Source organism: Limanda limanda, chromosome 6 (assembly GCF_963576545.1).
Source record: "Limanda limanda chromosome 6, fLimLim1.1, whole genome shotgun sequence".
In the NCBI taxonomy this organism is placed as follows: Eukaryota; Metazoa; Chordata; class Actinopteri; order Pleuronectiformes; family Pleuronectidae; genus Limanda; species Limanda limanda.
In genome coordinates, this window is record NC_083641.1 from 9,968,341 (window position 1) to 10,212,133 (window position 243,793).

At 40.3% G+C, this 243,793-nt stretch overlaps 3 protein-coding genes across 4 annotated transcripts; all 3 read right to left on the reverse strand.

The window, feature by feature from the left end:
• Positions 1 to 48,459: 48,459 nt before the first annotated feature.
• dhrs13b.1 (dehydrogenase/reductase (SDR family) member 13b.1) lies at positions 48,460 to 53,730 on the reverse strand. Its single transcript, XM_061073054.1, has 5 exons — positions 53,558 to 53,730; positions 51,700 to 51,818; positions 50,976 to 51,099; positions 50,535 to 50,861; positions 48,460 to 49,759 (listed from the first exon to the last, which is right to left on the reverse strand). Exons 1-5 carry the CDS (start codon positions 53,682 to 53,684, stop codon positions 49,503 to 49,505), a joined length of 954 nt encoding a protein of 317 aa, XP_060929037.1. The 5' UTR covers positions 53,685 to 53,730; the 3' UTR covers positions 48,460 to 49,502.
• Positions 53,731 to 54,424: 694 nt separating this feature from the next.
• Positions 54,425 to 66,952, reverse strand: phf12b (PHD finger protein 12b). Of its 2 annotated transcripts, XM_061073610.1 has the most exons (15): positions 66,252 to 66,952; positions 65,762 to 65,943; positions 63,885 to 63,957; positions 63,291 to 63,747; positions 62,266 to 62,386; positions 62,048 to 62,180; positions 61,762 to 61,926; positions 60,880 to 61,023; positions 59,047 to 59,791; positions 57,931 to 58,032; positions 57,672 to 57,818; positions 57,497 to 57,592; positions 57,035 to 57,117; positions 56,793 to 56,931; positions 54,425 to 55,852 (listed from the first exon to the last, which is right to left on the reverse strand). In XM_061073610.1, exons 1-15 carry the CDS (start codon positions 66,315 to 66,317, stop codon positions 55,371 to 55,373), a joined length of 3,135 nt encoding a protein of 1,044 aa, XP_060929593.1. In that variant the 5' UTR covers positions 66,318 to 66,952; the 3' UTR covers positions 54,425 to 55,370. The 2 variants fall into 2 exon arrangements, with proteins under 2 accessions (XP_060929593.1, XP_060929594.1); XM_061073611.1 differs by lacking the exons at positions 65,762 to 65,943; positions 66,252 to 66,952 and adding an exon at positions 64,641 to 64,950.
• A 7,776-nt stretch (positions 66,953 to 74,728) lies between these two features.
• On the reverse strand, positions 74,729 to 243,272 carry sez6b (seizure related 6 homolog b). The gene is made up of 17 exons (XM_061073474.1): positions 243,200 to 243,272; positions 175,798 to 176,391; positions 168,723 to 168,856; positions 137,853 to 138,042; positions 117,689 to 117,874; positions 115,766 to 115,934; positions 109,304 to 109,470; positions 104,444 to 104,638; positions 103,140 to 103,278; positions 96,271 to 96,467; positions 93,766 to 93,960; positions 87,291 to 87,482; positions 84,607 to 84,801; positions 81,287 to 81,322; positions 80,916 to 81,024; positions 78,996 to 79,095; positions 74,729 to 76,263 (listed from the first exon to the last, which is right to left on the reverse strand). Exons 1-17 carry the CDS (start codon positions 243,270 to 243,272, stop codon positions 76,213 to 76,215), a joined length of 2,922 nt encoding a protein of 973 aa, XP_060929457.1. The 3' UTR covers positions 74,729 to 76,212.
• Positions 243,273 to 243,793: the final 521 nt, after the last annotated feature.

The window sequence follows — 243,793 nt, forward strand, 5'->3', positions numbered from 1 at the left end:
CCAGTTGTGACTCCTTTGTTTTTCATCCTTGGGCCAGTTTGGGATAACAGCCTGATCAAAAGCTTAACCTCAGCCAGAGTATCAGCACATTACACTCGCCACGTTACATGAAGGATAAAACGAGGTTAGACCTTGTCTGCGAGGCTGTAAAGACTTTGAGGATGAATTCATGTGCATACTTATCTCACTCTTATGTCATTAGCGCTCTGCTCGGTCTATTCAGGCTTTCAGTCCGCGAGGTGGACAGTCATCATCTCGGCATAGTGTCCACTGTCTCAAACCCACGCTGGATGTCTGGAGCAGAGCTTTTTGTCCGAGGTAAAGTGAACACTTTCTGGCTTATCTCTCGAGGACAGCGGCAGTTACCGAGTGCCATATGCCGCAAACCTGCAACCTCCAGCCCCCCACCCCCCCGACCCCCTCCTCCCCACCTCCGTCTTGCTGTGCACCCATTAAGGCAGAGTTAATTAAACCACAACTCATTGCCTCAGCAGGAGGGGGCAGGAGGAGGAAAAAAGGGAGAAAGGGGGGGGGGGGGGCGCACAATCATACATTGCCATTTACCTACCATCCTCAATGTAAAGTGCACAGCTGGCGGTCACCTCTCAATGCACATGCTTCACTCTTGCCCCCATGTCGCTCCAGCTCAGTGCTCAGAGATGGCATGGGAGAAGTCACTGGGGCTTGATTCTAACCGAGCATCTTGTGAGGCGTCTGCACTGGTACGTGTAGCGTTTGCTGATGGTGAGTGACCGAGCAACGACTAGGGGAGCCGTTTTGCTTTCCAGCAACAATACGTGAAGGGGACACGTTCTGTCCATCCGCATGTCTATCCATTCAAGGTCATCGAGTGCGTGGGGGTGGGGAGAGGTTTCAAATACCGTTACAGCAGCACGCCAAGCCGACTATTGCGCCTCTCTTGCCCCCTCGCCAGTCGTCAGATATGCAAGCCCGCCTTTACCTGCTGCGATTCCATTACCCCAGCTGCCTGTTCCGGCACTCGAATGTTTCTGTAGCATATTAAACAGATTAATAGAACAATGCTCCAGGGAGAGAGCAGCCTGTCAATCTCAGCTAAAAACACAAAAGCAGAAAATTAAAAAGGCCCATGGCTGAACTCCAGCACTGATAAAAAAAAAAAAAAAAAAAAGTGCTGGAATCTTGCGTGGCGGAGGGAGCGAGGGGAGGAAAAAAACACCACAGATGGTAAATATTTATTCTCCTATCCTGTTTACAGAACACACACACATGCTAATACAAACACACACCCAAACTGATAGGCCACAGTGGTAGCTGAAATGACAAAGGGGAAAATTAGCTCTGAAATTATCAAAGAATGTTGAGGCAAACACTGGGCGCTTTGTTCCTTTTGTGTGACTATCACTTTATTGGGGATCAGCTATAAGAACTTCAATCTAGAAAACACGCTCCTGCTCTCCGAGGATGCTGCTTTTCATGCCAGATGGACTTTCCTGTGTTTATCAGCGAATTCCCACTGTTGAGAGATTTAAATTCTAAAGCGAATCCAGAGCATTCTCCGAGTACGACTGACGCCTTCACTCACATCTGGGGGAAAATATCTGAGGCGTACATCTATAGGGCCGCAGGAGGCGTAAAAAAGGGAAGTATCCTCCAGTGACGTCCTCTCTCATCCTGGGAGACTCCAGAGAAAAATTCAATCTGGTCCTCTGCTTGCAGAGATATTGAGAGATTGAGTGAGGTCTGCAGACGGTGGTGAGGGGCTCTGTTTGGTCTTTACATCCATGCCTGTGTTGCCCAATGGTAAATAAGGGCTGAGAGACGAGGTTTGCATCACAACAGGGGACGCAACAGGAACACATGTGGCAGGTTTAGTACAGCACACAATACATAAGTGTGTGTGTGTCCATTGTGTGATATGCATATACATATTTACAGAAAAAACTAATTGAATAAATGATCACATCATTTCAACACCTTTTTTACAACTTCTCTTTCCATTAAATTTTTTTATTTGCATGCAGTATTCAAAGTTTGCTCATAATCGTTAATCTGGTAAGTGACCACAGAAGCTTCAGTGATTAATGCTTCTTTGGTCGAGTTAGGCAATAAAAGTACTTGGTTGGGTTTAAAAAAGATCATGGTTTGGGTTAAAATAGACTATTTCTGGCAGAAGGAGTGAATGCAGACTTCTCTCAGGGGCAAAGGGCTTAGCCTGCGGGCAGTAGCTCTCCCTTAATAGCATTCTGTAGAAGTAATTTTCACTGTCAGTTTCAATCAGTGGTTTACAACACTGCTAATAATTCTGGGAATTAAGTTCAAGCTTTTATTGTGAGCAAATGCAAATTAGCTTATTAGCCGATTTGTTAGCTTGCTAACACCACACTAAGCCAAATGAATCTGTGATTTCATCATAGACTGTATATAGACATGAACGGCATGCCTGCCCCAAAAGTGAAGCCGAAGCGTCTTGCTCGCCCCCTGGTGGCTGGCTACCGTGAAAGTCATCAATTCCGCCCTTCAGAGAAGATGTCAAATAATTATTTCTCAAAGATGGTTTCTCTCATTGTAGGTACATTTCTTATCACACTGATTTATTTCGGAATACTATTTTTTTTCGGTAAGTTGGGTCTTATTTGATAATATTAAAATCAATGGATAATACTTACTGTTGGTCAAGAAGATGTATTGATCCATCTCCCAATCACTATTGCTGCACTCCAAAAGGACAGCGTCTTTATGGGAGACATTCCAGCTTCATTTCTGGATAGTGGGTGGAAGTGTAGACATGGTATACATCTTTATACAGTTAATTGTTTTCATGCTGTTTTGGTGATAATTAAGTACTGGCTAAAACTCATCCTGTTTCCACATACTTCCATCATAAACTCACAACTTAATGACCACAGACTTGATTGTATCTCGTAAATCTTGTTATCACCGTTGAATCTATAATCATAAAGGGAAACAAAATATTTGACTCATCCAGAAACGGAAACAGTTATCTAGTATCTTAAACCCTGAATAGGCCTGATTTCTTCTAAATGTACATGATATTACAAACGTTCACCTTTGTATCATTTAATGGGTTTTTAATTAAAAACTAGAGAAAAAAATGGGGGTGGTTCAAAAACGTTTGAGCGGTGGCGTTAATGATAGCTACAGTGCATGTGTTACAGTTCATGTGTTGTACATTAAAACAATAAAGGTGATGATGGAGATCAGCAGAATGGTGAAATGAAATTGAACTATCTAAGACAGCTCCACACATGCTGGCTGTCATCAACTGCTGTTTTGATTCTGAACTAAGGAGGAACATGAATAGATTAAGCCTCTTTTTCTTTCTATCAGTTTCAATGTGCCAACTAAGTCAGACTGACTCAGCAGCGGCATTGACAGTGAAAACAACTTTATTTTCAACTTCACTGCAACAGAGTTCTGCGACCGCTTCTCACAGGCTGTTGACGTGACAGTTTAGTGAAATAATCGGAGAGAGAATCCATTCACTGTAATGTTATCCGCTGTAATGACCTCACTCTGGAAACCTCAAGTGAAAAGACAAATTGAGATACTGAGACAAAATGTCCGTGCAAATACAATTATGAATTAAATATCATTTTTGTTGTACTTTGGTTGCAAATCAGTTTAGCTCTTCTCTCTCCAAACTATCAGATGGTGGCAGGGGAACATACTGGTCAGTGGTCAAATGTGCGATGTCTATGAAAACTAGTTTCACTGCTCAAAGCTGCGTAAATCAACTTTCTTCATGTATCATCTCTCTTCCATAGAGGAGCCTTCTTTATCTAACAAACAATGACAGACGAAAGAGTGAACTCGATCAATCAGTCAAACTCAGGTCACTCTTCCTGTCTCCTCTCTGCACTGGAACACTGCAAATCATCTTTAATAGTCGTCATCTTGATGGTTCATTACGTTAAACTATCTCTGCTAGCATCCTCTAATCCAATGGCTCTCTTATGGCCTAGGGGACTATGAGCTCAGGGAAGGAGGAAGGGGTATGTGTGTGTATGTGTGTGCGCGTGTGAGTGTGTGCGTGTGCGTGTGTGTGTGACTCTTGCTCATTGTATTATTAGCAGGTTAATTGCCCCGGTGCAAAAGAGCTGGCCGGTCATCAATAGGATACCATTTTAGTTTAATTGTTAGCTGTCCTGTGCTGTAAGCCCCAAGTTCTGCCTCAGCAGGCCGACATACTGCCAGAGGCTGGTAGCTGTGTCATACTGTATATGATGTGAGGCATATCATCATGGCATGGTGTCAGTGAGTGGAGCTGACCCACAGCGCCACCTAATGGGGGTAGAAGGGGAAAGCATGTGTGCAGGATCTGCAGAAAGCAGTGTGTGCTCTGCGGCATGGGTAGATAGATAGATCGTACAATCTCTTAGATATTAAGTAGGAGACTTACATTATTCTATAAATTATTTATAATTTTGACGGTAAAATCATGCAGCCTTTTAAGATCTCCTAAAATCAATTATTCCTTACAGTACTATAACAAGAGTTTTGCATTCAGCCTCTCAAAAAGATTAGATTGCAGGGAAATCCCTTAGTATTGGGATACAACGGATAATTCCTAATCTGGGATGTATTCAGTATTCATTGTGTGATTAATGAAAATCTCTAGAATATAAGCAAAACTAGACAAAAGAAAGAACCTGTTAAATTTAAATAAACTTAAATAAATGTACCAGCATAAATATAATTTTTACAAACAAAAGTCCTAAATTTGAATCTGAATCCCCATAAAAATATACATACAGTATTATGTGTGAAGAGTATTCTTAATGTCAAATGCTGTGGGGTTGTTTATTCACACTTGTTTATCCACCTTTACTACAGGTCTAGCCATGTGTAGTGTGTCAAATTGTATTATTCCCTTTGACACCTCATAGAGCAGGAGGAAACGCTGAAGTAAAGAACAACTAACTTTAAAGTGAATTACGTTTTAAAGTAAAGTAGAACACTTGAGTACTTTATTGCATCACACAGGGAACATGCTTGGGGTAGATTCAGTCAACACAGGTTGTCAGAACTGGGTGGGATTTAAACTGTTTTTCTTAAAATTAGCCAACATTCCCCGCCCCAAAAGGTGTAAAGTTATATTCTGACTTCATGAGTAAAGTCCAGTGTAAGAAGGAGGTTTAATGCTTGCTCTGGTCCATGGACACTAACACTGAGTTGGCAGTTTTGGTGGTTCTGGACAGACAGTGTCAGTCATGTCAGTAAATGATTTTAACCTGAAAAACATAGGAATGAGGTGCAGTCTATCTTTGCCTCAAACACAGTCATTAAACATTGAATGAATTTCAAGGTGCATACACATTATACATTTTAATGCCAATCATAACTCCAGTTTAGCCACGAACACTGATTTCTAAGATCCCCAGTTATCTGCAATCGGTAAAATCTCAGTAGGGCTTTTATGTCTTCTCCGTCTCTCCCACAGAATACTCAGAATTGAAATCCATTTCTGTTATCAAACCAAGTACCTATAACATGTAACATGCTGTGTTATTAATTTGGGTCGAATTTTTAATTTCGTATGAATGAATATCATGATGCCTCTGGGTAAGACATACACTCTAAGCTTTTATTTGCAGGTGTGAATGGATGTGCGTCCTCATGCATGCGCACCAGATTGACAGACTGAGGACCTACTCATGGAAATACGAGTTAAAAAACAAAATGGAAAAGGAAAAAGAAATACCACAGGGTAACTTAGTGTATGTGTGCTATCTCTCCAATTAGTTTCAGTTCCCCGTATACAACTGCATGTAGACACCATAACCAGGTTAAACCATTATTAAAGTCACTGAGAAACATCTAAGCATCTTTATCAGTCATTGTATGTCTCATTTCAGAGAGAAACTGAATATATGTGAGCTTACAAGACTTTGAGTCAAACCCTTTAGATTTGATTGGACCTCTTAATAGCAGTGTGCCTTAGCAGATGTGACTCTGCAAAAAGTTTTAATATAAAAACATCTATATATTTTTCTTATTTTCCATTATTATGTACCGATCTCATATGCACACCTTTGGCCGAAGCCACTGTGCAAGGTGCTGGCCGGTCCCTCAGGAGTCAGGAGGTTCATTGCTCTGCCTCAAGGACACCGACCAGCTCTGCCTCCGCTGCAGCAGCCACCCGTGACAGAGGATTGTCGGGAACTGTGATCCTCTGCTCAAATCTGTGGTTGTGTCCAGGAGGAGGAGAAATTAATGCTTGTGCTTTTTAAGATGATTATTCAAAGTTTTTAGGAACTGCCATTTGTCCCCAGTTGAACATGATTTGTTTTTAAAATGTTCTGAGAACATGATCAGGCAATGTTAATGTTTTCAGTAGCAACGGTTTGATTTTTTCCAAGAACATTTTTAAGGTGGGATATGTTGTTCCCTAAAAACAGTCGAAAACAGCTTGGCCTCAAATCTTTAGTGATAACCTTTTTCAAACCTCATGCCATGACAACATTACCAATGTTTTGTGGTAACATTCTTTAAAAAATGTGTGAAAACATTATCAGAAATATGTCCTTACAAAAATTTCAATGGGTTTTAGAGGCTCCAAAATGGTATTCAAGTTTAAATTGTTAAAACATTCTTGATACTCTAATTCAGTTCCTCTCAAATTGCTGCAAATGTTTTGCATTAACATTCTAACTTGCATATGGAGTACATATTAAAAGTAAGAAATAGTGTGTACACCCCTGATCTCCAGAAGAGAAAAGCAATGGGTCTTGCTGCAAAAACACATAAAATTATTGTAAATAATACAGATATTGCAAAAATACTTCATTGTGTCTTCAATACAACAACTCTGGACATTATAAACATTATACGTAAATTCACTAATAGAGAATTGAGGTATTTGCATCTTTACAAATTTACCTTAAAATAAAACCATCTAAAATAAGCATTGGAATGTTGATGTATGTTTTGTTCTAACACAGTGTCCTTAAGTGCCTCAGCTTAGGATGATATTTAAGTTTGACATCATTTTTATAGAATAATAACATTACACACATCATATTGAAACACAGCCTTGTTGGTCAATCCAGTTATTCCTCCTGATCAAAGCGTGGTAACCATGGCTACTGCATCAGGGTTAGAATGAACATTTTCCGCTGTTTAATTTCTTAGTCACGGCAGAGGGATACCCCCCCCCCCCACACACACACACTCTTTATCAACAGTCTTCAACATACCCTATACAAGGCATATGGATTTTGTATAGTAATGAACAAAAGTCACAATATGTCCGTAATCCAAGAATTTTCCAATTGACAGGAATTGAAATGACACAAATTGTGTTCTGCAATGCACACACACACAGACACACACAGACACACACACACACACACACACACACACACACACACACAGACACACACACACACACACACACACAACTGAATCCAAACCTTCACCTTACACTAAGATGCTCCACCACAATCTTTGGGACCCTAATCTTTCCTTGACCCTCTGTCCCTTCCTAGTGCAGCCTCGCCTGCTTTACACACTCATCTTAGTCTGACATCTTTACCAGCTCCTCTTTCTCTCTTTCACACACACACCTGATCCCCCCCACCTACCAACCTCCACCCTCCCCCTCTTTTATTTTCCACCCCTGTCCACCGTTCACCTTTTTTCCCCCTGGGGGCCTGCCGGCCCTGCAGATCATCTCCCTGGCTCCAGGTGCCCTGGCCGGGCCTTGTCTGTTTTCATTCCCCTCCTGGAGGACAAGTAATTTGGGGGAGAAAGAGGGAGAGCAGATGACCACTGGCTCCCGACCTTTTCTCCCTCAATTTAACTCCTCGCCGCCGTGCCAGCCGAATGTGGCAATCAGGCTAGGCAGAAGTGACACCCTCATCTGAGCGTGGCCATGCCCCGCACACAATCACGTTGTCACTTTCCATCTATATGTGAGGTCTGTGGCCAAGTCGTAGTGCTAGAACAGGGAATTGTGGAGGTGAGGGAGGAGGGGCAGAGCTAGATCCTTGTTAGCATACTCTGCTTCATGATGCTCCCAGTGCTGCTAGTAACCTAGCTTAAATATCTATTTGGTTATTTTTTATCACACCGTCCCCAGCTGTGCTTGATTCTTGTTTTCTTTGCAGCAGTGTGTGTGTGTTCAGTGTGCGTATGTCGGTTGTATTACAAAGGCAGATTTGCCTTTGATTTCCCTTTAATTTGAGATGTAATGCTATTAGCTCTCATGCTACACGGGACTTTAGCCTCTCTTCCAGAAGAGGACTCCTTCCCTCCGCTCTCCAGTGTTAGATTAGAGCATCCATCACCATCTGTTCCACATGGGGGGTGAACCAATTATATAAGCCAAGAGAGGGAAAATAATAAGATATTATTGTCATGGACGTGAGCAATATGAGGCAGCTTCATGACTATTAGTGTGGGGCTACTTCGCCAGCGTAAGCCAGTGTGAAATACAATGAGATGCGGAATGCCCGGGAACTTGTGTTGGAACATGAGTTGCCATGTAATAGACTGACTAAGAAGGAGGTTGAGAGTGGAGGAGCACTGGAAGAGGGGCTTGGTTTAGTAAGTTAGCAGAACGGCCACGGTCTGTCCTCGTCTGCAGCGACCGCGAGCCTCAGCAGGGCCAGTAGCATGGTGGGAAAAGAGCGAGTGGGCTTTGGATTATCGTTTGTTGCATGGAAATGTTAGAAAACATTGCTGGCTTTCCACTTCCTCTTTAGGGAGCATTTTTATCAGAGAGCATCAGCCTGGGAAGACAAAAGAAGGAGAAATAGCTTGAATAGCATTCAACAGTTTAGAGAATGAAACCTCAACTACTGTACTTTGTGTAACATTTTAACATAAATGACTGAAGAAGAGTCCACAACAATGTGTTCATAGTGTTACGGAATCACATAATTTCCAGTATATTGTTGCATATATCCTCAGAATTTGGATATACACAGGTACACATTTTGAATCCTGTAGAGGAGAGGTGCTCTTGTCATACTCATAAGTCATACTATATTTACTATGGTTTTCGTGTTCTCTAAAGGCAAACTCATCCACCAAATACGAATCTTTCCAAAGATCGTATGCCTTGAGGAATTCAGAGAACAGTGAATACGTACTGTTATCAAAATACAGGGTTTCACGATATTACATGGGTTAGACCTGAGCACTCTTCAAGTGCATCAGTAAATCCCAAAATGAACTAGGGCTACGTTGTGGCACTAACAGGACCGAGCACAGGCATTTTGAAGCCTGTTGCAGTCAGTGGAGAGCGATCAATGACCAAGTGCACGTCTCCGTGTTGCATGCGTTTTGCACACTGCGGCACGGACAAACATTTCACTTCCTTCGTCCGTTGAGCGATGTTGAACATAATTTATTTCATTTACTTTAAAATAAAATATTAAAAAAAAATATTATAATAATAAAATAAATCTAATGTATCTCGAAGGGACTTGAACATGTTTTTTCTGAGTGTAATTTTAACTTAAATATGTGTATCTTTGATCCAAGTGTGACGTAATTTTGTCAATGGAGCTTTTGTGGATACAAGAAAACGTGTATATTTTACTATTAACATTTACATAGTATATATAATACAATATTTTACTGCCTTGATTGTAAAATCAGGAGCAGTGGCTAAAAGCTGAAAATGTCTGAATTTGTGCTGCATTTGAAGAATATTTTGCAAGTGGAGATAATTTATACTTCAATTGAGCTCTATAGCTGCTGTGCACCTTAAAAAAAATTGCAGGAAAACAACATATCTCAATTGTTGTTCATTAGGCCTGAGTTTATATGTCAGCACAGAAGAGGACACACTATGGAAATCTAAATGATGATCCACCTCTAAGGGGGGGCATTATCATTGCAAAGGATCCATTTTCATTGTGCAACTTGTCTCCCCTGTGCCGAAAATTAAATTGTCTGATGTGCAAGATTTACTTTTGTGGCGCCACGGCCCCTAGACGTGCGCGGAGGGTCGCGAGTGCCACGTGTCATCTGATGGCAGCGGCGGTCGACGCCTCCCAATTTACACACCGAGCCGCTCTGCATTTCAAAGGAGCTCCGGTGTCGGTCTCCTGTTAGCGATCGCTATCTGGGCCCTGCAGAGGAAGGATTAGGACTGGCTTGAAAAACTGCGAGCCACTACCCTCCCTCCTCCTCCTCCTCATCCTCCTCAACACTACCTACCTCCCTCAGCACATTTACATTTTCATTTTCATATTAGATTTTCCTCCTCGGCTCGACCTCTCCTGTCCCCACCCTATTTTTCTTTTCTATATCCTATCCCTGGATCACGACCACTCTTTCCCCCAGTCACATCGGTATACCAGTTTACCCATATATGTCGGCGATATTGTCTATTTATTTAAAAATAAGGCAACTGAGAGATGGATATGATGCGTTTCAGTGGGTGTAAGTAGGATTTATCAATGCTATACACTGGCTGCCTTTAACCTGAACTAAATTTAAAGACACATCTTGATGCAATCATGAGAAATATACTACTATAATAAACGTTATCTCTCATACAGCACACATTTTAGGGTCACATGATTCCGGTGCTCTCACATGCTGTAGGAAATTACCTTTAATTACATATCAGATATCAGTCAATCTGTAGTCTCCCCACTGGAGCTCACCTTTGTCCCTCCTTCAAAAAGAAAGAAATAAGGTGAGGAGAAAAGGCAGTCCGCTCACACTCCCCCTTCCAAATCCTCTCTTACACCCCCCTATGTTCATGTCTCGTTCCCCCTGCAGCCCCTGCCTTTCAGCTAATGGAATAATTAATGAAACTTTGATGCAAAACAAATAATGGAGTTAGCTGGCTGTACTGCTTCCAAGTATTTAATCTGTCGAATCGAGGAGGGTTTTTGAGTGAGAACATAAATATTTCAAAGACTTGTTCAAATCTAAGCATTCAAAAAAAAAAGGAAAATACATTCAAAAAGTGTAATGAAATTAAACAAGTTTGAGATAACGACAAGTTCTCACATGCTCATGAGATTGGGACAGGCCGTTCCTGAATCAGAGAGCAAGCTTGGGCCATTGTAAACTCAGGATCTGATGTTTCTCACACTTGAGAAGAGTAGGAAGATATTTTAAGACATGAAAGCTGACGGCTTTTCTCCATGCTGCACTTAGAAAGGCGTGCTCCTGTTTTGGGTGATAATAAATCCAATTGCTAGAGAAAAAAAGGGGGACTCCATGCACTGAACCCTGCGGCTCTGAGTGGAGGAGAGGCTGTCAGCTGAGGCAGGCTATCCCAGCATCCTCCCTGCTGGTGCTCTATATTCCCCTCTGAGACAGACAAGATGCTAATAGAGGCGAGTGAATCCTCCATTCTGTATGCCTCTCTGTCTCTCTGCCAGACATTGTTTACTCTCTCTGGCGGGAGATCTCATTCAGAGAGATAGTGAATAGACTTAAATACAAGGTGGAGGAGGTGTGTTAGGCAGCGAGACAAAGACCGGGACAGAGGTGGGGGTGCAGAATGGGAGAGAGTTAGATGGAGATGTAAAGCTACAGCACCTGCAAACCCCTTCACACCTTCTCTTCTCAATAACGGGTCAATGCAAATGGTGACATAAGAAGACGTGTGGGCTCCTGCTATCGACTAGCTGGACCCTGAAGAAGAAAAGTCTATTTATTAAACAACAGTAGCTCAACATTCTGTGGTGAATTGCAACCACTGTTTATCCACATATCAGCTGCGTAAGCTGTGTGACCACAGTTCTGCTTTAATTTAGATGAAAAGTGTTAGGAAGCACACGTCTGCGGTTCTTTAATTCTCTGCCATGGAAAGGTTAGTTATGCACTTTTGCCAAACCAACCAGTTAACCCCCGATGAAGATCTTCAATGATTCAATTAAGTATATATTTTACCTGTACTACTCATCTCATGTCTCATTGTAGTGAGCCGAGCTTTAATGGTCTCACTCCTGCCGCCTTGAGCCACAACTCCTTGGAATTAAATGTCGAAATAAACCTTTTTTCATACCCTCTCAATCAAAACATTAGAGTTGATTAAGATGACTCATTGACCATCGCTCAAATTATTGATTAATTTGTTGAAGTCGAAATAAAAGACACAGTACATTAAGATTTTGGTAAACGCTTTTGTTAAAAGTTTGCTGCAGTTTGCAATTTCTGCAATTTATTTCTCTTAAAAATTGTATAATAATAAACAGTTTTAATGTTATGTCAAAGAGATCTGCTTTGTTGCAGAGACCCCATTTCACCAGTTGGCTCCACCCCTTCTTTTTGCACGTTCACTATGGGGTGGGCTGTCCCAATACCTGTTGGGAAGGAGGGGTAGGTTCCGATGGGTAGGGCTGTATACCCCTCCAAACAGAGATTTTACAGACCCTCACTTTGAAAGGAGGGGTACCCAGACTTCATCCAATCAGAGCATTGTTGTGTCATCAGCCCCAAGGTGCTGCAGCTGTAGGATAATTACTGCACGGTCGGACTGCAGCGGGCTCGCTCCCGCAATGTTTTAAGTCATGTGACCTGGTGACATTTTGAAGATCTGGACGAAGTCGGACAACAATTGTAATCAGCATGCATTGTGTTAAGACGAGCATGCATCATGTTAAGTCAGCTCCTATAATGTAACTGTGTATACAGATTATGGACTCACAATATCAGTAGTACCTGGACCGCACACACACAAATACACTTTTGTATGAGGTCAAAAACAAGTTGTAAGACATAAAACATGAACAAACATAATTTTGAATGTCTGAAATAACCCCCCACCCCCACGCACACACACAGACACAGACACAGACACAGACACATATTCATACACTGAAACATAGCTGTCTGAGAATGTGTTTGTGCTAAGATCAATGCATAAGATGAGAAGAAATATGCCAAGGCAGAGGGGGGACATGATTTTACATTTTGTGCATGTTGTCGATGGCAAACAGCGGACCTTCACGCTCAGCTGGGCAACAGCGACTAAATGAGGGTTGCTCCAACGGACTACATTAAATCGGCTACATGCTTTAAAGCTGTTCAATTAGATCATCCTTTTTATTTTTGTACTTGTGGGCATCAAGGGACATAGACAAAGAATCGGCAATGAGCAATGAATACACATACACACACACACACACACACACACACATGTTTCTGGCCAGAGACAGCAAGTCCAGATGGGAAAAGACTGTCTTTAACAGGAGTGAAATGCAGTATTTATTTTCTTGTTTATTAAAAACTATGATTACTTTAATTTTGCCAACAGTCAACTATCTCTGAAATGAATAAAAGTGCGTGGCTTAGAGTCATATTAGTTGTGTATACGGAACAGAATCCACCTTTTTGTCTCGTAGTAGTGGTGAGGAGATGTGTCTATAAGTGGAGTTAAATCTTTTCAAATGTTAGCTTGAAATAATAATTGAAGCAGAATTTGTCGATTTTAGCTGCACAACTCACGACTCGAAATGTTTTGCAGTTACCAAACTTTAAAAGCCTTTGACCTAAGACTTTTACCAACCACAACCTATAAGAACTTGGGAGGATCTGACATCAGGTTCATGCTCTAACATTTGCATCCATTTCAGTTTAACTATAAAGATTGGGTACTTGGGAAAACCAAGCCAGCCAGTTACCCAGATGTCTGTCCAATGAATTGTCGATTTTCGTATGAACTTGTTTTTATTTTTTTGTTACCATCTTTTCCTTGCAACAATTATGCATTGTGTTTATCCACCAGGATGCTAGTAAAGTATCGAGGATGTGTTTTCTTTAAAATCTGCATTCTGTAAAGGGATTCACTGGATTGAGAGTCCAGAGTGCTAGCCTTTACACCATGGTACCCTGTTCAGTTGTGGTAATCTTAGGCCCGCCAGGCCCCAACAGCTTTCTGTTGTAAATGGACAGTGGGAAATGTCCCAAATTGAAAAGCTTTTACTCTCAAAGCTTTGCTATCTCCTAAAATTAGGTCCCTGTGAGACAATTTTCAATCACACAAAAAGTGGCTGATGACGCTCACCTTCCACTGGTCTGCTGCTACGTTCTGTCAGGCAAATTAAAAGCAATATTGTGATAAATGCAAAGTGGAAGGTACCCCTTTAAAACAAAACCCAGTCAAGAAAAAGAGGACAAAATCCCTGAAGAAAGGAAGTGCTGTTAGACAATGAGGCTTGAAAAAACAGTGATTTTAAAGAGTGGTCTCCAAACTACGTGCATGTGAAGGTGATGAGTTGTCCTATGTTTCCAGATATGTAGGTATGTAAGTATGAACTTGATGTTTTTTATTGCAAAACTTTGATGGACAGAAAATACGAGCTTGCCCAAACCTGGCATACCTAGATAAATCCACTGAAGAAAAACAGGACAAAATACCTGAAGAAAAGGAATTGCTATTTGACAATGAGGTTTGAAAAACACAGTGTTTTTCGAGGACTACGTAGAAAGGTATGGAGTCTTTTTATGTCTGTTTTTTTAATGTTGTTTTTTTCTCTGATTGAAGAAGTGGTCTACTTACTTCAATAGTTTTGGAATTGTAATGGACACTGTTTAGCTCTGAACTTTAAAAGTGTTTTTGGACTCAAACACTTCACCCTTCCATCATCATAGGGGTGAATACATAATGGGTGCATTTTTGGGTTAACTATCCTTTTAACGTGTTCATTTTCTTCCCCAACTGTCCCAGATTTGATAGCCTTTACTCTTAAATATGTTCTACCGCTTATAAATAGGTGCCAGTGAGACGATAGTCATAAGAGTATTGAAGCTCCTGAAGTAGCTGTTAACTACCAGAAGTCATCAGGCTGGTACTGTACATGTATCCAATACAAAACAAGCAAAGACAACTTCAGTAAATTTGAATAAGTTGAGGCAGTCACAATGCATAAGGAACAAATATCTTCCTTAATAAATGGAAAGGTGGAAACAAACCCTCCACGAACATGTGTATGCATTATCAGGCCCTTTGAAGAGACAAGTTTTCAAATTTTCTTGGAAACTTGTACTGCATGTCAATGTCCATCAAATGTTCGCTGGGTTCTCTTCTTTTACTTCTCTACTTTATTTGCAGCTGACAGGGTTCCTGACCTGCAGTCACTCAGGATGACGGACGCTCAAACAGTGGGTCATCACACGTAAACATTCCACTCAGTTTTCTCTCATGCCCCTACATGCATCTGTCTGCATACATCTCGAGGCCGGAATGTGTGTGTGTGTGTGTGTGTGGTGCTGGTAGTGTTGGGGGTAGGTGTAGGGGGACTACTTTCAGAGGATTTGCAGTAATTATATAACAAAACCCTGCCAAGTCTCTCTGGGTGCTGAGCACAGGCTCATGGGTCAGGGGACCCAGCACTCTGGGCCGGGTAATTTGTAAATGTCATTCAGGTGGAGTCCTCTATCAGCCAACAGGGAAGGTAGGGGGCCTGGGATGGAGAGCAGAGGGGGGGGGGGGGGGTGGGGGGAGGAGGAGGGGATGCTGCAGTCTTTTCTCATGTAGATTATTCCACAACAGATGCAGAGTCCCTCTTCTGCTTTTGTCTCTAGTGGCTGCTGATGTGTGTAAAACATACTGTTTGACATTCAGTGATCTGTATTATCAAACATGAATAGATATGTGCCAACTTGGCCTTTAATTTTCATTGAAAAACATAGATATACATAATTCCATTTCATTTTACTTGTTATTTCTTGTGTCTTGTGTGAAATCAAATCAAAGGTCCATAATAAGTTAAAGTAAAAAGTTTGTCTCCGGCCTCTGTTCCGTTCTAATGACCTTTACCGTAAGACCTTGAATAGACACACATCCATTTACAAAGTGCGGTTGATATGCAGGTTTTCACAAATGATGGACCACATAGTTGTGAATGGGACTTCAGAGCTTTTCAGAATCCAATACATTTGAAGCCAATGGTATATTCTTCTACAGACGTAATGAAACAACAGAAAAAACATACACTGCTCGTGTGGTGTCATCCATGTGTCCGTAAGCCATATTTGACTCAAACAAGGTAATTTACACCGTGTTTTAAGCCTAAATATCCTCTGATGTCTTCCTATGAGGTGCTTTAACAGCAATTATAGCAAGTTGGTGTATTAAAAAAAAAATGCATATAAAAAAAAAGTTTGAACTTAGAAATATCTTCATTTGGTGGTTAGTGTCAGGAGGTTGGGTACATCCCAATAGACAGAATTTTAATTAGTATTTTATATTAATTAAAATACAAAAAATGAATTTAGCTGAATGAAGTATGATGAATAAGAATCATTCATTCAATCATTTATTGAAAATTCTGAATTAACACATTTATTTTTTCTCAATACCACTGTGTGAATAATTAGTCAAACTTTATAATGAAGAATGTAGAATTTCAGAGTAATAGAGGTTGGAAATATATTTTCACTGTTTTGTATGTGGCAACAGATAAGGATATTTTTATGGTACTTGACAAAGAGGACGTCATTGAAAAGAGGGCAGTTACTTCTTGTTTACTAGTCTGGTAACCATTATATCAACAAATAGGGTTAGCCTATAAAATTTGAGGTCAACTGCTTTTGAAAAAAATTTCTGCGTATACCATTGGTTCAGTAGGTGAGTCTTGAATAGGCCTGAGTGGACATTTATAGAGAAACAAGTAATATTCGAATGAAATGAAATTATTTAGAGAAAAGGGGAAGAGACTTTTGCTCATATACCTTAGCAGGAACAATAATCAAATTGAAGCAGTATTATGACTTTGTTTTTTCAGTTATAGAGACATACCTCTGGACACTGGTGGTGATGATGAGGAATGGCACAGGAAGATGGGACCTCTGATGAAGGGCTTCTGGTTGGATGGTTGAAGGAAGCGGCGGTGCAGGGGTGGAGGTGGGTCACTCAGTGATCATGGTACTGAACTGACAGCTGAAGGACAGCAGGGAAAGAGAACATTTTACTCTTTGATAGCTTACAGGTGATTGGCTTAAGGTAAGCAAACCAGGTTGTGATTGGATAAAAAGAGAGAATGAGCTGGTAGAGCCAAGAGATAGTGAGAACTGTGCATGTGACCCAATTGAAGCTTCTGCGTTGAAACTACCCTGTGGCATACTCTGATGTGCACCTCCCCAAAAATATTACTATGCATCGATGCGACACAGACCGCAAGTCGCAGATGAATCGGCCTTTAGGAGGCACGCACAAAAATACAGTTGTTCTGACTGAACATTAATTTAACTTCATATCAGATAACCAGAAGTCATTGCTTTCCTTCCTGCTGTCCTTAGGATAAAAGACCTAGGTGTTTACTTTTAGGAACTTATGCACCTGAGATACTGATTTTAATTTCAGTTAAAACTTACACCAATGTGTGTATTCAAGATCTGTCGAGTTTTTGCCACATACATTTTGCAGCAGAGGTCTGGGAAACACGCAATACCCTGTTCTCTCTCCTCACACCCCCACTGATCTGCACTCACTTTACATTGGAACAATAAACATCAACATTAATCAGAAGTTATTAGCACACCACAGCAATCCAGATAAATGATCCAACATCATTGATTAATAACTAAATAAATGCGTGAAGCGCGACAGAGACGAGCAGACACGCGCGCACACACACACACACACAAACATACACATACACACACACTCTTACGGACAGGAGAGAATTTCTTCCCGGAAGGGGGGGTTACATAAAATAATAGTTCTTAAATCGTACTCGAGGTAAAAGTTTGAATTAATTTTGATATTTATTTGAAGTCATATTGCCCAGCCCTAGGTTCCATCAGCAAAACCCATCACCTTTAGGCTGATACATGATTTATCATTTAGATTCAGCTTTGTTATGTAAGTAACATGTAATATTATGGGTTTCTTTATTAATTCAAGGGTTGTACTCTATAGAATATGAAGTAATGTTATGAGCTTCTAAACAGTAATGTATTTTTGTTATCAGTTTCATATCATCACCAGCATTACAGTCCTTTATGTTCTTGTTATGTGTTAGTGTGTTCTTTCCAGTATGGGGGTGTTCCATTGGTCTGATGTATGTGGGGCTGAGTGCTTCCAGATATTGGCTATAAATCTGTCATGGGTTACTATCAGCTGATCCGATAGGACAGGGGTTTCTTTGTTCTCTTTAATGGTATAAAAAGGGAGTTTCACTGTTGTTCAGGGGTAAATCTGCTGACACGCTGCTTCTAAGTAAACATTCCATCATATAGTATCGCTTTTATATATATACCTACCACAGTCTTTGAAGTTTGTTATTGGTGATATTCATGCAAATTCCACTACATCAAAATGTTTTACAGTATACTCCTTTCTACAACTTTCTAAATTTATCAATGTCCCTTTCAACCTATATACATAATGTTACACCACAAGCATTGTAGGTCTCCTGATGTATAATGCAAGTCACTGACAGTCAGAGTGGCTGTAGAGCTGAACATTTAAAAAATACCAGAACACCCTGAACCTTTCTACCTTGCTATGAAAGACTTGCAAGGGTAAATGGTTTTGGTAAATGGTTTTGTATTTATATAGCGCTTTTCTAGTCTTGATGACCACTCAAAGCGCTTTACAGTACAGTTTTACATTCACCCATTCACACACGCATTCATACAGTGCATCTATTCGCAGCACTTTGTTATTCTATGGGGGCCAATTCAGGGTTCAGCATGTTGCCCAAGGACACTTCGGCATGCAGATGGGTCAGACTGGGGATGGAACTGCCGACCTTCAGGTTGGAGGACGACCACTCTACCCCTCAGCCACAGCCGCCCAGATGGTAAAGGGAAGGGTGAAGGGAACATATGGCAAACTTCTATGTAGAAGTAGTTTTTTACATGATTTGTTGTGTGGCCAGTACATTAAAGGGATAGTTCACAGAAAAATGAAAATACACTCATTATCTCCTGTGAGTCCGCAAAACACTTCTGGAGTTCCAGGGGTAAACAGCGTTGCAGCAAAATCCAATACATTTAAAGCCAATTGTGAATCCTTCTGCAGACATAATGAAACAACAGAAAGAACATACGCTGCTCGTGTGGTGTCATCCATGTGTCCGTAAGCCATATTCGACTCGAAACAAGGTAATTTACACCGTGTTTTAAGCCTACATATCCTCTGATATCTTCCTATGAGGTGCGTTAACAGCAATTATAGCAAGTTGGTGTTTTTAAAAAAAATGCATATAAAAAAAAGTTTGAACTTAGAAATATCTTCATTTGGTGGTTAGTGTCGGGAGGTTGGGTACAGCCCAATATCAATCAATCATATCAATGGCTAATAGTGGCAGCAAGAGGATGCAAAAGAATGCACGGAGGTGGGAAATATCTGCTGCAAAATAATGAATATGAATATGAAAGGTTACGGTTATGGACAACTCTTATTGTGAAAATCCATTAGTTTCTTTATATATCAGATATGAATATATTTAAAAATATATTCTTATGACAGTCTAATATGAATATAAATGTATACATTTATTCGTTATCTCCTGATACAAATGTACAAATACAGTATATATCATGTGTAATCATTCCGTGCCTCAGCTCTTTATTCAAATACATTTCTCTACAAATATTAACATAGTGAAAGGTGTAAATTATTTAAATTTTCCTTTTTTCTGTTGTCTACCTCAGTCTGCTGCTGTAACAATTGAATTTATGTACCTGGGATCAATAAAGTCTTGTAAATATTTACACTTGTAATGACATACAACTGCATGAATAAAAACAGCTATTATTTAATTTTACCTCAGGATGAGTAGAACATTTTTTGCAAATGTAAGAACATACAGACAACTATACAAAAATATTAGAAGGCAAGTTTTTATTTGCAAATGTAAGACGGCCTCATTCTCTTCCCTCAGGCGCATCGCCTACTGCCAATTTCCAGCCCAACAGATGCTGGAGTATTTAAGAAACCACAAAAGTGTTTGTCATCCCATCATGTGTTGTCCCCCACATCAGGCAAGAGTTTTGTGATCTGGGTCCCCAGTATTTGATTGTATTTTGTATGTAATAGGCAAATAACAAACAGTAAAAGTAACCTTAAAATGTTTTAAATTTTTGAATTTCATTAGGAGAGGAAAACCCATTCTGATGAACATTCAGAAAGTTATAGCTACGTGCCCTTCAGCAGAGCAGTGGCAGACCCTGAGCCAAGCAGACTGAGCAGGCAAAGGTGATTCTCAGTACCGTGGAAAAAGGTTAAGACGTTAACAAAAGAAACGCCCTGTTCCCTGTGGCTCACAGAGATTACTCCAACATTCGTTCAGACCATTTTTAGAAACTCTGACCACGTTAAACATGAGAATACCACATTGTAACATTATATTAACCTCTGAAAGTAAGAATAATAAGTAATAGGTCCTCTTTAACCTTCTCGTGATATTGTGAAGGACAGTTTTTGTTTTGCTGACAGAAGAAAACAGAATACAGAAAACAGAAGCTTTAGTCTGCAAACAGCCCAGACTCAAACAGCATTAAAAGGGAGCCAATTCTTTACCAATTGTGTGGAAGGACAAATAAACAGCGTGACATAAATTTCCTGCAGCGGTTGCAGCATTCAGCGGTGACTTTTATAGCTTGAAAGTGAGAGGACAGGCGCTATCAGACTATTGGGCTTTATTACAGTGGGTATAATAGGGCTGGCTGGAGAGTTTTATACGTTTCTGTCTGGTTGAGCGCCATTGCATCTCTCCATTCTCCACTAGTGTGATTGTTGCAGCGGCAGGTTGTCTGTGATAGGCTATTGTGCCCACTCTCCAAAAACCCTTCACCCCGGCCGCAATGCCGCCTCTTCTCTTTTCTCTAGCCTCTGCTGATTTTCGGCGGGGCCCCCACCCACACCCACACGCTCCCCTTTTCTCCCCGTCTGAATAAAGAGCTCTATCTATCAAAGCCAGGCCAAGACTCAATCTCTCACTGGCTCTCCGGCCTTCGATCAACTATCTGTGGAAACAGTGGCTTATAGAGCTGAGGCGTATGCGAGGCCTGCCGTGATTACATTTTAGATCCAGCACAGGAAACGTCAAGCCTCCACCATACACAGACACACAAAAACACACTGTAGCCCTGTCTGCACAAATCCTACCTCAGCACCACACTGGCCCTCCTCCATAACCCATTTAAATCCCATTTACCCCTTTAATTTACTTGTTAAGTGGATTTAGAGCTGAAGAAAATCGTGTTATTGACAGCTGTTCTAGCTTGTTACTGATGCTATATGATGTATGTGCTGAATAAAGTCCTCAAACTAAAGACTAAATCATTTAGAAATGGTGTAAATGTCTTCATTCCATACATAATTCCTCAAAAAGTTGAAATATTCATGATTAGATTGACCAGTGAAAGTGAAAAACAATATTTTCTTTCCACCTTCTCTCTGTTCACTCATGAGTCCCATCATGCCAAAATAACAATGACCGCATGCTGTTAAAATGGTGAGAATATGTTGCTTATCTGCGTAAGTTGTAGGAATCAAATACATCCAATATTGAAAGAGGTGCTGTGTCCTTCATGTCATGAGGTGGAATGTAAGGATGTGGAGGTCGGGGTGTGGGATGGACATTCGGTGCTGGTGTCCTGTCACAGACTGGCAAAGACTTATATCCCTTAATCATAATCAACTGAAGACATAACCTCTGTGTTTCCTGCTAAACATTGTATGGACATATCGTATTTGGCATCTTTGGAAATATTGAAATAAAATTGTGTGTTGTGTCATAAAAGCATTTGCTTTTACTGACGTGCACATAGGGTCAGTGGTTGTAAAGAGGTTAGAAAATACAGCCGTGCTTAATGCAATAAGTAGCTTTAAGGTGGTGAGGTGAAGCTGTGAAATTGAAATAGGGCAACAAAGTTACAAAAAGCCTTTTAGGGGCCTCAGCAGATTATACAACTTGAACTAACTTGCCTTTAATTAGTTTAGTTCAGGTATGAGTGCAGTTTTAGTGCAGGTATGAACAACACAATAAGAAAGTAGATTTTACACAAGTATTGATTGCAAGAGAGGAAACCATTTCCCACTTCACTTGCTGAGTGTGTTGTCTTATCTGCGAGATAGGAAGATTGGTCAGTAAAGAGAGGGACTGAGAGGGAGGGGGACATATAGAGGTGTAGAGCTTTAAGCCTAGCAAGGCTCAGTGGTTAGCCCCAGTCCCTTCTTCACACTGCAGGCCTGACTGCAGCCCAATATGGTAAGAACTTAATGCCACCAGGGACCCAGCCCATTTGAATGCTCAGGCTTCCTTTATCACAGGCACAAGTGGTGCAGAAAAATTGCTCAGGATTAATTCTGGAGGCCTTGCAAACACACACAGCTGGGATCAGTGCTTGCAGCTCGGAGGGGGCACTCTTTAAAAAAGTGGGGCTTTTTTTTGGGATGCTTTTATAAACGGTGGGTTGGGCCTTTCCACTGAAGCTTTGGCTTTTGTGGGGCTGAAGGGGGTGCCCGAGTAGCTAATGCAACTTAAAATAATGTTATAAGACATAATAGCATACATGTACAAAGTGATAAGGGCATTACGGCTTTTTCTGCATCCCCAAAAAACAGAGTTTTTACCAAGGTTCCCAAATGTAAAGTGTTTTATCACCTTGTTGGCAGTGGACTGTGCTATGCCAGTATATATCACCCCTCAAATACAGTGCATGGCAGGATTTTGGTGAGTAAGTGTAAGATAGGATAGAGTATAGCTGTAAAGTGGTTTTTCTCATGCTAGTGCACTTCTTTCACAGTGTCCATTAACAAAAGAGAGACTGAAGACGCCGGCTGCAGCCACACACCGTCCCTGGACCTGAGCAGTAACTAAGGACTCTGGATGACTGGATGAAGCCTGATAAGCCTGAATGTACAGTGTTAATGCCTTGAGTTTATAACCCTGAGCCACCACATGTTCTTTCATTCATTACAGCAGCTTTTCACATCAATATTTGCATTAGCCTTGATAGATGTACAATAGCTATGAGTATCTATTGAGAGTCACATAGATGAAATGAAAGATTGGGTTTAGGCAAGTGTTTAAATGTACCATTGACATATCTTTGCAAAATTCAGCAGTGGGGACATGTCTTTAGCGATGTCCAGGAACTGGCGAATTGTCCCTGTCAATAGTTTTGCTGATGTCAAGAGATCTTTTAACTTCATTTCCACACAATCTTACCAGTAACATTCATGCAGAGCGGCCAGGCTTGTGTGTTTTCAGCTAAATGTGAGCTGTTTTGATCAAGGATAAAAAAAGAGGGATAAAAGGGATACAGATGGAAAATTAGAAACATTGCAGAATCTAAACTGTTTGGATATCAATGAGTTCACATAATATTTTACATTATTGTCAGGCGTTAGCCACTTTATGATAATTTCTCATGTCAATTGATCAATTTTTATGAAGCAAAAATGTAGTGATCTAACAGCTCAAACATTAAGAATTTCTCAGCAACTGGAGGGTTGATAATTATCGATCTAACATCATCCGCATCCCGCATTTTTTCAACAAATGTGAATAGATATAAGTCAAGTCAATTAAAGATTGAACTAATTTTATAACAAATATGGGGACTAGAGGACCAATAAACACAGAGAAAACTGTCTGCAAGACCAACACACATACACAATTCATGAATTCATCAATAATTGTTAGACTTTTCTTTAAAAGCTTACATTTTCTGTATTTGTCTTCACACACTGTATGTGATCTAATTATGTCAGTCACTGTGCATGTTTGTTTTACTATTAATATCTCAGTTACCTCAGTATGTTAGATCACATCCTATTAAATACAGTATTAGTAGGAATATAAATGAACCAATCTTTCATTCTTCTTAGACTCTGACTTCTTAACCTGTATGAAGAAAACGACACAAACATGCACACCCAGTGACTGACCGACTGCTGCAGCAGCCTAAAGGTGAAATGCTAGTTGCACACATTCACCCATCTAGTGGAGTGCTCTTTGAGCACCAGTCCACACCACACAGCCAAGCTATCATGAGACTAGTCAGCATGAATGCACACACAGATTCACACAAACACACAGTTCAATAAACACAGACAATCATTCCCTCCCCCATCACTTACACACACACATACAGTACACACAAACACTCACATGCACAGAGAGCTATCAGCGCAGACATGCCCCTTCCCTTAATGCTGATGACACTGTTTCCATTTTTGTGGAGACAGTGCTCTGTAGCTGTGGCGATATGGATTCTTATGGCCGACACACTTCATCGGCCAGCGGCTTGCTTCCAGCCACATAGCTTTGTTTATGTGGAAAACCATATCAAAGTGAATTACTATTGCGAGGTAGCTAAATCAAATATGTGGTGAGGGGAGGAAATAAAAAAAACATCAAGTTCCCCATTTCAGAGTCATTTTGCCCTTGAATGTTATTCTAAACTGTTAATAATGAGCACTTTTTATGATGTAATATGGATGTCAGAGCTCAGCTCCTGAGGTGAAAGGTATGGAAGCGGACAGAGTCACTAACCATCAAGGAAAGCATAATTTCACTCAGCTCCACCTCATTGTGTTACCCCTGCACTTGGCAATAGGTCATGTTCAGGTGTGCAGCTGTACAGACGTGCACTCGGATGGAAATAAGAGGTAAAACTAGCTGTAGTTTGGTGAGAATGAGGACAAGGAAAGGTTGTCCTACAGCTGCTAATAGAGAATTTCAGGTAACTAGTGAATAGCTTCAAAACAACTGTTGATAAGGAGACAACCTTAAAGCTAAGGTAGGGACCCCTGGAGGATGCATTGCTGCAAGCGTTGGACAGAGCAGGCACATTTTTCTTTTGATGATGCTATGTTTCATTTTGTTGCTTTATCCTGGAAATGTACAGCACTTTCACACTTGAGAGCAATTATGAATTATTTCCCAAACCAAGAAACAATATCAGACTCATTTAAACAAAACAATGAAATAACATAGATTCAAGATTCTTGTGTTGTTGGAATGTAACCCATACCCACCCGTCATGTTAACTGTACAAATGCTAATGTTTACCTGCTAAACCTCAAGATACTGTTACTTTTATTGTCACATTGGTGTTGTAAATGAAAAGACAAGAAATCCCATACAAGCCCCTCGCACCATCTTTTCCAATACTGCGAGCCCTGACCCACTTCCAGACACAGACAACCCGGTTCATTTCAATACCCAGAGCATCGGAGCAAATTGGAGTCGCTGTTTGTCTCCCACTCTGTTACTATCTTCTTACTTGATTTCAAACTCTCATTTTCAGCCCCTCACATCCTGACACACCTAATTCCTCCTCGACAGTGAGGGGGGAGAGGATGCCATTATCTCATGATACACAATCCTCCCCAACTAGCGGGAAATTACTGTCAGCGGGGCAGCCCACCGCACCACAAGCTGCAAAACAATGGATGGGCCTCGAACAAATTAAAGCTCCATAAATCACAAGGTGTTTAACTGCGCCACGTGTGTGGTGGCTCGTCCCGACGTTTCATCCTTCTCCATCTCTTTCCCCCTCAAAGAACAAGGGGGGACTAGTGACAGATTCATATGCATGCATCAACCGCGAACAAAAAGGAGGATGAGAGCTTACTTCTGTTCCCTAATAGTAGCTAGGATGATTCTGTAACATCTAGGGTTGCAAAGGGGTGGAAAGTTTCCATGGGAACTTTAGCTCGGGAATTTTGGGAATTTTGAAAAAAAATAAATACGCAAATTAAACGCTGAGCAATAAAAACATCATTCAATACTCTATTTTAAAGATGTATGGAATGCAGCACACGCTGCACGTTGAGTTTCAACCCTCCACTGTGCATTCTTCCATCACATGCACAGATAATTCCCAGCATCCTTCACTCTACAGCAGGGCTATTGAGGCCTGCTGTAGTGTGCAGGACTAGTCAGGTAAGTTTCCATGATATTACTGGGGAAAATACATTAGCATGCTGATTGAGGATTGTTCATCTGTTCATCTAGCCTATTTCCATTCATTTATCCATCAATTGTAAAATATTTTTACAGATGATTCCAATTGTTTGGCTAACTATTTATATCTCTAGCATTGCATTAGTGTTTTTTTACAAACTTTTTTCTCATCTTATTCTACAGAACAATACCACATGCACTCTCTCATGTGTGGAGACATTTCACCCCATCCAATGTAGAAGGAAAGGCTGTGTTCATTTGCAAATACTGTGCAAAGACCTATGTTAAGAATGACACAACGATGCAGAAGCGTATAGTCAAGTGCCCAAAGTTTCCTCAGGGCTCAAATCAGCCTATGACAAAACAAAATGTTTATATTTATGTCTGTATATGACAAGCTAAATACAGTTAGTATAAATTACCCACAACATTTCCCGTTTATTCCCGTTAATTCCCGTATATTCCCGTTTATTCCCGTTAATTCCCGTTAATTCCCGTATATTCCCGTTAATTCCCATGGAAAGTTTCCAACTTTGAATATTCCCAGAATTTTGCAACCCTAGTAACATCACATACCAGAGTGTGCTGCCAAAGGTCCAACTGAGACAACCAGCGTTGCCATTTAAAGCATATAACTGTGGCTTATCAACAAAAATGCAATTTTCCAATGTCTTGACTGTCAGAAGTTTATTTATAACACTTACTGTTGTTTGGAGACTAAACGTGAACTGGGGTTTGGGTTAGGGTTATGTGCCTTTCACTCAATATTTAAATGATAAGTGCAGACATAAATTTAGCCTCTTGATAAGCCTGGTATAGATACCCCAGACAGTTTTTAGCTGGAATCATCTTTGCTTTGAGTGTACATTTACAGTCATGGCGCCATCATAAACTGGTCCTGTAAGAAGCCATGTTAATATTAGACTATATGATTACAATGACTCCTACAGTATACTGTATTTCAAGCAGCATCTTGAAATACAGTCAATATACAGCCATAGATACATTGCTTCTAGTTGTGAATAGACCTATATATGCCCATTGGTAACATAGAGTTAATACCTTGAAAATACCCAAAAGTATCTACTATTTGCTACAGCTCTGAGTGTTAAGACTGGAAAAAGAGTTGTATTTAGTCACATCCCTCCACTGAAAATGGATTATGGTCTTGAAAGGCAACTGCTAGTTTTATGTTCTATTCTGTAGCAAAACCATAATTTCTCCTTTCAAAGAAAGTAAACTACCAGCTGTAGTTCAGACACTTAAATGTCACTGCTTTAGATTTTATTTTATTTCTTGATTTACAAATTTCTTCAATATCTTTGTTTCCTTTAATGTCTACTATTATACTTATTCTAACCTGCTTTGGTCTTTAAAAAAAGCCAGGCATTTGCTGGTTCTAACTTTGGCTGCGTTTGTGATTTGTGCAGTATTTGTCACTGTGGCCTTACAGCAAAAATGTTTGAGGTTCATGTCCTGATTTGGTCCGAGCCCTTCTGTGTGGAGTTGTGTTCTCGCCATGCCTTTGTGGTTTTCTCCGGTTACCGTGGTTTCCTCCCACAGTCCAAAGACATGCAGATTCAATTGGAGACTAAACAAATATTACTTTGAGTGTTAATCCTAACCCGTTGGACCTGCGATATGCTTGTGACCCTTCCATGATGTATCCTGCCTCTCACCCGATGTCAGCTGGGATTGGCTCCAGATCTTATGTGACCCTCAAAGAATAAGCAGTATGCGTAATGGCTGGATAAATTACCGTGATGACCACTACCAATGTTTAGTACAGCGTTTCTCTAAACAAACTGTGACACGGCGGCCTGACAAGAAGACAAAGTTCATACGAACAAAGCTCTGATGTCTTCCAACAGTCTTTTGTAAGTGCCGTGGTCACAGTCATTTCAAATAAAAAGTGAAATTGTCGACAGACTCTCAGCAGTCTCTCATTTTTTTCATGTGACTAAAATTGAGATGGGGTGATGGTGCTGCAGACAACATTTTGATAGGAAAGACAGAGCCTTTTTTTTATATCATTTTTCAAGGGCACTGTGCTGCTTTCACAAAAGTCCTTATGGATTTTCAATCACCACTAACAGCAGTATTTGGTGACTACCACTCAGGGGAGGGCCTCACACAATGATATTTAACTTGGGGTTCAAAAGGCCGTTGAGTCATTCAGACTTTCTCCTTTTTTTCCCCCTCATCGTGGCTGAATGTACCATTTCAAACAGAATGGAAGCCTTTGTGCAATTTGCTGTAACAACAGCCACAAAAATGACTTCTCATTACTTAAAGGATATTTGGAGCAGTCTCTTAAAAGCCTGACAATTGGTTAGACCTGGGAATTCATTTTCACTGAAAAAGACAGATGGACAATTACAACTCTTAAATCTCTCATTTTAGTGTGAAGAGGAGCATTTTGTAGGCTGAATTGACAGCTTTGTACAGGTGAGCAGTTCTTCAAGGTCCACTGACAGAAACGCTGGGGAGATTGTGCAGTGAATTTGTATTACAGTTGAATGTAAGACACTACAAGACAGTCCTGGTCCTTTGGAGACTCCTTTGGCCTCTCCAGCTAATATATGCATACAAGTCTCCACACACCATACATGGAATCTTTTGACAGGCAAGGAAAACAAATGTATTACATGGTTGAAATGACCTAGGCATCAATGTAGGAAAATAATGCTGCATTTCATTAACCACAGGGGTCACTCCTGATTTAAGTTTGTTCCAGTAGAAGGAGAGTGATGGGCTTTTTTTATTATTATTTCACAATGTGGGGAAAGCGTGGTTTGTTCTAGCCAAATATATAAATACATTTCTCTGAATTTATTTGCCGCCATCCGTGGAGTCTGCACAGTAGTGATAGTCTCTGTGCAACCGTGGTATCAAGGCCCTGCCCATACAAACTCTCATGTTCTCACATCCAGAACAAAGTGTGAGTTAGGAGTAAGTTGAAGTGGATGAATGGTCAAAAAAACACAAGACTTAGCATACTGCTGTTCATTTCCCATGTGAGACCACTGAAGTTCGATACGAAATCCTATGTTGTTGATGTAACCAGGAATACAAAGCTCCTCTAACCTTAAGGAAGTATTTATCTTAACCCCATACCACAATATGTTCCTAGTAGTTTTAATGCCCAAACGGTTTAATTCTATAGGCTTGACTGCATGTTTATTGTTATAACCATGGCAACAATGGTCTTGTAGGTCCAAGGTACAAGTGGCAAACTTGCCGTTCATAAATGTCTGTCAGCACCAGAGTCAACACTGTCACTATTTGCATTTAGTCCTGCATGAGCTGGGCATAAAGCAGACGTTGGGATAGTGGGCTCAGCTCACCAGCAAAGTCCAAGCTACTTACAAGACTCCGCCACTGCACAGGCAACACTTCTACCACAGGCAGTGCTGGTGATTCTCTGGTCAAAGCTGGGTGCAGCCATAGACTGTATATATGGGTGCAGCCCAGACAGAGCTGTAATTCAAGGCCAGACATGAAGGCACCAGGGCGACATCGGCAAACTTTGCAGGTGATTTGGGCTCTGTCAGCCAACCGGCCTGCTTTCTTGGCTCACGCTGTTTCTCTTAAAAAAGACATCCTCAGATATGTTGTATACATCCCCAATGCTGATAAATATACAGACAGACGTCAGATAGATGGATAGATAGATAGATAGATAGATAGATAGATAGATAGATAGATAGATAGATAGATAGATAGATAGATAGATAGATAGATAGATAGATAGATAGATAGATAGATAGATAGATAGATAGATAGATAGATAGATAGATAGATAGATAGATAGATAGATAGATAGATAGATAGATAGATAGATAGATAGATAGATAGATAGATAGATAGATAGATAGATAGATAGATAGATAGATAGATAGATAGATAGATAGATAGATAGATAGATAGATAGATAGATAGATAGATAGATAGATAGATAGATAGATAGATAGATAGATAGATAGATAGATAGATAGATAGATAGATAGATAGATAGATAGATAGATAGATAGATAGATTGATTGATAGATAGATAGATAGATAGATAGATAGATTGATTGATTTAGAAATTGTTTTTGGTCCACGATATGTGAAGAAGGAACCATGAAACATCTCCCTGCCCAACCCCACACGCTGCCACAGCAGCAGGTGCAGCCTGTTGCATGTGTGAATATGTGTTTCCATTCACACTCCAATCCAATTACAATCCCGGGACCACAGCCCAGCCCTACTGGACGTGGAATGTCCATGGTTGGGCACGGGTCAGCAACAGGAAGGCAGGGTCAGCAAGCAAACAGAGCAAAAAGGGCAAATCGAAAGTCTGAATCAAAAGACATTACCTGTTGGGAATCAGGTATCTAGGAAGAGCAGAAATGTCATCATCATGTTTTCTGGTGCACATGTGTGCAATGTATCCAGCCCAATTACAGTATGAATAGAAGGGCAAGTGAGTCAGCATCCATAGTCTGAGGGGAAGTGGATACCGCAAACTTGCCTACATAGATATCCTGTAATTGACATTTTTGGCCGTAGTACCTGCTCCTCAGCAAAACTTAAATAGGTTTGATTATCAGCAGTTGTTCTGGAAAGAAGGAGGCGGGGCCAGTGCATTCCATGGACTGCCGTTTTCATATTATTGCCTCAACATGACCAAGGAAGATTCACAAACGAGTCTGATTTGCTTTGAATACAATGAGGATATCTGGTAGCTCCATGGGATGTGTGCATTTATATAATTATATAGTGTTACTTGGAAATCTAATGAAATCCATCAGTAAATGCGTTTCTATTCTTGATGATCACTCAAAGCACTTTATAGAAAAAAAAATTTCATTCACACACACATGCAAACACTGTATCTCTGGGCGGCACTTTCTCTATTGGAAGGTTGAATCTTGTAATACAAGACTTACCTCTGCATGATGAACTATGTAACAGCGTGTGGAGTACAGACACCTCAGCTCCAGTCTACAGGCATTCCAAGATCAAAAACTGGGAGAAAAAGAAATGGAAAACTTAGTTTTATTTTATTCTTTTTTGCTATAACCATTGTCAGAGACCTCAAACATCTCGCAAAACTGATTTAGAATATTGAATTATATTTAAAAAGGCAATGCACTAAAGTCAGAGGCTGCCGGCACTAACTGCTCTTAACTTCCCCAAATATGTAAAATGTGTACTGCAGTTGGAAAAAAATACATTCAGCTGTTAGTTAAGGTTAAGACAGAGAGTTAAGTGCAATACCAAAGTATACAACTGATACCGGGCTTTAACTACCCCAAGATTACTTGTAAGAAGGTTTGAGGGAAAAACATGAAATGGCAAAAGGTTCCCCCTTTAAGCAAATTAGCAGACAAGTCGAAGGCATGTGACTTGTTAACTCACAACATTTACTTCCACAGCTTCTGAGACAGTACAACAACATCATGTTTGATCACCTCGAGAGGCAGCGCAGGCACACAGGCTCCGTCAGGGCAGCAGACACTACACTGTCATTTGCTCCCACATAAATCAGCCTGTAACTGCTAAATCAATTCTGCCTATTGTCACACAATGGACAGCATCCAGTGAATTCCACCACAGTCTCTCCATTTCAGGGAATAGTCAGCCTCTAACGCAGGACCAAGCAACCCCCGAGCCCTCTGGGTCTTGGACACACCTTCTGTCCTGAATGTGTTTCCAGTGTGCTGCAGAAAAGCACAAAGCTGACAACAGTCCAGTATGTGTGTAACCTCATCATGTTTCTTTCTGCACTTTCTCCAATTGTTTGTTGCTCAGTAACATGCTGCATGCAAGCACTGCTATACAGAAAGCAGCGTCATTATGCACAGTGGCCGACAGCAGGAGCAGCCAGCTGTATGTCTTGTATTCAGAATGAAGGGGACAAGGAGATGGAGATTGTGAAAGTTGCCTCTGCAACATGCCAGTCGTCAGTATGATCACAGCTCCATCTAGTGTTCCATACTTGGATTTCCAGACATGCTGCAAAGGCCAATTCTGGTGGCTGTAACAGTGGTATAGGTTCTTAACAGTAACAGCTTTGCAATCAACATACAATTGCACGTTCAATTGATAATTTTACATAATTTATTTTTTTAATTCATTGGAAATTAATCCTGAGGGAAGAAAAGGAGGGGCATAGAAAATATAAATGGGGAAACCAACGCTACACATTTTGTTGATATTGATATTTTCTTGATTTGTATTAGATTCCACACTTTGGTCAATCTTGCATTAATTTAGTCTGATACTAGATAGGACTATGGCACAGTGAGTAGAAAAATAATCTTTTTCACAAACAATAAAACACAACACCTGCAAACAATATTATTAATATTGAATCAAAAATAAAAAAAGAGTGGGGAAATGTGTATATGTATATATGCAGTTTATAAATGTATATATGTACATATATTACTTGCTATAAAATCATGTTATTTAATAAATCCAGAAGGATCCTCACATAATAAAAATAATGATGGTAATAAAATTAGGATATATGTCATAATACAGGCTCACACAAGTCTATATCATATGAACAGGAGTTCTCACATAAACATAATCAATAAAATTACTGTATGTAAATAACAGGGTCTTTGTTTTTGCCCATATACCAGCGAGAATTATTCTAGGCAACAATGATATAATAACATTTTATGTTCTGCTGGATTCAGTATTTGGGGGGGGGGGGTTCAGATTCATTAAATCCATAGTAGATTTTTCTTGTTTTTGTTTTGTTATGGTTTAAACGACAAAATCAAATAGATCAAACCTCTCCCATGATGAGGAAAATTAATAGAAAAGGTAACACACTTGATGTGTATATGCATATACGTGTTAACATGTGTGCTGTGTGTTTGTTTACATATGGATGTCATTGCTTCATGTTTGGTCCGAGACTTTAATACCCTTCTTTCGAAAGAACAAGTCCATCGGTCGTCTATGCAGACAGCTTATTGTGTCCCATAAACAGGTATCAGGCATTCTTTTGTGGCCATTAAGAGCAAAGAAGAAAGTTTGATCACATTGTTTATTATTGTAACCATAACTACAAAGCTCCTTAATCATTCGTGAAGAACCTATTTCAATCCAAACCACAATCTTCTCCCATACTTAACCTGTTTGTGCCTAAACTGTGACTGCACGTCTTTTGTTGTTACCATGACAATGAAGGGCCAGTGTGCCTGCAGCTGGTTCACTTCTATGGGTCCTAACCTAGGGTTTGGACAAGAGACCTGTATGCTCATTTCAATTGAAGGACTTGACATATATCTTGATATGTATTCTATTTGTATAGAGTAATTAGTGACTTGCCATGACACCTTTGAAAATGAAAAAAATGCATAGTGGTTGGCTTATTTTGCAAACCATGAAAATAGCTTATATGAGTTTAGTCTGAGAGTTTCCAAATGTAAACCAGCAAAATTCAGATGCCTGGAAGATTTAAATATAGATTGATGAAAGCCCCACATGTGAAATGAGAAATACAACGTGACAAAGTGGCATAGAGTCAGTAAAATGAAACCTATTATAGTAAGCTTGCATCAGAGGAATGGCCCAGTCACCTTTTGTTTCCAGCCTGAAATCTGCTGAAGGGCCCAGCCAGCAGAGCGTATTATACAGCCTCATACTGCCTATCTGGGAGCCGCTGCATGGTGAAAGACAGATCCTGCCTATAGCGCACACACCTCTCACCCCCACCATCCTCCCCTGCCCGCTGCATCCCAGTCTGGGCTTGCCGTCACTGCTGCTGCCGCCGCCGCCACTGCACCGAGAGGGAATTTACATTTTAATAGGCAGAGCTGCTCACCATCTCCGAATGAGGGTATGTGTTCAGGCAAACAGCAGGAAACGCACCCAGCTGCACGTTTCCAATGAACCCTCCAGACAATTTCTGGGCCAGAGAAAATGATATTTTTAGCCACCCGGCCCCCCTGTCTGGGGCTTATGGCAGTATATATAAAATCATATATAGACATATAAACAATCCAAATGTATACACACACAGACACACATGCATATTTTACAGAAAACAAACTTCTTTGAAATGAGATTTGATATGGTGCCATCTTAGATCAGTGGCGATGGAGTGAGAATGCACTGCTGTGTTCAGCGTGCAGAGCTCTCTCTGGTGCAGGGAGAGGATAGAGATGAAGAAGGAGCAGAGCGGCAGCGGCGGCGGAGAGAAGGCCTCGCTGTGGGCCCGTGTGATCACAGAGCATGACGGTTCCATCACAGCTGTCATTAGGCACCAAACAAAAGGCGCATCAAGAGCAGGATGGAGAGGAAGAGGAGGAGGCGAGGGAGGGCAGCTGGGGGAGGAATGGTTCCTCGTCACTCCTGCTCTGTCACAAGGCCTCTGGATGAAGTGTCAGCCCGGAGCGCGGAGAGTGAGGTCAATAAGAGTACAGGTTCCACTTCAATCCAGAGGCCGTGACCACGTAATGTCTTTTTCTATTATCTCTTTTGTTAATTCTAAGACACAGAAGCCCAGTAACACAGAAAGTAATCACATCAGATAAAGCTGTCACTTTAGATAATAGGGATAAGTCCAAAAAGCTATGATTTATACCACTACTACCTTTTAATTTACAAGCTACAGTGATCATTTCACATTCATACATGAACCATGGGGTGAATGATACATGTTATATGAAAGTTTCTGATTGCAGTGACAGGGTTATCAGTTGTATTGGACTTTACAAAAGGATTCAGCATTTTTGACAAATTTCTTTTGACAGCCCAAATCAACCTCACATCAACTTTAAAATACAGTCAGCCTCTGTTGTTGTTCCAGTCATCAAGGAGTCAGCAGCAACATTAGCAACAGTTTAGATTCTGTCCACCTGATGAATGTTTACTCGCTGAAAAATGAGAATAAATAAATAATCTCACTTCACTATTCCAGCATGTTAATTGTGACTGATTTTCATTAAAATAAACAATAGTAAAATGTTTCCTGTCAGCAGTTTGCTGGTCAATATAATGTTCTTAGTTAAAGAGACATTTTCAAAGCGGTTACACCCCCCCCCCACCAACCCCCTAACTTGATTTTTCACAGCATCTCTGTTATTCTGCTGTGTGAGACGACACAATGCGTCACAGCTTCGGGCATGCAATCAAGACTGGGGCCCCTCCCCGCTCTAATTAATAACTATTGAACATGCCAACAACAATCAACACTAATTAAAATGTGTGCTTGTTGACAAGGGTACAAGCTTTATCAAAAGACAGGAGGGTGTGTGCTGGAGTGAATTTGTGTGTGTGTGAGAGAGGGCATTGGTGAGGGCCTCTGTTCTCCATAATAAGTTGACAAAGTGCCCCGAGCCATAGTTTTAATTCAAAACCCAGCACAGCCGCTGTCTCTCTGTGACACTGACTGCTGGCACAGGGACGCAGGATGACTTCCACAGCTGCAGAGGGACTGGAATCTACACCGTGTGTGTGTGTGTGTGTGTGTGTGTGTGTGTGTGTGTGTGTGTGTGTGTGTGTGTGTGTGTGTGTGTGTGTGTGTGTGTGTGTGTGTGTGTGTGTGTGTGTGTGTGTGTGTGTGTGTGTGTGTGTGTGTGTGTGTGTGTGTGTGTGTGTGTGTGTGTGTGTGTGTGTGTGTGTGTGTGTCTTTGAAAGAATGTGATCATTGCAGCATCACTTGCTTGAACACAGACAACCCACAATCTGTGAACAAAGAACCTTTCTTTGTTCATGGTCATCCCAGGGCATTTCATGGTGTCTACATGTTTTTTACTCTTCTTGACCCTCACAGATCATGGGGATCAAAGTATTGAATACCAGCTCAAATGTTTATCTAGAACTGATAATGGTACTCGAATTGGGAGTTGTATTTTTTGACAGTAGTTTGTAGTTATGTCAAAGTAAAATGTGAGTGAAACATAAAAACCTCTTGTTGCACCACTGCTGTGAAGAGGGGGCCACACACATTTTGGGACCCTTTACAGGAGCTTATGTGGAGCTAAAGGAGGGTGAACATTGCACTTCCACTCATTTGGTGGCCAGAGATAAATGATACCTAATTAAAAATTTGAATAAGCGCCTCTTCTGCCTACACAGTCCTGATGACATCATCAGAGTTACAGAAGAAACCCACATGTGTATTTGTTAGGCAGTAGAACTCTATTGTCATTGGTAAGGCATGGAGAGGAGTTCCCCTTAAATTAATTAAATGTATCTAAAAAATTGATGAATGTTAAACTTCATTAATAAGGAATGGATTATTACAAATTGAACAATGGCAGGTCACATGAGGTAATGTCTACATGCATGTATTCCATGTACTCAGTGATGTCACAGGAACCGCAGTGGAGCTTTAGAGAAATTGATTGATTGATTGATGAGCATGACCCAGAAACCCTTCAGAGCCAAGTTACAATGTCCTACATTCCCCCAACCAACAGTCCACAGGGTGCTGCAGCAGAGCATCAGCAAATGAAAATACATGTTTAAACATGACCATTCAGGAATGTCTGGAGAATTGGAAGCTGAAGGCTTCAACCTGAAAGCACGACAAAAAAACACAATAAAGTCGAGGTAGCAGCAGTTTACTTGGAACTCAGACAAAAAAAAAAAAAAAAGACAGACAAGGGGTCAAAGGAGGTCATCGTTTCCATAAGGCAAACCAATCTAATAAGGGGCAAACAGAGGGAATCCAAAGGTTGGGGACAGACAGGCATGAATTCCAGAAAGCTTGTGGGGACATACAAGGAGAGGGAATGCTACAGGAGTGGTATATGTATACAGATGGAATAATGAGGGAATGGGATGTGAGTGAATAGGTGGGTGAAGGGAAGGGGCAATAAAAGGAGGGAGGGTGTGACTGGAGCTGAAATGACAGGAGCATAAGAGACACGATCAATGGGAGACTAAGCTGTGAGGAGGTCAAGGATTTAAAGAAGCAAGGTCAGAGGCACACAGAGCCGGACTGGACAAACAGCTGTGTTTGTGAGTATGAACAGAAGTAAATAAAGGGCTGAGGGGTCATCAGGGAGTCTGGAAAGAAAGTGTGTGTATCCGTGTGTTTGTGTCTGTATGTGCACTTGTCTTGTGAGCTCTGGGATCTCACAGTTGTAATATTACAAATTCTACGTGGATCAACAACATCAAAAGCCCTCAAGTTTACAAGTGACACGCTTGACCTCAACATGTTTTCACTGGGCTTCATGGGCCCAAGGCTGAAGCTGAAGAATCCGCACTTTGACTTCACACAGTGGTTTTGATGGTGAGAGGCAGGTAAAAAGAAGCAAAGGTTGAAAGAGCAGCAGACTGTTTCTTGAAAGACCAACAATCAAGTCGTCTCCCGTGTGACTCAAGGGATGGAAAAGTGCGTAGGTCGAACCACCACATTGGTCCAGACAGAAATATCATAATATCATCTATTGAATTAAATAATATGCAATATTAGACACAACAGTACAGCTGGTGTCCCAGTATACCACTGTCACTGTCAGCCATGCATGCCCAATAAGTCATAACAGAACCAGCAGCGTGTTTTACAGTGGAGTTGTTGGCTCTGGGTCATGAGCTGCTGCTCAGTTGTCCATTGAACTGTGCTCCAGAACTCTACCTGTTTCTTTCAGTGTGTTGTCGGTTTGTGTCTGAAACCTGGTTAATGTCATGACATCTTGATCGTTGACAGGGAAACATGTTTGCCTACATCCTGGAGACTGTTCTCAACTTGCTGTGCAGTCAGAAAGATTTTATTTCTTCACCACACAAATGAGTTTCTGGACATACACAAGACTTGCACTCCTTGGTCTCCTAGGTCGTCTGCCAATCACCTTCGCTAACTTTCTTATTGATTATGACTTTTTTTTCTTCTTCACTTGCTTGGTCACCTCTTTAATCTTCATATTGACATACAATTCCACCTCGATCTAAATGGCAGGGCTCCAAGTGTGAACTTATTACTAAGAAACTTTCAGTGTGCAGGTGTCCATTTAGTTTTGAACCTTTGCAGTTTGGCCATGGCGTAATAATTATAATATAATATATATTTAATATAATAAAAATAATATTGTAATCAAATTTACCACAGACTTGTAGGATATTTTATACTTAACTGAGTGCATAGAAGCAGAGTCAGGAGAACACAAAATACGCAACTGTACAAATACTTAGAGGCTGAAGTGTATGTTAATCAGCACTAATCACACAGTTAGTTCTACAGGTATTTGGACAACAGGACAGACTCATGTAATGTCAAGCCGTATCAGAGATGTCTCTTGCTATGCAGTAACAGTTAATACCGAGCAAATCCAGAGAGAGAGATGAAAAAAAATGATTTGTCCTTTGTCACGTTCAGTGTAGAGTGTCTGCCACAAACTGGCCCCTCTCCCACTGACCTGGCTCACTAACAGTGCAGCCTCCTGGCACCAGGCCCAGACCCCAGGCCTAATTTTGACAGACAGCTACCAAATGACCAAAGTCCCCAAAGTATCGACATCAGCTGCTTGTTTCCATGAAAGACCCCAGCAGCAGACAAATGGGCAGGCCTGTGACCCTGAATGAACTGCAGCCTCCCAACCTCCCCCCGTTTCCTTCCACCTCACAAACACGCACATTAACAATGCCCACCCTCCTCCACGTGGTAATCAATATCTAGTGACGGATACTGAGGACTCTTCCTCATCTTATCTCCATTCCCAGCTAAAAGTGGCGCTGTGATGAAATGGAGTTGGGTAAGTTACAGGTACACTTGTTGAGATTGGGTTCCTCCGACAAATGTACAGTATTAAAGGTGGATGGCTGCACACAACATTAACTGTCAGACATACGTGTTCTTACAATGGCACACACAGTTCTCTGAGATTAACCAAATCTGCATGGCTAGAATTTTTTATATTTCACTACACTTTTTAGTTGTATTTTGAATATTTCTTTCTTGTCTAGTGAGTGACATCTAAGTATCTAAGTATTAGAATATTAATTTGGCAGAAATGTTTAAAGGTTCTTATCAATCAGCTGTTTTCTCCCACTTTTTCAGGGTGACAGCAGGTGAAGCAGGGTAGTCCAGATGCTCCTGGCAACATTTTCCAGCACTAATGAAGAATCAAGGGTGGACAGGGACAATAATTCAGGCCAAGAATTTAACTTCTTTACAGGCTACCTTGTCACACAAAGCACCAGGGGCCTCATTTACAGTGCACAGGATTCATAATTAAAGTGTACGTGTGCACAAAAGCCGAAGATGGTGTTCATTTTCCTTTCATAAATCACACTCCACACAGAAACATGCGTACGTGAATCTGCCTCAAAGTCCGCCCTTTACACGCCCACACACAACCATAACTGGTCAATGCAAAGCAGCTCATGAATATTAAATTATTCTGCTGACCAATGGTTTTCTACGGTGAGTCATGACAATATGCGATGAGAAGAAGAAGAACTCTCTGCCACTGACATCGAGGTGTTAGTGGAGGTGGAGGTGAAGATTGTTTGGTGGCCACAGCAGTGATGTCAATAATAAAGAAAATACACTGATACACTGCTGCTGCTTCTAATAAGACAGTGAGTGAACAGTGCCTGAAATAAAATAAAAGAGATCTCATTTGAAGGTAGAGGCAAAAAATGGTTTAATTATCCAAAACTGGGGGATTATTAAATTCAGACACAGATGTGATATGTCCAATCTATACAATTTTACAGAATGATATATTTAAAATTATATAAAGAGGCTCTACATAGAAAGGTAAATATTATAAAGTGTTAATCATACCACACACATACCTGTCGGCTTATAAACCAGAGTGGTGAGTGCTTGTGTTGGATGGTTTGGTTCTGTCGGGTCGGTCTTTAGAATACTGGACTCAGTGCAGAGCATAAGTAAACGATTGCAGACATTTTTTAGGCAACACTTTTGCACTTTAAAGGATTAAATGTAATAACTAGGCTTCTCTAGTTTGATAGAATGATGACAATTTGTCTCTTCAAATTCTACAGTAAACTCTTCTGACACTTGACACACAGACAGTGGGGGTCACCATGAACAAAAGTGAGGTGAAATATCTGCAAACATAAGACTAATAATACAGCTGTGGAGTTCTTGTCTGTGAAAACTTAAAAGCCAAAATTTTAAGTTCATTCTAGATTGTGATGAAGTCTGGTTTTCTTTAAATAGAGGGAAAGTTGTTGGAAGTGTTGGAAGTTCAAGATGCCTCTGTGATAGAAAGACGTGGATGAGCTGCCGCATTAGCCCATTGCCCTTCAGTTCTTCCACATCCCCAAATTGCAAACACAGCAACTCTTTGTGTCCAAGTGTTGTCATTTTGAGTCCAAGTGTGTGTGTGTGTGTGTGTGTGTGTGTGAGAGAGAGAAACTGTGCAACTCCAAACAACAATTTCTCACAACAATAAGAAAAAAGTGGATTTTCAAGGTAATGTCTTCATTATATGTTTGTCTAATCTAATAAACTGACCCTGTCCAAGATGTCACAAGTAAAAGAAAGACAGACTCTGGGCAGTGTAAACAAGTCCACCCTTCAAAAGTGAACCAGATTCCTTCACTGCATGTGCCGAAAAATAGTCCAACCCCTGCAAAAGGATAGGTGGTCATACAGGCTATTGTATATCCAGCGCTGTGTTAATTGCACAGATAGCTGACTTCAATCTGTGACTCTCTAGCTTGGGATGTTTGGCTTTTCTCACTCACCACAATCTGTGTCCAATCGATAATGACACTCTTGCGGAATTTCTCAATCAATTCCCGATGAAAAGCAGAGAAAACCGGCAACCTTGAGAAGCCTGTGTTGGTTTCAGCATCACGTCAACATGCTTCAAAAGCCAAGCAGCTGCAAACATTACTCAAGCTCTGATGTATTTTTGTGTTGAATGTGGTTACTCTATGTTTTGCACTCAGTAATAGACATTAGAACCACATGTGTTCACACACAGCTAAAAGGGATACAAGTGCTCTTCGCATTCTGAAGTGATAAACAAATAACGTCGAAGAAGTTTTTTATTTTGAAACCACAATACCATCCTTACGTTCTTTTTTATTCTTTTGAGGACAAATATAAGTTGGGATACAACATGTGATATATAGGGCAAGGTGAGACATTAATTGGTTTCAAGAAGGTGAAATTTAAAAGAGGTGAAGTGGTTGGATTTTTTTCGAAAAGAGAACATTTACACAAAGAAATTGTTTCTTATTGTTATTATTTCTCTTAAACTGTACTTTATGTATAATATTATGTTATTATCATACTGGTTCAGTCTCTCAGTTTCTCATGGTTTCCGAGGGTTGATTTGTATCAAAAAGCTGTGAATAAAACACACTGACCTCTGTGTACACCCAGCTTCAAACATCAGACACAACCACGGTGGAGCATCTAGCTGCTCAGATACCAAACTTTCATACTACTGTCTCTTTAAATTTTTGTCTACAAATCTATGTCTCCTCTTGTTATTTGTTCTTGTACGAACTGTCAGGAAGTTTCAGTAAGATCTGAAGAAAGATCCGTTGAACTTGTCAATTTCTTTGACGAGCTTCCCAAAAAATTTGCATTTACTAAGCCACGTGCTCTATTCACAGGGTTTATCATTGAAGCTTACACGTGACATGTTCATAAACCACAGTGACGAGCTGATTGTAAGTTTAAACAGTCGACACTGACATGAAACTTTTGTCCTGTATGCCGCTTCATCATTGTAACACAATAAGGAGCAAGAGTCCTTGGGTAATAAAGCTATTGTGACTGGATGGATGGACGTCAGACAAATAAATGACAAATACATTTTTCTGTGCAGCTAATAGGCAATTTTATTTCCATTGCAACCAACAAAACTGTACAATCTCTCTAATGAATAGTTTTTACAGCAGTAAGCTCTCTGATATGTTGTTGTTTTACAGTCTCTGCTCAGCAAGCAGCATATTCTCATTAGATTATTGCAAATTGCAAAAAGCATGAGCGAAGGCTCATTTACCTAAGTGCTGGAGACTTGTTTCAATGTTAAAGAGGCTTTTAGAGGTTTGCTTTCTCTATGTCGGTTTCATACTGTTTTCAGACACAGTGGGCAACAGGCAGCATAATTAAAACACGAACAAAACAAATGAAAGGAGATGACAATTAAAACCCCTATCAACACCTCCACACTGAGCCCCGTAGTTTCATGCTGGGATTTGCAACAAAATCTGAAACTGATCTTTGTACACCGAAGGAACTTCATTTCAACTTTAGCCTTAACAGTACTAGTATGAGTTTCAATACGCTTCATATTTGCACATGTTTGAAGCAGACAAATGATGCCCCCAACAGTGAAGTAGTTACTTCGGAGCCTGTTTTAGAAACCTAAATACGCAAAAAAAAATAATATGAAGTGGACAGCACAAATTTTCAGTTGAATCAAATGGAATCACTAGAGGAGCAGAAATAGATCTAATTCCACATTTCACAATTCCACTATGTTGGAAGATGGTAGATGCCATCTTCAAGTGTGAAGTCAGTTGCAGCGGCAAAGGGAAATGCTATTGGTGATGTTCCTCTCTCAAAGTGATGCTCTTTGATGTAAGAGACGATACTTCCCAACCCTCAAACATCACCTGATGGATGGATGGATTGCTAAGTACTACACGTTTTTGAAGGGTTCCCTTTCTTGAGAGCACGATTGTTTTCAGCAAATGTAATGATGTTTATTTCATTTAGTAATAGTTACGTGCAAATTGGTATTTCGATGTAAGGCTAGAAGCCATTTGGTCACCAGTATCAGTAGCGTCCATCATTTGATTATCTTGTGTGCGAGGATGACTTGGCCTAATGGTGGCAAAAGGTGACTGAAAGTGGGAAAGTCTTTCCATGACCACAGTAGACACAGTTCTTTCTTATGAACAAGTGGAGTTGTTGACCTGATTGATGGCGTGATGATGGTGAGGCCTGTAAGAGTTAATGAACTTAACATTAGTTTCTCTGACGGACTCCTGAGATCCAGTCATTATCTTGTTATAGCAACATAATAGAGGTCATTAGAAAATATTTTTTGTATTATAACTTTATTCAAGGATGAATATCAGTCAGATGTACTGTATTTGCATCACAATATGGTATTGTCATAACTTACCAACCCTTCAACACTGGGGCCGAAGCAATACCGACTCCCAGGAAACGTGTTATATAGCTATATACACTGGTGACAGCCTGAGCAGCATATGGGAGGGGTTGGGAAATGGAGAGGAAGGTGTGTACTGTGACTCAAGCAGACGAACATGCCGCAGCATATCGGTAAACACCGTTAATCACAGGTTAGCAGATGGGAACGTTAATTGCAGCGGAGGAAATAACAAGACCCAGAGGATGCTTCTATTTATCGACACCCGCACAGTTACTGATAAGGGCCGGACGGGTGGTGTGTGTGTGTGTGTCTGTGTGTACGTGTGTGTGTGCGTGTGTGCGTGTGTGTGTGTGTGTGTGTGTGTGTGTGTGTGTGTCTGGCGTGTGTGCAGGCTTTAACACTGAAAAGTGAGGAGTGACTGGAGGAAAGGGGAGATGGGGGGGATTTAATGTTGAATATGAGCTTACTAACACTTTGTTCTTTAGATGTCTCCCACCCACATCTCCCTCAATCTTTGAACACTCGCCCGCACACGTATTAACAAAACAAAGTTGAATTTCCAAACAAACTTATGGAATCTGGTTAAATCCGATTGCAACAATTTCTTCAGGATGACACAGGGCATTTCAAGAAATACCACAAGAAATAAAATTTTGGATGTTATATGTCCGTAGCTTTCAAAGAGAGCATAAACCATGTTCATCATCAGTGGTGATGGAGAGGGCAAAGTCTTTTTTTGCTTACAATTAAAATCCCTCGCTCGCAATACCCAGAATAAATTTTGAGCAAAGTCGTTATGCAAGCATTGCCGGGTTGTATTAAGACAACTGTGCTCCATGATGTCGTTCTAATCATTCTTGTAAGAGTGTCTCACTGCCTTCAAACGCCAACCAAGTTCCTCAGGGCTTCTCTGTTTTTGGGCCCGTACAGAACTCACATCAGTCTTTATCTGGCTGAGCTGACTGACTTCCTGCTGACTCCCAACACACAGCGGACTTCCAGCAGCACTGCTAGGCTTTTCAGATTTTATTGGACCTAATGGATCATGCAGTGGAGAAAGAGTCAATTGTGTTTCCAAAAAATCGTACTTTACAACAGTTACTTTTGTAATGATTGTGTATGATGGAAATATAATTTTCTTGACATTAATAGTCACTGACAGTCGTGTAACCATCAACCAAACTGCAGCAGTGTCTTGCTAGAGTTTGCAGGATAACAATGGCCAGGTGTAGATGAGTACATGGGTTTGTATGGTATCAGCAGTGAGCGCATACAGCTATTTTTGAGTCCCAAGAAAAAAACATATATCAAGTCAGTCACCAGCCAAACTGCTCAAAGCTAAACATAGTTACAACTTTGTAAAACGATTTGAGCTTGTAAATGCTTCCATTTATATGACTGAGAGAGTTAAATTGCCATTTGGAAATTTAACGCAGACCCAGTACAAAGTCGTTTATTTCCGCCGTGAACTTCAGAGGATATCCAACCAATTGAGTCTCCGGAGTTTGACTTTCACACATGAACAATGCGGCAGGAGATTTTCCATTCAGACTTGACAGCAATCTGCAGACTGTTCAGATGATGGGCTGGTGCAGCAGGCAGAGGCAGGACATACTGTAAAGTCATCAACATACCCACTCGCTCTCTGTGACTCCTGTGGAGGATCTCCTGCTTGTGTTCTCACATACAGCTCCTCTGGAGATTGTCCAGGGAAAATCCAGAGTTAAGTCTGAAAGCAGCTTAAATTGAACTTGCAAAAGTAGCATTAGAAACGATTTCAAATGCTTCCTGCTCATTTGATTTTGTTATACCTATGTCATATCCCATTTAGAAGTTTGGCCTACGGGACAGTGGGATGTCTTCTACTGTAATACTTACTTTAGATAACGTTAGACACTTTAAATTCTAAAGAGATAACTCTGTGTAGTATTATTGCCTTATTTTTTTTTTTTACTGTTTAGTTAAATACTAAAATATGCCATTATAAACAGCGACAAAGGGAAACAGAATGTAATCAGTTTTTCTTCCCCTCACTCAGATGTGTTGATATTGTCCCTATAAACATCCCATATGTGGCTTCCACAGCATCCAAATCAATCAGCATGGCTCCATGCATCCAATAGCTGCCTAATTGATGCACTAATCCAGTCACTAAGTACTGCAGAGCTGTGAAGTCTGCCCAAAGCAAACACCACATGCAAGTCATCAACAGGCAGCACCTCGAACAAGAGAGTGGTGCAGGACTGACAGAACATCTATGAACTATAGATCAAGGAGGAGCGGGTCACACCCATGAGCTGCAGACCTTTGGCCTGAAACAACACTGCTGTCTCATCTGCTGAGCCTCCATGAGATGAAGCTAAAACACTCGGCTGTTGCAGCACCTCCTGCTAGTCTGTGATATTATTTTACAAGTGTGGCTGCAAGGTATATATTTATTTTGCTGACATCCCCTCAACCTGCACTGATGTAACAGCCTCTGTCTCTTTTCTGTTATTGGGTTTAAGCATCCATGGTGTTCTATTCTTTGGTGTTTTTTCAAGGCAGATTTCAGTATTATTAGGGATCAGTGTATTAAAAATACGATAGATAAGTGAATTTTATGCCTAATAATGGAGAGGACTGTATTTTTAGAAAGCTCAAAAGGGATCAAAGTTCTTTTTACCTTTTCTACGAGCAGGTCTCATACTAATGTGAAAAGTTGCATGAATATAAACATGAAACAAACTGTATATAATAGATTTACTTGAAATAGAACAGAGTTATGCTCTGGAAGATACTAGCTGTGTCCCTACAACCTTCGGAGGACGGGGTAGATGGGGTAGACCGAAAAGGCTGCATAAACCAGGAAGACCACATAGACCGGGTAAGACCACGTAGACCAGGTAGACCGCGAAGGCCGAAACTAAATTAGATCATCTGGTCTACAGAGAATTTTTATTTGCTATTGGACTGAGTTGAAGCCTAATACCTACTTTCAAAAATGCATTGAAATGTATTTGTCAGACTGTTTTGTCAGCGGCACACAGTGAGTCCCCTAGGATAGGAGGTCTTGAGATGGATCCATCCATTGGATTATTTGTTCATAGGATACATGTCTTTGCCTCATTTGAAGGAGCCTTAAAATTGGAACAGTCGCCGTTACACAATCGGTCAACCTCCAAATGATGAGACCCCTGAATAGGGACATAGTTACAGACTGCCTATGGAATTCAACTGAAAAGCAAACCTATGATCCGAGCCTTCTATAAATACTGAGATTGCATCATGCAGTGTCATCATGGACAGAGGGACCAGGTAGATACTAAGAACTTAGATTTGGGACAAATATCTGACGGAGCTCAATGCGGACCTACTGTATTTTTCACAGGGGAACAAAGAGAACACTGACATGCAGTGTTCAAACAGCTGCTACAAAAACACAGCGATGGAAAACAGCAAGCAAGAAAATCTTTTAGAATGCTCTATTTTAGAATAGAGTAACTTTTTTCACTTTTTATTCCATTAGGGTTCATACACTCGATCATACACTCCCTTCCCTTAAGGCTTAAGGGATATAAGACCATGCAGAGTTTATTTTTTGTTGAGATCTCTGCTCCAATCTCAATCTCAGGTCAGTGGAGCATTGCTTAAAAAAAATGACAATTAAAAAAACTTAACTGCAAAATCTATTTGCAGAAAAAATTGCTTCTGTCTGTCAGTGTCTGTTTTCAGTGCTATCCACAGATTTTACTTCTCAGCAACTGCTTTGTTGTTAAACTTCGTGTTCCTGTCTGGATGGATGATATTGAACTTATCGACCTCTTGCATTTAACTGCTTCCCCAGTGTTTGCTGGACCACATGTGCTGCAGTGTGGTGGTGAAGAAGAGGCTGTTGTGACTCCGGTTTAGCACAGGTCCCTTCAACATGCCGCAGAGACAGCGGAAAGGGGGGGTTGAGGTTGGCGAAGGAAGCGGACAGAGGGACGGTCGCGGGAGGAGATAGGAATCGATTGTGGAAGTGTGCTTCTCCCCACCAACACTGAGGTCAAAGGAGAAGCCTGCACAGAGGAATGTCCTACTGAGTAATTACAAAAGAAACTCTCTTAACACACCCAACTGACCTGGCTTTCATGCCTACCTGTGTTAATAATCAGTGCTCATAATGAACAGAATCCATAGGTCTGCTGGGTTAAGGTCTTCAACAACCTTGCTCCAAGCAGTCAGAGAAACAGCATGGTGAGGCGCTGTGGCCTCTTGTTGTTTGAGCTGTGCTACGCTAGTGACCCCTGGTGGACACACTGAACACTCACAATTTTAAATCAATTCAAAAATCGAGTCTTTCAGGAGGGTCATGCACCGTCTGAGGCAAAGATACATTTCATCTGCACGGCATTGCACGTAGGGTAAAATTAAATGGTGACATGGGTTTGTGTCCAACAATGCTATAACAGAATTAATACATTTATTTGTTTTTTTTTGCTACATTTTACAAAATGTCACACTACAACATGACTTATAATGAACATGTTATATTCCAGGTTGATTTATTTTTCACTTTATTTCTTTTAAACGATCAGATATATTTTCAGATTCGGTAATCCTAATAATCTTATTAAATAACTCATGACATGTGTCTTTCATTACACAGAGTTTATTTAGCAGCAATAATGCTTAGTGATATTTATAAAAAAAATAGTAGAGTAGAAAATTTAAAATGTATTTTGAAAGTACAGTATTTCTACAGTTCTTGATGTGTTCCCATTTGTATCTGTGGTGCTTTCTTGTGTCACATGTTTGACTCAATTTACAGGAAGAATTTACCATCCTCAATGGTAAGTAATGAATGTAGAATATTTATTAATTGTGTTGACCGATGGAAGTATTAATAAGAACCACACATTGCTGTGCAGGACTTAAAAAATAAAAACTGTCTTCACTGCTATTCCATTCCTGTGATAAACAGCTGTGGTAAAAGCAGCTGCAGTTATTCTCACAGCTGAGTTCCTTTGGGAAGTTTCTGATCCAAAACATTCAAATTAAGTATAAGTGTAATTGTCAGGATGCAAATGTGAGTTTTGTTAGTTGGGTCAGACAGAATGCAGCTGGTCTACCTTTATCTAGACCCGCGTAGACAGCGAGATATAAACCAAACAGGGAACGCTTACATTTCATTCTGAGTCTCCTATCCTATTTCATCTCCAGCATTACCTAACACAAAACCTGTTTTTTTTCCTCATATTGTTAAACAGTTATAATAGCTTTCCACTTCAGAATATTGCCCTTTTAATGGTTGCAATGAATAGTCAGAGTTCTGCAGCTGTCCTGATTAGGTTAAATAGTCTGTAACCAGACAACTCAATACATAAATGAATTTGCTTTAAATGTGTGTAAAAATTAATTTGACCAAATTTGATTTTTTTATTTGCTTCTACGTTAACTTACCTTTTTTTAAATCCCCCAATTAATTAACTTCCCCTTTAATTCTCCATTTTATTAACACATTCAATTCATAAATTGTAACTTTTATAAATTAAATAATATACGCATTTAAAGGCATGAGAACTCATTTGTTTATTTATTTATTAATTGGATTGTTGATTTATTTCTTTTTCATTTGACAGTTTTGGTCTTCCATAATGAAGAACAACCCCAGCCACGTATGTTTTTTATAAAATACTTTACAATACATGTAGACAACAGAGACGACTACAATTATAACACGTGTTTAATTAGTAACTTACAGATTTCATGTTCAGGTGAGCTCAACAAATCTGGTTAATAAAGATATAAATGTAAGGGATTAGAGACCCAGACTCACAGAAACTAAAGTAGCCAACAGTCAAATGTGAACAGACAACAAAGCTGATGTCCAGCCCAGACATTTCTGAATAAAACTAAATTATAAAACTCAAGAATAAGGCTGTGAGGCAGTTGAAGAAAATATGAGTTTAGGATCACTCAGCAGTGTTGAACCTTTAAGCCCCAGATACAGACAGTTCTGAGAAACAAATACAGAGTAAACTCTTAAATTAAACATGCAACAATATAGTCCAGAAAGCACCTGGGAGAGGGTTGGTGTTAGAAGACTTAAGTAAGCGAAGGTGAGAGAAGCGAGGAGGTCTTCAGGCTGAAGCTAACCCTCCATCAGCTATCTCGGAATCAAAGACACAGGGGTCATAGAGCATAATCACACATGGCTCTACAATGACTCAGCAGACAGGCTTTTCCTCACATAGATTAACACCTGCTGCAGATTAGAATGCCTATTATTACACACACTTCATGTTTGTTCATTTTTAAATAGGTCTAAATAATGCCAAATTGGGACTGGTGGTAACACAGCAATCAATTTGTTGCCAGATAGACTTAAAAGGGCAATTTAGACATCTCTGTGAAAAACTGTCAAAGCCCAGACAGGAGGCACAAGCGTTACAATACATGTATAACAAATATAACGGAAAAACAATCCACCTCATTTGAAACCAGCCCTTAAAAGGAACAGAGACCAACAATAAGGCACGTTGAGGTCTGTAAAGCACTGACTGTCCATACAGTCTTTGGAGCATCTGGATTAGGTTTCAGTCAAATGTCACAAACCTGTTAACCTCTCACTCAACTCCCATAGCTTCTTTGCCAGGGCATCGTCTCGTCCCTTGGCGCCCACTCGTTGGAGTGCGCAGTTAGAGAAGTAGCGCCCACTGAGAGGCTCGATGCCCTCTTGCAGGGCACAGTGCAGGGTGGTCTGGGACCCCCCCTCCGGGTCCATGAAGAAAAGCTTGGCAAAGGGCATGATGAGGAGCTGCTGCCACAGGCTCATACTGCGTAATATTTCTGTGTAGATGACTCCTGGGAAGAACAGAGTGGAGTTTACTGTAAAGCACAACTTAGACTATTCTGACAACATGCAATCTTGTAACTAAAGGGGACCAGCAGGGTCTCGGTGAACCTCAAGCCTGCTTTCTTTTTCATTGTCATGCTATCTTATTCCCTTCACTGGTGATATGTATTGTCTGTGGTGTTCATTGTGCCACACATTATTTAATATATGTTAAGAGATTGTAAAGAGAACCTGTTACACATATCAAGAAATCTTTTATAACAACACAATGCACTGACTAGCACATTTTTGAAAAGCAAAAACATAGTCACTAGTCTCAGGAGTGTTTAAGGCAAAAGAGCCATGGAGAACGTACATTGAATTAACAGAACTCTCTCCCTCCAGAAACACATGAGACTATTATCACAATTAAAAACAAAGCACATTCTGTGAATACACATCAATAATAGTAAAGGAGTAAAGTTTAAGTCCAAACCCCCAACACCCCCCTGGAGACATCATACACAGACATTCAAGTGCAAGTTGCATGATTATGCGATAATATTACAATTATATCAGCGGTATAAAATGGTGTGAAAATGATGACAATAATATCATTCAACCCGATAAATTCTGGGACAATATATCGTCCAACAAAATGTGTCATTGTGAAAGGCTTACCTTGAAGGGAAGGTTGACAAAAAAAAAAAATGCCAAGCTTTTGTCTTGCCCTCCAAAATAACTGCCACAGGATATGTTACATCAGCCAAAACTCTAGTTCTAGAATGTGTGGTTGCCACTGACCTGGGTGCAGGGTGTAGCAGGTGACACGAGTGCCCTCCAGCCTATTGGCCAGCTCTCTGGTGAAGAGCACATTACACAGCTTGCTGCTGCAGTAGGCCTGAATGTTGTACCAGGTGGATTGACCCGACACCAAATCTTTCTCGGAATCCAGCAGAGGGAAGTCAATGTTTCCAAAGCGGTGCAGGAGCGCAGCCACGGTGACTACGCGGCTCGGCCCACACTGCTGCAGTCGCTCTAGGAGGAGGTTGGTGAGCAGGAAGTGACCCAGGTGGTTCACCCCAAACGCCAGGCCGAAGCCATCCTCAGTGCGTCCTTGACTTATCACACCTGAAAAGCAGAGTACGTGTATCGGGCAGCTGCTTCAGTCTCTTAGTCATCAGTTTATTGAAGCAATTTTGTAATGGAATCAAATATGAAAATAACCCAAATCATAATCTTTACCTGCATTGTTGATAAGAATGTCCAGTCTGGGTTCAGTCTTCAGGAAGGTTTGAGCAAAACTGCGCACAGACTGTAGACTCGCCAGATCTAACTGCATGAACACCACCTGATTGTTCCCGCTCTCCTGAAAAACAATAATTCTGGCTCAAACTCACATAATGTATCTAGCAGAAATAAACATTTATGACAAAACTCATAGCACTCATTCAACAACTTCCTGTTTGATGGCAAAATATCTCAAATCAAGGTCATACCATGGACATGCACTTCAATGAAAACCCAATCTCTAGATTTCAAAGTCAGTCTGAAGTCAGTCCTGTTGACGTACAATGGCTTCAAATCACCAAAAATGTCTGACTCCCTTTTTGGTTCAGCTATACTAAACCACAGTTATGTGCAAGACCCATGCCAGACATTTATTTTGTGTTTCAGTACAGTTATGTCCATTGTACAAGGTTTTAGACACTCAACTTAACGTGAGGCTTTCTAAAGGTGTTCAAAGGTTGATGTGATAAACATTTAATCATCTGTTCAAAGCTTTCCACATACATGACGACTGAACATGAACAAGCACACCTATGCAGGCTCCAGTGCAGTAGATCGATGTGCATGTTCACTGTGTTAATCCATTTTGAAGAATATCCAGACAACATGCTCTATTGCCACAATATTAAGATGAGTTGATCTACTGACGACTGACGTCTGCACCTCTCAGAGTACTTACCCTGCGGATGTCAAAGGCAGCAGCCTCGGCTTTCTCCTGGTTGCGGCAGGCCAGAATCACCCTGGCTCCTCTCTTTGCCAGCTCCAGAGCCGTGGTCTTGCCGATGCCAGTGTTGCCCCCTTGTATAAAGGGATCATTATTCAGCATCAGAGGAGCACTTCAATCCTATACAAGTTTTAAAACATCGGGGGGTAGAGCACTGTTCCTTCAGCCTGTGGACTAAGTTGAGAGTGTGTTCATCTACATTTTATGATAAACTAGAGCAGTGGTCAGTAACTGGATGAAACTGGATTCTGAAGTAAGAATCCGCACAAGATCAATTTGAGAAGTTTTTATTTCACTATATGAGACCAACACATTCGGAACAAGTGCTGATCAAGAGGCTGGAACACCATATTTGTCTTTTTGTCTTGAATAAGGGGCTTTCTGCAGAACGGATCAACACATGGAGTCACAAGGATCTCAGAGTGAAGATGCAGGACAGTCAAATGCAAGGATCTTATATAGGAGGACTTTGAGAGAGGAATCTAAACACAGGAAACTGATTTACATGTGTTTCATGTGGAGATAAGCAGGCATACATTCAGTTCTTTTGAGGGTAAACAAGCAATAAAAAGGGACCGACAGTTTTCAGGTCATACACAGTTCAGACCATAAAATAGTTCAGGTCATAAAGTATTTGGACATGTTGTATATGTATGTAGGTCATAAAACTTACTTTTCAACTACATCATAGGTTTCAACCATACTTAGTTAATTTTTCCATTACAACACCAACTAAGATGTAATGAGAGTTTGTCTAGTCAACTCTCTAGAACGAAGTCTCCGGACTTTACCCGCAAGTCATGTCTGAAAACGGCTTAGGAAAAATCGTCCATCACGAAGTTTCACCGCATACATCGTTAAAAGGCAATTAAGTTTACATCGCATACCCATTAACTGGCTGTGTACCGCAGGCTTTTAAGGTAGCAGTAATTAAACCGCTAATTAAAAAGCACACTCTTGGCCCAGATGTTTGAGATATTTATAGACCCATATCAAACCTCCCTTCATTTCCCAAATCCTTGAAAAAGCTGTTGCCAAACAATTGCGATTACTTGCACAACATCGTTTTGTTGGAAGACTTCCGATCAGTGTTTGGAATCCATCACAGCGTTGTTACAAGTTACTAATGACCCCTCATGTTAGCCTCATGATAAGGATACAATAATCTGGTTTGCTGTCTCACTGGTAATGGGGCTTTCTCAGGGTGAATGGGGGATTGACATGATAATCACAGATCAAGTTATTTTAAATAAAAGGCAAACTGTGTGAAGGGTTGACACCATGGTCACTGTTCATACTTTTCAATGCTGATGATGTAACAGTGGTTACTCGAGGCAAGTCTCTTTGTCCTATTTTTCACTATTATATGAAAGTACAAGTTAAATAAAAAAATGCACAGAGGAAAAAACTTCATAGCTGAATTTTAGACTTTTAAAATCAATCGGTGATTGAGACAAGTTTATGCTTTCATATTGGATGAATTCGTTTCCTAACTAATTTATCATTGAATGGCTATGACAGATTGCCTTCTACATCACTTCTCTTACTCTCACCAAAAGTTGCCTGTTGCCTGTTGCTTGGAGAGACCACCTAGCGGCCAACAGTCAAACTGTAGCTCACTCTACCCCTGAGCCGGGAGCTGTTGTGTCAGATGTCAGATGTACATATTGACACATGGCTGCCGGTGGGGCGGTTCGCAGCAGTGAAGCAGGTGAAGATCCACAGCAGCCCAGAGCCGGAAGTGTGTCAGAGAACACAGTGAGGGGAACATGAAGCTACGTGTTAGCAGAAGCTAGCAGCGGAGGCTCTCTACCTGTCACGATGACCGTCCTCCCCTCCAGCCTCACCGAGCGGGAGCACCGCGCTCCTCTGCACACGCCGTAGTACACGAGCACGTAGAGGAAGAGCGCGCACGCTGCGAGGCACAGCAGCACCGACATCACGGCTACAAACTGTAAGTCTACAGATAGGCACCAGAGGGAACCATAGACTGTACGGAGGGAACGAGTTGTCCGGAAGTCCACATTTCCGTTAAAAACTTTCAAAATAAGACCCTTGTAAAAGTTAAAAAAAACATGGCGTCGCACAATAGTGGTAACTAAAGAACTTGAAACTGTAATTTATTTTCACTGATATTGAATTTGCTTTCAAAGGCCAATCTACTTCGAAGCTGAAGCTACTTCTGGGTGGCCTCATGGTTTTGAGTTAGACAGATATCCTGTTGTGTTGGGGAATTACTTAACAGAAACAGTTATGAGTTTTGTGATGCACCAGTCAGACCAGTTTCTGGTTTAGTGAAGAGCAACCTGATGGGTGGTGGAATATAGTTTCAGACCATGGACTTTGGTAAAACTCTTATTATATGAACACATTTGAATGACACTTTACCCATCCAGGTTATGCAAACTTGTGTTTAAAATGATATCGCTAGTTATTACACTGCACCACTTCATTGGCAAAGTAAGTTATAGGCTTTGTTCACTAAAAACTGAGCAATTGGCTTATTGTAGAAAGTCCTTGAATTCACCACATTCACATGGCAGCCGATTTCCTACCATGTCACCATCAGGGCAATATGGATGAAAAAGTGACACAAGGTTAAATTAATGCAGTAATAAAAAGAATATTAACAGATTAATGTGGAAATACAGGAACATGTTTGTTTTATTTACATGTTTATTTATTTCTGCATTTATTTATTCATTTGAACGAACGCCTTTTTTGTCCTTCACTAGCAGGACGCTCAAATGCTGTTATTAAATTGATAATGTCATAAACACAGGGAATGTGACCGAGTATCATTTAACATTGAAAATGATTTGGTATGATGCAGAAAAAGGAAATCCAGACACAAATTGGACTCCCAAAGGCCTGAAAACATTAGAGAACACATCCATAGTTTGTTCTTAGAAAATCTTTCTGTATTTACATGTTTGAACAGACAAGCAGATACAGACAAAGAGTGCTTATATACAGAGCAGCACAAGATGTTAAAATGAGTGCTAAAACAATGTGGTATTTACAGACGGACTACAGCGAAAATTACAGACTAGGAACAAGTTTTATCACAAAACTTCAGGTACTCTAAACGGTATCACAAATTCCATGAACTGTACAGTTAAAAACCAAAAAATGGTAATCTACATGAAATCCAATGTTTCTCCAACTGAGAGGCACTGAATTATATATATTTACAATATATATACATATAGTGTATAAGCATGTATGTTTTCATACAAATATAGCTACCTGTGGTGCAAAAGCAGCAAAAGAAATAAGAATGTATGGAATTCAATACTACAAAATAAAGGGTTTGTGCTAAATGGGATGACTGACAGAGTAATGTTACACCATACATAACTAATATACTGGCAAAAGAAAAATTGAGCATAGGTAAATAAAGTTGCTCAAACTCCTAATGGTCTGAAGTGAACAGAAGGTTACTGTCAGTCAAAAACAGAGGAGATTGTCAATAATACTTCAAGTTCATGCAAAGATATAAACTATTAAAAATGACCAGAAAAAAAAACGTTTCCCTGTTGACCAACCAGCTGTGCAGCTTTCCCTTCATTGTGACTAGGAAGGTGCAAAACAAAAAGGCGGGAGGGCAGGACTTCCTGTGCAGGTTACGGAACAGAGTTGGAGTGCAGTACGGGCACTTGGTGGGGAGGGACAGTCTCAGTGTCCGCCTCTTCCTGGCTGGAAGGGCTGCTCACTGTGGCAGTGCTGGGCAGTGATGGTGTGGCGGGGGAGTTGGTGGCGGTGCTGGTGGCAGCTGCAGTACTGCTGGTGTTGGTGGTGGTGGGGGTGCTGCCAGCGCAACTGCTGGCAGACGTGGCGGTCTGCTCCTCTTTGGGCTGCTTACTTGCAAACTCAGTGATGCTGAAGACAAACTGGAGGCAGCCCAGTTTAATGTAGCTCCCGTGATGGAGCAGGGCCGTACCCTCCCACCCTGCCCCACTGCCTCCAATCAGGCTGGAGCTGCTCGCCTTACAGGTGCACGACAGCTCAGAGCTGCCCTGAGACTGGCTGCTCATCACTCCACCCGCTGGCAGCAGACCCACCACAGAGCTTGGACCCTCGCTCTCCTCACGCTTCTTACTGCGACCTGAAGAGAACATAGGGAGACATTAGGAGAAAGGTACTCAAAGAAGCAGTGACATGTCAATGTAATCTATAATTTAGTAAGAAACAAGGAAAGAACAACAGTAATAGTTGGGTGGGAAAAGTGAAGAGCAGGTGGTGATGGCATCGAGGGGCAATACAGTTGAATGTCATTAAAGAAGTCTTGGTGCCTGATCTCACTGGCACGGACTGGATTTGATTTATTTGAATGCAATGGCAGTGAGGAGCTGACTTTCTTGTGAAAGGCAAGTATTCCATGTGTAATTTTGATAAAGGCCCTATCTGGGATTGAATTTTAGGTATTTGTACCCCTAAGATGATATATCCGTGGTTTAAAGTTGAAAAACTGCTCCAATTTGTATTTCCATGTCCTATTTTATGCCTCTCTCTGGAGCTGCAGACAGAACAGGCTGTTTTCCCCTGCCTCTGGAACCCCTCCTTTGATTGGCTGACTGCACTTTGAGTGACACACGACCAGGTCTATCACTGGTCTCATTCTGGCGGATTTGACGATCTCTGGCTGTAAACACATGCAGTTACAGCATATACACCCATGTTTATTTACAGTGCTAATGCAAAAAAACATTTGTCTACCAATCCCTCCTGGATTCAACGGACAGGAAAAGGCAACATCTGAGAGTCTGTATGGTGAAGCTATGTTTTGTAAGATTAGACTGAATGACAGCAGCTCAAACATTAGATTGAGGCGTGTGCAAGGAGTGCCATCTAGAGGCAGGATGGGGTGTTGTTCGCTCCTGCTCCGACTCTATGCTTATGTAACGACAATAATAACTATAACTGATAGACAGACTTAGTTGCATCTGTTTTACTGACTGCATTTGAAAAAGAAGTGGAAGATTAATTGTGACACATGTTGATGATCCTTCTAACAGGGAAAACTTTAATGTGGAGGATTTACTCACGAATGATGCCTTGGACTTTGGCCACCAGGCCGCTGGGTACAGATGGTGAGACCTTCTCAGAGAAGTCACACGAGTAGAGAACATTGTCCACGGTGGTGCCGTGCTCACTGTAGTTGAGCAGCTCATAATGCTTGGTATTCTATAAAGGGCATACAAACTATTTAGTCTATGACCAACAACCACAGCACTGTTGTGGTAATGGTACAATATCACACATCAGGAAACAACAAAAAAGTCCAAACCTCATCGTAGAAAATACAGGCGTGTTTCCCCGATATGTAGTTGCAATGACCATAGTTTGTAAGGCACACGTCCATGTCAGCACCTTTAGAGAAAAAAACATTACAAACAAAATTAATTGTGGTTATATTGCCAAACTTAGTAATGCTCATTCAATAGACTACGCCCATAGCACACTGGCCGCAGAAGCGGCGCTGCTCTTGCTACCTCTTCTGCATGACATTTTTTATTTTATTTTTATTCAAATTTCAGAGTTTTCCATAATTGGTGACTGGAACATTTCTATAGGTAAATGTGATGTTCAAACATTTATCAGTAAAAGTAGTGACATTTTTTATTGTCATTATTTTTAACCATTAATAAAGTTTATCATTAAAGTCGACCAATCTACAGAAGCGCAGTCAGTTGTGCACAGAATGCAGTCGAGTAAATGGTTTGGCAGTGCCTGTGATAAAGTGTCTTACCAGATCCAATGTATAATGTCCTGTAGCACATGCTGACAGCTCCTCCTTTCCCTGTCAGAGGGTAGAAGACAGCTCGGGCCTGCACCTTCTTCTGACCTGTTTCAGAAAACATTGAACTGTGATACAGCAAATAACTTACTAAGTAGCAGTGTCAGAGGTTGGGTTAGTAACTTACTGTCAGGATGGGGGGGTGGGGTCTTGGGAGCATCGCTGGTCGCTGGGGTGAGCAGAGTGCTGGGCGCTTTGGGAGGGAAAAGCTGCTGGATCCTCTGCCAGGCCAAGAGCTTGATCATCTCTGCATCCAGTTTTTCAAGCATGATCCCTTCAAACACACACACACGCAGGATCATTGAAACATAACCATACCATTTGTTGGCTTCTTAACAGACATGGCATTGTGTTGCCACGTCTCACCACTGATTGAGCACACCTACCTCCATCACCATCCTTTCCATCTTTCATACAGCTCGACAGGTCAGCAAATGTGGGGAAAGTGCTGGGCAGCAATGAATCAATTCCAGGTCCAGCCTTCACGTCTATAGAGGAGAAACACACAGTGGTGATGGAACATGCGGTCATGGAACGAGATGTTTGCTCACTAACGGGATCTTGATTATTGCCTTCTTTCATTAATTTACATGAACATCTTTTGAAAATATGTTAAAAATCTATATGTTTACACTGAAACTAAAATCTCAATTCTGTTTGAAACATGGAGTTTGATGCCAGTGACCACAAGAGGGAGCTATTAGGCTACAGTCTGTTGTGATGTGTTGCCCAGTACCAGTGACAGTGGAGAGAGCAGTAAGTGGAAATCACCAACAAGCTGCCAACCTGACCACAGGCTTGATTTGACACCGTTCATCATGTCATGTTTCATTTGTTGTAGTGTTGCTATGTTGCACTGTTAAACTGAACAAGCGTTTGGTATTGTGTAAACATTATTTTATCAACTGCTGATTATTTTTTGATTAATCGAAGACTAAACAGTGTAATATGTCTGTGACAACATTCTGGAGCAGAAGTTGAGCTGATACCAGATAATGGGTTATTATGGACATTACAACAAATACATCTTACCAACAATGACCATAAGGAGTTCGTAGCAATAATTTATGTTGTTTGGAGGTGTTATAATATGCTCCATTTACCTAAACACATTTACTTTTTATGTTTGAATGAGGCAGATGGGACATGGTAACAGGTAAGCTTTGTGGTTTATATACCTCTTCCAACTCTCTTGTAGAATAAAGAAGCAAACAAAAACCTAGAGTCAGAGCCCAAATGATAATGCCAATAGCAATTTTAACGATGATTAAATGTGTGTGGCAGGTGTTTGGTCTATTTGGAGTGGAGACGATCTGGGTTCTATATAAATTAACGTATTCACATAGTCATATTTTTCGTTTTTTAATGTATCCCAGGAACGTTCTTTTAGATTTCTTTCTGGTAACAAATAGAAAAAAAACTTATATCTAAGCAATGTACACATTGCAGACTAAACAAATGAATAAAAAAGTACTTGTCAAATACAAATCATTAGCTTGTACCTGGAGTAGGCGACGATGATCCTAGCTTGGTAGAGCCATGCTCCTGATTGCCTTTAAGTGGTGTCTCAGAGCGGCCACTGCTGGTGATGGAGTGGGAGGGTTTTTCTTTGCTGGTCGTACACGCCTCCTGGAGCGCCGTCTGATTCCTGTGGTTTTGCTGGCTGCTGTGGGGCCATATCGTTGGTGCAGGGGGGCAATTTTTCTGGGCGCAGGTGACAGTGGTGCTTTCAGGCTCTTTTTTAACTGTTTCAGCACCTATGTGGTTCACCAGACCAGAGGTAGGTGCCGAGTCTGCAGGCGTTGAGCTGAGCTTTGTTCTGCACTGCAGCTCCACCTGCCTGCAGGGGTCTGACGAGCTGTTACAGTCTACGGGCCCGTTGGCCTTGGGAGGCTGATGCTCCTCTGCTAGAGGTCCATTGGGTTTCCTACAGTTCTGACATGATGCCATGTTACATTTACAGATACCCAGCTCTGCTGTGGTGTCCATTGAAAGAGAGGCCTGCTGCTGGTCGTCGGCTGTGATGCAGGGTTTAGAGCAGGGGTCAGGGGATAAAGTCCTTCCTAAAGAGGCCTGAGTTTTCTTGTCCTCCGACATCAAACATGATTTAGTACCAATTTTCTGCTCAGACTCCTTCTCTGCTGACGAGGTTACTGATGACACGGTAGGTGCCGTGGATGAGGCCTTTTGTTTGATGGACAGGTGTCGCATGATGCTGCACTGGAGGGCGATCACATCCTGAAGCCACTGTTCAAACACAATAGAATCAGGTTTAAATTACATGAGGTGCAACTATCAATCCTTCAAGAGAAGCCTGTTCTATGTAATCTATATATATTTACATCACAGAATAATCAAAAAAATCATTTTACTTTTGTTACAATATTTTTAATAAAAGTATTCTGATTGCAGGGGAACCATTTATACTAACAATTCAGTAAGTGAACATAAGGTTTTCCAAATGGTAAATGGACTGCATTTATATAGTATACTTATATCTATATAGTGCTTTCCAAGTCTTCTTCCACCCGAAGCACTTTACAGTACAAGTTTCATTCATCCATTCACACACATTTATTCAACACTACTATACACAGTATTTTTCACACAAGAATCATACACTGTCAGTACAGCCATTGGGGTTAACTTGGGGTCCAGCATTTTGCCATAGGACACTTTGACATGCAAAATGGAGGAGCTGCAGCTCAAACCACCAACCTTGTGGTTAGTGCCCTCCCAAACTCCTGAGCCACAGCAGTCTTGTGTGTGGATTAGTGCTGAGCGATATGAATCAATATCACGAATTTAATTTGGTTTAACCTTGATTACAACTAATGAACAATTATGTTGTGTTGTCTGACATGCATATCATGATCCAGCCAAACACAAACAGGTGATATGACTGTTAAAAACGTTGTTTTGAATTAGACTAAAAATAACCTCAAAACATCATCAATGAGCATTTTTTTGAACTGATTAGATGTCTATGATTGTATTTTTTTATTTCATAATTCTTACTTAAATTTCACTTCTGATTACTTTCTTCGAGAATAAACCACTTAGAATCAATTGAGCTTAAAAAGTCAATATGAACTGAAACATTTGTATTCAAGAATTAGACTGTGTATGCTATTCTCCTGCAAAAGCTAGAAGGTATTAGGCTGTCTTTAAATTGTCGTTAAGAAGCCTGGCTACTTTCTGAAGCAATTGTATATTACAGAATATGACAGTTTTTTTTTAATCATACAATAGGAGTTGTGTAGCGTACAGAAAACTATGTGATTATGTGCACAGTGCAATAGTGTGTAGTAACTGCAGACGTTTCTTTTGCCTACCTCCCGCTGTTCGGCCTCCGTGGTGAGTTGCTTTGAGGCTTGATGGTCTGGAACGCCACTACAAACCAGCTCCAACTGGTGCACCCCTGCAGGAAGCAGTATTGGGGGAGGGTTCTGGTATTGGGACTTAATGGCATCTGGCACCTGAGAGGAAACAGTGATTGTTAGAAAGAACTCGATCTGTTAAATTTAAGTTTTGCAAATATATTGTAACGTCTCTAAATTAATAAATGAACACATTATGATTATCTTTGGGTGCCCAGCCAAAATAGATTGACCCCTGTGCACATTATGTTCATTCATTCATTCCTGATGGAGTTCTGTTATTAAACTGAAATCCGACAAGAACTCTGGAGAATGTTTGCACAATTGGGTCCGGACTCTCTCCTGAGTTTTCCCTTTACAAAAAAATTATTCAGCAGGAGATTCTCTGCTCAGAAGCATTCAGGTGAGGGGTGGTTCCGAATGTAAAAGCAGGACAGAACATTAATTCCACTGCATAAATCACATTATTGATTACAGCACATTACCACCGGTGTTTGCCCTCATCAACAAAGGCTCTCAAAATCTTCATTGGTGTTTAATAACTGTATGGCCCTACTTTTTCATCTTGAGATATTTGTATTCTTCCTGCCTATTTTTCAGTTTTGCGTGCATCGTGTTAGAAATGTCATCAACACGCCCACCCGCTCGCTCTGAACGCACAACCATCAACGATAAGGATGCAAGTTACAGCATGAACTGCCTGTCTTTTATTGGCTTTTCTTAGCATTTCAGCTCGGACCACACAAAGACTATTCAGGACACCCTGGGGAAATACTGAATACATGATACAATATGCTGCTGTTAGTCCAGATTCTCAAAATGAGGCAGCGAGTCTACCTTAATGGTCTTCCTGTTGTGGTGGAGGGGGGTGCGCCGGTTAGGGGCGTTCTGACGGTGAACTCTGCGCAGGAAATCCAACTTGACAGCATGCTGGGACATCCTGTCCTGGAACTGGTCGAAGAGCTGACAGCGGCCGGAAAGGGTCAAGCTCTTCTGATTCAGCTGGACATCAGACACATATTTGAGATGAAAAATAATTATTCTGTTGCAGTTAGCCGACTGACACAAACTCAAAAGAGAAAAAAAAGATTGTTTCGCTCTGAGCCGAGATCGAGCTTCTCACCACTATGTGCTCAATGTGGTTTGGACACATCCATTTGCCAGCAGGTAAAGCTGTGAGTGGGGGGTCCAGACAGTCCATGTGAAACAGAAGGGGACAATAATCACACTGGATCAGTGGAGCCATCCTGCAACTCCTGTGAGAGGAAATTAAAGACTTCAGGTTAAGAGAGGAAACACTTCACAGTCTGTGTGCACATACTGTGATCTGGCAGTACTGACCTGTTGCATGAAAAGCAGACTTTGACTGGAAGAGGGACCAGACCGTTAGGATCTAGTTCGTGCTGAGGCCTCCTGAATGGTTTCCCCAATAGATCTTCTTTTCTCCTCCGTTTACTGCTACCTACAAATACAAAACACAAGAACAATTGATAAACAACCCAGCCCAGATTTCCTCACAATAACCTTATCAATAATATAAACTTTTTGTTCAAAGAGCACTTTTATAAATCTACATTACAGAGAGCTTCATACAAGGCAGCAAATTCAAAAGATCTTCTCTGACAAATAAAACCAATTATAGTGTAGCCAGCATAAGGGCAGAGACAGTAAAATCAGGAAAAGCTAACTCATAGGCGCATGTATCAGGAAAGATTTTAAAGAGGCCAGTGAATCTGCCAACCGTGGTTGACCTGTTCCATAGCTTCAGGGCTCTGGCATGAACGCTCAATAAATTCCAGGACACGCTCTGCAACTAAATCAAAATCCACTTTCAGAACTTGCTTCAGCTACTGCTAGTTTAATTTCTATTAGTGTCAGAGTTTCAAAAACAAAAGGCTGTGATGGAGTTTCTGAAACTTGGGTTCAGGATCCAGCATGGGTCAAACTTTGTCATAATTTGTATAAACGTATTTGATGGATTAATGCTCATGAAAATAAAATACAAATCTCTTTCAGACTCAGATTCAAGGGACAACATAGCAGCTGTTTAACTGTTATTTGTGCATTAGGAGTTAGATTGTAAGGCCAGAGAAATAGTTGTACCATACGATAAACTCTAAAATAACTATGATGATTGAGTTACATAAACCCGGATCTCCATCTCAGTTTGGAGTTTTTAAACACAAAAAATATAATCTACCGTAGCTTTGTAAACCATAGGCGCAAGTAGAACTACACCAAAATCAGCATGACTGTGGCAGTATTTTACAAGGCTTATTATTTACATATCACTTGAAATAGTTAAAATAAAGACACTATTATTTCACAGTGGAAGTATATGTTGTCCTAATGACTGACTGACTGACCTGGCAGTGCAGTGGTGCAGGTGAGCTCAGTGGGCAGCTGGAACTGTGTGGGGTTTCTCTCCATAGCAGCGGCTATCAGCAGCTGGAAGGGTCTCTTAAGGAGACGTGGTGTTGGAGCGGATAGCGGAGCACAGTCGAGCTCTACGCCCTGAACTTCATCCTCCGGTTCGGGAACCTCCTCCTCCCCATCATTCTGCTCCTCAGAAGGAGTCGGTGTGGATGAGCTGTTGGAGGTGGGCGTCCCGGGTCGGCTGCTTGGCCGACTGCTCGTCCTGCGTTCCAAGAGGCGCACCTGGGCCACCCGTAAACCTGGTCCCGCCGCTCCGGCCCCCGGGGGCAGACCATCTAGCCGCAGTGGTCCAGCATTGAGCTCCAGCTCTGCGGCTGGGGAAGCAGAGTGCTTCGACGAGGACCTCTCTGACAGGCCGTTAGTCTGTTCGGACTTCTGCTCTCGCTTCTGACAGTTGCAAACAAGGACATACACTCAGATTAATTTATTCATGGAACATACAGACACTTTTCTCTTCATTTTAACAGAGGGATGACAATAACATTGGTCAAGGATTGGGGGTGTAACCAAGAAGACCTTCTCACCTTTTTCCTGACATTGCAGCGATGACACATCCACTCCCCCGGGGGAAGCATCTCTTCACTTAGAGGTGGATTACTGTATTAAGGGAATAAAATGCAATCATAAGTAAGTGGGTTGATATTTAGCGCAAGACAAATAATAAACATTCATATTTAACATCTGTATATGCAGTCCTGATAAACTATAACAAACTTTAGTCTTTTGTGCAAAAACATTGTAAATTACCAATCTTTTAATTGTGAAAAAAACCTCACTCGGTTTAATGTTGGTTAAAGTCACAAGACAATCAGTCAAATGTTGTTGACAACAATTTGTAATTTAAATGTTGTTAAATACATACTGGAAGTTACAACCAAACATTTAAAAAAGTTACCATTCAGCTTGTAATCTTAACACTGACTATATATAGCAGATTGATAATTAATTCAGACAATGTCATCACATTTTCCATTTTAATTATGTGTAATACATTGCTGTGCACTACTGAAATCCTACAATAAATAGAAAGCCTACACAAAATATGCAAACAGTGACCCTGATTGTGTGTGTATATGGTTCACTCTGCCCACTGAGAGAGCAAGAGGGAAGCTTTAAAACAATCTATTCCAAAATAAATTACAGGAACCACATACAGTACAGCTTCCACAAATGACAATAGCAACTTTCCCCATTAGAGCATGCAACAAGTGTTATAAAAATGAGCCAGGTCCAGTAACACAACCTCCAGAATAATACACACTGGCAATGCAGCAAGCTACCTCCCAGTGTGCAGGGATACGAGCCTCTACAATCTGAGCAGATTAAGCCATCCACTGCCAGAGCTTGTTCGATAAAAAATGTCCGGTTGCAAGTGACAGTCTGATCTCAATTCGTCCAAATGCACAGCAACAATAACCCTGCGGGCGGATGTTGAACGGAGAACAGCGGCTCCGGATAAACGCTTCGAACGGGGACGAGTTCTCTACGACCCGACCACAACAAACCCTAACCCTAATGCTCCTGCTTCATCCGACAATGTTAACCGACATGTCATCGCCATTCCACCTTTTCTCGATGCCTGATTTCAAAGGTTGATAAAATGGCGGTGGAACAGAGGGAAAACGGAGCAGGGAGGTCGCCATATTGTAAACACAGGCAGCTCGACTCCATTTTTAGCAGCAGCAGCGGCTCCGCTGGCTGCAGCCACAACAGGAGGGGAGGACCGACTGCAAGCCGAGGCCAGCCTCTTCCTCTGAACACAGCCCGGTGCACACGCTTCTCTCTGGCCCCATACTTCTTTCTAAACATGCTTTTCGTTCACAGTAACGATCGGAATGATGCTTCATGCAATCTCTCCGCTAACAACGTTGTGCTGCAGCGTGTCAAATGGCACACGTCCCCCCAAAGAATGAGGAAACAGCGAGGAGCTACTGTAAAGTCACCCGACACCGGCTTGCATCAGACGGACAGTTCTCCTTGACCACCAGACTTCATTCAATAAACCTCTAATTTGCTGTCCGCCTTTGTACACACCATAGATGGCTGTAAATGTGACTTCAAATGTTCATTGTTGTTCATGCGTTCGGGCGTGTTCGGCTTAATAGCAACCCATTGGGAAGCGCTGTGGACAGAAGTAGCCACTTTACAAAGTGTCGTGCAGATGTGTGGCTTGAACCAAGGTGTGTGAACCCACCGATGGAAGAAGTTTGAGAAATAACTGTGGACTTTTGTGTGGCATCAGATAAGCGTGGACTACTGGTTGCAATCTCATCATTTCATTCATTTACTTCACTCTTTTCTGCAGCACCAAACACATTCATGGCATCACCCCTCCACACATTCTGCATGGGTGTGTTTCCCCCTGAACATGCAGTCGTGGTCGTGGTTGCACGGAACTCACCAGCACTGGAGGTGGAAGGCTGCAGGACAGTGGTCGCAGCAGAGCAAGTCCCCCCCCTCCCGGCAGCTATCGCAGGTGTCGTGGTTGGTGGTCCTGCCGCTCCTCCGGACGTCTCGCACCATCTTGCGACTCCTCTTCTCGACGTCCTCGGACTTCGGGGGCGCGAGCAGTGTCTGGATTTGCTGTGGAAACATGTCGAGTTGCAGATGGTGAGATCGGACAGCTTTGCCCACCGAGCTGGACAACAAGCAGCTCTCTGCCGGCTGTGGCTCTTCAGGCTCAGCTCGGGCTGAGAGTGGGGGGCGGTCATGTTAACTTGTGGGCCTCCATTACCGACCCCAGACTACCGAGTGAGCCGGCCGAGAACCGCTTGACAGCAGGTCCTGGTGCTCTACGTATTACCACACTCTAAATGGGGGAAATTGCATTAAAACATGAGCAATGCGGGAATGTTTATGTTAACCACGGCCTTACAGTAGAGCAGCCTCACCTCCATTAAGCCCCCGGAGGTATCCAAATCGTACACAATCGTCGGGGTCTCCATTTTGTCCCACATTCATCCAGAAGCAGTCGCCACAGGAGGATTGCGGTTCTGCTTCCTAGCGGGCACACGGCGACGACAGGAAACCCCTCAATAAGTCTGCGTTTCCTAATGGTTCTGACCAGCGGGTGGCTGGCCAAGCGATGCTAGCTAGCGTTAGCCGGCTACAGGAGCTAACTACGAAGGCAAGACGTCAGCCAGTCAAGGTTGTGAAGCTAGCGGGCTCACTAGCTTGTGCCGCTGCCCCCTCCAAAAGAAAGCAGGAAACAAAGATAGCTGTGCGGTTAAAACACCGGCGGCTCAGCACCACGCTGTGTGTGCTAACGCCAGACCTACGTACGGGTTTTAAATATGAACGGACCGTCGCTGCTGGCTACAAAACCCATCTGCGGCCTAGCTGGCCGGCCATGATTCTGGTTTCTGCTCCGGCGAGAAGGAGCCGTGTGAATTTGCAATCCCCTCCGCTCCCATTGTCAGCAGAGGACGTAGCCAGAAGGAATGCGGGAGACAATCGGTGCCGCGGTCCAATGCACGGTGTCCGACGGCGCAAGAGAAGTAAAAATCCTCAAACCGGGAACGTGGAGATGCAAATTTTGTTGGTGTTATTGTTGTGAGAAGCCCGAGCATCTACAGTGGCTGCTAGCGACATCCTAAACCTATTGGCGCAACCGCGAACCGCCGGACGCGCATGCGCAGTGCAGCGGAAATAGAGGAGCGAGGAGGTGCATGCATGTGTGGCGAGGAGCCAGCAGATGGTATTATTTCACTGATGTGGCAGCAGCTTCGGTGAAGAGGAGGCTTCATCCAGTAGAGGCGGGAGGAAAGGTAATATGTAAGACTCAGACTTGGGACACACAGGAGTAAACAGTGCGGAAAACATGATACAGGAAATAAGTCATCATGTCATACACTTTCGGAAATATGAGCAAGAAAGAATAAACCTCGGCAAGATTAAAGCAAATTTTGATTAAAGGGATACCCCAAAATTAACTCAAAACGCAAGTGTTATCGTATACTATTAAATTATCTTATAATAACAAATAACACTGAGAGAGAATGTTTGGTTTTTTAACTCAAAACAATAGATCAGACATCCTGATCAACACTCCAAACCAGCTGGTGGCGGTAATGCACCAAATCGTTGTTTGCCAACCGCAAATAAAACCAAGAATAAGAAGACGGTAGACTTTAAAATCCATCCAGATAATGTCTTGTTATACTGAAACTGACATTTAGCACGATTGAGTTGACTTCTTCTATAGCCATCACTACTTCTTCTACTTCTTCTATAGCCATCACTACTTCGTCTACTTCTTCTATAGCATCACTACTTCTTCTTTTTCTATAGCCATCACTACTTATTCTTCTTCTATAGCCATCACTACTTCTTCTTCTTCTTCTATAGCCATAACTACTTGCTCTACCTCTTCTATAGCCATCACTACTTCTTCTACTTCTTCTATAGCCATCACTACTTCTTCTTCTATAGCCATCACTACTTCTTCTTTTTCTATAGCCATCACTACTTATTCTTCTTCTATAACCATCACTACTTCTTCTTCTTCTTCTTCTTCTTCTTCTTCTTCTTCTTCTTCTTCTTCTTCTTCTTCTTCTTCTTCTTCTATAGCCATAACTACTTGTTCTACCTCTTCTATAGCCATTACTACATCTTCTACTTCTTCCATAGCTCTCACTACTTCTTCTTCTTCTATGTAGGCATCACTACTTGTTCTATAGCCATTGCTACTTATTCGACTTATTCTATAGCCATCACTTATTCTTCCACTCCTTCTATATCCATCATACTTCTTCTGTACTGTTGTTAGAGAGCAATGCAAATAGCTGCTTGTGTATATTTAGGAAGTGGGAACATACAGCAGCAGAACTGGGAGGGAGGGCTGTGGAAGGTGCAAGCCAAGTTGTCTAAATGTAAATGGCAGCTCTGATAGCCAATAACCTGGTTGCAGCATCTCTAAGGCACAGACTCCAAGTGCTTACTCCCCGAGGAGTCAGGGAGCAGCTGCAGCGGCTGCTGGTGGACTTCCTCTGATCGGGTCATCACTGGGTGCAGGCATCCGTCATGAACCTCCCTGTGACAGAGGATGGGGGGCAGGGCCTAACAGACATCATCTCTGGGACTTCTGCTTTTAGACCGCAGACAGGTCAGCGGCAGCTGTGTCCCTTCTCTCTGTGCTGGTTGGCTGTGGCCTCGCTGCTGCTCTGGAGAGCTGGGCGGCTCGGATATGATAAACAGCTCTTCCTGATCAGGTCCCCTCCAGACAAATTACTGGACATGCACCATTTTACAGCTATTAGATCGATGCCTGGAGGACTCTAAGCTTCCCTAGACCTGCTGTTCCCATGGCTTGAATATGGCTGTTTGAGTAGCCACTGGTAGATAATATTCTTTCTGTCTGACTTTGTTTTCTCTTCAGCTGCCTTATTAAACAAATTCATTGAGTTAGGTATAGTGAAGCTGGGACATATTACGAGGACGTCACTTGATACGCCGGACATACGACCAGTGGAGTGAAGGACATGAATACATCTTTCCTTCCTGGCTGGCTGATCTGTTTAAACTACTGCAGGAGTGGGTGGGGGGTTAGGAGGCTTTTCTATTCCCCTCGTTGTATTTAGACCAAACTATACACCAACACAATATACAAACTCTGGTCTTAAAAACCTTTATTTTTGCAGGTGCAAAACCAGCTATTTGGAATAGTTGAAAAACTCAATGGTTGGGGAAGGCTGGACATATCCACTACGACATCTGAAGGCTTGGGTGACGGCTCGTCGGAGAGTTGAGCAGGTTAAGGCTGATATATGCTACTCCGTTTTTTATGACACGGACAGAAACGGACAGAGAAACGCCCTCTCCGAGCGCCTCGGAGAGCTTTTCGTGCACCTCTGATTTTTCTAACTATCCGTGGATATTTCGGATAGCCTACTATAGACACTGGGTAGTAGTTAGTGTCGGGAGTCCCTGCTGACTGTGTGGAAGCTGGGGTTGAAGCTAGCTGGGGGGGAAGCTAGCTAGCTCCGTGTAGCTTCAAGCTAAACGGAGCTTCAAGCTGTGGAATTAGCAACACAGTTCGGAAACAAGACCGGGGAACCGCTGCGCTAAGAAACGATTACATCAGCATTTTGACTTGCTTGGTGTCACTTTATTTTATTTAGTTGCCATCGTAGCCTACACTGTGTGTGAGGGAAGGGGGCAGTAAGTAAATAAACAGCGGGGACTTCTTCTGATTACTCGTGAGGTAGGGTTCTCCAAGCTTGTCTTCCGGTGCGCCACCTACTGTTCTGGCGGTGAATTGTTTTCAACACGGAGATGTATAAATGAAAAAGTGTCCATCCGATCCGTCCGTTAGTCCGTCCGTAACGGATTTGTAGTAGCACAATGGAGCCTTTACTGTCATAATGAAAGAATATTTTATATGTTACTTATATATAATATATGTAATGAAGGAAGTAGTGATGGCTACTAAACCAGTAGCGACTGTGAGCTGCTCGCATAATGAATTATTTTCCCCTTCCCTTTCACAAAATGAGCATGTTCAGTGTCGTCAGTCTCGTCAGTCAGAAAAAAACATGTTTTATAATCAAAAATCTGGACTGGTATTGATAGACAAATAAATCACAAAGGAAATCATTAAGGTTAAATGACATTCAAGTTAAGAAAACATCCTGTATACATGTATGGTGGGCATCAGGATGTGAGGATAAGGTTTTACAATTGTTTGTGATAAAAGACAAAAAAACAAACAGGGTTTTGGGTTGTTCCAGGATAATTAAAAAGTTTTGGAGGAGTGTTAAAGAACAAATAATTGTTTGTAGCCTTAAAGCCATTTTTTGATAGCTGTACATACCAATATATCTAGATACAGAGCCTGAAAAGGGTTTTACATAATGGAACAGATGACTGAAAGGTTGCAATTGAAAGCACTTGTATACAAAGGGGAACTTGTTTCACATGATATCTGGGTGTTTAACCAAGTGGATTTAGTTTTTGAAATAAGTTAAGGAATAATACAAAATACAAATAATATGGAATATCACTGTTGATGCCATCGTTTTGTTGCTCTGTATCTGACCTTGTTCAAATAAATTTCCCCTTTATAAATCTTAGTTCCTTATTTATTTTATCTATTTCTTTGTTGTTTTTTTCATATACTGTTATAATGTATGAAAAATGTATTATTAATAATAAATGAGAGACAATGATCAGTAAAAATGACAGGAGACAAAGATAAAGGTCATAATTCTTTCCAGGAGATACATCCCTGCCTGGTGGAAGATGTGTAATAAGTAGCGCTTGCCAGCAGAGGGAGGCAGCACTCTCTTGCAGTATGTATGAGTCATGGGTAGATAGATGATCACCATTTTAAACAGTTTGATTGAGATCACCCAGGAAAGCTTGCTCGAGCAAATACGTTTAAATAATTTCGTGTTGGTTTAAAATGTTTTTTAATCTTAAACTGCCTCCACACTACTTAGTAGGACAGATCATTAGAGATAAAGTTAGCTAGTGTTGAATTTAAACATGGAACATTCTATCTTCATGAGGTCTGTGTAAACTCGTTATTGAAGCAAGTACAGTGAAAGACACTAAGGTGTTAGGAGCCCTACAGAAGAGGCACCAGTGACTGAAGAGCCAGGTTAGTTTCCTGTTGCTGGCAGTGATCAGGGCTTCTTAATGGACAGTTGAATTTGTCTCAGGAGTCCCTTAGTGTCAACATGTCTTTTTAACCCTCTTCCATCTAGTAATTTTGTCCAGCAGTCATGCATAACATGGTCTAACATGAGAATACACAGTTGTGACAGGTACCAACTGTCTTGATCACTGTCAGGGACAAAATGCGCAGAAGCCACCACAGAAGAAACAACTTTATTTTGTTCGATCAGTTTGCATCCCCTCACACATCATCAATGACGTATTAAGATGTCCCATCCTTTGTCTATCTACAAAGCAATACTGGGCATGTACCTGTAGTAACAGACAGCCAGTGTTTAAGCATGTTACACCATCTGAGCTGTATGGCCAGTTGCATTTTAGCAGTGTCCTATTCTGCTTGTTCTACTCACATGTTCTGTCTTTGTCTCTGTATGGACTTTATCCCTGAGACAGACAGCCGCATGCTCAATGTTGTACCCATTTTGCCCACAGTGGACTATGGCAGGGGTTCCCAAACTTTTCAGCCTGCGACCCCCAAAATAACGGTGCCAGAGACTTGGGACCCCGAACGACACTGGAGGTGGTTTATAATGTTGCGCACAGCCACGCACATGCACTATGCCTGCGTGCATGCGTGCGTGCGTGCGTGCATGATTGTGCATGTCTGCTCAGGTAGCCTCTCCTTCTCCGCTAGCCTGTCCTGTTCCTGTGGCCTCCTCGATTTGGTTGGTATTAACCAACGTTTCATTGTGACTGTCAATAATTTTCAGCTGCTTTCCAAAAGAGTTTTGGCCAGCTACCGTGTGACTGGTGCTGCTGTAAATTGAACTGTTGCTAACCTGTGTCGTAAGATAAAAAAAGGAAATGTTTTTTTTTGTGGAGGAAAAAAAGGGGAGAAAAAAGAAAAAAACTGATGGGAAATGTGTAAGCTATTTTATTTAGTGACTCTTATTTTGGAGAGGGGTTTTACTGGAAGGATGTGCTGTACTAAACGGCTGCTATGTCGCCTGTGTCTTCTTTAGGCTGAGGCCTTATTCAATACAACACATTTTTTTTTTGGAATGCATTTCGCGACCCCGCCTCTGTGTCTCGCAACCCCCACTTTGGGAACCCCTGGACTATGGGACTATACAGTATAGTGCTGGTTTCAGTCTGGCCTTAGATGTGACTGTGCCCTCTCCCACACAGTCACAGCTATAGTAAACACTAACAATCAGTCAAGTTATTATATATCATATTTATCATTTATATAAGACATTCTGAGACACTGCTGTTTGATAGAGGTAACACCTCAGTAAGTATGATTCATTTTTATTATTATTATTATTATTATTACTATTATTATTAATATTATTATTATTATTATTATTATTATTGTTATTGACAATGCTGAGGACAAACTCTGGACTCAAAAGTACAAGTCAAAGTGTTTTTAAATATAAAGTAATGTTCAGTCCACAGGTCAAAAAATGTAATCCAACAATCTAACCCCAGGAAGCACTAGGAGAGAAAGAAATGCTTGAACGCACGACACTAAGGAACATGATGAAGTGTTGAGGAGGCGACACTTAACACAGTGTAAATACACAGACTCAGGGGAATCACATTAAGCAAATAACATGACACATGACCTTAGATCACTGCCCGAGACGTGGCCATTATTAATACAATTATTGCACCCACGCACTTACTCTCTCTCCTCTCACTTAACCGTCCAGTCCTCTCAAAAGAAACAAAGCACTTCTTTTTATCTTGATTGCTCTTTGACAAGCTTCTTTATCCAGGTATTCATTTGAAGTCAGTTTTTACCTTGAATAGCGTTTCCTCTGACAGGTTGGCATTCGATTACATGCTTCAACACATGGCACCAGACTGGATCCTTGGATGGCAGTTCAGTTTGTATAGAAACTTATTTGACCCTAAACTGCATTGCTCTTGGGGAGAATTTGAAATGTTTGCATTTAATGAACATTAAACAAGGCACATTCCCATTTAATAGGCTAACATCTCATTGACAGATGATGACTTCATGTATTTTCTTCATTCATGTTTTTTTTTATCTTTAACTGAAAAAATCTCTTTTGATGTGTGAGTCAGATCCATACAAGAAAACATCGGATATGTGTGAGCCTCTTTCCTTACCTTCTGATTTATAGTGTGTTCATCAACTCAAAGAGTGTATGGATGTGTTTTGTGCCTCTAATGGAAAGCCTTTCTCTCAGCTATTGTGGGCGACTAAGTTGTCTTTTGCTCATTCTCATGAACTTTGGCGTTTTGGTGGAGGTCCTGATTAAATGAGCTTCATTATTAGTCTAGTTCCGTCAGTAATAACCTGTTAATTGACTTAGGACAACGAGCACAGCATCACTGACCTCATCCCCCGCTTGATGAAATTTAGTGGCACCAAACAACACTGAGGTTGATTACTCTCACATCAACACTCAGATTTCTAAGATAATAAATATTAATAATCTGTGTGATATAAACTGAAGTAGTGCGTCCTTCTGTAGGTTTATAGAGTGTTTAAGTATCAGATTGTTTAAAAAAGAAATCCATCAGTAAACCTGCTCTGACTCACTGCAGACATAATACATCATTACGAATGACAGATGCACTGCAGTTTCCTCATGTCATGACTTCATTACATAGCTAATTAACACGTTTAATGGGACTATTTTCATTTCTTCATTACCCACACGGCTACTGATTTCTTTTCTGGAGGCACTGACGAGGCCCAATGAAACTTAATGCAGTGGAAGGCAGAGATAGCTTCATATTCAATTGGAACAAAATGGAATTACTTTTAGGATTGCTGCGATGATTGCAGTGTTGTAAAGAAGAGTGCAAGTAACGATTATTGCATACTTTCATTAATTGAACAGGTTGTTTCTGCCAACTTCTCCAAATCAGTGAAAATGGTTTGCAATTTTCTACTTCTGCTGTAAAAACTAAAATAGAGATAAATATTAAACATCAATTACAATGATTAATTAAATGCTGGCCTCCATATTGGTGGGTGTGTCGGTTTCAAATATTTGTCAATTCACAGAACATGATGTTCATTGTGGGTGATATGTGCATATATGAAATAGTCTGCAAGTCAACATAAGGAGGGTCACTCCAAAGTGTTAAAAAATTAAAAAGACAGAAATTTTAATTCTAAAATCAGAATCTCATTTACATTTCTGTGACATAGTTTAGATGTTGACGGCCACATGTTCTCTTAACACTTGTTAACCAATGGTTGATAAACTGAGGTGTTCAAATCAGTCAAAACAACAGAAATCTTGGCAGATTTCAAAGTTGGCATAAATCAGGGTTCTTCCCTTAAAACCTGTTTTAGTACAAACAAATCTGACACCGTGTGATTTCAATGTTGGATTGAAAACACAGTGTCAAATTGCTATAAGACACTTATAATTATAGAAGTGTATCCCAGAAATGTGAATTCTGAAAGTTCAATGAAGAAAACTTGAAGAAAACTTCTCAATCAATCAGTCAATTCTGTTGCATTCAGCTTCAGTGTCACAACATTCTATAAATCTCAGTTTTACAGATTTATATGTATGTATTCTCTTGATCCCTCTCATGTCATTAGTTCTGTATGATTATAACAAACAGGAATTGGTTCAAAACCAGTCCCATTGTCTCACAATCTCAAATTAACACAAACCATTCACTCACCTGTCAAGGAGATGAATTAAATAAGACACGTTGTCTGAACAATACCTTTTTATTGAAGATGCTTGTGATGTTCGCTTGGTAAGTACTTTGTGTGCATTCAATCAAAAATAGGTTGATTATAATCATTGTCGTCACACCAGCTTGCATGGATACATAGTGTATTCTCCTAGGACAATATATACTGAATGTTTGAGTGACAGTAATGCTCTAAATTCTGACATAACCTGCATTCAGGCAATGGTAATACTGTAAAAGCAATGGCTGACCTTGGTGTGCAATCCCCTTTAGCTTATTAGACAGTTCAACACATGGGATGTCACTAAAAGAAGAAATCAAAATGTCTTACTGTTTAATTCTGTATGTTACACACAGTATGAACACATTCATCATTTTGGTCATTTGAAAATATAAACTGAAACGTTGATGCCCATGAGAGTTGGAAACATTTTCTGGGGTTTATGACGAGGCGTGTAATGTATAATCTTAACTTGTATGTTAACAGTTTCTGTTTTAGAAATGGTTCAACACTCTGGAAAATAGGCGTATTTGCTTTCTTTGTCAAGGCAAAATGGAAACATTAATACCAATTTATTGTCTGTGTTAAACACAGAGCTGGTACAGATGAGTTAAGCCTAGCTGAGCAAGAAGGACACCAAACTAGATGGATAAAGTATAAAAAAATGTCTAATGAGTCTGTAAAGACTCACAAGCTAACAACTGCAAACGTTGTATAAACCTCCAATGGCTTTGCGTCAAGCAGAACTGTAAAACAATAAAAGAGAACTCTCAGACATTACGACAATGGTCGTCTTCTTTGCAGACATATTGCACAGCATGGTAATGGCTTAACCTTCTTTTCTATACTTCGTCTGTCACTGTTTCAGCAAATCACTGTAGAGAATCAAGTTTCACTCTCACTTGCATGGAGATGCACGTTTCACTTTCATATGAGTAAGTTGATGAATTTTTCTCATGAACTAGCCACATCCCAAAACCACAAGTTGTTAATTGTTTTGACCTTGTGTTGCAAAGATGCACCATTTTAGAGGTGTTGGTGAGTGCACATGGTCATTTTAGCTTTAAAAGGCCATGTCCCCCTGCTTTTAGTAAAATGCTAAGCTAGGCTAACAACATTGTGACTCAAGCTCTGGTCTTAACATGCACACAAGGATGATATCAGTCTTCTCCTCTCTTCTCATCAGTTTTTCCTTAAAGGGCCTTAAGGCACATTCTGATTTCTCATGGGTCACTTAAAGTCAAAGAGCAATCATTTTGAGCAACTGCTGTTCCTTTTTTTCTGTGACAGGTCTTACTCTTAATAGACATCTCATAAACACATAGGGATTGTTCTTGAAATGAAAGCAGACGACAAATAGTGTATAATGAACATAACACAATGCAACACCTGTGGATATATGCACTTGATGGCACAAACTTCGCACCTATTCCTTCTCCTTTCTGAGATGTTACTTGCACTGAAAGTCCTCAGGATGCAAGCACGGGATTAAAAACTGTACAAACTGCTGCTGCTGGACTGTAACTGTTGAAGAGCTAGAAAAATAATCCAGTGGCCCAGCCTTTCCAGGGGCGGTGAGGTGTCCTCTGTTGGGTAAATAAAGGGAGGCTCATATTCGGTGACCAGAGAACAGGGGTGGAGGCGTCAAATGAGTCACCAAGGGTGCGAGTCTGACGGACATTGAAAAGGCCAGCGGGCTTCTTATCTGTCCATACTGAAACACACACACAATGGCGTCTTCAGATCGAAACCTCATACTCTCTTGTTTCCTGTGAGACAAGACAATGAACACGTCAAATTACAGAGAACTTTGAAGGGTTGCCAGACATTTTCTCAATCCTCCAAATGGTTGACCTTCGACAAGTAATACTGATTTACAGTCTAGTGAAATTAGAGTCCAACTGGACTATGACTCATTTTACAAGGTATCACTGCCATCCACAGTCTATTGGGACCATGTTGGAAATTGTGTCTATGACTACGTACAGGGACAGCTGTCAGCTTTCCAAACTACATCAGCATTCACTGACAGCACAACATTATACACCTGTCCTGTCACAGGTCAAAGAAAAGGGAAATCCCGATGTACAAGATATGGACATGTGTGAACATGCCATGCCTGTGGCTCTTATCCCATAAACCCACTGGTTCCTACTGAAAACGTAAAGCTTTTACCTCCGAAATATATAGTTTAATGTTTAACAAGAAGAGCATGGATTGCCTTATTTCCCACCATGTTGTTTTATCAAACGTTATTCAAACAGGATGAGAATAGGTCTATTTTCAGTAGCCAATTAATGCCCATTGAGGGCTCTCCTGAGAATTTTAGGTAGAAATACATTGTATGTGGGATTAAGTCAAGTTAAATATAGTCCTTAATGGTAATGACGGTACCTGTCTCTCAATGTGACTATGTGGGTCACTGGTGTGCTCTCAGTGGCATGATATTCCAGGTTAACACACTGTACGTTCATTGTGTGTTTGGCTCTACACATGGGATTGACTGACCATAAGAAAAAACATTTGATAAGCTTCAGGTTAGGATGAACTTACGTCGTTGTTCTTTAGGATTGCCACCATGGAAGAAGAAGAAGAAGAAGAGGAAAGAAATTAATATCATCAATTATCATGATGCTGTACCTGGTTAATATTTAGATTCAGGGTAACCTAAGGAAATATGAATAGTTGTATAACATGGTTACAAAATTGAAAAAAATTAAATGAATAGTTTTTAATAAGAGATGCAACTGTTGATAGCAGGTGTCAATAAGTCAACAACTGACATGAAGACATGATGACATACATGTGTTTACAAAAGCACATTCCAGTGCTGGTCTTCAAACTAATGACCTGGGATTCAACGACCTGTATATTTGACGTAACAACTCTCAGGATAGGTGACATCCCATAGAGGTTTAACACCTGCAACCTCCAACTATACTAAACGTCATGGAGAATCAGTTGCCCATCCAGTCTATATACACATGTAGAACTCCTGAAGAACCTTCACAGACAAACCACTGAGAGGGTTAGGGTGCATGTGGTGTTGAGGTGGCTCAGGTCAGGAGCTTCAGTTATTGTTCATATCATAAATCAGAATGTGTAAAATGTGATCTTAGTGACTGTGCCATGATTGTTGGTGTCAGATGAGCTGGTTTGAGTATTTCTGAAACTACTGATCTCCTGAGATTTTCGCACAGAACAGTCTCTACAGTTTTGGCTCAGTAAACAAAAAAGCATCCAGGGAACAGCAGGTTTGTGGAGGGATACAACTTGTTGAAGAGAACACTCCTACTGGATCTTACAGAAAGTCTACGGTCATTTAAATAACAACTCTCTCGGAATCCAACCTTTAGGTGGATGATCTACAGCGGCAGAGACCACAGCTGAACATAGATTGAAAGCAGATAATAATAATAATAATAATAATAATAATAATAATAATAATAATAATAATAATAATAATAATAATAATAATAATAATTATAATGATAACTTTCTTGCTGGAAGGTTTAACTTCTGTAATGACTTGTGCAGATCAATTCGTCTGCAACTGTTATCATTCCTACTGGTTTTTCTTTTCTTTTTCTGTCTGATTGTGATTTTTGACCGGGGATGGTAATGTTCTTTCACCAAATATTGAGCAATTAAATGAAGTAAATAACTGAAACATGGTTTCTACCAGAAGAATAAATTCACAAGGAAATGAACCAGGGTCAAAGAGCTCCTACCAGAGATTTGCCAGGGTAATAATGGAAAAAATAATTATTTTTCAGGCTTGTAAAACTTGATTTTGAACAGGACTCCTCTGGAAGATACGGCAAAACATATTTTTGAATCATGCAGCACCCTGAAGCAATATTGCATTTTTGCAGTGAAGTGGTAAAAATGTTCTAACACGTTTGCAAGAAATCAAATTAAGAACCATTTTATGCACAGTGAACTACAGGCTGTTTTGGACCCTAGGGGATATTGCCCGCACTGCCCTATTAATAACCCTGCCATGTCCACGGGCTCAACTGGTTTGTGCTAATTTAATTGAATTTGTGTTTAGCAATATGCACAAATAACGAATAACTGACACGACAAGCTGCTCAAAGGGGTTCTGCTCTATTACCTGATCTTGAGGCCCTGGAGATCTTCTCTGTGTCAAACTCTTAAGACTTGTAGTATGTCAGCTTTGCTCTTACATGCTGCATATTCCTGCCTGGTGCTCCTGCATAATGCAGTATACGAAAGACCCTGCACCAGGATCAGTCAGGTCACACTTCCCATAATATAATTAATTACACAAATAGTATAACATATGATGACTCACCGTTGTCTCATAAACAGAGCTGTCGATTGTGGGTTCTCCAGAGATGTTTTCATATGGTAAGTTGGAGGAGAGGGAGAGCTGTAGTGACTTCCTCGGAACCCTGAGGTCCATAGAGAAAAATGCATTAATATGATCTTTTACAATACATGTACATTGCATACAATAAATACAACACAGTACACGTAGGAAGGCTTCAAGTCATTTTCACTGTGAAATAATGGTACAAAAGTTCATAGAGTGAATAAACCTCTTCAATACAGGACAATAAGTAATTTGGGTGGACAAATTACTTTTCAACTTGAAAGCTCTTTTAATGTGACTGTTTCATACAGTATGTTCTTATTTGGTAACCCTTTTTACAATCTATTTTCATCTCTGTGTAATGAAATCTTTGATCCCAATCCTGTGACAATTATTTTAAAATCATGTTGGCTAAAAATAGTAGTAGTTTTGAGTAAATGCTGTGAAAAAAAAACCTTTTTTAATACCTTTTGATAATTAAGGAAAGGTTTAAATGCACCATACAGAATTCTCAGGAGACAGTAACATGTGGTGTCTAAGTTCTCAATACAATAATTTATTTTCACTGAAAGAGCTTTGGTGTCACATAAAATTGTCATAGAACTTATTCCGTTCTATATCTAATACATGCCTAATTCATTGTAGTCTGGATGTATCCAAAACTAATGCATGACTTCAGTGGGAATTCACAATGATTTGGGGCTGGCAGCCTAAATTGCACGGTGTCGGCAGTGATAATAAGGAGAGGTGGAGGCCAGCTGTGATGGAGGTGTTGTTGAAGTGGGTGGATGGTGAACGGTCAGACCTCATAAGAGTAGACAAAGACCGACGCTTGCTGAAAGCAGCAGAACTGGGGCCATAATAAAATGTGGCTAAAATGCCACTTCAATATCAGGAGTCTTAAATCTGAATTCATTCATCTTTTTGGCAATTTGTTCTCCACAATATATACGTTTTCAGACATCACCTCCGGGTTAAATTTGGAGAGTTGGCTACGGACATCATGTGATTGTTTTGCCAACACACAGAAACTGGCGTCGGCTCTTATCACCACAAACTCTCCCAATATCTTCGTCAGTGTCTTCTACGTGTGTGTCACAGCTTTTTCACAGAGACTTTTATTTTAATATTATTTTATTTTTATTTTTGCATCTGTCGTGTGTTAAAAGCGTCATTGACCCCCCCTCATATATTGCTGCTCCTGGTAGCCTACATACACTGGGTTTATAATATAATCAGATCTCTACAGATTTTTGCCCTTTTTTCCCATCATAATCTACTAGGTAATTCCGAACTACTAAGTGTAAACATGTTTTAAAAAATGTTGCTAATTAATTCATTGTCCAAATAACTCTCTGTAGACCTCAACGCTAAACTCGTGGTGAGGCATAGATCAGGGCAGGTGTATAAAAGCATTTCAAAAGCTTACAGTGTTTCTAGCAGCACAGAGGCCTTTAATAATTATGAAATGGAAGAGGAGTGGAACAACCAGAACCTTTCCAGCCACCCAGCCTGTTTGAAAAGTATCTAAGACCACAGCCAAGTACAGAGAGCTCCACAGAGCACATGAACTGCGACTGGTGCAAACATTCACCTTGACAATGACCTGGAGCATACAGCCAAGATAAAACTGAAGTGGCCTTAAGTGGTCCAGCCGAAGCTCAGACTCGAACCTCACCACAACACAACACAATACAGTGAGAGTATTTTCCTCTGAAACCAGTGCTCCTAACAACCTCAAACTGTTTTACAGTTTATTTATTTCTATCCAAGAATTACTTAGTTGAACTGAAATAGAAGCTTCGATGCGGGCGATTTGTGTTGTATCAGTGATAAAGAGAAGCTGAGTTGACTTTCATATTCAAATGTTCTCCATCTGTACTCATGATTCAAACTTACTTTGAGAAGTAGAGGTACATCCCAATTATGAAGATGAGGAGAAGGACGACAGGGATGAAGACAGCAAACGCCACTTGGGCCCCCTCCAGTCTGACGTCTGCAGTAGACACTATTGGATATAGAAAGGGAAAAAAATTGTATTTGTTCGTTGAATGTGCTTTTTGTTTCGTAAAACCTCAGTTGAACTGAACTCATTAGAAACCAGTTGTTCCATTTTGAAAGGGCAAAATAAATGATTTATAAAAAGTTTTATAATTGTTGAAGATTTTACTTATTGGGGATAGTTTTCCATTTTCTTTCAGCATTACCACAGAAACTTTAATGTGAACTCAAAAAAATGCAAGCAGACTTAACATTATGGAAAAACTTACCATCTAATCTGTGCTCATCCAAACCTGCAGGGTTGGCTGAGGAGAAGACATTTGAGAGAACAAGGTCAAAATGGGAAAAATAAAACTGGTTATCCCAACATCCCTACTACATACATCAATGTAATAAGAAATTGAGCATAGCGTGAGTTCAGACAGGCAACAAAGTTAAGCTCAGCAGCTGATGGCTCAGCTGACTCCCTTCCACACATTCATTGGCAAAGCCCAAACAAGGGGCCTTATTTAAGCTGCTTCAACCGGGCTACTCCTGCTGCTTTTAAACCCACTTCCACCCCATCTTTCCCTTTTTATACTGTGTTAAAAAAATACTCAGTGTCTGTTGGAGAGAATAGATGGAGAGGTGTGCTCTCTCCGTCTTAGAGAATGAAGTGGTTTTGATTGAACTACGTGAAATTGAAAGTGCACTTTGACTTTTAATTTGGGCCATGTTCCATCCACTGACATGGATGAGGCAGAGTTTCTGACCAAGATGGCAGGCAGCCCCATGAGCCAATCAAGATTGTTTGGCTTCACTTTGGGGGAGCTGTCATGACAGAAGTGATGGACATAGAAGCAAAACAAGAGTTAATGTTGATATTACTGTCCACCGCTGCTCTTCTTGAGTAGAGTATAAAGGTTGAGACTTAGCTCAGTAATTCTGAAAAAAATAGATCATAGCTGCCAATGCTGCCAATGGCAGTGTAGCAGCAGAAAAAAAAAAAAGATTTCTAGGACACTATTCAATAAAGTCCTACTTTGGATTTAGATTTTCAAATATTCATAAAATTAGTTTCTAAAACTACCTTTGTGTGGGTGGTGTGTGACTTCGCTCTGTGGTTTCCACCTGCCCCAGTTACCTGTAATACTGCTTTTAAGTGGACTGGAAGCAAGACAGCCAAATCAGAAACTACCGACTCCAGTTTTACACTTGACTGGACCCTGAGCTCACAGGTAAAAATGTCAAGAGGACAGCAGAGACAACAGAGCATGATTATAATGTCTTTACAAAATACTGTTACTATATGTACACAAAACCTGTTTCACACACTGTGGAATAAGTCATCAGTGTCATGCAATGTGTGCATGACTTAAGGGATATGCAGAAGTTGGGCTGTGAAATCTCTAATAACAGTCCAGGTCTCCCCTCCAGTCCTGCTGATGTCTAATGTGTCCTCACGGCTCTCTGTCTCCTTTAGGTGCTTTGGGCAGGGTGCACACTTAAAGTAAAGGCCACTCTTCTGTTGTTTCAGCCTCCAAACTGAAACAACCTTCTTTAAAGTGTCAGGACAACAAAATCCAGAGGCATTAAAGCAAAGCCACAACTTTTCTTCCCCCGGCCTTTTACTGTGATTGATGTGTTTTTCCTGCTGTTTTGAAACACTCTCGGTCTTCTTTGTTTGGATTGTTTCTTGTTTTGTTCAATGGTCTGTCAAGGTGTTGCATGAAAGCACCAAAAAATGGAGGCGGTTTAACGGATCATGTGACACAAAGGTTAGGTTGGAATAAAAGTTACATGTATAATCCTTTCCATTGAGGCGCAGTGTTGACAGTGTAAGTGAAATATAGAAATACCGACAACACACAAAACCAGAACTTATGACTCAGACAGTCTCACTCACTCACACACACACACACACACACACACCCACCCACCCACCCACCCACACACCCACACACCCACACACATACACACACACACACCCACACACACACACACACACACACACACACACACACACACACACACACACACACACACACACACACACACATATATACCTGACTACTTAGACTGAGTGTAAATAAAATAACATGTTAAGCTCATACCAAACATCTTCCACATCACAGTGAAAAAAGAACAATAATACATTTTTTGTTAATGGCAAAATTGCTCAAGATTGGCACGATCTGTGTATTTCACAATAAAAGAATTAGCTTCATCCCAGAAGAAATATAGAAAAAAGGATCTATGTTTTATCACAGTTCAGCAAGCATAGAAGCCTGCCAGAAAGAATTAGAACATTCAAGGAAAACAAATCTCACTTGTGTGTTTTGTGTTGGGTTAGTGGCCTCTGCAGCAGTTAATACTGGCAGCTCTGAGAGCAGAAAAACAGTAAAATAAAATAAATGGTCTGTTGTCAAACCTTGACACTGAAGAAGTGAACTGCTGTGCATCAACAGTCTGAGTACAACTTGCAGAGCAAGGGGACAGGACAGGATAAAGTCACTGCCCACACTCACCATGATGAAATGTTCGATCTGAATTCATTCAGCCAAGGCCAAAGATACAACTGTCTACATCTGTCATCCATTTAAATTCCAATATATATAGATAGGTTGACAACAGGCCTAACAATGTTTGTGTTTTCACATTGTAACTACATTGTTACTGTTGCTAATATGCATAGTTATACAACCTAACTAGTCACCATTATTTAGATTGAAGTACTATGGAGTTTATCACATTTTACATACAATGAGTCAAAACCCAGCTGATGCCACTAACAGTCAGTTCTCATAGTTAATGTGTCCGATGTGGGACTGTGACCACATGGCGCCTACACTGTCATGGTAAGATTCAGGGAGAGAGAGAGAATTTAACAGATGGTTTCTAACTAAATGCTTTCATAGTAGAGCAGGTCAATTCTTTTTGCCCTATTCAGAGAGCAACCACTGAAAGTCCAGACACCTCTTGAACTGAATGTCCATGCAATCATATTAGCGCCAGATATGAGTGAGCATATTTGCGGGATAAATTAGGAGAGGAAGATCATTTCATTCTGCATATTGAGAATAAAATGAAAATGTCAAGAACAGTCTTAAAAAGTCAATGTTAAGCCGAACTTTTAAGAATTTATCAAACTACCGTTGTCCGCAGATATGGCTCTTTAAAATTATTTAAATTCTGTTCAGTCAGTCACGTGATAAAAGCCAATACACTTTTCTTTCTGATCTTCTATTTTTAATGTCTTACACTAAAATTCAGTGTTATTTGAATTTCAACATTAAGTACTCGTACTAGTTGAATTTCACTATTAATTAATTAGACTTTATATAATTGTGGCTTTTTCTTCCATGAAATACTCTTAAACCAACACAACTTAGCAAGAACTACAATATTTAACCAGCTAAGTTGAAACAAGAAAGTAATGAATTATGCAGCAGTTCATAATGTATTATTATTTATCCATATATTTAAGTAACACTACATACATTTGTGTATTGTGTCTATGTAGTTCAGAAAGTTTTTAAAGACTCTCAGGCACTGTTGAACTGTGTTTGAACCAATGATATGAAAAATACATCAAGCTGCAGTTCCTCACCTTTGCAGACAGGTGGCAGCCCACTCCACTGGGACGGGTGTCCAGGGATGCAATGGAGAACAGGCTCCCCCAGCAGCTGGTGACCACTCATGCAGGAGTAGTGGAGAGTGTCACCTGCCTGGAAGTGGAGCTTGTCGGAGTTGGGGATCCCATAGGTGGGGGTTCCTGGGTGACCGCAGGGCTCAAAGGTCTCAGCTGAGGGTAAAGGTCACCAAGAAAGTATGTATAAATACTTAATAATTATTCCATCTATCCATCTCTTTAATAGCACTGCTTTCATGAAAAACCTTTTTACTTCTATGTGATGATTGCCATCAAATGTACAGAACACATTAACACTAATGTGTCACTGTAATGTCAGGCGGGATTTGATGTTACACAAAGACTGAGACAACCCTGATAAGATAAAAAATAGTATCATACACAGTAAATGTACAAAGGCGCACACACACACACACACACACACACACACACACACACACACACACGCTCACACACAGGTATAGGATGTTTCAGATGTTGATGCTGTAAGAGGATCTAATTAGCACTTTCTGTGGAGTACACCGCTGAGACTTTAAAAACGATCTGTCCTGAAATACAACCACTGAGCAAGGCACTGCAGAGCTGCAAAGTCAATATATTTAGAAGTCTATATTAAAACTGACATATACAATATGAATTATTTTCAAATAACAGAAGGTCCTAACTACTTGGTGACATGAGGTCACTGAAATGCAGCTGAATCAATGGTTGTTTAGGCATTATCTGAATTTCTAAAAAAGACAAATTCAAACCCATTCAGCAGTTTTACCCGAGACACCTGTGACCTACTATGAAGCTGCATCTTTAATCTGAATTGTGTCCATCACAGTTGTGCCAACATGAAATAAAGTGAACTTGACTTGAGTTCAGAACGAAAATATGTCTGTGACATCTGAGAGGGGTTTCCACTTTCACCTCATGACGCAGGTTTCTCTACAGCCGCTCGCTCCTGAGGATGAATATTTTTTTGGGAAGGACAGTTTTCCGCCAATAATTGTCTTTTGCTCGTGATCACATAACAATGGCCTGCCTTGTCTCAGGTTGTCCAGTTAAATTAATTATAAGTCAGTGCCGTTGTACATTATGTCTCCACCTAGAAAGTAGGTGAGGCAGAGAATGAGATGTTCATGCAAATGAGATTAATGGCTTTAAGGCTAAGGGGAATCACATTAATTATATTTTAAATCAGACTGATGCACTTCTAGCCTCCGGCTCTGTCGGAGGAAAATGGAATGGCAGAAGGTCAAGGCAGATGGTGTTGGTGATCATGATTTCATTCAAATCAAGGAACACCTCTCTGTAACAATTCTTATTAAAATATAAAAATAAGGCTTTTCCTGATAACTCAAGAAATTGTCATCCAAAATGATTGAATGAAACATTTTACACATACAACCTATATGCAACTTTTAATACATGAATGAAGATGTCAGATAAGATTTGAGTACCTTTTCACACAGTGGTATGATGATGGTTTATTCTTGTCAGTAAGATGATTCTTTTAACATCAATTTAGGTCATTGTGTGACATTAGAAGTCTCCAGTCAAAACCAGGCTAATTCACTTATTTTAATGTTAGAATCATTTTAGGGGGTATAAAAACGGTGTGATCTATAAGTACCTGAACCAGAATAAAAAGTCCAAAGCTCCAGAGGGAAGATTGTAAAGTGCACACAAATTCAATAGGATTGAGAGGAATAGAGGCAAGAGCATATTAAATTAAGATGTTATGATGTTTCTGTAAAGCTTTTCAAAAAAGGATGATACAGAAAGTTAATGTTCAATCTTTGGGTTCAAATAAGGGTCATGAATCAGATCTAACACAATAATGATGTTCGGAAAATATTTCAACGACTGTGGTTGTTTAAACATTGTATCAGTGAGGTTTCACAAATACACTAAGAATGACAAATCATTTGGTAACATCTGAGTGTTAACTCAAGGATTACAAGTTTTAACACGGTATGTGCAATCGTACAGTGTGACACAAGTTACAGGTGATTGAGGAAAAATTCTGGCCTTATTTTTGGCAGTGAAAACTGTATAAGAAAGAAAAATAAATCTTGAGGCAGAATTTCAAATCCTTTACAAATCCATAACTTGCCAGTCACTGCATACAGTGTACAGCGTTGTCTGATTGATAGTTTCAGAGAGATACAAAAAAAGTCCTATACTTGATATTTGATACACTCGTAATACATCTCCATGGGCTTTTTGAATACTTCCAATGTTGTGGACCATGCCGGCTTACATAAATATGTACTTCTTATACTTGTTTGTGAAATGTGTACTTCCACTTGAGGACGTCAATGAGTAGGGTGGTCGTTCAGGGGCAATGTGATGGTCCGCACCACCTTATAATGTGGTCTGAGCACTAAGATATTAATGTGTCATCAGTGCATCTCCAGTGCATTTGCACCTGGACTTAGAGTTGTCTTATTGTGTTCACGTGTTAATGCCAAAGCCTTATGGAGCCCCCCAATGCACAATTATATGATCAGACAAACCCATTGTTTGAGGCATGTGGAGTGATTTGCAGTATGTTGACACATTATATTAACTCGACTAAATCAAATATAATTTCAGTATCTCATGATTTGAACAGTTTCTGCTGTGACAAAGACTCTAACTCTGGTACATACGCAGGCATCTGGGCAGCTTCTGGTTCCACTTGGGGCCTGAGGAGCCTCGGTTGAAGCAGGTGAGCAGGCTGTTTCCAGACAGAGTGAGGCCCTTGTTGCAGATGAACTGGATGGTTGAACCCACAGTGAAATGGGGACCAGACAGCACCCGCCTGCTGTGATCCACCGTTCCAGGGTCGGCACAAGACACCACTGGATGGACATCAAAAGAAAGAAGGTTGGCTACCATCAACAACTTTTCGGTCCTCTTGGTCTCCATCAAACTCTAAACTTCACACCCCTGACGACCAGAAGTGCTTTCACACATTGATTGACAGCTGTGAGCTTCCATTGCTGACTCTGATTGGTTAGAAAGATAAGGCTTACTCCGTCGACTGGAAAAATGTACCTACGCAATGAGGACAAACAATCCGGTTTGGGTTGTAGATTTTTGGTGTGAGTGCATCGTTTTGGTGAAGAATGCTAAGTCCTGTGATGGAATTTTCAACCATCCTCAAACATTACATTTGTTCAGGTCGACTAGGAGAATAGAGCCTGTCTTCACACATACTCCCTTCTCTCCTAGCAATACCCAAGGTCAGGTCTTTGACTTGTGGTTAATTGTGATGTTTATACTCAGGGATACAATGTAAGGATATAACGTGATTTAGGTATGCAGGCTTTAGTTTTTAAGATGTGAACCCTTACATGTTACATAGAGTGGCAGCCTTTCATGGACATATGGTTGAAACAGGTAATGCCCTGTGGAGAGGGAAGGAATTAGTTTGGGGTGCTGTGTGAAACATCTTCAGAGACACCAGTGTGGGTCAAATCAAGGGAAATGGTGGTTTTAGCGAATCTTGAAATTGTGGAGTTGTACATGTAGATGTCATGTCTGTATGTATTTGTTATGGAACAGTGGTTCAAGGGTGATCTTGTCTGTCTGTGTTCCCACCACATTTTCCCAGGTTCCTCCGAAAGAGGCACCTGCTAGTCCTTGAAGGGTCATGGGGGATTCTCGTAACAGTGACAGGGTAAAACAGCATTAGAGTGATCATATTATGATGCACATAAGGAACAGAAGTCATACAGAGGTCAGAGGGGGGTTTGACACAGACACAGCACCTGCAAGCACAAGCAATCTAACAAAATAATCTAAAAATAAACAAATTAGAATTAATTTTTAGCTAAGATCAGAGGAGGGAGCTGCCATTTCAGTGAGGTTATGGCAGCAAGATATACTGTGCAAGAGGCCCTTGGTCTTGCAGGTTATATTAACAACTCCAGACTATCTGTATTCCTATCATTGCTGCCAGGCTGTTTAATGAGCCTGTGAACTCTAATAGAGTCACTCAAATGAAACGACAAGCATAAAGGGCAATGACAAGCACAGCGCGATTGGTCATGTCAACACTGTCTACACCTGCTATCTTAATATTTTTTAAAATGAGAACTTTCAGGTTGTGTTTTTTGAGAAAGTCACTGTACAGATTAAGTGACTGTGAGATACTGGGTTGGATACTTTTCAAACCGGAATTGCGCTACTTGGTTAACTGAGATGACGCTAAGTTAACAGTTAGTTATCTGTAAGGTCAGTCAAGGTGATGATTCGTCTATCTGTTTGACGTTTTATTAATTTTGAATTTTCATTAATCTGCCAATACAAGATAATTTTGTATTATACTTAGAGTGATTTCATACTCTACTGCAGGGCTTTTTTCCCCTTTTTTTTTTCTCTTTTTTGCTACAAATACAGCACTTGCACTTTTAATTTAGTTTTGTTAATTCATATATCTTTATCGTATCAGCTCTGTGTGTAGTCTGTATTCAAAGAACACTTTGCACTAATGTTGTGGTCCAGGCAAAACTTGGAAACCCATTACTCGGGGGTGCCTCATAGTGCTGTATATTATTCAGCCTGGGGTGTGGATAATGTTTTTGGTGTCCTAGTTGTTACTGTGATCTACCTGCTAAACTAGGATTTAGACTAGGCTTAGTATGCCCAGTGACTTAATTTGGGGTAGTTTCTTCCTGTCGTTCGGGGACAGGATAGGGGAGGGTAAGCGCTGCTGTTTATATTTTTCTTGTTTCATTTTCCTTTTGTTGGATGATTGGAGTCTAGGTTTATTTTCTCATACAACTGCCTGCATTTTGACTCATTCCCCCGCACTCAGCACCTGCTATTTAATCACTTTCCGGCTTTGTGGCTCTCATGTCTAGTTCACTTAAACTTATAACTTGGAATATCCAGGGACTGGGCCATGTAATTAAAAGGAAGAAGATTTTAACATATTTGAAAAAACAAAAATCTGATATAGCATTACTTCAGGAAACCAGGCTATCTGATACAGAACATTTGAAACTTAAGAGGGACTGGGTAGGCAAAGTTTACTTTTCCTCCCATTCACAGAATAAAAAAGGTACAGCCATTCTTATAAATAAGAACCTTCCCTTCATCTTGGAACATGAAGAAAAGGACTCAGAGGGGAGATTTATTTTGATTAAGGGTTAGATTCTTGGACAACATATAACTATTCTCAATATTTATGCACCAAATACTGATTCACCCCAGTTTATGTCGCAAATGATTTTGATGTTTAACCATCACTGCAAGGGCTTGGGCTTCCTAGCCGGCGATTTGAATTGTATAATGAACATCTCTCTGGATAAATCCTCTTCTGCAAACAAGTCTAACCCGAGAGCATCTGCTGTCCTTAAAAACTTATGCAGAGATACCGGATTGATAGATATATGGTGACATTTAAATCCTAAAAGGAGAGACTACACGTTTTATTCACATCCCCATAACTCGTATTCTAGACTAGACTATTTTTTTATTCCCAAAGACTTTTTACACTCTGTCCAGACTTGCTGTATAGATTCTATTGTCTTATCAGACCACGCTCCGGTACATCTATGCATTAACCCATTATTTAACATTCCTAGAACTCCCATTTGGAGATTAAATTCGTCATTTTTAAATAGTGACTCTTTTTGCGTTTTTGTCCGGAACAACTTATCACAATTCTGGCTCGACAATAAAAGCTCTCCAGTGTCCTCTGCCACGATTTGGGATGCAGCTAAAGCCACTTTACGTGGTTACCTTATATCCTACAGCTCTCATCAGAAAAAGGTTTTAGAGGAAAACAGAAAGAACCTTGAAAAAGAATTGACTAGGCTGGAGCAGATACATAAACAGTCACCTACTCTAGCAAACTTAAAGGCGCTAGTCGCTGTTAAGACTGCACTTAACTTGGATCATACTCGCCATGTTCAGAAACTGTTACTTTACACTAAACAGAAATATTATGAATTTGGCAATAAGTCCAGTCGCCTGCTTGCCCACCAACTGAAAAATCAAAATAATGATCGCTCAATTAATATGATAAGAACACAGAATGGGGATGTCACATATGATCCAACGATTGTCAATAGTACTTTCCGGGATTTTTATAAATCTCTGTATAGTACAGATAATGCTGACGAGGCTGACATTGCTTCATATTTGAACAATGTCCCTTTACCTACTATTGCGGAGGAGGATCGCTACAGCCTAGACGCTGCATTCACTCCAGAGGAGGTCTGGGCTGCAATTCAGTCTATGCCAAATGGGAAGTGTAGAGGCCCCGACGGGTTTCCACTGGAATTTTTTAAGAAATTCTGGCCAGAGATCCGCACAATTTTTATGCCTGCCGTTAATGGTATCTTGAGAGATGGCATGCCCCCCTCCTGGAGATACGCTTCCATTAGTTTACTTCTAAAAAAAGATAAAAACCCTTTAGATTGTTCATCATTTAGGCCTATTAGTCTCCTCAATGTGGACTACAAAATTATGGCAAAGGTACTGGCTCGGAGATTGGAAAACATCCTTCCGAAAATAATAAACCCAGATCAAGCGGGGTTTGTAAAATCAAGATATGGCACAGACAATGTACGTCGCGTTCTTAATATTGTTCAATATCTTAACGCACACAAAAATCCAGCACTTATAGTCTCCCTTGATGCCGAAAAGGCTTTCGACCGGGTTGAATGGTCTTTTCTGTTTCCGGTGTTAGCAAAATTCGGCCTGGGCTCTAATTTCATTAACATGATTAAAACCTTCTATACAGACCCAATAACCACAGTTAATACAAATGGTTTGATGTCTATTGCCTTTCGGTGCGCAGGGGTTGCAGACAGGGGTGCCCCCTGTCACCTTTACTGTTTATACTGTTTATTGAACCTCTGGCCGAGGCCATCAGAACTAACCCTGATATATTTGGGATTGGGGTGGGTGAGGAAAACCACATTATTTCCTTATTTGCAGATGATGTCCTTTTATATATATATAAACCTGAGAAATCAATTCCGGCAGTTTTGAAATCTATAGCCACATTCAGTGCCCTGTCGGGTTATAAGATCAACCTGGGGAAGTCGGTTGTTACACCCTTTGATATCCCCCAGGATATGTCTATACAATCTCCTTTCCAAGTTTCCAGGAGGGGTTTTAAATATTTAGGTATCTTTGTCACCCCTGATTTAAATAATCTGTTTGAAACTAATTACTCACCTCTAATTCAAAGGGTTAAGAACGATCTGACAAAATGGGCCTCCCTACCGACTTCTTTCCTCGGGAGAATCAACACTATAAAAATGAATATTCTTCCTCGATTGAACTATTTATTTCAAAATCTCCCGTGCTATCTGACCTCTGCATTTTTTAAGTCTCTGAATTCTCATGTATCTCGCTATATTTGGAACAATAAACATCCAAGAGTTAAGTTCTCTACTCTTACTAAGCCAAAGGATCTCGGAGGCTTGTCATTGCCTTCTCTACAACTATACTATTGGTCAGCACAACTTAAAATGATGTCAGAGTGGTTTTTGAATAGGAAAGATTCCTTATGGTTGGGTCTTGAATCTCAATCTTGTTATCCCAGAAAACTTACTTCCCTTCCATTCATCAATAATATAGATCATTTAAATCATCTCAAGAATAACATAATTGTTTATAACACACTACTAGTCTGGCGAGACGTGAGGAAATACCAGAAAATTCCTCCTGTCCTCTCTCTCCGATCTCCCCTGGCTCTGAATCCAGATTTACCAGCACAGATTAGGAGTATTGGTCTGATGGAGTGGGCATCTAAGGGCCTATCTAACTTTATGGACCTGTTGGACTCCGACTCTGTTAAACCATTTGAGCAAATCAGGGCTGATTTTAATATTCCTCACAAAGACTTTTATAAGTATCTCCAAATTCGTCACTTCATAGGGTCCCTTCTGAGGACAGGCAAGATTCGCATGGGACTGTCAGAGTTGGAAAACACAATAATTCTGGCTAAGTCTCCCAAAAAACTGATATCAAAGATTTATGTTTCACTTTTTTATTTTTAATCTTCAGGTTATGACTCTTTGAAGCCGGTATGGGAGCGCGACCTGGAGGTGACGTTTAACCCTATAGACTGGGACAAGATCTATAGTGGGGTTTTCCCCAAATGTACCTCAATCTCCATACATGAACAGAACTTTAAATTTTTCTTTAGAACCTATTACACACCTGTTCGCCTCCAGAGAATGTTCCCTGACACCTCTAACCTTTGTTATAAATGTAAAGTACATAAAGGTACATTTATTCACTTGTTTTGGTCATGCAACCTTATACAGACTTTCTGGAAGGGGGTACACTCTGTAATTCAGGAGGTCACGGGTAAAATATTCTTGCTGACTTCCTCTTTCTGTCTCCTCAGTCATACCCCAGACAATCTCTTTGATGCGGACACTAATTCTTTGTTGATAATTCTTTTATTTTTGGCTAAAAAATGTATTTTGCTGAGGTGGTCAACCCCTCAGGTCCCTACAGTCGACATGTGGATATCGCAGATTTCTGCTCTTTTCCCCATTGAGAAGTTGACCCACGACCTCAATCACAAATCAGTCAGGTTTTGGAAGATCTGGGAACCGGTGCATTCATTCTTACAGAAGCCATAACTCATATTCTTTTTCTGGAAGGGGAGGACTAACTGCTCTTTTATTTTATTTGTTTCATTCTTTTTATTTTATATACGCTATTCCCTTGTCTATCTCCTGTCATCCTGCTGATTGTGTATGTATGTATGTTTGTGTATACACGGATGTATGTGTGTATGTATGTATGTGTGTATATATATATATATGTATGTATGTATGGGTATGTGTATGTGTGTATATAAATATATGTATATATGTGTGTAAGGATATATACTGCAGTGCTCATTGTTAGTTTGGGGTGGGATTTTTGTTGTTGTTCTGTTTGTTTTGTTGTCTGTTCTGTTTTTCTAATGTTTGTTCTATAAAATGGTTAAAAACCAATAAAAAGAATATTAAAAAAAAAAAAAATCTGCCAATACAATCAACCACAGTTAATACCAATATCACAATTTCTATATTTAATGTGAATTGAGACACTCTGATGCTTAGCTTGTTTACAACATCTTTTCCAGCTCAAGTGGATAGGGCAGTAGCTGTGTGTACTCACCTCTTTCACAGCCTGGTAAGTCACCGCTCCAGGTGAGGTCCCACTGGCACATGAGCAGCTCGGCACCCACCACCTGATAACCTGGGTAGCACTGGTAGGTCACCACAGTGCCCTGAACCAGCTCAGGGTGCGATGCACTCTTCCATCCATTCGAGATCTCTGGAAGCTCGGGGCAGGTGTCATTACGAGCTACCTCTGCAGTTTGTGGGGGCAGACAGGGAGAGATGAGCATGATAAATTATTAGGAATATAAGGTAAATTGGAATTGTATGAACTTTTAAGGGCTGATGCTGAGTTTCTGTCCAGCTAGCAGGACAAAGATATACTAATGTCATTTTCTGTCTGCCCACACCACTTCTCTCTCATGCACACTATCCAGCAGGCTAGACTACTCTAATGCTGCAATACTTTGAGCTTTCGACTCAGAATATGAGATCCTCAGTCACCCTGAGGACCAGATTTCAACTTTGCAAACTAAATTCCTTTTCTCTCACAGGCAATGTAAAACTTATCATTCTGATGGCCTCATGGCCCTTCCTCTAGCCCTTTCACACAGATGTCACTACAGTGGGCAGCTATTCAAAAAACATTTTTCATGCATCTACATGGGTTTTGATCACGTAGTTGCACATTAGCCACTACATTGGATGCCAGGACATCATCCTGTACACTGCTGACCAATGGCAAGTAGTTGTAAGTGTAATTTATTTTAATACAAACAAGATGACTGTTGAGCAGCCATAAATGCCAAGTTGCCAAACCTTAAAAAAACGTTTTTTTATTTAGAGGAAGTAATGCAATTGTTAGATTTTCTAGATATTGATTTGAGATTGGGACGAATTTCTGATTAATCATCTGTTCACTAAATTGGACATAATGCATCTCAAGCTATATTTCAGCTATAAATAGCTAGCTATATAATTCATACTATTACTTTGTCTGTTGTTCATGAAATACTTGCAGTACCTGCAGTATCATTTTTGGCTGTAAATCTATTAGTTTATATAATAAGAATGTAATTTGCAGTTTTTTATATTTTGTAGAGCTCAAGAGAACAATGTGATAGAAAGCCCAACATGATTGGGAAGCAAATACTATCTGAGTCAAGTGAGGATGATGCTAGTGGCAGTGATGATGGCTGAGGAGGCAAAGAGAGCTTAGGATGTTGAGGATCCTGAGAGAGGAGAGGATGCAAAGGGAACTGAGGATGATGAGGATGAAGATTTCGTCCAACCTGACAGTATGCTTGTCAGATTCTTGAGTGGAGGTGTAGAGCTTAAAGTGAGACTACATATTCTGTCGTCAGGTTTTGATTGATAGAGTGTAGACTTTTGGTACATTATTAGAATCTGGACTCTTTGGATTCTTTCCCCAAAGCACGGCCAGATAACTCTAGCCCCTCAGGGCTTGTTGGCTTTGCTCTGCTCCCTGGCACACAGCTGTAGATTTGGGTTCTCTGTTTACAAGTGTAATTTGGACAAACACACCAAAGTAATTGCGGTTGGACACTGAACAAGAAAAAAAATCCAACACCAGCCCATGCTGTTGTCTTGTGTGTACATTTATCTCTTGTTATGGCTTGAGCTATTGATCTTTTCTGAAGCCTTTCTTTTCCTCTGAATTCATTATCTCTAATCGGATATTGTGTGTTGGACATGGCAAACTGCCGCACTGAGGATGGACCCTGCCAACACAAGGGACGGATTCTTATTGTTTCTTTTTGGTCCAATACCAGCAGAAATAAATGACTTTGTTTTGCATAATTTTTTTTTTAACTGAATTACTCTCCGATCTTGGAGTACTTATTTTATATATCTATTTATATACATGTTTCCATGTTTCCTGTGAATATTATTATTAATTTCACTGTGAAATACAGTAAAAAAAACTGTCTGGGTCTTGTGAAAATGAGGTCTTCCATCTTTTGTTTTGACCTCAGGCTTTAATTAAGATCATAAAAAAACAAACGGTGGTATAAACAGTGTTTCGTTATATTCCTAATAAGCTACACACTGATGACAGTATGCAAAGGAAAGTAGACGGTGAAGACTTTTAAAATTTATTTCAAACACTTTGTTCCAGATAACTACCATAACCACTATAACTGCATGGACTTATGATGTAGTTATTCATTCGGATGTGACAATAGATTATTGAACAGCTAAGAGGATCCACTGAGAGTGCACTGTTATTTCCATTTTTATATTACTTTGATTCATTAACTTAAATACATTTAAAAGATTAAAGCTGATTCCTCTGAATACTTTGCTAATAAACAGAGACAGCTGATAGGTAATGAAGCATAAGTGATGAGGGATACTGACTTGGAATATTACAATTATGAGAAAGTCTAAATTACTATTGACATTTGACTGTGGAATGTGTTTTTTAAATGATTGACTTTCAACAACATCGGCCCATGGTGACTACAGTGTAGTCACAGCTCTGTGATGAGCTCATCTCTGTAGGCTGGAGTTAGCGCTGAGCACCAGCACCATGGCTTACCAAAGAAGTGCACAACGAATCCATTTCCGTAGCCATAGACATTTGTGGCAGGGTCCGACTGGAACTGGATGGTGATGTCCGCAGTGGAGGTGTAGAGCTTAAAGTGAGACTTCGATCCTCCATACTGACCCAACACCTTGGCTGTAAGATCGTCTCCATCATAAAAGGTAAGGAGGTCATTCTTCCCAATGTTCAACCTGAACGAAGAGAATCATTCTTTAAACAGATGGATACACATGCACTTCACACTATACTCTCGCCTGACTGTTGGACAATTGAAGAGTGAAATGGTCCCGAGCAGCAGATTGCACACCATGAGCATACATAACCTGCACATGCATACATAACTCTATTGCTCATGAGATGTGTCTGAAAGAACATAATGTTAATGGAAACCTCATAACGTGTTCTTGCAGTTTTTGACAGTAATTGCATAAAGAGGTCAAACCAAGAGAGATTATTTCATCATTCATGAGAGGCAATGTGGTTCCCGCTCTTCAGAGGCACATGTCAGGGTATTAATGTGAAGATTGATATGATTGGATCTTATTGTTCATGTCATCTTACAGATATACATCTAAAATTACAGATGCCAACCTGACGTTTATGATTTTACATATTTTATTTCCATTACGCGAGAGGGCATGATAATATTTTGCTCACCCATGGAAACAGGATATTATCAAACCATCATAAAACACCTGTCTAATGAAAAGTTAACCCCCTGAAAACCCCCTCTTCCACCAAATTACCTCTGGCCCTTGAACCAGTTATGTTCAGGTGCAACCTAGTGAACCAGTCCACTTTTCCACCAGTTATGAGTGGAACTACTGTATTTAATAATTTATCCATAACCAAAGACATTGCACAATGCTAAACAGTAAAAGCCATATGGTGAATCACACATCCTATAGGTGTTGATGCAGATACTACACTCTCTACACACGCTTTTTCTGAAGATTTCTCATAGTCCATAGTCTATAAGTTTGTTTATAGGCTTCTATGGTCCAAACAACGCAACACTATTGAAGTTCAAACTAAGACAGGAAATGATGATGATGAAACCTAGCTATGGTTCATTGTTAGCTGCTGTTCAGGCGACCAATGGGCTCTTTCCTTAACAGGACAATCACGAATATGAACATATATGCTACTGTTGAGGGGTTACTCAGGCTGTAAAAGAGCACAACAGTCATCCTGAATGTAATGAGCATCGAGATATGCCTCTGTGAATGATGAATGAATGAACATAATGCTGAGTAACCGCAATCACTGTTACAGTTAAATTGTCTAAGCGCCATGTATTTGTGCTGCATAGCCCGTGGAGCTGTAACTCTGTATAAAGTGTCACCTGGGGATGAGCTATCTCTTTGTAGAGTACAGATCCAGAGCATGGAAGAAATGGCTAAGCCAGAATAAAGCAGTGACATGCTCTTTGCTGTTGCTAATTAATCACCAGCGGCTCCTGATAAAACTCATTAGCCAGCCTGAGATTGAGCTATTAATCACTATGGGGATGCTAGAGAATCAAAGGTTCAAGAGGCGTGGAGCGAATCGACACATTGCGAAGCCTGACTAGATGAAATGTTTATTTTTAACGCACTTATTTATTTATTTATTTGACCAAACAACTTGAAGAAATTACAGGAGTGTGAGTGAGGACGGGAGCAGATGAGAGCTTGAGTGGGGATTGTTTGTCTTTTCCCAAGAAAAAACATTTATCTTCTGTCAGCTTCGGGCACATCCATACACACACACACACACACACACACACACATACAAATAGACACACACACACACACACACACACACACATAAGGACACTGAACAAACTCAATCTCAAATGGTAACTATAACCCTCTGATCTGAATATAACTTGACCCAAATGTAAACCATGAGCAGGATTTATTTACTACGTCTCCCAGGGACGAGAACTGGTCCTAATTTCTGCTCAAAGTTCTGACACACATGCAGTCCTGCCTTGGGAATACATGCATTAAATCAACTTCTTCTACTGCAGAAAACAGTCGTGACAGATAGGACCACAGAGTTGTACTCAGATGGTCCCATCGGGTGTGAAGTCCTTCAGCCTACATGAACATTTAGGTAAATAAAATCAGTTTCAGGAAAGCCCTCTGTAGTCTTGGTTACAAAAGCCAATGATCTTTTGGTTATTGAGAATTTTTTTATTTTATTCGTTTAATGCCTTCTGTACTGTAGCATTCTTTTATTTTATTTTGTATTCATTTAAATTTACTTTATAGGCATTCCATTGTTGTAACTGTTCCTCTCTCTATCCAGTGATACAAAGTTAATTTCCATTTCCCTTTTTTTTCTGTGGCCACACTGTAGGTAAGTCAGACATGCATAATTGATCTTATTTCCTCTATTTTATTTAATGTGAGAGTTCATTCTCACAGGACAATTTTCTCTACATTCAAAATAACCTTCCAACTCTGAGACGAAAAATATTCCCAACTCAGAATTTCAGTGCAGTGTTGAATTTTAAATGCACATGGTTTCTGAAAATCCAAACTGTGTAAACCCAAGTAGTAATTGGAAAACATCCAAATAGCTTAAACACAATATAAAGAATTAAATCCTACTCTTAAACTCACTGTGATAAAGCTTTTTAAAGCCTGTAGTCAGGTTTCATAAGCATGGCAAAATGAACATGGAACTCATGGTGTTCCGTGTCTGCTGTTTGATCAATAGCGGATAAAACCTCCCCTGCTCAGAGAGTGGGACAGATTGAGAAATATTTTTGGCTGGTGTCAAATTTGTTGTGATTAAGCTAAACAAGGCCTTATGCGGCTCTGCAGCGCATCTGCAGAGAAAAATCAATCGCAGCCTCCATTCCCTGACACTAATCTGATTTAGTTCAATTTGTAAAAACAGGGCTGAGTTTGGCCTGGCCACCAGAACCGGCTGCCAACACATTCTCAACTATACACTTCATCACCTAGAAATTCCATCTCACAAATGTCAGACATATAAGAAGAAAATTGTCGGTAATATTTTTGGCTGCTTCTCTGATTGTCTGACTGTTTCCCTGGAAATGTTGGTAAAATCCCATCACTTCAACCTCTTCACTTTCACAAGCTGTTTAGATGAAATGTGACTTTACTGTATCATTGCTCAACAATGTCATCGGTGTTTACTGTTTTCAAATTTGAAATACATCTTCATCAAATCTTTCTGACAAGACCTACGAAGCGGGGGTTGTCATCTTAACATCAACATTAAATTGAGTTATATACTAAATCATCACGAGTCAGTGTGAAAAAGGACACAACACAAACCAATGACATATTATTTAACTGTGTGTGGGGCAGATGTCTCTTTAACAATGCAGCCTAATTATCAAGTTAATGTTACTGGAATTTCTTGATTTCCATTTTCATCGAAAAAGCAATGGGAAGTGTATAACCTGTGGTAGAGACAGGATTACATTCATTTTAATCACACCTTTCACCCCCTCCTCTTTGATTTGAAGGCCATCTATAAAAGTCTTTTGATACACCCCAGTGATAATGTCCCTCCTGCCATTACACAGATGGAGCAGGAGATATGAATACATCCAAGTGTGCACAGGTGTCTGTGTGGAGTGTTAGGAACTAATTCCCAGGGACCTTGTTAAAAGCCTCATATATCTCAGTACACTGTCTAACGCCGAGCTCAGGGAGAACAGCTGCTACTGATAAGCTTCATATAAATGCTCAGACAGAGGCATATGCTCAGACAGGGAGGAGGCCTTGTTCTAGATTAGAAGCTTCTCTCCATGGAAACTTCTGTTTTGCCACACTCCCATGAGCACTCTCTGGGAAACTGGACCACAATGTGCTGACACCTCAAGTTTACTTGCAGTTGCAGACTTTTCAATCCTTGTGTTCACAGATGGTCCTACACACAGTGGAATCCAAGCAACCCCTGAAGGCTGCTGTGTTTATCACATACCACAATACCCCTACTTTTACATTTTGACCTAACCTCCATTGGCCCATGGTTTTGACTCCTTTCTAAGAAGCATCCGAACCAAACCTACATTTACACGTCTGATGAAGTGAGGTATTGTGCTTTCCAACAACTCAATAAAAAAGGAAAACTCCTGGATAGATACACAGTTAGGTGTAGCAACTGCTGGGCATTGCTGCTTGACGCACCTCTGATGATCAGCCAGGAGCGACCCCTCACTGTTTTGCTCCTGTCATCCCAGAAAACCTCCTGGTGGGGGGGCATTAGCAGAGACATCTCACTGTCATCTCTTGCAATCTTTTTTCTTTAAAGCATCAACCAGAAGGTACCGTATCTTCCTCCTTGCCCAATTCATTCAAGGTCTTCTAATGCATTGAACCCTTGACTACGATACTCCTCAGTGTTAGGTAGTTCTTATTTTTTCTAGGAATGGATTTCTCTAGGGTAGGTGGCTGTCTTCCACCCGGCCTTGCTTGCTTTTTGGTGGCTTGGGACCACAGTTTTCTTCACAGTTTTCCCAATGCCAGGGCTCCTCGACTGCCAACAAGCTCTTGATTTCTCAGTGTGCTGATTGCATGGTTTACTGATTTCCTGTTTGGGCCTTCATGACTCTTGCAGCTCTAGGATCAGTCTTACCCTCTTCAAGCCAATACAAGTATCCTAGGTTTCCGTTGACTCTAAATGTGATGTCACTATTTCTGTTTCACAAACTAAAGGAGAGGCTGACGTGGGCAATGTGGGTGCTCAATATTCAGCCATATTATCAGCCAATATTCATATTCACAGCCCAGTGTGAGTAGCCCTTAAACCCTTTTCAAAAATCAGGATGTGTATCTGGAGGATGCCTTGACACATCATTCATTTTTCTTCACAGGGGTGTCAATCCTTGTCTGGACTGTAATCTTACTGGAGCCATTCAGTATGACCTCAAAAGCTGCAGTAAAGAGGATGGGAGAGACTGAGCACCCCATTGCTTTGTGCAGCAGCTGCCAATCAGTCATTGACTTCAGGGAGGTAAAGCTAACTTTAAATTGTAACTACCATAAATCTATTCACTGTGACAAACATGTGAATGTATTATTTAGTGCTTAACACAAGAAATTAAGAAATCACAGTTCAGTTGTGATGCAGCTGGAGATGACGTTGAATTAGCAAGAATTGTCCACTATCAATGTTGCATCTGGTGAAATGGTTTAAAGTAATAGAAAAGTGTGTGATACTATGAAGGAGAGAGAGTTATAGCTTTTACTCATTTACTTTTCACTTCCTTTACATGGCAGGTTCGCAGAACGTGTTAACGCAACATTATGCAACTACTAATTTAAAAATAAAAGCTTCAAAATCATTTAGATGTTCAAATGACTTGTAATAGGAAGAATCCTCTCTGTTTAATTCACGTCTCATATAACTTTGGTGAACTGGTATGATCTCCTGCAAGACGTGCCTCACTGAATGATTGTCAGAGGCTTAACCTGCAGGAACGAGGCCCAGGCAGCAAGTTCAAGAGTAATGCTGAGCAGCAGATCAGTTAACATAATACTGATAATAATACACTGATATCCAGTGTGGAAGCATTGATAGAATGTTATAGCACCCTTTATTTCTCTGACTTTAAATACTTTAAACATTGGAACACCTCTCCATATATGTTAGACCCTGACTTTTCAGTGCTGTTGTAAATATTGTCATTTTGTGCTGTGCTACTCGGGATGTTTATTGCATTTCTGTCCGGCCTGGGAGAAGGATCCCTCACATGTGGCTCTCTCTAAGGTTTCTATGATCTTTCCCCTGTTAGTTGGGTTTTTGACAGTTTTTTCCTCACTCTTGCTGAGGGTGAAGGAAAGTGGATGTTGAGCCTTGTTAAGTCCCATGAGACAAACTGTGATTTGTGAATATGGGCTATACAAATACAACTTGAATGATTGATTGCAACATTCCTTATAGTTCGAAAAAGCAGAGAATCCTAAAATGTATACCCGGCTCGGCTTTTTTGATAAATGTCTTGTCTCTGATTTTGGTTCTGTAGTCAGACGTTTTTTAGGTTTATTGTATTGTCCAAATGTTTTCACAGGGTTACTTCACCTCCACTAAAATCACCTGCTCTTCTAAATGAAAAACAGCAATTACTTATGCTGACAAGTTTTTCTTTCAAAAACCAAGAGGCAGCCATTAATCAGTGCCTCCGAACATACAACAGGAGCACAGGTGGTGTTCAGAGAGAGAGAGAGAGAGAGAGAAAGGGAGAGGAGAGAGAGAGAGAGAGAGAGAGAGAGAGAGAGAGAGAGAGAGAGAGAGAGAGAGAGAGAGAGAGAGAGAGAGAAACCAAGCTTAAGATGGAACCTATGCAAATGGTTCCTTGTTAATTTGCTTGCAAATGGCAAATGATTTTCAATGGCTGACTGACTTATCGGGCTCTGACATGGCGCGGTGTGCTGTTCGGTGTCCTCACCTTGGCACTGAGATCACAGGAAACACACACTCCCCAGCTGTACAAGCGCAACCTCCACTCCACACAGCAGCCATTAGGGGAGTAGGGGAAGAACTCCCAAACAAAACATTCCTGATATAATTAGTTTTCTCGGCTGCACCTAATTAACCTTTGTCTGTGTGGCACTTACGCATCGTATTCACAAGCCGAGCACCCTTTCATTAGCAGCGCGGCGTGTTTTTTTAATGTGTTTTACCAGTCATGGCGAGGTAGCTCTTTGTAATCTTCAAACTGCGTCCATGGCTGTGTTTGAAGCCAGGAACTGGTGTATGCATCATCCCATGAGGTGAAGTGGGTTTTGTTTTGATTAGATTCAAAGAGGCCAAGGAGAGGGACTGCAGCGAGGTGGTTCTCTGCATATCAAACGAGGCGGATCAAACTGCATATGTAGAAGGTGGATACGTACACTTGAATGTCCAGCATGATCCTCTTGTCCTCCTCGACATGGATTCCCCAGATACAGTCCTGGCCTTTATCGTAGGCTTCGGGCCAGTTAGGAGAGAGAACCACTCCAGCTGAATCTGTGATTTCGCCACTACACACAGCTGGAAGACACACACACACGCACAAAAGCATCTCAAAGGTTTTAGACAAGCAGCCATGAATCTTGCCATTATAAAATACAGTTTGAAATGGGTCAGCATTGGATTGCAATTGTTGTATTGCCACAATGTCACTTTTTAGAACCCTACGGTGTAGATTGTTCATTTCGTCTAGACGGTGCTTCATATCCATTAAAGACTGAGGTACCATGGACAACCATTTATTTTGTTAGTTTAGCTCCGAATAGAATCCGTAACAAATAGTGTAGTTGTGTCATCTCTTACTTATGAACAGGTTTTGTGTGTTTAGTTTTTTTATATTTCGAATGGATTGTTTCAATTTAGTAAATTGTTGCCAGTAAACGGCAATGCAAGTTGCCATTTACGTTCTGATCTATTACTCACTATACCTGTGTAATTTACAGACACAAACACCCATTTTAAGATAAAGTCCGGAGAATTGGGACCAGACTTAACTCGCAGTCTGCTATTCACACATGCACAACGCAGCAGGAGGTTCCCTTCACAGACGCGTTCACAACAGCAACAAATCCTCCACATTATTCAGGCAATGGGGGGTGCAGCCAGCAGTGGCAGGAAGTAACTAAGTAACAGAAGTAATCCGCTGTGGAGATCAAGTGAGTTTCTTGACAATGCACAGACACTGGTGTCGGCTTTTATCACCGCAAACTCTCTAGACATCTTTTGTCGTTGTCTTCTTCGTGTGTCACCACTTTTTTCCCCAGGAGATATTTGCTTTCTTTTCAATTTTTTTTCTGTTGTGTTAGAAGCATCATCAACCCCCTCCCCCACTCGCTGGCTATGATTCCAGTGCGGAATCCCCTGCTGTGCCCTCACATCGGATTCTCCTGACTTTCTGTGGACTATATGGGGCCAGGCAGTAAAAGTCCGCAGATAATCCAAGGGCTCTCACGCGGACATATGCATTCACACATGCACCTCCCTCTGAGAAAATAAGAAGGATCTCCAGAGTTCAGTGCATGTCTGAACGCAGCTTAAGTAAATTCATACTTGACCTGGAACTGCAGCCCCAACAGCCCTGAGTCCTGCTTTTCAGTGAAGTATGATATAAATGCCCAAATAAAAGATCAAGGTGTAAAGAGAGAGATTACAACAGGATGTAGGCTGAAGGTACGGATATACAGACCTCTGCAGGCGGGCTCAGTCTCATTCCATTGGGGATTGTTGGGATCCATGCATTCAATTGTGACAGAGCCTTGCTCCAGAGTATAGCCAGGGTCACAGGCAAACTCCACCACAGCTCCCACTGCCCAACTGTTGTCACTACTGGTCAAGTTACCGTACTTCACGAAGGGCTCGTAGCAGTGGCCTGCTGCAAAGGCTGTGGAGAGAAGGTGCAAAGACTTTTTCAGTGGTGGAAAAAAATGAGATTTTACCAAAGAGCAAAAGAAAAAGCTGCATCTATCAGGTGAGTTAGTGTGATAGTTGTCCAACATACAGCAATGAATATGGATGACAAATGTTTGAGATAATTGTAAGATAAATTGAGTTATTGCTGTAGCAAAGGTCCAAACTGAAACATACACGATTTTGGGGATGGATTGAAATTAACTTTGGTACAGATACAGGTGTAAAGATTGTCCAAACCCTGGTTTTGACATGCCTGGTTCCCAGAGGTTGAACCATAGGCTAATACATGTGTGATTCACAAGCCCCAGCTCTTCTCTCTTTTCAAAGCTAATGTTACCATGGGACCACACTGTATTAAAATGGTAGCTATTGATACAATGTACTTTGCCATGCAACCTGCATTTATCCCAACCCCTCTACTTATACCTACAGGCGCTGCACTCACAGAGCGGCAATTAATACAGAATAACCTAAATCCTCTGCTAAAGACGTACCAGTTGTACCAGTAGTGACATAAATAAAGCTCTGGCTTCAAATACTGAGAATTGTGAATTATATACTGTACCATTTAACTACCAATGTCACCTATACCATAGTTTCAGTAGAAGAACATAATCCCCCAATGTGTCCTAGCTACATTTCCGAATAAGTGTGGAATTAAATGGAAAAGATGCAGATGCAGTTAGAAAAGGCTAAATGCTCATGATTGATGTTGCGGTTTACCACATTAAGAATGGCTTGTCAGTATTAGGTAGGGACTATCAAATCTGCTGGAGACAAGCTAAATAGCCTTACGTCCTGATAATGGCCTTAATGAGGTACAGTGGAAATATGCACAGTTGCTCCCTTTGGACCTAATCCCATTGGTAGCAGTGAATTGGAGGTCTAATCAGATTACCCTGATTGTATTTCCAAGTGGTCCTCGCTGACTGGAGACAAGGCTCTTATCTGATGGCGAGTGCTCAGACAAATGTGAGAACAAAAGATAAGAAAAGCTATGTGATATCTCACCCTGACAATGTTGCTGGAAACTCATTGTAAAATACATCATATGGATTTTAATGCATAATATTATGCTGGTGGAATCTGCAAGTTCATATTGCACACCTGAAAGACCACTGGCTCTTTTATTCACAAGCTCCATTACAACAAAACTAACAGATATGAGAGAAAAGGCAATAAAGAGAGGTACCTTTCAAGAGCCAAGGAAGCATTTAAATGAACCTATAATGTTTATTGCCAAAATGACTACTAGCAATGAAAGCAGTAATGAAAATAAAACCCTTCTGATGAAAGGATTTCGTAATGGGGCTTTTGTTCTGGCGAAATCTGTTATTTTCCTCTCTTTTTTCCAAGTGAGGGATATAAAGGTTTATAGAGAGTTGTGTTGCATGACATCTGTCTCACTCTATCACACTGAGACATGGTGGTTGCTTTTTCATTCTTAGTTTCATCCAGGATTGCTCCCCTTGGACCAAATTAGGATTTTAAACTGCCAGTGGCATGGTTCTGGGGATGGCAGTTTTGGTCTGTTGATCCACAACTTGGTTCAAAATGAATTATCTGAACAACTTTTGTTTGACTTGCAATACATTTTTGTGCAGACATTCGTGGTCCTGAGGAAATGAATCCTGCTGACTGGTGCACCCCTGCCTTTTCTGCACCGTGACATTGACATTTGTGGTGCACATTAACACATCTTGTCAATCCTGGATGGATTACCTTGATATTTGCTACAGACCTTCATGTTTCACAGACAATCTATACTAATGACTTTGGTGTCTTTTCTGCTAATGCCATATAAGTTTGACATTTTCATTCTCATTGAAATATCTCCACGACTATTGGATTGATTGTTTGACTGTGCTCCTTTGGAGTGAATTGTAAAAACTCTCAGTGCTATCATCAGGCCAAAAATCCTTTTCTCCAATACTTTGGTTTATGACTAAGTACCACCTTAACTTTATTCCCACCAGCCCCAGTTGTACATTTAAAAACTAATTAGCAAATAGCTGAACAGATTAAACTTAAAGTGCAGCCTCACAGAGCTCTCAGAATGGCTGTAGACTCCTATTCTTACAAGCAGCCTAGAGCCAGACAAACCTCTGTCAAATGTAAGGGAAGTGTCTTTTCCAATGTAAGACTAATGCAGATGTCATTATCACTTACAGCTCCCACATTTCTTAAATAGCAAATGCACTTGCACCCCTCTGAGCTCTTTGTTGCTGTTGCATTTTTGTTGAACATATATATACATATATATTTGGATTGACATAGTAAAATATTATGGTCATATGAAGACATCTACATGTTTTTCAGTGTAAAAACGTGCCCTGCAGTCTTTCCTGTGGATCAAGAGGTAAGTAGTGATAACCCTGTATTAACACTTTTTGTTGCCGCTCCTCTTAAACTAAACTCTCTTCTCAAACACCAGCACCACAAAGTCCCTTGTTCGGAAGTATTTGCAGTTTGTTAACACGAGTGATAATGAAATTAGAATTACTATCTGAGTGTAATGATCCGTCTCTCCTATCCTGATTGCCCTTCTTAAGTTTGGTGCAATGCTATATATTAAATAATCCCTTGCCCTTTATTTGGGTGTTTCTTTAATTTTTATTTCTTGGAAAAGTATGAAGCCACCAGTTGGAGCATGATTCAAATCCATTCAGAGGAAATTCCTCAAAGTGACATGCTGACTTTAAGTATGTTTAGGACGTTTCCACAGATATGTTTGTATCTGTGGAAGAAAACCACTCATATCAGTAGTTTACAAGATCCAATGTCACAAAGTTTCAGCAGGTGTCATATGAAACGTCCTTTAAACCATGGCCTTTTCTCTATTACACAGTGGAATCATATGACCCATAAGCATGTTTGCAGGGCCATTTGACACTGTGTTGAACAATATATACTTATAAGACTTATATACCGATATACTTTCATAAACATCCTTAACTCTGGGGCTCTGCTAATATCAGTATGTGATATGTTTGACTGAATTACGCTTGCAGGCAGTGGAATAGTGTACAAACTTCATGGTGATCTGTGGTGTCAGTCTATAAATAAAGGGAGATAGGAGGGCGGATACATAGTGTTCTGTGGAGTTTACAGCAGTGTGGGAAATTAAGGGTTAGGGAGGGTGTATGGGTTTGACACTAAAGTTAAATATTGTTGACAGCTCTGCAGAAAGTAAGTAATCTAAATTGACCTTTCAACTGAAATTATTGTATGGAGGCAAAGAGAGCCGTAAGGTTATAAGCAAGTGAATATCTATAATTGCGACATTTGACCACTACCAAAATTGTAATGATGGAATTTTGCACTGGTTTATAAAGCATCCATACTGTATTTTAGACTTAAAACTATTTCGCTGAATATTTATCAGAATATCAGAGGAAAAGAAACTTGAATTTATTATTTGAAATTGTGATACAATCTATATTCTTCCCATCCTTGCTTTGATTCTATATTACTTTTCTGGAGGAGATAATGAATAACTTAACCAACTTCATTTAATATGCATATGACACATAATAGCAATGTAATGGGAGAGGCGGTGGACTAGTGGCAGAAAACTTGGACTACTGGCAGAGAAGGGGTCTCTGGTTCGATGCTGGTTCGACTCCACGATTCGTCTCCTCGGAGTTTCTGCGGAAACTTGCCTGGATGGTGTAACGAACCTGGACCTGTCCAAAGTTCAAAAGGACTCTTCTCCCTACCCTGTCTAGTGCCCCTGAGCAAGGCACCTTACTCCCCCAACATCTGCTCCCCGGGGGCCGTACCTGGCAGCCCACTGCTCTGCTCTGCAGTGTGTCCTGCACCAGATGGGTGAAATGCAGAGGACTAATTTCCCCAATGCATGAGTGTGTCTTTGCATGTTTGTGCATGTGTGTGGGATTAATAAAAGTGTATCTTCTTCTTCTTAATACAATTGGAAGATGTTTGAATTAACTTTCCCAACCATATAATTATGAGACAAATGTCAGAATCTGAATTGATTTTAGCATATTAGATTAGATTATTTATAATTAAATCAAGACAGTGAGGCAGCTGGAATCACTGAATGAGCCAATGGAGATGAGCTGTACTTTCACTCCTACATAAAGTCTCCCTTCAATACTACATGTAGCTCCCCCATCGAGACACCTCTGATAAAACACCACAGTCTTATTCAGCTCAGCTCTTCATATTCCTCTCTCCAACCAATTTATCTTTTTTGCCGTTTGAAAGGCACCTTTCACTGCTGCAGTGCAGCACTTTTAGTGGCTGTACTGCCTTGATTAAATGGATTTCATCATCATTGGAACTCCTGACCTCCATTCACCAGTCAGCAGCTCCATCCATTCACCGCAGTTAGCTTTTACACTACATTCTTTTGAAGGTCTTTGGTCATTATGCTGTTTAACTGCTAATTCACTGACAATCTCCTGCAGGCCAAAGTTTCTGACTTATGCTAAACTGTTCTTCGCCTTAGGAAATTAGCTTACATCTTTTCTATGAACTCCCTTTTTGTGTTCAATGGAGAATTAATTCAGATGTTCTGCTGTCTTCTCCATGTTTGTATGATTTGTGACATAAAGCATGAGCCCTCTCTCACATTATACACGCTGTGTCACCACATAGTACTAAAGCTTACCTTGGTACCGGATGGCGATGCCAGTGGATGTGCCTGTAGCGTCTGTAGTCAGCTCAATGAATAGATGTCTAGACGAGCTGAGTAAACCTTCATTAGGCAGATACTCCACCTCATAGGAATCATACAGGGCAGCTGCATCTATGCTGTTACCGTTCTTGATCAGCACCCTAGAAGAAAAGGAGCATAGAATCATGAGCAGGGATCATCCTGTGATTTCTGTCTCAGCCCTTTGTTGACCATTCTGTCTCTGTCTACTGTGAAACTCCACCCGCCCACCACTTCTCCTCGTCCCAGATCCACCTGCTCACCTGTTTCCTACTGTCCTTACTCTACCTCTGATTGGCTTACTCTGCAGTTTTTCTATAACGCTGACTCAATCAGAGTTAAGGTAGGGAAGGGTATTTGCCCATGGCAGGCAAAGAGAAAAAAATGTAAAAAATAAACTGAAACCAAGCTCCGTGACCTTTCGCTTTTGAAACCATTTTAAGTTGTATTCTGTGCAGCAGTGGAGCCACAAAAACATTTCAACAATCAGAAATCTATTTCAGCTGTCACCTTGGTTTTGTTGCATCAAATAACTACTTAAAACCAAACTTTTAAGAAAAAACTAAACACTGGGTCTTACACGAATGTGATAAGAAAATAACAGAAACCATCTTTGGAAAAAAATATTTGGCTTTTACGGTGAATTTGGGTAATTTGGGATATTGGGTAATGTGGGACACCTAAATTCCTGTCTGTTTATTTCGATTTTCTAACAAAATCTTGTCAACTGTAACTAATACTACTACTTAATGTTAAGGATATTACTCTGTTATAAATTAGTTAATGTTCCTTATTGTTATTAAATATATGTTTGTGATGTATTCAATAAACACAATATGCATTGAATTGTTTAAAATGTGTGGGTTTTTTTTAGGACAGCATGCTTTGGGGAATTTGGAAAAGTTATATAAGTTTTCTGAATTGGGGAAATATGCATTAAGGGACTTCCTGAAGTTAAAAAAAAAAGATAAACTAAAGAGATGTATGATGTGCAGTTGTGAGAGAGGAGTTAATGGTAAATACAGCCTGTCCTTGTCTGTTTAAACTGATTGTTAACTAGCACATAATCACTTAGCTCTCTAGAACAGAGATTATCCAAAAAGCACACAAGAGTCTGTCCTGTGGTCTGCAGCCTCTGGTTTCACCAGTCATGTGGAGAAGACAATGGGCTGATCGATGATGATGGTCTCTCACCTGCAAGGACTGTTTGTTCTCAGAGTAACACCAATAGAATGGTGAAGTACTGAATTAATAAACTGTTTTTGTTGTAGTGGCTTGCTGTTGATAGAATTTTAATCGATAAAAAAAAAAATTGATACTGTGGCGTGCACTCATGGGTGTGTCCTCTCACCCAGTGGGTCGATGGGAAATGTAAAGTCTGTAGCTATATATACTTCCCGTATGGGGAACATGTGCCTGTTCTTCCTGACGACTGAATAAACAACAGTAAGCAGTACCTGCGTCTCTGCCTTTCCTTGTCCTGCCACAATACACCTTTTATAGAATGTTTTAAATTAATATTATAGTTTTGTATTCAGGCTAGTTTTTGTATTCATTTTTCATTGTGCTTTTTAGAAAATGGTAACGTATAATATGGTTATCTAGTGTGTAAAACACAATAAGTCACAGAAGTCAAAATTGCTCAACATTTCCCACATTACCTGAACTAACCCTATTTAGATTTGTTTGTTGTTCATGTCCCCACATGGAGGGGCCACAAGGGCATGAACCAGGTGTTTAGGCTTTATTTTTAGAAGCTGTGATGTTACCCATGTCTTCCCTCCGCCAAGGAGGTTATGCGCTCACCCCTGTCCATTGATAATGGTTGGTTTCTTAGTAAGATTACACAAAAAATCTTTACAGATTTCAACAAGACTTTGGGAAGGCTTTGATCTAGCAGGAACATTATTGCATCCGCAGGCCTGTATGTCCTCCTACCTGAGCTGCTACCAGCAATGATAATATCTCCCAGGTCATGAAAACAATAGCTTCTCACATTTAAAGAACCATACGCTGCACAATTTCTATCACAGCCAAACAAATGAAAAATAGATATATATTGGGAGGAGCTCAAAGTGATGACTATCACTTTTTTTTCATACACATATTCTTGTCAGGAAATAGTTGACACCACAAGTGAAGTAAACATGTCAGAGTTAGTAATGCAGTCTGTGTACAAAAGCATGACCCCCGATAAACACTGATGTGGCTTTGTGTCTTCTGGATGTGTTAATAGGCAACTGTTTCCATGGGTGACGTGATCATCATATTACCATACTTTCATATGGCAGATGTTGTGTGTGATTGAAAAAAGAAGAAAAGCAAAGGGCAATCTCTACAGAATTGTACAAAATCTCAACATAAATGTATGATTTAAAAGAAAATATGGATCCAAACATTTGATCATGAAAAATTTAGAGATTTTCTAAAAATATGATTGGTTCCATGCAGTGCCCCATCCATCGACCATTTTGGACAGCCGGATAGGAAGTGCTTAAAACAAAACCTTCCTGACATCAGAGGGAGCTTTTGTAAAGGAACCTTGACGCTGCCCACAGGGAAAATAGTTTCAAGTATCAGTTTGCATTGCAGAGTTGCAGAGTATATAACTGATATGGCACAAGACACTGACAAATCATTGAAGGACATCTCAATATGTGTTCAGTGCTCTCTGGTCTGCAATTAAACAACTGACATAACAATTACCATCCAAATTGCAAAGTTTTGCATTTGATCCCTTCCGAGATTGATACGAGGGAGTTACTTCTTAGTTTGTAATTTAGGCATGGTACTACCACAGGCGCATCATCATCATCATCATCATTACCATCTGACATCACAGGCCTCGCCAAAGAGAAGCAGGTCTAGCCATTGCTTTTGTAGGGCTGTGTGATGAATGTGTCAAATAATTGAATATGACCCTTCAAGGACATTATAAAAAATGATTTGCAAAAGCCTCCCAACCCCTGGTTTAGAACCTCCCTTCCATTTTTTTCAATAAAGATGTGGAGAACTTGCCCAGATAGACATAAACATGGACTGATTCTTGGACTAACCCATTAATGATCCTTTTTTACAACATATGAAGGTGTCAGGCTTGTAAAGATGCACTCAGAATTCTGCTGATGTTAAACTCCATGGCAGACATCTGTGACCTAGCTGATACTTAATGTTTGATTGCCATCTGCACCTGAAGCAGTCCCAGTCACTGTTCATCCTCTGCATGTCACAGCCCTCCGCCAGCAGCAGCAGCCGCAGCAGCCTCCACCCACTGCTCTGTTCCTTCATGGTTCCCCACAGAGGTCTGCATTGATCTCTCCCTGCTCTGCCTTTGATGACTTAAGTTATTCTTCTCAGGTAGCAGTGAAACAACACAACAGTGTCTTGATGTCAATCTTAAATCTATATTTACATTTCTATTAACAGTGACTGAACTGATCTGAATGTCAAAATATTCTTCCTTTTTGTTTTTTTTATACTCTGAAAGGGTGAACAGTTTTGTTTTCCCCCTTGTTTAGTGAGGAAACAAAATTCGTTGTGATTCCACAAAAAATACTTGAACTGGATCAGAGGCAGCTCTTGCTACTGATTTGCTTCTGCGACTTGCTTCTGTTTTTACCTCATTACCGACAAACTGCGTAATGACAAACAGAGGAGCATGCTTAACACAGCCCAGGGTGCTGTAAAAACTGTCAGTCAAACTCTGATACAGACTAAACAAGCAAAACACAGTCTGAAAAGATGGGTCTTGCTCTTGGATGTGGTAACCAGCAATTCAACAATTTCTGTTGGCAAGATGTTTTATTATCTGGGGTGCTATCACCTATTGCGTCTCACGTGCTCAGGTAGCCAACCTAGTTGAACTCATTCCTGTGCAGATTCGGCAGATGTAGCATTGTCGCTGGTCCCATTCCAACAATAAAAAAAAAGAACTTGAACTTGACTTTTCAGTCTCCACCACTGGTTAATATTCTTCTGCTCTGCAACAGGATATGAATCCATGTCAAACTTGAAGTACTTGTGGACTAATCTGAGTCTTCACAGAGCAGATTGTGTGCATCCTAATGAAAGGGGAACAAAGCAGCTAACTGCTGATTCGTATCCAGATTATAGCTTTTAACTCATCCTGCACCACAACAAACCTGATCTACACCTTTGTGTCTCCCACTATAACATCCAGACCTAACAGTGTCGGTCTCACATACATAAACACACAAGTCTCCAAAAAACCCCAGCCATCCTAGGCTTTACTGTGCTACTGTTGACAATTGCAGTTATTCCGAAAACTATTTAAAAAGTTGCACTCATCAATGTCACATCCCGCTTTAGCACAACTTCTGTTGTTAAGGACGTAGATCTCTAAGGCTTGAGTGTATGCTACACCTTCACCACACTATGACACTTTTTCCAGTTTTATCAAATAAAACTACTCATCAAGACTAGAAAAGCTCTATAAATATGGTCATGATTAATGTCAGGTCTTTCTCATGTCTGTGTGATGATCACCAGAGAAGATACATTAACAGCTGAGGTACACTCATAGGCTGCAATAAATAGCTCTCAGTGACACTTTTCACCATATCAACCATGCAGCGCTGCTGGAGGATGTCATTAAAACTGTGAATGAGGCTCATAGGACTTTACAGATGAGACACAGCTGTATCCATAGAGCACCAGGAGGACATGGGGATTGAACCCAGGATTAGAGGACACCCCACTCTTCCGCCTGAGCCACAGCTGCCCACTTCAACTGTACTCCACTTGGCTGAGTGGAAAAAGCTGCCAACTCAAACGGATATAGAACTAAAAGGAAGGAATGTTTCCCCTTACTCCAGTTAAGTTAGAGAAAAATATGATTAGTAAATTGGTGCATTTACTCTTGGGGCCAGAATTCCATCAAAAATCTTGGTGATGTTTTTCAGTTATGTTTATCTGATCAAACTTTCACTTCTAAAGTCATTGAGGCAGATTGTAAAGAGAAACCAAAACATCAGATGGTTAACGAGAAATCTCTGACATAAGGAGACAGCCCGTGCCAACTCTCTGTCCTCACACACTTCCTGATCTTTTTCAGTTTCCTCAGCGCTGTCCAGATGTCTCCTCATATCTGAGCTCTACACTTGTAGCAGGAGCAGTTATGGGCTGGTATACAAACTGGATTATTCAGCTAATTTCGCCCCTGTGGTATCTCTTCTCAGTCCTCTCTAATGACAGCCCCGTGCTGCTTAAATGACACAGCAGTCATTGCCATGAGCTCAACGCCAGTAGTCATTAAATCCCCCCCCCCCACTGAAAAATTCACTGCAAATAATTTTCCAGAGCTCATATTTTTAGCTTGTATTTTCTTTGTCAATGTGTCAATCTTTAAACCTTCTATAACTGACTGGTATCATATATATATCGTCATCTTTTCCCATATGGTGAACATCTGTCCAAACACTTTACACGTCCAACAGGTTCACAGCAACATTATCATTCACATCATGTTGCATTTAGCAATCTAGAAAACTAAAGTGCACAATACAGTCTCTTATAGCTCTCTTTTCGGTCTCCATTAATTCCTGGAGGGAACATCAGCTGCTAAATGTTCAACTATTTTCAGTCGTTAGTTTCTCACGGTTGCGCTGCCATTTGGCGTCGAGCAGGTGTAGAATGGTTTTCAGAGCTTCTTCTGCAAAAACAGATCTTTTCTTGCATCCGAATATAACGCAGAGAGAGTGAGCTGGGCTGGGCAGCTAAATATTGCCATTTGTTACTTTGTTATTATAGAATTCAACTTTCAGCAGCTTTTATTAAACTTAAATAAAAGTCTTTATTCCAATTTGTTCAGTAAGCGAGACTGCTAGTGAGATTCTACAGAGTAGTAGACCAGAACCACCATGTTCACATATTGACTGCTAACCCGAAACTCCCCCCTGATTGGTTATTTAAAAAAAAACATAATTAACCTATTAGAAAATAGAAACACAATTTGGACAATGTACTTCCTGTTGCAAATACCAGAGATGTATCATTCGAGCAGATTTTCATTTCATATTCAGCTGACTTTCATCCTATATATTTAGACTTTGATCCCACATCCTCGCATTTCATTTCATAATGTTCAAATTTCTATCAATATTCTTCAAAACATGTTGCACATTTCATGTCAAATAGGTGGTCTTTCAAGACAGGGTGTGATTTTGTATTTATTTTGTGATATACTTTTATATCTTTTTAATTTTTCTGATAGAGTATATGTTTTGAGGGTCTTTTGTGATAACATTTTCAAGGTATGATAAAAACAAATACATTTTGTTAGTATGATGCAAAGTTTTATACAGTTTTTATGTTTACATGGGGCGACAATGTTCACAAAGGCCAAATTGGCTCATTATGTCCAAACCGCCTCGTACAAAAACACAATGTCCTGCTTACCGATCATCATCCTCGGCCAATGCCACCTTCTCAAAGTGAATGTGAAGTCTTTGGGCCCCGGGAGCCTCCAGCAGCCAGTGGCATGTCAGGTTGTTGCTGTAGTTGCTGGGAAAACCAGGAGAGATGATCCGACCCACTGTGACGTTCGTGATCACACCACCACAGGCAGCTGGGAGAGCAGGAGGAGAAGCAGAACGGCTATTTTAACAACACTGAATGTCAAACACATATTCACAAGCTGGTGCTGAGACCATTCCGCCCCTATTAACCTGCTGATAGCAGGTTCACCTCATCTGCCTGGATGAAACTCTTAAGTCAGTTTAAACAAAGAGGAGGTGACTTCTACGCTGCTCCTGGTACTGTTTAGAGATTCACCTGTCATTCACTTGACTTTCTGTCAGCACTTCCTGCACATGTTTCACAAAGAAGGGCCTACTGGGAGCCGTGGAGTCTTTCAGCTGCCGAGAGGCTTTAATGCAGAATGCTTGTGCAGGACGTTTTGCAACCGTAACAAAAACAGACAAAATGGAAGAAACTAGAACAAACTTATGAAGACAGAGAGTATTTGTGTTTATAAAATGGATTCTGACCCTTTCGTCATGCAGATGGGATTTCCGTGGAAATGTACAATTCTATGTAGCAAGATAAGAGGATGTCAAGTTTATGTGTGTGTCTGTGCGTGTGTGTGCTATAATTTGTTAGACAGTGAATCTCAATGAAAGCAAGAACAAAGATGAAAATGAAAACGAATCAACAAAAAATAACTGTTTACTTTTCATTGAGGAAACCAATAAGCAAGGTGAGAAATAAAAGAGATAGGATCGGATTTATTAACACATACAGAAAAGCTATTTGCAGCGATAGAAAGGTGTTTGTGTGTGTGTGTGTGTGTGTGTGTGTGTGTGTGTGTGTGTGTGTGTGTGTGTGTGTGTGTGTGTGTGTGTCTGTGTGTGTGTGTGTGTGCGTGTGTGTCTGTCCCAGCTGATCAGGTCAAGGTTACTCGTGCAGACAAAGCTTAATTAAAGCAGAGCAGGAAGAGTAAACCCAGTGGCATCTTGCCCAGATTTCAGTAATCACACCTCAATACACCTTCTTTATGCTCTGATGCCCACACAAATACATACACACAAACACACACACAAGCACATACACAATCAAGATGGCAAAGATACAGATGCACAGTCACACAAACCCCCCTCTTAGAAATGGCTCTCAGAGGCTTATTTCCTGTGCTGCGAATCAGAGTTGATCCGAGTGGTCAGGAGCAAAATTGTCACTTATTATTCATCAGCCAGCCCCATCAGAGCAGATAAAGAAAAAAAAAACCATTCATCATCCACACACTCCTGTGGGAGTCCAGGTCTGTCTATCTATATGGTTGTCATGCATAAGGACTAGAAGGTCCAATAGATAACTCTTGGCTGCAAAAAAAAAAGAAAATAAACAAAGAGACAGAAAAGAGAAAAAATGAAATAAAATACTATTGATGGGAATTGTGCGGAAAGCTGGCATAGAGGGGCTGGAACACAGAAAACAGTATAAATGAGAAAACCGATATTGAAAGGAGCAGAAAAAGCCCATCGGGTCTAAACAACAGATGAGGCTCCAATGCTCAGGCTTGCTAACAACAAAATGACACAGCAGTGGTGTACTATGCTCAAAGATGGTAAGAAATTTTTTCTCTTCTTGCCCTTTTCAATAGCAACGATAGGAAGAGCGATAAAACATGAAGAATTATTTCTGTGAAGCTGATATCTTGGAAAAATGACAGACAAGTGGGAAAAAAAATCAATAAACTGTGGAGCAAAATCTTACATTTCTGTAATTATTTCAAATAGTCTCAGTGTTTAGTTGCTGTCCTTCATAACTGTGGATGTCAAGGGTTATCTTTGATCGTGTTCCCCCAGGCTGTGGTGACCTTACCTAGGCAGTGTGGTTCCTTGCCACTCCAGTAGGGGGTGCTCGCATTGCGGCAGGTCAGCACACTGGGGCCTTGCAGCTGGTAACCAGTCAGGCAGGAGAAGAAAGCCTCTCCTCCAGAATGGAGACTGCTCACTGATACATCTCCGTAAAGGGGCCGCTGGGGGAAGACACAGCTCAACACGAAGACTGCAAGAGACACAGAGAGAAAAAGAGCAATGAAAGAGTCAGAAAGAAACAAGACTATCAGCAGAAGACAGACATTGACAAAAAGAGAGACACACCCAAAGAAGAGAGATATTTCCGCAAGAGGTGATCCTGGTATTTAGAAGCCGAAAGGAACCAGGGAAGTTAGTTAAAGCTTGTGGTTTGTGTCACACCAAAACAACTTCCTGCAAAACTTCATAAAAATAACCACATTAGCTCCAGTAATGAAATCCTCTAAATCACCACAAATGGGCAAAACCATAACCTGATTTCTCTATTTAGCACATTTACCAATCCCAATTTTGATGGCCTCGGCAACCAGAGAACATTACTCAGGCAATTTTAAAATGATTCACCCAAATCACTTCTGTGAAAATGAAAGGGTAAAAGCTGCATTTTGCGAAGCGGGGCCATTGTCCTTCATCAGTGTTTGTTCCACCTTTGAATTTTCAGGCTATTGCATATCAAAGAGAGGAATCAAGGAGGTTGAGATGAGAACTGAGTAATGGTCAAGTCTTGCAGAATATGCAAAGAAACAGACCAGAATCTAATGAAACAGAATAAAGCTGTACTATAATGCCTCACATGGGAAAGTCAGTATAATGCACTGTATCAGTAAAACAACAGAGTGAAGTCATATTCACCACTCTGCCGCTCTCACTCTCCATTTTTAACAAACCAAGTGTTGTCATCACTAATTAATTTAGATCTTTCTACTTTGTCATTTCTTTTTCATTAGACGTGCAGGCTGCTCTTAGTGCCCCTCTACGTTTTCACATTAGATCATTTTCTCTTACACACACCCCAAACTTCATTTCAGTCAGGACCACTTAAGTCAAAGAAAACTTTATTTGCCACTGCATAATTTACATTTGGTGGTATAGCTCTGTTCTGGGGCCTCCTGCCCTTCAATGTTCCTACGTGGACAGACAGAGATGGAGAGATTGCACCTACCTACAGGGAAAGCTTAAGGCAGGGATAGCAGCAGCAAGACCTCAAAGAGTATATCAAACACATTATAAAAAGCACAGTGCTTATGTTTTTTAGCAGTCAGTGGGGGGCGGGGCAGTTTCCCTTTAGTCTGTGGACCAAGTGGAACATGTTTTCCTCCAAGTCCTCAGATAAACTAGAAGTGTGGTCGGCAACTGGGTCAAACCTCAGGTCAAAATCGCCTCCAGATCATTTCACCACATCAGACACAGCCGGACTGACCTGTGATGAATGCTTATCTCCGTTATGTCAACAACATTCATTGAATTTCTTCCAGTTTTGCAGTTTGTGTTTAAAGTAAAAGCACAAGCTTTGGCTTGCTGCTGCAATGCTTTATACCGTGCTGAATTATAGAGCTTTCATTATGAAAAGTTTTGACCTTGGGTCTGAAGGTGTTGTGTCGTTAGCGTAACAGATAGCTGAAATAGCCAATATGCAATATTTTGGAAAAATAACACCAGTTAAGAAGGTCATTCGAACATATGTATAATCCAAACACTTTAATACACATTAATAAAGCAAATTTAGTCATTTAATTTGAAAAACATGGACTGTAAAGTCTTCATTGGAGATAAACCAGGTAGGAACACTCTATCCTCACTCTGCACCATAGGCTGTTTCTAAAAAGCTTGGCACACAACATCCAGCAATCAAACAATAAAAAAGTTTATTGTTGAACTGTCTTTGGAGGACTTTGCAATGTCACTTGTTATTACTGAGCACAGAGATAAATAATAGTGAAAAGGACACTTCTTGTGTGAAACAACCAGGACTGGCCCAAGTCTTTGATTTAGTCAAGGGATCTTTTAGTCAAGATCCCTTGCTTTTAGTCAAGATCCCTTGACTAAAAGCAGGAACATGATTGATGCAAAAAAAAAGCAGCAGAGTGGTGAATAGTGCTGAGGCAGACTGGCACTGTGGAAATGTATGAATGGAGACAACGAGTTACCATGAGTTATTTTCAGACATGACCTCTGGTGGATGTCCGGAGAATTGTGCCCGGACTTTCTCCGGAGGTTGCCTTTCACAATCGCGAAATGCAGTAGGAGATTCTCAGAATGTTCACAAGAGCAGAGAAATCTCTGGAGCTTTCAGGTGAGGGGAGGTGCAGCCGGCAGAGACAGGACATAACATCATGTGTCTTTGTTAACATCACATTGCACTGGTGTTGGCCTTCTTCACCAAAAGCTCTCTTGACATTGTATGGCACTGGTTTTTATTCTGATATAATTGTAGTGTTTAAGTTTTTCGCATCTGTTGCATGTTAGAAGTGTCATCAACACTTTTGTGTTTATATATCCAGCCTCTCCACAGAATGTCTGTGGATCTCTGGAGCTCAGTGCTTGTATGAGAGCAGCTCAGAGTCGAGCTTACATTGACAATTCAAACAGAAACAGGTCAGACTACAGGGACGTTTTGACTGAAATATGAACAAGATATACCTGTGTATATTAAAATAAAATCGAAATATGGACTTGTCTTTGATAAAGTACAATACATGTGATTGCTAAATATAGACCAGGAAGGGGGAGGGGACATTCCATATTTAGCATCCATGGCACATCATTTGCATTTCAGAGTATGCTCACCAGGTGAGATTCTTTAAATAGAGATACTGCACTGAATGATTTCTAAGACTAGAATTAAAGCAGAGTAGTTTGTGAGTGTCCTGTCAAACTTTCATGTACGTGTCAATAATTTAACATTTTACAAAGACGTCTGCTTCGACAGAGGTAAACGAAACAACGAACATCCACTGGAAAGTACACAACATCAACACCACCACAGTGATATCTGGTTTAGCAGGGACCCCCTGAGAATACCAACTGCTGGATCTGTATGGAAGCATCTCCACACACACACACACACACACACACACACACACACACACACACACACACACACACACGCACACACACACACACTAACACTTGTACAAAGGCCTGTTACACCACTGACAATCTGTGAAGAACACATCTTTGCTGGCTCTCAGGTGGCCAGTTAACTAACTGGCTTTTTTTTTTTATTGCTGATGATTTGTCATACCTCAGCCTCCTGGTGCAGGGCCAAACAAAGTAATAATATATTTCTGCTAAAGTCTCTGATCCATCTCGGTGTAATTGTCCTCGTTTTATTGTTAGCCCTCGGATGGCTTGGCAGTTGGGCTGCTATCGATTCTGTCTGCTGGGGACAACTCTGCGCCTCAGGATAGGAAATATGTAGGGAGATTAAAAAGGCCAATAAATGACAACCTATGACCTCCCCCGCTTCCAACACTGTGTTAGTGCTGAGGGATGGTGCTGGTGCCGTGGTGTCTCCCTGAAACAGTGATAAGAAGAGCAGTGTTGGTCTTTATAGTATTTCTCATTAGGAGCATCATCCCAGGCTAGTGCTGCCGTAGCAGTAGCAGCAGCTGCCGGAGCTGTGTCCTATCACTCCCTAAGCTAGTCATTACCATGGTCCGATGTAGCTATTAATATCCAAGCCAACCAAAAACTGCGAAAACTCACAGGCTCACTGGAGACTAGAAAAGAGATAAAAGAGCCATCATGGTAGCATTGTGGAATCATAACACTGGTGCTTTGCAGAGAGCTTTCACAGAGACAAATTGCCTTCGAAGCGGGAGAATGTCTGCTATATGGTACATCACTTTGTCTTGTCTTCTGAGACCTAAAGGCCATTTGTCATGTTTTGGTTTTAATGGAAGGTTATTGATAAGCACCGCATTTATTTCTTCTTCCATACTAAAAGGCACACATTGACCTGCAGCTGGAGTCCAGTAGATCGAAGGGAATGTTTGGTTCTTGAGAAGAGAAAGACGAGCAGCCAAACATAGGTGATGAGGAGGGGAGAGCAAATACAAATAAAATGTAAACATATCTTTAATGAAGTAATGCTACTTGTCTGTCAGAACAAAAGTTGGACCTAAGGTTTAACAACAGGTTGCTGGGACTGTGTGGTTTCAAAATATTTCCTGGTTCCTGAGCTTGTCCTCTTATTCCGTCAACTCAACCTTTACCTATTTATACCAAAACTAGTGGGTAAACAAGAGTTTTTGAAATGCAGGTAAACCCACCAAAAAAGGAAAAGTTGACTTCTTTCCCATTACCAGAATGGAGTTTGCCTTTTGTTTTTTTTAAGAGTGAGTTATGTTCAAAACCGTTAAGCAGTCTGCAACCAGAGTGAAAAAAATACAGAAGAGGAAGAAATTGTTTCTGTCGCTGCCGATTGGAGCAGGAGCCATTAAAATATTATATATGAAAAAAATCCAGATGTGAGTTGTTAATGAGTTTTTGACTAATGGGAAAGAGGCTCTGCACTATAGTGTCGAAAAAAGGCTACATTACAGATGCCAGCCCGTCCAACTTATACATAAACAATAATTGCCATATTTTTTAAGAAAGAAAGAAACATTTTTTTTTCAAATTTGCAGATGGTTTACCAAAAAAAATTATTTTTTGGAAATTTGCACTGAAATTTTTGGAGATATGACATTCCCCCTTCCTCACCAGCAGCTCCTGAGATGACCGGCCGCTCAGTGTGTGCCAATACATTATAGACTGGATAGCAGATGTATCTTTTACTACACTGTCAGTTAGATTGCCCCCCCCCCTGTCATAAAAGCCTATTTATGGAGTGCTGTGTAAAGATTTCTATGTCATGGGAAATCATGAGAACCCAGCTGGGATGTTGAGGACGAACTTCCCAGGACGGGGAAAACATTAGTGTTCATGCTGACATCGGCATCCCAGCTGGGCACAGTTTTTTATTTTTAGGAAATATAATCAATCGACAGTTAGTGCAGCAAAACCTATACTTTTACTCTCTCTATGTTATTCAACAAATTAAGCTGAATTTATTGTGGACTTCACCTTCTCTGTTCACTATTTATAATATTTATAATGCATTAAAACTCAGGAATTATAACACCTACTAAAACATTTCAAACACTAGAACGGAACATGCTTTAAATTTCAGGACCAGACTACTAGCTGCTGACATGACCGTTGGTCTCAAACAGTACTCTATCTAGACATTTGCCTTATTGTGGATAAAGCTGAACAACGATAACACCCTGTGTGATATACCTAGGGTTGCAAAGGGGCGTAAAGTTTCCAGTAAATTTCCGGAAACTTTCCGGAAACTTTCCATGGGAAGTTTAGCTTGGGAATTATGGGAATTTTGAAAAAAAAAAACTAAGCAAATTAAACGCTGAGCAATAAAAACATCATTCAAAACTCTAATTTAAAGATGTATGGAATGCAGTACACTCTGCACGTTGAATTTCAACCCTCCACTTTGCATTCTTCCATCACATGCACAGATAATTCCCAGCATCCTGCACACTACAGCAGGGCTATTGAGGCCTGCTGTAGTGTGCAGGACTAGTTCGATGATATTACTCGGGAAAATATATTAGCGTGCTGATTGAGGATTGTTCATCTGTTCATCTAGCCTATTTCCATTCATTTATCCATCAATTGTAAAATATGTTTACAGACGATTCCAATTGTTTGGCTAACTATTTATATCTCCGGCATTGCATTAGTGCTTTTTACAAACTTTTTTCTCATCTTATTCTACAGAACAATGCCATGTGCACTATCTCATGTGTGGAGACATTTCACCCCGTCCAATGTAGAGAAAGGCTGTGTGACACGATGCAGAAGCATATAGTCAAGTGCCCAAAGTTTCCTCAGGGCTCAAATCAGCCTATGACAAAACAAAATGTTTATATGTATGTCTGTATATGACAAGGTAAATACAGTTAGTATAAATTACCCACAACATTTCCAGTTTATTCCCGTTAATTCCTGTATATTCCCGTTTATTCCCGTTTATTCCCGTTAATTCCCGTATATTCCCATGGAAAGTTTCCAACTTTGAATATTCCCGGAATTTTGCAACCCTATATATACCATATCTTTTTTTACTTTTGGAATCTCAGGGGTAAACAGTTTTGCTGCCAAATCCAATACAATTATAAAATCACCCATACTGCTCCTGTGCTGTCATCCAAGTGTCTGCAAGCCCTGACATTCATTTTTGACTCAAACTGTGTCTTTTCCACAATATTTTTAGTCTAAATGTCCTCTGATATCCTCCTCATAGCCACGTTCATGTTCGCCTGACCCCCACCGGAAACACAAGCAGGGTGCACATCAGCATCACTACATGCGGTAGCATCACTACATCTGGTTGCAGACTTTTAGGCTTAACATTTGGTGTAAATGACACAGTTTAAAGTTGATTTTGAGTGTCGTTTTATGCGATCACTGTTTTTTGTTCCTGTTTTTTTTTCTGTTTGAAGAAGTGGTCACCATTTACTTCAATTGTATTGGATTAGGCTGCAACGCTGTTTACCCATGAGATTCTAAAAGTGTTTTGTGGACTCAAACACTTCACCCTCTCCTCCATCAGCATTGTGTTGAGTAGATAATGAGTGAATTTCTATTTTTCGGAAGACTATCCCTTTAAGTAAATAGAAAAATGTCTGAAACAGTAAGTTATGTATGATGACTTTTACATAAAACATTTCTATTGCTCCCCTTACTGTAAACTCTCAGCTGTTATTATCAGTACTTGTACTTAAGTAGGATGTATTACTGCTTCCTCTGCTGCTGCTGAGCTGCTAAACGAACACAAGCTCCAGACTGGCCATAAGCGGCTCTCTACAGCTGCTCTGAGGAAACGTTGGCCTCCACCACATCTAATCAGGCCTCATGGCCACAGTGTAGATCACAGGGGAAGAGCAATAATTGGAGCTGTTTAATGGTTCCCTGTAACTGACGGATGTAAATTGAATTTATTTATTTTGCGCTCACATTGTGATGTGGCTTTCATGTGGAATGGCTGTGCGAGGATCAAACTTCATCTCTAATCTCATTTTGTTGCACAGAGCATTTATTTCTGCTGACCATTGGCCCCGTATTACTGCGAGGAGCTGAAAAAGTCTGCAGAGATTAATGCATCTCGCCGTTCTGTTTCTGCACTTCGCTGCCGTGCAGCTGTGACAGAGCTTGTGGGCAAAAGTCCCCAGGCTATTTTCTGAGGGTGTCATGCTTCATTTCTGGCACATATGCTACGATTGTCTGAAAGGGTCAGTTAGGCATTACTATATATGGCTACTAAACCTAATATATACAGTGCATAGACATAAGAACCATTTCACAAATTCCTTCACCTAAAGGCATATACTCAAAGCTATAACCTGAGTTTCGGGGTTTTCAGTAAATCCTGCTTGAAGCACCAATATGAGATTCACAGACGATTCCTCTCAATGAGGAAGGTTTGATTCAGACTCAAGAGATTATGAATCTCAATTCAGTTACTATAATAACAGCACGGAGTCAATGTTCTTTCTCTGCATGCATTCAAGAAGAAATCAATACATAGAAAAAAATCTTTACATATGACCTACTACACATATACTTCTGTCTAGCTCATAATGCACAATAGACTATTGTATCTCCTTATATGTACCCAGATCTATAGCATAGTCAGTATCCAGTCTGCATTGTGAATTATTTGATCGAAAGCCAGACCATGAATGTCTTTGAAGGCGTGTCCGTATATTCTGAACAACAAATCCCCTGGCCAATTAGAGCCCTACAATTAAACATTAGAAGTAGCATAGGATACCGTAACTTTCAACTAATGAGCAAACTTGAAAACGCAATAACAGAGTAGTTAGGAGCGGGAGACATCGGCCCTCCAAAACAAATGAAAAACTGCCTGACAACTGCCAAAAGCAGACTTTTCCAGAACTCGCTCGTTAACTTCTGGCTATTATCTCTGCTTCAGCAGTGTGTGTCTCTCAGGCTTGTGGGAGCACAGACAGGGTGTACGTCTGCATGCAGGTTAGTTAGAGACAGACAGGTATGCCAGCCAATTCTCTCATTCGTTCTAAATCTGGAATAACGTTAAAGCTGCTTTCCGACATGCACTGAACCCTGCATAATCTACTGAAATTATCCCGAGCAGAACAAATATCAATGCAAATATCTTCATATAGAAAGTAATTATCCGAGTCGTATACAGTGGACCCAAGCCATAGTGAGAAAACAGCAGGAGATTCTCCAGAGGATTCACGGCAAGAGAATGTGTTGATAACAATTCTGAGATGTGAAGGACGCAAAAGTAAAAAAAAAACGAAATGAATAGAAATATCTCAGTATACAAACGAGGAGCCATACATGTAGAAGACACTGACAAAGATGTCCACTTGGAAAGAATCGTGATTAGAGAGCTCTTTGTGATAAGGACCGACACCTTGGTTGATATGTTGTGAGCAAACACAACATACCAGTGTTCGGCCCGAGAAGTGTGGACATTTTCCAGAGTTCATGTCTGAAAACAGCTTAACAGTGGATGATGGTGCAAGATTTACATGCAGTTAACCATGTCTGTTTATATCTTTAGGTATAATCTGTGAACACAGCCTTATTTTGTTACACTTGCCTAAAGTATTCACACAGCCAGGCGACAGAGAGCAACATGAACTCACATTACTCTGGAGTTGTGCTTATGTCCAGCTGATGAATTCAAGTTCAATATTCACCTGCTTTTCATGGCCTCCACCCACCCTGTAGAAAAAATGTCTGGCTCTTCAGCTGCTAATTGCAACACAGTGTTCTCCAGCTGGTCTCTGAGTGTGTGTGTTTGTTGCTGAGCAGTGCAGCGGGCAGGAGGGTGTCAGAGCTTGTTGGTTGAAACCAGATGCCTGGTGAGAGTGGTGAGAATACAGGGCAGGGGTCCTATTTGTGTGAAATTAAACTAGTAGCTATGAATTGAGAACTCTTAACTAAGTCTTGTGAATTTAGGCTTAAGTGTGACAGGAAGTAAAACGTTTTTGTTAGACTTGCCAGTATTTGATAATTTTAGGATAAAACATATATTTGATAACATTCTGCATATATATGCATATGATATAATACATACTGCTGCAATGGCCTCATTGATCCCATGAATGATCCCATAAAGCAAATGTTTGGTTCATTCAACATTTAGTCAAATCTAAACTTTTCACCTTGTAATCAAAAACACATCCCTGAAGAGTATGAAAACCACAGTCTGGCTTTGAAGTAAGGTAGCAGCTCTTTTGTATGAGTATGCCACTTTCTTTTGTAAAACAAACTAGTTGACCGAGTAAAATCTTTCCGTACTACAATAGAATGATTTTGCTGCTCCAATATAAGATAACAAAATAATCGTATTAGTAGTGACACAGCAACTAGATGTATTCAAGGAGGAGTTGACATTAGATCAGAGGTGGTTTTAAAAAAAGATGATGCTCCACTTTTGTTCTGTTTCAACTGTATTCCAGACAATTTCTGCTTTGTCCTAATTTCGCCGAGATCTACTGGGAGGGAGTCTTGACAGAGAGAACAGAAGAGAAAAACAAACAGAAAGTTGGAGAAGACCGACAAAAGCTGCCCTGAGGAGAATCCACTGGGGCTGCAACCCCTCCTCTCTCTACCCTCAAAAGGCCATCAACTATGATAAATAGCCAGCAGGAAAGAGAGGATGAAGGCACAGAAACACCCACGTGGAGATCATACATAAAGCAGAGGACCACAGATGAGCTGATAGAAAAAAAAAACGAGGAAAGAACAAATTGCTGGCAGACTGTGGTCCAATCTATCGTATGTTGCAGTGAAAACGCAGCTCTCCTCTATTCGCCTCGCTCCCTGGGAGTCAATGAGCCAAGGAGGGGACTTCTAACATACTGTGCAACCCCCACACCCACCCTCTGCCCCGGCAATCCATTTTATTTATGCTTTATTGCAGCAGCATCTCAGCTCAGCGGGGGCCTGTAGCTGAGGGACATGGACATGTTGTTATAGCAAAATCACCCTGCCGTTTGTTTTTCAATTAGCCGAACGTGGCATGGAGCATCGGACCTCCCGCCCCGAGGTAAATCACCCGGTAGCAGCTAGCACTGTCCTCTGAAGGCCAGGTGCTCTATAGGCCAGTGAAAGGACATATTGAGCTTGTAATGACAGGGACGGGAAGACTCTCTTGAGGTGAACCAGCGGTAGCTGATGACACATCTTTGCTGCAGCCCAACATTCACAATCCCCACAAGGGCAGTGACTTTAATTGCTGTATATTGTTTCTCTTTGGGGCCTGCGAGTATAAGAATGGCAACGTCAGTATTTCTAGTCTAGTTTTCTCCCCTTCAAACTCAACATCCCTTGCCCTTTAAATCAGTAGAAGGCTTTTAATGTGAAATGCAAGCACATGGTATGATGGCTTAATAGCTTGACAGTGATAGAAAAAAAGGATTAATGAAAATTGTTTATCGTTCAAAAGACAGCGGGACAGAGGGTGTAAGGATGATTGTCATGATATGGTCGGTTCAATCAAAACACACATAGCTGTCAAGAAAAGTTTATGCAGAATGTTTATCTTTCCAAGAGAAACTCATTATTCTTTTTCTTTTTAAGTGAAAGTCGAGCCAGTGTTTGTAGTTTGCGAGGACAAGCTTGCATTGATGAAACATAATACTGTTAGCTTCATTACAGCAGGAATCATGCAGCTGAAGTGGATAAGCTACAAGGACAAATACTTTTGTGGTATGGTGTCCATCGAGAAGCTTTCAGAAGACATATATTGACAGAGACAATGTTGGGCAGACATGCTTTGTGTTGAAGTTAATAACTCAGAAGCTGAAACCTAATTAAGAAGGAGAATTTGTTAAAGAGTCTTATTGCTGATGTGGAACATACAAACCAACCATAAGTTATTCTCAGCTGTCAATCGAGACATTTGACCCCATTTTTATAACATCAAATTACTAATTAAAATCAAACACTGGGACAGATATCAGACGAATTGAACTACCTGAACTGCCTAACTGTGAGAAACTTTGACTTTTTTGTTTGGTCAGTTGAACCATCCACTAACATGGCTAAAATCACCTGTGCATAGCATGATCATCATCATCATCACTGCCATCTGGCATCAGACACCTGACAGAAGAGAAGCAACTCACATTCTAGAGGTGAGTGTGATATAGAATTTGGACGTTGAGTTGACTTACAAAAGTAAAGCATCATATTTTAGGGTTGGTTGTGGTAGCACAGTGAAGCTGGGGTTAGCACTTTTGCCTCACAGCTAAACGGTACCGGGTTCACTTTTCTGTGTGGAGAAGGCACCTTTTCCCCGAGTTTATTCTGGGTACTCCAGCTGCCTCCCACATTTCAAAGACATTGTCCGTAGATGTGAATGTGGACGTGTATGGTTTGTCTCTGTGTCAGCTCTGGTGACCTCTCCGGGCTGGACCTCTTGCCCAATGTCAGCTGTGATTAGCTTCAGGCCCCCTCTGAAATTAATGGGTAGGTTGTTTGTATTTTATAATTTTCCTACATTCGTGTGAAAAATGTGGGATGTGGTAAATGAAATGAAATTAAAGATTGCATGAATGACTGCTGAAACTACTTTAAACATGCTGATTGAAAGAAAATTGGGTATTTGAGAGAGAGAGGGCAGCCAGAAAGAGAGAGAATAGGCAATTTTGGACTCTCTTCTTATCAACATTTCAATGACTTTATTACGATGAGAACCACGTCAACACAACAGGATCGGGAACACTGCAGCAAATTAAAGAGTCACATTACAGGAGGACCAGAGAACATAAAGACTACTGTTTTTCACATCGATTTTTCTGACCCTTCTGCTTGAATGTGTGATGTCGGTTGTTTGGTGCCGAGCATGTCGTGGTTTTAGAGGTTATTGCTCAAAAAGAACAGCTGCCTGCTGTGGCACAAAATGAGAACAGTGAGGTGAATGAAGTTGCTAAAGCTCAATTAAGCTGAGCGAAGATTCAGGTGATCATTTTCTGTTATTTAATCAAACTTATTACAAAAATATTGATTTTAGCCCCAGTAAATCAATGAAAACACTGTAATATGATATGTTATTGTACAGCAGTAGCCTAAATACATCTTTATCCAACAATAAAATGTAAAGCTTCATTAGTTTTTGTCTCTCTCCATTGCTTTCCAGTCTCACACAAGATTTGTGACAGTGCATGTGATTAACTGCAGCTCCATCGGGCCTGTGTTAATTCGCATCATGAGTGTTGGTTTATAACTCGCGAAAATAGAATGCACAGAGTAATACAAAACTCTGCACCCCTAGTGGGTGGATTATTTAAAGGGAGACTCCATTGCGTTTAAGTTGAAACATCAGTTTATTCATCATGATTAGTGTTGCAGTATGTGGAAACAACTCTAGGGGAGCTTTGTCTAAGTCCAAGAAATAATAACCCTGATGATGTCCTCAGGCTGATCTCAGCTGGGGCTTGGAGACTACAAACTGCCTGAGCTGGAGGTGAGTCCAAAAAGGAAATGTTTTAATTGCACTTCCCAGCTACAGTACAACGGTGAATTACTAGCTCTTTTTGGAGTTTAAACCATATGGTTACTCAATTTACTCAGTTTCCATGGTGATAGATCCACTTATTGCAATTGTGTTGCAACAAGATCCATATACTGCGTAAACACCATCTGTTAAACGAAGATCATGTGATGACACTGACAGCCCAAGAGAAAGACGGCAGTGAGTTGGGTTTATTTTATTAAGGTGTTCTTTCTCCTGCTTACTGCAGAGGTTGTAAAAGTGCTTGGAATTAAATAATATCATCTTGCATGTCAGCAGATGAAGCTCCATGATCAGTGAACAAACTGCATCTACTGGTGGAGACCATGAGATACAAGTGAAAACACTGGTAAAAGCTATCAAGGGAGCCTTGAGTTGTTAAGTCAAATGTAGAATTTGAAAAACATGAGAAATTGCGATAACAGTGAGGGAATAACTCATATATTGATTGGTGTTATGAAAAATGTTGGAGCTTGACCCCAACTATATGGGCTAAGAGTATAGTTCTGCCACTGCTGCTGCAGTTTTCACTATTTTGGTCTGTAAGTCCCTTGACTTTGTGGAATGACAATATAGAGAATTGGAGTTGCCCATTATTTAACTCCTCTTATTCTCTGCCAACAAGCTAGTACACACTTATTTTTATCTACATGATTAAAATTTCGTCATAATACAAAATAATAGTGCAAGTACAAACATCTCCAGGTATCAGTCCCAGTCATTGAATAAGGGTGTACCATTTCCTGGACTGTGTCCAGATAGCATTGTGTTTTATGGAGCTGTGAAATTTTCTTTCCCTAACAGAGACAAATGACCTATTAGCAGTCTTGAATTTTACATGGACTGATGAAAAATAGATACATCTTTCTCCATGTCTGGATATCAATACAGAAACTGACAGGGGATTCATTTACGCCTCGCTCATCGAAGCTCAAAGAGAATAATTGGGCGTGACAGGCTTTTACAGGACAAGACAGTGTGGGAGGGAAATATCCTTAAGTGATGAGATTCAATTTCACACAATGTCGTAACCTCGGCTGTGTCGGATGGGGCAGGGCTTTGAAGTGTTGGATCTGGATAAAGGGATGGTTTACTGTACAGTCTCCTCAGGACAGCAAAAAGCTGCACAGATTTATTTGTATTATGAGACTCATCTAAACCATGTCAAGGTGAGATGAAACATTAGATCCCAACTTTTATTGATGACTTAAGTTGAAATGTGTCATCATGTTAAGAAAGCAAAGAAATGCATCTTTCTTCTGAGAGAATCAGGGCTGGAATGGAGAAGAACGATCATGGTGAATTTCATCCAGATAATTAGATTATATGCAAAATATAGCACTGTGAACTGTGCTGTAAAATGAACCTTTTGGGCAATACAGTTCGAACTGTGACATTTCTAACTGCCTACAGTGGGGAACAGACACATACACAGAGGTCCTTGAAGAAAGCCTGATTTAAAGCACCTGCAATGGCTCAGCTTTCAGCAGGACAATGACCTGTAGTGTAAACCCAAGACAATGCTGCTCTTGCTTTCGGACAAGTCTCTGACTGCCAATGAGAGACTCTACCCATTCTATCTACCTTTGGAGGATGGAAGAAGAAGACAATCTGCATGAATACAGATGTTAAAAGTTTGTAGCGAAATGACCAATACGACCTATAGTTGCAATTGCTGCCAAAGTGGCTTCAACCATGTTTTGAATGATGGTACTGGACACATTATGTAAATGAGATATTTTATTAATCTTACAAATATTCAGGAAAAAAAATTAAATTTGTTATGTGCTGCTGAAGTAGATCAATGGGAAAATATTTATCCATTAACAATTCAACTGTTAAACTCAACTCTGAAGTATTGTGAATCCTATCCTGAGCCACTGTATTTAGACATGATTCACATTTCCTTTGTCAAGTACTTCTTTCATGAAACAGCAACATAACATGGAAAGAATGACTGTTAAACCATGACAGTGTTAAATCTCAAGTTAAAATATGTCAGTTTCTATGAAAATCACACACTTCATCATCCTTCTTTGACAACTGTAGATGCTAAAAGACAAAGCCTATAAATAACAGCAGCTCCATGACTGCTGTCAACTCTTGTTCTTCTGTGTTCTATCAAATAAATTGAGATCAATAGTTGTTCTATTTAAAAATGACACTCAATGACACTGCTACTTCTTTTTCGGGTTTTTGTCTGGAATATTTTCCACAGTACTGCTATTCTGATTGTCAGCATACGTGCACTTTGGTCACAGAAAACCAAAAGGCCATCTCTAGGACAAGAGTTTGGTTTGTCTCTTCTGGGCAGTGCAACATGTTGGACCCCATGGAAGAACACAGGTATACAAGGTTCATTCTAGGGTAATGGAAATACAATGATTCTTGGTTTCATGTGATTATAGACAATGAAAACACAATTATGGATGTGTTAAATTACAAGATTCCAGGACCATTGTTTGCTTTGTGCTTTGTGCCCTAATTCTTGTTTTGTTTACCTTTCCTCTGAATTTGTGCTTTTGTTTGACCTTGGATTGTTTTTTGCTTTTGACTGAATTTGAATTTGACTTTCTTGATTCTTGCCTGCTTCACTATCCAGTGAACCAATTCGCATTGTGTAATAAATCACAGAGCTGACTTGTTTTGTTTTAGAATGAATTTAACAATCTGTTCTACACTCTGATATGAGGATAGCCTGCAAGGAAGTGTCCAAAAAGCTGTCGTTTGTCAGAGTGGCTGAAGAACGACATAACACCCCTGATTCAGCCAACAGCTCGACTGATAAGCTTCCTGTCCAACCCTAGAAGAAAGTGTGGATTATGAAGAGGTTAATTCCCCAGGTAACCCAGCTCCTAAGACCTTATGAACCTAAGCTGCTTAGCAACCCATAACATCCACTGACCAAGTCTTTGATTGACGCCTATCGAGAACCCAAGCTGGACCCCACTGACCTAAAATGTATTCCTGAGTCTGTTCCTGAGTCAGCCATTCCAAGGTTGGCCCAATGCTCCTGATTTCTGATTCGGCCAGCCATGCCAGGATATTTTCTATTCCTAAATCCGGTATAGTCCTGTCTTTACCCATATGGGTCTGAGCCAACATTCTCAATAATGCAACTATTTAACCCCCCTCGATAATGGATTCGTGGAAAAATCCTGTAGCAATCACATCTTCATAATGACTAAAAGAATATGAGATACATGTCCTTTTAATTAATTTGTCAGCATGTCACTGGTTCATAATTATCTAAGGAATAGAATGAACTAGCCCTTCTTGTGTTCAACGTTGAGCTTAATATCCTTGCACTACTACAGTAATGCAATAGTCAGATGGAGGATTACAATACAATTACAATACAAAGTGTTTTCAATCAAGTATTTAGATGAAGCATGCAGCTCTTAAATTAAATTTAAATAATCTAATTCAAAAGTATTGTTTTCTTATTAGGGTTCACTGAGGTCTTTTGAGCTAAGATTTTGACACTAATAATTCACTCAAAGGACTCTACAGTACAGATTTGCCATTCACCCATTCACACACACATTCATACAGTGTGTCTATGGGCAGCACTTTTCTTTTATGAGGAGCCATTCGGGGTTCAGCATCAAGGATACTTCGGTATGCAGATGGCGAAGACTGGGATCACGCCTCCGTCCTTCTGTTTGGAGGATGACCCCTCTACCCCTCAGCCTCAGTTACAGCCAGTTGATGCCAATGCCTACTATCAATATACAACTTTATTTCTGTCAAGGACCTTTTGGTCAGTCAAAGTATACTGTGGTCTTTCAAATTAACCTATGGGGTCTGTTTTGCTATAGACCCTTGAATAAAGACGCAGATAGAAGCAGCTGTCAAAATCAGTCTTGATTAAATATGAACAAATACATTAAATCATGCACAGAATTTTCTCAAATACACTTTCATTCTGCAAAACTGTACTGTCTCAATACTTTACTCTTATTACTATTTGTCAAGGTCCCGGTGGAATTTAGGATATGCAAATCAAACTAATTTAAGTAACTTCTGTTGAACTCAGAAGCCATGTGTTGCAATTACAGAACAACAAAGTAAACAGATTTCTCCTTAAAATCTCAAGACTATTGAGTGAAGTACTTTAAAGACATGATCATCATCAACGGTCTATATTTAGCGTTATAGAAGAGTTTCAAGGATGTTAATGCAGAAGGGGGGTAGAAAACTCCTGGTCAAAAACTCATGAAGGATTTGGACATTTTCATATATATGATGGACAATTGTATTTTGAACAATTAACCAGAAAGTATTTTACCACACATCACATTTGATATTCATCTTTCGCCTCTATAGCTAGCTAACATGTTTATTCCAATGAGACAACAAGAGTGATGACGGCAACACAGTCTAGGTTAGCTCAACAGGTAGATAAGTTAACTGTGTGTCTTCCCAACCATCAACAGATAGCATAGGTTAAACAACTACATCATGATATATTTTGCTAACCTACGTGTACATTAGGCCGGAAAGATATTGCGTATACCTGACCCAGCTCAGCAAAACCCCTGTGTGTATTCATTGATGGATTATTTTTTCCTTGAGAAGTCAACTTTTAATTTGAGAGAAAAGGATTGTGTTCATCTTATTCTGAATGTTGTATATTTTCAATTTAACGTAATCGGCTGATCACTCAATTGCCATGACTCAGAATCCTTACCTGAATTAATGCCCCCACTGACAGGAGATATACCACAGATTGGCTGCTAAAAACCAACGTTTAAAAATAACCACTGGTAAAGCTTTGCTCAGGTATTGGCACAAAAAATAAACGGGATGGGTTTTTGGAAAAGATCACAAATAATTACTGAAAGGTAGAAGACCTTCATTGTCATAGTTACAATAATAAACGCACTATTGATTTCATGACTGTGGTCATGGTTGAAAGAACCACTGACTGTCTGTTTGTCGATTCCCACATCCACCCTGAATATTCTCCCTACAGGGACTTTGAGGCTCTATAGCGATGTCACCTGACCCTCTTTTGCCCCATCATAATTACTACAGTCACTTCATGGCATAATAGGACACAATAGGTCACTTAACAATGAAGCATGACTCTGGGTTGTAATGAGCTGCACACATAAACAACCTATGGGATTTTATTTTATAGGAAAACAATCTCTCTTTGCCTAGTAAAAGTATTTTTGGCCACAGAAAATAGAAAATTGACTCTGGGTCATGCATTGTAAATCACCTCACACACTTAAATGAAGCTATACTATGAGATTCCTTGTGCCTGCCTTCATATAGGGTGTGTAGTGGCTTCCTGACAAGTGAGAACATTGGCCGGGGATGTGGTTAGAATTTCCAGGAGGCTGTTTTATACATGTTAGAAATTATATATTGAACATTCAGCAATGAATAAAACTGAATGTCTATAGTGTCTGTCTCTCATTCTCCTCCACTGCTGCCTGGACTGCACTTTCCTTTCTCTGCCTGGGAACAATAAGTGGCAACAGCAACTCAATGTGATGAATCCTATCTCACCCAACACATGCACTCCTTCACTGCTCAAGCTGTACACATTGAATGTATTGAACAGTAACCTTTGTTTCAGTATTTTAGACAAAAAAGCCAGGCTGGGAAGGAAAGCTTCTGGAGGGGTTTGAATTGTGAAGCACAGAATTGAGAATTTCTGTGGTGCAAATCTGTGGACAGTTTTAGCCCAAAGTGTGGGAGCTGTAACTTGCAGATGAACCAATGCGTCCTGCAAATTCAAATATTGAAGGAGGCACAGGAGGGATGAGTAAGCAACCGTACAAACGATTATTACTGGTTTAAAGGTCCTACTAACTGCTAGGTTTTCTCTGCTGCTGGACGTGATGATGATGGTCACTTTGCAAGAGCATTTCAAGGACACAAGTTTATAAAATACCCTCTGAGCAGTGCTGCTTCTCCAGAACAAACTGGATGATACAGTCCTTACATCTTCTACTACTGCAGATTATGACAATATTTAGAATTTGAAAGGGGTCCTGTTAATAGCATATTACATTCTAATGTTCTGATTTCGACCCTACTCCAAATTATTAATTTTCTGATTAGGGCAGGGTGATATTATTAGGGTGTCAGGAGCATTATTTGGTCACCGCATTTTGAATATCTCAATTGGGGATTTTATGACAGTCTGCAACACCTATTTTTACAATTGTGCATATTACAAAAAACAACCAGAGAATAATTTGCAAAGATGAAGCAGATATGCATGTCCAAAATAAATGCAGACATTTCTGGACATAAGGAGATCACAGATTTTTATAGAATTTGGAAGATTTGAAAATGAATGGGGGAATCTGTAGGGCATATGTCTGGTGCTTTACATTAATTATAATATGAATGCAGTATGGAAATGTTAATCAGTGGGCTGTTCTTTTTACTAAACACACTAGGCAGAAATTATAATATTTTGTCAGTCAAGCCGGGGATTACTGGTTAGCATGCTAACTTCAGAAGTAGCGAAGAAGTGATAGAAGCAAAACAGCTAAAGTTGCTGCTGCTTTCCACTACTGGAGCCAACTACAACTCTTGAAAACTAAAGGAATTGAAGATATATACCATCTTTAACGCTTCAAAACAAAGCCAAACAATTCCCTATGATTATACATTATATATTAAGTCTGTGGTGTACATATCTATCAAATCTGCAAGGCTGCAGATAGTTATAGATGGGCCACATGTGGTGTGTGTATGTGTGTGTTTGTGTGTGATATACGGGCTAAGGGTTTCTTGCTGATCCAGCTTCTAGCAGGACCATACAATAACAAACTGTCTCAGAGGAGAGAAGTTAATAAACCAATTCTATCAGTATTTGAGGGGGGGGGGGGGGGGTACTGGAGGATTGAACTGTTTGGTCTTTTCCATCGATAGCAGCTGGTTATGCTATTTACCGGGACTGGAGTCTTCAATCAATCTTGAACTATGATCTTTAACAAATCATTAATCTGGCCCTCATACAACATGATTATTTATATGTTATCTGGTCCAGGACACATCTCTTTATTTCTCTTCTCAGATCCATGATATATTTAGCCATCTTCCTATTTCCTAAGGGTATGTGTTTTAGGATCTCTCAGGTCATTCCTCAGGGAGAGATAGTGTCAAAAGCAGCTTTTTTATTATCAGCTTGTCAAATGATTGTTGCTGTGACCTACTTTTAGTTATTTAATGTCTGTGTTGGATCTCTGTTTTATTGTATTTTGTCCAGTATATTTTCAACTATTTAACTCAGAGATTGACAAATTTTAACACAATCGGTTGATGCTGAGGGACCGAAAAATCCCATTTAGAGAAAAAACAAAACCAATCCAGCATCGTTAAAAAAATATGTAGCTCTTTTTTTCTGACACCATTTCATCCTAAAGTAACACCATGCGTTATAGTTTGAAAGTCAATGGAACAAAAGCATTAATTGAATTAAAATATATCGCATTATCTAAATTAAATGTTCATTCATCGTGTCAGATGTTTGTCAAATTCTAGTTTGAGATACTTGCTGTATGTCTTTTTCAAACAGCATTTTGGTGGAATCGTTTGTGTAGTTCAGACTTACATTGGTATCTGAGCAGGACGGATCCGGCCTGGGACCTCTGGCTGTGGAAGCGGATGGAGATTTGATTGCTGTGGCTCCGTACCACCAACCCCCTCATCAGAATGGACTCGTTGGCCAGCATGGTGTTCTCCCCATAGCCCACGTCTTCCAGCACCACCTTGTCGCCCTCAGACAGATTCACATTCATCACCTAACAGAAAACAAAGCAGGGATTTGATTATTTATATATGATATAGACACACAACAACAAAATAATGATCAAGATTCTGGGATTTAGAGTCGCTCAGTACTAGAAGCAGCTGAGGATGTTCGATCTCCCAAAGGATCTTATTCTACGCTGGGTAGCAATCTTTTCTTTGTACATAAAATAATAGTCTGCTTTGAAAAAGCTACAAGTTTATTGAGTCAGTGATCAGGATCTTCTACTTTTGATGTTCAAGAAAACTGTAAGTTATAGGTTGTTAGTTCCACATCCTTCCAACACACACAAAGCAAGCTCCATCAACAGAGGAGGACGTTTAGATGTGGCTTAAACTACAGGGAAAAGAACAAAACATTATTGGTTCTTCACATTGTGTAAATTCATTGAGAGCTAGTAAGGAAAAGTCTTATTCCTTGAGTAATGAATTAAATATTTTGATTCATGAAGGGACTGTGCAGGTGTGAACTGAAATATAAAAAATTACCATATCAGAAAGTCATGCTGTTTACAAACCACATAAACTGAGTAGAGAGCTGGCCAAAAAGTTAGCAGGTCCCCGCCTGCCACCATGCATATGTAAATTGTATGTAGATTTCACTATTTACATAATGTGTATTTGTAGTCATGGCCATTCACATCAAAATTTAACCCAGCTCGCTCAGACTGTGCAACAGCAGTTCCCCACATTATTCTGGATACCTTCATAAAGGCTGTGCACAGAGTTTATCCATTCAGAGTGCCAGCCATTATTGCTGCCACGCCATGCACTGCCATCAACCGGTGCGGCTGCACAGAGAGAGTTTTTCTAATTTCAGATCAGATAATGAAATGCTCCTCCTGTGAAAAGGGCTTCGGGGCACAGGAGTGTCCGCCCTCATGGATTCATTTCACATCTGAAGCTATTTGCACTTATACAGTTTGGGATGAAGGAGTTATTACTTGCCCAGTTCAAGGGCTTGTTTCCACTTTGTGGGGATAGAAAACACTCAGGTAGAGTGAAGAATGTTGACCTGAATGACACTCCGTGTAGCTGACCATGACCTTTGTAATGGTCAAGTGATTCAAGGGTAGTGCAGTAAATGACAGACTGTTTTATCACGAACATCTCAGCATGTTAAGTAGGAGCCAGTGTTGAAAGTCTGCTTATATCACGAGTGAAAAATGTGGAAAAAGCCAAAGGACAAACTGGAGCTCAGTGATTACACAGCAAAAAGGCCTGATAATTGTCAGCTTGTCTCTTTCACTGACAGCGCGGCTGCTGACGAATGTTGCTTTTATCTGGTTCTATCACAGCAGGTGCATCTTTATTCAGGCATTAAAAGGTACAAGGCTTCTTGTCTTCACATGGTCCTCCATAGATCATATCATGTGAATCCTATCTCACCAAGCAGGGAGATTAATCCACAGCCCTCTGCTGAATGACACTTAACTGTGTGCTTGTATTATGTGAATCTCCAAATCCGACTTCAGAGTGTTTCTAGGGGTGAACATTGGGAATATATATGCAATAAAAATAGGGGAAAAAAACAGTATGGCCTAATTTAGAATATTACTGGCTTATTATCTATCATCTGTGTTGAATATAATAAATAGCAGTAGTATTCAAAGTCAAGCTGTTATTCTGTTCCTCAAAACTATATGCTTCGAAGTTTTTTCCCATGAAACAAAATCTCTTTTTGGCCTTAAAATGACTTGAATGATACTGTACACCTTTGCCTCATAAAGTATTCATATTCTTATGAATATGCAAATTGACCCAATCTTTATCCCCACCCACCCTCAGCTGCTCGTCTGCAGCTCTGGTTCAAACCTCTGCTTGTTTTTTGTGTTGCTTCTGTACACTACACAATTGTAATAATTGTGCAGAGTCGCCTATAATGTCAATGTATAAGAATGATGATATACTGTATTTCATAGATCACTCTCTACAACATTCTGTCATTGTAACATTAGATCAACCTGGATCCCAATCACCAGCTCTGACTGAGCTAACATGACTGGTTCCTTGGATATGTGATATATGACTGTAGTCCCAAGGTGGAAACACTCAAGTCATGTGATTGACTGATTGCTTGGGGAGGCTGTGGCTGAGGGCGTTGAGTGGTCGTCTTCTAACAAGAATGTTATATAAAGCGGTTCGATCACTCCATACTGCAGGCTAAACGTGTCTAGGGCAAGATACTGAAACTTAAAATTCCCCCTTCTCATAGAGAAAGTGCTGCACATATATGCTGTGTATGAATGAAGGGGTGAATAGCAAAAACTGTACTGTAATGTTCTTTAAATGGTCATCAAGGCTAGAAAAGCGCTATATAAATACAGAGCTTTTATTTTACCAATATTTCTTGTAAGGTACAAATAAACACACTATGAACATCATTACAAGAAATATGCTTTGTAGAACGTACTGATATTGAGTGAAACAGTTAATTTATTTTGCCGTGTTTCTGGACTCAGGGACAACTAAGACAACTTAGATGTTCACATGGCCAAGAAGGATTTAAACTCAATCTAGTGCCTGGTGTGCGAATGATACAGCTCACAGTCAATCGTCTATGTGTAAGAATAATATCGAGTATATTCTCACATTGTTGGATTGGAAATGAATAAAATCTGTAAAAGGGACCATATGAAATTTACCAGTATTTTTTTTTTTTTACATTAAATCTTTGTTATCATAGAAAACCTGAACTTTTAACTGAAAATGCAGTTGACATTGATGTAACATTGATTCTTAAATCCTCTCATGCTGTGAAACGAAAATTAAGCTACTGCTAGAAAAAAGGTTCGGCACTGAATGAAACTTAACAGATCGAGATGTCAAATTAAAACAGAGTAGAATGACATTTCGATTCAAAGTCAGCTGAAAAAGTTTTGCCTATTTAAAATATTAATTAATATTAATCCTACAAAAAAATCAATTGAATTCACTTGGCTAATTTGGGACATAACCAAGGTTATATGGTCTAAATTTCCCAGTTACATGTTGAAAACAACAACTCCAATGTCTTTGTCATTGACACACAAAAAAACACTGCAGACATTTATCACAGTTTAGGTGAACACCAAATTCCATAATCAGGGTAAGGAATGACCTCTCCTCTGCTCTTGTGTTAATTAATGACTTTCTGTCATGTTAGAGGGGTGGTTCAACATCTCCGAATGGCTCCGCACCTTATTTGCTTTCAGTCTAAGTGAGATACCAATGTCATTGCTTTGTGTTAAGTCCAGAGCTGAATAGCTTCACTTAGCAAAACAACTAGAAGCAGAAAGAAACAGATAGCCTATCTAACTGAGGCATTCATTTGATCCACACACAAACAGGACATGTAAAAATGGCATTGTGGTTACATGCTGAACTTGAACAGCCCTTTGCAGTGACTGTTCACAGCTTCCTTTCGTCTTCGTGTGAATGAAGTTCTCTATGTTTGTTACCATCAAGCCGTTGTTACTTTTGCAGCTGGCACTGCACACAGATGCAACCCTAACCCTAACCCTGACCTGCAACCCACATCTTCTAAATCAGAAACTTTGACTCGATTAAAAAAGAAAACATGACCAAAGTTCCACACACTTTTAATAAATAAGGAATGATGGTCAGAAAATAAAGAAAATAAAGCTGACAAGTAGACATTGTGTTTAGATTATTTTGTAAAACTTATTCATGTCTCATTCGACTAATGTCAGTCTTGACATACGAGGACAGTCAGAAACTATGTTACAGGGTTTTTCTTTTGGTTTAAAGTCTGAAATTAATTGATGTTACTTAACACTGGATACATAATACACAGTAAGCTCAGCTCATTTTTCAATTATAGTGCACTTACACTGAAACTTTACTTGCAGCCCACGTATAGCAGGAGCCTATCCAGCCTGAACGCAACATGAATGACTCACACTGTACCGTATTGCCTTGTGTATAACAAGTCATAATGTGGCGTTAATGAACTCATGGACACAGCATCAGGATAATAGTGAAAAGCGGAACAAAGGGCATCGCCGAGTAATCACATTATGCCTTCAGCTCAGGGATAATAAAACACTTGAGGGAACATTGGGAGACGTAATCCAATTTGCCCTGGCACCAGCCCAGCTTCTGTATAACTGTACCTCACAAACATAATCATGGGGGTTGTTCCCCCTGACTGGAAGAAGAGTTATTACTCTGACAACATAATGGATCCCAATACATTTTGATATCGGAATCACTTCATTCATCATTTATGTCTGTTAAATGACCAACAAATAATTTTAAGATTCACAAATGTGTACAACGATGTATGCAAATTTAGGGTTAAGCTGAATAAATTGAATATATTTTTGTTATCGACTCCACAAGAGAACATGTTTCTTAAGTGGCATGCGTCTGTACAAAGTCAAAGATAAACTTTTGATTTATCACAGTGTTTTAGGTTTCAAAACTCCTGTGTGCTTGTATCAGTTGGTACTTAGTAGTCTAGAATAAGCAGAGGTCATGGGGCTGTGCAGCAGTGCAGAACCATGCTCTGATTGAAGTCTAGCGGTGTGTGTGTGTGTTTTTTTTGTATTATTTTAATATTACATTTTAATATTCTGCTGTGTGCTGTTTGGTGGTAGGGACCCAAGTCGGGTGTGTTAACAGGTCTAGTTTCTAGTTTCAAGTCTAAATCATGGGGACATGGGTTCTGTCCATCTATCCATCCATCCATCCATCCATCCATCCATCCATCTCTATCTAAAGTGGAAGCGTGGATTGAGATAGAGATAGAGCTCAGGGAAGGACATATGGGAACAGAGATCAGAGGAAGCAAGGAGAGTGAAGAGAGGACAAAAGAGAGAAAGATGGGACAACAGATAAACTCCAAACAAAGGATGAGACTCCGCTTGGCCTAGTATTCCAAGATTCAAGAGTTGCAGCTGTATCATTATTCAAATGGCCAATTCATGCACCACTTCCTGGTGAAAACCGACAGCGATATAAGTTGTATATTTTTGGAAAGCAATCGGTTTACTATGAACTGAAATACAGTCGCCCTTAAACCATCACGTAACGAAATATACTCTATATACTGAATAAATTAACCCCCGTGCTATGGTGTGAAGAGAATCATATCTGACATCGGTTCACTTTATAAAAGCAACAAATGACAGAATATAAAGTCTATGATGACAACCGAATAATTCATCTGACACTCCCTCATTAAGAAGGCGACAACCTTGGGGGACTGTGTGGAGGATGAGAGCAAAACACGGAGCGATAGAACCCTTGACTAATGGATCCAAGTTTATATGTGTGTGTGTCTGTGTATGTGTTCGTGTGTGTGTGTGTTCATGTTCTTATATCTTATATCTTAGTGGGAACCATTTTAAGCATGGCCACTACAGAGTGAGGACATTTTTGGAAAGTGAGGACATTTTGGCCAGTCCTCACTTCTTAGTTTTAGGGTTCGGGTTAGAATAAGGTTTAGGTGAGGGTCAGGGTAAGGGTTAGGCATTTAGTTTGTATTGTTAGGATTAGGGTAAGGAGCTAGGGAATGCATTATGCCAAAGAATGTCCTCACTAAAATAGAAGTACAAATGTGTGTGTGTGTGTGTGTGTGTGTGTGTGTGTGTGTGTGTGTGTGTGTGTGTGTGTGTGTGTGTGTGTGTGTGTGTGTGTGTGTGTGTGTGTGTGTGTGTGTGTGTGTGTGTGTGTGTGTGTGTGTGAGAAAGAGATGGGTGCAAGCAAACACGGCAACTCACGGAAAAAGATGGGAGGAAATGAGGGGGAGAAGCAACGTAATATAAAATCATGTAGACTGTATGTGTATATTATATATTCCCCCTGTTCTCTACAGAGACACTTTGTTGATCTTGTTCTTTTGTACAGAGATAGAGCCGGGGCCCAGCAGGGGAATAAGGGGACTATTTACCTCAAATTGCTCGCCTCCTTCAAAACATCACACCTTGTCCCTTTATCCCCCCCAAAAATGCTGAACCTTCCATTTAAATGTGTCAAACTGTGTTTTTTATATTCACTTAATATCACTACCCCTATCATTACATGGGATCAGAGTCTACTTCATGTGTGTTCATAATAGGAGCTGAACGTGTGTGTGTGTGTGTTTGTGTGTCTGCTAATTAACAAGAGTAATTAAGAGGGAGTTGAGTAAGTGATGCCGTTGTCGAGGGAGCATCTGTTCCAGTAGGAGAAGTGGGTCATGGTGGAGGGACAACCGCAAAGGCCACTAATGATGAGAATCCTCACTGACTACCTAACATCTGAAGTCAGGACTACAGGCTAAATTTCACTTTGCAGGAACTCTGAAATCACACCGCCCTCCAATTACGCCACTAAATGAATAAAGACGTAAATGATCTCGTCAGCCATCATATTTGCTGAAAGGATAGGTCTGGAGATTTTATTTTTAGTCAATACTATATTTAGGTACAAACAGGAAGGGTTCAGGTGGCCAGCAGCTTCTTACCTAGAGCCTTATCTCTGGGAGGCAACATCCAACCATTCATGTGAGTGTGAGTGGTTGTCTGTGTGTCTATGTGTCTGCTCTGTGATTGACTGGTAACCTGTTCAGGATTTACACTGCCTCTCGCACAGAGTCAGCTTGTATTGGCTCCAGCCCACGCACTACCCGCAAACAAAAGCATCATGGTACAGACTATGGATCTAATTAAATAGATATTAAATCCTGTGACATGTACTTTCACTGCCATGGACACACAAACACACTCTAGTTCTTTTCGACCCAATCTGACAAACACCCTCCCGTTTGCCAAAAATATACAAAGTGTGTTTTGATTCTGAGGCTGAAAATAGAAGATGAAAAATGCTCTATATTTCCCTCTACTCCAGTGAGCAACTGTTTCAGAAAATAAATGTTTTAGCTACACTAAGTTATTGCTGTTGGAACACAGCAAGTGCTAGTATTAACTGCTATTTTCTTCACAATCCATTAGAAACATTGCTTTTAGTGGCTTTAACTCGCCATGAGCTTTCTCCAGCGATAGAAATCAACACCAATACGAGTTCTTGTTTTCCTTCTACTTCTATCGCAGCCTCGCTCCCTCTGGATTTAGCATGCTGACCTGCTAGCCCCAGCCCAGTTGGGCGGTCTCTTCCTTTCTTATAGCGAGCCACTGCATCATCCTGTCTGCCCTGTAGAAGTAGTACTTCTCAGAGAATGGATTATAAGTTCTGTAAAAATGCAACAACTGCTGAAGCACTTGGCCAATGACCGTCACCACCACCCGAAAACAACTTTCACAGATGGAGAGAAAACTTACAAGCTTAAATCTCGGAGCTGAAAGCCTCTGCCATAGTCAGAAGGTAAGTTTTGATAGATTGACGAACATTGTTGGTTGGAAACGTTTTGGACTGACACAGCTTCACTGACTTGTTCTAATATATATATTGCGTCTTAGTTATCCCAAAGCCTATTATATAAAATCGACATTCAGATAAATGAGACAATTACTATAAATGAACATTCCTGCCAAGCTAAATATATTTATTAGATCACATATATCCACTTAAATGGACCATTTTCAGTTCACTTTCCTCCCTTCACTATAAAAAACACCTTTTATCAACTTACAAGAAGCTAATACATTAGTGGCCTGTACAGTACTTTTCAATAATGAATGAACTCTACTGTTTCTTATTAAGTGAACTGGAATACTTTCATCATTTTCCCCGAGAATGATTGATGTAATAGATTGTGCACGTTTCTAAAGCATGGAAACCCTCTCACAGCCTCAGTGTGATGCTCGTTCGTGTACAAAGATCTTTGCAGCAGTCGTCTGTAATGACCAGACAGAGATAAGACTATTAATGTAGCCAGGCACTCGCTATCTGCAGCTAACATTCACTAATCCACTTAAACCACAACAGCCGCACACTTACCTCTGATTGCAGGACTTTCTCCTTAAACTAATTGTTTCTCATAAACACTTTTCTTTCCATATTCCCCATATTTAGCTTTATCATAATTCTTCTTTTAATCAGCCCAGGCTTTAACGCCTTTTATAGGCTCTGAAAACATGTTTCTGTCAGTGTTTGGATGGATCCTCCAGTCTGGAACAGTTTTGGTATCATCACAGCAGGGGCTCCAGTGTGTCTTTCATTTTCTCTCGGCTTCTTATTTTACTTCAGTAAAGTGGGTAGGATAAGTTTTGAAAAGGTGATGTCATTTTTCTTCCTGTGCTTAATCAGACTGTGATTACAGCTGCTGGGTCGTTTGGTCACTGCCAATCAAACCTGTTCAAATCACACCAGCATAATTTCCTGAATTCGGAGGATAAATAAAGACAAACCAATGCACTATTTTAGAATCTTATTTCATGACTATCTCACTGATTCAATTTTATTTATATAGCACTAAATCAGAACATATACTTATCTCGAGGCACATTAAACAGGTCGAGACCATTAACATTATAGAGAAACCCATAGTTCTCATAAAGAGCAAGCACTTTGGTTACTATGGAGAGAAAAAATTAATTATCAAGAATAACCCTTTGGCAGGACCAGACTCAATGTGGGCGGCCATCTGCCTCGACCATTCCAGTGTTCTGTGAATTGATGTGTTATAAACATTTTTTATAGAACTGTGTGTTGATGGAAGACATAATCAGTTCCTGTTAGATTGTCATTTCATGGAATTCAGGTCTATAATAGACATCTTGGTCAGTATGAAGGACAGGTGGGAAACGGTTGACTGAGTAATCCATAGGACAGCACCTGTATCCATTGACTGATGTGCTGCATACTTACCATCCAACCTGCTCAACAGTTCAAGACCTGATGTGGCAAAAGTTACAAGTGTCTGATGTGAAATGTGTCTGTGTGTGTTTGTGGTTATTTTGTTGCCGCCTCTTGTCCTTTGCATAACATGTATCCAAGGTAAACATGCATTATTATTATTTTTGTTTTTTTCAGCTTGGGCAGTATGTTTTGAGAATGAACAAGTAGTTTTTTTCATGCAGCATTAATGCTAATGGAGTATCACTACAGACAACATTAGATGAACATGGCTTTCAATTGGTGCATGTAAGAAAAAGTACAGAAAAATATCCAGCTTTCTCTCCCAGCCCTGTCCTTGAGTGGCCCTGTAGTCCCCACTACACAAGTTGCTCTCTCACAAGAGCTCCAGCTACAAACACAAAAGAGAGAGGCTTGAGATTAGTCTGGCTGTTTGAAAGGAAATTGAACATTGTGACACAGCAACCAGAAAAGAGTTCTCTCCCTCTCTCTCTTTCGGTTTGCGTTTTATTCCTTTCGCCCCGAGGACAGCCAGGTAATCATTGTTTCATGGGCAGCATGAATGCAGATGGACAGATGGTCATCTGAAAAGAAGCCCAGCCCACTGAAGGTCAAGCCTGTACAGTCTGCCCTCACAAAGACAGCCGCAGCTTTGCTTATCTGCATGATACAAAGATATAATTCAGTCATTGAAAGGAAATAGAAAATGTTACTTCCCTGTTGTAGGTATGATATTTGGTACATAAAAGTATTTTATGCAACATTGTGCATGAAGACGGGAAAGTAAGAAACTGTATTCACAGTTGAAACACTGTTTTTGAGATGAAATATATAATTAAATACACTAACAAGCAGGTTTTGTATGTACAAACCAGCTCATTCATGCAATGATCCAATCAGTCAATCATGTGGCAGCAGAGCAGGGTATACAAATCCTGCAAATAGGAGATTCTGTCTATTGCTGCTGACTGTGTTTGTCTCATTATTTCTACCAATAGCCATCTTCTAATGACTAGCTCCAGAATAATACTCCACAAATTAAAAGTCTCAAACATGTTTTATGAACATGGCAGTGAGTTCAGTGAACTTCAGTGACCTCCTCTGTCACCAGTTGTGAAGTAGAACCTGTGATGTGATATGTGTCATGGAGTGTTCCTAATAAAGTGCTCACTGAGCGTATGTCTAACATGAATCTTATCTGCCAAGACATACAGAGAACATCAAATAAACCATGTGGACCTGGGAAAGAGAAATTTACTTATTGCTTAAAGCATTATCGAGTGATTGACACGTGGAGAGAAATTAATCAAAGTCGCTCCCCACTCCCTGAATAACAGTTTGAAGCGCTCTTGAGCAAAGCCTCCAAAATCACATCTGCTCCAGTGTGGTAGCTCAGCTCTGTGGATGCACTGAGAGACTGTCAGCATGAAGGTGCACGACCATAACGACTGCAGGGATGGAAAATCATGTGTATATATTTACATATGTTTTGTGTGGAGAGACTGCATCCAGTTCAACTCAACTCACCAGCAGGATCAAATCCTCACTTTCCAAAGCAATGGAACAGCCAATCACTTTATGTGTCTGCACTTATCTTGTTTTAACATTCACCTTGCCAATTGCTGTTTCCCTATTACCCCAGTCCCTGCATGTCTGTCAGAAAATTGGTTTTATCCAATATGCCTGAATGAGGGGTGAAAAAAAGAATGCACAAGCGGAAAAAACCATAGAAAAAGAAATGATGATCAAGTAAGATGAATGTGTAAGTAAAAAAATATATTCAGATGCAATGCACTGTGCTGTATGCATTGACAGAAACAGGCTGGAATTTACATGCACGGCCTTGTTTGTCATTGGAAATGGTGCGGACGAGAATAAATCACATATAGGTGAACAGAACATGTATTTCTTATGCCAGGAACTGGCGTGCAGGAATTGGACTCCAGGATATCAATATTAGGCAGAAGTGGGAAACATGGCGATGGTATGATGATACTTGGACCGTTCCTTGGAACCAGAGTGAGGATGTTTTTCATCAGATGGGTATTTAATGGAGTGATACTCAAATATTTTTCACTATTGGACTAATTGCTAATTAATACGTATATTTTTTTGAGTCACGATGATATAATATTTAAGTCACGATGATATAATATGACATACTGATTGAATGAATGATTAAAATAATGTAGTTACTTGAGAAGAGTTCATAGATTTCACATTTAGATCAAAGATAGCATGTATGTTTACATTGGAGCACTTTCTTAGAAAATTATTCATGATATAAAAAAGTAGTCATTCATTGACAATTACCTTCGCAATACAAATAAATACTATTATATGATTAGTTCAAATTACTGCAATGTAACAAACAATTGAGTTAGCTTACTAGCTGGTGACCACAGTGCAGCCTTTAGCATCTGATGATATATTTAATTAATCTGAATTTCATTGGCTTTGAGTTGGTGGAGAGCAAAAATAGAGTTGAAAGGGGTAAAGTAAACCTGTTTGTCCTTTAAATCACCAAGTGGATGACATGACATCTCAGTAAAAGCTTAGAAGTTGTTAGTTTGGTGTTCTGGTGTAAACTATAGCTGTGACAGTGTTCCAGGGCAAAACCATGTTAAATCTAAATAATTAGTTTGAAAAAAGATCAATAACAATGTTATTCATTCAACACGAACAAGGCCGGCCCTGAACACACAAGTATTTATGTGGAAATAGCTACATTAATGACAAACAATATTGTTTTTAAACAATTCTATTTAATACCCTTGACAACTATTGGAACAGAAAAGCCAGTTCCTTGTTTTTTGTTGTGCGCTGGAGACATTTGGGTTTTACGATCAGAAAATTAATATTAAAGAAAAATTCAGGATTTCAGTTTTATTTCCCTGGTATTTACATCTTGATGTGTTTAACAACTCAGGACGTTGCCCCTTTTGTATCAAACAGCATTTTAGGCGAGCAATTATGAAGAAACGTAAAGTATTGAATTAAAATATCAACTTAATATTTGGTTAAAAAAGCTTTGCTTGCATTAAATACATCAAGGCTGTGATCCACTAATTTCAACATTGTTTTATTCTTCATTTGTGAAGCTTTTCTCTCCCTTTGCTGCAGCCTATTTTAGTTTGGAGGTTGTTTGTACATCTATTGGAGGATAAAGTTAAAACTACTTAACCACTTAAGAACCCACTCTTGTTTTCCTTTACAAGAAATAACAACCATGTTTCTGCTCTCCTAAAGCCCAGGTGAATGTGAGTTGTGCTGCAATTACACCGCCAGAATGCTAGTGGGGGGAGAGTTTTTATGCTAGCGAGTTTTTATGCTATCGTGAACTTCCGGAAAAAAGCATCCAACTTAACACCAGTGAACATCCAGGGATTGGACATAGAGGTGGTGGAGAACTACAAATTCCTGGGTGTTCACCTCAACAACAAACTGGACTGGTCCGACAACACACATGCCCTCTATAAGAAGGGCCAGAGCCGCCTCCACCTGCTGAGGAGGCTGAGGTCCTTCGGAGTGTGCAGGGCTCTCCTCAGGACTTTTTATGACTCTGTGGTGGCTTCAGCAATCTTCTACGCTGTGGTCTGCTGGAGGGGGGGTAGCACGGACAGAGACAGGAGCAGGCTCAACAGACTGATAAGAAGAGCGAGCTCTGTCCTGGACTGTCCTCTGGACTCCATTGAGGAAGTGGGGGACAGTAGGATGTTAGCCAAGCTGGCGTCCATCATGGGCAACACCTCTCACCCCCTACATGACAATGTGGGGTCCCTGAGCAGCTCCTTCAGCAGCAGACTGTTACACCCACGGTGTAAGAAGGAGAGGTTCCGCAGGTCCTTCATTCCGGCTGCAGTCAGGCTCTACAACACCAGCACCACCTGATAATGTTGTAGTCCCTGTCTATTATCTTTATCTCCACTCAACCTCTCACCATAGCTGTATTTGTATTTTTATTTTTCTTATTTATTTTTTATTTTTTTACTCAGATCACTACTACGCACAATACTATTCAACACTTTACATCTATATTTATATCATGGTCACTTATAATGGTTACATTGCAATATTTATATTTTCCTTTATACTATCTTGTAGTATTATTTATATTATGGTCACTTACTTTTAATTATTTTTTCTGTATCATGGTCACTACTGTTGCAATATTACTTATAATACTTTTGTTTTTATTACAATAACACTTACATCACTCCACTTTCTCCCCACCTGCTTTTGCACAGTGTCTGTTTTGCAGGTTGTTTTTGTTTTCTGTATATTTTTACTCTCATTATGTGTAGTTTAGTAGTGTATATATTTTTATCTTTCTTTTTTATTGTTGCTTCGGCACTGTTATTTAAATTCTGTTTTTCTCTTTTTGCTGTAACAAGTGAATTTCCCCGTTGTGTGGATAAATAAAGAAATCTAATCTAATCTAATCTAGTAAGTGTCTTCTGGTTTCTGGTTCACTTATTTACAAATTCGCTGGCACACTGCAATTAAGTTTTCTTAAATAACTACAACGAAGAAAAGAAAGACGTGTCCATGTTCATCCCTTCAACTCAATTCAATACTGGTGCAGAGTCTGTTGAAGATGCTATCAAGTGGACCAATCACAGCTCTAATTGTCACCTCAATGCGTAGTTACAGCTTTGGGGATGTGCACGTCAGGTTACTGCGTAGGGCTTTGTGTAGGAGACACGTCTATAAGTAGGCTACAGCGTAGCTTGAATACAGAAGCATGAATTGGCTTTAAGTCCTTCAACATTTGACTGTGAACCTTCACTACTGCCTTGTGGATGATGGTGGTTTAGTTTCACTCTCAGTTATTTTAGCTTTTTTTCACAGCTCTCACAGCTGCTGCTGCTGTCCTTGGCAGACCTGTTCAATGTCTGTTGTTAAGTACCCTCATATTTTTTACGTTTTGAAGACATTCCACATTGTTGTATTGGCTATTTCCACTCTTTGTGCAATGGCTGACTCATTTTTCTTCTACTCTTTGCTTAAAAAGGTTTTATCTCCCATAGACAGCCTTCTGCTCTTGCTTTATCATTTTGAAAACTACTAACTTCATACTCGGCTTACATTTGCTAAATGTTATTAATATGAGTACTTAACCTTCAATAACCTAGGAATATACTGTCTGTCATATTGTGTCCAGTTTTGTGAGAATCTTGAATGACTTGACAGCAGACGGGAAAATAACGAGCTGAAGTTAGGAAAACCAACTATTTTATTTCCACATGAGCTTCAAATATTGTTATTTTTTATTTTCTGTGACCTGCAAAACTCTAAACAAACTATTCAAATCATCTCTGATTATTCCAAAACAGTACTTTAAGAATAGCTTTTACAAAGAAACTGATTTCTTAGGCAGTTTTCCCATTCTCCTCAGTGTTTCCGTGCGTTAGCTGAGTTGCTATATCTTTCTCACTTTGTCAATAGAGTGTTAACACAAGCCGAGTTCTAATCAATGGAACAACTCAGAGCAGAAACAAGCATACAGGTACCCAGGCACGTGCACAGACATTTTGGGGGGCAGGTGCTCAAACCAAAAAAAAAGGGCACCCATCGCCAAAATTGTTTATGAAATTAAAAATAATAATAATAAATCAATAAAAACTTACTCATTCTCCCTCATTTGTTTTACTAGTTGATGGCCTGATCCAATAAAAAAGAGAGCTGCTACCCTGAACTGCTTGTTGCAGTTCCCTGTCCTTCTGCTTTTGGAGTCTGTCTTTTCTTGGCATTATGCTGCAAATGTTGTAAATGAGATAAATAAATGTTGTGCATAATAATCAAGAGTGACTTACATAATCTCTATAAAGCTGACAACACAGTACACACACATTTTTGTTTACTGTTTTCTGACAGAGTTGAAGTATAAGCAGCACAACACTAATAATATACCACAATATGCCTCAACAGACTGTCATGTAGCTCAACTTAAGACCTACCTTTCATTTCAATAATTACGATTTTAAATGAAACAAAACTAGTGAACTTAATTTGTAGAATAGTAAAACTGCCTTTAAATTCTCTGTCTGTCTGTCTGTCTGTCTGTCTGTCTGTCTGTCTGTCTGTCTGTCTGTCTGTCTGTCTGTCTGCCTGTATCTCTCTCCCTCTCTCTCCTCATTAAACATGACAAATGGCAGTAAACAGCGCAAAGGCTCTGAAATCACGAATTTCAGCTTTTTGTTTGTTTATTTTTTAAGGAAACGTCGGACCAGTTGCGACGTAATGTTTTCTGCGGCGCTAATGTTGTGGTTAATTTTTCATCAAACAAAGTCGGGGGATTGCACACACAGCGTCATTACCTGTTTGTCTGATGCTGCGGGTCAGAGGAGAAGTGGCTGCAGCGTTTGGCGCTCAGCTGCATGAGGAGGAAGGGGAGAAGGAGGGGGAGGGCGGGGCCAGCGGAGCATGTCGGGGCGAAATTCTCACAAGAACTCAAATAAATGCCCCGTCAGATATCAAAACACATTGGGTGGGAATTGATGACAGAGAGAGTAATTTTTTTTCTTAAATATTGATGAATGAAGAAAAAATTGGGCTCCAGCAGAAGGGCACTTTTCTCATCCAGGGCAAAAGGGCTGGTGCTTAAGCACCACTATAGGGTTCTATCTGTGCACGTGCCTGCAGGTACCTTTATTAACACTGTGCGTTCAGTTCAGCCTTGACTTCTGACAGCTGTAATCTTTGTCGCCATCCCTCAAATTTATTTTCTCTTTTGTTCCTTAAAGTATTACCTCTGCTTGGGTTTTCATGATCACTCTGTCACCAAACAAAAAAAATCCTATTTTTCAGTTTGTTTTTACGTATAAAGGACCCAGAGGGAAGCGTTAGTAAAGGCAGGGAAGACAGGAGTTTCTAAAAAGCAAAATGAAAAGTCAAGGGCAAGAGGAAGAGGAAGGAGACTGTGCATAAAGGTGTGAGTACAGCCACTGATGTGTACATGTATATATAAGCGTGTGTGTGTGTGTGTGTGAGAGAGAGAGAGAGAGAGAGAAAGCCAGCATGAGTGTGTGTCTTCAAGTGGTGAATCAAAAGCCTTATGTGCAGGGCTGCAAAGAGCTGATAGCTGACCCATCAAGCGTGGCTCACCTAAAGCAGAATAAAAAACACCCACATCAGAAAAAGCCCGGCGGAGAGAATTTCTAAGTGCAGTGCTGCACGGTGCACATCTAAAAAGCCTACCTCAGCCACAACACATGCCTCAAATCCTCAGCCAACAATGGGCGCTCACAAAAGGCGGAGCTGAGGGCAAAGAGACTCCGAAAAGAGAGAGAGAAGGGTGGAACAGGCTTGTGTCCTTCACTCGTCACTCTCCGGCCTTTCAAGCGTATGCCTCCTTTCAAGAACACACCCGTACTCTATTTAGTGTGGAGTATAGGTAAAAGTTCCCACTTCCTGATCTGTAAACATCAGGTGGATGAAGCCCATAGGTCTGAGTACACAGGTCGAGTCCAGCAGAGTCAAAAACCTGACATGTGACCAATCTCGACTGCTGTGGAACTTGATTCCCTAAAGATTTGACTTTTAAAACAATTGTGTTTTTTTAATGCATTTTTTTATGAGGTCCTTGTTTTGTTTGCTTTCTCATGCACACATGCCACCACGTTCATGCAGGAGTCTGAGGAGCAGATGACAAGTAACAAATGACAGTGCTTCATGCTTGTCCACTGATTCACCAGCGTGGCAGTTAAACACCAAGAAACCTAGCAATGACCAAAGAGTGAATTGGGAAGATGACAGATGAAAAATAATATGAACTATTCAGCCTTCAAATGATCCATCTACTAATTCTGCAAACATCTGTCTGACTGTATGTGGAACGCATGTATCGTGACCCCTTCATCTTTTCAAAATGTGGACATGCAATGAGTTTAATATTATTGAAAATCAAATAAACAAGCGATCTGCACACTCTAGCAGTCAGTGTGTTAGTCAGGCTGGGGGGGCAGCATGCTAACCGCCACCCTTCGGATTGAGTTAAAAGTGATTTCTCCTTTGTCCTCTGATAAACTACAGCAGGTTTGGCAACTGCGTCAAACCACCACTCGATCACTTTAGTAATTTGTTTTTGTGGTCAAAGACTGACATAGACAGAGATAGGTGTATACAATCTTTATTCCAGATAAACCAGGTTTTCTAACTTCACTCTAGCTGTTTCTAAAAAGCTCTGCATAGTCTGCAGTTACATGAAGAGAAAGCCTTTGTAAAGCATTAAGGTCAGTGATCAGTGGGCAGCATGGTGGTGCAGTGGTCCTGGTTCTGGGTTTGAACGTGCTGACCAACCAGGCTGTTTCTCAGTGGAGTTTGCATGTTCTCCCTTTTGTCTTTGAGGGTTTTTTCCGGATATGTCAGCTTCAAAGACATGCAGTTACGGTTAATTAGAATTAGGTTTGAATGCGAGCATGATGGTTGCCTCTGTATATCCCCTCGGTGACCCTCAAAGGAAACGTACCAAAGATGAAAAATGAGTCAGATCAGTGGTCAGTGGTGTAATAAGTAGTCAGATCCTTTACTTATGAGTATTTACCAACAAGCAATTTTATAAGTAAAAGTCCTGAATGCAAAGTGGCATTTATGCAAAAGTAAGTAAGTATGACAAGTAAAATGCTCTGTATGAATTGATTTTGTCACAATGACCTTTGTCAATGTAGCTGTGCTGAAATCCAGCCACAACCACATGAGCAGCAGCTTACACCCTTAGCTGGTGTATAGCTTCATGCTAGAATCATTCCAGAAATGCCCCTTCGGCACAGGACTGATCAAAACCCTGTGGCCGCTGCAGCAGTCTCACATCCAGCATTTGCCCCACTTGCTTTTTTCTGGGAAGCAGCACAATACCGAGTCAAGAGCAACCCCAATCTGTGTCACTGCGTGTTTTTCACACCATCGCCCGGGCTGACGGCGGTAGGAACAATCACCAGATGATACAGTCACGACTCCCCTGTTGCCAAATTAAGTGCAACTCCATGTTTCTCTGCTCCCCATGGTGATGTTAAGTGAGGCTCCACATGGAAATCCTATAATTGAACCTCTCTCAAGTCTATGCTGGTTTTTCTGAGGACGAGGATGAGCCAGACAGGAGAGAAAAACATTGCTGGGCAAGAAAGCACTCATCACTGATCTCTTTTCTCCCTGGAGAAGTCATGATTTAATTTATTTTTAATTCTTAACAAAGAAAAGCGCATTATCATATTACAGCAACAGAGTGGATAATGGCCAATAGAATTCTCCAGCACAAACAATAAATTCATAAGAGGGAAATTATGAGGGTTGGAGCTAGAAGAGAATAAAGAAGGAGTGTGTCTGACAAAAAGCAAGTGTTAGGGTGATGCAATATTGTTGACTACAAAATACCATCTGCTAAAAGATTTCAAGTGTCTGCATGTAAAAAATGTAAGTGACTGTGCATATGATTTTGATTCTGGTATATTTGTTCCTGCAGATCGACAGCGTTACTCTCTGCTCCTTTGTTTTCTTTCTTCTCGACATCATGTACTACATTTGGTTAAATTGTTACACATATATTTTAATTATGTACCTTTTATGAAATTGACATGGTTACATTATGTATACTCCATTTTAAACTAGAGTCATATATCTTTTGTTCACTCATTGTGACCTTTATAGAATAACATTTTTTGTTTGTTTTTCTAAATATTTTCTCAATTATTGATACATTGTGGTTTACATTTTATTTATACACTTTGGGTTTCCTTATGACATTATTACATGTGTAATTTTTAAAAAAAAATTTGTATGCATTCCTTGGTTTCTACAGTCAAATTAATTTTTTAGATGCTTTAATAAATAACAAATTTGGGGAGATTTATTCAGTGTCTATTGTATATTTGCTGTACATATCATGGAAGGAGAGCGACAACACCACAAAATTATATATTCAACAGTTGTTGTAATACATAGTTTATCTCAAAACAAGACTAGAACAAGTGCCTGTGTCTCTAGGGCTTTTCCACACTGACAAGAGTAAAGAAAGTGCCTCTAGAACTGAAATCTAGAGGCACATTGTTGCGACGAGTTTGTCTTTACATGGTAATTTATACCATCATTGTTGATATCATACAAATAGTTCAATTCATAATTGCTGTTGTGATTCTGAATAGGCTATTAATGGTAGAAATGAGTCATCACAACACTGAGCTTATTTAATACAATAAAGCTTTTCTAAACTGAAAGAGAGGAACAACTTTTTTAAAGTTAAAAGTTTAATTATTTAAAATATGTTCTATGAGGAAGAGACAGAGAGCACCCTGGCACTACAATAGATTTGTTCCAGGGCAGTGGCGGAGGAGTGCAGGGGTTGTTTTATGAACGCTGCTGTCTATGGAGCTGTTTGACTGCTGTTCATTGAGCCGCTCACCGTCTGAGCGTAAACACTGGAGTCGTGAGGGAGAGGCAGCTTTTCCACAGATGAAAGGGAGATTGGCCTGGTTCAGTGTGGGCTATGCATCATGGGAGTTTGAACACATACAACAGTATTCCACTGCAGAGCCTCTCAAACCAGGGGCTAGAAAACCAATGGACTGGTGATGTAGTAGCTTCAGGAAAATGTAACACTGTAGCTGGTCAAAATGAGGTCAGAGTCAGCAGCATTTGAAGAGATTACTGTTTTATAATTTCAGACATCTTGCTATTGGAATAAATGCTAACTGCTAAATTAATATGCTGATGTGTAGGATGTCGATCGGACTGCAGTGATCCCCCGAAAATAGGCAAAACAATTATGAAAGCGGAACTAAAACCAAGTTTGGAACGAAAAAGGAAAAATTTGTATAAACTTACATTACAGTTTAACAGAAGTTATTATCTACTAGATAGCTGAGCTACTACTGTATCATAGCTGGAAGGCGTAAGTAAATGAAGGTGGCTTGGAAACACCCTGGACCATTAAATAGGCTTTTTGTGTTAAATTCACCTTAATTAACATTTCCAAATTAACATTGTGGCACATTTCATTCTTCACAGCTGAAATACTTAAATTTTAGTTTTTGAAATTAATATGTTTATGGCTACCTTTTTTATCTGAGCCTCATAGATGATATATATATATATAAATATATATATATATATTGCTGCATACAGGTCTTTATCTATTAGCTATCATTTGCCTGTTATGACCTTCAATAGCTAATCCAATGATTATTTTTAAATTCTAAATATTCTCATGTAATACCTGAGATATTCAAGGAAGCACAGCTACCAGTGACTCTGCTCAAACACTGACATAGACTGGCTATGTTTATTTGATCATATCATATTGTTTTAATATTTGTGTTATTACACAAATTAAACACAACAAAACAACCCATAATAAAGCTGTATAAAAATGATGAACTGTAATATGTAAAGTAAAATTTATAGAACTTATACACTGACATAGTGCATCCTGATGAGTGAGAAAAAAGTTGTCTGTGTGAGAATGATGAAATGTATATATTCATGCAGTGTGGGCCCGCTGGGCGGCTTCCTCACACTGTATCCTTTCCTCTGGTCAATGCGATCCTGTCAGACTGCTGCAATCTAATCAACTCCTCCACTGTTTTTAATCCTGCGCCCCAATCTATTGCCTTCTCCAATTTCCTCCTCTCTGAGAGGCAATCACAGAGTGTGGGGCATTTTAATAGCTATTTGGCAGAATGCATTTGAAGGCGCCATGAGCTCGGTACAAGGACCTTTCATTAGATTGTCATCTCTGAGTGATGTAAAGCACTGTGGATGGCACAGGCACAAGGGCACGGGAGGGACAATGGAGTGGACGGTTGAGCTGTGACCTTGTTCTTATGGAATCTCTGCAGATGGATAACTACATCTACCGCATCTATAGTGAACTTGTGCTGACTGAAATGTAAGACATTACCCAATAACAATGTCCTTTTTGATTAATGTTGACTGTTAGCCTTTAACGGACTCATTCAGTATTAGTAATCACTGTTTGTGACAGTCCAAATGTTTCAGCAGATACATTCGGCGGTTTTATATTGTGTCCTGCACTGGTGTGCCTATAACTTTTAGTTTTGTTTCGAATGACTGACAGCTACTGTTTGACAGGCAGTAGCTGCAGCTCCGAATACATGTTACTCATTATTCATGTGACCCCTCTACTATACAACTCCTTGCATAGTTTCGTTATTACCGTTATTACTGTTTATTCATGCCTCAGTTGAAGCAGGTTAGTTTACAGCACCATAGGATACATTGTTCTTTCTTTTTTGTGAATTACCTTAAAGTTGCTACCTCTAGGGACAGTGGGGGTCACAAAACTCTATATTTTGGGAGGTTTGGTGCTGAAAAGTAATGGAGCCCCTGGTAGGGGTTTGGTTTAGGGACTGAAGTTTGGGGGGGAAACCACACGGAGGGCATTTTGCAGTTAAGATTAGTTATAATTAATTATAAGATAAATTTTAATTGCAGCTCTCCTGTATGAAAAGTCATACTATAAATGTCCAATGTCCAAGGACTTTGGGTAAAGGTTTTATCAAATGGTGGCCATGGGCAAATAATAAAAATGTAGAAGCTGACTTTGAGGTGCGACACAATCGCAGGATGCTGATGAAGGCGAATGCTTTACAAGCCCATCCTCCGCCCCTTCACTTTACCACTGCAGTACATGGAGGTCATACTGATCACTGCCAACGAGTGTTACCATTTAATGTAAATCTCTAATGCAGAATGTAGTTTGCAGAATGTTGTATGGGTATTGGTGGAGTGAAAACCCCCCAGAAACTGGCAAGCCACTAATAGCTTTCAATGACTTAACAGCTTTCCTTTTCACAACTGGATGCTCTGCTGTGCACACACAGCAGCCGAATGAAAGAGGAAATTAAGTGTGTTTCTTTACTGCACTGTGCAAAGTTTAGCCTTTAGCCAGGATTTTTTTCCCATAGTGTTTCCATTGCAATTAACTCTTTGAAGAAAAAAACCCAAGTGAACCTCTCCTCTTCTGGCACGGCACAAAGTAATGAACGAGCCAAAGGGTAAAGATACACATGTTTATGGTAATGCAGCTTATGCATAATGTAGCATGGTGCAGTGTAGTGGTTGTGTGCAGCTAAGGTTGAATTAATTATCCTCTCCTTCAGGTGTCCTTCACAAGTGTGTCGTTTCTGTCTTGTTTCTCGGCGCCTTCCTCGTTTAGCATGCCTGGGATGATTAGTCCAGGGCGACGACACGATAAACCTACAGGCCTCGGCATGCACACACGGTTCAGTGGTTTTACAGCAACATCAGCCAAGCTCAGCCATTCATAATACACAACGAAGGGTGATTATTACAATCTAACCACTAAGCAGAGAAGCCCGCACATATATCAGGAAAATAGCTAAAAGCGATGGCGCAGCTGCTTCCACAGGATGTGTATGTTACCTATTTCTCTTGCAAACTGTCTCAGCATTGACAAATGCCCCCTAATCAATCTCTGCCATCAGCCCAGACAGGGACTGAAGATAGAACTGTGCTTTATTGAACTAAGGTGGAGTCTGGCTCAGCTAAAGCAGTTGAAGGTATTGATCCATCAGTCAATACCCTGCACTGTGCACGGCCAAACCTTTGCTGACTGTTGTTTGTATCTGTTTGGAGCTCTCTTCAGGGAGAGTGCTATTTGGCCTTGGCTTTGGTCTTTATATGGTCAGCTGGGATTCATGCTTGGGCTGCACACACATACCGGGAAGGTTCTCATTAAACAAGAGGACTGTCAGAGTAATCACAACACACTGTGTCACAGCTCCCAGCAGTATTAATACTGAAGCCAGTTGACCTATAGACACATTTACAACCCACACAGTGTCCAGAGTGCTCTTCAGAGAAGATACTCTTATGACTAAATATTAAATAAATGCATATGTGTGTATTACATATATAATATACAAAGCGTAATGCTAATGTAACACTTGAAAATTAGTCTAAAAAATAATCTGCATCATATTAATATAAATAAAAGAAGAATAGTGGCTGGAGCTGCATCGCACCAGGACAGGACAAGTGAGACTGGCATTCAGCGGATTTTAGGATGTGAGAGACAACAAAGAACACACAACCTCTCCACTCCATATACACTCCTAAGCAAATTCGGAATGCACAATATTATTATAACCAGTGGTCGTGTGTAGTCTAACTAAAATAATATAGTACATTTTTAAAGTATTTGATATATTTATACTATTTTGCCATGTCCATTCCTTAACCCATTCAGCAATGTTGGACAACACTTTCTATGTGCGGTGCACACAATGACATTTAGTGTAAAAAGAGCTTTTGTTTTTCTTTGTGTCTTTTGCTGAAGAAAGGGACAGGGTTAATTTAAATCACTCCTATTTTGTAATTGAGGCATTTTGTGAAGGGAAACATTCCCCATTATGAACTGACTTGAGAGAGACTAGATTTCCTTTTCCCTATCACTACATTGGGGAATATTTGTTTAATAAAAGTATCTTTTCATCCATGATAAAAAAATAATTCAATACCTCCCAATTATGTTGCGAATAATAACAACTTTGTTGCAATGACGACTATCCCTGCAGAAATGCTCTTGCACAGTACCAGCACATGTCTCAGCTCTTCAACGTAATGCAGCCTTTTTGTCGCCACGAGGTCTTATTAAGTCTTGAGATAAGCATTGCGACCCCAGAGCTCCTACGCATTTCGGGGGGGCTCGGCCAGGTGAAGGAGAGAAGATTGAACAAAGCTCACCCCAGGGCTGCCTCGCTGGGGTGATGAACTCCCTTCTCTCCTTTGCCGACAGCACTTTTCACACATTCTGAGTGCTGTCCCAACCCAGATTCATACACTGAGAGTTCAGACCAGCAGACCCTCAGGACCTGCTCAGTGAGAAGGTGCTATAGTCCTGTACATGCATTGGAATAGCCTCGAATAGCAAATTACCTTGTTACTAATGCATTTCATCGGACAGCCTGTCCAGACCTGCAGTTGATCATCAGAGCTGATGCAAACAGAAACATGTTCATTCCCTCGGACAGTCGAGAAGGGGGACTCCATTACAACAAAGAAAAGACCTGGAATTGGACCTACATTGGACCTACATCCACCACAAATCAATGGGTCATCACGAGTCCTCCCTGTAAGCAGACTATATGTTTAAAAAAGATTGTGTTCTTTCTGACACGGTTACAGTAGTAGGCAATACAGTATGCATGCATCAAAATAAAGTAAAGAAAATCACCCACCGTGGATTCTTCATAGAACTCATAAAATACTCAGAATGAAATACCATCTTCTTTGAAACTCATTTCGTCAAAATATATGGAAGTACCAGTGGTTTGATCTAATGCCTATACAGACCCGGTTTATGTGTCCCTGAAAAGGTGCTCTCGTAGCCATGTGATTTATGACTCATGTTTGTCAGGAACGAAGTGAATAACTGTGACATTGTTGGCATACCCTCGAAAACTTTGAAAGGATCATTTTGAAGTTGGAACGAGAGGAGACTACTATTCTTTACTTCTTCCCAATAGCTCATAGATTTTCTTAAAACCAACTATTCCAAACCAAATAGCTTTAATGCCTTGTGTTGCAGTGACTCAAATGTGACTGCACCTTACACTAACTACAAAGTGACACAAAATGGTACCAAGCACAAAGCAACTGTCTTGGTTACTTTCAGACCATCACCATCAAGACAGTAACAATATTTGGACGTCAGGCAATTTTTTTTTTTTTAAATATCTTATCTGTGTTTTTCCAGATGATTTAACTTGAAATGTGGACAGTAAATGTTTTTCATTCTGATCTTTAGAAAAAACACAGGATCAAAAGATCCTGTAGCCATGACTGGAAATAGAAATAACTGAAAAAGTCGCACTGCTGTGTAGGGTTGCAAAATTCCGGGAATATTCAAAGTTGGAAACTTGCCATGGGAATTAACGGGAATTAACGGGAATATACAGGAATATATGGGAATTAACGAAATAAACTGGAAATGTTGTGGGTAACTAATACTAACTGTATTTACCTTGTCATATACAGACATAAATATAAACATTTTGTTTTGTCATAGGCTGATTTGAGCCCTGAGGAAACTTTGGGCACTTGACTATATGCTTCTGCATCGTTGTGTCATTCTTAACATAGGTCTTTGCACAGTATTTGCAAATGTACACAGCCTTTCCTTCTACATTGGATGGGGTGAAATACCTCCACACATGAGATAGTGCACGTGGCATTGTTCTGTAGAATAAGATGAGAAAAAAGTTTGTAAAAAAATGCTACTGCATTGCCAGAGATAAAATAGATTGGAATTGTCTGTAAACATATTTTACAATTGATGGATAAAGGTATGGAAATAGGCTAGATGAACAGATGAACAATCCTCAATCAGCATGCTAATATATTTTCCAGAGTAATATCATCGAAACTTACCTGACTAGTCCTGCACACTACAGCAGGCCTCAATAGTGCTGTAGTGTGCAGGATGCTGGGAATTATCTGTGCATGTGATGGAAGAATGCACAGTGGAGGGTTGAAACTCAACATGCAGCGTGTGCTGCATTCCATGCATCTTTAAAATAGAGTTTTGAATGATGTTTTGTTGCTCAGCGTTTAATTTGCGTATTTTATTTTTTTTCAAAATTCCCCAAATTCCCGAGCTAAACTTCCCATGGAAAGTTTCCGGGAAAGTTTCCGCCCCTTTGCAACCCTACTGCTGTGTCATTCATCTGTGAAACACAGTCTTTCAATTATAACAGATATGGTTGTTTAAACATGCATGTCATTTCTGATCACTTTAGAGGTTGTTGTCAACCTCTCATCTTGATCATGACCTAGAAGCACAGTATCTATGTTTCTGCTGAGCCTTAGCTAAAGAGACACTGGAAACTTTGGATCCTGGTTTGTCTGGGATGGTCGTGTTTCAAGCCGAGTGTCCCAAGTCCTTACAAATAACTTTATAATACGAAATTGCCACTATGTATGACTAACCTCAGGCCTCAGACTTGGACTGTTGAATCTGCTTCTATAATCCCACAATTCCCCTGAGCTGGAGATATAAGAGCTTTACTGTACCACTACCGCTGCAGGGTTTCTTCAATGGTAAAAGGGTCCAAACTATACCCAGTAATCCCTCTTATCACAGTCCTGCATCACAGTCAAATCTTGCTTATCTTGTATAAAGAGACAATCAAATTAGGTACCTGTGATTTGCCAGGGCTAATAAAGACCTTTGAAGTAGATTAATGAGTGTGATTTCTTGATAAGACAAATTAGAAGCTATCTCGTAGTATATTGAAAGCTCAGACTGACCTCCCTGGAGCGTCTGACATCTCTGATGCAGCTCCAACATTTAGAATCCACAGAACCAGGAAAGGAACTCAATTCAATTAAGGGAATAGACGCTGATAGACATTTTAACCAAGGCACATTTAAAGAGGTCCGTACACAAACTAAAGGAACAGACAGATAATCCATGAGCAATTAATTTACCGCTGCACCATCTGCGGAGTCTTTTTCACTGGAGTCACTTTTAATAATGAATGTAAACTGCAGAGGAGAGAGAACTGCATATATATAACACCTGAGTTGAAAAAAAAAATATATATGTATATATATTCAGATATCTGATATTTACCTCCTCTTTTTCCCACTCATCTTTATCCTCTCCTCCCTGTCCCACCCCCCACCTGTCCTTTTTCTGCTCCTCATTTCCTCCTCACTGGATCTGGATGTTCTCCTTTCTTTTAGCATGCTTTCCTTACCTCTTCACCTCTTCTCATCTTTTGCTTCACCGTTCTTTTTCTTCTCTTTCCCCGATTGATTTTCTTTTCACCATCTGTTCCCAATCTTCTCCACTCTCATTCACTGACTTTCCACTCATCATGTTTTACCCAATTCTACTCATTTTATTTTACCCAAGGGTGTGATTTCACCTGGGGAATGAGGGTTTATTGTGGTCTGATGATCAGATCCAATGCATCCAATTTTGTTTCATCTCATTCCTTCAGTCTGACACTTTTAGCCCGTGCCCCATTTTGTTTTGCCCAAATCAATCAGTAGTGAGTGATGTTACCGTCAATCTGTTTTCCTGAGAATAATGGTTGGACAACCCTGTGACCAGACAGGAAGGCAATTGTAGGACAATTTGGCAAAACTCAAGATTATATTTACCAACATAATGTTTATAAATCAAATGACAGCAATTTTATAATGTCTGCATATGGTAATTTCACGATCATGTGGTGATTTGTCCTGTTGATTGGTTGCTAACTGTCAAAAGATCTGACACCAGAGTGTGAAGGAAGGAGACAAGCATGCTGCCAATCTTTCATTGAGTCAATGACAGACAACCAACATTGAGTTATCAGCTGGCAGTGCATTGTGTCTGGAGGAAACTATAAGTGGATCAGAACTGCAGAACTACTGAAAAGACTTCCTGCATTCTTTCTCTTAGGGTGATCTCTGTATGTTGTGGCCTGTATAGGTATTAAACCTAGTATTACTTAGACTACCCATTCTTACAACAAATCTCCATTACTACCTATGCCATGTCAGTAAATATGCTATGGGTAAGGATCAAGGAGGATCATGGTTCGGCACATAAACTTAAAGTTTATGGTTAGGGTTTATTTCTTTACAGGGTGTAACTTGTTTCACAGTGATTGAAGAAATATGTCAATTGATTAGTAGCTGCATGTCAGACACCAAATTTAGGCCATTGTAAATTTTTTCTGGCTATGTGAGAAGATGGCGGCCCTATTCCTAATCTGGGAATCTTGTAAAAATGTTCAAATCATGTAGGTAGTGTATAGGTACAATTCTAGTAGATGCATGATCTAATGCAAGGGGAAGTTGTTCCCTTCCAGCTATGGTCCAGTTTAAGCCTCTGTTTAATGGCTGGTAATCAGAACACACATCAAAAGCTACCAGTCACTACGAGGAGCATTTTCAAGCCCCTCTGTCTTCCGGAAAACATCCCTGTTAATAAGATTCAGTTTTTTCTTTCCTTTTTGATTTCTGAAAAGAAACCTACGCCCCCCCCCCCCCCCCCCCCCGTGCTCATCATGTCTTTCCATTCTAATTTTCTATTTGGCCTCAACCACTTCTCTATTCATTTCACTGTCTGGTTCTCTGACACCGTTTTCCCCTTCCTTTCTTTTCCTGTTCCTTCCTCTCCACATCAGTGACAGGAAGCAGCTGGGAGACATCATTGACGATGATTTGCAACCTCATATTCATTTTTTATCCTAAATATATTGGGCCAGGCATCTGGAGGTTCAGCAGCGTAATGGCCATTGTATATTTTATGAGCAGCAGGAAGCAAAGCTCTAGGAGTTAATCATGTGAATGAGGGTTTTCAGGTGCAGACAAGGGCACTACTTAAATCATCACATAAGCCTCCCCAAAAAGGTCAGATGCTTTAAAATGACACTGAATGTCCTAGAGTGAATAGAGTGGCTGTAATCATTTGGAGCACCTGTCATTGTCTACAGGCCAAACAGCATTTGCGGAGGTGACACTGGCCACCTCCACTGCACTTCTTTAGCAGCTATATGCTGGTATAAGCTATTCCTTGGTGTATTGGACCTCTTATCTCTTTTTCTCACTAAGTTGTAGATTTAATTTTTAAGAGGTATCAATCTACACCAAACAAACCACAATTACAAGGCAAAGCTACTTTTTGTTGTTTTTGTAAATGTAGTAAAAGTTTAAAAAAAAAATTGACACTTTCACAACACTTTGGCAACTAAAATTTGTAAATAATCTTGGGTCATGTGTCACACCTCAGGTTCAGGAGGACTCAATAGAATAACTCAGAGAAAATTATTGCAAATTTCAAAACAGTTCGGCTTTATCAAGGCTCAGCAGGTTGGACCAGGCAAGGGCAAACAGGAAGCAAATTAATTACATGGGCACTGGTTGGTAACAAGCCAGGAGAGGAAAAAGTCAAAAGGCAAATAGAGAAGGCATAAGGATGTGTAGAAAGAAAATAATACAATCCAGCAGAGAATGAGTAGAAATATGCCAGTATTAGTATAAAAACTATCTGCTCATTGGGAAATAGGGAACAGGTGAGTAAGTGGGTAGGGAAGAGGCGGCTAGCTAAAGGGTGAGAAAGCCGGGGTTACTGCAGTGCAGGTGGGCATGACACAGTCTACACAACAACAGGAGACTTATTGATATGGAAATGGCAGGCAGGCAAGGAATGGATGCATGAATGAACTATGACAGTCATGTGCATATGAGTAGGTTTTCATCAAGGACCTCTCTGCATTCAACCCTCCCTCTGGCCCCCTCACTGTGCCACTGAGAAGCCTCTGCTACAGCATAATGCTGTGGGTACCATGCTTCACCTTTGGGACGGTGTTAACCAGGTGATGAGCAGTGACTCATGATCACCAGACATAGTTTTTGGAGCTCTGCCCGGAGATGTTTTGTCTCATCAGTCTGGAGAATATTTTTCCTCAGGCTAGATCCTTTAAAGGCCATCTGGCAAATACTAAGCAAAGTGGCTTCATGCTCACTTCATTGGTGGAGTGCTGCTGAGATGGTCGTCATCTCTGTAGAGGAATTTCAAAGCTCTGTTCAAGTGACCATTAGACTGACCAAAGCCCTTCTTGTTCTGTTACTCAGTCTGGCAGGATGGCCAATGGGAAGACAATCCAAGTTTTCAGATGGTTTTATAGCACTGTTCCACAGCAAAGAGTCTGAGTACTTGAAGGAACATTCTAAAATAATGTTTTCACTTAAAGACATATAATCATTGGATGTAAATTAACAGTGGTGCAATTTAGTTCAAAGCAGTTGCAGTTATTTGTTGGATTTTTTTAAACCATGCCTCTATTTTCAATCTGCTCTGTAATATGAATAATTCAATACCATAAATATGTAACAAGATGCACAACACCTTATGTTGGGAATTTTGTATGCCAAGCATATAGTGTGTGTATGTGTGTGTGTGTGTGTGTGTGTGTGTGTGTGTGTGTGTGTGTGTGTGCGTGTGTGTGTGTGCTCATAGTTTCCCAGCTATGTCATGTGCAAATCAAGTGTCATCAATCTATCTGTCCTGTCCCCATTCAAAATACTTTTTAACATATCATAAACCCAAGACTTTTTATCAGAATACACCGAATGAACGATAGACACGATAAAAAATGCTTACAACGAACTCTATATGCAAAATATGAACAGTAGATACTATTTACGATATCTAAAAAGTAATTTAGATATCATTCTCATTCTGAATGTGTGTTTGCTGCAGGGGCACTGCTTTACACTGCTCAACATGTTTTGGTAAATGTCTTCATCTCTTCAATAACACAAAACCAAACAATAGTTACAGATGCAACGCTGGTTCTATGAATGCTGGATGACCACCTGCCTTTCTTTACACTCTCCACTCAGTTGTCTTTTCTGTCTTCATGCCTTGAAGGGGCTGCTGTATGCTTTATTTTAGAATTTACCTTTTCTGTATGTAGCGTAATATAAGCTTCTGTTTCTGTTATTAGTAGTCAAAAAGATTTAATGAGTTACAAATTTGATCCTAAGGGCAAAGATGTTGTATTTTCATTCCTGTTTATATTAAATGTATATGTTGTCTATTTAAATATTTTCAACCTAATTTTGACTCAATTAAGAGGATGGGGTTGGATTTCATTTTTTTCTTTTTTCAACATGCAAGATGTTTTTCAAAATTTTTTTTGAATTTCTTGATAGATAATGCAGTGATCTTGATGACTCAGACTGATATGCTTTTTACTAAGGCTTGATTGAATTTAAGTGGACTCTTTGCCTTTGTCATGTGCACTACTGAGTGCAATTCTGGTTGTTTAATACAGTGAATGATTAAAGTATTATATAGAGTGTAAGAGTTGTAATTAACATCCATGTGACATTTTTTGTCAGTGGGTATCAGGAGAAGAACTGGATTAATGTAAGTAAGCCTGGTTCTTACCTGGACCTCAACTCCATAACCCATATAAACAGTGATGATGTAGCTGCAGTCCACAGTGGAGTGAAAGGCCAAGCTGGACTGTGGTGGAGCCTCTATGTATCCTTCTGGGCCGGTCAGGTTCAGTTGGCAGGGAACTGCAAGGACAAACACAGCAGCATAGAGATTACTGTGATGGAAGCAGTGAGGACTCACACACACACATACACGCTAGTACTACATTCATCGCCATCTACACAAGAAAAGGTAATCTTAGGCTTTTTATGACTAGAGCTTTTTTCCTGATAAATGTATACATGGCAACAATGAATGCTTCCTGAAACAGCACTGAGACAAATCCCACCAACAGTGGTCTGTTTCTCTTAACCATGACCGTGATCTTTTACCAACCATAATCTTAATTCAGTTATTCTAAAAACCATTAGATGTAATTTTGGATATTATTGGTTTATCTCAAACCAAATTGAGATCATGTCATAGCTGAGCTCCAATTTCTTACGAGCACTTTGACGGACCTGTTCTTTAAGACCAAATTTTAAATTTGAATCCCTTGTAACAACAATCTGACATCAGCAAAATTATCAGTGTATTATTTCTGGCAAACTATTAATATGATCAATTTATTCATTTGGTAGTCAGAACTGGCTGACAGACATGGAATGTCCCGGGTCTATAAAGTGGTGTACAAATGATATTTATGAAATGTCTGTCTTGCTTGGCGCCTTCAAATCAAATTAGGGATAACATGCTTCATATGCTGTATGATTGTAAATCCCATATAAAAACATTGGTTCAATTCGATTGGCCTGTTGTTCATGTGGCTCATCTTGCTGAAGACACATAAACACATTTTACCCTAACACTCAAATCAAATTGACCCGTTTACAACTGTGTTAAAACTTTCTCTCTCACTTTCTTCTGCAAATTCTTGGATGGTTGTCTTTTTTTGGAACAATGCATCTCAGTCTGCACGGAAATTCAAAATAAAGATTTCCAAAACAAAATTTATTTTATATTGTCTCTGGTATTGCTTTTCCGCAAATGGAACCACCATGTCAGTCAAACAAAATGACACACTAACAAAGAATATTTAATTATTAATACAATCATTTTATACCATGCTCCTGACAATCTTCTGCTGTGAGATAGAATGTCCATGGTTAAACAGTTTGTGGAGCTCTGTTGCTTGCAGGAAAAACCAGGTGCAGGTAGAGTTCAGTGATAACAAGGTCACAAGGGTTAAACATACCCCATTTGCTAGGGAGAATAAATACGGCAGCCGCCTACATTAAGCTATTCATTCACCACTACTGTAATTAACACCAAGCAAGTTTGAAATGTGCTTGATCAAGTTAGAAGAAGTTTGAGTGAGTGAATGGGCGAGAGAGGAGACAGAAGAGAGGAAGAAACTTGGGATGCAACGGTTGAGACGGAAACACAGAGATTTATCTGAGTGGAAGTGATTTAAGGTGTGAAGAAAAAGAATCAGCTGACCTGAAATCACAAGAAATATACTTCTATTTAAGGTACATCTACAGCTATCATAAAAACAAATGGGACATATTCCAAACAACTCTGCAACATGGGTTTCCATCCTGACCAAAGGGTTGAACTTGTTTATAGATTTCCATGTGTTCCTCTCTCAGTTTGTGTTCTTCCTTATGTATAGTGTATATTGCTTTGTTTCCCCGTGTCCGCCCTCAGGGTTTATTTTTCTGGTTGGTTTCTTGGAGTTTATCCCAGTCTGATACTGTTTTCCTTTATCAGATTATTTATCTGTGCATGACTTATCGTGTGTGTGTACAGACCTTACTGTTTTTAATTCTATTGTTGTTCCCGTGAATTTCTCTGTACCTGAGTCTCAGTTCTTACCAGAGTGGTTCCATTTTGGTAATATACATTAGGAAGAAGATAACATAAACGTCTGATGCAGCTTGAACTTTGCAACAGTAGCGGAGAGAAATATGGAGATAATGACCATCTTTCTTCAGTGCAGCTTCGAGATATAATACTGCTGGATGTAATCTGCCGTGTACTGCCGTCTCTGCCAGCATTTCTTGCTGCTGTGGTCAGCCAAAAGTAACACAATACGTTTCTCAGAATGTCCTGCTTGCCAAAAACTCTGTTCCTGTCAGATCATCAGATGCCATCCCTACCTGTTATTGTGTTCAGCATGGTTGTCCTTGGAAACAAAAACTGGAATGTGATCCATCTATATAGCAAACTTGTCTACAAGCAATTGGAATGAAGTCATTTGTGTTCCTGCAAATATGCACTAATTTGATAAAAAAAAGAACATGTTTTCAATGGTTACCGACTGCAAAATGTAACAATTACATCCACATGGAAAGAATTGCAATATTTCAGTTGGGTGTAGTGGGCATTCTAAACATAGTTTTCTATATATTAGTTTATATGGTTTAAGATTCTGGAATCGCATTTTCTGGGATTAAATCACTAATTGAGACTGTGAAAGGAAAGGTTTGACAGTGAAGGACAGTGGACTTGTCTGAGAGAAATAGATCAGGAGTATATAGCCAACATTAACACATGGAGAAATGAGACAGAAGTTGAAGGAAGACATCCTCCAATTTTGACTTGCCCAAGCTTCATTTGGATATAGCAGACAGTACTGCCTGTCTGTACTTTGTACATGCTGTCACGCTGCACACAGATGAGCTGATTCATTAAGCTACTCCCTTCTTGCTCTTCCTACAAAATCCACCAAGGAATCACCAGCCTGATATTTATTTTCCCCGTCCGCTCTCTTAATTTCAGGGTCTTATGCTGAGGTCCCTGTTTGGACCTCTTGATTAAGAGTTGGTGAGGCAGCAATGCTGTTGTAATTTATTTCAGCCCCATGGCTGTGTGGTGGTGAGAGATGCAAATAGATACAATATTAGTTTAGTGTGTGGAGACAGCGTGAGTGCACTCCAAAGAGAAAACATCCTTTGATGAAGTCTCGATAGAGAAAGAGGACTGCTGTGGTGGGTATGTATCTCAGTTTTGAAAGAATCCTCACAATATATATTTAAAGATGACATTTCATGTGTAGATATTTCTAATACAAATATTTAATAAATTATATATATAAAGTACATATTCAAGGTTAGAGGTTACAATAATAGAAAAGGTTATGAACCAGTTATGGTTAAAACAACAAATAATATTTCGACAAGCAAACTTTCATGTAATGAAGGTTTAAAGGTGTCACCATTTATCATATCATGTAGAGAAGTCTGTGCCCCTCCAGCTGATCAGTCAGAAATGATGCTACCTTCAGGAGTTCAGACTCATCTGTCTTCTTATCACACTATCATCCTTCATGCTAATTAACAGCAGAATCTCTCCATGTCTCAACCCAGGCATGAAGACTTTATCAGATTGTGTAATTGAGCCATGTTAATTAAATTACGAATGACATAACAAAATATAGGAACTTATTACGTTATAATGTGAAATCAACATTTTACTTTATACTGTGATTTGGATGTATGTGTTTCTCAATGTCATGGCAGCAATAAGACACTGTATGGAACACAAAAGGATCCAACCTTGTTTTTTATGGCAATAGCAGCTGGCAGGAGGCATCATTTTTTCCCTGTTCTTCAAATGCTCAATTCTTCAAGGTCACTGTGACCTCTCAATCAGCCTCATTCACAAGAGTGTGTCTGCACAAATCTGAGCTTAAAACGTGCCTACGTGTGTCGATGCACAAAGCTGGGATTCATCAAAATGTTCTTACCTAGATTTGTTTGTACGCTACAATGACATTCATGCCCACACACGCGCTTTGATACAGCGCACATCTGGGCAGCTCAAGCGTTGTGTGAGGGAAAGCTCCATAATAAACCTGAGAAGGTGCAGAATTATCCTGGCATTGTGTGTCCTGCACAACTCACCTATGGCTCATGGCATCCCCTTACCACCCAGAGCAGAACCACAACCAGACAGGCACAAAGACACAAAGCCAAATATGGGGCTTCCTGTCAGAGCTGCAGTGCTGACTCACCATGCCTTAATGCAGTGTCTTTAATGATGGTAAGTTAAAATGCCTTATTTCAAAATGTATACTGAATGTGAAATTATTCACTTCTCCATATGGGTTTATCATAATATTTCTTAAGCGAATGACACACACACACACACACATTAATACGATTGTTTATTTGCGAGGACATACATTAAATGTTTTAGTGTTTCTCAATATTTTCTATTCCCGTCGCAATTTCATTCTCCTGTTTCCTTGTTTTTTCTGGTCTGCAATTTGTTTTTGCCATCAACTTTGATGTCAGTCATTTTTTTTACTACCACCGTCTGTACCTTAGGGGACATAGCATTCACCACCTGAGTTGCTGCAGCCCAGGCTTAACTTTTTTATAAACATGGTCACTCCGGAGGACACACTACAGAAAATTGTGCCCTTTGTGGCTTCCACCTCCTACACAACCTGCTGTTTTGAAATACGTTTTTTACCTTTCTATCTCTTATATCTAAACGGATGTCCTTACAAAGAGAAATAGATGCATGGCAGTATGCTAATACACGCACTTGTCATTTTAGAATAGACGTACACAAGGTGGGGAGAACAATATTGGTTGAAGAGTACGTGTCATGATGTGTAATTAGGTGGCAATTTTGCACAGGAACTTATTATAAGTAGCGAGTAAGAACATTTCTGCGAACATATCAGTGAATGAGACCCAAAGTCTGTGGTCGGAGCAGATTACTCGCAATGTCAGAGCAACGATTTACGACAGACTGGAAAAGCCCATGTTTAGGCAGAGGGAGAGGAAACAGACGCTGGAAGGCGGGCCAGGCTATGGGCTAGGCTTAAGGGTAACACCTACAAAGCAGCACTCCCGAGTCTGTTCCTAGCCAACTCCAGGTCTCTTACAAACAAGATGGGTGTGATCAGAATGAGAATTTCGATGCATTACCTCATCGCTTAGCATCCTGCAAACAGCTGTGTGTGATGGTGTTTAAAATTAAAGCCAACTTTTAGCCCCCATACATTGAGTGACTTGGTCTTGTCTCATGTGGGATGTTCCATTTGCCCGCAAGAGGAGGGGTAAGTATGGATTTCTTGTACCTGTGTAAATACTCAATGGTTATGTTCTAATATTGTTAGAAGATTGTCTGTACAGTCAAATTGGTTTATATTTTATGTATCTTTATTTTTATATGAATACGTTGAGCATTTTGATCTTTGAACCTCCCCACCTCGTCGCACTTTGGTTCATCACTCTCTCAGTCTGCATTTGGAGCAGAGAGGATTTAAACTGATGCAGTCCATGTTTCTCATGTAATATTATTAAAGTAAAAACAAAAGAGGGCTGCAATGTTGCAGTGTTTTCGTTGGTGTGTTTCTGTAGCTCGCTACGTGTGCCTTTTTTTCAGTCCTTCCCAAACAAAGGCACATGATCAGACCGAGGTTTTTACGACAAGTGACAGTGGAAACTCTACTGCTTTTGTCCACAGAGGCGCCAAAATCCACGAGTTCCTTGTCGGACCTTTAAAGAATCTCTTAAAATTTTGACCAGTTATTACATAAACTCAAAGATTTACTGATTAGAAATCAGTGGTCAAAGTTCAAGGGCATGGTGACCTTGTATGTGTCTAGAAAAGAGTGTATGTGGTATGACACTGCATTGGTTGGTGGAGACATACAACTGCAGGGTGCCCATTTAAGCTTTTTGCTTTATTCAACTTTTGAGACAACTGTAATGCCTGTTCATATTGGCATATATATATCACTGCTGATTTGAAAGAGAAGCGGTAAAGATGAAGGAAATGTTGAGCTTAAAAAGCAAATGGCAAACACCAGCCAAGTCAAGGAGCCTGCCACTGACTGTGAACTGTGAACACGTAAATCAGTAGTAGTCATGGTTACTCAGCCTGAGATAACAGTTAAGTCAAAAACATCTTTGATCATGTAAGTTGATTTATCTTGGATCTAACTCAAGACTACAAAGCCGGTTGTGGACCTGCATTACCAACTAGAGGTGTGGGAGGGTATGTAAAAGTGGACTGGGCCATTTACAGGCATTTTTGGAATTGACAGTAAGCACAACAAAATTATAGAATTGGTGTGATGAAAAAATATGAAAGAGTACATAACATGTCAAATCTATTCTGCAGGCTCCTTTTGTTTGACCTTTGAAGGACTGTCCGATAGGGTAAGAGAGGACACCTGGAGCATACAACCTGAAGTGACGGATTTGCTCCCTGCGATGTCCTCTCTTGGTCTGAACTGAATAGGCTGAAGAGTCACCGTTTCTGCACAGTCAAGAAGATCCAGTGCAGCTCATAGACAGTGCTTTATGATTTACAGAACGGGTCCTCCAGGGAACAATTCAAGCTTGGCAGGAGCGGTCTGGCTTCATGTTGAAATTAATCACTCCATTGAGAAATTAAACTTTTTTTTCTAGATTCCTTTCAGTTTTGATAACACCCCCCCACCCACACAAACACACTTCCCCCAAACACAACTGGCTCTCGTTTCAACCCACAAACACAACAGCAGTTTGTTCAATATTGTATTTAACATTAAAGACATGCAGAATAAGAATCTAATGCGGTGCAGTTTATACTCCCTGGACACTCCATTAGGAACACTATACTAATAGTGGATATTTTCTCCCTTTGCTCTTAATGTTCTCTCTTTGTCCTGCTCTATTACATCCCAAAGGTTCAACTGGATTCACTTGAAAGGTCACCATTTTTAAATTAACTAACATACAGGAGTATCCTTAGAAGCTTATAAACAGAGGCCACAGAGAGACTCAGAAAAACCCCGAAAATCTGCAGTTTCAGAAATAATCAAATCAGCTTTTCTGGAACAAACAATCATGTCACAGTCAATGTCACTTGGATCACATATCTTCTTTTCTACTTTATTCAAATGTTTGATGGGTCCACTTACCGAGGCTACAGACCTGTACCTGTGGGATTTGATGCTGTCACTATACCACCACTATATCATTGGTTGATAATTGCCTGAATAAGAAGTTGCACAGGTGTTCCTAATAAAGTGGTCACTGGGTACTGTTAAAATAAGTGTAAGAATGTGGTTTACCTGGACTCTGCATCGTGGTGATTACGGTGGTGGTAGTGATAGTGGTGGTGGTGGTCTCCTCTTCGTTGCGGCCTGGTCTCACATTCTGCCTCAGTCCGGGCTGATCTGGCCTCACTACATGGTTCTCCTTTGTAGCAGTAGCAGAGGTGATGGTGGAAACCTGTCCTGGATCCTTTACAACCACTCTGGTGGCTGTAATGGGGGTGTTGGAGTGAGAAGTGGCTTCTAATGCATGCATGACAAGGGTTGTTTGCATGCTGGAGCCTTTGGCGCTCTCACCTGAAGCCCTCTCATCAGCATTATGTGGAGTGGAGTATGCACTCCCGGATGGCACGGTGGGGGAGGTACGAGTGCTGGGGTGTGAGCTGGATTCTCCGCTGTCTTCAAAGTAGTTTGGCTGAACATGGGGGCCGAGTGGGGCCTGGTGTTGTGGGGGATTTCTGTAGAGAGGGTGGTGGTTCATGATGTTGAGAGGCGAGGCGGTGGTGACCACAGGGAGTCTTCTGTCCGTGTCCTGGGTGGTGGAGTACAAGCTGGCTCTGCTCTCCGGAGGGCCCCCCGGGGTGATAGATTGAGCATCCTCAGAGGCAGAGGCTGCAGAGAATGAAAGAGAATAATACGTATGGTTTGAAGATTATTGATTCACATCACAGACTCAATAATCACTTGGCCAAGCAGGTGCAGAGATTGCTGGCTTCATTCTCCTCCCTGCTCTCTGCTGTGGCTCAGAACCACTCCCCCCACAGCCATTGCGCACTCTGCCAATCCCATTTTCGATGGGATAATGATGGAGGATGGTGCTCGAGCCAGAGACCAAGGAGCCATCAAGCCAGGAACATCTTTATCTACCAGTTTCTAACAAACTGAACATGGTGACTTGCTTCCTTTTTACATGACTGTCTCTTTTCCACTGAAAGGCAGTAATTAAAATATTTATATTTTATTTACTTTTATTAACTTTTTCATCACAATTTTTTTACATTCTAAATTCCTCCATGTTGTGTGTTATGTGCATTCCATTTCATTTAATTATGTTAAGGACACAATAGGGCATTAAGATTTTTCTGTAAGTGGTAGTTTTTCACCTAAAACAGCACATTTGGCCAATGAGTTTTCACCCTGTATGTTTAAGTGCCACATTGGTAAAAATATTAAGCCTTTATTATTGTTTATTTTAAGATAATGATAACTTCTTCAGATTTATCAGATTGTCAATCAATCACCCCAAAAGACCAGAGATGTGGAGGTGTGAAATATTCACAAATCATGAAATCCTTTGACGAGACATTGGCCCTATTTCATCTCATGTGATTGAGAAATATTGTGTGGACGGATCTAGTTGCCTTTTAGTACCCGTCATGCACAGAGCACAGAAAAGACAATACTGCATGAAAATATAGACATGACAGCTTTAGTATATGTTGCCTTCAGCCCCTGAGACCATTCTCCTTTCATCAGAAAGATTTGGTTATTTTAAAAAACAGTAAATCATTAAAATCACAATAAAGGTAAAACGCAGGGCCTTTGAATTATGTAATAATGCAGAGGTAGCTTTAAGGCTCTCATCAATTTGTATTTCTCACACATCATTTACACAAACATAGAACTGGTTCTTGCACCAAATTTAGAACTGTTTTTCAACCAAGAATATATTGGTTCAGGTCTAAAGACAAATAACTGCCATAACAAACACAAGTTAATTTGTACTATCCACCATTTTGCTGCTAATGATGCACCACTTACTATCCCTGCTAACTTACAGTTCACATCAGAGAACAAACGTTGATTCCAGAAAACACTAAGTCAAAAGTCAGTTCAAGTTGCCTTATTATAATGCAGTTTAGAACATTGATTCATGTTTGATCCTTTGTTCACACCCCTTTGCAGCACCATTTTTTGGGAGGAGGCCTCTGAGCATTTCCTGATGTTTTTATAGTATTAGTGATGTCATGGATCACATCACTGTTTTCCTTTACTATGTGAGAGTTTATTTAATTTATTTTAGATATGAACATTATTAATGTTAGGTCTAAGTAGGAGTATAAATCATATAGAAATGTGAAAGAGATTATAAAATTGTCTGACAATGTTGGTAGATTTTAATGTTTTAAAAATTCTTCTGTTAAGGTTTTGTCATGACTCTTGGCTCTGAACTCTAAGATAAATATTGTGAGATTCTGATCTCTCTCATGTGTTTCTGTTCTCTTTACTTCCTGCCTCCAGTCAGTTTCACCTGTTTGTCCTGTGCCCCCTGTCACTAGTTTGTCATCAGTTCAGTTTGTATTTAAGTCAAGTCCTCCGTTCTGTCTCAGTCGAGTCGTCTTCTGTCTAAATATTCTCTGTCAGTTTGGTCTCCGTGCTGTCAAGTTGTTTTTTCCTGGACAGTTTCAGTTTGCCAGTTTGGTTTCCTTCCAAGCCTGCCCCTTATTTTGTATTTTCAATAAAAAATACACTTTTTGAATTGGACCTGCCTCCTGCCTTGCTCCTGCATTTGTCCACCTGCTCTCTAAAATTGTGACAGGTTCAGGTTGAATCTGTGTACATTTGAAATGAACACACTATATAATTGAAGTCTATTGAGCTCCATCCTCCTTGACCTTTGAAAATGTATGGTTTGTTTGAATTATGTCATTGTAATCTGATGAAGAATAAATTAACATTGTCAGTATATACTGTATATGTGCTGTACAGCAAGCCTGTTGTACTCTAAAGGGGTTTCAATCGGATTTCCAATATTAGGTATTTTCACAAATACTGAGTCGCTGATTTACCTGCCTTGAAATTTGACGTTTTTATTTCACTGCAGTGAATTTGACAGCAGAAAATATAACTTCATAAGCACAGAATAAATCCAGTCACACTCTACATCTTTCTCTTTTCACTGCTCTGCTTCACTGTACTTCAGTCTGACATCAAGCTGAGAGAACCTGCTCGTCCTTCTGGACAGAGACAGGACGCTCAATCACACTCCATAAAACAAAGTCTTTCCATTATTCAGAGCTATATTTGAGCCATATTTCCTTTCAACACTTCCTTATGGGGAGCAGTGCATTAGTGCTGTTCCACCCTGTGTGTCAATTGGCATACTGAATAACCCTTGTAGAACGTCAAACAGTACAATCCAAACAATTCTCTCAAATTGCTCACATCAGTGGTTTCTTCCCTCCCTATCCTCCTCATAATAAGACTTAATATTCATTCCTGAGGAGATTTGATGAGCCGCTATAATTCTCCCAGTGTAATGATCAGCGCTTCCCTACCAAGTGCACCTGTGAGATCTAATCTGAGACCCCTTCAGGAGGCTATCATCCGCTGAGGGAAGTCTTATGTTTCTTTAACAATGCTTCATTTCCACCATAATAGCTCCCACTCTCTGCCGGCTAATAGCTATCTGCTTCAAACAATCAGGGTTTATTGTAGTTGTGCCACTTCCCTACCAGCACCTCGTTCCTCAAACACACACACACACAGACACACACACACACACACACACACACACACACACACACACACAGCTCTTTGCACGGAAGCAGACACATTGGCAGGTAGATTTACAAGAAAAACAATGAATGTCAAACAGGAAGCCAACATAACTGGCTGCAGATCTGTCTCTACACTGCTGCTAAAATGTGTGAAAGGTAATGTACACTGGGTGAGCAGTGTGTTTAGGCAGTTCCATTGGATTTAAGTAAATCTGGTGTTTGCTCAAAATATGACAGATGCCTCAGGAGCAGCTTGTCTCCACTATCAAGGCTGTTTTCTGCTTTTGTGTTTTTTTTGTATTCAGAATGAGGGAACACAAAGTTAAAAAAAAGTATAAAATGATCGACTTACTCTTATACGCATGTTCCCGTCTGCTTGTATGTACTGCAGTTAGTTTCTAGAGCTAAATTATCATCAATTAGTGAATCATATCAATATTTGATTATTTATTTAAATTATCTTTCAAACAGAAATTAGTGAAGTAACGCCGAGCTCCAGATCCTCAAATGTTACTTTGTTCATTTGTTCCTTTTTTTATTTTGGGTGTCAAACAATGCCTTGGCTAAAAAAATACATTTTAATATGTCAACTTGGGCTCTGAGAAGTTGTGACACAAATGTTTTCACAGTTAGTTGACGGCCCCAAAAAAAATTCATGTTTCCACTCGAATATACTGTACATATTAAGCTATGTGTATCACATTAGATACATTTTTCATGTCTAAAATATGGTATATATTCTAAAACCGATTATTGTCACAGTAAAACGGTTGCTGTCTTAGTTTTGGGAGATACAAGAATATTTTTAGGAGCATACTGAAGAGGTGGCAAAATACAATGTGGACTAGTGGCAGGAACTTGGACTATGGGCAGAAAAGGTCTCTGGTTCGATTCTGGTTCGACTTCACGGAGTTTCAACAAAAAAAACAAAAAACTTACCTGGACAGGAATTACAACTCAGACGAACCTGGATCTGTCCAAAAATCAAAGAGGATTCTCCCCACCCTGCCTAGTGCCCCTGAGCAAGGCACCTTACTCCCCCACCATCTGCTCCCCGGGCACCATACATGGCTGCCCACTGCTCTGTGTTCTGCACCAGATGGGTTAAAAGCAGAAGACAAATTTCCCCCAATTGCATGAGTGTGTCTGTGCATGTCTGTGCATGTGTGTGGGATAAATAAATAAAAATGTAAATGTAGAATGTAACCAAGACTGATATATCCTGGACTAGTCCCTCTATTAGTCAATTCAACATCCACATACAGTAACATCATTGTAAGGATTATTAAGAGAAGCAGGAATAAGAAGGGTCCCAGCCAATTGTTTGACATTTGCACTTGAACTAAACACACTTCACAAAGAAGAACAAAGTTGCAGAGGTTGACTTGAATCAATTGCCTTAGGGTTCAGACACAGTTAGCCCCCGGCTAAGGGCAGCTTTTGGCCCTGGGCTTGGTGGGCTAAGGTAGGGGCTATGGCAGCTGTAAGCCCAAGGCATATGGCACAATCCTGGCAAATCCCTTGGCTAACCCCAATTTTAGCCAAGGACTTGCTGGACCTGCTTCAGGGTAAGGTTAGCCCAGAGCTTGCGAGGTTGTCCTCTGGAAATAGACTAAACAGCAGTAAAAGGTTCCCATGCGAAATGGGGCTTTGAAAAACCTCCTTTTGAATAGTAGCCTAGCAACATCATTCTAACTCAGGGATACTACAGAAGTAGAATGGAATTTTTAGACCTGGATTTGGGTTAAATCTTGGTTAGCAACAGCTATGTTCCAATGCAGGGCTACTGTTCTGTACCACATTGTCAGAAGGTGGTGGCCTTTGTGGGCAAACAATACAGTGTTTTGTCGTAGGTCATATCTTGAGCTTTCAGTAACAACTAACGACTCTTTAAGAGTACTATTGAAATCAAAGAGAGTAAATAAACTAATCACCTGTAAAACATCTTGATTGACTGTGGTGGTGCTCGGTACCTCACCGGGTCAAGGGAATATTTGAGTATCTAATTTTCAGGTTGTGAGAAGAAGACATGACAATCAGGGTTAAAATGCTGCATTAAGGACAAGGTCGATGGTTCATGTGCTGAATGTCACTTCTACTTTAATACATGAATAAGCAAAGGATTCAGAATAGTCCTTGTCTCTTTCTTGTGTTTAAGTTTATCCTCATTAAAATGCACACTGACGCATCAAGGTCTTCCGATATCTAATAAGATCATCTTACATCTGTAATTTTCTAGGTTCTATTGCATATTGTTCTTGAGTTAATGTTAATAAGGATATGCTTGCAAGCACACACCATTAAAATGGTTCAACATTCCAGATACCACAGTGAAAAGCCCCCAAAAAAGAACAATCTGTATGATGTCAACATGAAACCACCAAGAATATGATACATGTACTCCAAGATTGTTCAGGCAATTGGTTTTATGTTGCACATACAGTGAACATAAGTCTATTCAGCATTTAAACCCCTGCACTCAGCAGATCAGAGTGTATCTGAGAATGGAGAGAATGGTGGTAATTCTTATTGCCAAGAGTTTCAACCACAATTGTTTATTTTATCACCTACCTATCTAACACCTTTCCAATTGGCTTAGAAAAAGGATACAGGCATCCTGAAATAAACCACCACAGACAAATATCTGCACATGCAACACTTCACATGCCACTTCGAATTAATGCAGAAGATAAAATGAGTCACCCACTCACCCACGCTTGCTAATTTACCTGTAAAGTTCCATTGTCAACATCACTCAGTTTCTAATGAAGAAACAAACACCCTAAACTTTGCTGAACAAACGTATCAGCCATGCATCGAAGGAGTAAAAAGTATTTTAACCTGTTCACCACATGACATTGTTTGAGTTTAATTAGAAGTGCAATGAAGGTTGCCAGACTCATTTTATTTCGGGTTCAGTTGTGAAAATGAAGCACCATGATGTCTCTAAGGTTTGATGCACTCAAAGCAACATTATTAGCAAGTTAGGAAAATCAGTCACTCTGGTCGTAAAGCTGACTGTCAGTCAGTCCCTTACCCTTAAGCTTTGAACGTACTTATCTATACAAGACTTTTCCAAGGAATATTTTTCCAAACTATGAAAAGACACAAAAAATGTGGAAAATTGTGTAAATTTTGGCAATCAGGTGGTAGAGTTATAAGAACACTGCTGCTAGGCAACAGCAACATGGATGCAATATTGATATAGGGTTGGTAAGTTCATGCAGGCCAAATTAAATGACATGCTGGCGTACCAGACTGTCACCAGCGACCTGCCTGCCTGCAGTGACCCTGTGCTCTCAATAAATATTTTCAAAGTATAGCCTTGTGTTGATAGCTTTTCCAGGATCATCAACCCTAGCTATACAGTCCCTTTTGACATGTAACAATTTAACAAGCTAGCAATCGGTTTATGTAATGCAGGAAATGCAAAGACAGAATTAACAGGGGCATAGGAAATATCCACATTTTCCCCAGACATACGGACATTGGAAGATAAACTGTGTGACTTAAATTCAATTATATGAACTTACCACTTAACAAAGAGATACACTTCCATAGTCTAGTTATATTTCTGATGTCGTAAATGCAGAGACAGGACTCTGAGTAAAGTGAGTGTGCTAGCTGAAAAGTTTTAAGTTGGATTCCTGGCTCCTCTAATCAGTATGTCAAAATGTGCTCAAATCGAAGTTGCTGCTGATGGCTGTGCCATGAGAGAATGGGATGTGTGATTCATATAGAAAATCTGTATGAATGTGCTAATGGGAACTGTAAAAACTAGAACTCGACTTTATTAAAGCATTTACTATATACAGCTAAAAATAAAAAAAAATGTAATCCTATTTACAGCTATATAATTGTTATTTGTACATGAAAAAAAGTGTTCCATAAACATTTTGCAGAACATCAATCTTTCATATGGAATGACTGCATTCTGTGGTTTTTGCTTCTACTCTCAAACACTTGATTGAAGTGCAGGAAAGACCATGAACTTGACTTCACACACAACATATTCCCAGAACTCAGAGTGCTTCTGTTGTCTTAACCTAACCACAGACAGGATGTGTCTAGATCTGATCCCCAGCCTCTGGTGTCTCTATCTTGTGTCTTACTCCTCTACTATCCACCTTAAACTCCTCCTTGAGACTCTAGTGCTGTAAATAAATAGCGAATTTTGCTCTTCTGAACACAATGCATGCAGTGATTACATTGTCATCACAACACGTGCACAGCAGTGCTCTGTGCCCTCTCTCTTCACAGGGAAGTCAGAAACTGATAAAGCAGTCAACATGGATTGGAGTCAAACAAGAGGGTCACAAGTCCTCTGCTTTAAAATTATTAACATAAACCTTAAATAAACCATAAACCATTCGACAGTTGTAGAAGTCATCAAAAAGCAGCACATCAAACCTAAGCCAATGTGAAATGGCCTCAAATGTGTTTATGTGCTGTGAAGATAACTCATGAGTCTGAATGTCCTTTTGCATACACATAAATATTGTAGCAACCGACATCAGTGCATAGGGGAAGGATGACCCCCCACCCTGCAATATTCACTTTTATCTGTCTCCTGAATGAACGCATAGAGCATTTATTCAGCCTCTATAGCAAGGAACTGCTGGATCAAGCAGTTGTCTCGCTGCAAATGAACTAAAACAGACATGAAAGGAGGCCTCCTGTGCCTTTTGATAGGATTTCTTTGATTTCAACTTCTCCAGCTAGATTCGCTGACCACTTTATATGTGAGTGCAGCACAGAGGACAGTGAAGCTCGTAAAGGATGCCAGCAGGTGATGGCTGTGTGTAGCCATAGTGTGGAAAGGGGTCAATTGTGTGTGTTTGTGGCAGAAATATCTACAGTAGAATAGAATAATAAAGAAGAAGGTGATTCTGCCCAGAAACATCTGTGCATCGGGTGCTTAAAATATGAAATGGCAAATTGTTTAGCGAGTAAAGATTGCATCTCTTTCCCTCGGTCTCTCTTCTTATCTCCTTGGCTTTAAAAACAAAGTCTGAATTTGAAATTTTCATTAATTAAATTCTTTATTCATATTTTTGGAAAGCTGCCATTGCTCTCGACTCACTTAACAACAATAATACAGTCCATCATCCATTGGCTGCACTTGCTTATACTTTAATGTGGCATGGGGGGGGGGCTGGGGATAAAGCTGACATTGGGAGAGAGGTGGTGTGCACCCTAGACAAGAGACAATCAAATGACTGAAACAAAGTGGCACATCACACCTATGAGAAATTTAGAGTTGCCTATTACCTATTGGACTGTGGGAGGAAGATGTGGTCTAGATACCAGGAGGAAACCATATATTCGGAGGACACCCAAATTCACAGTCTTCCTCCAGGAAAACCGCTGAACCAAAATGACACGCTTGCACATAGGTGGTGGCAGATGAGACAATGCTTCCCCAAAATCACCAGGGGGAACACAACAATATGCCAGCCTGCATATGTCGGTCTAAAGCTTACCCTAACGTATCACAGAGAGATATGTGACAGATGTTGGTTACTTTACAGATTTTGAACTCACATTATTAATAGCCAATCAGGGCCTGAGGTGACCTGCATAAAGAGAGGTGTATGTTCTGTAACTTATTTTAATCCCCATCGCCACTCACCTTCTGACCTTCGGCTGCTACGAACATGACGACCTGCTGTCGCCCATTTCCTAACCATAAAACTACTCAAACCAAACTATGTTGTCAAGATGATTTCATTTTTTTAATGAGCTCCCTTTTTTTTTGAGAACAATCTTTCACAGGGCAGATAATGCAAACACCAAAACCATTTTGCCGGGTGCTGTTTGTGTTGTTTCAGGAGGTTCACTGAACCCTTGAGTGGTCATAGCCCAAGTAGATGTAGTGATATTATGTCTTATTCATTATTAAGAACACTGTTTCTCATTAATGTGTGCTATTTGCCTTGCACTTTCTATCATGCTCACTCTCTTCCTGCCTCTCTCCATCAGCAGCACCAGCAGAAGTTTTGCTACGTCAGAGTGCCTTCAAAACATCCATAACGTTTTTACCATCTTGACCGGCAGCCAGCTCAAGGTGTGCACGTTGCAGTGATGAGAATGCAGTTCTCATCAGGCTGGGAGACTGCAGTCTTTCTACTTTACTGTTGTGTTTGTGTTTATCTTGCAATTATTCCATCACTCTGCAAAACTGCAAATTAGTCAGGGTATGAAAATGCACCTGCTGGTATCAAGTGTATTGTGCACACAGATTTCCCCTAGATTGTCGTATTGGTTCAAATTGCACAAATGATTGCCATCTTACAAGGGCATGCATCAATTAATTTCATTTTTTGAAGATATAAGCTCAAACTGTTGCCAAACTGGAAAATGTCCTACTTTTCCTCGGTGGAACCTTTTCAGATACAACCAAGCCGAACTCGAACAAAGGCCAATGAAAAACCTTGAGAATGTTTCACACATCATCATTAATGGCTTATGTCTACAGGAAAAAGCTCAGTTACACTAGACGCATACTTTGAAACTATTGACTCAAATCAAACAGGATTTCTTACTGAAATGTGATAAATCTTATCATTGAAATGTATCTTAGCTTCTCAAAAAGTACGGTGAAGAGTTTTCAATCAGATCTCACAAACTCACAGTAAAAATCAATTGAATTTGATTTGATCGAGACCTGAAAAGGGAATAATTGCTCAGCTCATGTATAAACTCAGCATATCTGCAGCATGTTTTGGATTTTTATGAGGCAGAATTGATCGCAAAAACCATCTCAGGCGCTCTGAATACAAGTCAAACTCTTAATCCAGAGTTGCCTCAAGCAAAATGTTACCCACTTAAAAATTTCCCTCATTATCAATTGTGCTCCCATCACCTGCAGCAAGGGACACTTATCCATCCAATCTTACCAGGTATTCGGCCACAGCCATTATATATCCAGACACAAGTCTCTCGGCTTCCCTGTGGCACCTGAAACATCACAGGAGTCAAAAGCAGCAATAACTCACTTTGCTGTGGTAGATCTCGAGAAAATGAATTAAATGAAATGCAGTTCTGTTGCTTGTACACAGCATGTTCTTTGACCTTGTTTAAAGGTAAAAGCCTTAAAAACATCAAATTAGACTGGATTGTGTTTTGGAACGTTTTTGCATGTTTTATACTTATATAATCGAATACGCTGTTTTCCATTGAATAGTTAAAAGTAGAAATGTAAATGTGGCAAATTAAATTTTCTTCAATTGATTGGAAAAGATTGTATGCTGGAATATTTGACATTAAATGCTTTCTCCACCGTCATTTGCACTGCATGTATAGAATTTGTTATATTTTTGGCTCATCCTTGGTACTAAAAGCTCTGCATGTGCTCAGTAAAGTTGATCTATTAACTTATCTCACATTATTAAATTGTTACATCAATAAAGAAACCTCAGAAGCCTCCTTCTGTTACAATGCTACTAATACAACAGCTATTGCTACTAATACTCCTATAAATAAAGCGCTATCATTAACATGCCTACTGCACCTATATCTACCTTAACTACCAATACCCATAATCCTTTTATACTGATACCAGTACTGCAACTATTAGTGCTGCTTATTACTACCATCGCTAACTAGAGTTAATATTCCGTCAACAACTGTGATCACTAAACCCAGCCTTATGTAGAAATAGCATGACAGGGATTACCTTGACATTGTAATAATGGAATATATCTTTGAAAATGTATGTATGTTGTTGTGGCTAATGGTGATCTTTCGAACCTGCGCTCCAAGGTGGAGAATCAGTGCCCCCAGGCCTTATTATGATGAAGGCTGTTAAAAACTCTTCTTTCCACTCTGACACCTCTGGAAAAGGTCACTCTGTCATCGCTATAATGACCGAGGACAAGGACGAGGCAGAGTGGATCAATAGACAGCTCCAGCCCGTATCAGTGTAGATGCATTGATCTGTGGCTTAGAGGGAAGACATGCAATGCTGTGCCAAGAGACTGAGAGCATGGCCTGTTTTTCTAGCAGCAGATGAGAGGAGCAGTGGCACATGTGAGCAGCAGTTATTCCACTTAATAAACCCCTACAGGACTGTAAAGCCTGTCGACTGAACATGCATGTATATGACAGTGCTTGGAGGCATTTACTGAAAGACATTGATGTACGAAGTACTTGTACATTTATAAATAAAGAAATGAAGAATGTCATTTCTGTCACTATTTCCTAGTTGGTTGTACAGTAGCGATTTTCACATCTGTCTGTAGCCATTATTTGTCATTGTTAAATATTTCACCTTTAAGCTTTAGAGTTTTTATTGATTTCCCATAAATGAGGTACTGTAATTTTGTTTTCCCGTCAACTAATCAATAATAATAATTATCGTAATAGTCATAATGTGAAAGCCACAAATACAGATATAAACATTAATTTCATCTCTAAACTGATGTTTACGAAGGAAAGTGTGGATGATGACCACATGGTTCACCTTGTTTTCGTTGAGAAATTAACTTGTCTGTGATGTCACTGTGTTTCACACATCCCAGACATTACTGGTTATCACAGCTTGGTACAGAAACCATATCAGACCTTTGAGTAGCTGAAGAGTGCAGTTCCCCCCCAGACTACAGAATTACTGTCCTTAATGATGTGTCATCTAGGCGTTCTAACTGTAACCTGCAGACTCATGACGTGATGAAGAAAAACAATCTGCCAGCAGCTAATTGAAACTGTGTGTATCTTTGTCACCAACCCTGCTCACATCCCACGTCCCCAAAATGCCTTTCTTCCCCCCTCCACCACACGTTGCATCTCCGCTTGTTTCGTCACAAGCATTCACCCTTGAGCTACAGATTAGCAATGCCAGCTCTTTGTGAAGCTACACAAAGCCCGAGCAATTAAAGGTTCTTCTCTTGCTTAACAAGCTCTAATCCAGACATGCTTTTATTGCATTTGATTTTGCTCGCTGCTTGTGCCAAAAACACTGAGAGACGGGGACCCTGTTCTTGCTCTAAGTGCAGCAGTAATCAGTGAGGATTCAGACACAGCTCAGGTTCTGGCGGCTGTCACTTTCCCAGCTACGGATGGCAAACAAATTAATGTAAAACAAAATTGCCCAAGAGAGAGCCTGGATCCACCTATCAAACAACAGCACATGGAAATGGTTTGGCAGCCTTACACTTCAACAATGCCAGGAATTGTGATTTAGAGGGAAAGCACTTGCTGCAGTATCACAATGCAATGTTCTCGATGCGGGACATGTTTGAGTGAGCATAAATTCATTCAGACCTATGGAAATGACTAAATGTAAACTGGGCACACACTGATAACTGGATGTTGTGGCAAGCACACATTCAGGTGCACACTGTTAACAGCAAAGTGGCTGGTGTCTGTGTGCACAGATAAAAAGCAGGAAGGAATTCTATTTTCACACTCTACAGTCAACACGAAGGCTTGATATAACACTTTGCAAAGCTATTTATTTGAGAAATGTCCCGTTTACATGCAGAAACCATTGGCATTCAGTTTGCAAAATTATTTTAAGAAATAGTTTAATTATAGTCTTTAGATAATTCTATGTAGATTGGAGCAGAGTGCAGATACAATACATTTATTAAAATATCTCTTTAGAGCCAAAGTTCTCAAAGCTTATCAAACATTATCTAAAGACATGCAGCCATTGGAAGGATTTAAATAAAATAGGATATAGATTAAATAGGGAGATACATACTATCCTTAGTCTCAATAGAGTGTCTGAATAGTAGATTTAAGCACCAGAATATTTTCAATAGACTGAAAACCTTTGAGGTAATCTTTGACTGTGCTGGGTTTTAGCCTGACAAATTGTACTTGGTTGATTCTTGTTGTTCTGGGTTTGTACCCTCATGGTAGAATGCACTTACTGTAAGTCGCTTTAGATAAAAGTGTCAGCTAAATGAGATGTCTTGTAATGTGTTTGCCTGATAAAGACCCGGTAAATCAAAATATTACCTCTTTCAATGCAACACTCTTTTTTGGAGCTGAACAACGGTTCACAGATGCATGTACAGATGTACTGAGGTCCGATATCCAGCCCTTCAGAACAAATAATGTCACAAATGTGGTGAAATGCAGAATTATCATAACTATTGTAGCCTCAGAGCCAGTAAAGAGTTAAGAGTGGGGACATTCAGCCTGATCATGGACCCGATATCCTGCCGTTGAACCAATTTTCTCTTTTAATAATCATTATTACCGCCTCGCTGTAAGCAGTATTGAGGTTTTGTGTGATCTGGCCAACAGCAAATTCTCCTAGAAGTTTCTAAGCTTAGTTTAGAACAGTAACGTTAGTCAGAGTCATGTTTTGTCTAAGAAAGGTACAGGGCTAAAGAGCCTTGACAGCTGGCCATACGTTGACACTGTACATCCGAGTATGCTAAGCCAATCATTTGAGCTTGCTATTACTAACTGGGTTGACTTCATTACCATTTATTCCCTAAATTGTTCTATCATAGAGATCTTAACATCTGGTACCATGATACTTCACCAATTATCTTCCACCATCACTCACGTTCACATTACGTCTTTGTTTGTTTCACTCATGACACTTTGATGCAATGAGTAAGAGATAGTCAATACATATTAAGATTAAGACACATTTTATTATCCCACACACATGCACAGACATGCACAGGAACACTCATGCAAGGGGAAATGTAACCTCTGCTTTTAACCCATCTGGTGCCAGACACACAGAGCAGTAGGCAGCTGTGTACGGTGCCCGGGGAGCAGATGTTAGGGGAGTAAGGTGCCTTGCTCAGGGGCACTAGACAGGGTAGGGAGAATTCCTTGGATTTATGGACAGATCCAGGTTCGTCTTTTTGTTGTTTCTCCGTGGAGTCGAACCAGAGACGAACCAGAGACCTTTTCTGACCATAGTCCAAGTTTCTGCCACTAGTCCACCACCTGTCTTATGTCTTTCATTTGGACCATTTGTTGCCTTTGTGTTTCTTTGTATTAGAGAACAGGAATGCATTGAGTTAGAAGTTCTTATCTGAGACTGAGCCATTTAATTAAACTAGCATAATTGGCTCCAAAAGGAGCTTGTGCCCTCTTAATAAGTGCATATTAAATTCTGCCTTGAGGCCTCACTATGCTAATAATCCTGTCAACACGTCTGGTAATCAACGAAGACATTTTGACATGTAGGACAGTGGGAAAAGTACAGGTTTCAATTGTCACTATGACAGAACGTCTGCTGTGTGAGAGGCCTATAGGATTACAACATGTACACACTTTTGAGTGCTCTCAGGCTGTGTGATTATCTATTTTTAAATGTCAATGAAATCATACTGTGGCCAGAAATTATTCAGATGAAGGACTGTATCATTTCAGCTGGCATGTAGTGTGTGTGTGTGTGTGTGTGTGTGTGTGTGTGTGTGTGTGTGTGTGTGTGTGTGTGTTGGCCATTTTCCCTGTTTGACAAATACTAGCTAAATAATTGACCAGAAAACAAATTAGGAACTGCATTGATTACACTGACGACAGACTTCCTCATTAGACGGAACACTTCAGAATTCAACTGGCACCAACTTGACATCTGTGCAGCAAGCATGACAAATCAGCTGAAGATAACATTTTCCATAAACTCCACACCAACATCATCCATTCACCAAGTTAGGAAAATTTGTTTCTTTCTTTCAAATTTTTTGCTGATAATTAAAGACACAGGTTAATTATGGAAGTGCTCTCTTGATCAATTCGGCATTTTCCTCTTGTGCAAACGCATTTTCAATTGGATTGAGCTTTCATTCTATATCTATATTATATTGTAGTTAATATTGTTCTGTACTGTTATCTTGGAGCAAGCTATCACAAGAATTTCCTTCGGGATTAATAAAGCCTTATTTATCTTATCTTAATCACTGTATCTCTACTGTCATGGTAACGTCATGCTACGCTGTGTATCACCTGATGTTGTTGTTCAACTATTGCATCTATTTCCTGTAACAGTCATTTCTGAGTAACAAATTGGTTTAAACTTAAACTGTAATTTTTTTTTTATTTTCCCTGTTGATGCAAAAATACTTTTGCCAGTGATTTTCTAAACTTTGTTTCACTTCAGAGATGAAAGCATTCCATTGAGTTCTGGAGAAAATATATTGATTCTCCAGCTCAGGTAAAGTCTTGCTAGCGAATAATTAATTATTAGGTAAACCTGCAAAGAAGTAATTCAGTGTGAGGCCTGCAATAAAATATCCCTCTCACAGATAGTTATTGATTCTGGAGAAACCAGCAACAGTAAATCGATTTCAAAAGGATGCAAATAAGCCATTTCACTCGTAGAAAACAAATTTGATCACTGTAAAAGACTTGACAGGTAGGTTGGCCATCCAATCATTTCATCTGGGACAATTAAGATGATTGGATCAGCATTTTACGATGCCTTCAAACAGATGACAGAGTTTTTCTTGGCATTGTCCGAATTTTTCACTCATTCATTGCTTTTGGCATGGAAAGATAATTTAAAGAGGTTTAACAAAAAATGCTTTAGCAATAAATTGTCAGCCCTACCTTCAGTGGGGATTGTAATGATCAGTTTTTATTGAATCTGTTTAAGAGGATGTTTTCTTTTTATTTCATGGTCATTTTGGAGGCTGTAATTTGTGGCGTTGTTGAACTGAACTGAGTTGCACTCAAAGGAGTTCTAATAAAAACTGTTGAAAAAAAATCATCCTCAAGGAGGAGGATTTACTGCAGCTCTGTTGTAGTGTACCTCATTAGTTTTATTTAAGCGTACCTAATAAATTGGTGAGTGAGCATATGTGTCAGAGCGATCCTTTAGAATGTGTCCCCAAGTATCAGATGAACAGAGTCTGTATAATTAAATAAAGACTTTTTGGATCAGGGATGAAGCAGATCGTGTGCTGCATCTTAAACCCAAAATACCAGTTTTCAGTAAATGTTTGGTTTGAACCATTAAATCACTTTTCTCTCCCCTCTTTTTCACCCACCTCTCCTCTCTCCCCCATTTATCCATCCGCCCCAACCAGGCAAGGCAGATGGTTGCCCACATTGAGCCTGGTGGTGCCAGAGGTTTCTTCCAGCTAAACTGGAGTATTCTTTCTCCACAGTTGCTAATGCTTGCTTGTTGTGGGATATGTTTGGGCTTCCATATAATTGTGAAATGTATGTTGTAATTTGGCACTATACAAATGTTTTTTTAATTTAGGGGCTCAAGAGATTTAAGATACATTTAAGAGACAAAACCTGGTCCCGAATTAAAATAGAAAATAACGGAATTATTTTCTACTGCTTGAAATTAATATAAGATATTTAATGTAAATCATAGGATGCTGTTTGCAATTAGTCTTCTCTTCTGTAGCTCATTCGATTTTCATACATGTAATCAAGACAGTGTATATAGTGCAGCTCAAATAGATGTGTGTCTGATGCCTGTCTATCAGCTGTACGACATTCTACTGCCAGTGTCCAGCAGCTTCGGTCCATCTGTCACCTTGGATATTTCCACCTACTGTCTCCACCAAGATCCAGACACAGACTATTTGACTTCATCGTGAGGCTGGAGGGGGTGAAGTTGGGCAAAGGGAAAAAAAGAAGGGTTTCCAAAGAGAACAGCAATGGAGACTGAAAAATAACAAACAGATACATACAGACAAAGAGTGAAATGGAGGACAACACAAGGAGGAGTCAAATATGAATGTATAGGCGAAATTAGGAAGCAAAGTCATTACTTAGGCTGTGTCGGGAAGCTCCGAGCTAAGTAATCAGCGGCAGAATGCTGTAAATGTGGAGGAGGCGGTGGTCCTGTATAAATGAGATGCTGACAAGCCGCAATCCAATTAGATGAAGAAGTATGAGGGGTGGTGAGATGTGGGACCTATCAGCAGCTGGCAGCGTTGGGGGAAGATCAAGTACTTCAGCACCTTAGCTGCTCACTGGTGGCACACGTGATGAATCGTCCAACTCTCGCTATCGACACTCACACACACTCTCATCACACACCATGCAACACACATTTTCTGATGTGTTAGCATGTTAACATTTTATATTATCCTTAATGGCTTTACAATAGGTGGAGCCTGTTATAGGACTACTGCTTCACATTATATGAATATTTAAACATATCAGGACAATGAAGACTTGAAATCTATACAGCCAGACTGGTTGTATGTTGCCTTGCTTTAAACAAAATTTTGACACGACATGCTAACCTCAGCATTCTAACACTGGCAGTGTAATAATAACTAATAACAATACAACCAACATGGTATTTACCAAAGTCAAGATCTTAAGTTAGCATGTTGACATTTATCAGCAAACAGAGCTGGGTTTGAAAATGTTACTGACGGTTTGAATAAGGCTGAGCTCCGTGACAATGTATAACCCTGCTCGGGAGGTTGATGTTTGTCAAAATAATTTAATTAACTCTCCGAAGATTGAATACAATAATAAATGCATAAATTGAAAATGATAAAGAAAGAACTCAAGGTGAAAAGCTACATTGAAATGAAATGAGAGTTTTGATTTGTAATGATTTTTCTTTTTTTATAAGAATCAAATTACCAAAAACTTACAACATCATGATCGTAACTCTGAAAACTGTCTGTGTGTTTTTGTTTGTTACGATTAAGGCCGATTTATAGTCGGCTTTTTACGGACGCACGCACGCACGCGAGCGACGCAACACGCCCCTTGCGTACTTGCGGGGGGCGTGTTGCGGCTTGCGTGCGTCAGCCAATTTTTCTGACTATACGACAAAGCGACGCGAGCCTCACGCAGCCCGCAAGGCTTGTGATTGGTCTGCTTACTACATCCCGTCCGGAGTCGCATTTCCGGTTTCATTCCCGGAAACTGCGGAAGCCACGGAAGATTTAGAAGAACGAATATGGACCAAATAGAAGAGCACTTGGCAGAAAAGATCCGAAACCATGTCCACTAGTATAACCCGTCACTAACCGGCGGATTTGTCCGCCAGAAAAAGGCTCTGAGGAGCCGCTGTGGCGATGTCAATAAACGTGTGCCACACACGAAGAAGAGCCGACTTCAACAACAAACATTACTCCGCCTAGTGGTCTGGCGGTGAATTGCGTTGCAACACGCGCAACTCTGGGGGAACTATAACCCAAAACGCGTGCGTGCGTGCGTGCGTGCGTGCGTGCGTGCGTGCGTAAAAAAACGACTATAATTCGGCCTTAAGACTTCAACATCGATCTCAGGTGATCTGATCACAAGTGGGCAGCTTTCAGTTGTAGCTTTAAATGCAGCCAAGACACACTGAGGAAGTACTTGACATCAGATCAACACATTTTTTTAGTTTAAATGCAAATGTGTCCCGAGCCACATTAAAGCATCTCCTCCTCACCTGACGTCCTCTGAAGGTTTCAAATGGGTAAAATCTTGTTTCATCGTAAAGCTGTGTCCAGCACATTGATTCCCTCAGCACTTTTTTACCAGCCTCCTTCTCTCTTTCTCTTCCCCTCGCACACACAAACACACACTCACACACACACACACACACACACACACACACACACACACACACACACACACACACACACACACACACACACTGACTAAAAACAAGAAGCCATTTGGGTCTTTGTAAACACTGATGATGTATGTATTTTTCTTTGCATATATATTGAGGAAGTGAGATCTAATCACAACTACTGACTAGAGACACATGTGGAGATGCATTCTAATAACGTATTGAGAGTCTTGCGAGCAGATCACACAAGACACACATTAATGCCAGGTAGGAGGACCATTAAGCTCTTCCTCCTCATGTCCTACCAGTTTCCAGGGAATCCATTGTAAAATTAACAACCCTCATGACAAAAACTAAAATGATTTGAAGGTAGAGATTTTGAAAATAAAGAAATGGAGAAAAGGACATGATTGTACAGTGAAATAAACCCCACCAAGTTATTTCAAAGAAAAACAGAAGAGAATTCCATTCGGGGATTCAACACAGTAATCCCCCTCCTTTCATTCACAACCCCCACTGTCTCTCCACCCTCCGGTCCATAGCATGATAGAGCTGCTGTCATTAATTCTGTAGAATGGAGTGAAGATGAGAAAGACAGCGAGTCCCAATCTTCACAGCCATATACATGGAGCCTGGCCTCCTTTCATCTCCCCCAGACAAAAACACAAAGATACTATCTGCCATGCCTGAAACCCATTTCTCTGTACTATTAGGGGCTGAAATGGGGTCCTTGAGAAGACCTGCAGGCCTGGAATCCTCAAAGCCCATATGTCACTGGGTAGTTCCACCTGCACGAGTGTTTTCCGCTCATAATCTGAATGAAAACTAATCAGTGGAGAGCGACGAACAGATTAGTTAACTGGTTTTGATAGAATGGATGACATTGTTATTTACAGCGTCCTATGATGCAGACAGTGAAATGTTTGTTTTAACCATATTTTGTGAATCTAAGGAGAAAATCAGTGTCTTCTGTAAATGCAATACATTTCAGTTTCTATATATATAGTTATATATAGTTGCTGTTATTCCTTTATGGTTGAACTGTACCCACCAACATTATTGTTTGTTTACCACACGTGTATCATCATTTTCAGCAACAAAAGCAATAACACAACAGTGTGAGAACAGTGATGTTTCTACACATGAAAACATCGTACATAGACATGTACTCTCAAACACGGGAGGGAAACAGAAAATCACACCAAACACTTCCTCTGAATCAATATGTGGCAGATTCCGAAGCAATAACATGGTTCCCTGGGAGGGAAGAGAAACGAGGAAGAGAGTGGCTCTCACAGTCTTGAAGCCAGCTCAATTTCCACTGCTGGGAATGCTGGCAATGCTGTGCTGTGTTCCACATGGCTGCCCGCCTTCGCCAAACTGACAGCCACAAAAATGAGTGTTTACTGCTCTCCGGCGGAGCAAGATAAGCCCACAGATGGGCCCTATCCACTCCAACAGGTCGAGAGAAGAGCCGTTGCAAAGTGGCAGAGGGTTGGATGGAGGAGATGGGGGGGGGGTTGATGTGGAGGTGGAGACTGGGGGGTGTGGTATGTGGGGGGGTGACAACAGTGGAGTATGTGAGTGAGTGTGTGTGTCTGTGTGTGTCGGGGGGGCAACTGGCACCATTTCAACCAGTTAGGTAACAATTTATTCTACGGTATAAATAATATTCGCTTTATTAGTGCTTTTTATAGCATAAAATGCAAACACAATAGGATAAAAAACCAAGGTATGTGTATGACGATGAATTGTAACTGTTTTAAAAAATGTGTGGTCCTTACAAAATTTGTAATTTTTCATAAATATGTGTGTGTGGGGGTATTTGTGTGTGTGCGCAAACAACAACTTCACATGTCATGGTAATGTCACATTAACCTGTGGTCTTACCCTATATCCCCTATAAATGGGTATGTTTATTATTAATTTAAAATTGCATTAATTTGTAATCAGTTGATTCAGTTCTCACATCGCATAAATTGGTTTGGTCCAACACGTCTGAAAGTGTCAAAAATCTAAAAGAGGTATATTAGCAGTGCCTCCCAGATCTTGGCTGATTTGGTTGGACTGAAACACGTCAAGGAATAGATCCAGTCTGATTTGTTTTGAAGTCTTCTCTCTGGCAGATCTTCCTTTACCTGGTTAAAAAAGGGAATGTATATCTTCCTTGCAAACAGAAATGACGTAGGCTACATGATTATTTGCATAAAGAGCAGGGAAGTGACATCCGCTCTCAAGTGGTCACTTGAGATGCATGTTGAGATGCATGCTAATGTCATGTGTCAACTGAAGATACACTTGTGACCGGACCACCCGAGTCCCATGTTGATGCCAGGTATGAACAGGTCCTGTAAGATCCAGCCTTCAAGCAATCACCTGGGGAGATCAAACAGCCATCAAAACACAGAAGAGACAGCAGGGGGTTACACTCAGTTGTGTTTGTAGCTGTTTGAGGAATCAGGCGGCCTGGCATGTGTGAAATCTGAGTGAAGCCAGTGGAGTGGAAGGGAAAGGACTGTCAACATCCAGTGACAAAGAGAGCAGAGGGAGCCCAGATGAAACACTGACATTGTAAAGACCTTTGAACTTAAGATGGAAAGGGACACTGGCGGCATCAAGGGCGCTCAACGGGAAAATAAGCCGCACACTGACGTTTTACACGGTTCCACTTTTGTTTCAGCAGAATGGAGGCGATCCTTGATTTCCCAAGTGCAATTTTTAATTACTGAAGCGTGAGAGAAGGATAGCCACAGGGATTAATCCAGGGGAAAAACAAGAAGTCCGTTGTATGTTTATTGGTGTATTCCACCCTCATTTCAAACCTTATAACAACTCAAGTAGATGAAGTATCTCTTTCTGCTGTGATTAAAACACTCTCCCACGAAGCAATCTGCATATCAGTGCATTGATCAGAATAATTCAAATATATGACGTAGACGCAAAGAGTGGGCAGCATGTGGAAATTGCTTTTGAATTATCGAGGGGTATGGAGGGAGGCCTCGTGTTCCCTTTGTCTAAGAGGAACACATCAGCAGCAGGTTCAAGTGTGCTGCTTCCTGTCTGTGTTATCAGGCCGTCAAACGGAACCTGAGCACAGCTACCTGATGATTTCCCCGACACATGGGAGATAACTGACAGCAGACAACCGCTGATTCAATCGGAGATGGGCACGCAATCTTGCCCCCTCGAGTCGCTCATCTTGCTGCGACAGGCAGCAACACTGGGTGGAGATAACAAGATGGGGAAAGCAGAGCCGGGAACCCTGGTGCAGACCGCACGGATCTGTTTCTCTCAACGGCTGCATGTGGTTTAATCAGACATCGAAGAGGCACAGATGAAACAGAAAGCTCTGAGAGGAAAGGGAGATGGAGAAAAGTGGTTTGTGTGACAGCTGCACCGGCGATGACAACATGTATAAATACGGTGTCAAAATAAAAGACAACATCTGTAGTGGAGAATTGTCTGCTGCCTCTGTTGTTTTCTAAAATTAAAATCTGAACATCTTTCTGGTACACATCAGTGTGGTCTGTACTTTGTTGAATTTTATTTTGATGTTTTTTCATGTGATTTGAAATGTGCAGGTTTTGAAATGAATCATGTTGAAGCTTGATTTGTAACTTTTGATATATAAACTGATCGGACCAAAATGAAAAAAATGAAAAAATAATATTCTATATTACCTTTCCAGCTTAAATTGAGTTCAATCACAACTAATTATAAAGATTCAGCACCATGTGTATGGTTCTCAGGTCCTCGCCCAATGGTTCCTGAAACAAGTGAAATGCTGAAACATAAGGACTGCCAGGTAAATCAGGAAAAAGAAACCAGCATTTGTTGCCTTGATTTAAGATATTTCATCATGTTTAGATTTGGCATTTTGCAGTGGAGCAGCTCTTCCATCTCCATCACCTAGTCTCTTTATTTTTTCCTCTCCTTGTCCTTTCGCGTCTCATCTTGTCTTGTATCTCTTTCCATCCCAAAACCGAGCTTTGACTGATTTAGTCTTTTCATTTCCCTCTGTGTCAGTGAAGAAAGTAAACACAGGCTCAATCGATATTTGTATGCAAATGTTACCAGCCCCAAGATAATCTTGCACTGAGATGAAAAATATACGGTACCTCATTTTAACAAGCGTTTCAACCCTGCACGCACATTAGATTTCGTGAAAAGAAGTTTAACTCCTGTTGACAGTTTGTTAGTCCGCCATTGGGTGGATGGAAATAATGTTGGCTAAGTAACTAGCTAATTTACTCTATTGAACCTATGTTGCTATCATGATGATCATCAGATGATAAGAGACATTCTACAAACTATTGGTGGATGACAGATTCAGCTGACTGTCCTGTTTGTTGACATATTACTCAATGACGTATACGATTATTTAGTAACGACAAGATCGTTCTCTCCACAGACTGAAGTAATGACACGGGGATCAGATCCCAAGTCAGTCATATTGGTGTGGTAGAGGGATTTTATTTCATGTATTTTATAGACGTCAGAGGTCCAGACCTCGGCCATGTGCAGAAGGTACATTTATCATGTATCACAAGGTTGATTTGAATTGATATTTTACATATATTTTGAATTTAAACAAGTCAAACGTGTTGACTGACAGATATGTGTATGTTGCATGATTAGTCTGCTGGCTCCGATGTTATGTTGGTTGCTACATCTGCTGCCTTAGCACCATTGAAATGAAATTTGCTGATGCTGACTAATGCAAATCCCAGTGTCCACTTTAATAAACCAGAGATCCACTTTGCTTGAAAATGTACAAATTAATAGAATCATTAATACATATATCGTATTTACTATATACGAATAAAAAATCGGCTAGTTCCACTTTAGAATCAGTATCCGACACTAAGTTTTATGGTGTTTCTGTTCTGAGGATAAATAATGAGAAGCCCGTCATCATAAATAATTAAGATCTTGCTGTACTTGGTGCATGATTTAGATGTCTGTAAATGTGTCGTTCTTATTTTAGTAAGACCTTTTATCAATAGAACACTATGTTGTGTTAATGTAACTGGCCTGTGTCCCTCTTGGCTGAAACAAACCAGCAGCAGAACACAATAACGCTGCAGTGCTTCAACTGCAATAACAACGTCCTTAATTCATGCCAACAAAGTTTTGGGTCTAGCTCAAGAAAGCAAACACAATTACCAAATCAATTATGTTCCGCTGATTACTCTTGATTTATAATTACTGAGCTCGGGGCCTGCGCTGCTTTTTAACATTAATTCAATAAGCTTGTTTGTGCACAGCGCTGGCTCGCGGCAGCTGATTGGCAGTTGGCAGGCGGTGCAGGTGCAGGGCCCTGGCCTCCGTTTCCTGCCTGACTGACAAAAAGGCTTGTTAAACAAACTCACAGGGACAGACGGGCAGTCTCAGGTAGCAGGAGTTTCCCAGTGGGATACATGACCTGCAGGGCAGCAGTGAGATGAGGAAGACATATATGACCAAACTGTGGACCCAAAACCAGACCCTGCTGTTTGTTTTCCCTTCCGGACCAGCTCCCGATAATGAGAGAGTAATAAAAGGTAGCCTTCAATTAACATGGCAATGACCTCTAGCCCATATTTTTTATCCAAAGATGTGACTTCTAGATGCTGAATACCAAATCGCCACTTATAGAGTCAAAGAGAAAAGTGTAGCACATATATGCACTGTATGAGAGTGTGTGTGTGTGTGTGTGTGTGTGAATGTAAACATTTGAAGTAGTCTTTAAGACTAGGAAAAGTGCTAAACAGACTATTTACCATTTATCTTTATGTCCAAAACCTCTGAGACTTGGTTCAGACCAACACAGCACAACGTAATTATGGAAGCTGATCCAAGTTTCTGAGGATTAGCAGCACTTTAAAGGACCATGGCAACAAATTTGCAAATTTCTTAGCCATCAACTATAAAAACATATTTTTAGTTTGATTCCCAAGCAGCTGTGCTCAAGTCAGCGAAGCCTCTGCTTTTAGAAGGATTTTCTAAAACACATCCTCCATAGTCGCCTGGATACTTTCACAACACTATAAATTAAATGACACGGCCACAATATTAAAACTTTGTTGGTAACATTTTTTACAAAGTAACAAATTACTTTTTTCTGGTGGATTATGTTGAATATTGTGGTTCTAATGAGAAACAGTGACCCTCCCTCAGCTTAAAGACACAGACGTATCTGTCAGAACACGATGAACAGTTTCTACAAAACCAGATTAATGGCCAAATTAAGCTGGGACAAAAATTTGCTGCTGGGTCCTTATTAACCTTTATTGACTCCCGCTCTTGGAGCAGTAAATACAGTACTTACCCCAGGTTAGTTGTGTCACATTGTATGAAGATTTACAAGGGTACGTTTGTCTTTTCTTTAATTTTCCAATCGCATATTCACGTTGCTCTCCCCACCCAAGCAAAGAGCAGATTTGAAGCTTTCTTGAGAGAGAAACGTGATGTAAAGCACATTTAGACATGGCACTGCCTTACAGGGGAGCTGAGAGATAGCGCCTGGTGAATAGAGCTGCAAACATTACACAGATGGATTTAATAATGGGAAAGCCAGGGTACAATACAACACCTGAGTGGGCGAGAACTGTATTGAGAGTCCCTGTTTTACAGGCTGTAAACCAGAATAGCTGTGTTTTACTTCCGTAGAGAACATTCCTTTTGAATAAGTTTGACCCATTACACAGAGAATCCATTTACACCTTACATTCATATCCAATATGAAAATAGCCTACATATGATGACAACCTGGTTACAGCTTCAATTGGTATGCTTCTTCAGTGTCCATATGGAAATCTGACATCTGAGATCCAATCTGTCTCTCAAGCTCAAGTCAAACATCCTTCTTATTTTCTGCAGATCCATGAAGACAACAACAAATAACAAAAGAGATAAGAGAAGAATAGAAGATGGTAGCCATCAGGGAAGCTGCCTTTTATGCTGTCTGTTTTTTGATTGGTCACAACTTCCCTGCATTCACAGGTATCATGAATAATATGAGGACAGAGGAGAGGACTGTTCTCTGGGTAAAAATGCAACTGCATTTGCACTTGTGCTCAGTTTGGTCAAATTGTGTCCTTGACCACCTCCAGAGGTTGTTTGGCCAATCTTATCACAAGCCATCCTCAATGTATCAAATGGGTTCAAATGTGATCAAACTCTGATTACAATTCATCTCCCAAAGCACATTTTAAGATTTAAACAGGGTACGATAATGCTCCAGTTCCCCAAACATTCCCTGCTCCTCACATACACCCGCACATGCACCACAGCCAAAGCAAACTATCCACCAGCTAACCATGTGGTAGTTCAAAGTACAGGGCAAAAAACATGCTTAGCTGATTTATTACAATGCGGTAATCCAGCCATATCAACCATATAGCTACCTGACCTTAGCAAACAACAAAGCAAAAGCTTCAGTAGCTAACATGAACAGGCCAAACACTGCTGACTTCAGCATTAACTGTAAGAACTGATGCGGGTTATGTCTATGCTGCTGTGAAATGAAAACTATGAAAACCTCTTCAATGACAAGTCACAGGAGAAGGACAGAGGCACCTCACAGTGCGGAAGAACAATAGATTAGTTACAAGCTGAATAAATAATTCAGAGTGCAGAATCAGCAAAGCAGATTTTTATGAAGCCTCAGAAGACAAGGTGACACCTGCGAGGAAAAATAGCTCTGTCTCCTTTTGTTCATGGAAAAAAAGTTAGTTCAAATAGCAGAATATTTTCATAACTTAATAACTTATATTCCACTGTCAAAAAATAGAAGAGTTAAATAGAAAATAAATATAACACACAAAGTCAAAATGAGGTCAAAATATTGTTTTTTGACCGTCTTAAAAATGAAACGGAGGACATCCAACTCAGCGTTATGTGATCTAGATCAAACTCTGTTGTTGGACGAGGCGCCCTTCAGATCAAACAGACAGGGAGGATATGTGAGCTGATGACCTGATTGATTTAAAGAAATAGCGGGACTGACAGGTGACCTGCAGCCAAGGAAAAGTCATATGAAATATCTTTGCGGATTTTTATAAAAGCTGTGTTTAATTCAAATAGTGAGCCATATATTTGAGTTCCATTTCGACCTGATTATACTAAAATGTACAATTGTCTGTGCTGTGCATTATCTAAAGGGGAACATTATTCACTTAGGCACAAAGTCCTCTGAGGTCCCAGCACACTCCCATTCCCATGTCTTAAATTACTGGCAGCTTGTCAAACCCACTGGCATGATATCGATAAATATGAGACACCCTGTGGTGTCAACTGAATGCAACATCCACCTGTGGTATTTTAACACCCAGAGCAACTGCTTTGGCAGTGTACTGACATGAAGACATGACATGTGACATGTCAACCTATTATAAGACGTAACATAACCCTTTATTAGTCCCGCTGAGAGGCAACCTGCCACATTTCAGAAGTGAAGGGAAAGTAAAAATGGAAACATCAGTAAGTAACAAATACACAATGTAAACATAATATACTGTGTACCAGGATTGCACATATGACATTTAAATGCACATTTAGAAAAGAGCAGGACTCAAATCTGGTACCCATTGAATCAACATTGCTCTCCTGGAGCATTAGTCAGACTTAAAGTAGAGATGCGCAGCCAACAGCACATACACAAGGGTTTTGTATGCAAGAAACACCAATAACATACTTTGCAGTTCAAATGAATAAAATATGCTAGCAGAGTGCAAACATGGGACTGCATATTGAGATTCAGTTTTCTTAAACTAGTGCCTGGAATGGTCTGTTTGCTTGGCCTGTGGAAACACTGGTTTCAGCTTTCTTGCTGAAACTGTATAAGTGACCTGCAGTCATTCAGCTGCGGCCGGTAAAGACTGACTACAGGACTCAGCTTACAGAACCCTGAGGCCACTCCACCGCTGCTGCACCAAGAGTTGTTCACCTGTTTATCCTGCTCGTAGTTCAGTGAAGCACCACTCAGTCCAGTTCAAGTTCACCTGGGGAACCATTATAGTTGAATGCGTCTTTTGTCATGAACGTCAACGTCAGTTAAGTCTACTTCAGGCTACTGCTGCTTACAGAGCACTGGTCACGTGTTAATTTGAATTTTACATATTCGATATTGAACATATTGCCTGTCCAAATCCGTCAGAATTCAACACTTTCCTGGCTCCTTAACAATTCACATAACATTAATGGTTCTCAAGACAGACAGACAAACAAACAGACAGACAGACAGACAGACAGACAGACAGACAGACAGACAGACAGACAGACAGACAGACAGACAGACAGACAGACAGACAGACAGACAGACAGACAGACAGACAGACAGACAGACAGACAGACAGACAGACAGACAGACAGACAGACAGACAGACAGACAGACAGACAGACAGACAGACAGACAGACAGACAGACAGACAGACAGACAGACAGACAGACAGACAGACAGACAGACAGTGGATAGATTCACTGACTTCAAATAAACCATTCTTTTCAAGCTTAATTAGATCGAGGAAACTGTTAACAGTCAGTTTTTCACCACAGTTGTTAATGTACCAAACAATTACACATGGCAGCAAGTTCTCGGCAAAAAAATGAATGACCGATGCTCACCACTGACAATCAGCTTATCAGCCAGCAAGAAAGAGCAGCTTCTTATCACAAGAGCTGACAATGTACTCTGGGAAAACTGTTGAACCCAAGGGAGTCAGTCACAAAAACTGCAGTGTCCAAGATGTCAATAGTTCGTCCTCCAGAGAGCATTAGAGCTCAGCCAATTTCATGAAATCTGCCCATGAAACTCAAGCAAAGAGGTTCTGGAGGAAAGGTCAGTGCAGGTCACCAGCAACATTAGGATTGATCTCCTGTGGACCATGACCACTTAGAGTGAATTACATGACTACCTGGCCATTAGTTGTTCATATGCGGTATCTTGAAGTCATATATCTGAATCTCTCCAGCAGGCATTTCAGTGACAGAGATGTATAAAAGCGCTATATTCTAAAGAGCACAAGAGTAACGACACGTGACAACTTTTTTACATGGTCCTCCATCTTCTGTAGCTCCAACTGCATCTTATTTCTTATTTGACATATTTATTTATTTGGGGGCATTATGTCTTCTTTGTAATGTACCTTTTTTTTGTGCTCCCTGTCCCTTTATTTTTAGGGGTTTCAGTATTTCTTATTCAACATAATTTAAATGACACCTGTGGAGAGGTGCACGGTTTTAAAAAGCAAAGACTAAGAATTTAAATGTTTCGCTGTAGTTCTACCATTCAGTCTGTGTGGAGCATGTCTATTTTGGAATAAGGCACTAACAGCTTTACACACACTATATGTACACACACACACACACACACACACATACAGCACTCACACTGAGGTAATGGAGGCATTACTGTGAGTGATGGGCCACGCCGGACTGCCCCACTCTATCACCTGCCTGTCTCCAAGACATTTCCATTTGCTCACCACACCTAGGCAACACTCGTACAGGGAGGAGAAAACGGAAAAATACAGTCAAGTATTTTGATTTTCCACACCTCTGCTACTGTAGGTCTACGAGATGTTGCTCTGAACATATTTTTCCACACGTTTTTCTGAGACGAGCTAATCCAATATAATCTCATTCCATCAGCCGGGCTCTGTGCCACGCGCTGTGCTTGGAGCTTCATTAGTTACCTGAATGACAGGTTCAGACATCCACACCGCGCCTTGGTATTCTGGTTGGTCAGGCACACGCACGCTCTGCTGGCTCATCTAAAGCGTGCATGCATTTTTATCTGGCCAGCTTCATCAGTATGGACACTAGGATAACACACTGTTCTGAATCTTTCGATACTACTCTTATTATTATTGTAAAACATGTCCCATGGCCTTTTATCTAGCACCTTCTGTATTTTCAAAGCAAATTGACATTTTCAAAATCCTTAGCTGGTCAAATTTACATTGCAGAGCATTCTTATTAATAACACTTTAGTTTTGTTGGGAGTAGAGAAACTTCTCTATGCAAGTCAGTTAAAATTCCTCTCACAGCAGAAGATGTGCTCGCACATATTTAGAATTTACCCTTGACCCATTGCAGCTGAAAATAAGCGTGCCCGCCCTTCCAAACACCACCAACGTCCACACCGCAGTCACATTCCTGGTTCCTGCACCGATGTAATAATGTCCTATTCTCCTATCATTTCCTGTTGGAAAAAAAAAATCCTGCAGGGAACAGCATTTTGAGACATTTGAGCTTACTTCAGTCATTTCAAATTTAGAAAGAGCAGGTTGAATCAACAGAATTCTGCAGTGTTAGCACTTCTAGTGCAGGAAATACTCAACTAACTCTAGTGACAGTGTGCTGCTTTATTTATAATGCATCACGTAGGCACTTACATTAAAGGGGAAAACACAGTACCTGATGACGGTGCGTAAGAATGTGCTGATAAGTCAAAGTATGGCAAGTGCATACCGTGACCATGACACATTTCTTATTAATGCCCTTATGATGCTATGTTTTTAGAATAAAAGGGAATTATATTTTTAACATGGCAGGCAGAGGGCCATGTAGCTTGCAGGTAATCAACACTTCCGTATTTCTTCTCAAGTTATAAAGGAAAAACCCAGGACTCCAAACAAGAGAGGCATTAAGTAAGGCTGCTGTTTTGTCTCAGTAAACACAAGAGGCTTAATGGGATTCACGATTATCCTCCAAGGCTAGCTGCAGCAAATCTTTCACACATCCCTGTCTACAGGTGGAGAATATTGATGACAACAAGGTAGCAGCAAAACATTTTTCTGCAGATCTGGTCGAGAGCCAAATATCTTACTCCAGACACAAGTGGAAGGTCAAAGTCTCTGTGACCACTGAGCAGGGACATGAAGCTCTGTCCCAAAGCTGGGATTGATAAGGGATTCTGATCATGATTTAAAACACTGCGAGCAAGACAAAAAACAGAGACATGGATATCAGACATTATGAGTAACACATGACTGTGTAAGCAGTTGTTATTCTCTTCTATTTTTTAGTATAAAGTAATGTATAGGATTATAATTAAAAATTCAGTTATTATATTATATAGATCCCAGTAATGCTCCAGTACATGAAGCATTGAGCACACAGAGAAAAATTCTCCTTCACTTGTGTTTTGAAGAGCAACTTTATTTTTGGCTAGAGGACCAGAACAATCTACCCTTTAAAGCAGGGGTCTTTAACGTTTGGCAGGCCAAGGACCGCCAAACAGGTGGAGAGATTGAGCAGGGACCCCCTACTATAGATATTGTATAAAATTGTGTTTTATATTAAACTGGGCCTAGTGCCATGTATAAACATAACTACCCTGATATTGTGCATTCAATACTAAGCTATTCAAATATTACACAGGTTCATATATTCATGTTTTTAATTTAAACATGTGCAAGGTACAGGGTGGCCATGCCACTGCCATTTATAAACATACAGTTTCAGACCATTCACACCCCTTTAAATGTTTCACTCTGTTTCATTGCAGCCATTTGCTAAAATCAAAATTTTCATTTTATTTCTCATTAATGTACACTCAGCATCCCATCTTAATTTTTGCAAATTTATTAAAAAAGAAAAACTGATATATCAGGCCTAAACATTCCTGTAGAAGAGACAGTGAATCCTCAAGCTATCTGTGGATGGCATACATACTCCCACATTAGTGAGATGTTGGACCCTGATGGGTAGCACACAACTTATCTAATCTTGGATGGATGGAGGTTGTCAGGCAGAGGGTCAAATCAGCCTCACAATATGTTGGATGCATGTTAATGTGTATTGAAAGACATTTAAATGAACAGGATTTCAAAGAATAAGATAACAAGGGTTTCAGAAACAAATTCCCAACCCTACAATAAAGCACTATCAATACGTACGAATGTATACTGGAGGCACATTAATGGTATTTCTGTAGATGCCTTATCGGACCCTGCTTTCCATGAGCTCATATAGGATTATGGACACGAAAAGGCCAAGTTGTGGGGATTTGGAGAACAGTGGCATATCTCCACTGTCAGGCTGCTAAGATCGAAGCTCTATATGTACGCCGGCATTTCCTTGTTGCACTGGGATTAAAAGAGCCGGCTACTTCTGGAGAGGCCACTGTGTTATGGCACTCTCACCCTGCTGAAGCTACTTAAACCTGCTGAGTTCTCAACAGACTAACCCTTCCTCCTCAGCCTGTCACAAGACACTGACCAAAGCTGTGAGTCAGCCGCTGGATCTCCAGCACATGTCAGGGGGAAATTGCTTTAATGGCAGCAACCATAGTGTCACCTGAGTGAAATGTGGCAGAGGTGGACACAAAACCGGATAACGCATTAGTGCACAGTCAGACCAGGGGTTTATAAAGGCAAAAGTGGAATAGTTATCCAACCTTAATAATAAAGTTTGCGTCCTGTTCCAAAACATCCCACATAAGCTTGATGAAGATAAAGAATGACTCTTCATCACCAACTCATATGAAGAATGATATGATCGTCTTCTTTTCATAGATATGTCCGGCCCTGATCTAATGCAGACACATGGTGAGAAACATTAGAGAAATACTTTTTCAAACACCGATGGGAGACCTAACCACAGCAAGACCTGACCTGACTAGACCTGAGGCAAACAGATGCAAAATGAACAGACCTAAACACAGAGAGAGCACAATCACTGGCAGCAGCGCGATGCCACTATCAATTCATTTGAGCTATTTTATGGAATAGAGCAGCATTGCAATAATATGAAACCAAGGTCCAACAGCTAAAAATGCCTGATGTTTCCAAGATCTGTTAATAAGTCTATGAGAAACCAACAAAAATTTTGAAAAATGCTGTACATCACAATGTTAAAGAAAATGAAACAAAAAATCCTGGATCTGCCCACTGATCTAAATTCAGATTAATGGATTATTTCTTGACCCTTGTTGCATCCTTCCAAGTTTCATGGTCATCTGCCCAGAAGTTTTTGCATTATCTTGTTTACAAACAAATGGATAGGGCATTCAAACATCACCTCTTAATAATGGGTAATAAAGCCCTAAGGATAATTAAATAGGAAAAAATAAGTGCTATTTCCAAATAATGCATAGCCAACTGGTCAGCACATGCACAGATGGACAAAACACAATGCTCTCACCTATCTACTGTCATTTTAAAGAATACATTTGCGTCTGATTCTGCTAACACCTGCTTAGCTTCAGCTCCTTCACCACATCTAAGCTGACAGATGCATTGTAACCATCTTTTTGAATTGCAATTTTTGTGTAGAGGTCAGTCTCAGTAAAGAGAAATACCATTTGTTCATAACGAGCCACCACAAGTCAAATGTTTGTGTGTTTAAATCTAAATACCCCCTTGTGTTTTTCTCACCTGGAGTCTTTCCACGGAGCCTAATTAGGAGCTCTGTTTGAAATCCAGCAGGTATTATTGAGCTGTGTTTAAGGTATTAAGTAAAGCCCTGTGGATCCGTTCACTGTGCAACGACTCCTGTTAATTAAAGAGTGCACTGAGCCGACTGGAGGTCTCAGGGGAGAGTCCACTGGTCACACTCTGCTCAAAAAGTCAAACACTGCCAGAAGTCGAAGATCAGCTTTAAAGATCATTAATCTAGCCCAGCCCATTCCCTGGCAGCGCCCCAAGGGACCTGCGGGGATTGGGGCTGACCAGTATTCCCTAAAGCAACGCTGGACCTAAATTCTTCAGGGAGAGCTAGTTCCCCCACCCAAATCGACATTTTTGCTCCATTAAATCACAAGATGCTGTCCACATTGAGCCTTTCAGGGTACACTAGAGTGATGAAGACATACTGTAATAGTGCAGCTTGAGGAATGGCTTGCAGAGAGGAAACTAATACTTGCATCCTTTTCCTGCATGGTGGGGAAGATAATGATGCTTCCACTGCATCAGATTAATCTGGGACAAACTAGATCCCATGAGAGCTGAATCTAGTTTAATTATAAGACCACCTCTAATGAGTGATGGCACCTAGTTCAGAGTGAAGCTGGAGCAAACTGGATGCTTTCTAAAATATACAAACACATAATATTTACCAAGTTTCTGTCCCTGGACACAGATGCATTAAAGCCCTCCCTCATTGAAAACATGCTGTAAAGACAAAGCTGTTATATTCCTCTATTGTTTGACTGATTCCCTGCACACGTCTGTGTAACTGCCCGTAGTCTTGGAGTCCACTTGAGTGATTCCCAACCTGGGGGTCCCGACCCCCATGGGGGTTGTTAGCTAGTTTCCGGAGGCACCAGATGGTTTTAGAGAAAAATACAATATATTCAAAAACAAAATTGTCTCTGCCACTGATAAATCTGGTTGCCTGATTATAGTGTTGGGTCACAACTCATTCTGATTTATGATATTCCAGTGTAAGAGAGACATGGAAGTGAAGCAGCTATTCACCTGCCCTTCTCCTTCTATCAGCGGTGCTGCTGAAGCAATCATGGATCGATGCTGATAGAGCACCTGCTACTGGGTGCTGAAACATTTGAATGTGAGTGGCTACCTGCCCGTTTTGTTCTTAAGAACAAATTTTCCCAACAAAGTGGACTTTTTTAAGACCTAGGCAGAGTAAAGGATATTAGCAATTTTACAAATTGTAGAAACAAATTGTAAATCATTGATATAATACAACATTCTTCGAGGTTGCATTAATTCATGTCAATTTGTCCTGAAATGAAAACACCTCTGGAAAGAAGACCATCCATCCATCTGTTAGATGTAAGACAGCAGCCAATCACATATGGAGAAAAACAGCATAACACACAACAACACACAAACATTTAGGCTTTATATATATATATTAGGAGCCAATGGAAATACTTCTAAAAAGAAAAGATGCATACTATTTCTTCCATTGTATTTACTTCCAAAAGCAATAAAAGACATGATAGAGACCAATCCTCAAAAAATATTGAAATTCTTTATTGAAGAAAAAAAATATATATTCTCAATTCTCTTTTTTCTTTTCACTCCCCCGGATCTTCCATACAATATGAAATGGTAAAATGATTCCTATATTTATTATGGTGCGTGTGTGGCCTAGAGCAGCAGTGTGCAGAGTGGGGGAGTTAAACTACAGAACAAATGATGTTTGATTTTCAATGCACTTTTGTTTTTAACAGGCTAAAACAGAAGACGTCTATTCTGTTCTCTTTGTGCCGACGCTACACGTAATTTTCAAACACACACTGGCCTCCCACTCAGTCAGGCAGCAAGGCAGTGAGAGCAGCTCCACTGAAATGTGGCTACATGTCTTCTTCTTATATTTACTGTCTCTTCCATATATCTAGTCAGTGTATCTGCTCCGTTGTCAGAGCTGATACAAGACTCCTAGGTCTGAGGTCAGAGGTTAAATCAGCTATTTTATGTCATACCAGCAGGTAGGATTATACCAGCCCTGATATGGGAGGCTTTGTTTCGAGTGTCAAACAAAACCCGACCCCGTATAAAACACACCTGACACCTCGGAGCTCCACCATTTACACTCCATAAAATACGGATGGCGGGATGCTGCTGCAGTCAGTCTCACTAATGCTGCGTTAAACGACCTGAAAGATCAACAGTGAAACACTGTGGGAGACTTCAGGACAACAAACACCTTGTCAGATGGGGGAAAGGTGTGTTGCTCTGATAAGTTGCTTTTAGAGATGTGCAGAGTTTTTTGGAAGAACACAGCCCTGTCCTGTCCGAAAAAGAAAAGATGTATACTGCTAATACTGCATGTTTAGCTATTGATACTCTGTAAGGTAACAAATGGACTTTAATTACCGTTAGGGACAGACACTGTTTGTGTTCACTTTGGACTCTTCTGAAATTTAACCACTATTTTTCCAAGTGACTAACGTGACCTTTAAAGAACATTTCATATTTTTTCTAGGTGCTCTGAGCGCCTATTTTATCGAAGATTTTAATGATACTGAAAGCAAAAGTGAACTGATATGTTCATTATTACAATTTTAAAACATGTCAGAACATATTTATTGACATGTTTTCCTTTTTAGTATGTTTATGTCAAAAACAAAAATAGGCCCCTGTGTTAACAACCAGAGCAGTTCTAATACATTTAGGATGCATTTGAATCAACTTACGCCAGTTGTGCCAACGCATGTTTCAAAACCTTGTGCTTCTGAATAAATCATGGGTGTGTTTTCAGTGTAACATGCAAAAAAATTATCAAAGTGGGATCTCCAGTTTCCTTTGAAAGCCAGGTTTTCAGATCACTGTTATAGCAGCAGATCAGTACTATGAGAGAATCCTTCTCTACAGAGGAAACTGATTTGCTGCAAAGTGAAAACCTGAACAGATCATCTGTGTGTGTGTAACAAGCAGTGTACATGCGTTGCGCTAATACTTAATGTATCTTCAAATAAGTGAAATACTGCACCACTGACTTCAGATCAGGTATTTGTTTTTCAGTCATGCAATTACTTTGCGCTGCCTCATAGTAAAATGCACCAACAATGCAGCTGTCCACACCTGATTTTAGGACTAACACACCCATGGGTGCTCAGACAGCGGCAGTTGCATTTGCTATTTAAACAATATGGGCACAGGATGGGCAACTAGTAAAAAGATGTAGGCTGCAGACAAGGCCCTTATTTTGGTTTCTATTTTAAAGTCTGCAGCAATTAGCTAAGAACCATGACTTTGAGGAGTTTTTACAGACAGGTGAAAAGGTCAATATCTGACAGCGGCCCAGTGTGAGACATGAGAACAGTTCTCTTCACTGCTGCTGGGGCCCTGCTGTCACCACTTGTTGACTCTGCCAGACAGAACTGGAGGCTACAGAGAGGGAGGCAAAAAAAAAATGGGAGGTTTACTAAGCATTCAACACGTTAGCCTTGGGGTGATGGATAAACACCAGATATTAGCGTCTCCTTCACCCCACCCTAAGTGTCAGTCAGTCAGTCTATGAGGCCTCTAGAGAGGCTGCAGCTGTAACCCACTCTCTCTGGAGGCCAATTGAAATGCTGTGACCTTGGGAGAGAAGACTGAACTAATATGTCAGCCGGGGGCCAGGAGGGGATTTCACCTTCCTAATGGAAAGCTCCCAGAGAGCTTTCTGAGAAATGGCATGGCGTTAGGTGCCTCCTATTTAGATTCATGAAACTCAGAGTCAGGAGGCACCAGGCACACAGCCTCTCAAAATGTCTGCAGACACTAAAAGACATGCGCACACACACACACACACATACACAGACACGTGGCGCCGAAAAGAACTCCAGAACAGTTTTAATCTTACGACGATGTAGAAAATGTAACACAAAACACACCATGACTTCACAGTAGAAACCTTAATTCAGCCGAGCACAAAGAAATGTTTTCCAAAATAGATCCTCACACAGCTGCAGGTCAATCACTCACTCAGGAGGATGGAGAGAATCAGCGACCTCACTGGATTCTGCTGAACTGTCTCGATGGTTGATTTGTGACATCAGCGCAGCTCCCTTTGTTTTTGACTTGTAAATATTCAGTATAAATTACAATTGCACAGGATGAAGGCCCCCATGCCTTACGTCTGTTTCTCTTCTATTTGGATCTGTGCCTGTGTTTTTATGTTTGGATTATATCAGATGTGAACATGGTTTGTATTGTGCTGTGTTACAAACCCCCAAGAAGAAGAAGAAGAAGAAGAAGAAGAAGAAGAAGAAGAAGAAGAAGAAGAAGAAGAAGAAGAAGAAGAAGAAGAAGAAGAAGAAGAAGAAGAAGAAGAAGCCCATCAAGAGGGAGTTCCAGTTGTTTGTGTAAAGCTTCTATGGTTCGGTCGTGTGCACTTTTGAGATGGTTTAAGTTTTATTTTATTTTATTTTACACAATATGAATACAAACTTGTGAATTAAATATTACAAATGTGTCGGGAGAGGTAGAAACCAGTAATGGCCCCTAACACTCCTCAGTTTCCCCTCTACAACAGGCAAAAGGGAGCAAGAATACACGTGTGCATCACAAGTGTGTGTTTCTGCCTCCTGAGCGTCACACTCTGAGTCACAGAAACTGTGACTGAAAACCACCTGCTGCCCCCACAATCCCGCTCAACACCCACTGCTACAATTATCATTACTATTATCACCATCACTATTATTATTATACAGCTCTATGTTCACTTTCCTCCGGCCCTCTCATTTTCTCTCAACCCAGGCAGTGGAGGCAGAGGGCCAACCACCAAGAGCCTGCTTCTACTAGTACTTACATTAATGTATATAATCTATAATAAGTATGTTCTTAACCTGCTCTATATGGAAAGTGCAGTCGGAAAAATGTATGATTTGACACAATATAAATAAAACTCTGTTTTGCTGGCTGTTCGTTTTGACACTTTACTGACAAACAATCTACTGTGCTGCTTTCATATGACTACTTTTTGTGACTTTTTTGTTAATGGTGACATAAAAAAAATGTAATCAATGCGTAGATAAAGTTGATGTCAATCAATTATTGGTATACCATGCATGACATATACCTTAAATCAGGGGTGTCAAACTCAAATACGCAGTGGGCCGAAATCAAAAAATTGCTTCAAGTCGAGGGCTCAACGTTTATTGAAAACTTAGTGCACATATTAAACCTGGAACTAACAAGGCCTATAGAGTATGCCGATAAAACAACATTAATTATGAAATACAAATAATAAATAATACATAAATAAATATAAAAGTAATAAAATCAGTTTCATTAATTGCTTTCTGGCTCTATCTGCAGTATTTCCAGAGTAATTTCCAGTGAAAACATTTTCTACAGGCAAACAACAGCCAAAAATAATTGACTTCAAAGAAAAATCAAATGTCCTGTAGTAGCAAGAGAAAAACAAGTTTTCCCGCAGCATCTGCGTCTCCAACAGGCGCAGCTTGGTTTTAAGAGCCCTCACTGTAGCGTACATGTCAGTGATGACACGCCCCCCCCCCCCCCCCCCTGAAGCTGCAGGTTGAGCGCATTCAGGTGGCTCGTGATGTCACAGAAACGTTTTATTGTTGTGCCTTTCCCTTTGCTTTCAATAAACTCATAGATCTCCTCACGCCACTGGAACAATCTTTCAAGCACCTTTCCACACATGTGCCTTAAATCAAGTAGTATTTAAAAAATGAACATATCAATATCCATGCATGCTCAATAGGTGAAGTTACACGACTACACATGCAAGCACAAGAAATCACACACATCTTCACATGTGTAGAGAGGATCAAAAAGCTTTATGTTCACGCACAATCACATGTACACACACGTTTGAAAACATGTTCAAAATTGGACAACCAGAAAGATGTTTGTCCAATTTTGGAAGGCCCACGCTTCTTTCCACGAGAATCTTCTCTGCAGCCATTTGGCCAGAAAGACAGATTCTCTTTTCTAGTATAGACAAAGGTACCTGAGCATTATCTCCTCTGTTGCATGATTCCTAATGGATTCTAAGGACGTCTACCCATTAAGGACATCAGAGACACCAATGCAAAGAGAGAACTCAGCTGATTGAGACAGTGTGTGTCTGTGTAATGTCTGTGCGTGTGATATCTGAGAAGAAGCAGTATTTGTTGGTAAATTGTGTAACAGTGTGTCTATTTTGTGTCTAAGCACACAATCTGTGCATTGTCAAAACAATTCATTCGTATTCATTTACACCTGTTTACCAGGTAACATCCTCCTCATAAATATAATTAGCTTTGCTTCACTGATGTACAAATCCATTGCGCTAATTATAATTGTCAGACAAACCTAATAAATAAAAGGTGCAATCATACAACACAACTGGCACTTTGTTCAGTTCACAATAGAAACCAAGCAACACCTTTGCAAGGACTAAATCTAACCCTTGTTGGAATCAAGTTGTTCCACTTTTTATTATTATAATGCGATGGGGCAAAACAATGTCTCAGTTTACTGTGTCTAAATAGATAAAGACATCGTGCAGTGGAGTTGTAACACTCTTTTAGTCAGATTCATAAAGATGGTTGTGTTTTATAAACATCAGACACTGTAAAACTGTGAAATTTTCATAGTCATGGACACCAGCCCTTACTCAAACATTTGCATATTAATTCTACCGCCCACTCCACCTCTCTTTCAAATAAAAGAGCAGCAGAACACGGACCACAGTTTCACTAATTGTGTCACATTGTCGAGGTTCTACATGACAACCGTGTCACAGTAGCTGTATATAGAAGTGACTGTATCATTAATTCTACACAAATACCTGTCCCCATAATCACCAGTGACATTAAGATGATCACCAAACTACACAAAGGTGATCAGTCATTTAGTTTGAAGCATTAGGGAAGACTCTGCCTCATAATAGAAGACTTTTTGGAAATAAACATAGAGTATTTTTTTGTGTAGTTTTACCAATCAATGTGTGAATTCACAATTTAGATGTTTCCACTCATCACTTCACCCTCAGATTGTCTGAAGTATGTGAAAAATGTCTCATCACACATTCAGTTTGTATGATGATTAATGGCAAATGGCTGCACTTGCATTATTGTTGGATTATATATATATACACATTGCCAATCTGTAGACAAGGAATTAACACACGTTTCTATTTTGTCCCGACTGAAACATTATCGCCTATAATAAATGCTTGTAGACGGCGTGTATCAAGGTTCGGGATATAGCTACCAGTCGGCCCTTACTGTATATTTAAATTGCTGTATGCTGGAGAAATGGGCAGGTGTAAAGAACAGGCTGACTTTCCCCATAGGTCAAAATAAACATGGCCATATCTGACAATGAAATGTTTGTTGGGAGGCATAAGAAGTCGGAAGTCCTGAGACTGACAGTGATTTAAAGACGAAACCACAAACCACTGACAGGGTGTTGGGGGATGTGCTGAAACAAGTCTGATCTGTGGAGGCCGAAGCTCATGATTTATAGGTCTTAAAGATAAAAATAATTTTATGTTTCTTTAGGTCTTGACAATATCTAAGTAAGTTGACCTTGGTTGCATGTTTTTGTGATGAGTTGTGGTGAATGGATTTCTTTTGTAAAGTGACCACTCAAATACTACTACTATACACAGAGCTTTTTCTGTCACACACCATCCAAACACTGCCCCACAGCCATAAGGGGCAATTCGGGGCTCAGTATCTTGCCCAAGGTCACTTCAGCATGCAGACTGGAGTATCTGGGCATCAAACCACCTTTTTGGTTAGCGGAATGAATTGTGAATTGTGACATTACATTATTCCAAATGATTTCCAGTGGTTTCAAACCCAGAGAATGTTGTCTTCTAAATTAAGGTAAATTTTTGTTTTATTGTCCACTTTCTGCATGTGTGAATCCCGTGGTCATCTGCCAGAACCATCAAAAGTTACTTTTTTCAAGTTTTCAGCCGCCTTTGTATGATACACTTTTTACATCTTAAGGGTTTTTATGTTGATCAAATTAAGGATTTAGGTTTTTGGGCATCTAGCTCTTATGTTTTTCAGAAAAGCAAGCTGAACTCTGCTCTCAGCCCCTTCAAGACATGTGTCCGCCAAACAGTGCGGGAGGAATGCTGAGTTTGGATTTGGAAACTGCTTCATTTATTGCTTTTTACCAGAGGGGACCATACTAATAAAATGTTCTAGTGCAAAAAGTTGCTCCTAATGATGAAATTTCGAAGTTGTGAATTTTACCAGTATAACAGTGGTACAACACTCACCTGTCTCACTACATTTACACAGTTCTCACTGGTGCAGTGTGGAGTGGGGGGAGCTGGCAACAGTCTGCTGCTGTATTCTCTCGCACCTGCCTCCTTGGCAGGTTTTTTACTCATCATTTAATCAATCTAATAGTAAACACTGATCGTCTTTGCAGCTGGGTTTTCTGTTTCTTTGCTTCCTCGATGTTGCTTGTTTGCTGGTTTATAGTCGACTTCCACATCAACCAGTGCTGCTACCTTTTTAGATACTCCTATAGGCCAGCAATCATAAACACTGATGAAAGCCAGGTCATTTTTCCTCCATGAATATCAAATCGCTATACTAAAAATAGCAGGCCAGTAAAGACTGTCAGCATGTGAACAAGCTACTGCATACAGAGACATTATGTTTCGACTACATTTTCGGTTTAATCAACAGGGACGTTCAATACATAAAGTACGATTTTCCCAAATACACCATATTTTAAAAGAGACTAAATACAGATTAGGCCATTCTATGATTTTTTTATTCCACACCTTTTGAAAAAAGAAATATTCAATATGTAACAACAGGAACAAACACCATTCCTCATCAAGGTTGAAATGTTCTGTCCTGTCCTTGCTCAGAGTCGCTCTGTGAGGTCTTCTGAACCACGTCAGAAGCTTCCTTGGAGAAGCTACAGATCTCAACCCTGACAGCGGTGCTTTTTGTTTGCATGTGGTCAGGTATATACATGTGTATATATGAGTATTAATGTGTATATAGCTATATATAGATATAATATTTTCATAATGAAGGATAATGTATGGATATATTTAAACTGATATCAATTCTTCTAGTATTTGTCAACTGGAGGCATGTATGTTGATATGTTTTTGAGTGAGATGTTACTCAACGGTAATTTTTTTATATTAAAATATAACAAAAGATGGTTTTCCATGTGTTTTTTTTTTTGTTGGACTATACGATGTATTCTGAAACAATAATTTACATCAGCACACATGCATTCACTCAGCATGCTTCCTGTCCAGGATGCTCTAAAAAATGTCCTTAGAGTCAAGGTTACTCAGATTAGAGCAGAGGTGACCCAGCAGCTGATACTGCAGCTTCTCTCTCTCTCTAACTGACACCCGGCTCGTTTCCAGTGACAGGTGGAGCACCAAGACAGCGATCCATCAGCGCTAATATGCCCGACTCCTACCAATCAATAGTGCCATACACTATATGTGAGCTAAGAAAAGAAGCTCTCAAATAAATGTGAGGCGGACATGAGTATAACTGCCTGGAGCAAAGAGAGGTCCCCCCACTATTAATATGAGCAAAGCAGACATCTCCTGGAAGAGTCTGTTTAATTTATATCGACTGCTTCCAGCCATTATGGGCTCCAATCTAAATCTCCAGGGAAATAAAAGTCTGGATGGTGCGGACTGTAAAATATATTCAAGATGATGATGGAGTAAGTGTTTTTGCAGCTGTAATGTTGTGGGTCTTGACGCAGTTTGGGGTCTTGGTACAGTACAGCTCGTCGTCCATCAGGGCTGATGATATTTTCCCTGAGCTTCCTGCGATAAAGCCATTTGAAGCCTCCCAGTATTGCTAAAGTAAATGTCTTATGGTGATTGCTGTGGCAAAACCTGCAGCGCCACCAATCATAATCAAGACGGTGCTGATTAACATCTGTGATCCTGCATAAACAAACCCCAGTGTTGGCTAACAACGGAAAGCACTCTGCACAAAAAAACAATCACACTCACTATTTTTTCAGAATCATAAATTACTGGATTTATTCAATGCGCATCGCTCATCCCACATTGTGTTACAGCTTTACTCCTTTGCCCTTTTTCATGCTTCATACATCTGAAATCAGTTTATTCTTTCCTTAGTTCATGTTAAAAAGATGAGCGAAACCTAAAAAGTGAAGCTATATCACAAATGCCATTCAAGAGGTTAACACAGAGTCTGGCTGTGCTGTTTTCCTCTGCTGTGAAACAGAAATGACCTCTAACCTCATCAGCCCCATCCTCCATTTCAAGTCTGCTAACCTTAACTTAGATCAGGGAGCGGATGTTTCTAGTAAAAAGATAAAGTCCTTATTCCAGAATTAATTTGGAATACATTAATTTTAAATACAGTTTATTCTCATCTAAAAAGACTTTTGACTTGAAAATAGGGAAACCTCTGCACTCCCCTCTGTTATACTTCACTATCAATAGCACTGTAAACCATTGTTAAAACACAGTAGATACAGCAGTCACACACTTCCAACCTTGGGATCAGGCTCAGAGATATTGTTCAAACACGTTGAGATGGTGATGTGTTAAAAACGCACTGCTTATTATTATTATTAATATAGTTTATAGCATACTTACTACTAATAAAACAGATTTGTAATACAAATTTAAATGCATAACTCACACAAAGACAATTCTAATTTAGAATAAATGAGGAACCTTTTTCCTACCAAGAGCCATCTCAGCTTTTATAAAATCCCCTGATAACCTTATTTATCTATAAAAAAATAACTTGGCTGTTGTATTTGTTTGGTCTGGTCAAGGGTCCTTTACTAGCTCTCATTACAAATAAGGGGTTATTAGAATGTGTTCTTGTGAAAGATGCTCATTGAGCTCTACAATTTTGCCAAAGAGCCCTTTGTGTGTAGACACCTCCACTGTCTGCACACACAACAGGACCTACCACAATTGCAGAGGCAAGCATTCATTTTATAATCTTCTGCTTGTGCCTGGTGTTCCCCAGGGTCATATCCTAGGTCCTTTGCTGTTCCTGCTTCTTATGCATTATTCAGATCCATCATAGTTTGCACTAACTATGCTTTGATCAATGCTTTAGTGTGATCACATATGACTGCTGTAGCTTTATTCATATAATTGTCATCCTTTCACAAAATTCTGGACTTTATCAGCATCGTTTTAGCTTTTCTTCCACATAAATATTTAATTGAAGATGTTGCTGCTCGCTTCCACATTGTTTTGTGTTGAACAAGCATTATGTTTATTGTAATTTTATTTCCTACCATATCAGACTGCAAACTTAGATGAGAGAGTGTGGATTAATTTGTCCAGACTAAATACTACAAATGTTTTCCCCCAAGGAATGAGCTTGTTTAGATGACAAATGTGATATACGGTTAGAATGTATCTGCTCTTACTTTACCTACTGAAAATGCATTATATGCAACTTAATGCCAGAATTAATGCCACATTTCAGGACTGGTGATGGTTTTGCTATTTTCCTTTATTGTTTTGTGTCTCTTCTTTGTTCAAACACAGCCTAAAATACCTCCATAGTCTTATGTTAACCGGTGGTACATTACTCTGTAATGAGCACAGCATTGAAGTGTATTCCATTTGTTTTAAACAAATGATAGGCGATAGTGACCTAGGTGAGACAGAGCAGTGGCTTGGTTCTAATGACATTTTAATGGGGAACTAATGGGGGTTTCTGCAGACAGACCTCAGTGGGTTCAGTCCGAGGTCAATGAGGCATGAGAAACAAGCTAATTGCTGCTTCATACAGGGTGTGTGTAAAAACATTTATTGTTCTGCTCGACCCTCAGGGGGAGGTTTTTTGCTCCAGGTTGAGATTTAATGCTCATTTTGTGTCAGGCTGTGCTCACTGATGCAAAGTTTAAACTTTATTACATGTAATTCAACTGCGAATAAATACAAAAATATCATTTGACTGCTGTGGGAGACAAGACAATTCTAAAACCATTCGCATTCTTGTCTTTTCATCCCGACTGGCTGTTTCACATTAAAGGGGCCGATTTAAGGAATTTTATTGTCTATATATTATGCACACCCATCAGAAATGTTCCAAAATACCTTGTTCAAATTGTTTGATGCATTTAAGTGGATAAGGGGACAATATTGTTTTTTTTAGCTTGATAGTGTAAAAGGTATTTTTCACAGCAGAAATTTTTGACATATAATATTGGCAAAAGCAGAGGTGTTACTGATATCATTGCTGATGGCTCTGTTCAATTTAAGCATCCCTGCAAGACGGATTGCAAATTGCCAGGGCTGAATTTGAGGCAGCTTAATAGAATCCAACCCATAACTCATTCTATTATTTACACCATGGCTATTGCTTCTGTGACATATTTCCAAATGTTTGCTGTAAAAAGGCCTATCGAAATTATGATTGGAAAAGTGAGCGATTAACTTTTCCTCCATTCTGTGAGATGAGTAAATCAGTGCATCTTGTGGTAGAGGCTGGTACTGAGTCTGAGGGCTCTATTTAAATAGCTCTCTTACCGCCATCTGTTTCAACCTTCAAATCATATTATTTTTTCTCCATTTTTGAGCTGCTGTATCTTTATTTTGCAGCTTTAAGAAAAAACTCTGCACATGTTTATCAAAGAGAAGACATTAAAACAACAGAATTTGCCATGATTATACTGTGGTTAACACTGTCACCTCACTGCAAGAAGATTCTGTATTCGAATGTGCCGAACATACTGAATCTGCGTGTTCTCCCTGTGTCTGTGTGGTTTTCTTCTGGCATTCCATCTTCCTCCCACAGTCTAAAGACATGGACCCTAAGTTATCTGAAGACTCAAATATTTGTCCATAGGTGTGAATATAAATACTCATTTTCTGTCTGTATATGTCAGCCCTGTAATGGGCTGTCGGCCTGTCGAGGGTGCACCCTGACTCTCATTGAATGTTATCTCAGAGTGGCTCTAGCTCCCCTACGAACCCTCAAAGGATAAGTTGTCTAGATAATGGATGGATGGAAGACCAAGATCATCACAGTCTCTTATGCACCCACGTATCAGGTATGATAATGTGCTGTCTCATCTCTTTGGCATGCCCTCAACGCACTGCGCCAGGTGCACTTGACGACAATTCATCCCAACACTCATTTCAGAAAGATAGAGCCCTGAGGAGGTGTCGCAAAATCGGTCCTTTTTGCACTTTTTTCTTTGCATTTGATGACATGGTGAATGGATGTATTTGTGCAGGCTGCTCCTATAGCAGCCTGTAAGCATCCACAGTTTGGCACAAAAAGGAATGGCGCTATTTTTTATGCACGGGTATGTTTTTCGCGGGTGAAGGGTTATAGTGGTGTGAGATCCAAGAAAAAACCTGGCTTGATGAGGAGAAAATGTGATGAATGCAGATGCTCACAAACTGGTGCACTGCATGGTACAATTAAGCAATTAACATCCAATCATAATCTGTGGCACGTGTGATTATGATTTGTATGAAGATGGAACCAGGAGACGATATAAATCATATTCAGTTATTAACCTGATTAAGACAGTTGTCTGAATAAGACAGTCTTTCCTTAATACCTTAACCTGAAGGAATTTATAATTTAATAAACAAGACGAATTATATTGAAAAATTTAAAAATTTCAGGTTGGGGTTTTAAACTGGCAATATGGTGTTGGACGTAATGCCGAAATCGGCGTAAAAAAATATAGTCTTAATCAGTCGTCTTTGTAGTGTAACATGTAGATGGGAATATGAATGGAATATTCTAATAGCAGCCTGTGTTGAAATAGTGCTGAATAAGGTCAATAGTCAGGATAATGGTGTCCATTTAAACAATCACTTTGGGGTTGTTGTTGGCAGGAGCAAAGCTTAATTTTGTATTTATGTATGTGACTTATGTTGCTTTTACATATGCCATGATGCCTTTAAAATGTTCTGTAGCACTCTGCCTTGTTGTTGAATTGTGCTGTACAAATAATTGTGCTTTGCCTTGCCTTACTATCAGAGACTAACGTGACATTTACATTCAGATCGATGTACAGGTCATCTCTTAATTAGGTCTGAAATTGTGTATGACAGCTGCACATTTGATGACTGTGATGCTTGTGCGTAACTGCGATCTGACGGAAAAACAGAAAAGCAACTCTTCCTGAGGTGACTGAGAATGTCAGTGCAGCACGGGATCAGACTGTGTCAGCAAGAACAGCCCATCCACAATTACATAGAGAGGGATATTTTGGTAGAGCTGCAGTGCATAAAGCCCTCATTACAGAGATGAATGCACATTTGAGAGTTCAGTGGTGCAAAAACCACTGACACTGGTCCACAGAGATTTGGAAAAATGTGATGTGGTCACAAGAGTCTTCTTCACCGTGTTCTCAACAAGTGAGAACAGCACAGGAGAGACTACTTGACCCTTACAGTGAGATGGATCCGGTGGCTCTGCCGGCATGGCTTGGGTCCACTTGTCCCCTTAGTGGGAAAGGTCACTTCAAATCAATACAGAGTAATTCTGAGCCATTCCCTTTATCCTGTGACGGAATATCTCTATGATGATGGGAGTGGTGTTATCCAGGATGACAATGCCTCCACCTATAGGTCCTTAGGGGTCACCGAATGGCTTGATGAGTATTAAAATAATGGCCTTCCTGTCACCGTCAGAACACGTGTCATCCCTGAAGAGTTACCTTGACGAGTAGAATCAATCCCATGGTGCGCTGAAGCTGTTCTGATGGCTCGTGGTGACCCATCACCTTACTAAGATACCTCACATTGTTTGTTGTCACCTGACCGACCAAGCATGGATAATATTAGAAAATTACTTGTTCCTGTGTGTAGTTATCGATAATTTATTCCATTTACTCAACTTATTCCACAAGGAATTACCAGATGATTATTCTGAGAGTCACGTTTTATATTAAAACAGAAAATAAAACCTTAACCTAAAATGTCCCACTGAATTCATCACCACAATAGTTATTGGTTATTATCAACGTATCTCACGCGCAATGAAGTTTTGCTGCAAGGTCAACAAAGAATTTCTAGCATTCACAGCACAGCCTACGATAATCCCCTTTTCAGTAAGAGGTGAGGAGGTGAAGGAGACCCCAGGGGAGGTGTGTGTGTGTGTGCGTGTGGGTTTGCGGGTGTTTCATCGTGCTTTTCATTACACCAGCTGACCACGTGAATGTGGCCGTTCTGTCGGCAGCTTAAAGCCGTAGTGGGGGGTCAGAGGCCAGGCTGCAGTTAATGCTGTTCTAAATTGCCTTTCCTTGGAGATTTGCCCCCATTGAGACACCTGAGAAAGGTGGGAAGGTCGCTCTGTGAGGAATAGGGTGTAGGAAGTGGATGGGAGTCTCAAGCAGCCCATTCAAGGCCTTTTAACATATCCACTATGCTGACTCAACACACTTACAACCCCTTGTGACAATGGATTCAATTCCACCTACTCTATTGTCTACTGTGGTGTTCTTCGTCTGTTTGTGTCTGATTCTCTCCAAGTGGAACATGCTGGTGCTTCTCAGTTTGTCATATTGCCACAATTGAAGATGAATTTAATCTAAATGACCATATTGTTCATATCTGCAAAGGACAATTCTCTTCATTATTGGCTGACAACTGATCAGCAATGATGGTTCAGAGTTTTCCTGTGCATTAAGGAATTGATACCATGGTTTCACATGTGATCACTTTCAGTTTGACCTCCAGATAAAGTGGTTTATGAAGGCTCATCTTTCTCGCCCCATCTGATCTATTTTTAGTGCCGGTGTTGTGTTCTCTGGTCTCAGTATTTACTTTGGTCAGCAAAATAAGTGTGATAACATCCAACTGCTTTTTAGGTAAAGTTTGGTAAAAGTGTTGTTAGAGGTGGAAGGGTTAGTGTATGGATAAAAGATAAAGTCCCATTGAAACAGATTTAGCAGGATAATAATAACGTACAGAAATAATTTATCAATTTCAATGTCTCTCAGCAGAGAAGACAAAACCATTAGACATGTGTTGACCGATAAGGACATCCAATGTTTCTACAATTAACACAAGATGAGGTTTTATTGATGGTCTTTTTATAACCTGATCTTATTGTGCCGTATCCTCTGCAGTGGCATAATGGCAACTGACTGAAACATTAGCGCTACTTACTTCTATAAACACCTAACAGTCGTGTATGGAAACACATATGTTGACATTTTTTTTAAAGCATTTTATAAGAATTTGGATAAAATATGTGAGATGTATGGATGGAAACCCAGCTAATGTTATATTCACTAATTACCACGATTACAAAAACTGACATTTAAGAAATTAATTGTATTGCTTTAATTAAAAGTAATTATTATCATAGTGATCATCACTGTAATTTTGTCAATATAAATGTATTGATGGCAACAGACTGGCCGGGCTGGATGGTGGGCCACGCGAGTTAGTGAGTTAGCGACTGTAGCAAACGCATCCTGATGCCGAATGCAGTGACGTCACTTGAGGATCAGTTTTCTCTCAGTGTGTGAAAAACCACTTGAAGGCAATTCTCATTTGGGAGGTAAAATGATTCTAGTAGAGCACCAGATTTGGCTCAGTAAAAAAATGCTACCTGAAAATATTTGCAGTATTAATGAGTTTTATTCATGAAAATTGCCTGATCATAAAGTTCCATTACCAGGTGCATGAGATCCTCATTTTGAATAATGATAAAAAAAAAAATCTAATTTGCATATAAAACACAACAGACGCAGGGGTAGTTTAATATTTAATTTGACCTGCCGACATCTTCCCTCTAAAAGACAACAACACGCAGATGCATGCTGCTGTGTCTTCAAACCTTCTTTACCTGCATGTGTAACCATATAAATCTCATACAATGTTCTATTAAAAATAAGGCAGAGTTGAGTGACACCTTGTTGTTGACTCTGTGGACTCGAGCAGCTCCCCCTCCAGTGCTCTCTACATTCACTTTGAAACTAACAGAATCAGGTCTACAGTGTTAAATATTTCATCGTACCTTGCCATGTAACCGTTTCCCTTCCACAGCAACCATGAGCACTGAAGAGAAAGGAGGAGGAACAGACGCCAGCGCCAGGAGACACCTGGCGGACATGCTTTAAAATCCTGGTGAGGCTGCGGTGGAAGCGTGTTTGACTTTCTGCACTGCGCCAAGCGAGGAAAGGTAAACATGTCACAGAATGCAACAAGGAATGTAGAGAGCAGCACCCTGCAGAAAGGTAACTTGTATTCATCCTTTCAATACCTTTTGCGGAAAGAAGTGATGATTGGCCTTGCACTCCATTCAACGTTGCAGATTTCAATGGTGCATCAGTTGAAAGGAAGCCCACGGAAAAATACCACAGCATTGACCTCGTAGTTGAAATGAATAGCAGACAGTGGCATGGATCCTAAGTGTTATTTGTAGGGGGGTACATGCGGGGGCTGAGAAGAATGACACCGAGAGCACCTTCTGTCTGTAGCGTGGTGCAGAAGCCATTACTGGCCATAGTGCTGTCAGCTGTACAGCATCGGCTCCTTTGAGAATGAGGCTTTCAATCAATCTATGAAAAGCCTGTGTCTCTGTGGAGCGAATGATACGGAATAACTCATGATGGCGGCAGCAGTCAAGTGAGTAGGTGTTCAAAAGCAATGCAGTTGTCCAGGAGGAATAGTCCCGCTTTCATCCGTGCCATTGGCCTCACTGCATTGTTTGTTGTAATGATGGTTTTCTTGGCTGCCGTCAGCCGCATTTACGGGGATGTCACTCCTGAGAGGAGCAAGCGTGACTGGACAGTCCTGTTGGATTGTTTCTGTGTTCGTTATGTAGATATATTCCAATTAATCCTAATCTGTAAAAATACGGGTATGGTTTATATCCAGAGCTCATTTTGATCTCGAATGACTATACCAATGATTTTTAACGTTAACTACTTATCACATGCACTAAATAACACAGCTGATCATGTAGCGAAGCAAACCATAAGCTGGGTTTGCGTTAACTTTAAATACATTTAAACTTCAACAAAATAATGAATTTACAAAGATATGGGAGATGAGATCGGCAAAGTAAACTTAAAGTTCCAGTGTGTACAATTTAGTGACATAAAGTGGTGAAGTTGCATGTTGCAGCTGAATACTCCTCACTTACCCCTCCCCTTCCAAACATGAAAGAGAACCTGTGGTAACCTTCAGTTTTCATAAAAACTCAAAAGGTGTTTAGATTGTTGTACTACAACAAACATGTAAACATACAGTACTTCAATATAAAGGGCTCATTTCAGGGTAAATAAAACAACAATTTGTATAATTTAGATGAAACACTTGTGAAAACCTCACAAGGATTATTTTATATAAAATTTCTATAGATAGAAACAGATAGAAACCCCATTGCAATTACTAACGACAGGAGTACTTGACTCATTGAATGCTGTATTTCTTTGTAACTAAAAACGGTTTCCATATAACAATTACTTTTTTTAACATTAATTATTGCAACTTAAAATACAAAGCTATAATGAAATCGTTTCTCCAAATGAAACCAATACATTTTCATTTATTTCATAAACATTAGAACCCAACTGTTTTGTTTTCTTTCAGTTAAATAAATGTATTTAAAATATTCAAATTGAAAGATAACGTAGCAATTACCTAATTTACATTTGTTGTTTGTGCTGTTATTGTAATGTGCCACATTTGTTATACAACTTTTGCCGTATACGTATTTATTTGACAACATTGTTACATGGTGCCCCATTGTTACCGTCGATGGCTCAGACAGTATGGTAACATATAAAGCCTAGCTTAACGTTATGTTTAGTCCTCCCTGATTTTGTTAAACATTGTGCGACACTCACAGGGAGGAAGGTGCTAGTCTGTTTGTATTGTTGGAGTTTTGAATAGTGGCCTTAATGGGAATGGGAGCCAGTTACTGAAGGGGAGCAGTCTGACTCATCGTCTTAACTTCCTACAGCCATTCACAGTGGCCCCTGCAGCCAGCAGCATTTCCTTGGTAAGTAATTAAGCTTCATTCAAGAGTACTGGATAATACCTCCAGCTCTTTCACAGGGCTCTTCACTAATATCCCATTGCCCTGCAACACTACACTACACGCTGCCTTCAGGACAATTTTATGCAAGAGCCGGGCAGTTGTCTTACTCCCTCAGATTTGCGATGCCGAGCTTATGCCAGCCATTTGTTCAGCTCTGGGTGCTGCTCTGGAGCCTGCCAGACGCTAAAGGTAAGTAATGACGCGGCTGATTTCTTCTGACAGGATACTGTGTCTCGGCTCTGCAATTACATGCTTTATGTTTATTATTGCAAGAATGAGAGTCGAGGGTGTACTCTCTGTGGCATTTACCTGGTCAGTTTATTACATTCCCAACGCTCAGCCCTAAAGCCTCTGCCTCTCATTTCCATGAAAGTGATTAATACATGCATCTCCTTCATCGTTTACGAGGTGCTGTATTTTTAAATGATAAACCCACCATTATATAAATGTAATACGTCACTAATTTCACCAGGGTTCTGAGTTTCATGTTCACAATATTTAAAAACTTTGACAGCACAAACACATCCAGCTCTTCTGTCTGCTGCACAGACACTTTCTGCTGAATGAATAATCAGTCTAATATCTGTGAAGAGGAGAAATAGCTGAAGGGGCAAAAAGACAGAGTGAAAGCAGGTTGCACCTCAGAGCAGGTTCTGCTCTTCTACACACACACCCCCCCCCCACCCACCCACCCACCCATCTCTATTCATATGGCACTGTTTTGCAACAGCAGCTTGTATGAGTCCCAGCTTTCATATCGTCCTCAGTTTAAAGCAAATGGCTTGGCTTAGTGTTAACAAGCAACAGCATGGCTGTGATCATCTGCAGTGCTACTGTACTAAGGAGAGCATTACGGCCCCGGGCCTCACAGATGTCACCGTTCCACGTGTACTGTGCTGTAATCACAAGTACAGATCTGCTCAGCCTCTCCACCGCTTTAAAAACATCTACTATCTGTGCTCAACTGTATTCATCGAATCTATGGGACAAACATCATCCACTGCTTTGAGCCCCCCTCATATGAAAGCTGCAGTGCAACTCTCATTACAAACTAATGTCTTTACATGGCTTGGAAATGAAAGATAAATAGATGATGGGGATATAGTAAAAATTTGTTAGTGTGTGATTTTGTAGTTGAGTAACAAAGGGAACCTGTCTGTCTGATTGCATCTCTATCCCCTGCAAATACTTAATTATTAGTTTGAACTGGTTTTGCCACATTTTGGAGGAATGCTTATACCTGTCTGGATTACTTTCATTGGTAATGGTTTTTGTTTAAATTCAAGTGTGATCTATTTACATTGCACAGAGGGCACATGTGTGGTGCTTACTATAAACCTGCATATATTCAATTCTTCAGGACAACACAACAAGCTGAATATTATAGTGACCAAACTATTGCCTACAAGACCAATACAAATGTTTACCAGCAAGCAAACAACAACATTAGCATTTAGTAAGAGTCGTGTGTGTGTCCATCAGATGAGTGCAGGTCCTATAGCTCTGGTTTGGCTGTGTAAGAATCCAAAGTTAACTAGTTTGAACTGCTCAACGTTTTATCAGGGTCTGATAATCAAGTGTGTGGCCATACTCATGTAGCCTGAGCATGTTTTTAAGTAAATAATGTTTAAGCAGAAAGTCTCCAGAAGCTCCAGAGGCTCTCACGCGGACATTTGTGTTCACACATGCTGTATACCAGCTCCAGAGAAAGTCTAGAGAATCTCCAGAGTTCAGTGCATGTCTGAAAGCAGCAGAATGTACTCTGTCAGCCTGTGTTTTTACAAAGAAATTACAGAACTAGGAAACCCTGGACACCTAAACTAAGATGGCTCTAATACTGACAATTGAATTTCCTAAATTTAAGACTGCTTTTCCCATTTCCCTCTTTTGCTTATTTCCCCTGTCCCCATATCAGTTCATCACAAACATACTGAAAGCAACATCATCAATGGTCTTTCAACAGGAACATTTCTTCAGCCCTTGGCCGAACCTGTGAAATCTGCACTGATTGAGCTTGTTGCATCAGCGTGATGAGCCCTGAAAGCTGAAAGCCAAACTCTCTCTTGCTCTGAAGGATCAGCAGCAATTTATGTGATACCGAACATCATCCTTTTTTGCTGTAAATATCTTCAGCTCATTTTTTCTGCCTGATCTGACCTGATGAGAGCCAACCAGCCAGAGTAGTCCTCTTTTGGATATTGTGTCCTGATACGGTTGTTGTTTAAGTACTTTACATCAATATCTATGGTCCAGGAAATACATTGTATATTTGACAACATCCATTATCCTCGACCAGTGGAAACTGAATGTGCTAAATGTGAAAAATGTTCTTATGCTGCATCAAGTTCTTCTTTAAAGTCCTGTTAAACTTTGTGAATCAAATACAACACACATTAATGCATACGATTCATTATGTAGAATGCTGCTTGTTGAATGGTAATTATGGAATTATTGCAAACATTATGCAGGTTCAAAAATTTAAATTTTTCTGTTTTACTAGAATACATTTACTTTATGTAAATCATAGATTATACATTGTTTGTTCACTGCTTCAGAGTCTCTGCTTGTTCTTGTTCAGACTTTATTCAGAGTCTCATATTTAAACAATTTATGGAGTTGGAATCATTTGTGAATCATTTTGTCTGTTGAGTTTGTTGGGTTCAGTTTTAGTCTGAAAGGTGGCTGAAAAGTTTTTCGAGTCTTGTTCTAAGAGATGAAGCCTATTCTATGTAAGATGTTGAAAAAAACTTTAATATTTCATACAAGGCTGTGTACTCTGCTGTAACTTTCCACAGCAGAGTAAAAACTGTATCTACCCAGAACCAAAAGCCAAGCTGGAGAGTCTAGTTCCCAACTGAGCAACTGGACACGAGTACATCAGAGTTTCTGTTTGAGAAAGAGCCACACAGGTGCTCAACTGCCAATAAAACACCAGACTGCCTTCTAGGCAGAGTGGTAAAGAAAGAAATATATGAGTCAGGCCAATAAAAGAAAAGATTAATACGGGCGAAAGAACACGTACAATTGACAAAGAAAGTTTGAGAAAAGTGTTGTGGAAAGACACATCAATTTTGATGGATTCTCCCTACCCTGTCTAGTGCCCCTGAGCAAGGCACCTTACTCCCCCAACATCTGCTCCCCGGGCGCCGTACATGGCTGCCCACTGCTCTGTGTGTCCTGCACCAGATGGGTTAAAAGCAGAGGTTAAATTTCCCTCCTTGCATGAGTGTGCTTGTGCATGTCTGTGCATGTGTTTGTGACAAATAAATGTATCTTAATCTTAATCATTGCGGTTTATGTCCTGTCAGCCAGCTACCTTTTCATTATATAATGAAAGATACTACATTATATTAATACCATATCAAGTCTAGAAATGATAGATCAGTTTTGCTTGTCCTGTATTGCTGCTTTCAACAAAGTTTAATGTGCTGTAGCATATGTCTAACCGGCCGTATAGTGGAGCAGAAATCTTCATAGCTGTAGTTTTTCTTGAGTGGGAACGATGCTTTTGTTTATGAGAATTACAGAATGTCCCATTTTTTATTAAGTGCTACAATAAACACTTAATACTTATTTATAAAAATAAAGTAAACCTCCTTTTTGGATTTTCTGATCATTAACATTTCACATGAGACTTGCATGTGTTTTATTCTTTTCATGTAAATACTTAACACACACATTTAATGTTCCAAGATAAATGCCTAGTAATACTTCACATTTTTACAACAGATTATGACCTTGTGTGCAACATCTTCAACACAGCATAAACTAAGATTGCACAGTGTTTTGTGTCCATATCTTTTACATCAATATTCATGTGACATTTTCGCAGCAGATTATCAACAAAATCCACAGGCCTATACACCTCAGTGTGTGATATACTGTGGCGGTCATGTTTGTTCACTTCTCTTCTTCTTCCCTTCCTAAAAACTCTGGCTTTCGTAGTTAAAATGTTAGCTGCGCTCGGACCGATCTGAAGAAGGTGACGGGAAAGCAGGATTGAAATCTTAGACAGGTATCTCACAGACAGGTGTTGTTTCTCTCTTCCTCGTTCTCACACAGACTAAGACATCGATAAACAGAGACACCCATCCTCGGCTTCTGCCATCGAGGATCAAACCCTCCTCTGCTCTTCCACCCAAAAAGCTCTGTGGGTGTGTGTCAATGTAAGAGAGAGCCTGGCCTGTCAGAGTCCTAATCGTTGTGGAGAGAACCTTGGCTCTGTATGCACAGCAGACGCCAGCCCCAATTAGACAGGTGTATACAGTGTGCCAGTGCATCGGGGGGGAGCAGACAGGCCCAATTCTCTGCACAAACACCGGTTCTGTGCTACTGCCGCCCGATCGATGCGACTCTCTGACTCAGAGAGCTTGACTGGGAGCCCCTGCGTGCAGAAGGCAGAGGAGCAGTGGAGGCTAAAAATAAGGGCTGATAATAAATTGACAGAGGAGGAAATAAGAGATCATTGGGGAACTGAGGAACACAGAACAGTTGATGCCAATGACTAACACAACTTGTCAAAGCCAGTTGTTTCCCCCTAGTAAAATTATGACAGTGAAGAAATAGCATTCTTTGTGAATATGTAGAGCCACGAGGTGAGCTGAGACAGCCTCTGTAGACGTTTGCTCTCTTACTGTGCTCTATTTCATTTATGTATGGCATAAGTAACCATGTAAAAGCCATGTAAAAGATAAAAAATTATCTATAAAGAATTAAAGAAATGATTAACTTGACCAGAGAAACCAAATTACATTCAGAACTCATTATCATTAATTTCAATACAGACCTATAATACAGGCAAAACAGCGTGAACAAAAATACAATATCACAGCAAACTTCAGCATCAGATTACACCCCAATGGTATAGTCAGGAGTACATGATTTTATGTTACTTAGTAGTTGTCCTTCATTTACAAACCTTTAATTCCACTACACAGCCATAGCTACCCCAACCTGCCACAGTCACTTGTTTTACCAGTGAAGGAATCCTACTGCCTTTGTTGATCCTCTGATTTGAAATTGACATTTTTGACAAGCTAAAATTCAACAACAACTCTTTGATGGATTGCCATGCAATTTGGCAAATATATTAATGCTCTCCTCGAAATGAATAACAATAATTTGTGTAACAAAAAAGGAGATGTTGGAGTGGTTGCTGACTTTAACAGTCCTGTTGCACCTGACACAAAGTTGTACAAAGTGGGACACTTAAGTGTCTTTACTCATTTCAACCTGACACGCACCCACGTTGTCAGCATTAATAGGTTTGCTGTTTTTAGCATGAGGTATCAGGTGCATTGTTGGCTTATTGCTATCGAATAGTAGAAAGCAATTGCACAACTCACAGAGAGAAGTATGAGTCACAGTGAATTTAAGGCAAATTATCAAGATTGAAACATGTGCCAACATTGGCACACAGACACGCAGATCTGTGCAGAGTGAAAGCACACATGCCATTTCCTCTGCAGAGTAGCATCTTCTCCTTGCCATATCAAAGCAATCTGACAACCTGGCTTTTAAATGGAAAGGGAGATGGCACTCTGATTGGTTCATTGCATGCTACACGCAAACCACACCCATGGTTAATTGTACAAAGAATAACTCTGTTGAACCATGTGCCAGGTGAAGACACCTTTAAACTTAAAGAAGTAGACTTGGACACAAACTAAATGCACTTTCACTAATGCCCTTAAGACCATGTGCATAGATCATTAAAATTGAGCCATTAGCGTTAGTAGTGTTTTGGCGATGCATAAGCCCAAATGAGATTATAAATCAAATGAATTAGCACAAACTTACTCCCACACAGACAACCTCTTTAAGGGTAGGTAGTCCAGCTCTGTCAGCTACAATAGCAACTGATTAACTGCGATTTATGAAAGCGAGGCGGTACAGTGTTGTGTAAGCTTTGCTTTGTAGTGAATATTTTGTTGACCGCTGACCATGTCCATTAAATCCTCTCTAGCTTGTGACAGTCTGTGGCAGTTACAGGCCATATGAGCTGCATGATTAATTGATATTATTCTGAGGCAGCCGGTGAGAGTGAGCTGATCGCTGCTCAGGTCGAGGTGAGGCATCAAGCCCAGCATCACTCAGACCGGCCATTGATCTGCCAGAGAAATCCACATTTGCCAAGGGATGTTTGAGTGGCAGCTGTAACATGACAACTATCAATTAGGCCGTGTTAAGTATTAATGCAGCAGCTGGGGAGCAGGGGAATTATTCTGAGACTTAACGTGGAATTAAGTGTATCTGTGAGCAGAATTGGATTTAGAGAATGTGCTATTGTCAGATTTAGAGCCAAATGAGAGACATTCAGCTCATTGTGCGTCTGTCGGCATCGCGGCGTGTTATTCAAAGACAAATCCACCGGAGAGCCGAAGCGATGTTCAAAGATGACAGAACGTGGGATGTGATGGGGACACATAAAGCAGGTGCAGTTCAAAGCACATCACATCCCATTTGCATCGTCTCTAATTTAAGTCAGAGGGGCTGTGTCATGAGGAATCTCAAGCAGGGGAGGAGACAGAGATATTGTAAAGCAGATGAACGCAGCCTTAAGGAAACCAGCTTTGACTGACAGGGACGAGGGTAAACACTTCACAAGTGCACGCTCGCTTCAGAGGGACTGTTATGCAAAGAGGGGCGAGAGACGGAGAAAAGGGAAAATGAAAGTACTCCACCCCTAGGCCCTCTCAGCTCCTCTCAGGAGGTGTCAGGAGCTGTGTGTAAAGAACCCAGCGCCCCCATTTCCTGTGAGAGGGAGTTGTGCTGAATTTTGATAACACTCATTTCCAACCAAGCACTTCAAAGAGGAAAAGGCTCGGAGACAATTAGCCTGAATAGCCCTTGTTGAGAGCAACAGGCGAGTTTGGATAGGTTAATCAGTCGTAATCGTAAAGCAGGTGTTGAACGCGCACCCTTACAATCCGCCACCACCCGAATTATATGATCATCACATTCACAAAAGTGCGTCGTTTAATTAAACACAGTGTCCTTCGCGGCTGTCTTTTCCTTATTCAAAAGCGTGAAGCAGTGCTGATTGCATCAGATCAGTGACACCGAGAGCAAATTGCTTTCCTGCCGTGGCAGGGATGATGAAGGGGGTGGGAACAGGCTCAGCGTGTCTCTGTGTGTGAGTGTTTGTGTCTGTGTGTGAGAGTGTGAGTGTGGTAGGGTGATAGGAGAAAGTGTTGCTTATCACACGAGAGGCACAATGGTGACTTTAATCTGAAGATGATGCAAAAATTGTTGTGTGAAAATCATCTTCTCAAGTCGTAGGAAAGAGGATTTTAAGTTTCGGTTTTTTAATAGATACAGAGTTAATCTTATGAATAAGCTCACACACAGGTCAGCTTTAAGGTAAACACCTAAATCACACATCGAGTTGAAATTCTTTACTGTTGTACATTGTTTAATTTGTTGAGAACAAAATGATGTAATGTCAAATTGAACCAAATCATCAACCCACTGAAGGCTGGATTCAAAACCACACCGAGTTGCGTGAATTTCATTACGGAAATAACGATTCACAATGACTTGTGCTTCCTGGAATGGACAGATTGATATGCCTGAAGTTGAACTGACTCTGTGTTATACTGTGAAGATTAAGTGTTCCCTTCATTTTTTGGAGCAGTGTATATCAAATGACTTGTTAATATAAGAAGATCAGAAAGCTGTGACCACTTGCCCTTCAGTTCTTAAAATAGCCTACAGTTTTCCATTCAGGATGATATTATATGATAAAGGAAGGACTTCGGGTTCAGGCTTTACATTATAAATGTGTTTGTTCTGTAATGGTTGGAGTGTAATGGAAAATAGTCGCCAGCACTTGTATCTGCCAAGCAACCACGGTTTGTCTCTGGTGTAATTCTCACTAATGATGTGTGAAATCCATCAACAAACAAGTCTTTGGATGTAAATAAACCTTTTTTCACAATACGAACAAGTAAATCTGAGCGTGTACATGATCAAGTATAGCAGCATGGTGCTCTGTGTGTAGACAGAAAATAAATCAGGAGAGTCACATTATTTACAGAATAACAGACCAGCCCTGTGTAGGAAAAGTCTGGGCCATGATTGGTGGCTCAGTGTTACACATGTGATAAAAGGCTTCTTACAATGTGTCTTGCATTGTTTCAACAACAGTACAAAACAATATTGGATCAAGAATTTAGTTTGACCAATGAAAGATTAAGAATTTTTTTTGATTTTTGAATCCAACTCCTGTATGATGTGTGTTGTACTTGAAATACATTGTAAAACGAAATGTAGCATGTGCTCTATAGTGTCTATCATATCTTGAGATCCTTAGGATCCCACAGTTAAGATTCTGGTTCTCTCTGGTCCTGTATAATTTTTAACTCTTATATACTGATATTTGTTGGCATATTTTAAAGTTAAACAAACACAGAAAAATGTCAAATGATCAAAAGAAAGACTGACTCAAGACCTAGAGTTACTGAAAGTTCAACATCATCGAGGTACAAGAGGATCAGACCATCACCGAAGTCAGCGACATGTCTCAGTTCGGAGCTGTTAAAAATCTCACATTGAGCAATTTAAAAATAAATTGTGTAGATATTTTGATCTGGACCAACTGACTGAAACTCCCATTCCAAGAGCTGTGTCACCAAGTCCAACAGGACCAGGTGGAGAAATCCAAGTTCCTGAAAGATCCCACAAGGAGCATCCCTACATGTTCAGAAGATCACTATCAGATATCAGCTTGTCATCATAAAAAGCACATGAGGTCTGATCCCTGTTTGATTAGTTAATATTGTTCATTTCAAGGACTTTAAACTCTGATAAGAATAAACTCAATTAAGAAATTCCATTGACACATTAACTGCAACAACTTCAGCTATCAATCTTATTTCTTGACCATATCAGAATGGTGCCCCTAGACTAATATGCTCAACTCAAACTATAAACTAGCAGTGCCTCAGAGAATGTTTTCAGTAAAGTTGTTCTACCTTAAGGACCAATTTCAAGCTTCCTGTATCCACAGTGTAACATATGCTGTGTTACACGTATACATACACATATATGGTAACTTTCAGATAGAGGACAATATAGTCAGAAAAGAAAAAAAAACTTTCAGACACTACTTGTGCATTTTCTCTTCCACAGTAATGACGTCATTGATGCAGGATTATGATTTAAACCAACAGCAATGTCGGCCGATATGTATACACCACATTTTGTTGAGTGAGATTTTGTTGTTGGAAGTGGAATGATTTGCCAACAGATAGTTGGGGGTCTAGGGACCCTAAAAGGGGGGGGGGTATATCGGGGTCAGCTAGACCTCTAAATAAACAATGTTACACAACATTCTTTGACAGAACTTGGCAACAGTATGGGAAAAGACAACTCCCAGAGGTAGCCTTATCTGGACAAAGCACACACACACACACACACACACACACACACACACACACACACACACACACACACACACACACACACACACACACACACACACACACACACACACACACACACACATCGACACGGCTTGAGGACTTCACATACACTTCAAGTGAGGAATTCCCAGAAAGGAAACATGCACATGTACACATCAGTACTGGCAACAATACTGTTTATCAAAGGGTATAAAAGCTGCAGCAGTTGTTGGAATAAACAAAGTCGACCACTGCATCTGTGTATACTTCATCTTCACCAACAAAATCCCACAATAAATACAAATTTATTTTACACAAAGTAATAATACTTAAATAATAACTATAACTAGACTGTGGGGCTGTGCTCCTCCACAAAGGACAGAGCCTCATCAGCAGATAGAATTGAAGTATGCTGTAGGTCAGAAGTATTAGTTCAAACCAAGGTGCTGTTTAAGAACAGAAAGAATGTCCCTTCAGTATATTTTGTGCTTAGTACATCCTACCAATCAAATTACAGATGAATCAAATTTCCAAATGCTCTAATGTCAATATCTTTACAATCCTGGTTTGGTGGCCGGTCAAAAATTTATACTGGTGGGAAGCCAAGCTGGGAATGCTGGTAACCATTTTGGTCTTAGCCTCGAAAAATACGCTTCAGGGAGAAAGGGGGATAGAACAAGCATTTCAAATGCATTTTGTGGTAATTATGCTTCATCAGTTTAACAATTAAATGAGTAACCAATAAATAAATAATGTTCAGAGTGAGGCCATCCTTTAATCCAGATCCATTAATCAAGGTAATTTAAACAGTTACAGAAATGTCTCGGTTTTGTCAGTAAAATTGTATACTGGGGATGTGTGTGTGGGTTTTGGATTTGTATGTGTGTGTGTAGGTTGTTTAAGATTGCACTCTTTCCAACAGGACTGAACAGCCCCACCAATGTGTGTGTATTTGGTGCACTGAGCCGTTGCTGTTGTTGGCCTTGTAGCAGCCATTAGTTTGAGGCAGCTCTCCCAGCAGAGCGCTGACAATGATGACAGGCCATGGCTATGCAAGCAGACCCTGGGGGTGGGACTCTAGGGGCATCGCTTGCTGTGGGTCAGTCAAGGCCAACGTATTTATCTGGGCGGTAATCTGAAGGGAAAGGGACAGTAATTCTGACCCCAAAACCTCAGGGACATCATCAAAACAGCTGTGATTTCAGGTCCGGTGCAACTTGCCCGGTTCCTGCTCTCAGACGGCACACACTTCTGTAACAGGAGAGAGAGCGAGAGCAGAACTGATGAATAGCAGAGCAGCAATCAGCAGCGAGTGTAGCAGCGAGGGTAAACCATTAAGGAGACGCTGGGCTGATCACTCACGGAGCTGAAACTGGCCCAAAGCTGAAACGGCAACATTGTCACCTCACGAGTGATTCTGTCTGCACTGTGATTTACTGCAAACCGCCGATACTTCATCAGGCTAATAGCTTGTTCCCTGGCAATGCTTACAAGTGCTATATATAACTTATTTATAGGCTGAGATGTTTTAAAGCACTTGTACAGTTCCTCCATAAAGTATGAATATATGTTTACCACAAATTTTGAATTATTTTCCAGTCTATGTTCTTCAGCTCCTGATGGCTCCAAACATCTATGTCTGAGGCCTCCGTGCTCCTGGGAACACACAAAGCTTTAGGAATAGAGATTTTGAGGGTGCAGTGTGAATTGCAAGGTCTTATATACACAGGTGTGTCTGTTTAGTCAGAATACAAGTTCTTGACACATCCCAAGGATAATTAAAGCAAACAGGACGGCACAGGGTCTGGATATTTTTGTAAAGCAGAGATGAACATTTTTGAATAAATGTGCATCATTGTCTGCAGTGATGCCTCCGTCACAGTGACCAATGCGTGCGCCTTCATGTCGGTTGAGTCACAGTCTCATAGCTGTGAGTGCAGATGAATCTGAAATGCTGAGATGCACTGTGACATGCTTTAGGTGATGGTCACAGTCATGGACTTTGTGGTGAATGGGATAAAACATGCACCACTGGACTGAGCTAATAAATTGATTGAATTCATCTCATAGATTCCTGTGGCGGAACTTCCAAAGGTTAGAGTTCAAGGTCAGCTACTGATGATCACCCCAGAGCCAGCACTTATTCAAAACATGGTCTGTTGACATCATGTTTATTTTAATGTCAACAATACTTGAAAAAAAACAAAACACTGTTATTTGCATGGGTGATAGTGCAGAGCTCTGAATCAGTATCATAGTAGTGGCATCATATCAGTATCATAGTGGCAGCCAGACGGAGTGGCCACAGGGTGTTGGCACTACTGATCACAGTCTAATGAGTGGGGCAGGGTGAAGGATTGCCCACTCTAATGTGAGCTTTGACTTGCTGAAAGTAGTACTTGTCTGTTAGGGCAGGAATATCATTTCCTTAATCGCATTAATCTCAACAGGCTGTTGATGGATGAACAGTTTAAAATTGGCTAGAAAACTAATATTATATTGATGTATACTACTGAAGTGGAGGGTACTGGTGTCAAAAGAAAGTGTCTAGCTACGTCTCAATTTGGGGGCTGCCTCCTTCGGAGGCTGAATTTGATGACGGATGCGTCACTAGACAATTCCAAGGCTCCTTCAACTGAGGCCGACAAATGTGTCCTTCCACCTAACGGAGCTTCTACCGGGTGGAGCCTTTCCAGCCCAGCATATCCCAGGATATATTGTGCTTTTTTAAAGAGGAAATGGCTGTAGCAAGTGATGTGAAAACGTCAGAAGAATACATTTTTTAATTAAATTATCGGCTTCAACTCAACCAAACAACAAATAGACATGTTAAAAAACCTCTTTTTAGAGGTCAATCAAAGAATGCTCTCATCTGTAGCTCTGTTGCCAGGCGACGCTGTGAGGGCGGGACAGGCTGATGACACAATAAAAAGACCAGACCCTCACATTTCAGACACGGTCAACGCAGCAGACGAAGGTTGTTGGCAGTTCATGTGTGCCAGCAATAGCCAGTCTAGTTCCTATGTGTTATATTCATAGAGTTTTGCCTTTTTTCATACAACTGCCTGTTTTGGACCAATTCTCATGAACCAAAGCTTCTGTAGCAAAGGCCGTGTTTTTATAACCTGATCCTCCTTTTGTGTCTGCTTCTGCTACTGACCAGTGATGATTTGGCTTTACCACAGTTACATGAAGTCGTAAAGGCTGCACTTCACTTCAATTTCATGAAATATTCTCAAATGGTTTTCAAATTCATCTTCAGAAAGGAAATGACGGATGGTCAGACAGATATACTAACCACTCTATCCCCCAAATATATATGCTGGTGGAATAAAACTAAATTAATAACTGCTCAACCTCCCATGATATTTTCAAACAACCACTACTTTTTACCGTTAAACCCAACTCCCAACTTTAACAGACTCATCAAACATTTTAAAATTTTAATACAGCGAGCAGCTAAATCCATCTACGTCACTATCAATTGTCTGCTCTTTGCACACAATCACTACCATGTCAGCAGCCAGAATATGGACCTGAATGCACAAAGCCCGTCAACACATTTTATTATGCAAACACAGGTTTAAGCGACCAAATCAGCCTTATCACAAATAGCAGTGAGTAGAGCTTATACCTCCGCCAAGGCCAAAGTGCCAAACACAAAACAAAACACAGATCTGACCAACTCTTATAGTAGAAAAATAAAAAGGGAAAGGGAAGTAGTCTGATAATCTAAACACAACTAATCAAACTCATAGATCAACACTATAAATGTCAGATTTTATTTATATCAAATCTCAATCAATCCTGCAGAACTTGATGCAAACATTGAAAAATGCAGATAAAATCCCTGAGAGTAGAGAAAAATGGTTTGAAGAAAATCCTCAATTTTATTCGATGGATCTTCCTTGGCCCCGTCCCTCCACCAAGTTTGATGCAAATGCTTTCAGTACTTTCTGTGTAATTCTGCTGAGAATTGAACAAACAGACATGGTTGCAAACATAAATATCAAGGTTGTGGAGTCAGCTGTGTCTACACAGAGACGTCCAATTAAAAGATGACTGACAGAGCAGAAAGTGTGTCTGCAGATAACTTCATCTCCTGTCATCTGTCAATACAAAGAGGCCTTGGTTTGATATTTGGATAACAGTTTTTTAATGCCAATATTTTATGTGGGAACTGATTTATTAACAAATCCCAGGGCTTTAATTTGCAGTGCAAGGAGGAGGAAAATATTGAGTGACTGTTAAAATCGCTGCAACTATCCAGGGAGACATCTCTCTGACATCAACCATGTTTTCTAGCTATCTCTATTTTGTCAGGGGATATGAATAATGCAGGGAGGCAGCAAAAACACCATCAGCCATTCCACTACTTTGACAAGAGGACCACGGGATAGGTTGCACTCATTTGGAGCACCGTTTTTTGCAAGGCTAGAAAATGACATTTTTATCAGCTTGTTTGCCTACTTGACTTTTGTTTTTTTCTTCTTGAAATTTTTTATTCAGACAGGAATAATGAAACTATTTAAATGACATCTGAATATGTAATCATTAGGACATTGTCTATTTACTAAGGCTTTGGAAAGTATACTCAAACATTTTTTATACACGTTATCACACTACATATATAATTTTCTGTATTAAGTCATCATCTTGCGCATCATAAAATGTGTATAAAGAAAGGTATACAGGGTCCCACAATTTACACTGGCTTCATGAAATTGTTTTTGTCCTGACATGGGGAGGGACTCTCTGAAGACCTTTACAATAAAGTTGCAGTGAGGTACAGAGCAGTTCAGGAGGAGAAAACAACTTTAAAAGCTGCGCGTGTTACGAGGAGCACAGAAACCCTAAAAGATTTGTGAAATAGAAGAAACTACCAAGACTCCTTCTGGAGTTGGTCACCAGACAAAACTGTCTGACAATCACCTGGCACCAATAAGGTCCTGGTGAATAAAAACCCAGCTGTGAAGCATGCTGATGACAGCACCGTGTTAGGGGGGTTAGGAGGTTCTTAGCGGCAGGGGAAAGGGGAGACTTGCCACAATTTACGTATTGAAAGATGAATGCAGCCAAATACAGAGAAGAAAACTGTTTGAGCGTGAACACAACCTCAGACTGAGGCGACCGTTCACCTTTCAGCACAACAACAACCTAAAGCAAACAGCCAATGACCCGGCCAAAGCCCAGACTGAAGCCTCTAGAGCATGTGTGGAAAAAAACAAGTATAAATAGGTTATACAAGGATTAGGAAAACTTGTCGTGGTATCATGACAAGTTATCCATATATCCATATACTATTAAATCCACAGCACAATAAAGTGTGGTGAAAGTGAAAGGGTCTGAGTACTTCCTGTGTCTTAACTTTAACAGTGTCTGAGGTTGTGTACTATCTGTACACTTGATATATACTGTTCTACTAGAATAAGACGAAAATATTCCAGTATCAAACGTGATAAACTCCCAAAGCATGTGCTCATCACATGAAGGAAGAGAACCAGTGCGCTGTCTGAGCACATGGAGGGAGACTGCGCGCGGTGGAAACGGAGCGGAGAGGAGACAAAGATCCACAACAGGAACATCTCATTTGGGAGCAGCGAGGTAGAAGCCCGTGTTAAGAGCTCTATCATTCAGCAAACAGGGAGTAAATAATTCTTCTTCTTACCTTTAGCGCCCGTTTCTGTCACCACCGCCACCACGAGCAGGAGGAGAGGGAAATAATCTCTGAGCGCCTTCATCGCGGTGTCCTCCGCTTCACGCGTCTGGGGCTCTCGGTCCAGAGTGAACGTCCTTGGATCAACACTTTCTTTTTCCTGAAACGCACTGAAACACTGTGGGCTCCCGCACACACGCGCACACACGCACACTCGCTGACTTGAGTCCGTGTGAATTGACTCATTCACAGAGACAAAGGGGGGCTTTTAGTTTCGGTCCGCCACCACCACAGACTCCGCTGACTGACTGGAGGCTGGAGAGAGCGGAGCTGCTGCTGCGATCAGCGCCTCCTCCTCCGGGCACCGCGCTTCAGCACCACGGACAGCTCCTAGCGTCGGCCAGTGGAACACACGACGCTGCGAGTCGTGGGACAAACCACAGTCTGTGATAATTACATTAGTAATACCGATAGTTACCTTACTCAATCACTGAGTGCACACGGGACGTCAATGAATCCAATTCATTGCACCGGCGGGGAAAGTGCTGTAGTTAAGTGAGAGTAGTCACACAACACTGTAAAAATAAAGGATACAAAAGTGCATTC

Coding starts and splice junctions, on each gene's coding strand:
- sez6b (XM_061073474.1), bottom strand. CDS start 243,272: ATGAAGGCGCTCAGAGATTATTTCCCTCTCCTCCTGCTCGTGGTGGCG. Junction 176,392..243,199: donor GACAGAAACGGGCGCTAAAG/GTAAGAAGAAGA, acceptor CATTCTCTGCAG/CCTCTGCCTCTGAGGATGCT. Junction 138,043..168,722: donor GTTATGGAGTTGAGGTCCAG/GTAAGAACCAGG, acceptor GTTTTCTGTTAG/GTGATGAATGTGAATCTGTC.
- dhrs13b.1 (XM_061073054.1), bottom strand. CDS start 53,684: ATGTCGGTGCTGCTGTGCCTCGCAGCGTGCGCGCTCTTCCTCTACGTG. Junction 51,100..51,699: donor CTGCCTTTGACATCCGCAGG/GTAAGTACTCTG, acceptor ATTGTTTTTCAG/GAGAGCGGGAACAATCAGGT. Junction 50,862..50,975: donor CATTCTTATCAACAATGCAG/GTAAAGATTATG, acceptor TCTGCTTTTCAG/GTGTGATAAGTCAAGGACGC.
- phf12b (XM_061073610.1), bottom strand. CDS start 66,317: ATGTGGGACAAAATGGAGACCCCGACGATTGTGTACGATTTGGATACC. Junction 63,958..65,761: donor GCCTTCCACCTCCAGTGCTG/GTGAGTTCCGTG, acceptor CCCTTAATACAG/TAATCCACCTCTAAGTGAAG. Junction 58,033..59,046: donor ATCATCGTCGCCTACTCCAG/GTACAAGCTAAT, acceptor TCTCCTCTATAG/ACGTGAAGGCTGGACCTGGA.